This window comes from Meriones unguiculatus, chromosome 12, assembly GCF_030254825.1.
Source record: "Meriones unguiculatus strain TT.TT164.6M chromosome 12, Bangor_MerUng_6.1, whole genome shotgun sequence".
Taxonomy (NCBI): domain Eukaryota; kingdom Metazoa; phylum Chordata; class Mammalia; order Rodentia; family Muridae; genus Meriones; species Meriones unguiculatus.
The window spans coordinates 605,898-894,255 of NC_083360.1; the positions used below are offsets into that span (position 1 = coordinate 605,898).

A 288,358-nucleotide genomic window follows, 5' to 3' on the forward strand; every position below is an offset into this window, starting at 1 on the left:
AAGACGTTTTTATTTAGTTTGTTTTAAAATATTTAATTAAAATGTATCCTCTTTCTTCATTCTACCCCTTCCGTGTGCCTCTCCCTGGCTTCCTTTCAAATGCATGGCCTCTTATTCATTAATTATTATATATAATATATGTATATGAAGAGATATATAAATCCATCCTGCTGAATCTGTTTACTGTTGCTTGTACGTTTTTTGTTTTTTTTTTTGTTTTTTTTTTTTTTTTTGCTTTTTAGGGATGATCACTTGGATTGGATGGCCATTTAAGGTTCTCATTTAACTGTATGTAACACTGTCTGTGGACCTTCATCTAGCGGTGAGGCACTGTGATTTCCCCCAGGCGCTCTGGCACATCAACTGGTGTTGCGATGTTCGGGTCTGGTTTGCTGCTGAGATTCCATGCTTGTACCTTCCGTGTCTTACCTAGAAGAAACAGTCTTGCAGCTGACTTCCGGGTCCTCTGTGTAGGCTTAGATTTTCCAAACGACCTAGTTTACCTAGGGTTCTTAAACGCCTCTCCCTCCCTTCCAACCCACTGACCAGGGAGAGGGGAGAAAGAAGGTTCCCAGAAGAACGGGTTGCGGACCTTTTCAGACGAAGTTCCACTCTCCGTTCCAGACCCCCGCAGCCCAGTCAAACAGCAAACAGCAAACTGCAGCACGAATTAACAGGAGCGGCGCGATTCAGCAGGAAGAGCACGACTCCGCGAAGCAACGTGCACCTTGCAGAGAGTGGTGCAGAAGCGATGCGCTCCCTGTCCGACGGCTGTTTATCCGCTCTCAGAGTCCACGCCAGCTTGTTTAGAAACCACGCCCCTTGCACGAGACAGCTTCCAGCAAAACAGCACACGCCCTCTCCCCTGCCCCCTTTCAGCTGACGGAGACCACTCGCCCTCCACGAGTTTGTTTTCAACTGAGGATGAAATAAAAGCATTTCACTACACCTCTGGCTCTTGCAGCCTTTCTGCCCCTTCTTCCACGATGTTCCCTGAGCCTTAGGTGTGTGGGCTGTGTTCTGGCTGTCAGTTGTGTTTGGGTACCCACAGTCGGTGGTTTGCGGACTTTTATCAGCTGTGTTTCTCTCTGGAGATTTCCACCTGCTGTAAAAAGATGCTTCGTTGATGAGGGTTGAGGGCTGCACTCATCTGTGGGTGTAAGGATGAAGCAGGGGGACTTGCGCTGGAGCTAGCTCAGGAGCCGCAGGTGCTGTCCGGCTCGGCAGTACCAGGCCTGGGCTCCCTCCTGCTGAGGAGGCCTCCTCACGAGACAGCTGTTGGTTGCCAAGATGTAAGCGCTACTGCATTACAGGGATATTTGCCATGCTGACCATGGTTGTTTCGTGGTGTCAAAGCTGGAATAAAAGCTAGTCCTCAGGAAGAAGGCTTTTGGGGCAGATCAGCTTAATTGCTCTGAGTCCAGCGTCTGAAGCATGTGGTGTCCTTAGTAAGATGGTTTTACTGTTAACTTTGGAGAGGAAACCAAAGACAAGGGCAATTGTTTGGGGAGTTTCTTGGACTCTTCTGACCAACATCTTGAAAGGAGTTTTTTTTAATTTAATTTTATTTTTTAATTTTTATTTTTAATGCCTGGTACTGTGGTTTTCGATAGATACTCTACAACTCTGACAGAGAGCATTATCACCTTAAGTGGGTGATATTTCCTTTAAATTATATACATATGTATATATATATAATATAATTTTAGATAAATATAAAATAATATTCCTTATAGACTATTAAAGCATCCTTAGTTTTAAATATCTCTCCTTCCCTTCTCTCCTTTTATGTTGACCCCCCCCATTAATTTTATATGGGGTCTCAGGTAGCCTGGCTGGCCTCTGATTCTTCACATAGCAAAGGATGACCTCAAACTCCTGATCCTCTGCCTCTACTTCCCCAGTGCTGGAGTTACAGGTGCCTACCCTGTGGTGGTGGGATCCAGTCAGGGCTGTCATGCTTGCTAGGCAAACGCTACCCACTGAGCCACGTTGCCAGACCTAAAGTCCTGAGGTTTAATCTTGTACGGGCCATTTTTCTCTAACTTGCGTCTTCAAAAGACTCATGTAAATATTTATTCACTAGGAGCGTCATCATACCACAGACTTAAAAATACATTTTGTTTTTGTTGTTTTTGAGACAGGGTTTCTCTGTGTAGCCTTGGCAGTCCTAGACTCGCTTTGTAGAATAGGCTGGCCTTGAACTCAGAGATCAGCCTGCCTCTGCCTCCCGACTGCTGGAATTACAGGTGCGTGCCATGGCGCCTGGTTCAAAAATACAAATTTTAAATATATTTCTAATTCCAAAAATGTTTGCTGCTTTTTACACTAGACCTTCACTGATAGAGCATGTGATCCCTGAGACTTTATATCCTCCCTCTGTAGTTGACGCTGGCTTCGGTTTTTGATCCATCTGTCTCAGCCTCTTCCATGCTGGGATTATAGGCTTGTACCACCAGGCCTAGCTCTTTAGCCCAGCTTTTAAAGCACACTGTAATTGATAGAAAAGAGAACAGTGAGAGAAATAGTATCAGCTACACAGAAGTGTGCATCAGCATGGTCTGTGACTGTGTGTCCTGACAGTGGGTACATGTTTGCCGGGAGCCAAAGCTAAACAGTGAGCCAAAGCTCTCTAGTGGAGACAAAGCTATTTACTGAAGCTAAAGCCAAGTAGTGAGCAAAGGTCATTTAGTGGAGACCTAAAGCTATTTAGTTGAAGTGTTACCTAGGACCCGAAATCATGGGTGATAGATTGTGAGAACATCCATCTGTTAGTTTTAGAGCATCTGGGAGATAGCTTAAGAAAACATCCTTACGGCATCTTGCAGGTACAATATTTAACCCATGAAAGCACTCTTCCTATCTTCTGCAGCAGTAAATTAACCTTCCCCCTTTCCTGTCTTCTCCCTATATAAGTTGGGTAAAAATTTCTAATAAACAGAAGCCTTGATCAGACAAACAGACTTGGCTTTCATTCCTTCGTCTCTTGTCCCTATTCCCCCATTCCTTCCGTTCTCCTACTTTAGGAACCCCGTTGAAGCCCCGCGGGCAGGGGCACATGTTTCCTTGGCTTGCCCTTGCCTTGGGGGTTGTAAGGCTTCGAGGTTGCAGTTTCATTCTGTTGTGGTCTCCACACCTCAGGCATGTCCTACATTCCCCTTTCTCTGGCCTGTTTCCTGGGAGGTCAACAAAACCAGAGGGCAAGTTTGTGAGTTTGGCAAATGGTCATGGGCAAAGCAGCTCAGTTCTTTGCTCACCATTCTAGGTTCTTCTGTTACTTAGGTTTTTATCCTCCTCATCCTCAATATTCTGACTTTCCTTTGATGTTTTAAAGAAAACATATTTCATACTTTTCAGATTTTAAATTTTTTTTTTTTTTTTGGACAGGGTTTCTCTGAGTACAAAGCCCTGGCTTTGTACTTTGTACTGTGACAATTGTCTTCTTAAGGAACATTTAGAAACGTATCTTTCTTACTATATAAAAATGCTGTTGTCTTGTACAGGTTATCAAGATGCTGTGAGTTCACGAGCTGCAGTGACGGTGTTGTGCCTGGAAGACAGTGTTCCTCAGTCCTCCTCCTCTGGCTCTTACAATTACTAATTTTTAAAATGTGTGTGTGTGTGTGCGTGTGTGCGTGTGTGTGTGTGTGTGCGTGTGTGCGTGCGTGTGTGTGTGTGCGTGCGTGTGTGTGTGTGTGCGTGTGTGCGTGTGTGTGTGTGTGCGTGTGTGCGTGTGTGTGTGTGTGTGCGTGTGTGTGTGTGTGTGTGTGTGTGTGTGTGTGTGCGTGCGTGTGTGCGTGCATGTGTGTGTGTGCGTGCGTGCGTGTGTGTGTGTGCGTGCGTGCGTGCGTGTGTGCGTGTGTGTGTGTGTGTGTGTGTGTGTGCGTGTATTGCATGTATTGAGTGTGTACATGCACACTTGCATGTCCCAGGGCACATGTAGAGGTGAAGAGGGCAGATTTGGGAGCTGGCTCTCTCCTTCCACAGTGTGGGTCCTGGTACCAAACTCAGGTCCTTGGTCTTGGTGGCAAGTACCTCTACTTGTCACCTGATCACCCCCTCTTACACTCTGTCCCCTCTTCTGCAATGTTCCCTGAGCCTTGCAACGGTTTCAGCCGTCGCTTGTTTTCAGCCTCTGCAGTGACTCCTGCCCGCTGTGAGCCGAGAGCAGCACTGGTTTATGAGCACCAGCAAACATGTAGAAGGCAGAGCGTGACAGGCACAACACCCACTTGGCAAAGTGACAGCAGATTTCTCACTAGGGCTCGTGACATCCCCAGCTAGGGCTTTTGATGAGGTTTACGTGGACTCCCTCTTCTGGAGCCGACTTTAAATCCAACCAGAGAGAAGCTGTTGGTCCTGTCACAGCCACACTAGCAACAGTCTATTGGTCTCGCTCTCGCAGGCACGGCTCGCCTGGCTTGTGGTAGTGTGTGTGGCGTGCGCCTCCACGCCTGGTGGGCCCCTGATGACTTTTCTCCCCTGCAGCCAGCACCGGGCACCTCCCAGCACCAGGCACCTCCCAGCACCAGGGAAGCTAGCCGGCTGGGAGGAAGCTTCCCGCTCAGCTCCACTCGACCTCTCTATGTCCTGTAATGGCCGTTTGGTATTTTGACTATTCCAGGTTCCATGTGTAACACATTAACTCTCACCACTGAAGTGACGCATAAAATGTCGATACATTTGAAAATGTCTGCAGAAAGAAAACAGACCTCTGTTAATATTCCTGTTGAAAGTGGCCCATGTGATTCTTTCAGTAGGTTGAGAGGAAGAGCAGGTGGGCTGAGTAATCGGGACCTGCTTTCGGATTGCAATGGCAGTCACTGCACCCATCTGCATGCCTCATATACTTTGGAATCATGGCATGGTGGCCTTCGTATTTGACTCTAGCATTCAGGAGGCAGAGGTAGGCAGAGCTCTGTGAGGTAGGCAGAGCCCAGGCCAGCCAGGGCTACACAATGAGACTAATGAGATGGTTTGGATTTTGTTTCATTTTTAAAAAAGATTACTAGCCTTAATTTTACTTTAAAAATATTTTTATTTTAAGTTATGTATGTGGAGTGTGTGTGCGTGCATGCATGTGCACATGTATACGTGCTTGTGAATACAGGTGCCTGCAGAGGCTAGAAGAAGGCTCAGGATTCTCTGGAGCTGGAGTTACAGGTGGCTATGCGCTACTGATGTGGGTGCTGGGAACCGAACTCAGTTCTTCTGCGAGAGCAGTGCGTGCTCCTAAGCACGTACTCTCAGCCACCTCCTTAGCCTCAGTTTTAAATGATAATTCCATTTTATTTGACAATATGACTGATCTGTAACAAAACAAAGAAGTGACAGACCCCATTTCTCCGCTGTGTGCAATGCTGCCACCGCCCCGAATGCTCCTTGCTTTCCCATACGTTCTGGCATTCCCACACCCCTACTCACACTTCCCAGCCCTCCCCTAGCCCACCTCCATCCCTGCACATGAAGAGAAGCCTTGGATTCTCTAAGTTATCCCTACACTCTGCTACCTGGGGTGTGATTCAGCCCAAATGTCGAATCTCCTTTGTATGTTACGTTCATAAGTTATGAGTTCATGTCTTGAGTGAGAAGGCATAAAGGTCCATGCTGACTATAAATATGTTACAACTATAAAGATACAAATACACGCTAAATAAAAAGAAATGTAAGACATGCGCCGATCAGCGCCGAGGGATCTAACACGTGGGCCTCTCCTTTGCTGTGGTCTGTCCGTGTGTAAGACACGCCCTGTCCTACCTTCTGGTTCAGTGCCCTGTTGATCAGAGTTTCTGCGGTAAAGGATTCTCTGTGCGATTAACACATGTCCCCTGCAGCTCTGCCACTGTGTTTCAGATACAGAAGCAGGTAAGTAGGTCAGCTTTGCCAAACCTATTGTGTAGCATTTTCTCTCTGACATTCTCCCATGGCCCAGACACAGCTGTCTGCATGGCAGCGTCCCTAACCTCCCCACTGCAGCGTCCCTAACCTCCCCACTGCAGCGTCCCTAACCTCCCCACTGCAGCGTCCCTAGCCTCCCCACTGCAGTGTTCCTAACCTCCTCACTGCAGCTGCCACGGAGCCAGGACTCCGCTGGCCACAAAGCCAGCTCCATCCACACAGCCACGCCTTTGTTAAACTCCGCTTGTCATGGATTTACACAAAGCCACTTAGAAATTTTAGCTGAGGTCTTAATTTCAAACACTTCCTTAGTTGAAATCTTAAAAAAAAAACAACAAAAAACAAAAAACAAAAAAACCAAAAACAAACAACCCCCCCCACAAAAAACCACCTTTTTATTGGTTCTTTGTGAGCTTCACATCATGCACCCACTCCCATTCATCTCCCCACCCCCTCATATCTGCTCTCCACCTTTGCAACCTTTGCCCCCAGAAGAAAACACACACACACATACACACACACACACCAAAATGTAACAAAGCATAGGAAACACCTCTTCGTGGAAGCTGTAGGGTGTCATGTGTGTCCCACAGTATACCCCTCTGTCCACACATCTCTCCTTGCAAATGTCCATTGCCAGGAGTCATTGGTCTGGTTCGCGGTCTCTGGCTTCTGTTACACACCGTCAACACTGTTACACCATCAACACTGGATCCACGCCAGGACTCCTCCCGGCTTTCCTAGTGTTGCCCTGAGTCACGGAGACCCTGCAGCACTGGATCTGCAGGATCAGCCCTTTCCTGCGTCCCAGCCATTCATAGACGATCACAAAGCCATGGGTCTGGACTGGGTGGTAGCTGAGCTCGTCCTCTTTTCAGCTCTTCTGAATCTGCCCCGCCAGGGGGAGGCCTCCAGCACTGCCTCAGCTAGGCCACAATGCCACTGTCAGCAGAGGCAGGGACAGGGGCTGGCTCACCCGCACCCGTACCTCCAGGGCCAGCTCCCCTGTGCTGCCCAGGCGAGGCTGCCAGCTATCCCACCCTCACACTCTCAGGACTGGCTTAGCCGTCAGGGTTAGCTCCCTGGAGTGGCAGAGGCGAGGTGCAGGGGCAGCTCTCCTGAGTGCTGCTGCCAGTGAGGGCCAGTGCCAGTTCTGCACAGCCCTTGGACATCTCCGTGGTCCAGGCAGCCGGGGCCAGGGTCGTTAGCGGGGATAGGAGCCACAGACATCTACGCTGACCCCTGTAGCTGCTCAACTAGAGATGCAGACTTGGCCCTCAAGGCCAGATAGGCTGGATTTCACCAGGGCCTCAGGGCCAGCATGGGCTCGGACTTCACCATGGCCTCAGCTGGCGGGGCTGGCCACTCACACAGGCTGCTCCTCTCTTCCCTCCACTCTCCAGTTCCATCTCTCCTCATAATGCTCAAATTGTTCTGCTTCTCTTTCACTCTTTTCACTGCGCACCCTATACTTGCACATTTAGTGGCTCCCGCTGTAGGCGGGCCTTGTTGCTGACAGGCCCCTGGATGATGTCCTCTGCTCTTGCTGTGAGGTGGCAGGCAGGCCTCTGGCTGTCTTTCCCACTGGCACTGAGTGGCATGGCAATGGGCCTGCTTCTCGTTAGTTGAGTTTTCTTTCTTTTTTTTCCCTCTTTCTTTCTTTCTTTCTTTCTTTCTTTCTTTCTTTCTTTCTTTCTTTCTATCTTTCTCTGAGACAGGGTGTCTCTGTGTAATAGACCTCTGGCTGTCCTTGACTTGCTTTGTAGTCCAGGCTGGCCTTGAACCCACAAAGATCCACCTGCCTCTGCTTTCCAAGTGTTGGGGTTAAAGGCATGTGCCACCACACCCAGCCCTTAGTTGAAGTCTTAATGTCATCTTTTTACTGTTTTGGAAAGTGGCAATAGCAGCTGGAGATGACACAGCTGGTTGGTAAGAGCTGGCTATGCAAGCACAAGGACCTGTGTTCAGATCCCCAGTACCCACAAGACAAGCCAGGAACAGCAGCCAGCTGAAGAGGTAGGGGCAGGAGGGTCTGGAGCTTACTGGCCGGGTAAATTGTTGAGCTTAGGGTTCAGTGAGGGACTAAGATAGAGAGGGACTGAGGAAGATGGCGGCCATCAACTTCTGGCCTCTGTGCACAGGTGTGTCTGTGTATACACACACACCATGTCACACACATATACCATACACATACATACATCACACACACATACACCATACACATACACACACCACACACAGACCACACACACATACACCATACACTACATACCACACACAGACCACACACACATACACCATACACTACATACACCACACACAGACCACACACACATACACCATACACTACATACCACATGCACACATACACCACACACATACCACGTGCACACACACCCGTGCACACACACACCACACATGAACACAGCATACCGAATACACCACACACATACACACACACTACTGCCCCTCCCACAGAGTGGTAATAGGCCTTTGCCGAGTGAGTTTATGAAGAACTAGAGTCCTCGGACACATGCCTGCTTATAAGCAGTGTCCTGAGACTAACTGCACCGGTCAGAACTGAACGGCCTGCACACTGTTTTGGACGCAGACTTGTTATAGCAAGTGAAATTGACACAATAATATAGAACCTTAAAACAGCGCAGACATGGTGCAGGACCCACAAAGCAGCCAGATCAAGTCTCCACGTTTCTCACAGGCCCCAGTTCAGGCTGCTCTAAACTCAGGTCTGCCTCAGTAGCCCAGATAAAGTTGTCACCCCGGGGCCTGGGACAGAGGGTGGCAGAGTTGGAGGCTGGTCTGATGCGTGTTACTGGCCCTCAAGATCTGGTTATACTGATCCTTGTTTTGCAAACCTGCCTAAGACATTCCTGATTGGTTGAGTAAATGGCCTACACCCAGGCAGGGTAGAATGGGGTGGGCGTGGCTAAGATTTTGGGGGGTTGTTTGAGGACAGGAAAATAGATGGACGTGAAAACAGAAGGAAGGAGGACACCACAATGGGTTAGTGTGGAGAAGAAACCTTGTGGGGGAAAAAGGCCCAGATGAAGCAAGCACTATGGGATGAGGTATGGAAGGTAGACCAGATGAGGATTAGGCGGAAGGCACTGGACGGGGGCTGGGAGATGGATGTGAGGTTATTGAGACAGTGTAAGTGAAATATCTGCCCGGGCCAAGGTGAATAAGGCAATTATAAATCTAACAGGTGCCTGTGTCTCATTATTCGTGATAGTGGGTTAGATAATACTGTCATGATAATCTTAGGGCTAATAATAAATATTATAGAGCCCAACACTGTTTTTTTTTTTTTTAGCAACAATACCTCATGATGCTTCCAGTCAAACTTCTACCTCCTTATCGGACTAAAGAGCTAAAGAGCCTTTCTTCTCCTCAGAGTTCTAAATTTCATTTATTTAAAAACTACATTAAAAATCCCCTTGGAGATGCTCATAAATGCAGATTTTTTAATCCTAGAAATGTGTATTGTTATGACATTTCCAAGAAAAATAAAGTGTCTTTAATACATCCTTTTGTCAATTTATTTATTGTTTCAGACAGGATCTCGTGGTACAGTCCTGGCTGTCCTAGAACTCACTATGGAGCAGACTGGTCTTAAACGGATCCTGGGCTTCCCAACTGTGGAGATTAATGGCACATATGCCCAGCCCTCTGTCTTGGGGCAGGACATACGTAAGGTTTACCCCAGCGACACTTCGTACCTTCACCAGGAAGACTATCACCAGAACGACTATCACCAGAACATTCATCCCCAAAGTCCTTTCTCAGCGAGCAGCCACAGCTACTGTTCCTCGCAGGCTCTGGTGATCACAGATCTGCTTTCTGGTGCTTCTGTCTCTCTCGGTACTTCATCCCATGCACAGCCTCTTTTGCCTGGTAGCTCACTCAGCATCGGGGTCATCTGAGTCGTAGGGCTCCTCAGCACCCTGCTTCCCACGGCTGACTGCATTCCATTGTAGGTGCAGTGTCCCTCCGTCACCACCCGGCCAGCACCTGGGCCATTTCCCCTCTCGGTTGTTGTGCTTACTGCTGCTGTGACTATTTCTGTCTGCAAGCTTTTGGTCGAACAGGTTCCCAGTTTTTGGTATACAGTCGGGAGCGGGATTGCAGGGCCATAGAGCAAGCAACGCAGCCAGCTGTGTCTGCAGCTGCAGCATTGTACATCCTCGCAGGAACAGCCCCGCTTCTCCGTGTCCTCTCCAGTGTTTTTCCTGTTTTCACAGCAGCCATTCTGAGTGTGAAGCTGTGCCTCACTGCATACTAACCAGTGCTGGTACGCATCTTTTCATGAGCTTGTCATTTGTATTGCTTCACTGGAAAGGTCTGCTTCAGTACCCTGCATATTCCTAATTGGATTGTCCTTCTGGTACTGAATGTCCAAAATTCATATCCTGAAATTCTGCCCTTACCAGATATAGAATTTGTAGCTATTTTCTCCCATTTTGAGGTTTTTTTTTCCACTTTGTGTAATTCTGAGCATGTCTGAGTCGGGCATCTGGTGTTCTCCTCTCTGCCCTATTGCCTTGGGACGGGGTCTCTCTTGACTGGAAGCTTACTTTGTGCTGGGCTGGTGGGTTTGAGGACTCTGGGCTCTGTCTGTATATGTTCCCTTGTGCTGGCACAACTTATGTAAACATGGTCCTTAAGCACACACAGCAAGCAGTCTTAGCTCACAATGATGCACTGAGCCACATCTCAAGTCCCTTTTCTTTTCCTTTCCTTTCCCTCCCTTCTTGCCCCCCTCCTCCCCGTCTTTCTTTCCTTCCTTAAGACAGGAGGGGTCTCCCTATGTGGACTAGGCTGGCCTCAGACTTGGAGATCCGCCTGTGTCTGTGTTGGGTCTAAAGGCACGCCACCACACCGGGCCTACCTTCACGTTCCTGATAGGCCAAGAGGTTTGATTCCAGTTCATTTTTATTGCTGTGGTCGCAGTGTTATATCCAGGAAACCACGGCTAAGTCCAAGGTCACCAAGAGTGTGTCTGTTTTCCTCGCAGATTGTGGCTTCAATTCTTGAATTTAGATTTTTGACCTGCTTTGTATCAAGTTTGCACACAGTGGGACGAGCCAAACTCTGTTCTTTCCTATGCGGATATTTTTCCTAAATGGTTTGACATCCTTGCTGGGAACCAGCGAGTCTAGAACACTTTCAAAAGTTACTTCTGGACTTTATTCCATCCTATTGGTCTGCATGTGCACGTAGGCACCACTACCACACTGTTTTGATTAACATAACCTTGAAAAAAAGAAAATCTAAGTCCTCTCTCAAGTCCCCATTACTAAAGATGCTTGTTTTATTGGTCATTTCGGGTCTCTTACAATTCCATATGCATTTTAGTATTGACTTTCTCAATCTAGCAGAATTGTTTGGGGTCTTGGTAGGGGGTGTGGGGTTGCTGTTGTCTTAACACTTGTTTTCCAAGCTGTGAACACAAGATGTCTTTGGTATATTTACATCTTCTCTATTTCGGTAATGGACTCATCATGTACATCTCCTACCTCCTTGGTAAGTGTGTTTTTCATTCCCCCATGTTAGAAATGGCACTGCTCCCTTAATGTTACCCCACTTTTCCTTGTTAGTGTATAGAAACATAACTATGAGATCCTACACAGCAACATTACTGAAATTTTAAGTTAGCTAGTTTTTTTGTGTGTGGATTCTTTAGACATTTTAAAACATAGGATTATATTGTCTGAATATGGTTTTACTTCCCTGTTTTTAATCTGAATTCCACATTTCTTTCTTTTTTTCTAATTTCTCTGAACTCTAGTTCAGTGTTGAAAAGCACCAGCAAAGAGGCTAATTTTGTTTGTTTGTTTTTTGAGACAGGGTTTCTCTGTGTAGCCTTGGCTGTCCTGGACTTGATTTGTAGACCAGGCTGGCCTGGAACTCACAGAGACCCACCTGCCTCTGCCTCTGCCACTACACCTGGCTAAGGCAGTTTTTAAAATTTGTGTGTAACTAGGAATTTGTTCAGCTTATCTACATTATATAATTTGTTGAAATTAATGCTTATTTTAATATATTTGTTTACAGTTTACTCAAGTAATGCAATTTAATATTTAATATGTTTTCTGAAGCAAGTGTAAATATAATTCTATGAGTGATTTAAACAAAGTTTTCCTTAAATATTAAGGACCTAGCTGGCATGGAGGTGCATGCCTTTGAGAAACCCTATCTCAAAACAACAACAAGAAAGCAACTAAAATAAAGGGTACCCTAATTTTAAATAAGAACATATTAATCACAGCCTGTACTTTAAAAGATGAGACTTTAGTTTTATATCCATTTTATATTAAGATAATGACTTCTCCTTTAAAGAGAATTTCATACAATATTGCTGCCCAGGGCATGTTATAGGCAATAAACAATTCACAGAGACTATTAACATTCACGTATGTAATTAGAGTTTACAAATGTACAAAACTTTGAGTAACAAACACTTTAAACTTAGTTTTCAAACACTTGGTTAACACGACCCCCCTCCCACACCACCTTTTGATTACAATGAGTTCCTAACTGTGTCAAAATGTTAGGAGCAAGGCAGCAGACAGAACGTTGGAACAGCCAAACGACTGTGTCAGTATCAAAAAGAGAAAATCAAATGGCCTTTTGTAATATAAAAGAAAATAAGTCTACATAATTGCATACTGGCTGGGCGGAAGAACCTCCTAGAGGACAGAATATTTATTGTCTACCTAAACTTGCATATCTTAATGTAATGCTCCTGCTTTCATTTCTGAGAACCCATCACAGTTCTTGGGGCTCTCTATGGAATGGCTATTTAAGTAGGACCCAGAGGTCTTATCAAGTATTTATTTGGTCAGTTATTTTCTTAATGCCTTACGTGTTTTTCTTTGTTCTCGGGTTAAACCAATTTTAGTACTAAAATTCATAGCTAGAGCATATGTAATATCATTGTACCTGGAAAAAAAACCCTAGAGGGTGAAGTCTTTAGTATGTCATTGAAACAGTGGTTTGATTAAAGGACAAAAGTATGGAAACTCATGTATGACAGACTTACAAAATGACATTTTAAAAGTTTGTATTCTTGAACTGTAATAACTCTAGACAATGTAAGTAAAAGGTGCCTGACTAAAAATAGGTGCATTCCCCAGTTAGTGCTGGATTGTTCTGGGGCAGTGCACTTGGATTCTCATTGTACATCAAGAATGTATGTTCCCAGTCCACTGGCTGTAGCTTTAACTTACTAAGAAATGAAGTGTCTCATGCTGTTATATCCATTCCTTCCCCCATTGTTTCATCTTCACTTTGAAATGAGGCATTTTGTGCCTAGGAGTGTGGTACTGCGCGCTCACTAAAAGTTAACCCACAGGTAGGACTGTCCTGACACCATAGAGGGAGAGGGCATCTTCATTTAGAGAACAAACTATGATATCATATCTTCACAGTCACGACACAGGCGCCAGCTCTTCCTAGGCACAGTGGAGCAACCTGAAAGGGACAAGAGGTATAGGTTGGGTATGGAGGAAGGTGGGTCACCTACGTGTGCTGTGACAGGTTTGTGGCATGACGACCAGACAAACAGCACAGCTTAGAGAATTGTGTTTAATACGCAATGCAACTATTCCCTGCTTTGGAACACTGCTGGCGGTGGGGTGGGCAGGGGCTTTAAACTTAGCAATCTATTTCAGCCCTTCTATAAGTGTCTTTTATCCAGTTGTTAACACAGTATAATGAAAGCAGTTATTTATCAGCTCACATTTTCAGGTGCTTAAAACAGCAGCAATAGTGGTGGCATCTACACAAGATGGCTGTGTGGCTGTACATTACTGATTTATAGCAAAGAAAACCTAGGTTCATTCCTGTTTATGATTAAATCTGTTTCTCATGGATCGGCCTATGCGCCACCTGTAACCTTAACTACAAATGGGTCTCTATTGCCTGTAAACAGAAATGACAGTTACCTTTGTTTCAGGAGGTTGTTATGACCACTTTGCAAAAATGTCTTCGTTTCAAGAGGTTGTTGTGACCAACTTGTTATGCTTATGTTCTGCTTCTGTAACCCCACATATTTGCTTGCCAATTCCATTCCCCTACTGCTAAACCTTTATCTTCCCTATGTCCAATGCTCATCTCTTGAATCCTGCATTAGGGAGACACAGCCCATATACAAGAATAAAAAAGCTTGCTTTAATTAATTTGGCCATGACTTGGGTCTTTCTCCTCAAATCTGTGGGATTAACTCTTACCTCTTCCACCGTCCACTGTGTCATTTCATTTACTGAAGAAATAAGACTGAAGTCACATAGTTGAAATCCTTCCATTTTATGCCTTTTTTTTTAAAAAAAGAAGCTCCCTTTTTAATCCTCTACTGTCATCCTTTCCCCAAGCTGCTTTGCAGTTAATCTTCATGGTTAATTTTACTGAATTTTAGAGTCAAGTAGAAAACACCCCTGAATGTGTCTGTGAGGGCTTTTCAGAGACTTCATCCCCCACCTGTGAAAGTGTGTGGGCTCATTCCTTAGCTTTAGGTCCTGGACTGAATTAAAAAAAGAGAAAGGCTGGGGCACTGGGCTGTTTTGAATAAGAATGGTCTCCATAGGCTCTCTATTTTCATGCTTGGTCCCCAGTTAAAGAACTGTTTGGAAGGATTAGGAGGTGTGGCCTTGTTGGAATGGGTGTGGTCCTGTTGGAGGTTTCAAGAGCCCACACCAGGCCCAGTCTGTCTCTGTCTCTGCTGCCTATGGATCAGGATGTAAAGCTCTTAGCTCCAGGACCATGCTCCTCACCATGATGATAATGGAGTGACATTCTGAAACTGGAAGCAAGCCCCTGATTAAATGCTTTCTTTTATAAGTATTGGCTGGTCATGGCATCTTTTCACAGCAATAGAACACTAAGACCAGCATCAATATTTACTGCTCTATACTTCCCTACCACAGATACAATGTGACCAGCTGTATAACCCTTCTGCCACCATGCTTTTCCCAGAAAGAGATGTGGTCTTTCCAGAAAGAGATGTGGTTAGCTAGGAGTCTTTTGCTAATAAGCTTGCCACATTGACTTTCTTACTTATTAATATAATTTAGGTTTGTCATGGTTATTAGATTACAGCCAGAAATTTAATATGCTGCCCAAGTATTGAGTATGTAAAAATTATTACTTGTGTATGGGTAAACTGTTCAAATATTTGACTACTATCCTTGCTTATTTTCTACAATATCCTCTACCCTTTGGTATAGCCTTCCTCTGGACCTGTCAGCTCTACCACTGCTAGAACGTTTTATCAAATAGTGGTTAATAATTTATCTGAATATTAATTTATACTTCAAAGGAATTTGAGTTTTGTTATAAAATAAGACACTGCATCTTGTCTTTTTCACACTTAGTCAAGAGGCAACTTTATCGCATTAAAAAAGACTAACTTTATTTTATTATGCATATGAATGTTTGCTATATGTATGCATATATATATATGTATATATATATATATATATATATATATATATATATATATATATATATACAGTGCCCATAGAATCCAAAAGAGGGTATAGATGCCCTGGAACTGGAGTTGGAGGATGCTGTGAGCCTCCATTCAAGTGCTGAGAACCAACCTTGGGTCCTCTGCAAGAGCAGCAAGTGCTCTTAACACCTGAACCATCTCAGGCTGTATTTGTGTGATACATGTCAATGTTGAGTACAGTTTAGAGGGTCTTATCACAGTAAGAGAGAGGTGAGATAGTGAAAAGCGACATGGCCTACCTGGGTCCATTCATTCGTCTGGGGGTCATAAGCTTCCACTATGTTCAGGTAGGTCTGTCCATCATAACCCCCAACAGCATACAGCTTGTCGCCAAGTAAACAAACACCCACTGCATCTCTGCTAATGCTCATGGAGGCCACTGCAGTCCACATGTCTGTTTTGGGATCATATCTGAAAGAAAATTTTACCACTGGAGCTGACATTGCAAACATCTGTCCTTCAAGTCTAGTTTCTGTCTTATCTGTGATGTAAATATGTTGAAGGCATTTTAGAGAAAAAGATCATTATTTTCCTAAAAGACATGTAACTTACACTGTGACGGATTTAATTAGTAGATATAGCACACTTAGCAACTCAACATAAATATAAAGTAAAACTGCTTCAAGGCTTCGGTGTCGCCATTGAAAATGTGGGCAAAGCAATATACTAAAACTCTGTGTAAGAGGACTTAAATTCTCAATAATGGTAGTGTCCATTTTTGTTGTGCTGTTGTTTTCTTGCTCTTTTTAAATTAGAACTGCTAATGGTGTCATTTAAAGTGTAGATAGTTCATGCTAACATGCCATATTGCTTCTGATGTTTCTTACACCAACAACTGTCTTTTCCTTGGAGTAATTAATCACACTAAAGAACCCTGGATTTCCTCCCCGGATCATAACATGAGCAGAACACCTCTTCCCACTACAGACGAGATGCAGCTGTAACTTAACTGCCTTTTGCAACACCGCCAGATCTGCTTGTTGTCCGAGACTGGTGAGTGTCACCAGCCTGGATTTTAGGTCACCACCCTTCTCGCCATCTCCAGTTCACTAAGTAAATCACTCTAACCTTAAAACACCGGCTCCAGTCTCCCTTTCTGGTGCTCACTGATTACATATTCCTCTAAGATCTGAACTCTATCCTAAGGCCCTGGCATTCTATGTGACTGCTCCTCCTTCTTCTCTGTCTCCTCTTTTTTTTTTTTTTTTTCTAGATTTATTTATTATTTATTCAGTGTTCTGCCTACATGTGTGCCTCAGGACAGCAGAGGGCATCAGATTTTACTACAGATGGTTGCCAGCCATCTCACATTGAACTCAGCACCTTTGGTGCTCTTAACCACTGATCCATCTCACCAGCCCCCACTGTCTCCTCTTTTGGCACGCTCCCTATCACTCTTGGCTCTCCAGCCACACAGTTTTCCTTTATTTCCTATGTGAACCATATTCTTTTTTATTTTGGAGTGTTCACACATGATTCTAGTGTTTCTTCCCCTAAAATGCATTCAATTCTCTCGTTCTTAAACTAAATAAAAAAAAAATTACATGAAGACCCAACCTGCCACCCAAATCTTCAGTGCTACTAGATTCTCTGCCATGCCTAAAAGCTGAGTTTCTTATAACCAGTATGAATGACTTGGTTAAACCTTTAAGACTCGTAAGAGCTTTTCATTTTTCTTTCTTTTTTCTCTCTCTTTTTTTTGAGACAGTTTCTCTGTTTAGCCTCAGCTGTACTGGACTTGCTTTGTAGACCAGGCTGGCCTCGAACTCACAGAGATCCACTTGCCTCTGCTTCCCTGAACGCTGGGATTATAGGTGTGTACCACTGTGCCCAGCAGCTTTTCATTCTTCTTTATCATTTCCTATTATTTCACTGTAAATCAAAATGGGCCAGATATGTCCCTATTCTTTTCACTTCTTACATTGTTTCCCCACCCCTAATTCATTCTTTCTTAAATTCATCAAGCTCCCATACTTTTCTGATGAGGTACAGAGTCCAACAGAAAACAGCTAAACAATAAATGCTTGTCTCAATGGATTCATTATGTGCTCAATCCCAAGGTAAGATACGAGGAGACTGGAATCCAAGTAGGCAGCTGGGAGACAGGTGGAGAGATAGCCGGAGAAGACAACCCAGTGTTCATAGAACTGTAGGGGTCATGCTGCGCATGACGGCCTCACTACAGACTCATGACTCTGTCTGGAAGTGTGGCAAACTATTTTGTTTGTTTGTTCTTAGTTTCCCTTTGCAGGAAATTACCTCTCCACACAGTCTGAAAGTCTGGGAGTCAGGTTGGACGTGGGGGCATCGTGTCCTCCGATGGCGTACAGCAGCCCATTCCAGGTGGTCACTCCAACGCGGCCTCTCCTTTTGGACATCTGCGCACACAGTGTCCATTTATTGGTATGAGGGTCAAAGCATTCTACTGACTTGAGACAAGAGCTGCCATCACGACCACCAACTGCATAAAGTCTGTAGAGAAGAACAAGTGAAATGATAGCTCGTTGACTTTAAGGTGTCACTGTTGATGCACCATGCTGAAGATACTAAGAAAGAAGATATGATAGCAGGTAAATGAAAGCCATAATATCCATCTAAAAAACGATTTCCACTTCTTTGCCCATTAGGTTCTTACAACACTAACACAAAGGACTTAACAATTGTGTCCTGAGGAAATAAGAGCTTAGGCATAAATAGAAAAAATATTTATTAATATTTTCTGTTTATTTGTTTATTTAGCCAGGGTCTCATTATGTAGCCTTGGCTGCTCTAGAACCCACTATATAGACCAGGCTTGCTTCAAACTCAAATTTCTGCCTCTGCTTCCTGAGTGCTAGAATTAAGGATGTGTGGCCACTCCACCCATCCCCTTGTTTTCCTTATATCACAATTCTAGAGGTACCTTGCTAGTGCTGATTTTTACCTTCCCTCCTCTCTCTTTTTGTAAGTGAAAACATGAAAGCAATAAAAGAGAAATTAATTAAAAACCATCAAGTGATTTATTTTATGGTTGAAGAAAGGGTTAAAAGGTTTGTATTTAGTCCTCAAACAATTGAGAACTGTGAGTGAAGACCCCGTTAAATCTGTTTTTTTTTTTTTTTTTTTTTTTTTTAACAGTAGACAAAGGCCTTTTCTTAAATCCATTCTGGGGTTACCAGTCTACCACAATAAGAAAGAAGAGACACAAAAGTAAAGACAATGCAGGGAAAATGAGATCACAAGATTTTAAGTTTTAAATTTATGCATCAAAAAATTTCACATGTGCATATATGCATCCTTATGTGTAGGCACACACAGGTTTACGGGTGCACATACGTGTGCCTGTGGAGCCTGAGGCTGACGCCAGGTACCACCTCTCCATGGCTCCTCTACCTCATCCTCCCAGGCAGGTCTCTCAGTCAGCCCAGACCTCCCGGATATGGCTAGCCTGTGAGGCTTGTTCTGGTGATGCCCGCCTCTGCCTTTCCAGGATGGCCTGACAGGCGGCCTGCCACGGCCGTCTGATATCTGCATGGGCTTTAGGGACCCAGCTCTGGTCCTCATGCTTATTAAGCAAGCAATTCAGCTGCAGACATCTCCCCGTCCACTGTAGTACTTTCAAAAGCATAGTTTTGAAGATTGTTGCTGTACAATTTTATATTGGATATTTATATAAAACTTAGAACTCTGTGATCCCTGCATGGAAGAACAACTTATCTATGAGCAATTAGGCCTATTATAGACAGAAATTACTGAGAAGGTTTTGTTAACTCACTTGAAGCAATAATAAATTTAGTTTATTGTGGCTGAAATGGAATATCAAAATATCTCCTTACTTTCCACTTAGTACTGCCACACCCACTGTGCTCCTGGGGGTGGACATAGTGGCAACAAAATTCCACTGGCGAGCCTGAGGGTCCCATCGCTCCACTGTATTCAGATAGCTCCAGCCATCATGGCCTCCTACGGCGTACATGGGCCCTTCCAACACAGCCACACCTGCAAGTGGACAGGAGAGAGGGAAGACTTAGATTTGCTCCAAACTCACACTCACTCAAAACCTAAGTACACTCAATCTGAAACATGCAAATGTAACCAAGCATGAACGCAGGCTATAGCTACTGATCTTCCCGGGCTTTCCCGCAGTAAGTGGGCTGACACAGCTCTGCAGTTCTTTCTCTGAAGCTTAGAGATGGCATCTTGAGCTACAACTGCAAGTTATTTTAAACCTCTGCCAGATGCGCATACTGCCATTACTAAGACAGTCTCAACACTCAGTGTCTTCATTCTTTCTCTCTAGGACTTCAGAATTTCAGGTTTTACTGTAGCTAAGTGTGACACCACAGCCTTGCAAGAAGTGTGACATCATAGCCTTGAATTTGTTGGTACCCTCATCAGGGAACAGAGCCATTCTTAAATTCATTCAGCAAAGGTCTCTTCAGTTTCTAAGTTATAGGCACTCCACAGAACATAATAGGTGAGGCCATGCCCTTGGTGTATAGGACACAGATATGAAATACACATCAGGTATGTACCAACAGTGGAGCAATGAAAGCAAGGGTAGAGAGTGCCAAGGAACAGCTGTGTGATGAGGTGACATGTGAATAGAAGCGGGAATGCCACAGGAGGCCATGCACGGAGGGGGAGGTGAGGGACAGTGACAGTGTGCTGGGTGCCAAAGTTGTCTATTTGGCTGAGCAGGTAACTGGAAGAGAGAGGGCAGAATATGAGGGAGTCAGAAATGGTGCCTCTGACCTTGTCCCTCATTAGGACTTTAGGTTTTATTCTGAATGTGACGGAGAGTTGGCCAAGGACTTCTTGTTTGTTGGCCCTTGTGTTTTGAGACAGGCTCTCACTTTGTGAACTAGGCTGCTCTTAAACTCACCACCCTCCTTCCTCCACTTCCCAAGTGTTGGAATGACAGGTGGGCATCACCACATCCTGGTTTAGCAAAATTTTTTAAAGATTTATTTGTTTTATGTCTATGAGGGCTCTGTCTGCATGAATGCCTACAGGCCAGAAGAAGGTGCTGGATCCTATTATACATGGTTGTGAGCTGCCGTATGATTGCTGGGATTTGAACTTAGGTCCTCTGGAAGAACAGTGTGTGCACGATGCAAGCAGAGGCATGAGAATGTGCCCTGAAGCTCACCTTCCCTCGTGGCTTTTGATGCCCTGTGATGCTGCCATGTTAGAGACCACCCAGCCCACACAGATGAAAATCCAACAGAGATTATCCAGAGCAGCAGAGCCCTTCCACCAGCCTAAATGATGCCAAGCCACCAGCCTGCAGCTACGTTAGTAAGGAGTCACGGTCTCTGCTTCTACATTTCAGCCAGATGTGGCAGCACGGGTTTGCAGTGTCAGCACTGGCCAGGTGGAGGCAGGAGGATTAGGAATGCAAGGCTACCCTCAGCTACATAGTGAATTTGAGGCCAGCCTGGACCGTATGAGACCCTGGCTCAAAACAAAACTACAACAAAAGGCTTCTAAGTTGTGGAGTTTTTTGTTATGCTGCAGAAGCTGGTGATACACCCCAGTTTTATTTCTGCACTTCTCCACTCTCTTTCTCTTGTTTCACTAGAGAAAACAGAGTTCCCTAAAATTACTTGTCCTCATCCGTGCACCGTTAATTCCTTCAGGATGAAGAAAGCGCCTTTGTTCTTTCCCTTTCTGGTGCTAGCTTTGGGCAGCCTCTGCTTCGGTGTTGAGTATGAGGCCGAGTGCAGTGCACCCTCCTTGAGCTGAGCTCACATATGCTTTCACTGTTTTTGTCTCTCTTTGGTAGTGATCCATCAACATCTTTATTGCAGCCAATTCAAACCTTTCCCCAACTGTGATTAGACAATACGGCCACAGACTTTCCTTGACTTTGTGTTTTCAGTGTGGCCCCACAGAGCAAAGGACACACAGCATAGGCACGGCTGTAGGCTCTGTGAGTTATGTGCCGGGAGAGTGAGAAGAGGGGAGATCGTTCAACAGTCAGAACGATCCAGAGGCTGCTCTTCTAGAGGACTGGGAGTCAATACCCAGCACCCCCCTGGCAGCTCACAACCATCTGTCACTCTAGTTCCTGGGATCCACCACCCTGCACTGCATACAAATGCTGCACATATATGCATTCAGGGAAACACCTGTACACACAAAAACAGAAGGAAAAGGAGAGTCTGCACTACACTCAGTTTGGGGGTATGTGTGAATTCACTCACTTCTGCTTAAAAGCCATAATAATACATACATGTATATATATATATATATATATATATATATATATATATATATGTACATCTACTATGTGTCATTATTGTTTTTCTCATACATATGGAACTTAAAATGCTATTTTGATGGGTATTTTAACAAGGGAACACAGTGCGAATTGCTAACACAAGGCATAAATGTGATGGACCTCGCGCTTCCCTAACTCCTTCGAGCCCGTGCTTTCTCGTGTGAGTTGTTGCACATTTATCTAAATGCTCACGTTCTGGTTTCTGCTTCTCAGGTATGAAGTATGCTTGGCAACTGATGTTGACTGGTCCACACACTGGTCTCCTGCCTGGTGCAGATGGTAAAAGTGTGGCGGTGGCCCGCCACATGGCTTTCTAAGTAGGGCTGCAGACACACTTACCAAGGCCGTGCCTATGTGTGGACATAGGCGGCATCACACTCCAGGTTTTAGTTTTGGGGTTGAAGCACTCCACAGTGTTCAAAGTCTTCAGTCCATCTCGCCCTCCAACCACATACAGCTTGTCATCTAACACGGCGACACCGAACTGTAGCCTCCTCCCATTCATGCTCGCTACGGGAGTCCACATGTTTGTGCGGAGATCATACTTCTCAATGCTTGTTGCTCCTTAACAGTAACAAAGACAGTTATGTGACTGCAACTTCCGCCATGACTGTGTTATATACACAGAAGTAGAATTTTATCTTGTGTGTGTGGCCGATATATGTCAAGTTTGCATGCATGTGAGTGTGCATGTGGTGGCCAGAAGTTGACGTGTAGTGTCCTCTATCATGGTCCACTTTGTTTTTCCTGAGGTGTCTCACTGACCCTGGAACTCGCTGTTGTTTAGGCTGGCTGGCCAGGGAGCTCCAGATCTACCTGTCCGCCTCCCCTGCACTGGGGTTACACATGTGCCAGCTCTGACCATGGTTTCTGGGGATCTGAACTCAGGTCTTTCTGATGCACTGGAGAAGCACTTTGCCAATGGAGTCATCTCCCTAGCCCCAAAGTATAAAGGTTTTTATTAGCATCGATAGCAACACTTTTGTTGTAGCTCATGAAGCTCCTGCAGAATGGCCCTTGCCTTGCCCGGTGATCTTTTCTCCTGGCACCCTTCCAGGCCTCCTCCCGGCTCCAGCATTGAAAGGTCCAGCAGGGAAGGCGCTCTGTTCGAAGAGGCTGAGAAGACACCCAGCAGTGGGAGGAAATACAGGGGAGCTGAGGATCATGGAAGCCAGAGGTACAAAGGCCAAAAGCAGTTAGTTCCGCCAGCAATCTCATGCGCGGAGAGGAACAAATAAAAATTTAAAAGTATGGGATGCAGCTGCATGGAGACCACTGAGGACTGTTGGGAGGGCTCCTTACTTGAGCACTGAGAGGCGGTGAAGAGATGGAGGCAGATGCTCCATAGAAGAATTATTTGCAGAAGTTTGGCCACAGTGCAGACAGTGCTCCTAGACAGAGAAGGGGGGCGTTGGCTTCCTTTTAAGATCTGGATTGTTGGGCTGGTTTCTAGATGTTAATTGAAAGGGTCTAGTTGAGAGGAAGGAAACTGATGACACAGGGACAAAAGAAACAATTATTGTGTGAAGTTCTAGAGGAAGGAGGAAAGAACAGTAACAACAAAAGGGGTGCAGGGGGCTGACTGTCACAGAAGGGATGGGGGCACTGTCTATGGCAAGGAGGAAGGACAAAGGTCACTTGGGAACAGACTGTGGGATGTGAAGAGAGCCACTACCCATGGGGTTTACCTCTAGAAAATTTCAGAACTATTTTGCTTCTTCAAGATGTGGGACCAGTAGAGATTTAGGAAAACAAATAAAAGATACACTGCCCTTCTTAAAAAAAAAATCTAACTTCCCATTATGTAGAGTTAGAGTCCTTTTGTCTCTGTGAGCTGCTAATTAACAGCAAGTTCTAGCCCTATAAAGGAGCCCATCACAGTGAACACCTGCTATAGTGCTGTAGCATAAGCCCATCAGAGCTACTGCCACCAACGACCTCTGAGAGCCAGAGACAGTTTTGCTCTACACATGGGCACTGTATTTTTTTACAGTTACTGTCTTTTCTTTACCCTACACAATTCTAAGTACTCTGAGATTGACACCAAGTCTTTGTATTCTCAAAGTACCAAACAGAATAAATATTAGCTGGTTGAAAGTATTTTTGAATTTGTATAATGCTTCTTTATAATCTTTGGCAATAATGATATTTTATTCATCTACTCATGATATATATATATGGAAATTATCATCCCCAGCAAAGAGTTAAAGGTCATTTGGGAAGCAGGCTGTGTAAGTGAAGGAAATTACTACCCATGGTGTAACTTGATTTTTCATTCCAACCATAACCTTAAACCCTTCCATCAAATAAATCAAAATAAAGTAAAAATTGCCTTCCATCAATTCAAAATCTTTTTCCCTTGATGGATTTTTAAACTATTTTTTCCTTTTGAGTCTTAAGTTTCTTCATTTAGACCTAGTTTATGAAGTAGTAGGATTTTGTTACAAACTGGAAACTCAAATTTTAAGCATCTAAAATAATGAGACAAATATGTATCTTCAAGCCTGTGTGTGTTGGGCGGCTGGAGGGATAAGTGGATAGGAGCACTGGCTACTTTTCAAGAGGACCTGGGTTCAACTCCTGGCACCCATTCAGGCTCCCAGCAGCCTGTAACTTCAGTGGGTGGGTGTGGGCATACACTGCCCGCTGCTGGCACCCACAGGCACTGCATGCATGCGGCGCAGATGTGCACGCAGTGCCAAGGGCTACTTCTTAACTGCTGAGGCGTCTCTCTGGCCCCTGAAGTCTGAACTGAATTTTGAAATACATTGTATGGCACTGGCATTTTTTAATACTACAGACAGACAAGCTCTTCCGGAGAAAGCCTCTCGGTTTGGACCTGTGCCTAAGCCTCAGGTGATGCTTTTTGCGAAGATGTTTTGCTGACTTCTGGGGAGTGAGTGGGTCCTATCAGAGCACTCGCTCTTTGGTGTCATCACTGGCAACATTAGCTTTGGCTACTTGGTTAAGTGTTGTGTGTCAGTCCTCAGTACTTGTAAAGATACCATTTTACCTTTTATAACAGTCAAAGTGAGGGATAAATGCTCCGAAATCTGAAACCTTTTGAGTGTCATGTCTTCTCCAAGATTTTCAGATTAACGATGTTGTACTTTGATGACCACCAAATGGTTAAGCCTTCTCTCTCTCTCTCTCTCTCTCTCTCTCTCTCTCTCTCTGTGTGTGTGTGTGTGTGTGTGTGTGTGTGTGTGTACAGGGGGTTGAACCCAGTGTGCATGATGCCTGTGAAGTAGTGTTCTCACTGAGCTAGATCTCTAGTCCAAACTAAGCGATTACGTTTTCCTAATCTCATTTTCTTTCTACACTAGCTGGCACTCTATGGAAAGAAATAGCTCCCCCTTCTCTATTTGTGTCAGTCTGCACTCACGGGGACTCTATGGAAAGAAACAGCTCCCCCCTCTCTATTTGTGTCAGTCTGCACTCACGGGGACTCTGACTTTATGTTATCGCCATTACTGTACTCACTTACTTTGATGCTCCGCTTACTTTAGACTCACTGGGGTCTCCCAACAAGAGATGTCCTTTTGACTTGCCTTGAATACTTTCCGCCATTAGAGTGTTTTCTGGGCTCATCTTTCCCTGCCCTGTCCCTCGACCAGCCATTTCTCTGCAGGGGCTCGTGGCAGCAATACTTCCCATCCTCCTTCAGATCAAAGATTATCCAGTACCTTTTGTTGCATCCATTCCTCCAACTGCAAACAACGTTCCAACAGTTGACTTCCGAGGTTTTGTCCGAGGACTCTGCAACATGGGTCGTCTCTCAGGCAATAAATGATACTTCATTGCCTCCATGATGAGTTTCTGACATTCTATGTCATCCCGAAAAAGTGCATTGTTTTCCATGTCTGCCAGGAACTAGAAAAGAGCAGAGTGTGTGTACAGTGAAGACACACAAGGTATACTCTTTTATTCATTATTTGTTCTATGGATTTATCTCTAGAATTTTATTTTTTGAGACCCATTATGTGGTCCAGGTTGGCCCAGAACTCATGATGTAGATCAGGCTGGTCTTGAACCCCTGATTCTCCAGCCTCAGCCTCTCACATATTGCAATCATGGGCAGAAGCCATCTCCAGCCTGCTAGTGAATCTGCCTTATGGGTGCAGGGATTAAAGGCAAATATCACCCTCCCCTGCCCTGTTCATGTTATTTCTGAGGCACAAACTCACATAGACTGGCCTTGAGCTCAATATGTGGCTTAGGTAGGCCTTGAACTTCTGATTGTCCTGCCTCTATCTCATAGGTGCTGAGAGAAAATATCGGCAGGAGCTTCCACAGCTAGCTGACTGGTGCCTTTAGAGCATGCTCTGAAGTCTGACATCTTCACTCTCCCCTCAGCAAGCTTCATAGTTTTCTTGGATATCCGAGCTTTAGTTTTCCATATCAATTTAAGATAGCATCATCTAGTTCTCTCTCATTATCTTGACTCTCTTGCCTTTTGTTGTGAACTGTGTTAAATTCTTCTACTACTTGTGGAGAATATACATTTGGTGATATTAGGTCTTTTTATTCAAGAGGCCTTCTCACTTGTATGACTTTCTTTACTATTTTTACTTCATTTTATTAAATTTATTCTTACCCATGTAGTTATTTTAATGCAATTTTACTTTTTCTTGGTTATTTTACTTTTTTAAACTTCACTTTTTGGAAATGTTCTGCTGGAGAAGAAAGAAGACCTCCTGACTATTTTAGGTTGTGTCACTCTGGACTTCAGCACACTCACTCAGCTTCAGCTCTCACGCGTTCACTCATCACCGAGCAGGACTGGTCGGGTGTCTTTTTCTGGGGGGACATCAACTATTTGGTTTATGGTCTCTCAGACTGCCCAAACCTTCGCTGTAATGCTGTAATGGCAAAGTGGAGCCTCTCTGCTCCTGGCTCGAGTGGAGGCGGTGCTAGCGCTTTACTGCTTCAGGCAGTAGTTGCTATGGCATCGCACGACCTGCTTTTATTTAAGCTGCCTCCTTCTCTCCGACTTCCATGCTTCAAATTAAGAAATGTTGCCAAATTCTTCATCAAATACTTTTCATACATCTATTGATACGATCATATAAACTTCTCCTTTTAAGCTAGTGAGTAACAGTTCCCTTGATAGAGTCCTGATAACTGTGCTTTCTTGTTGTTCTTGGAGAACAGTTCCCTGGCCATAGTATATAGCATATTACCCTTTAAAGCATAGTGCATACCATACTCTCCTAACTACCCTATGAAGCATAGAATACACACCATACTCATCCAATCAGATGACTTTTAGTAATGTACCAAGTGGAAAGGTTTGCAGCGTTTCTTTCACCTTGGGTACATCTCAGAGCCTGTTCCCTGACATGCCCATCCACCTCCTCTCCCAAACATTAATTATTCATACAGATTTGCCTTGTCTGTGTATTTCATAGAAACAAAATCATATATGTCCTCTATGTCTTGCTGATTTTACCCAGCATGTTCTCTAGGTTTGCCCATGTTGTAGCATGTATCTGACTTCTTTGCTGATGAATAGTACTCTCCTGACTGGCTCTATTTCTCTTCATCCACCCAGCAGTTGATGGACACTTAGGTTGTTTTCTGTATGGAGCAACTATTAACAGAGATGCTAAGAAAGCTGTGTGCATTTCACACAACTGTGTGGACATAGTTTGATTTCTCTTGGGTAGATAAGTACATAAAATTATCCTTAACTGCTTTTCAAAGCATCTGTACCACATTCCCGTCTCCACAGACATCTTGTGAGTTTCTGTTTCCACGCCCTCACCCACCATGCCCATTTCAGCTAGCTGGGTAAGTAGAGAGCGGGTTTTATTTTGTATTTCTCTAATGGCTAATAAGGCTGAGAATATGTCCAGACTTTGATAACTGAAACCAAAGTTTATAGCACATGTCACCATAAAAAAGCTGTGGCATTTGGTAAGCATGTATCATAAGCCAAAGGCAAAATAATTCCAGTAAGACATGACCTAGGCCCTTTCCCCCTATACACAAAAAACATAAACTTACCACAGAAGCCATTAGTGGGCATGCATAGAGTTGACTTGCTTAGATTAATGTTAGTGTTTGTATTATTTCCAATATAATTACCCAAGTGTTTTCTAAATAAAAATAAATGTGAAATAAAATGTAGGAATAAAGTCTCAGGAGATCTTATAGTAACTACAGTTTGAAGTAAAACATATTTCTTAACATGCTGACAAGTTCTGTAGTTTATTAAAATGAGATTAGTTATATTTAAGTAAACAAGTGAGATAGAAAAATTATAAAGCAATAATAACTCAAGGACAACATTAATCAAGCATTAGTGTAGCAGGTAAGCTATTGTTCAGGAAACTATTGTAATTGGCTAAACTATAAAATACTGATTCTAATACACTCTTGCATTTTTATGAATTCCGAGTGCCTTGTCTGCCACAAACAATGGCAAACCATTAAAATAAAAGCATCTGGAAAAGACAGACATCTTGATTGTGAAGATTCTTATCTTCACTCTTATATTTGTTTGCCATGACCGTTTCTCTAAAATTGTCCCTCAAAAACACATAGAGAATGAGAATGTCTTATTCACCCTGCATAGAACTTGATCAATCCTAGTCTGTCTTCCCTGTAGCACCAACTGTAATATTTCTTCCTTCTTGAATTTGCATCGGATTTTGGTAGAACTCCAGGCAAAAGTAAAATGAAATGACCATAAACACTTCCTTTTTGATTATTCAGCTTCTTTTGAAAGCCATGTAAAATGATCACGTGTTAGACTGGGGAATGGCTCGGCTGGTACAATGCCTGCCACACAAGCATGAACTTGGATTCAGAACTCCTGTTCCCACACAAAAGCCAGGGACCAGGGCATGCATCTGTGACTTCGGCACTGGGAGGGCCAGCGTCAGGTGGAGCCCTGGAGCTCACTGGCCAGCCAGTCTAGCCATGACGAGCTCCAGATTCAGGAAAATAAGGTAGAGAGTGGTCAAGAAGGACAGCTGGTGTTGACCCCCGACTCTGCATGCAATAGCACATACGTGTGGGCACACACAGATAAACAAATTATCTTTTTTTTAAAGATCATTTGGGAGCTGATGAGTTGGCTCAGCGAGGGAAGCCCTTGCTGTGCAAGTCTGATGAGCTGAGTTCCAACTCTGGAACCTATATAAACGTAGGTGAGAACACAGCCCATGACGTTATTCTCTGACCTCCACATGCACATTGTAAAATGTGTGCTCCTAACCCATCACACACACATGTACACACATACACAAATCCACATACAAATAATAAATAAAACTTTTAAAAGATCATTTGGGTCACATGTCATAATTATATACATAATTTCTTCCATCATTTACCATCTACTGTTGGTGACACCATAATAAAGTTAATATTGGAAGCTAAATCCCTTCTAGCTAGGCTAGAGTGCTTTGTCTAACAGAACATGATAAAATCTCAGTGATAACACTGAGAAAACATGATTTTACAAATGTAATAAAGGCCAGAGGTCAGGGAGGATTGCTACAAAATAGTGAGTTCTGGACATGGCATGGCCTTTGCACTTATGAGCTAACAGCATCTGGGATTGCTTGCACAAGACCTATATAAGATCAAGCCTGTCAACACTCCAGCATGGATGGAGGAGGGACTCACAAAGCTCTACCATTAGCTGAGGGGCTTTGGGCTGGTGATAGCCAGGGAGGGAGGCACAGTAAGCTTTTTCTAGCCATGTGGAGTAAGCAGATTGCCCATGCTCCTATACCCCCGCACAGATGGCTGTGCTAACTGTACTTAGTGGGTTCTAAAGACATGAAGCTGGTGTGTGTGTGTGGTCCTTGAGGAGTTGAAGAGAGGTAAGGATAATGGAGTTGATCTAAATACATTGTATTCTATTCTTATAGGAAGTTACCAAAGGTGTGTGTGTGTGGGTACAACAGAGTAACTAAGTGTTGCAGTACTGTAACTTAGTATTATTTTAAGAAAGGAAGTTACAGCTGGGAGAGGTGAGGTAACTGGTGACATTGTGCAACTGGTAACATTGTAGCCGACTCAATTGCATTTGCTCCTCCATTACTACCATTCCTCACAGGGTTCTCAAGTCTGAGGGTACACTACAAGGCTTATTAAATCCAGGTTTCAGGGGCCCATCTCACAGAGTTGTGAGATGAGGCCTGATTATTATTTGTATTTCAAAAAGTTTACAGACACTATTGATCCTATACCTTGAGAACCATTGGGCTAACCCACTGGAGTCCCCTCCTTAACTGTCTTCTGTGTAGTGTTTGATGACATAACATTCAGTCATGGAATTAAGTTCTGCTGGCTCTCTAGTCACTTGGCTAGGTTGGTAATGGCCACTAAATCTTAGTGTTTTCTATAGTCCATCCCTAGGACTTCTGCATTCTTGCTGGCCAGTATCATTCTTTTGCTTTGGGTTTCAACAAGCTAGTAAGTTTTTCTATTTTTTTTCCTCTTAATATTTTGAGGATTTAGGATTTAAGGTGCAAAGCAATTTTGGGAAAATGATTCTCCCTTCCCCATGCTACATGTTCTCCCTCACTCTACAGTCTTCATCTCAAATGTCATCACCTTCACTAACCTCATTCTGCACTAAGGCTCACTCTGGGCCCTTCTTCTAACCCAGTCATTAAGTTTTGTCAGTTTCTGGTAATTTCTCTCTGGTGCTGCCTGAGTGTCTACTTAGCCGGGCTGGACCCTGATAGCCTTTCTAATGGGTTTCTAGTGTTGACCCCGATTCATTCTCTGCAATGCATTTATAGTTGCTGTCCCCAAATAGAATTATGTTATGTCATCCCTATTATAAAATCCTTCCATCCTTCCTCATTGCTTTTAGGATAAAGTCCAAACTCCTTGGTAGGACTAAAGCTTCTTCATGATCCGATTAACTTTCCTCTCTAGCCTGACCTCTTGACATAGCCCCTCTTTATTTTTGGGCTCAGTCAAGTAACTGTTTTTCAAATTTCATAATGTATGCTTCACACCAGTGCAATATGGTCTCTTCTTGGGCCCCACCCCCACCTTTGGCGGCTAACACAAGATGCAGACAACATGACATTTAAGGAAGCTCACTCTGCTTCTCCCTCAGCCATCATTTTGTTGTTTTGGTTTTGTTCTTGAAGGGGGCTCATTATTTTCATGTAATGTGCATTCACCTATTACAGCCTCTTCTTATTACACTGTAACCACAACTAGCTTGTAATATGTTTCCCCCTTAACCTATACCCTACAATTTTATTTTTTTTTAAGATTTATTTATTATTTATATAGTATTCTGCCTGCATGTGTGCCTCTGGGCAACAGATCTTACTATAGATGGTTGTGAGCCACCATGTGGTTGCTGGGAATTGAACTCAGGACCTTTGGAAGAGCAGACAGTGCTCTTAACTGCTGAGCCATCTTTCCAGCCCCACCCTGCAATTTTATACATGGCCAGAGGAGTCTGTAAAAAGGTCACAGAACCATACATGAGTTCAGATCCCAGCTCTGGCTCCCAAAAACTCCATGTTAATCAGTAGTAAAGCAAGCAGAGCCACAGCTGAGAAGGAAAGAATGCATGCAGTTACTTTGTGGTTCTGAACTTCTAGTTTTACTTGTGTTGGACTGATGATTCCCACTGTACCCTAGCTGATGAACTAAATGATCTGTCTTTCAAGTTTAAGAACTCAGGAATTGTGGGGCACAGTGGTACACACCTGTAATCCTAGCACTTGGGGAGGCAGAGGCAGGTGGATGTCTGTGAGTTCAAGACCAACTTGGCCTACAAAGTGAATCCAGGATAGCCAAGACTACACAGAAAAGCATTGTTTTGAAAACAAATAGACAAACAAACAAACAAAAAAAAAGCAAACCAAACCAAGGGCAAAAACAAACCAACAAAACCTCAGAAAGATGTTCTATCCCTAAGTTCATGGGAAGAGGGGTTTGAAGTTTGCAGAACAGAACTATGTTTCCAGGTTATGTGGAAATAAGGGCTATTTCCAACATCTAATAAGATTTTTCATATTTTATTTTCTTTCATTCAGAAAATAGGAAAGAATATTTGCTAGGAACCAAGGAAACTGAAGTCTGATTTCAGGAGAAATCCCTTCTTAAGTTGTTTTTCCTAAACTGGCATTCATTCATGCAGTTCCAGTTATACATAGCGAGGGCTTAGCATGAGGCCTTGGCAATGACTTTTGTCTTCGCTAGACAGAGTGCAAACAGTAACTTCCACTCACAATAGCCAGAAATGATGCATTATCTGCAAAATTAATACCAACAAAGGAACTCTTGTGGCACTTTAAACCCTAAGGAGAAAAAAAAAAAAAAGAAAGAAAGAAAAAGAAAAGAAGGCGAGGCCTGAATCAGCTAGCGCTCTTACCTTTTCTGCTTTCAAGGCCTCTTTCTTTATTCAGTGCCCGAGATGGGCAGAGGAAAAAACTGCTGGGGAAATTCCTATATATTGCAGTGAAAACCGAACAAAGGAGAAACTGTGCAAGCCCGTGATGCCTGACAGCTCCGAGTACACAGGCCTCTGCGCCCTGACACGATGGCATTATTTATAGCACATTTTGCTTCAGAGAATGCATTTCTCTCATCATAATCCTGAGACAGTCAGAACAGAGGTCTCTCTACTTGGTCAGAATTGATGCCACCTTTGCTTCATAGATGGAAAGACTGTGGTATGAATATACCAGGTCACAAGTCAGAGCTTCAAGTGTCATGGAGCCCAGCAATCATGGGAACTTAGTCAACGTGTGACAATGAGTTAATGTAAAATTTCTGGTCTTATTACTAAGTAGTTAGTAGGACAGGCATCTAGTAGAGTCCAATAAAATCGCTAACTCAAAATCAGGAGCGCTGCCTACTCAATGCAACTTACACAGCGTGGCCACCCCTGCACTGAGAGAGGCAGCATTCTGTTAGGTTAGTATTTTTAACCTGTACATTCCACAGGGACACATGTATAAATTACCTTAACAGACCAGCCAAAAAACACACCTGCAGAGGAGTGTCTATTAATTACCTGTGGTGCAAGGAGAGGTAGCCTAATGTAAGCCAAAAGTTTACTGAGATCTTTCCGCCTCTGCTCCAAATCGTGCCGGACCCAAGTAAGAAGTGCATTCAGTATTGTCTCCTCGTTCGGAATGTTCATGTCATCACTGGCCAAGAGTTTTGCAATTTCATTGGCTGGGAGTAATACAAATTCCTGGTTTCTGATTACTTCCATGAAATGTTCCTAGAGGGGGAGGGAAAGGCAAATAAATGATATCGTTCCTTTTAACACTGTTTATATGAAAAAGCTAAACTTTTTATATTAGGTGTCCAGAATAATTTGTACTTTAGACACAAATTTTTTTCTGTTAGGAAAGAAAGCCAAGAGCAACACTAACCTGTATTGCTTGTTAAACCTGTGATGAGTGAAAACAGTGTCCACTCAGTACATTGAAAATTGACCTATGGCATTTATTTACTGCTTTGCTTAAGTTAGGGAGAAGTTTTGACAAGGCTTCTGAAGGATGATAAAAGAAAAATGAAGCAAGTGCCAAGAGAGAGAACTAGTATCAGGCTTATAGTTGTCAGGGAATCTAGCATCAGTGACGGTGCCTCTGATCCAGGAATTGCCTTCAGGCTGGCCAATTAAGTAAGACACCACTAGATCAAAGTCCTATATCACGGATTGGCAAAGCACTCCTCCTTAAAGTTATTTATAACCAAAGTGGCCATTAATGTTTTGTTCTGGTTTGTTTTGTTTTAAAGACAGGTTCTACCTACACAGCTCAGGCTAGCCTTGAACTTGAGGATCATAGGTGTGTGATTCCTACACTTTTTAGAAGACCTTGCAGGATTTCAGATCTATTCAGAAAACTTGAATCTCTTCTAATTCTAATTATGCAAGTTAGTTTGCTTTTAACACACACACACACACACACAAACTGTTAACCTAGCAGGACTTTAGACTGTTCCTGACTGAGTCCTGACTGCATGTTAGGATCAAGCCCTCTATGATTTAAAATGGGACACTAGAAATGCCCCCAAGGTGTGAAATAACTTGCTTATCATTATTATGTTAACTAACCTGGAGAGAAAGAAATCTTTTCTTAAAATCTTTTATTTTTATTTTAAAGTGTGTGCACGCATGTGTGTCTGTGTGTGGGTGTAGATGCCTGCAGAGGCCAAAAGCGAGAGTTCTGGGTAGTTGGGAGCCACCTAACATGGGTGCTGGGAAGTAAATATGGGTCTTCTGCAAGAGCAGCGCATGCCTGCGCCATCTCTCCAGCCCCAGAGAAAGAAACCTCACTTCCTCTGTTTTGAAGTCTGCAAGTCTTAATGCATGAATAGTTTATACCATGGATATAAATGCAAATTCCAAATTTGTAATCTTGTAATGTTTCCTTTACACTTCCTAATGCACTATCTGTTTCAGCATACTGGGTTTTAGGAAAAGAGCTAAAGTTGTTTAAATCAGAGCTAGAGATAAGGCCTATCAATATCTGTTTTCCATATTAAAATGAGAATCATATTTTCCATTTAGCCTGTGGTAACCCAAGCGAGATACTGATCTGAAATCTATCTTGGGCTGACATTCCCTTCAGCAGAGTCTTAGGAGGAAAACCATTCATGAATAATTAACTAAATTCAATTGCTCCAATTCATCATGATTTGTTAAAAGATACCAAAATGAATCTACTTTAAATGATTGATTATCATTTCCAGGAACATATTTTAATAAAATCTCAGTGCTGGAATGGCTTCAAGCAAACTGTTGTACTCAATTGCAGACTGTCATTATACGACAATTTGGAAACACACAGCAAGAGCTCAAAGTTATCAAAACTCAGCTGGGGCTGTAGCTCGGTAGAGAAGTGTTTGCCTGGCATGAGTGAGACCCAGGGTTCAACTCCACACTGTAACTCTCAGCCCATTTATCCTACTTGTCATTTTAATCCTTAATAAATACTCTGCACAATGGGGAACAAAGCCAAATATTTATGAATGTTTCTTTTTGATAGGTCATCTTTGCTGACGAAATGAACCAATTTAAGCCAAATTAGAGTATATAAATGCAGGTTTACTGGGGACAGCTCTCAGGAGGGGTCAGTGAAGCAGCCATGCAGAAGGAGACAAAAAAGCAGAGAGAGAGAAAGAGAGAGAGGGAGAGAGAGAGAGAGAGAGAGAGAGAGAAAGAGAAAGAGAAAGAGTGGGCCTGCAGGCAGAGAGAGAGGAGAGGATATGCAGAAGAGCTTCTTCTGGGAGGGAAATTCCTGGGCTGGAAAGTTCAGGGCAGAGGGCAGGGTATGCTAGCTATGTCCTGTAACAGACAGGGACTGATGGATGCTGGGGGAACCTGGGGGCCCGGTCTGTTTTGGTTAGATGGGCACCTCTGCTGCTTGTCCTGGGTCTGAATCCCAACACTGTTATTATCGATTTTTATAGTAAAATAGCCCAAAGTCTAACTATAGGAAGTTATAACTAAATGATCATTAAGCAGGCAATATGAATTTGGAGGAATATGACATAGTTGTATGCAAAGATATTTAATATATAATATCAGGGGAAAGTCTTGAGAAGTAAAAAGATGCATTTCTGTCATTTAACAATATGGTATGGCCAGGCATGGTGGCATATACCTGTAATCTCAGCCCTGAGGAGCGTAAGGGCTCGAGGACTGTGAGTCTGAGGCCAGCCTGGGTACAAGCACGGTGCAATGGACAAACACCATGTTTGTACAACACTGTGTGACTGTTGTATTTTTCCAATGGTATTAACTGCATTCATCAGTAAGGGGTGGCTAGTTGTCAAACTGTTAGTGTCGCCCATTTCAGAGAAATGCCCTTTCATCCAGTGTATCTGTATTACATGAGTTTATCAGTAGATTATACAATACTATCAGAATAAGTTTAAACACGAAGTTCCTTTCAAAGGCATGACTTTGCTTTCAAGTAGCTATTGGAGAAGAATTTAATGATTTTATACATTTTCTATCCTGAGCAATAAGATTCAGAATTTTAAAAGTAAATGTTTGAGTTTGCTTCTCACCACTCTAATGACATTAAGCAGCTGTCATGATAAACTGGTCCAGAATGCCCTTTCTAGAGGTTAAAGGAAACGTTCAGGTCATGGTCTGCAGCAGTGGGACCTAGAACAAAAGCTTGTGACTGTGGTCTCCACGGAGCTCTGGCCCTGCTCACGCTGCAGGATGTCTGAGCATGTATGTTATCGCGTGCTGACGGAGCTCACGGCCCAGCACTGCACTCACACTTCAATCTGCTTTGTGAAACAAGCAGACATCATGCTTCAGATGCTTGCTAGAGTTGCTCTTTCCCCCTTCAAAATGGTTTTTAAGTAAATGAAAGTACTGAGGGATTTATTTAAATTGAAGATTGAATTTTGCTTTTCATTCTTATTCAGTTCCCATAGCAACATTCAAATCAGACAATCTGCCTCTAAATTACTTATTGTTATTAGAGTTCCACCGCGTATCTCTATTGAAACTAAGTAATGTCAAGTAATGACCTTGACATTAAAAAAAAACAAAAAACAAAAAACTACTGCAACTAATTGGCTATGAAAACAGCTTTAAAACATCCAGCTAATTTCAATTGATTTTGCATCTCAGCCTAAGCAGCTTTCATGCCTGTACTGTAAACAACAGGGATAACCTAAATGCCTACAAATGCTTTCACATGTATAAAATTCCTTCACAAGAAGAGACTGGTCCCGGAGAGATGACTCAGGGGTAAAGGCATTTGCCACCAAGCCTGACCACCGGAGTTCCATCTCTCAGACCCACGTGGTACAAGAAGAGAACTGCCTCCTCTGACATCCATGAGGTCCTCCGGCACTTGCCTGTCTATAAATGTATGTAATAAAAATAGAATACAACAGCCAGGTGTGGGGGTGCACGCCTTTAATCCCAGCACTCTGGGAGGCACAGGCAGGTGGATCTCTGTGAGTTCAAGACGAGTCAGGTCTATGGAGTGAGACCAGGATAGTCAGGGTTCTGTTATACAGAAAAACCCTGTCTGGAATACCAAAATAAAACAAAACACACACACACACACACACACACACACACACCAATATAGCTTATTAATCAAAAAAAAGATGTTAAGTTATAAACTTATTAAGAAGAAAAAACTGCTCTATTTTATTTACTAACATTTAGCTTATTCCAGAAGGTGCTTAAAACTGTGGATATAAATTTAAAATAAAAATGAGGGGTTAGGGAGATGGCTCAGCAGTTAAGAGCACTGGCTGCTCTTCTAGAGGGCCCAGGTTTAATTCCCAGCACCCACATGGCAGTTTACAACTGTCTGTAACTCCAGTTCCAGAAGATCCAATGCCCCCTTCTGACCTTCACAGGCACCAGGCATGCAAGTGGTGCGCAGACATCCATGTAGACAAAGTGCCCATACACCCCAGAAAAAGAAACGGCAATCTACAAAGAAGTGTGGGGATGCGGGTGGACCCTAAGGACTCACTTTGTAGCTCATACTGCCATTGCCGTGCCTTATGTTTCCCAGGGTGCCCTGTGACAATCATGGAGGACTCAGATCTCAGGAGGAATGACACCACACGGGGAAAGCCCATGACAAGGGGGTGGTTTTGTGTGTGTGCTTCTGTTCAGAGAAATCCTCATAGCTTTTTCTAAATTTCTATAATGAAAACTGCTGAAGCTCCGTGAGTCTCTTTCCAAGATAAACCAACTCAACTGAAGGGTGGAAGACAGAGGAGGAATCAGACTAAGCAACAGTTCCTCAACCTTTCTCCTTGACAAAGCCATGCAACTGAATAAATGTACACAAACGCTGTACTCTTTCCTTTCTTCGCAGTTATATTGCCATAGGTGAAGCATTTAAGGCAGCACTGGGTAGTCACTTCCCCTGTGGTAAGATAGTCCACTCTTTAAAAACCCATCCCCACTTCCTGTTGTGCATGTAAACATGTTTTTGTTTTGATCCCAGGTGTAGGATATGGGAGTGATTCAGATTGTCCACAGCAGCAAAATGTTTGTGTCATGCAGGCTCTGAGAGCGGCTCTTTGTCAGCTGCAGACAGTTTAAATCTGAGGACTCTGAGGGGAAGAAAGGCTAGAGCCCAGAGAGCTTTGAGAGGGCTCCGAAGAAAGAAGACTGCTGGTGTCCACCCCTGCTGCTCCTGTCTGCTGCTGATGCAGTTTGATGAGAAGTCGGAGATCTCCTGAAACGAAGACTGGACTTTCCACAAGGAACCTGTCCAGCAGGAAATAGCTAAAGAGAACTCCACCTCCCCCTAATGTTCCTTCTCTCCTAGCTGGTGTTGGGGTGTTGGAAGGGACTGGATGGAGAAGGGAGGAAGAAACATAAAAAATGTAAATAAAATAGTTTTTAAAAGGGTGTAACAACTTCCTGTTCTCTTCTACTGCTGAAACTGAAGGTTGGTCCTAACAAGATGCCATCAATATGCCCTTTATTCCTTTGCTGTCCTAGATCAATCATAGTCCCATTACCTCTAGGCTGCTGACTAAGAACCTCCTCTGGGTTATTTTGAACACACGGTTCATTGCAGTCAATCAGAGCACTGTTCCACACGGTGATGAGCGCTTCTTGTGGAACCAGAGGCCTCTGAAATAGGTCTCCATTCATCCTTTTCTTGTTCATCTTAGTGCCACAGCCACCGGCACTGCACTACCTGCGCCCACACGATGGATCTGAAGCTCAGCAGGTGCTCTCAGGAGATGCTGAGGAAGCCTGCTTTAGGAGCGGCACACCTGCCATTAGGAGTCTCCATCAGCAGACTCCCCGCTCGTCTTCCTTTCCCAGCTTAGTGCTACGCCATAAACCTGAACCTCAAAACTTGGGGCAAAACCACACAAAAACAGCAACATATAGATAGATGAACTTTCAAAGACAAGAAATGGGGCCAGGAGCACATGACTTTCTGACTTTCAAAAAATACACACCATAGTGTAATTGTGAGCCACTTTATGCAAATCTGTGCAGCCTTGAGCATCGGCAAAAGATCGGATTCCCAGACAGTTGGACGGGTGGAGCTGCTTCATCAGGAACTTGCAGCAGGCCTCCACAACGTGGGAGAGCTGGAGAAGGCACGCCGTGGACAGCAGGCTCTCGATGCTATCCTCCTTCAGTTCAAGTCGGCCTAAGAAGAGGGAGGCTGTCAACAAGTCAGTTCATCAATCTTGCTTTATACAATACCTGATGGTGACAACTCGATTTCCAAACAAGAGCTCCTTACACACCTTACAGATCTAGAAGGCTTACGAATCCAAAAAGAAAAATAAGGGGTTAAATGTAAACAATTTTATCCCCTTGTGACCTCTGCTTATTTTCAGAATCTTTAAACGTTGCACTAATTAGTAACTAGTATCTCTGATGAATAACTCTTAAATCTTAAATGTACACTTTTGACTATATTGTGTGTATGTGCACACACATGCACATGTGTGGACATGGAGGCCTGAGGAAGGCATCAGATGTCTTGTCTATCACCCCTTTGTTTGAGCTCTGACAGGGTCTTTCGCTGAACTCGGCACTCGCAGCTTTTATGTTTGTTTTTTAACCTCAGCTGTCCAGCCAGAGGCCTCTATCTTCCAGTGCTGGGGTTACAGCTACACAAATCCACACAGGTTTTATGTGGGTGCTAAGGATCTGAACTCAGATCCTCATGTTTGCACAATGACTGCTCTGACCCGCAGTTACCCGTGCTATTTTTATATAAATACTTTAAAGCACAACCCATGGGACTGAGGAGATGTCGCAGTGGCTAAGACTACGCTGTTCTCAGCAGACAGCAGGCAACCCACACTGCAACGACAGCTCCAGGGCTTCCAGTGCCTCTGGGAAGCAGTCATTGGCTGTACTCGCACAGTACACACTCACACACACTCTCTCTCTCTCTCTCACACACACACTCACACATTCACTCACACACACGCAGTTAAAAAATTTAAATGTATTATTCAAAAGCTTCATTATGATAATCATTTTAAAGGTTTTAACATATTTTAACCAATGCAGAATAGCATCAGAGGCAGTGATGACCATAGCAGAATTAGCTTGCTTTATTCAAAGCAGAAATATGAAATCTAGAGGTAGGGAGGCCAGAAGTTCGAGGACATCCTTGGCTTGAACACAGTGAGTTCAATGGCAGCTTGAATATATGAGACCCTATTTAAAAAACATAAACAGAAGAGATAGAAAAAATAAATCTGAAATCAAATTCCATAACATAGATCTGAAGGGCTTTAGTGTTTACTTCTGACTTGTTACCTGTGTATGCGTATTGAATTAAGGACCACAATGAATTCGGTTCTACGCCTTCCATTTTTATTTCTTCTTGCCTTGCCTCCCTGACATCATTAGTAAACATAGCAGCGAAATAATCCGAGACGGAGGAGAGCACCAGTCTGAGGACACAGTAGAAAAGCAATCAATGAGTACATTAAAGCTGGATGTTCATTAATAAATGCATTCTCTTCTTTTTTTATTTGGCACTCACAGGAGTACACAGCACTGGTAAATGCTTCCTACATTAGACAAATCCTTTCATGCTCTACTTCCTTCTTCTGCATGATAAATTACCATTACTGAAAATTTTCTGCTGAGGTAAATGATTTTACTATGCAAACATCACTTTATGAAATCTTTTTGAAAAAGCTATAAACACTTGCTATATATAATATATATTTACATGTATGAGAAAAGAAAAATGTAAAGGCTGTTTTCTCTGCCGATTCTGAAAATAATCTAAACAAACTGGGGCAGAAGTGAGTATGTAGGACAACTAGAAAATAGTCTTAGCAACTTATATAATGTTTTAAACTTTTAATACATTTATGTATTTCTTGTTACAGTCTGTACATATAATAAAAAGATACGTGCTACAGGGCAAAAAAGTAGGCCACAGATAAATGTGTCACTCAGGCCAAGACCTGTTGCTTAAAATTACTATTCTTGAGGGAAGTGAAGACTGGGCTAGCACTGGGGAAGAAGGCGCAGCCAGCGCCTCACTCAGTCCAAGGGCAGAAGGAGCACACCCATCTCCCGGGCACAGGGACCCATGAGCGCTCAGGGCTCCGAGAGAGAGCAGGGGGAGTGGCGGGACAGCACCAGAGACACAAGGTGAGCTGGTCGCACAGGTCCCCAACTGTTCTTTGGCTTTCAAGGCGGTGACCTGGGGAGTCACCGAAAGCAGTGCAGAGCAGGAGGGGGCAAGGAGTCCTCAGGTCATCTGTGCCAGGGCGTGGCGTCAGCACATGCTGGTGGCCCAGGCAATGAGCTGAGTTTCCGAGCCACTATGAGCCGCCTCCGGGTGCCTCTGGGAAATTCACGGAGAAATCTCCTCTAAGAAACCACATTCGTGTCACAGACTTTTTATGGAAGGAGTTAGTCAATAAATGCATGCCCTCTGACAGCTATAAACCCACTCTCCTTTCTAATGGTTTTATTTCCACTTTGAAGGGAATTTTACACAAACTTTTGGACAATGTTAATTAATGTTGAAAGGCAGAAAAATAATCTGTGTGTCATAGTGGCAATTAACAAGGAATAACTGAACAATGAATTATTCTTTCCTAAACATTTTCTTTTTACCTTAAAAATATGACATTTGTGTTACAGGATCCCCTCGCCACTAACATTTTTTATACTGCTTGGGAGATCAGCAAACAAAATGAGGAAATACACGGGAGTTTTGAAACTTACTAAGGGGCAGGAGTGAACCTAGGTGGTAAGAGTCCATGTTTAGCACACAGGCTAACCCACATGTTCAACCCACAGCATTAAAGAGAGAGAGAGAGAGAGAGAGAGAGAAGCTGGGTGGGGTGGCACACACCTTTAATTCTAGCACTTGGGAGGCAGAGGCAGGCTGATTTCTGTGAATTTGAGGCCAGTGTGGTCTAAAGAGTGAGTTCCAGGACAGCCAGGCCCTGTTTTGAAAAACCAATTTAAAAAAAAAAATGAAGATTTTTGTGAACTCTACTCCATGAGATATTTTTGTGTGTATGCTTCTGGCTAGCCACGAACTCTAATTTCCATCAAGATTATTTAAAACATTTAATGGGTACTTAACATGCATGAAAACTGTTTATTGTCGCTGATATCTGCAGCAAACAGTACTGACTGCTCTGGGGCTAATGCCTGCGTATCCACAAAAGAAAGCGGACACCGTGGTTAGGAGTCTCACACGCGGTTCTCCTTACAGACATTCCGTGAGACAGAGTGCCCCTGAGGCCTAAGGGTAACTGGGGTGCAACACCTCATCACATGTACGTTATCTAGGGCTATTTCACACATATAGAAATTACCTGTGAGCTGGAATCCTACGATCGCCAGCGACTAAAATGACATCGCACAGTTGCTTATGTCTCAAGTAGTTCTCCATTTTTTTAAACGTTTGTTCTGCGTGGTTAAGTGCTTGGAAGAATTCATCTGATGAACACGGCTCCATAGTATGGCTGGATGACAATGTCTGGCTACTATTGGAAGTCCTGAAAAAAAGAAAATACACATTAAAAACAAACCAAAAAACAAAACACCATGTCCTTAAAGTTTTTCCCCCCTAAGTCCCTTTAAAGCCTTCACGTGCAACATAAGAAGTGATGTCACCAATCAACATTAGTGGATATTAGTAGAAAATTAGTGTCGCCATCTCTTTTTCCTGTACAGGGTCTTACAGCGCACCCCTGGCTCGCCTCAAACTCTAGCCATCCCTGCCTCTGTGTACCAAGTCTTGGGTTACAGGCACGCATGGCTTTCTACTTCTGTGTTTTGAAATCAGTCCTGCTGGGGTGTGGGTGTCTTGTAAACACATTCTTTGACTACCATTTTTGAGTTCTCTCTGCTAAAGCCTGTGACTCTGGGGACAAGAACCACGCTATATTCAGAGTGATGGATGCATCTCCTAATACAGTTAATGGCATCATTATTATTGTGTTTGAGATACAAGTTATCATTTCCTTAGCTGGGTTATTTTCTATAGGTTACCTATAAAATATACTGTCATTTTGCTTTTGTTGTTGTTGAAAATCATGAGAACAACATAATTCTCTCAAAAACTCAGATAACCAATAACATGTATGTAAAAAGTTAAACTAGTTTAAGGTAACTTGACGGCAGGGATCAGGGCGTGTGTGCTGGAGTGGACCACAGTGCCGGATGTGTTTGGACCATCTGAGTCTCAATACCCAGGCAGTGTTGAACTTAGCTCTCGTTTTCAACGTCTCTGTGGAATGTTATAGTGAATTAAGCTTCAGCTTACTGTAAGAGGATTTTCTTAATATAACTAATAACATTATCAAAAAATCAAATCTTTTCACTTTTTAAAGTAAGAGGATCTGAAATCAATGAAATTAGTAAGTTCCTTGCCCATGGTTACGGTTTGTCCATGGTTGTAGAGACTGCTGTTTGGTAAATACCTTTTCCTCCTGGGAGCCTGGGAGCTCGCCTGTATTTCCCAGCCTCTCTTGCACACAGGTGTGTTCTGAGGGAGGGGCATGCATACATTAATATCTGAAGAGCAGGAGAAATATCACAGTGTCTAATTTTTGTAAACCACAAATTCTCTCAAAAACAAAGTAAATGAAGTGCTTCTTTCTTAGGTTCTGATGTGTGTATCTCTTTTCATATGCTTCACTTAAATTCACAGTAATAGCTAACCAATGAGTAAGCTGAAATATCTGAGTCTTCATCCGATCATAAACACCGATTAATATCCAATTTTAAAAGAACATCCATTCCTTAACACTGTCATCACTAAGTTACTATAGTCTTTGATACTGAGAGGCTCCCGGCTCATTACTATACCATCTCATGGCTTCTCATGGCTTCCAGGGGATTTTGGTTCAAATACTAAGACAAATCCAGATATTGTATGCATCACTAACACCTGGGTCTGAGGGGAGGCCCAGGCACTAGAGTTTTCAAAAGCCATGAAGTGTTTCTAACCCTTCCATGGGCTGAGGACCACTGTGGTACACTTTGGTTAGGAGGTAAACATATTAGCAAGCTGAGTGTATGAGAACCTACAGTTCAAAACACTGATTTGCAAAATTTTCATTTCTAGTATTTATAAAATGAAATTCCTAGAATAAAATATTTAAGTGAACTAGTAGAAATTAGTGGAATATTTGTTATTTTAAAAAGGAGCATATAGGTGAGCTATTATAACTATTTTTACATTTTATTTGTTTTATGTGTATCTGTGTGTGTGTAAGTGCACTTGTGTGCAGACCAGAAGGAGGCCCCAGCTATCCCTGGAACTAGTCTTACAGGCAGCTGTGAGCCACCATATGGGTATTGTGAACCAAACCCAAGTTCTCTAGAAAACAAGTACACTAAACTGCTGAGTCAGCTCTCTAGCCCCACTGTACATATCAGCAATAACAAAAACCCCTCATGTCTCTAAAAGAATGCTTCAAACTTTTTCCTTATTTGCTATCAAGTCTTCAGCTGCTGCCACCTTAAAGGAACATATTATTTCAATGTGACAATTAGTTACAGCTCTCTGAAGACAGAGACCACGTCTACTCCTTCAAATGAAGGTTCCAACGAAGTGCAGGCTTCCAGTTTGCATCCATGGACAAGTACAGCTATGTTAATAACGCACGTGTGAACAGCAAGGGGCGGAGCTTCTCAGCAGACCTCAGCAGCTGCGCAGCTCCCCAGCAAGCTTGCTTTTATTTCTTTAAAGGCAGTTGGGACAATACCATTATAATATAATTCTAACAGGTACTTTCTTAAAAAATAATTTACTGCATACCCATCCCACTATAGGGAATTAAATTATATGCATTCTAACTACTATATGTATCATTTTTACACCTAAAAGAAATCTATTCTGTCACTTAATTCACGTGTCTTATCTTGCAGAGAAAAAAATCTGAGGTCCTAAGTGGCCAATGTGACCAGCTAAGGCCATGCAGCAGCCAGTTTACTGTACTGGACCAGAAGGCATTTGAACTGGTTGCAGTGTCCACATAAGAATGGAAATCCTGCTTACCTGTACACTAAGTCCAAGGATTACAGTCTTAGTCCGGGGACTAAAGTTTTGACGGGAGGATGAAGTCCACTGAGGGCAGGCATTAGAGTTAAGGATTTCAGACTGAAGCCCACTCCCATAGGACAGCTCCTCAGCTAGGTATGAAAGCAACAAATTGGGTGGCTTCCATGAGATGGAGAGCACATCTCGTCCGTGGCTTTACGTATGTAACTCACAAGTGACCATTTCCTGACTCTGTCTTTTCCTATGTGCTTTACTTTAAGAGTTGAGTTGGAGAGTACTGGAGAGTGATTTTAGTGATTTTATTGCAGACAGCATTTTAGGAAGGTTCTAGAGTTGTTACCCAATACAATAGCAATTTTTGATTCATTTCAGTTTAGAAAAAAACCCACAACGTTTAAATTTAATAAAATAAAAACTTCAACTCCTTAGTGATTGGACTAGTCACACTTTAAACACCTAGTATGGCCCCAGTATAGGCAGAGGAAACACGTGTAACATTTTTTCAGTGCATGGAGTCTTACTGAACAGTGCTGGTCCAGAATCCTACTGACCTGGGTTCAGCTCCTCTCCTGTCACTCCTTAAACATCACTGGGGATGCTATTTTATTTCTCTAAGCCTTATCTTCTTCACCATCAAAATAGGAGTAATACACAGTATTTTATTTTAGAAGATTTCTTGTAGGAGAATTATGAAATGAAACAATTCATGCAAAGTCCCCTCAGGGTTAAGTATCAGTTTGCTTTGCAGTGGCTAATGAAAGGCCTTTAATCTCAGCCTTTTGTCAATATAATGCTGTCTGGTTGTCTTTTAAAAGGTGATCCCCATTATTACCAATTTTTATAACTTAAGTTCATGCTTCCTCTTTAAAATGGCCTTTAGTAAACCAAGCAGGCATCCTAACTTACAATGGAAACAGCTGGGAATAGGTCAATTGTGGAGCATTTGAAATATATCTCTCTGTTCTGCTTGACCCTGGCATGATAACAGAAGGGCTTCACCTACCATCTCTGCTTAAGTTTGTTTACGGGATATTACTAAGACGGTAAATCATATTTCAAACCATTTGTGGTAGATTTTCACTATAATGAACTACACATTGAGGATTATTTCCAGACTATATAGAAATATTTAATTTTTAGTTTATGTCACTAAATTAGGGAATGAATGTAAGTCAGAAAATGGCTTAACACACACACACACACACACACACACACACACACAGAAGAGGCAAGAACTAAAAAGATTCAGACTACCAACTGTTTACATAGTAATTTCCAAGATGCAGCATTGTGCCTTCGGGATGCCGAGGAGATGCCTAGAAAGGACCGTTAGTGAAAGGTCTGGAATTTGAACTCAAGTTTTAGAGGACAGAAAATATCTAATGGGCCCAGGGCACAGCATCCATAATTCTGCAGATTTCACAGGTCCCTGCAGATATGTATGCCTGCAATATGCTCCATGACTCTCCTTGCCACACCTTCTATCTCTGGGACAGGATCCCACTGTGTACCCATGACTGGCCTGGAACTCCTTATGTAAACTAGGCTGGCCTCAAACATGGAGACTGCCGACCTCTGGCTTCCTAGTAATAGGATTACAGACGTGTGCCACCATGTTTGGTAGAGTAGAGTTTTTCAATGAAGTAATTTCTTAAAGTGAAGTTTTGACTTTGAGTAGGTAAAAAGCTGTTTTGGAACCGTGACTAGCCTGCCTGGCTCACTTCCTGTGAAAGCGATTGATGCTTGGCATCCACATCATAACATGTGGCATCTAGAATCTATGCCTCTTGTAAAGGTGCAATTACTGTACTGTGAGCCTTTCGGCATCTTTCACAAATACTCATAATCACAAATATAAAATAAAATGCAAATTTATTAGTGTAGGTTATCGGTCTTTAATTTTTTTTATATTCAGCATTCTTAAAGAACACCCTAAATATATTTAATAATTTATAAGAGATGTTCAGATAGCATCAAATAATTATAATTTATAATCTACAGACAAAAGCCAGGAGAGGTGTTACATGCCTATAATTCCAGCACTTAAGAGGGAAAGGCAGGAGGATGGGGAGCCTGGGCTACATGAAACCCTACCTCAAAAACCCCAAACAGAGCAAAATGACAAAAAATAGAGATATACAATCTAAACAGAAGTTGACTAGATAAGCTTTACTTCACACAAGCTGTGCACTGCACGCCTGGGCAGGACATGACTGCTGCTGAAACACAGAGAGAGGAGAGATCCACTTGGTATTTGGGAAGGCGACAGATAGGGGAGGTGTGTAGAGAAGTGAGGAAGGAGAGGAGGCAGGGCTACCTTCCATCCAAATGCTCCTCAGGCCAGACTCTGCTTAGCTTCTGCGATCAGGAGCATTAGTGTGGTAGAGCCACAGACAAGAGTTCTCCCTTCTCAGGACAAAGCAGTTGTACAAAAAGATACGTCAAGAGCTCAAGAATTATCTTTATGGACTAGAACTGCAGGTTAGTGGTGGAGCACATGCTTAGGAAGGCTGAGGCTCTGGTTCAATCCTCAGCAACCCTCGAAACAGAAAAGCATCTTTGTCTTTTACCTTCTTAAGAAAACCATATTTTTATTTGGGAATCGCATCTCCCCACCCCGTCCCCGCCATGGATCATGGCAAGGATATTAGTGGCAAAGAGTTAAGATGATTCTAAGAATCTTAAGTAACCAGACCGAAGGGGAAGACTCAACAGGCACTCTTGCACGACACTGAAGAGAATTAAAATGGCAATAATCATTGTGAAATGTCTTTGAGAATACAAACCAAGAACCTAAAAAACATGAGGTAGCTCCAAGATTCTTTCCTGAGGCTATTCTTTATTTTCTTTCTTTCTACTATAATGACATTCAGCTGGACACATGGCTACACTCAGGCAGTAAGGACATTCAAAGTCCCTTTTCTAACTAGTTGCAGCCACATAACTGAATTTTCAGCAGTGAAATAAGAGATACATGACTTGTGTCATCTGCTTCACATCCACATTTTCTTTGGTCTTTCCCAAAGATGAGAATGGAGAAGGAGGCTGGGTAAGCCTGGAGCGCACGTAGAGGATATTTCCCTACGTTCTGGAGTAAGATATGCAAAGGAGTATGGCCTCCCGAAGGAGCCCGAGAGGCAGGGCTCTGTCTGTCCTTGGCCACTGGTCCACCTGTCACCAGGGCTTCTCATATCCTTTGAAAAATCCCTTCAGTCTACGATCTATTAGCATACTCATTCCTAATGTTAAATGACCACATTGTTTGGTTAGAGCCAATGTGTGTTGTGTGTGTTTGTGTGTGTGTAGGTGCATGTGTGTCATTGTTTTCATGGCTGGTTCTAAAAGCTTAACACCTTACTGTCCAGATTCAAGTACAATATAAGCAAAATAAAATGTGATGAGCATTATGCTCGGGTTCTTTTGCTTTAAGAGCCTGGAGCTTTAAAGGGCAGCTGTAGTTGGGAATAGTGGCTTATGCCACTATTATCTCCACACTTAGGAGGTTAAGGCAGGAGGAGTGATTTCATGGTCAATCTGAACTACATATTAAGATCTCGTCTTCATATGGGGCTGGAAAAATAGCTCAACAGTTAAGAGCACTTACACTCTTGCTGGAGACCCAGGTAGAGTTCCCAGCACCCATATGGTAGCTCATAACTGTCTGCAACACCAGTTGCAGGAGATCTGACTCTCTCTTCTGACATCTGCAGGCTTTTGCATGCATGTGGTATGCATATGTACACTCAGCTACACACACACTAATAAGCAGGTTATATTTAATAAGCACATTATATGATGATGATAAATTACTTAATAGGTGTCAAAATTACCTAATTCTACAGTGAGTAAGTCAAGTGATGTGTAGACCATTTATGCTATGATCACACAGTAGTAGCTATGGATACCTTGCTGGCCCTGGTAAGAACTAGTCTAGAATAAGATTTTAGAAATCTATCTCACATAAGACATGACAATTCTGTTATTTAAACTCTGAAATTCCTCATGGTATATTAAAACAAAACAGTTTAAGCAGGGTGTGGTGGTGCACACCTGTAATCCCAGCACTCAGGGAGGCGGAGGGGCGGATTTCTGTGAGTTCAAGGTCAGCCTGGTCTACAAAGGGAGTCCAGGACAGCCAAGGACACACAGAAAACCTGTCTTGAAAAACCAAAACCAAACCAACCAAACAAACAAAAAAACCTCGAAGTATCTCTTTTAATACCAAAGTTGACCTCCACAGAGAAAGCACAGCTCGGCTGTAGAGTCAAGATGAAAGTTAAAAGGTGAGAAATGCTTAAATGGTTTAGTGAAATGGCAGAGAAAGCAGTCAGAGGCTAATGCTTGGGCAGACCTTTCAGCTAGATTACAGCTGCCAAAACACAGTCTTTGCACAGGAGACTTGCAGCCTCTGCCCTCAGCTGTCCACACCCATGATGGGTGTTAGGATTCTGATTATGCAAAATCATTCAGCTGTCCTTCACCTGCCTATCCTAAAACCAAAAGTTCTGCTTAAGTTCAGATGTCTGTATTGATGACTGCTCAAAGAAGAAATCAGTATATGTGTTCTCAGTGTATCTTTAATATTTTTAGATATCAATTTATAATATGATCAGACGGTTTCCTAGTTCATCTTTTGTAAATACATACAAAAAGAATTGCTCCAAGTTATGTATAAGAATCTGATGGATGTCACTGCAACTTCTTTGACAAGAGTATCAGTCAGCTTTGATTAGCTTACAGAAGGACAACCACTTAGAGAACTCTGGCTATTTAAAAAGCTGAGGGAAACAAATGTATCCCTGTGACAAAGGTTAAAGACTCAAACAGAAGATTGATAGAAGGCATAAGAACTGGATGCATTAATGCAGAGCATGGAGATGTGAAGGACAACGCATATTCTAAACTTAGAGCTTTTTTTGCGATGAGATTAAAATGTCAAACCATCAAGAAAAAGTAACTGCTTTTACATGTCCCTCTCATATCTGAAATTCAGACATTTTCTTTTATTACACTTTATTGTATAGACAGTATTTTTTAAAAAAAGTTAGGTCTCTGAAGATGTGAACTGTCTACTCTCTCCTTTCACCTATGTTCTTGGTTAGCATTTTATTTTTATATTTCTATAAGTAAAAATATCAATTTAAGATTCTTGAGGGATATACAATAACTATCTCTGAGTCAAAACAAAAATCTTTTCTTTCATAACTAACACCTCACCAAAATATTTCTATTTGCATATAAAAAGAGGGTTAACTTTTATTTTTCATTGGTTATGTAAATTACCTTTGATATAAGGAAGTGTATGTGAATTTTTCCTATATAACACATGAGCATAAATTTATGATCATATGAATGGGCAGTAGATAGATGTTAATAGTTTTACAACCTAAGCTGGTGAAGAAATGAATGTTTTGTTTTTTTAAAATTGTTTAAATATTCTTAATGTATTCTTTTTCAAATGGAATGATTATTTACTTTCATATCAAAATTGTTAAAAAAGAATCATAAAGTTAAAATTCTGTTGTTTTCCTTATGGCAAAATTTCCCCCCCAAATATAACAGAATCACATTTGCTCAGTTAATCCCAATATTAAAATTATTCATAGCTTCTCTTTCCTATGACAAAGCCAAGTCAGGAAATAATAAAAACATTTTAATTAAATACACCGTTTACTTAACTAAGACATTTCCCTCTCTCCGTTCCACAGACGGCAGGTGTATGGTTTACCCTCCCACAGGTCGAATGCCACGTTCTGAAGGTTAGAGGAGGACAAGGTGGCGTCTATGTCCAAGCATGGGACTCTTAAACACATGAGTTTATCTGACTGAAATTCTTTAGGTGCCCACACTGACAATAACCAGCCTAGAGAGCATAATAATCAAAACCTGCAAAGAAACTTTACAGGAAAAAAAGTAGTTACATGTCAAACGAGAAGCATTTGTGTCTTCAAATATCTAGAAATATTTTAGCATGAAGATGAATCAGAAAGACGCCTTTAACTTGTTACATGGCATGATAAACTGATCAAGAAAATCCATCTTAAAGATGAAGGATTCAAGGAAAAGGGGAATGAAATCATCATGAAATTATCACTTTTTTCTTTATTGTGTTTCTTCTAAATCATTTTCCTTATTCTCTCTCTCTCTCTCTCTCTCTCTCTCTCTCTCTCTCTCTCTTTTTAGACAGGTTGACCACATCTAGCACCCCTCCCACAGGCTCGCTTAAACTTTCCTGACAGATTATCTTTTCTTTCCTTAAACAGCATGATTTCCTTGAAAAGTGAGGGTAACAGGAATTAGGTGTTATCCTTGAAAGAGATGTGTTACTTAGCATTCTCTGTCTTAATCTGGAGAGCTGCAACATAGAAAGGACAAAGAGAAGTAACCACAGAAAAATAGTATTGACAATTAAAATGGTGTCAAAAATTGGGAACTACAATGTTTCCTTTTTGTAAAACCTTTCATTTTCATCAAGTTAAAATGTCTTCATAATCTATTATAACCCAAATATCATGAAGATTTATACTGCAGAAATGTCTTACAGTTTTACTGTAAATACAGAAGGCCAATGAATAACGCCAGACAACAGTATAAAACTGCTGCTATATATTATTTTCAAAGCAGAGCCATGTATAGCCATAAAATGCAAGGTGTTTCAAAATGAAAGCTATTTGTTGTCTTTAAATTTCACAGCATTAATGTTGAGACATTTTCCAAATCCTAGCAAACATACATGTCCACAGCAAGATGCCATTCACGTAGACAGTACACAGGAGCAGATGTACATACAGTCACAGAGATTAGCTAAACATTCAGTCATTCTCAGATGTCACGGACAATGTACCCACACCCCATCTCTGACGGTAAGAAAATCATCAACCTGCTCGAGCTGGAGTCAGATTCATTCTCCTCTTCGCTCGTGCCATCACCCACTTCTGGTCCATCCAGCCAGTGTGCGCCACCACAGCCTTCTGCTGTGAACTCAAATGCAGGGACCTCAGAGGTGGATGCCATTGGCCAAGAAGGTGAATTCTGAAAATCCAGTTGGCTGGACCTTCGGTAACCAATTGAAGCCAAAGGCAATTGTAGGTTACACGGATCTAAAAACTTTCTCCCACCGCTAGCTCCAGTCTGTCCTCGGTTCCAAAATTCTCCCTGCTGGCTGTCCACTGAAGAATTAGATGATGCTTGATGGCCAAACCACCTCCACCTGATTTTCAAAATCTGTTTCACATCAAACTCTTTGCGAGAACCAGACATCCTCAGAGAAACCAAGTGATCGTCTAGGCAACGGGCAAATAGCACAGCGCACAGATTTGTGCATCCAACCAAGACAAGAGAAGTATATTCCCTGCCGAACACAGCAAACAGCTTTAAAGGAAAATAAATCGTTCACATATATATCTACATTTACTTTCATCCCAATATATCAGACTATAAAGAACAAAGGAAAATGAATAAAGATGAACCACGGTGGAACATTCCGTTCAATCAGCAAACTCTGATCCACCTATCCTGAGGCAGCCACGGCACTTTCTCAGCTTCCCTTTCCCAAGCAGACCCTTTGCTCTCACAAACACTGACAGCATTCATTAAAGTCCTTTCAAATGCAGAACACCACCCCCTTTTCTAAACCACAAATGACAGAGACTGAGAGCACTATCCCGCTGCAGAATTGCAGCCTCTATTGCTAGTGCATTAACTCTTTTATTGCTGAAACAAGAAACACACCCCAGAGTGTGTTCCTTTGTACTTAAAAACCACCTTACCCCCCTCCCCATAGTAGTTCGCTTTTAAACCAGCTTCATAGACGAGATATCACAAAACAAGTTTTTAAAAGAGCATCATGAATGAGATGAGCTGTGAGCTGTGCTGGGTGGGAATGAGGACAGTCCGAGGTGGGGCTCTAGGCAGCCCCTTTCCTCCTGCCTCCTGCCTCTCATCCCAGGATGTACAGTAAGAGTTCATTTGAACAAAGGATAATGAGAAAAACTAAGAGAAAAAGTTTAAAAACCGCCATGGACCAAAATATGTCAGTACTTATTTTTTAAAAAATGCCCTGGCACCAATATTGCTCTCTTAATTACAATGGGACTGCTTCCTTCAGTTTAACCCTGAGATTTCCTATTTAGAAATGGGAAAGCGAGGCTTAAGAAGGCTACCAAGGAGATTTCCTTGACTGCAGAGTGCCCAGGACAGTGCTCTGATGGCTTAGAAGACAAAGCAGTGGGGTGGACATGGTCACTGCAAACTGATAGGAAAAAAAATTCAAAATTTCAAATACTACACATTTATTTTGAGTGTTCTACTAGGCATGGTAGGAGACAGAAATCCACTCACACCGACGTCTAACCTCTAAAATGAGTAAATATAGATACTGAAGCAAATAAAAAATATTTGATTAGTTAAAATACAAAACCTTATAATGCTATAATATTAAGAATTTGTGACCTATAGATGTAGAACAGAATTTAAGCTTTCTGGGGTCCAGTACTAAGTCCATATCAAATAATTTCACCTAAGACTGTATTGACATTGGTTGACCAACAGACGAAAGTCTGCTTTGGAGGCATGAAAATACCAGGAGGCCTGTAGCTTAATCTCACATAGCTCCTAAAAATAAAAACGGTTCAGCAAAACAGAATAAGAAGCATGAAAAGCCATGCACAGTTCTGTACTGAGCACTGTGGGGTAAACCGAGGGAGTCCATCTGATGTCGCTCACTGCGTTGTTGACACTCGCTGCTGCATTGTTGACAATGCAGTTTGGGTTCCAGTTCCCTGGCTTTAACCTCCCAGACCTGTCTCAAAGGCATTGCTACCTACACAAACAGTTTGATTGCTCTGGGCTTGTGCTTCCTAAAGGTGGGAGCAAATCTCCCTGACGAAAGTTTCTGCACACAGGAGACTGCAGCTTTCCGTGGCTGGAATGTCCAGAGAGTACTGTAAGCCTTGCCAGGGCAGGCGCCAAAGAGGACATCTTGCAAAGCCAAGAATACACTGACGCGATGGGAGACATCACAGCAATGATGCACAATGACCTCACCTTCACCCTCTTCATTCAACTGCAAACATGTAGATGAAAGATCACTGATGTCTCAGAGCTTTTGAAGACCTTTTTAAACTTATACCTTGACAAAGGAAAAGCTCGTGAAATACTACAAGAGAGTAATTTGTATGCCATGTGTGTGGTGAGTGGGTGTGCATGAGTGCAGGCCATAGGTAGACATCAGGTGTCTGCCTCTGTCACAGTCTCCATTACTGTGTGAAAACAGGGTCTCTTAGCCACCCATAAGCAGACAGTGAGCTCTTGGGGTCCGTGCCCCTCCTCCTTCCCAGGGCCAAGGTTACAGGTCTGAAGGTTGCAGCCGTGCTCAGCCTTTCCCATGGTTGCTGGGATCCCAAGCGCACCCTCATGCTTTACGGAGCAAGTCTTCTTATGACCGAGCTTTCTCTCCAGTCCACAAAATATACTTCAGTAAACATGCTTTTGTGTGAGTGAACATTTAAAACGGATTGAATCAATGTGAGAACATTTGCAGTGCTCTAAACTCCAGGAAATGCTGTTTTTAATGGCTGGAAGCGGTTTGACTGTTGTCTTGTTTGCTGAGTCACTGAAACCTGAACTCAACAGTGGCTTTCAGTAAGGACCACTGAGATGAGAGACATTTCTTAACAGTAATTTTCCATCAGAAGAAATTTAGACTTAAGGAGCCACAGACACTAACCAATGAGACCACACCCCTACTGCTAAAAGGGGTCCAAAGGAGCTTTTGTCAAAAAGAATTGGGCTATACTTTGAATGTATACCTACCTAAAATAGGAACTGTTTGGAGTCGGCCAGTGAGCCAGGCTCCACAGTTCTAACTTGGGTTGCAGAAGGACAGATAGCAGCATTTAACTGTGGCCATCATGATCCACCTCTCTCTGTCTCACTCATTTAATCCACCCTCATTCTTATACACATTTATAACAACTTTGATTGTTGCCAGAAGAGAGATCATATTGCATACACAATTTGAACATTTTTCTTTTTGAAAATATTTTATGTGTAGGTATATGTGTTTAGATGTATATATGAGTTCAGGTGCCCTCAGAGGCCAGAGGTCTGGGATCCCCTTCCCATGGAGCTGTAGTTACAGAAGTTGTGAACCACCCTTCCTGGGTCTGGGAACCGAACTCAGCCCTCTGGAAGAGAGCAGCAAGTGCTCTTAACCACTGAGCCATCTCTCTAGCCCTGCATGTTGCCTTTCTTATATAATTTCATATACACATGGTGATATAAATCTTTTTAACAGTTTCATGATATTTCATACTTATAAAATACTTATAAATAAAGGTGCATTAATATCTCTTTGAGGTTGGTATGGGGGTTCATCCTGTAAATGTCAGCTAAGAAGGCTGAAGCAGGAACATGACCATGAGTTTGAGGCCAGTTTTGGGTACATCTCAAGTTCCAAGCCAGCCTTGTTTATATTGTGAGACCCTGTCTCAAACCAAACCAAACCAAACCAAACCAAACCAACACGCCATCTCCTCGCAAATAATAGGCTTTGAGTTGATTTCAAGATCTGTTTGCTACTAAAGGCAACACTGAAGTAAGTATCCTGTGAGGCTTTTATGTCTGCAATCTATTCCCAGGAGAACTGCTGCATTTAAGGTATACTCATTTCAAATTTGAGTAGCTTAACATTCTTCAAATTCACCTCAGCTGGAAAGACTGCACTTCTCTCATCTCCTTTCCCATTTCTCCAGCAATGTATCACAATTCTTTTAACTGTAGATGACTGCTGGCCTTGAGCACATTTTTATAGGTTCATTGTCCATTTCCGAACTGGCTACATCTGGTTTTTTTCCTCAGCTATTTGTCTTTATTTCACCGTAAAGTCAAGTAGAGGCTTGTTATATATTATACATTTTCAGATTGTGTTGTTCTTGTTTTAGATTTTTTCTCCTCTATTTCCAAATGGATAGCAACTAACTTTTGTGTCTTTAGAGGCATGTTAGGTTAACAAGAGCTAAAACCAAAAGTGGAAAGCACAATGTGGCCTCATGACAGGAACCAACCATGTGATTTTCACTAAGGTTCAGGGACAATGGCCAGTGCTCACGCACTTCACATCCCTTCCCGAAGGGAGCCACAGCCCTTAGCATAGATTCTTTCCTCAAATGGATCCCTCTGTTCACTCTTGTTTTAAATTTTAATGCCTAGACTGGGGCTGGAAGTATGGCACATGTGAAGGTTCAGTTTCTCTCATCTCTACCAAAGACAATCCATTGTTTCTACCACTTGATGAATAGTTTTATGGTATTCTAAATATACATATATAACATACATGAAGACAGGCAGATATGACCACTAAAATCCCTTCTATTGTTGACAAGACCCTTGAGTTGTTTTTAGCTTTAAACTTTTGCCATTATTGCTGCTATAAACATTCTTGTATATGTGGTCTAACATACAAACACATACATGAATTATAGTTATGTTGGCATCTGGGGGCTACTACATTTTGGGGTATACACAGGGTTCCATTGTGACCATTGCCACCAATTTAAAATCCTAAAAGCAGTGCATGAAACTCCCACTAACAGCCAACACAGGTAATATCAGTCTTTTTTTTTTAAAGATTGATTTTATTTTTAATTATGTGAATATGTATGTGTGTGCAGTGACTGCAGAGGCCAAAAGAGGGTATTGAATCCCCTGGAGCTGGAGTTCCAGGTGACTGTAAGAAGTCTGACATGGATGTGGGGAGCTGAACTCAGGTGAGCTGAAAGAGCAGCACACACACTTATCCCAAGTGTATCTTCAGCCCATCAGATGTGGGGCAAGTAAGCATGGAACCAAGGGAACCGGCCTGGAACAAGAGTGAGGCTGAATTCTAGGAAATGTGTCCAAATCCAAAAATCTCCTCTGGAGACCAGCAGGACTAAGGATGGCTCCCTCCCTGCTCTGGGTCTGCATGCCCTGTGCATGTAACCCTGGGACCCCCCACCCCCACCCCGGCCACCTTTGAGGTATTCACATAGCCTAGCGGCCAGCTTTCACCATGTCCAGCTAGCACCTGGAATTCCTCTCTCCATGCAAATGAAACGTTCCCAGCACCTCTGCCCCAGCCAATGATGTACACTCACCTGAAAACCTCTACCCACTTCCCCAAGGTTTATATAGCCTTTATTTCCCCAAATAAAGGAGAGCTGTTCTGCTTCTCCCCAGCACCCACTGTCAGAGTGAGATTCTGCTAACACACCCATCCGTTCAGCTTCATTCTTTCCAGAACCAGTGTGCAACAGTGTCAGACACCCTGAGGCCAGAAGCAGACTTCTGAATGGCACTCTGTCTTCTTACTGTTAGTCATTTTGTTGGATATGTAGGGTTTGGTTTTTTATGTTCCATTTGATTCTGAGTGACAGTGAACAGCTTTTCATCTTAATTCCTTTTTCAGATATTACAATGGATGCTTAAGGTCTCTTGCTCTTTATTCTTATCTCCTCTCTTTGTGGAAGATATTAAATCTCCCATATTCCCTTTATGATATGCTGAGCACTAATGTTGGTAGGCCATGAAATTCAACATTTGTTTGTTTTTGAGACATGGTCTCACTATGTAGCTCTTGCTGGCTTGGAACTCAATATATAGACTAGGCCAGCCTCTAACTCACAGACTTATACCTCCCTCTGAGTGCTGGGATTAAAGGCGTGCACCACCACACCCAGCTGGCAAGTATTTCATTTCCTACCCATCAGCTTTCACTCCACAGCATAAGACCATTTCAACCAAACCCCTGGCTCTGATGAGGAGTGCCCACTGGCTGAAGGAAGTGTTCAGTAGTACAGCTTGCTTAGCATATGGAAGGCACTGGTCCAGGCAGAAAGCTTCCCCTGTACACCAGATTGTTCAGTGATCAGAATGGGCCTCCACTAGTTAGTAATGTAATTTCAATCCCTTATATCCTCTATCTCCCAACCTTCCTATTTTTTTCATGGCATTCACCACTACCTGGCATTGCTATTCATTTACTGTCTATGACCTCACTACAAGGTAACTCCCAGTAGAACTTTTTGCTTGGGTTCATCATTGTGGCCTTAGTACTTGGCAAAGACTCATGCCAATAAATAGATCTACAACGAACGAACCCAGCAATCAGAGCAACAACTAAAGCATGCACCTATATTGCACATTTCAACTATAAAATAAATGAATGACCTATTATTTTAAAAATATGGGAAAATATTTACCTTTGGTGACAAAAATCTTTTAAAGACAGCTTCAACTTGAGGAAAAATCACAGCATGACATTATAAAAATGTCTTTTTTTCCTATTTCATTCTGGGTATCACACTTTCATCAAATTGATTAAACTTTGCACCTCTTTGCTTTTATCTCAGTAGCCTGGCTTTAGCTGAACTAAACAGAAGTTGGTGCACTGTTTAAAACAGATAATGTGCCTATTATGAATACATTTTTCAAAAAGTAATTAAGAACCTGTCTGAAACATCTGCTTCAAATCTGCTCAAGTGCTGGACTGTGAATTTATGTCTCTGTTCACTATTACATTAAGAACAAGAACTTGTTACTAAGATAGAGTGCAGGTGAACACGCTTCTGAGGTGTGGCTGTTAAAATTCTGTCTTTGGAGTCTAACATACTCAGGCCTTAGATGGGTAATAAATTTTGTATGTTGTTTTCCCTTCTCCACTGTCTTGCTTTTAGCTATGGTTTCATTCAACCATTTAAATCACTGCTATGTGATCACTGGCTACTGTTAGCCAGTGATCACATAGCTATCATAGGTATTTAAATGTTTATGCCTCATAGATAAAAATATCAAGGCCTTTAGGAGTTGGAGAGGTGGCTCAGTGGTTTACAGTCCTTTTTGTTCTTTCAGAAGAGCCAATTTAGTTCCCAGCACCCATGTCAGGCAGCTCACAACTACACCTATAACTCCAACTCCAGAGGGATCCAGTGCCCTCTTCTGGTCACCATAGGCACCTACACACTTGGCACTCACCTACACAGACACACAGCACAGTACAAAAAAAAAAGTCTTTAAAAATAACTAACTTTGTTATATTAATCCAGCAGTACTCATATCCCTAAATTTTTCTTCAATTATAAAATGATGTACCTCAGTGAATGACTAAACTGTAGAGGGCTCTTAGAAATTAAATTTAGTCATTTCAAAAACCTTTTGACTTTATCAAGTTGAGCATGGAAGCCCCCTTCTGCCATCCTAGTTCTTGGGAGGTGGAGGCAGGAGAATAGAGTCCAAGGCCTGCTAGAACTACATGGGTAGCACAAGCCCAGGATGGGCAACATGGATCCTATGTCAAAAGCTACTTCAATTCCTGATGTGGTGTTGGATGCCTTTAATCCCAGAACCTGGGGTGGGGAACAGGATAGGCAGGCAGATCCCTGTGAGTACATGGCCAGCCTGGTCTACATAGCTAGCTCCAGTCTAGCCAGAGCTACACAGTGAACACTGTCTCAAATAGCAACAACAACAGTAACACAAACAAAATCAAACAGTAGCAATAAGCAATATACCAAGTACTCTATCTTTTTATCCAATCCCATAGCTGTTGTTATGAAGAAAAAAATCTGGTATTTATATACATTCAATAAATATATGTTCTATACAAGGAACAGAACACAAACAAGAGAAAATAAGCAAGGACTGTTACAACCTTAAAAAATTGTGTAATGCAAAGCATTAAAAATATACCAAATTTAAAATTTAAAGACCAGTGGTCTTTTTCTTAAAATCAAGCAGAATGGGTTATTGAATATTGAATAATCAAGGAATGGGTACTGTAGTCAGGTAAGAACAAGGATTTTTTTTTTTTTTTTTTGACAGTGTTTGTAGCCTTGGCTGTCCTGGACTCGCTATATAGACCAGGCTAGCCTCGAACTCAGAGCAATCCACCTGGCTCTGCCTTCCTGAGTGCTGGGATCACAGGTATACACCACTGAGCCTGGAAAGAATGAGGATCTTAAGGACATTTAGAGACAGACCTCAAGATGAATTAGAGGATGGTGAAATAGTCTTGAAGGAGAAATCATTGTGAGTGAAGGAAACAGACAATGACAGTGTAAGCACAGTTTAAAGTTGGCTGCAAGCAACAAGATTTGAAAGGGAGATGGTAGTGATAATTTTGGAGTTTTGGAGAACTCCTTTAGAAAAACATGGAAATATTATAAGAATATGTTTTTGTTTCAATCCCAGGTATGAGGACACAGGGTTGCTTTGCAGCAGGTGACTAGGATTTGCCTCGTGCTCTGGTGGAGGCGTGATTTTGCCAGTTGCAGACAGTTTTTATGATTGTGTGGCATCTGGTATTCTGGAGACTTTTCAGAAGGTATAGAAAATGCTAGGGCCCCTAGAGGTAGGTTGTTGGTGGGTTGTTGATTGGTTGTTGGTTGTGGTGGTGTTAAGTAGTTGTGCTCAAAAAACAACAAGAAGAAATTAGATTTCCTGACAGTGAAGATCAAACTTGCCCCAAGGAGCTCCATGCCCTAATCAGCAGGAAGTAGTTTAACAGTAATGTCACCCCCTTTCTGATCCCTGATGTCATTCAGGGATCTCTTTCCTTTCCTCTCTATCCTTCTTTCTTTCATATCTAGTGTTAGGGGACTGCAAAGGAGGAAGAAAGGGGGTGGAAGAAAGAACTCACGAAGTAGCTATAGGAGATGACTGTTAGAGTATTATAAAGACTGACTCTGAATGTTTGTGGCTAAACAAGAGCAATTCAAAAGTCACAGCATTTTCATGCCTGTGTGATTGGGAAAAAGGATGTCAAAGACAAGGAAATTGGAAAACAGGTTTGGAAGGACCAAGTGTTGCTCCAAACATATTTAGTTTTAATTATAAATGTAGCAACTATATTCAGTCAGGGTTCTCCAAAGGGACAGAACTGATCAGATGAATACATATATATTAAAAGGGGATTTATTAGAATGGCTTGCAGAACGTGATCTGAAGAGGCTGAGAAAAGGATTGTTCAGTCTACAAGGATAGATGATGTCTCAGCAGCTTGGGTGTTAGTTGATTCCAAATATAGGCAAGTTGATAACCAAGATTAGCTATCACAAGTCGACTATTTGCCAACCTGACACACAACTGTATATAATACACCATGCTAAATTTCCAAATAAAAACAAAAACCAGGTTATAATTCTGCCTAATGTGACATTATTATTCCATGAACAAGTGCAAATGCATTATGTGCTTTAGAATAGGTAACAAAGTCCCTTTGAGTGCTTAGTCTTTTAGTGTCCCAAAACTTAAATAAGGCAGCCAGGCATAGAGGCACACACCTTTAATAAATCTCTGTGAGTTTGAGTCCAGCCTGGTCTACAGAGAGAGTTCCAGGACAGCCAGGACTACATAGTGAAATCCTATCTCAAAACAACAACAACAAAAAACCTCCTAAATATAATAATATAGATTTACAACACTTAACCACTGATATTATCTCTATTGATATTACACTATATGATAAAGAAATAGAGGAACACAAACAAAAATATCGGCTCAATATATGCATGTGTTTTTTTTTTTTTAACAAAAATAGGATAAATATGCTCATGTCAACTCTAGCTCTCATTTCTGCAAATGGTCACCTGGCCTTAGCTGGTATTTGTAACTATCTTTTTCTACTGCCCATTCTGTATTTCCTTCATACTTAGCAAGTACCTCGGCAGGTCTTGGTTCTTCCTCTGGAGAATGGAGCCATACCTTCATCCCTGAAGGATCCCTTTGCCAGCCTGCATAGATTGGGTTGTAATTTTCCATTTACTTCAATCACAGGACATGGTAGTACCAAGAGAATTAACCTAAAGGATCTTCTGCACTCCAGATACAATCTTCCTTACTTCCATTGTGGAAGCATACAAGCCAATTTCCCCATGCTAATGTGCATCAATCACTTGTCCTAACACTGTTACTCCTTTCTCAGCATGTTGGCTTAATAGCACTGGAAGCCCAAGGTGGCCAGAGAAGGGAAATCTGAGCTTCCAGTTCAATGGAATGTTTGTTTTACCTCCAGGCAATAGTGCACACCAGTCTGTAATCAAAACTTGTAGGCCAGCAGAAGTTAAGGTCACAGGATCAGGAAACAAAAATTTCTCTAGTAGTCACTAGGAATGATAGTGAATGGAGTCATCCCCACTTCCACGCCTTGGTTCGTGGGTAGCATGGGTATGAAACTGTCCATATACTGGATACTGATTCCACACATATATTCTCTTTTGAAGAACTCTACCCCAACCTAGCAGGCCACTGCTATCTAACTATCCCTGTAAACGAGTCTTTAAAGTTTATTCTGCCATTCTATCAAGGCAACTGTTCTAGGTGGTTGGGAACATGCTAAGACTGGTGGATTCCATGAGCATGGGCCTACTGTCACACTTGTTTGGCTCTGCAGAAGTGCTGCTATGTGGAATGCTATCATAGTGGATGAAGCATTCTGTAAGTCCATGGATGGTGGTTTTGGCAGAAGCATTACATGCGAGAAATCTATAACCAGAATAAATATCTACTCCAGGCAGGACTAAACATTGCCCTTTCCACGAAAGAAGTTGTTAAATGTATTATCCTGCCACTAGGTTACTGACTGGTTACCCTGGGGAATGGTGACATATTAGGGGTTCTGTATTAGTTTCTGCTGCTGGCATATCTGGCAGTTAACAGCAGTTCCAGCCACGTCAGTCTTGGTGAGCAGAAGTCCATGTTGTTGAGACCATGTACAACCTCCATTTCTGCAATCAGAGCCCCTTGGTTCATGGCATACTGGACAATAAGAGGGATGGGTGTGGAAAGAGGGTGACTGCCCATAGAACGGGTCATCTTATTTACTTGATTAATGAACTCTTTCTCTGCTGCAGTCACTTTTTGATGAACATTTACATAAGATACAAATATCTTTACATCATTTGCCCATTTGGAAAAAACTACTTACATACTTCTTCCCCAAATGCCTTTTTTGCTAACTTCCCAATCATGTTCTTTCCAAGTCCCTGACCATCTAACCAAACCACTGGCTACAGCCCCAAGAATCAGCAAACAATCACACCTCTGGCCATTTTTCCTTCCTAGCAAAATGTATGACCATGTAATTTGCATGAAGCTCTGCCCACTGCAAAGATTTCCCTTCACCAGTGTCTTCCAGGGTTGTTCCGGAAAGGGGTTGTAAAGCTATAGCTGTCCACTTCCGTGTGGTGCCTGCGTACTGTGCAGAACCAGTAGGCCCTAGTCTTCACTTCCTCAGTTAACCAAATAGAGGGCGTACCCATGCTTGGGGGCAGGGACATTGAAACAGGAATAAAAAGGGCATTTGAACAACTTCTTCATGTAGCTTGCTGGTGCCCTTAGGACCCACCTTGGCCCTATCACATCCATTTGATAGTGGATTGTTGCTGTGGGTCAGATAATACCTAGCTTAGGTCACACTGTCAAATGCTGTTTTCGCTAAGGCTCAATAGCCGGCTAAGAGCTGTCTCTCAAAAAAGAACATAATTATATACCTTGCTCCAAAATACCCAGGGTTTCTGCTATGATTCACCTACAGGGGCCTGCTATAGATTCACCTATAGAGACTTTGAACAGCATCCTGATCTGCCTCTGACATGTCAGGTACCAGTAGGGTTAGGGTTAGGGTTAGAGTTAGGGTTAGGGTTAGGGTTAGGGTTAGGGTTAGGGTTAGGGTTGTTAGGGTTAGGGTAAGGGTTAGGGCAGCCTGCACAAGAGCCTGGAACTGTTGAAGAGTCTTCTCCTGCTCCAGGCCCCACACAGAGCAAGCAGCTTTTGAGTCACTTGGTATATGGGCTGGAGTAGCACATCCCAGTGAGGAATGTGCTGCCTCCAAAATCGAAATAAGCCACTAAACATTGTGCTTCTTTCTTGGTGGTGGGAGGGACCTACAGAAACAACTTCTCTTTTTACCTTAGAAGGAACATCTCTGTACACTCACACCACTGGCCTTCTAGAAATTTGATGAAGGCAGAAGCCCCTTGAATTTGGGTTGGATTTCTTTCCCATCCTCTAATTCATGTATGCTTTGCCAACAAGGCTAAAGTGGTTGCTACCTCCTGTTCACTTGGTTCAATCAGCATAATGTCATCAAGTACATAGTGACCAGTATGATACTCTTGCAGAAGAGACAGGCAATCAAGATCTCTCTTTCCTAAGCTGGGATACAGAGATGGAGAGTTAATACAACCTTGTGGTACAATGGTACTGTTGGCCTTGCCAGATAAAAGCAAAATTGCTTCTGGTGGTACTTGTGGACAAATGCCAAGGGGGAAAAAGCATTTTCTGGATCAAGAGTTGCACACCAGGGAGTAGAATTTTGGTTTGAATAAGAAACGTAAAAATAAATAAATAAATAAATAAAATAAAAAACAACAACAAAAAAAGTCCCCTTCAATCTCAGGCAGAGGGACTGTTTAGGGATGCTTGTGTGGAGCAGGCTTGCTGGAGAATGTACATCGCTGCATCATTTCCAGCTCACTTCCTCTGCTTCTTGTCTCTGGTCCAAAGTGTGAGCTCTCAGCTTTCTGTTCCTGCTGCCAGCCTGCTGCTTGGCGCTAAGCCTCCAAGCCATAATGAATTCCTAACCCTTTGGAACCATAAGCCCAAAAAACTTTTTTAAAAAAACCTAAGTTGTTTTTGTCATGGTATCCTATTACAGCAAAGAAAAGTTAACTAATACGGCAACCAAATGGCTAGATATAACAAGGATCCAGGGTAGAACCTAGCTTATCTTTAATGATTACTTGATTTAAGAAAGCAAACTTCATCTGTACTCGTTTTCCTGCAGTGTTGGGACTGAACCCAGGGCCTAACACATTAGTCTTCAGCCAGTGGTCTGCATCCCCAGCCCTTGGTTTCTGAGAGAACACCTTATGAACTTTAGACTGCCCTGCAGTTTTCTGTGTATCCCAAGGAGGCTTTAAGTTCCTAACTGTCTTGCATCTTCTTCCCAGGTGCTGGATTACAGACATGTGTCCAGATACCTGGATTAAAGACACACTTTGAAACCCCAAATTAAGATTGCTATTACAGTGTTAGATCATCCAGTTGAAAATAATTGGAGGACAGCTCTCATTTAATTAGTAAATAAAAATTAAAAATAAACATGGAATTTTACTTTAGCCGTGACAAGCCAAAGGGATCTGGCTTTGTAAGCTCCACAGCAGATCAAAACTCAGCAGTTAAGAACTTTGTTATATACTGAAAACTGAAGTGTGGTTTCATGGTAAAAGCCATCTAATAAAGGGATTTACCTAAATAAAAGCACTGTAACATATTAACTGTAAGATCAAGATGGAAATAGAAGTGAAATAAAGTTTAACCTTGAAACTGAATTATGGCCTCATGCCATATGATGCTGTCATATCCCACAATAGTTGCTCAATTATAAAAATTATTTATTTAATAATTTTTCTATGATGATGACAGAAAGGATTATAGCTTTCAATGAATCTATAATTCAGGAACTAATATTTAATTTAAAAGTTGTAATACAAGGACTGGAGAAATGGCCCTCAATGCTATTTTAGAGGACCTGCATTCAATTCACAATGTCTTACTATCATCTGTCTGTAACTCCAGTTCCAAAGATCCAATGCCTTCTCTGGCCTCTGTGGGCATCAGACATTCAATGTGGTACATACATCCATACAGGAAAAACACCCATTTAAATAAAAATAAAAAAATACACCTCAAAAACTTGCAATACAGTACGATAAAGATGCTTGAGGCATTCACAGGATAAGCTAAGAGTGCAGAGGTCAGTGCATTTCAAGCCATCCCGGAGCACTTAGTTGAGTGCAAGCCCCTTTACCAGATGAAGCCGAGAAAGCTAATGCATTAAGCAAAAAAGTCAGAAATCATAAAACTACACTTATGTGCCATTAATGACATCACTTTAACTTGACTACATAAATGCACACCCATGAATTCACCAGTCTTTTTTTAAAGAGCTAAAGCCCTGTATTCAATATCCATCTCCTACTGAGTGTGGGCCTTCGTATTGCATAAGCCATATATGATCTATTATGTATGATTTTTACTTATGGTTTCTATAATGGAGAGAACTTAAAAGCATCTCTGAAAGAATAGACTATGAAATAACCTGGTCACTATGAGAAAACCTCATGTCAGACTATAAACGAAGCTCATTGCTCCCTTAAAGGAGAAAGTCTTAGGGAAAGTCAGCGCTCCCAATCGCGCTCTCAGTGATGTGTCCATTTGCACTCTCATCTGAGCTCCTTGCTCTTTGGACCAGGCAGCTGGTCCATGATCTCTGACAGGGACAACCTGGGGCTTTGAGGACTTTTCTCTCCATCATTTGTAATTATCCAGCCTTCATTAAATTTGACGGCAAACTTTAAATAGCTCATTTATAGTGAAAGTGCAAAGCACTCAACTTAATTTTTATGGAATTCTCTTTACAGTCATTAATTAGATGTTTACTGATTTCACCATTACTCTAACTTTGCAGCTACTAAAAACAAGTTTGTAAATGAGCATGATCAACTTTCAGTTTCGTACCCAACTGAATGGTTAAGGAAATATGTGTATCTTCTAAGGAGCAGCCACTGAGCCATGAGTGATCCCTGGGCCCTCGGGATCAATGAATACATTTCCTAGAGGGCATTAGGGTGAAGCAATGAGTAGTTCAGAAGGAACGGGTTGAGAGTTCTGCTGTTATTTTCTGACATTATTACTTAATGGTAGGCTAAGCAATATGGCAGACAGAGCCTGGGTCAATAGCTAAACCATTCAATTTGGACAATTCATCCCCTTGTTCCTCAGTGTTCTCTTTGACAAAACAGGAGTCTGGATTTGTGACTACAACTATTTCCTAAGTGCTTCAATGTACACACTATATGTGAAATACTTTGTAGTGAAGAGTATGTGTGCGGTGGGTAAGACATGTACTTGTAACACCCAAAAAGCAGGCATCCCTTCCCCACCTGAGGTGAAAGACAAATGAGGTGTGCATAGGACGCATGACAGGAGTCTACCGCAGAAGGCATGTGAAAGACCCTACCAAGCAGCATTTCAAAACAGATACTAAGACTCATAAGTATGACGGGGAAAGGATAGGAGCCCCACAAGGACCAAATATATCTGGGCACAGGGGTTTTTTCTGAAACTGTTTCTCCAACCAAGGACCACGTCTGGATATAACCTAGCACCTTTACTCAGACGAATCTCGTGGTAGCTCAATAACCAATTGGTTTCCCATAGTAAGGGGAACAGGGACTATCTCTGACAGGAACTCAATGGCAGGCTCTTTGACTTCCCACACCCCAAAGGAGGAGCAGTTCTGCTAGGCCACAGAGGAGAACTTTGCAGCCAGACCTGAAGATACCTGATAAAACAGAGCCAGATGAAAGGGGAGGAGGTCCTCCCCAATCCATGGACTTGAAAAGGGGCAGGGAGAAGCTGAGGGAGGGAGGGTGGGATTGGGAGGGAATAAGGGAGCAGGATACAGCTGGGATACAGAGTTAATAAAATGTAACTAATAATAATAACAACAACAAAAAAGAAAACACTGAAGTGGGGCTGGCAGGGGGATTTAATGGACATAGCTGGTGAGTACAGGGTTCCGTATTTCGTATTTCAACTGTACTATGCTGCCACTTGCTTTCGGAATAGTGTCATTTGCTGTTCATAACTTCATGGACAGGTAGTTATGAACCTACTATACCAATGTGAGGCAGCAGATTGAGAGGATAGCTGACTTTGTACAAGCTTTGTGTGCAGTGGAGAAGAATAAACTGAACTGAAACTGTTTGCCCGTGTGGTCAGATTAAACTATTGGCAAACAAGGCAATGAATGGATGCTTGAAGGATGTATCACTTCTTAGGCAAAAGTTCCTCACAGTTGCGATTAAACAGAAAAACGGCACTAGTGGCGTGGCCAAATACCAATGCTTCAATTTCTGCCTACTGGCTTCCTCCTGGTTTTTGGCACTTGCCTATAAAGCAAAGTGTTGACCCATACATCAAACTAGTATCTAGTAATCTGTACAAATGTCTGGAAGGAAAACAAGGAACATTTTACAAGATTGGCTAATGTCATGTACCCCAACCCCTTTTAAGCTCATCTAGAAAAGATCACAGCTGATACCATAATATGATTGTAACAAGCCATTTGCTCTTGAAAACAGCCTTTTAAGCCAAGTGTGGCGACTTGTGCCGGCAATCCTAGCAGCTGCGAGGCAGAAAGACTGGCATGAGTTCCAGGTCAATCTATGCTATTTCACTTAGTGAATTTCAGATCATCCAGGGCTACAGGGTGAGAACCTATTTAAAAAACGAACAAGCCTGTCAGCCAAGCGTGGTGGCGGACTCCTTTAATTCCAGCCCTGTGGAAGCAGGGGCAGGCAGATCTCTGTGAGTTTGAGGCCAGACTGATCTACAGAGTGAGTTCCAGGCAGCCAGAGACAAACAACCAATCAATTAAACAATCAATAAAGCAATCAAAAAATAATCTTTTATGGATGAAAGTGTAGCTAGGCCCTGGGTTCAATCTTCAGCATTTAGAAAATAGTCCTTTGTCTGGATGGCTGGTGAGAGGAAAGGGTTTCCTTGCCACAAACTTCTCATAGTTTGTGAATGTACATATTTGTAGGGACAAGGATGGAAGCTGAAAGACCACACAGATGGAGTGAAACCATGACTAAATTCTTGCCTGATCCATGGTTTGGAGAATGTGCTGAGATACCCAAATGTTTTACGTGTCATAAGAAAACAACAATGTGAGTAACTGTGATTTTGTCTTTTACTGACCTGAACCAAATCAAATCCACAAGGGTTTCTGCTCCCTTGTAGCTTTACAGTAACGGAGGCAAAAAAGGTAACCAATCAGTGCTTTTTAGGCACAAACAACTGATCAAAGCAGCCTGTGGTTTCTGAACACATGATGGGGACATCACAGACCAACTCAATTCGCTGCAGGATCAACCAGATTTTCCAAGTGCTTATGTTAGAACAGCATACAGTTGGTAAAGAAAAGAAAAGGTAATTAAAATAAAAAACAATTTAAGCAACAGAGGGGAGAAAGTGTGATAACTATTGAAAGGAGACAGACAGAGAGAATGAGTATGAATTAGAACATGCATATGAGAATGGGGGATCAATTGACAGAGCTCTCACCCAGAAAGCATGAAGTCATGGGTTTGATCCTCAGTCCAATTTTTAAAAGAAAGACTCTCAACTACTCATAATTAGAAGTGAGTTCATCACTACAAATGTTAACTAAGCTAATGCCATTTAACAATTCCCCAGCTTACCCTAAAATGAAACGTAAAAGAATAGTAACTCTTAAAAAACAATAAGCTGTTTTATAGTGCCAACAAAAAGAAAAATGGAACAAGGTTGTGAGTGAAATGGCAGATCAATGAATACCAGCAGTGACTAGAATGTCTTAGTGTTAACTGTATCTTAGGCTAAACTCAATTTTCCTAAGAGGTCCTTCAGCTGGGCAGTGGTGGCACACACTTTTAATCCCAGCGCTTGGGAGGCAGAGGCAGGTGAATTTCTGACTTCGAGGGCAGCCTGGTCTACAGAGTGAGCTCCAGGACAACCAAGGCTACATAGAGAAACCCTGTCTCAAGAAACCAAAAGGTCCTTCAGGTGGTCTTCTCAACCGCTAATAGGTGTGTGTGGGGTGACAGCAAATAATTCAGACAAGCAGTAATCACAACACGTTGTATTTGTGCATGAAACTGTCAGAAATGCTTGAAATCATTTAAACAAAACCAATATCTGAGAAATAATTTAAAAAAGGAAAGATAAGCTGGTTCTAGACTCTTTGAAGGACCATGCTGAGACTGTCCATCAATTTTAATGTTCTATAAGAAGCAGGATTGATTAACCCTTCTTACCACAAATAACAGGTAGCAATGAAGTACCCAGTCTAATTTTTCCTATATAGTCTTCACAGGACAGTCAAGCAAACCTTCTAAAGAACAATTCTTGACTACATACACCATTACATCTAAAATTTTTATTTGCTTTATCTCCTGTTAGGTAATAAAAGCCACATAATTTGGTGTGGAATTCAGAGTTTTTAATGTCCTACTGGTCCCATCTGCCCCACCAGCACTGTATCTTACTACCCATACATTTCCTACTTCATCTATAATTAAAAATAATTAACAGATTAGAGCAAAATAAGGAAAACATACTATTGAATACTTCCAAGTGAAGAAGCACCGTGGACATATGAGTTGGCAAAGCTTCCCCTTCTGTATTAACTTTCAGGTAACTATCAGCTCTGTGTCCAGCAATGGTAATCTATAGAATTAGGCACGTCATCTACACTACAAGGCAACACTGTTCCTAGTAAAAATGACTGCCCAGGTTACTCAGTTTGCATTAGTACTCTCACAGACACAAAAACCAAACCAACCAAACAACCAGAAAACTAGCTTTGAGCTCCCTCAGGAACTCTTAGAATTCATATTGTTTCTGAGACCCTGGAAGCTAAGTTTATGATGTTGTAAGAGGCACCCTATGCTGCAGGACATGGGATTTTAGAGTTAATAGCTTCTGTACCCATCTAGTTGAGCAGCTTTTCAGATATTGCCCAGGTGCTACAAGATGCCTGTATGGACTTCTGTGAAGATCATTGTTACCAATCAGGAACACAAGACACAGCCCTGTTGATAAGCTGGAGTCACTGTATGACGTCTTCTAAACAAACAAGCCTCTGGTAGTTTCCTGAATCCAGTTATACGCCCATCCTGTATTTACACAGCAACAGAAGTGTGAGGACATTTCAAAGACTCTAGATCTTTCGCAGTCTCAACCCAAGACCCTCTCTTAACCTTTATCCCCGGTGATGTCACCTGTTATGCTGAATCTGAGTCACAGCTCTCACTGTGAATCCTGGATAATCTGAACTTGCTCCTTAGCCCAGGCTGGCTCACTCAAACCTGCTTTGATCCTTCTGCCTCTGTCATCTAAGTGCTGGAATTACAAGTCTGCACCATCACAGCCAGTTCTCACAACACAACTTGTACTTACACTCCCTGTGTTTTTCTGGAAACCCCCTCTTCCAGATGTCATATACAGTCCCCCCCCTTTGCCACTCCCGGAAGTGAAGCTATGGCTACCGTTTGACTGGGAAGAGACATCATTAGAGAAGATGAACACACATAGTTATCAGAAAAAGATTACAAGCTTACTGAGTAAAAAAATAAAGTTGGTGAAGAGATATGACAACAGGATGTTAAAAATCTAAAATGGCCAGAAAAGAAAAGGTGTCTTGGAGGGCAGTTTGCATGGTAGAAAGTGCTGAACTAGAAGCATGGAAAAGGCTTCTTTTTTCTGCAGTAATAGCTTTGAGGTGAAACCAGGGAGCCTTGCATCAGAATTGAAGCACATGCCAGGTAAGAGGTGAATTCACTCACCTATACTCTGGGCGAGGAAGAAAAGCTGAATGAAAGAAATACAATAAACATGGCATTTGCCGGTGTTGGGAGAGTGCAGACAGTCGCTACCAGTCAGCTGCAAGGGTCCCTTCTCACCCTGATCATCACCATCAATCTGTCCAATACAACTTGCAAGCTGATGCTAATTGTGCAGATTTTTTTTTTAAATGGCACCTCAGGTTTCTTTAACCTTAGGCTTCTTAGTAAGCTGCCAGAACTGCCTTCTTTTCTACAAAGTTGCCAGTTACTTTGTTATATTTTTAGGGTCAATTCTATTATTTCTAAACTCTGCAGTGGAATCATTTAAGCCTTAAGTGATTCTCAACCTTCCTAATGCTGCAACCCTTTAACAGAGTCATGTTGTGGTGACTCCCCTCCCCAACCATAAAATCATTTTCACTGCTATGTCCTAACTGTAATTTTGCTACTGTTATGAATCATAATGTAAATATCTGATATGTAGATGGTCTTAGGTGACCCCCATGAAAGGGTCATTCAACCCCCAAAGGGATCACGACCCACAGGGTAAGAACCACTAACGGGGCTAATCTCCATGTTTCATTTAAAAACAAACAAACAAACAAACAAACAAACAAACAAACAAGTTTGCAGAAACTGCAAAGGTCTAGTCCCAAGCATGTGAACTCTTAGATTAAAGCACCCTTGTAAGGGCAAAACACAGAAACAGAACAATGAAATGTATGTGCAGAGAGGGACTGGAAAGAAAACACACAGAGAAAACAGCCCTGATCTACTGTTAGTGATGCCAATTGCCTCAAGGCCCAACTGGATTTCTAACTCTGACACAAAGCTACATTATTGCTAACAAAGCAGTCTGGTTGTTTAAGCTAGTTTAAGTAATTTTGTAAAGCATGTTAGGAAATAAACTATAAGAGCAAAAAAAAAAAAAAGATAACACAAAGTCTAGTGTGTGTGTATGTGTTGAGTGTTATGTCATACCACAACTTGTTAATGTTGCATTAAAAAGAGAGAGAGAACTCAAATTATAGCTATTTCTCCTGGCATTGTAAACTCCCATTCACTGTTTTATTCTCAGAAGACCTAACAGTGCCTTATACACATTTAACAAATGTTTATTGAATGGACATACAATTAAAAATGAAACTCACTTGATCAAAACAGTACATCTAATTGTGGGGTTTTCAATAGCATTTCATTTCAAATTAAGATGTTCTTTATAATTCTCATTACCATAATTCTCTCTAAATACACACACAGAAATGCTGTTTTCTATTTTTCAAAGAGGAGACTCAAAACCATGGTGGTATGGTTTGCTCAAATCTCCTGTTAACTCATGAGGACAGCTGCCTGGTGCAGTGCTCACGAGGATTGTTCACAAACGGTGCCAGGTCTCTTCCTTCTGCCACATGGTGAAGTGGCATTTTCCCACTTCTTTGAAGTTAGGTACAGTTACATGAGTTGTGTGGCCACTTCCAAGTGGAAGCCTTAAAGAGCCAATGTACTGTTACTATCCATACAACGTTCCCCTCCCCTACCAACTATGGAAGAATGCACTGAGATACAGTGTCTAACAGCCTAGGGTCCAAGCAACCACCTGAAATGGAGCTGTCATGCTGATCCTCATCAGACATACAGTATGACAGAAATAGACCTTTGCTGACTTAAGCCAGTGGGATGTGAGGATCTTTTGTGATGACAGCCCAATTTGTTCCATTTGATGCAAGCATCTTCTTCACAGATAGGGTGAGGAGAATAAATAGCATCGGCTCTCACTTTTCCAGAAGGGTAACACTGGTATATGCATGCCAGAAACAGAACTTTTGTATAGAAGTGCTGCACTTCTGTGTGTGGCTCCAGATACATTTTCAAATCAGTTCCTCACCCTCTCAACGCTCACGGCTTGACTTCTGAAACTCAGAATCCACATACATCTCGATAAGATGCAATTCTTGCACTCCAAACTCTTGCCACTTGTCCTCATTTGCATCACTGAGGCTGGTTTACTACCAGTAGCCAGTAAATTCCCAGCATTTAGTCCATGAATGAACTGTCTGCTATAACCACCCTAGTCTTATAAACAAGAGTATAGATCCAAAGGGCTCATAAACTTGCTGGAAATAGCCCCACACATTAATAAGTGCAAATGATAAGTTTTGGTGGTGTTGTTCCAGATCTTTCTCCTTTTTGAGATAAGGTCTCACTATGTAGGCCTGACTGGCCTGGACCTTGCTATGTAGGCCAGACTGGCCTCAAACTTACAGAAATCTGGATACCTCTGCCTTCAGAATACGGGGGTTAAAGGCATGTGCCACCCACACATCACCACACCCAGCCTTTTTGATCTTTCTACTATGTGGCATGTTTTCCAAGATCTTTTATAGCTATAAAATATAGGGTTTCACAGTAAAGTAACAGTACAAATGATGTTTGTAATAAAATAGCATGTAAATCATATATTTATATTCACTAATAATTGAAGTAATTCCTCAAGGATTCTTCTTTACCTAAACCTATTCCAATTCTCAAACAGTAAACGTTCAGAGGCATAAATGAGAAGCCCTAAAGGTCATCTGGTCCAAAAGGCCGCTTGCAGAAGGCCTACGCAGTATGAGAGTAGCTTCTTTCTTTGATGTGTATGCATTAAACCCTGACTTCTGGATTAGCTTCACTCGGGTCCTTGCCAAATAGAGTAACTTCACTCGCCAGTTCGTATAAGATCTCAAGCTGTGAGAAAATACTCATGAAAGGTGCTTTATTAAATTTGGAATAGCTCACAACATACATTCATCATCAGCCCATCAACTTTACAATAAAGACTCTCAAGAAACGGTGTGAAAAAGCTTCACAGTTTGTCTAATCCCGAAGTCTGAGTTCATTTGAGCCCAGAGTCTTCTCCCATCTCCTTGTCTGGAGCTGGACACAGGGCCTTGAGCAGGACAGACATGTCAGTCCTCTGCCACTGAGCTGCAGCCCTAGTTCCTGAGCTTAGTCAAAAAACCAAGTCATTTACTTGTTATTCTTTACAGCGCGGCTTGGGAAACGCTAGCCCAGAACATCACCAGCATGAGTTCACAGAGCAGCAGCCCTATGTTGAAACTTCATTTTTTTTTTTTTTTGTGCAAAATTTACAATTTTAAAGATGTCAACTGCTTCCCCATCTCTTTCCCTTTTCTTAGGGCCGGTGAGAAACTGTCAAGAAAATACCTTGCTCAGGCAGAAGAGCTGGTTTGGTTTGTTTTTTAACAAACCAAAACAAACAAACAAACAAGCATTGAATTATTGACTTAGAAACCCGCAGTAGCTTACTTTGTTCCTATCCTAGCTCCAAGGAAGTTCAAAACCCAATCCAAGACTCCTGTGTAGTACAAGTCCTGACAGGATGCACTTTCTACTCCTCCTCCCCGCAGTCTCCCCAACGCCAATATTCTCAGGTAGTTTGTTTTGCTATATTGAACACATTGACACAGATTGCTTCAGATATCTGGATATACATATGTTGTGTGAGTATATGTATTTGTCTTTTTTCTTATATTTTAAAATCTATTTCTCTCTTCCTGTCACAAAAATATTAGTGTATTCACCTTTACCTAAAAGTTTTCTTTTACATAACTCCTGATACAGAATATACCGAAAGTCAGAAAAAAAAGTTCTGAGTCCACCCTCCCCCTTAACAGCGATCTAATTAATACCAAAAAGCCTTATTAAACTTTTTCTTAACAGGAGGATTTATTAAACCGCTTCCTACCAGGAAAGAGAATTAACATTTATTGTGCATCAGTAAAACGGCCAGACACACAGTAACAGCGGTTCCATCTCAAAACAAAGTTGGAGGGCATCTGCCGGCGCAGAGTCCCTGAGCCACGCAGAAGAACCTGGCCTTTCACGGCTGTGGAAGGGGTAGGCCACGCTGCGTAGATGCTTTTTAGTAAAGGTCCAAAGAAACAGGAGGAGATAACCATACTGCAACAACACATACGCTCTGACAGCCAAGTTCTCCCCGCAGCTTCCGGCTGCGGGGCACGCTCAGAGCGACTGTCCAGAAGCCAGCGCTGCCACCGCTCAGGACCAAACACGGGCAGCTCCCGTCTTACCCGCACCTTCGAGAAGGCCGGTTCTTAAAACTTCAAAACGGGGTGCCTGCTGTGGGGGACGGAAATAGTTTCCGGCTTGTTTAGCCTTGGGAACAGTTCTGGAGAGCAGCACTCGTTCCTCACCCACCCGCGTGGAGAACTTTGGGCAACTCCAGGCGCTGGGGAGGCGAGGAGAGACGCGGGTTCGAGTCCCGGTTCCAGCTCGAGAGCCCCCAGCCTGGACGGCGAGTCCCCGGACCCCTAGGACCCGGGAGGGTCGCGTGCTCGCGGGGACGGGCCTTAGCCCACCGCGCGGGGCAGGAAGTCGCACTTACCGCGCGGGGTCAGGAGGGAGGCCCGGGGTCACCGCGGCGCGGGGCGGCGGGCGGGGCGGCGGCGCGGGGCGCGGGCGGGCGCGCTCAGCGGAGGGGTGCTCGGCCCCGCGCGCGCCCCCGGCCCCTTCTCCACGGCGTCGCCCCGCGCAGCAGCCCTCCCGGCCCGAGCCCCGCCTCTCCGTCAGGCGACGCCAAGCCAGGAGTCAAACTTGTCCCGCGGCCCCTGAGGGGGCGGGCGGGCACGCGCGCGGCAGTTAGCCGGGGTCGGGCACACGCTCGCCGGTCGGTCCCGGCGCGGCCGCCCCGCCCACGGCAGCAGGCCCCGCCCACCGCCGAGCCAAGCCCGCCCAGCGCTCCAAGCCCCGCCCAGCGCGCCAGGCCCCGCCCCCTCCCCTCAGGACCCGGGGACCGGCACTTCCTCTCTCCGGGCTGAGGGGGCAGCGGAGCAGAGGGGAGCCGAGTTGGGGCGCGGAGGGTGCTGGTCCCGGCCAGGAGAGCCGGGGCGCGGGGGACACCGTACTTGGCGGAGCTCTGGCGGGGAGAGGGCGGGCAGAGTGTACTCTGTGGAGCTCACGTCGTGCCAGCCCCCGGACACTGCGAGCAAGGGAATTCCTGGGGATGGAATATGCGGGAGAGTTCCCTCTGCAGGACCGGAAGGCCACCGGGAGAGATGCCCTGTGTGCCTCAGCTTACGGGGTGGGGCTGGGGGTGAGGCTCAGAAGTCCGCTTTGGCCAGCCTTTCTTCTTGCAGGAGTCTGATAAGTAGTGAGGTTTTGTCATGGAATCTATCCTATCCTGTACGCCAAGCACTAATCTGACACACGTTGTTACCTCATCGACAGTAAGAAACAGCTATGATTAGAAGGAAGGGAGGAGGGCCCCGTTCTTTCTTCCGTGAGTAAATCGTATGTGCATGAAGTGCCTGGTTGAACTTGGTTCTTAAAGTAATTCATATAGCCGTGTGTGTGTGTGTGTGTGTTGCTTGCTTGCTACTCTGACTAGGCTGGCCCTCTTCGGTGGTGGTTAACTGTGGCTATTGCCACAAAATGACATTTGCACACGAAGTCTTCAATATGTCTCCATAAAAACAAAACAAAACAAAACAAAAAAAACAAACAAACAACCCAGTATAAAGCAGTGATTCTAAAGACTAATACTGAAATAATTGTGTAGCAGCTTGGGGGAATCTATTTAAGGATGTTTTGTGAACTGGGAAAATTGTTACAAAAAGCAACAATGTAAAACTATGAAGCACTGACAAGGACTGATAACTCAAAGAGAAAAGGATAGGATCATTTAATGCTGTTACAATCAGGAAATAGATACATCAAGAAACTGATGATGCTGGCTCCAATCACAAAGCACAGGACGGTTTTTCTCAGAGGCGGAAAAGGCACTCCCCATGAAGAGACACCTACACGCAGAACTTCAGGAACATGTCTTTAATTGCAAAATGCACTCTAACCCACAGACTGCACTTGCGGACTTTGGAACTATCCTGAGGCCTGGTTTGCTATTTCAGTATTAACGTTTGTGTCCTTTAAGGACAGCAGTGACGTTCTTTTCATTGCTCCCTCCTGCTCATAATTACTTTGGGTTTAGTTTTGCAGTTTTAACTCCGCATGTTTCTTTGGCGTTAGAATGAGAAAAACTAGAAAAGCATGGCAACCAAATCAGTTACAATGATAAAGAGTGGACCCCAGTTGAAAACTGGCCTTCTTATATACCATTTCCTTTTCCTTCTACTAATATGTTGCTTGTTCTGTGCTCGAGTTTTTTCCCCTTAGATTTATTAATTAAATTTGAATTTCAAATTATGTGTTCCATCACTCCAGCAGAAGTAATCAAAATATCCTTTGCAATCCTAGACTACTATCTCTTTTAGCTGTCCCCTACATTGGATTTCTCTCTCTCTCTCTCTCCTCCTCCTCTCTCTCTCTCTGTGTCTGTGTCTACACAACAAAGGTGCCTTATGTGGCATGCTGTTAGCCTTCCACACAACTGGTACCTTCTTGTTGTCATCTTTCCTAACCATCCTATGGAAACCTTCAATCCTTGCCCAGTTTCTTACTTTTTGGCACTAAGTGCCTGCCATCTCTGATTCCCTGCGCTCATTTGAATGTAAGTCCTGTGAGACATAACATTGCTTATTTATATTGCTGCTATCTATATCTTAGTGTCTATTATTCACTGCATTTGTCAAAGAGAAGGAAGGCATGTAACAGGTATGTTTTGAGTAGATAAATAACTTCACATAGGAGAGATCACTTATATTCATTTTTGTTACTGCCAAAGACTTTCATAGAATTTATTCTTTTGAGCTGTATGACTTAAACATATTAATAAAGTCTGAAATATAGCTCGACTTTACACTGCTTAATTCTAACATTGAAAAGGCTGGTTTGGACCTCCTACTCTAGCAATACTGAGCAGTGGTGTCTGAAGAAGCAGTTACCCTTAAGCTTGCATGACAAGATCTTGTAAACTGCCTAGCAAAGACATCCACAGAACCAAAGAGTAGTGATAGATCAAGAAAAGCCTTGATGTTTGTCTCTGAAATGAAACCATATAACCCTGATCACGAGTAGAATCTCATTGCTGATAACTGACAGATGGTATTGATACGGTGGCTTTTGTAAGTATTCAAATAATTTTAACCAGTAGTGATTATTAAATTAAGGTTAGTTGTTGATACTCAAACATAAATGAATGAATGAAAAATACCTCAAAAAACCTCAAAAGCAATCTTAAAGATGTAGAGGTTATTTTTCTTGGCAGTATAGCTGCTATGTGTGTTTTGACATGAACAGCCTCTAATCAAAGCAGTCCCAAGGAGAAAGAGATGTTAAGATGCACCTTCTAGAGCGGTCCCAAACCTGGGAGGAAGAGATGTGACAACCAGGCCAGCAAGATGGCTCATGGTGTAAGGGTGCTTTTCATGGTCCATGAGCCCAAGGTGAATGGGGTAGGAGGGATGGACTGACTACTTCAGACTGTCCTCTGACTTCCACAGCAGACGGTGGCCCACATGGACACACACACACACCTCTTTTCTGATATCTGCTGGCCTGGCAACAACTGCCCCGGTGATCTTTATCTAGACCTTTTCAAGCTTGCTGTGTTCTTCCTACATGCTCCCATAGTGCCTAGGGTGCCTCTCTCTATTGTGATATTTATGAATGTGGTTTTAAACTTGCCTGTCTATCTGACTAGTGGAGAGTGTCTGCTACAGGAACTCATAAATAGTTTATAAATGAATGAATGAAAAATACCCTTGGCCTATAAACCTTTGAGAAATAGCAACTCAATTGAATATGATCATCTTTCACCCTGAGCATTACAACAGATACATACAAACTTTCTTCTAAATAACAGTATTATACCACAGGTTTCATGAAATTTTAGAAAGTTTTATTTTATTATGCCATCATCTTACAAGCATGAGGGGATGAACACATAATGCTTGTGCTTGTTTTCATGTATTAAGATAATCATTCTAACAGCTCAATAAGCTTGCTAAAAAAATAACGGTTGCAAGGCTACTGATTAATTGTTGTCTCATGAGCTAAAGACTGTTCCAGAATGCAGCTCTGTGCTTGATATATCACTTCCTGATGACTGTTTAACAGACAGGAGCAACCCACTTTGATTTCTGTTTTCGTGTTTTTTTTTGAGCAAGTTCATAGCCACTAGGTCCGACTGTTTACGGATTTAGGTTTGGGGCTGAGAATGTCAATGGCCCACCTGCAGTGTGCTCATCTGTCAACACCCATCCGTGAAGTGAACTATAGCCCAGGAGACACTGTGCTGCTCATTATGGAGAAGAGAATGAACAACAATCAGCCAGAGCCTTATAAACCCAAAACTGTCCATTGGTCTTCACGCTTCCTCTTTCTCCTCCATCTTGTTCATCTTTCACACACCCGCACACCCTCTGCCTTCACACTTGCGTCCTGTATTCAGTGTCTATACTTAGCACAGTTCTTGGAGGAAGATTCTGGCTAGGTGCTAAACAGCCGGCCTGTGATACACAAACACCGGCGAGACTGCACCCTGCACACATCAGGCAGCAGTCTACATGCTGAGGGGGGGGGGGGGGGAACAAAGCCTTTCATCCTCTGGACCAACAAGAAATGCTGTTTGTGAGATTCAGAAAGCCTCCTTGCTGCAGCCAAGTTTCTGTTTCTGTTGCTTTTAGATCTGAACCTGCATCTATTGAATCTGATATTCTCAGTCTGAGCCGCTGATTTTTTTTATGTTTCCAAACAATTGAAGGTTGTTAAGTTGTTCTAGCATTGTGGTGGATGTTTTGATTATGTATTTCCACTTCTGAATGCACACACCTTAGATAAGGCACTTTAATATCCAAGGGGTTACCCAAAGCTTTGTGGCCAGAGGCTAGAGCACCTCAGGGACCTGGAACCCATTACGGGCTAGTCGTCCCTTCTGAGGGTACTAGCTCAGCAGGCAAGAAAGCAGCCCCAACAGGTTCTTTCTTGCATCGGCTGCTATCTTAGTACAGCAGGGTTTGTTAGTGAAAACAAGCCACAGGTGACTTGGGTAGCGCTGGCGTCTGCAAAGCACCGGTGGGCTGGACAGAGGCTCCCACGCTGAGGAAGCCCAAATGGGAGCCTTGTGAGGCTGCTCGGTTCTGAGCATTCCCAGCACGGTGGTGGCAGTTAAAGCCAGATTTTCCTAGGAAGTGATCCACAGCCTGTGACAGGCCGGGCACCGTTCCTGGTTCTCTGAGGAGCTGGCTAGAACTCCAAGGCTGGTCTGCTGACTCTCCCCACCGCTGAAGGACACTGTCCAGCATGTCCGTATGCTCTGGTATGCTTTGTCACAACCTGCTACAGCCAGGGCAGGTGATGAAACATCTCTGTCATCTCCTGGGAACCTGCTCTGAGGCCCTGAGTTTCTTGCTGTTTAAACTCCTGCCCAGGGAACATATGCCAGCCTTGGGAACAACATTATAGCTCCTTGTCAATAATCTATTTCTAAAACAGATGAAAAGGCTATACTAGGGAAGGGAAAGACTGGGGAGGGAGGGTGTTGTTATAATATACTAAAAATATACTCTTTCTTGTTTGCAGCTCCAGAATTCTAAGTAATGTACATTTGCCACAAACAGCAACATAGTCATGGGACATTTCTGTGATCTAACAATTCCCTGTGTGTCTATGTTGTCTGCCTCCAGCCTCCAGCAGCTTCGGATCCATTTTCTGCCCCTGTGGTTTAAACCCTGCCCCATGTGGCACGTGAATGGAATCATAACAAGGTTTTCCTAACAGCCTCATACAGCCAACCTGGACCCACCCGCCCTCTGTTAGTTCATTCTCACCATGTACTTTGCCTGGTTTTTCCAGAGTGTGGAACATTGCCTGAAAATAAGTTATTTTCACTATCTGCTTGATTTCTGTCTTTCATTTGAGCTTTCACTCATCCTAGGAAGTAAGACAAGGATTTTGCCTTTCTGCCACTGAGTCTCTGAGGTTCATGAAGCAACCAAAGTGTTCAGTAAATGTTTGTTTGAGTGAAGTGTAATGCAAATAAAGAGATTGGAGATTCCTGGGGCCCTCTCCGTACTCAGACAGGCCTCTTAAGGAGAGATTATTTTCCTTTCAAAATGTGTTAATTGGAGGATCTGTCCATTGCCAAAGTAGTTGGCTCTCTGAGAGTAATACAATGAGAAGACATCAGGATGATGAATTGTTTCTTTAAATTCACCAGGATGGTGAGGATACCCGGAGCAGAGCTGGCCTGAGGTGAGGAACATGGCAGCAGCTCTTTCCTGGGGTTGTTGTGGGCATTGGATGACTTAAAGGACATGAAATGTTTACTGCAGTGACTTTCAGCTGGATGCCATCTGTTCCCCAGGGGCTTATGGCAATGCTGGCGGATGTTTCTGTTGTCAGCACTGGGGTGGAGAGGACAGCTACCGGGCTCTGCTGAAGATCACAGACTGCACAGAAGATTCTCCAGGGCAGAGAATTCTCAGCAGGGCCACCAGCCAGAAGCCCTGGGTGAACGCGTAGCCAGGCTTGAAGTAGGGCTGCATTTGGACCTGCTATTATTATTACTAATTATTATTTCCCCCATTCATGTGCATGCGTGTGTGCACACGTGCAGATGCTGGAGTACAGCAGAAGTCCTGGACTGCACCCAGAGCTGGACTTGTAGGCAGTTGTGAGCTGCCTGATGTGAGTACTGGGAACTGAACTCTCATTCTCTGGAGGAGGATGCGTGCTTCTAATGGCAGAACATGTTATTTTAGAAGTGAGCCCTCCGGGCAAATGCTCTCACCCAGGCTGAGAGGGAAGCTGTGCATTAAGTCTGAAGTCAGACGTTATGTTTGAAGCTCAGCATGACCCTTAGCCATGTGCCTCTGAGGATGTCACTTGCCTTTTCTATACCTCTCTGTCTATGAAAGGGATTAATTAGAGAACTGCCTCGGGGAGTTGCCAGGGTCCAATGTGGAACACCATGCAAAGCAGACCACACTGTGGTAGAATGCAGTAAATGTTCAATAAATGTCATTGATTTTTGTTGTTTCTGATGCCAAAAGGATCTTCCCATGGAATATAATGAAGGAACTGGGAATAGTTTCCATGAGGGGAGAGAAATGGAAAATATTGCTTGTATAAGGTATATACTGACATTAACTTCTCATAATAATGGGTAACTACATAGAATTAAAATTCAAATAAAGCACAATAAGGCTACTCATTTTTTTTGCATGTGTAGAAAAATCAAAGCCATAATATTCAATTAACTGCTCATCACCACCAGCTTTGGGAATACTTATACCACACTTGCTCAGGAAAGGGAACACTGTCCCTACCACAGAGGACCTGCTGCTGGGCGGAGTCTGGATTTGGGGTGCCCCATGGGAGGAAACCAGAGTAGACCTTCAAGTCTGGCTGATGAAAAAAAAATGCTAAGAGAGTGTTTCAGGGTCAATGTGAATCCAAATCCCCAAAGCCAGCACGAGGAAAGGACAAAGTGTCTGTCTACCTCAGGCCTAAAGGCACCATTCCTCAGGACCATGGTCCCCAGGTGGGACTTGGGTGCTTCCTGACTCCATGAGGCATCGTGATGCCAAAGTTCTTTCACAATATCAGCACACTTGTCCCTTAAGAATCTCATGATGACACTGGCCTGGGCTTTCTTCTTCTTTTTGAAACTGGGTTAGAACACTTTTTCAGAGTTCTTTCTGAGTTCTCGTTTTGTCTCAAAAACCTACAAACATTAAAAAAAAATGAAACAACAACAAAATAGCATGGGGTGCAAGAATCATGGTAGGAAGTAGTCAGCAGTACGGGTTACACATCGCCTCACCCTCAGCCACAAGCAGCCGCTGCTAGGCCCACCACAAGACTGCACAGTTGTTATGTCTAACTGTCAGGTTTGAAACAGTCCACACCAACACCAAGCTTGGCTTTCTCTCTAAAAGAAGCCCGCCAGTCTCAGCAGCAGAAGTCACATGCAAGGCAGACTCTGAAGGCTCCCAGGTTCTTCAAACAGCACAGTAATGTCTGCAGAGTAATCCCAGAAGTTGAGCTACACATGACTATCATCAGGAGTCCCCTGAAGCTCTCTTTTTCAAACTGGCCTGGTATATATAGAAGGGTGCTGTCTCAAACCAAACACACAAAAACACAAACAACTCCCACCAAACAACAACAGAATCTATTTCAGTAGTGTTTTTACTTTTAGGTGAATGAGAAGGAAGTATAGCTTTGAGAGTGTGTTTCACAGGTGCACCTAGGCGGCAGGCAGAGCCTTATCCAGCTTCTGGTTCCAGGAGCCAAAGCCACTGAGCTATAATAATGAAGTAGAATCAAACATTTGTTACAGTTCTAAAGCTTAACAAGTAACTCCAGGTAATCTCTGTTACCTGCCAGTGTAGGTGCACAAGATTCTTTTTCAAAAGCTTTATTATTATTGTGTAGATGGAGGTGTGCGTGTGTATTTGTGTGCCATAACACATGCGTGAAGGCTGGAGGACAGCTCTGCAGAGTCAATTCTCCCCTGTCTGTGGGTTTCCGGGGACAGAACTCAGGTCACCAGGCTTCCAAGCAGCAAGCACCTTTACCTGCTGAGCAGTAGTGCAGGTACTCAGTAAACGAAAACAAAGCAAAACACTGCCCAAACCCTGCCTAATTCAGAGTCATCTTTTTTCCTCAGCGCTTCAGTTGGGTCAGTTCTTTTTGTTTATTCTTTTTGTGTATCCTGCAGTCTGGGCTAGCTCTGAACTGGCTGAGTAGCTGAGGATGACCTCTTGCCTCCCCCTCCCAAGTGCTTGACTGAAGACACGCGCTACCTCCCTTGGCTTGTTGCTTCAGTTTTGTCTCCAAAATATTAAAAAGTCAAATAGATTCAAAGTTTAGCATGCCAGTTTGTTTCTGAGGAGCTCGAACTTAAAACAATTAATTATAAGAAACTGTACCCTACATTTTAGGGATTTCTGGTATTTAAAATGCAAATGTAAAATGATATACTTTATGTATTTAGAAATTTCAGCTGGGAAACATTTTGATGAATGAATTATGGCAGTCAAAAGAGGCAAGACATTTTGACCCATTATTTTTAACCCTTGCCATGAAAAGATAATTGTGAGGAAAAAAGGTTTTTTTCTCTCAAAAGTAGTCTGCCAGGAGCCAATATTCCATAAATGTCTCCCACCTTGTAAAACTTTTATGCAAATCTTTACTCTCCACCACCTGGCAAAACATTTTTTTACACAAAGTCTGGGCTACATTCCCAGAACTTGATGGGCTGAAGTAGCCAACCTCTCCCCTCTTTTTCTTCATTCCATTGAACCAATTCTTTCTTTTTTAAAAGTTGCTCCTTTATTATTTTATGGGTGTGGGCATTTTGCCTGCGTGTCTGTGTACCACATGTGTGCCTTCTGCCTGACGAAACCTGAAGAGGGCATGGTACGGCCTGGATCGTAGGTTACAGATGTTATGAACAGCCATGTAGGTGCTGGGAACTGAGCCCCGGTCCTCCCTCAAGAGCAGCCAGGCATCTTAACTGCTGAGCCGTCTCTCCAGATCCCTGGGTTGGTTGTTTTAAAATTAGCCAATTGTGAAAGATGGTGAGGTCAGACCCCAGCCATTTCTGGGTGTGGGGGACCTAGTTGCCATCTGAATTAGGAGCCAAGTGAGTGTCCTGTTGCAGTGTGATAGCTAGCTCGGTGCACAACTTGCTACAGCCTTTCCCCAAGAAGAAATTGCCTTGCTGTGGTGGTTTGAGTGAGAATGGCCCAGAGGCTCACACATTTGAATGCTTGGTCACCAGGAAATAGAACTGTTGAAAGGATTACAAGGATTAGGGGTTGTGGCCTTGCTGGAGTAGGTGTGGAGAAAATATATCACTGGGGGCGGGCTTTGAGGTTTCAAAAGCTCCTGCCAGGCCCAGTCTTTCTCTCTGTTTGTAGATCAGGCTGCAGCTCTCAGCTACTGCTCTAGCACCATGCCACCATGCTCCCGCCATGAAGGTAATGGACTAAGCCTCTGAAACTGTAAGCCAGACCCCAAGCAAATGCTTTATGTTATGAGCTGCCTTGGTCCTAGTGTCTCCTCACAGCGATAGAAGAGTGGCTAAGACACTTGCCAAGCTACTTTTGTTTTGCTTCTGTGTTCCCTGTGTCACACTGACATTATTCTTCGTTTCTAATAGAGCAAACACCCACTGAATATTTGGAATAATTTTTTCCTTTTGGCTATTGTTCTGTCAATACTTCAGGCAGTTAGTAACTACAGACAGAATGATTTAAAACATTTATATGGGTGTGGAAGACAATTCAGCCAGTAAAGGCACTTGCCATGGTTGGCAAAGAAAGAGACCACCATCCCATTGAAGTGTCTGTGCAGGGGAAACCTTGCTGTTGATCAAGAAGGTGTGCTGGATAGCGGAGGACTCCCCCTTTAGTGGACTAGGAAGGAGGACTCCCCCTTTAGTGGACTAGGAAGGAGGACTCCCTCTTTAGTGGACTAGGGGACGGGAACTTCGGGAATAGGGTGGAGCTGGGGGAATTGATGGAGGGGGCTTTAATCGGGATATATAATGAATAAATTCTGAAGAAAAAAATTAAAATTAAAAAAGAAGGAAGATCAGTTGCACAATGAGAGAAAGCGTGTTTGGTTTTTACTCTAACTCAGGTGGTGACTGTCTTTTCCCCATTGGCTGACTTCGAAATTGTATTCAGTTGGCTAGTCTGAAAAGAGTTGGTGCACAGGAAATGAAAGAGGAAGGGAAAAGGGAGCCATTGCTCCGAGGAGAAAAGGGTCAAGGCTCCAGGCCATCAAATTTCTAGAGTGTAACAGTGTGTAAACAAAGGTTTTACTGGGGGAAATAAAAACATTGGCACAGGAGTCTTTCAATGTGGGGAGTTGAAAGATTTGAATTCTTTGTCCTAAAGACAAGTTTTATGGTATTTGATAGAGAAGATTAATATTTAATATTTCTTACACCATCAGGTCTGAGTTTGAGCCCCAGACCCACTCTCTGTAAGGAGAGAACTGACTCCCTAAAGTTGTCCTCTGTATCTCCTCAGGCATGCCAAGGCATGGGCACTCTCCCTTTTTCTCTCTCTCTCCCTCTTTTCCTCTCCCTCTCTCTCTCACACACACACTCACACACACAATCAGTAAAAGTAAAAAATATTACATTGGATTAGCAATCTAAGAGAATGCTCATAGTAACACTATTTTTCTTAAGACTTGTGAAGTCAGAGAAAAGACAAAAGTCTAGCGAGTGAAATGCAGTCTGGGTGAAAGGGTCTGAGCCCCTGGATCCTCAGCGCAGGCAGCCTGTGGTCTGGGATTTATGGTCCTTCTGCTCTCCTGACAGCCACCATCTGGACACTGCCAGAGAAGCCAGGTGCAGAGCACATGATCGCAGCCAGGACAAAGGGCCTTTCAAGAAAATTGGCTTTAAAGTGTCTAAAAATATGATAACCAGATTGAGTCAGAGTGGTGGGGAGCAGGGTGGTGGTGGCAGGAGCAGTAGCTGGTGCTCTGCCTGTGTGTGTGTGTGTGTGTGTGTGTGTGTGTGTGTGTGCATGTACACATGGGGATGTCATCATGCATTATGTCCAAATGGTTTGATTCTGATTCTAAACAAACGTTGCATATTTAAGGTTTGGCTGCCACCTGACAGAGTTTTGAAAAATGAGTGGACCACATAAGCTCTGACCTAATAGATTAATCCATAAAATTCTTAGCTGATGAATTCTTGGGTGGGCTCTCCAAGTAGGAAGTGGTTGCTGGGCGTGCTCTCCCTGGGCATCTTTTGTCCAGTACCTATGCCTCCTGTCCACCAGAAGGTGAGCAATTTTGCTCTCCGTGTTTCCCACCATGCTTTGCCTTACCATGCACACACCCAGCAGCAACAGAGCCACGTGGCCATGTATGGCAGCTCCTCAACACACAAGCCCAAACAATCTTTCTTCCCTCAGTCATTACGCCCAGACATTTTGACAGAGCAACAGAGAATGACAAATACAGGCCCGGCAGAAATATTACAAGGGAGAAAACCATTAAATCAACAATTTTGTGTGGATATAAGAATTACTGTGTGAACCAAGGTGTTACTGCAAAATTTATAAAGGAAAGAGCAGACATTAAGATATGAAGGGAGGGGAAATAGAGTATAGTGTAATAAAGGAATAAAGAGGAAATTATAACAGGAGGAATGATGGGGCAGGCTGGGAAGGCAGGGTAGAGGGAATGTGGCAAGGACAACGGCTTTTGAAAAGTCATATGGAAGCCTACTACCTTCTAAGATATGTATGTATATAAATGGAGTTAGCATCTGACTGGGCACAGAATACCTCAACTGAACATCATGCTACCAGCTAAAACCCCAGCACAGGAGTGAGGTACATGTTTTCAACTATTGGCCAAAGGAACCCCGTAGACCCCACAAACATTACAGGCCATCACTAAGGCTGTTGGTTATCCTCCACAACCAGCGCTAAGACCTTATTGCTGAAGAAACGCAGACTTACAGACTTAGGTCACTTAACTGGAAACTTCGCTCCTACTGGCTAATGTTCACAGAATAATCCTTAACGCTGCTCTTAAAGTAAACACATGCTTGGAAACACTATTCCTATTTCTACTGCTCAGGTCTCAACTTCCCCGAACTCAGGGTTCCCGTGTGTACGTCGATCTGAGTGTCCGACCGGAAGATGAGCCAGTTGACTCATAGCGACTGTTGGCAGCCTTTGTCCTGTAGCTCTCACTCCCTACTGGCCTGTTGCTCCCTAAAGCATGGCTAAGTGAGAACAAAAGATAGCGTAAAAGGAAAAGGATGGCTACAGAGCTATAGTGACTGGGCCGGGAGAAATGGTAGGAAGTTCTTGGTAAGGCTTTTTATTTTAACAAGAGGAGGGAGGAGAAACAACGGAAATGCTGACTACATGCAGTGTCTAAGTGAAAACATGTTTGCACGAATGCTTTATTCATCATAATTTTCCCCAGTCCTTCACGTACACTCTAAAACGATGATTTTCTTCCTCTGAAACTCTCCTAATGAAAGTTTATTTAGTTATTTATTTTTGCAAGGGGAACAAAACATGGATTGTGTGATAGTAAACACTGTTTAGAGACGTGACCTTGACAAGCTCCACTCTACCGCTAGACGAGACAACCCCAAATTTTCACAAGCCTTTAGTTTACGCTCATATCTTGTGCTGCTTACTGTCTTCCAAACACCAGAATCCGACACAGTGTCTGGATTTCAGAGGGATCAACTGTCGTTTCCTAAGTCAAGGAGTGAATGGTGTCCCTAATCAGGCGCCACTGACACTTGCTCTTTTGCTTTTTGGTTGTTATGTGGCAGGTTTACACTCCTTACGTTAGTAAACATGGAAAACAGCTTCAAATTTGGATGAAGTCAGACCCCCTTTGCCTCTGAAGATTATTCACTCATCTTCCTTGTTTATCACTTAGCTCAACAGTGCTCATTAGAGGGTGGCTTTATTGGGCAAAGTGACTCAAAATGAAGAAGTCTCAGTTCCTGTAAGTTGTTTTTTTTTTTTTTTTTAAGTCTGACCCAAACGGAAGTGAGTGTGAGGTGAATCTCAGGAACTTGAAGTAGAGCTGAGATAGAACAGGAAGCGACGCTGGATCAAGCTGCCAGAGGGAAACACGTTGTGTCATGAGTAGACATGACAGAAACAGCTTTCTTTAAGTTATTTGTAGCAATAGTGATCACATCCATTTTAGTACTGCCAGAATTTTTCAAGACACCAAAAGGTAAGTAAATCTTTGCAATCGAGCTCTCTTTTTCTTACTTTAGAGTAAATTCTCGGCTAATGGTGACAGACAGAATCTTTTTGGGTGAATGCTTGTGAGCTGAAGTTCAATGACTAAAACACCTTTAAGTGTGTTTAAATGAGATTCCGATTTTTAGTTGCCCATTGTCTTAGCACAGTGACCCTAGGACTTAGTTATGGTTACAGTTGGAAATGAAAAGAAATATTTAAAATCTTTATTTAGATTTCAGACACGGGACTTAAGATAATACCATTATGTGAGTTTGATCTTTGAAACTGTTTCCTTCCTTCAAAATAGTCTTACAGCTGCTTTTATATTCTGGAACTACGTACTAAAATGACATTTGTTTTAAAACTATCGAGTTCATTTGATCACAAGGTGGTGCAAATAATTTCCTAGTGATTTGAAAAGAACAGGAGTAATTTTAGTGTCTTCAGTGTCCACTGAAAATAAGATGGTACAAACACAGGCAGTTGTGCTTGGGAGCAAGGGAGCAGGGAGCCACCATGAGAGCCTTCAGAGAGCCAGTCCACGGGTCTCGGAACTTCAGCACAGAAAAGCAGAAGATAAGGGGATTCCAACCATTTTTATATATTATTAAAAATTTGGAAAACATGTTATTGTGGGTATTTAAGTGATAATTTTGCTCTTTAGCACCTAATAAGAAGAAAAATTGAAAAAAACTTTTATTACTACATAGAAATCACATAAATTTATTAAAACTAAAGAAAAACTCATATTTGATAGCTTGCTGCAATGAATATTTATTGTTGCATATATGCAAAGCTAAGTATTCAGATAAAAATACTTTTGCTAATTATATTTGATGACATACTGCAATGGTTATTTAATGTTACATATTAAATGATGCTAAGTAGCCAGATAAAAATATTTTTGCTAAATAAACTCTGTAACTGCAATTTTATGAATGATCAAATTTAAACTTTATTTATTTATTTATTTATTGCTCAAATTAGGCAAGCATAGTGTGTATATTTGATGCCTATTTTCACCTACTGAAAATGTGTTCTAATGAAAATAGAATAAAGAAAATGCATTTTTGGAGTGCACCTGTACCAGGCCACAGAGGAGGACAGTGCAGCCAGTCCTGTGAGACCTGATAGGCTAGGGTCAGATGGAAGGGTAGGAGGACCTCCCTATCAGTGGACTGAGGAAGGGGCATGGGAGGAGAAGAGGAAGGGAGGGTGGAATTGGGAGGGGATGAGGGAGGGGTCCACAGCTGGGATACAAAGTGAATAAATTGTAATAATAATAAAAAATTAAAAAAGAAAATGCATTTTAAAGATATTTTGTGCTGAGAGTAAAAACGTGTTTAGCAGCTATCTCAGCTAGGCCTTCTCTGTGTTTATATACCTGTCAATTAGTTTGACTCTAATGAGAAGCAGGTACTTGGCACAGTTTGCTAAGCTGGCCAGGGCTTTGTGAGAGGTGGTGATTCTAAGCCTGTTACTGGTTGTGGGAAGGAGGAAGGCGGTGGCACCGTTCCTTTGACTGTTCTTGCCTGTGGCACTAGAAGACCAGTACAGCACAGAGAGATTCAGAGCTGTATTGTGGGAGCCATAGTGGGCCTTTGGATTTGTAAGCGGAAGGAAGGGTTTCTGTAAAATTCCCTTCAGCAGTACTTCCTCGGCCTGATGGTGATTTGTTTGTTCTTCATGGCGACACTGTGCTGCTGCTGCCGCCTTCCCCAGCTGGAAAGAACTCCTTCCCTCTCTGCTTGGGAAACAGTGTTCCAGGTTCTTCTGATTCTTTGGGATGATGAAATTATTTGGATATTTTGTTTCAAAGGATCCTTGTGGAACAGCAAACGAAACTGTTTGCAAACCATGTCTTCTCCAGATGTCCTTCAGTGGAGGAGGGAATTTTGCTCAAAGATAATTGGATCAACTGTTTCACACATGCAATAGTGCAATAATTTGCTCTATAGCTGTCTATGGGTCATCAGGATTATTGCTATAACCTCGACAGGTGTAGCTTTATAGTGATTAAATAAAGGAGTTTTGGATGTAACTATTTTGTTACTTAATTTTTAAGGGGGAGGGAGACAAGGTCTCCCTATGTAGCCATGGCTGTCCTGGTACTCTGCTATGTAAGCCAGGCTGGCCTCAAACTCACAGAGGTCTGGCTGCCTCTGCTCCCAAGTACTGGGATTAAAGGTGTGCACCACCACTCCTGGGCATTGATGTTAATTTTTAATCCCAATATGAGTTGTTTATGAAAGTAATTGAATGGTCAACCAGAGCATCTCACAGAGTCTGGTACAATCATTTAGATGATGAAGTGAGAGTATTCTCAAAATAGAAAAGTGAACTTCAAGATTCTCAAGGCTAGTCTTAGCCTGCCAGAGTCTTGTGTCTTTTCTTCCTTCATATTTTATTGCTCTTCAATTTCTAAAATGAACAGGATAAAGTGATTTAGCTTATGAATTACTGACTGATTCCCTGTCTTTCCTATGTCACATGAACTCAGAAGGAATCCCAAGGCAGAACAATGTGTACATGAGGTTTAATGTATTCGATTTCAATACAATGAACTCTCTAAATCCCCAATTGAAAAGACAGCATTGTATCTGTTCATATTTTATCAAGAGTGCATCCATGTCTTTGAATAAGTATTAGCAGGAATTTTCAGTTGTTACAATTATGTCGTATTAGCTATTTTGTCTAATTTAAATAAGAGTTTCTTAGATATTGCTTGTCACTTAACAGGCTGTATTGGAAGGAAGATAAACTATTGTCCAGCAATGTTCTGAAGCCCCAGCTGGTTTAAAAGGCAGCAGGACACAGCAGTTGAATAGCTTGGCCACTTAAATTGCTTATAGAGAATGGAGACAGAGATAGGCAAGTCTCTCAAGAAGTTTTCAGTCATGAAGAGAACCAGTTGTCAAGCAATTAAGTACAACCCATAAAGAGTAAGGCAGGATGTAAGAGGGTGTTATGGGAACACTAATGTTGTTTCTAGGCCTATGCTGGGAGGCTGTTTCTTCTGTTTCCAGTTGCCAAGAAGAATAACGACTTGGCAGAGTTGAAATAATCGCCCACCCGTCCTCTTGCTTGCAGAAGCACTTTCTGAGAGAGGTCATGATTCTTACTGAGTCTCAGATAAAATGTCCTCATATCAATATCTCAAGACTTCATGAGAGCAAATGCGGTGGGGCTTTGGAGCTTTGCAGCAAGCTGGACAAGAACAATGCCGATGAAAACACTGCAACTCCAATTGTATCCAGCCGTTTTGATGTTGCTTACTTTGAAGAGTCAAACTCACACCAAATAAGTTCACCAGCTTTCATTTTCTCTGCCATGTCACACTTTCTGATGGGAACGGCAGTATAAGAACAATAAAAGGGAGGAAAATCAAGGATGAGGAACCTTTGGTTGTGAATTCTAGGAGAAACCTTCAATTCATAGCACTGTGTGTGTTTCTGTCTCTATTAAAAGGCAGTATGCTGGGGGCTGCACTGAATGCAATGTTCTCGTTTTCAAGCTCTTTATTTTCTTCTTACTGACTCCTTCATAAAAATGTGATCGGTTATCCCCAGTAAGGTTTAGGACATATGACTATTTAAATCTTGAGTTGGCCTATTTTTGAGGTCTGTTCTGTTGTCCAGGGTGTTCTCTGAGGTTTGTGTGTGTGTGTGTGTGTGTGTGTGTGTGTGTGTGTAGAGCATGCAGAAGCCTGAGTCAATGCCAGGCATCTTCCTCTATGCTCTCCACCTTAATTATTTTAGGCAGTGTCTCTCACTGAACCTGAGCTTATGTTTGGCTTCACTGGTTTTCTAGCAACCTCTAGGGTTGTCTGTTTCCAGCCTCTAATCCCAGGGTTACAGATGTGCTCTACCATGCCTGTATTTTTTTTTAAGTGTTCTGGGGACCCAAATTCAGGTCCTCATGCTTGTGTGACAGGCATTTCAATGACTAAGTCATCTCCCTAGACCTCTGGCTCAAAATTTGTACAAGCTTTAATAAATACGTGCATCTACATGCACCAGGTACCAGGCTAAGTATTTTTACATATACCTCATTTTTAGCTGATTCAGTATTTCAACTCAACTCCCGGGAATGTGGTTCAGCAGTAGAACGTGACGTTCAAGGTCTGATCTTGGTTATGCATGAGTGTACACATACACGCGTACACAACTCAGCCGTGGTCAAGCACTACTCTCAGTCACGCAGTCTGAGAATCTCCATAAAGAAGGGCAAATCCTGGATGGGTAAATTAGTTTGGTCCTGACATTACTGAAATTTCTGAACCGTCGTAGTTTTAAGATGCTGGAAGAGGATGTTATTTTTTCGTGCATGTTTCAGGCAACGTGGTCACACACACGTTGTGTGTGCTGAAGCCAAATGTGTCCACCACGTCTAAAAAGTTGGCTCTACTGGCTCAACTGTGAAGTCATGACACCAGCAACCCTTGCCTGGGAGGCCTCTAGCTGTTTGTTCCATCAGGCAGTGGGAGTGGGGTGGAACGCATTCTTAGTGTACCAACATTTGTTGTTTTTATACAATATCATGACGTTTTCTTTTTAAATCATTTTTGTTTTCGTACATATGAATCATGATACCTTGCCTTTCTGACTGTGCTAAGATAGAGTTTCAACATAGTTTAAGCTGTGTTTCCTGATGGCTGAGGGTGTTGAACACAAATATTTATTGGTCATTAGGCATTCTTCCTTTTTAGAACTCTCTGTCAAATAATTTACCTACTTATTGATTGGATTTGTGTGTGTTTAGTTTCTTGAGTCTTTTATTGGCTTTGTGTGTTTATTCTCATGCCAGATGTATAGTTAACAAAGTGTTTCTCCTAGTCTATAGGCAATTTGTTCATTCTGCTGTGCAGAAGCTTTTCAGCTTCATGCAGTCAGGACACCGATGTGGTTGGGTCCTACTAATTGCTCTTTTTTGAGTTATATACTATTTCCCCTGCATTTTCATGGGAGCAGAAAGCAAGCAGTTTTATCTCTTTGGCCTAGTTTTATAGGGCACAACACTCTTTCGAGTTCTACTTTCATGAATTAATTACCCCACAGACTCCACCTCCACATATTGGGACTAGAGTTCAATATATGAGTTTTAAGGGGATACAAACAGTACATTGAGTTTGGTTATATTTAATTTAAAATATGGTGTTAAGTCTTTTCCCAAAGTGATTATATTAGCATTGTTTCTAGTAGCAAAAACGCTATTTACTGGGCTTTCATTGAGCATCAGGAAGCTACACATCGAATGCAGATAGTCTGATATAATCCCTATGTTCCTTATAAAGTTTAATGACTATTTGCTAACTGAAAAATAACTAAGGCATGAGGGAAATATGACTCAACCTAGAGTAGCTATCTGACAAGCAATGGGGAAATTTTCTGGCTGTGGTGAAATTTCTTTATCTCCACTTTGGATGAAGTAAGGGGGGGGACTGTATTGAGAATTTATACTTAGCTGGCCACAGTTTGGACAGTGAGGTCCATTATGAGCAAAGTATGAAAAGCCCAATGCATGAACTGAAGGCATTTTGGATCAATGGTGCTATTAGACACCCAGCAGAGGCAAACACCAATATTCTGTGGAGGAAGAACCCTTCAAACCAGTCCTCAGGTAACTCTTAAAGAAAATACCAAAGAAAATAAACTATTAACCAAAGCAATCATAAAACAGACAAGAATCAACAGAAACAACGGACAGGAGAACCAGATCTCCAAAGAATGGCAGTATTAGAATAATGAAATATACCATAAATAATTAGTTTTTTCAGCAGCTGAGAGAAGCCTTCAAAAATATGAATAATAGAAGCATCATTTGGATCTTTATTTCATACCACATATGGAGCCAATTCTAAACAGATTAAACATTGTAAGACCTAAGACTGTCAGACTGTCAAACTGTTAGAAGAAAAGATTCATATATATATGTATTCAATAATCAACATAGCTATGAACGAGAGAAAATATTTTAAAGATATAGTATGACAGGTATATTCATCAATTTAACTTTTACATTTTAACCACAATTAAGACAAAACTTTCCACATTGATAGTCTGCAGGGCAGAGCCTTTCAGAGGTCCTCTGTGTCAGGCTCCTGACTTGTTCACTCTTTTCTCCTTCTTTTGATGTCTACTCTCTTTGCCTTTCTGAATAGGAATTGAGCATTTTCAATGCAGATGCTGAGACTTATGGGCAACCTTTGGGCAGAGTGCAGGGAATCTTATGAAAGAAGTAGGAAACAGTAATCTGGAGAGGACAGGAACTCCACAAGGAGAGCAACAGAACCAAAAAATCTGAGCACAGGGATCTTTCCTGAGACTGATATTCCAACCAAGGACTATGCATGGAGATAACCTAAGACCCCTGCACAGATGTAGCCCATGGCAGTTCAGTGTCCAAGTGGGTTCCATAGTAATGGGAAGAGGGACTGTCTCTGACATGAACTGATTGGCCTGCTCTTTAATTACCTCCCCCTGAGGGGGAAGCAACATTACCAGGCCACAGAAAAGGACAAGGCAGCCACTCCTGATGAGACCTAATTGCCTAGGATCAGAAGGAAGGAAAAGAAGGCCTCCCCTATCAGTGGACTTGGGGAGGGGCATGCATGTAGAGGGTGGAGGAAGGGAGGGATTGGGATGGGAGGAGGGAGGGAACCACAAGGGGGATACAAAGTGAAAAAAGTGTAATTAATAAAGAATTAAAAAAAAAAAAAAAAAAAGAACCTGCTCAGGCAACCCTGGAGCTCAGAGGAATGTGCTAAGTTCAGGCTAAAAAGAATAGAAGCATGTACTGAATAAATGTTAAAAGGCTAAAGGGCAAAAGAAAAAAAAGACATAACTTTCCATTTTTCCAGAAGGTCCTCTCTTGCTCCATCTCATAAGAACCCTTCCACCACCAAATAATGTTCATTTTCCTAAATCTCATATAAATAGAATTATATGGCACACAGTCACTTGCGTGGCTTATTCAATTTAGCAAAAGCACCTTTGTGGTATATCCCTTTTGTTACTTACAGTTTCTTTTCTTTGTCACTGAGTGATATTCCATCATAAGTCAGAAATTATTTTTATGTTCAGCGTTTTCTGGAAATTTGGATTTTTTTTTTCAGTTTTTGGCTCTTATAACATTTAAAAGCTACCATAAAACTCATGTGCAGGTGAAATAAAAGTGTCTGATCATGTAGATATGCTTTTGTGTGTGTAAATTCCTAGGAGTGAAATTTGGGGGTCATACGGTAAGAGTATATCTAACTTTTAAAAAATGAAAATCTGTTCCTCAATGTAGTTGTGCTCTTTTGCATTTCTATCAGTAACGTATGAAAGTTACACTCCATGGCAGCATTATTTTGAACAGCTCGAAATGAAAACAACCCAAATGTTCACTGTCAGAAAGATGGATAAATTATAATATATTCATTCATAAGACACAGCAAATTAACTAGAGCTGTGTAAACCCAACATGACTAAAACATATTAAGGACAAAAGCAAATCCCAGAAGAGTCTTGCACTATGGTGCTGCGGTGTGATGAGAATATCAGCAACAGTCTGTTTCATAATTTGGAGTACTAATGTTCGCTTATTTTCATTCTTTTTTTTTTTCTTTTCCCAAGACAGGGTTTCTCTCTGTAGCCCTGGATGTCCTGGAACTCAGAGATCCACTTGCCTCTGCCTAAGTGTTGGAATTATGGGAGTGTGACACCACCACCGGTGTTATTTGCATTCTTTAATGGGCACAAAGCATCTTGCACAAACATATCTATGATATTTTCTTAAAATAAAATTTAAGGAAGAAAAATATGGTTCTTTAGTGTTTCTGTTTGCTTTTCTTTGAAAAGGAGGAGGTAATTGGCCTGGACTTTTGTCCTTTTCTGTCATGTGTTTTCCTAACTCTATTTAGTGTTCTGCATACTCCCTCAGAGAAGGTACTGGCGTGGTACTGAAGTAACTCTGAGATGCATTTGCATCTTTCAGAGTGAGTAGGTAGATGTATGACTCCAGGAATAATAATGGAGATAGTTGAATTCACAAAGCCTTGTTTATGGAGATGGAAATATAGCCCACCTGATGACAAAGTGTTGGGGGAGAATGAACGATTTAGTTCTTAAAATTATACCAAGAGGGGGCTAGAAAGATGGCTCAGTGGTTAAGAGCACTGGGTGCTCTTCCGAGGTCCTGAGTTCAATTCCCAGCACCCATGTGGCAGCTCACACTGTCCAGAACCTGTTCCAGGGGATCTGACTCCCTTACACATACAGGCAAAATACCAATGTTCATACAATAAAAAATAATTAAAAAAATATATCAAGAAAGGCTGTGTCTGCTATTTATTCCTTTCCCAATAGAATTATTTGAGATCAAAGTTTAAAAGCCATATAAAATGATCCGATAGCCAAATATAGAGGGCATAGCATCCATTCTAGAAAGCCCGGCTGGCCACTTACTGAATAAGATGGCAATATTGACAGCATTTTCTAGGTCATGTCATAACAATATAAATTTAAGAAGTTGAAAATTCCACAAGATTAAAGGGCCAGTGAGCAAGATGGAGAGGTGACAGGCAATATGTTTTTCATGTGTTTTAGTAATATTGAGAAAACCATAAATGAGAGCAGTGGATATATTTCCATCTGCCTTTGTCATTGTCAGTGAGGGTGATATTTTGTTACAATTACAAACGTGTTACACTTTTTATTATAAGTATATTACACATCATAAATTTTATTTGAAAAAAATTCTTTTTACCCAAGAAAAACCTGTATGTACAACTCAAATTTGAAGTTTCATTCCAGTTGGAAATTATATGTGAATTATTCAAAAAGTAATTTTAAATATAGAGAGCTAGGACATGAGCATTTACTTTTTCAAATCATATTACAAATCATTAGCAACCAGATGCTTGTGGAATTACTATTAAAATATAAACTCTACTAATTAGAAATGCCTTAATATTAGTAACTAGTTTGGCATCCTTTTAAGTCTGAGCAAAGGTTGAACTAAAAGTAATCTCTTTAGAAAGGGAGTACTTGGTTCACTGCGCTCTGTGTTACTTAGAAATCCTAAGCTGCATTTTACAGAGAAGGAGAAGCCTCCAAAAGGTGGGGTTGGCCACGTCGGTTACTTCACATATAAAAGTAGCTGGCGGCGTGTGAAGCTGTGCTACCTTCTCCTGTACTGACCATCGCCGAGAGATGCTCACTCTCAGTTACACGAGGAGCTCACATCTATGTTGATTAAATCACAGACAAGCTCCACCTAGCCAAAAGATGCACTTAAAATTTGTTTATCTGTTTTTTGTTTTGTTTGCATTTGGTGTTTTGCCTGCACGTATGTCAGTTGGGAGGGTGCCAGAGTCCCGAAACTGAGGTTCCGGACAGCTGTGAGCTGCCACGTTGGTGCTGGTTAGCTTGGACACTGTGCTTTTAATTTTCCTCTTTAAAATCTGGCACAGAAGATTACATGTAAAATTTTGAAATTTTCACCTTATTTTATGTATACGGATGTTTTGCCTTCATGTATGTATATTTATTAGTGCATGCTTGGTGCCTAGGCATGCCAGAAGAGAGCATCAGGTCCCCTGGAACTGGAATTACAGATGGTTGTGAGCCACCATGTGGGTGCTGAGAACGGAGCCCAGGTCCTTTGGAAGAACAGCCAGTGCTTTTAATAGCTGAGCCATCTCTCCATCCCCAAAGACCTGCATTTTAAACAATCATTCTGTGCTGAGACAGTGCATCCTAGCACAAACACACGACAGAGAGGAACTGCTCAGCTACGGCTAGGAGCAAAACCATCTGAAGACTCTGTGTACTCGATCTCTTGTTGGCAAGTCCTTCATCGGAATATAGAGTCTACTTTTTTGGGGATTTCAGCATATACCGAAGATCAGCTGAGACATCCAGCCTTGTGGACTGAACAACTGCTGGATTCTTGGACTCCCCATCTGTAAAACACTGTTGGAATAGCTAGACCACAGCCTGTAAGCCACTCTAATAAATCATATATACATATTTATACATATATGTGTATATTTATGCACATATGTATTTAGGTATAAATCACATATATTACAATAAATATATGTGTATATACATTATGTTAATATATATATATATATATATATATATATTCTATCAGTTTTGTTTTTCTAGAGAACCCTGACTGATGCAGCATCAGAGGGAGCAATGCAGAGCTACAAGACTCTAGGCAGGGACACAGGAGAAAACACTATGGCTGCAGAGACGCTGGTGGGCCATAAAGCCAAGGAATGCAGGCAGCTACCAGGAATTAGAAGAGAATCAAAGAGAAGACTCTTCTAGATTCTCCAAAGCTTGTATGCTTCGGGATTTCCGACTATTGACGTTAATACCAGGAGACTTTTTCTTATTTTGAACGGCTGAGGTTGTGGTCCTCTGCTTTAGCAGAATTAGGAAGCAAGCACAGAAACACTGTCCATATTTTCTGACCCTTTCTTGAGATCCATGTGATTGACTATTTTAACATGGGTGGATCCAGACAAACTTAAGATTTATCTATTAATTTTTTCCAGGGGCTGGAGAGATTGCGTGGTTAAGAATTCTTACTGTTCTTGCAGAGGACCCAAGTTCGGTTCCTAGTGCTCATGTCAGGCTGCTTTAGCTCCAGTTCCAGGGGTTCCTATGCATTCTTCTGGTCTCCAGGGACACACTCATGACATACATCACACACACACACACACACACACACACACACACATACACACAAATCCTTAACAAATTTGCAGAAGAGAGGATGGCTAAAATGCCAGCATTTCTAATCACTTTCTTACATGGGTATTTGTTCTCTGAAAACTGACAGGGAATGTTGACAAGTTTAAAAAAGAAATGTTAAAGTGGAGTAGATATTAATTCATGTGAAAACAAAGCCTTGTCATGGACAAGCCATCCTCTGCCTGGGAGCAATGAAGAGCTTGCCTTATTTATTTAAATATCAAACACTCAAAAATCCACAGCTGAAGACAATTTTGTTTTTCTTCTTTGCAGAAAGAACACGAGAGCTCTCCTGTCTGGAAGTGTGTTTACTACCTAATTTCACCTATCCACTTTCCTCCTTCAATTTTTCTTCTGTGGCTCTTCTACAACCAGCAGAGGAAACACAGACTGTTATGGGAATCTTTCCAAATCACTCCAGTTTCCAAAGCTTCACTGAGATTTGCCAAGGCATCACAAGTGGATTTCCGATGTGCTCCTTGTGTTTGGTTTGTGAATCCAAAGAAGACGTGGATTTAATTTCTCAGGAACAAACATCAGAAGGTAAATACAAAGGAATGAAGTGACATTTGCCAAGTCTAAATTAAGTTATTCTGAAAAAAAAAAAAAAAAAAAAAAAAAAGCGCTCCAGGGCTGGAGAAACAGCTCAGTTCTCTCTTTTTCTTTTTCTTTCTTTCTTTCTTTCTTTTTTTCCCCCTGGGCCATTCTCTGTGTAATGTTGGCTGTGCTGGGCTCACTTTGTAGACTAGGCTGGTCGTCTCGAACTCACTCATATCTGCCTCCCTGAACGCTGGGATTACAGGCGTGTGCCCAGTGATAAAGCACTTCTTGCTTTATAATGTAAAGAACCGAGTTTGAACCTGAGAATCCACACACACACACACAAAACAAAAACCAAAACAATAACAACAACAAAACTGGGACTGGGGCAGGCGATGGCTCAACATCTCTTTCAGAGGGCCCACATTTGTATCAAGCACCTCACCTTCACTTGTAACTTTAGTTTTGGGGGAGCTCTGATACACTCTTCCAGCACTGTATGCATTGCACTTTTGTGTACATGAATGCACACAGATGCATAATAAATATTGAATAAATTTTAAAGAAAAAACAAATGCTGGCATGCTGGAAGAGCCTGCATGTAATCCTGGAGATGCCAAAGGGGAGGCAGAGACAGGCAGACCTCCGGAAGCTCACTGGCTGCACAGCCTAGGCGACTTGGAGTTCTCGGTCAATGAGAGACCCTATCTCAAACAGAAGACAAAAGGCATCTGAAGAATGACACCCAAGACTGTCTTCTGACCTTCATGTGTGCGTGCATGTCCCCCACATATGCAGTGCACCCCCACACAAGCACCCTGTGTTAACATCTAGCGGTCCTGGAACCCTCAGCGGTGTGGCTTCTAATGAGTGATCTCACAGAGCTCTGTAATGTTGATGAGTTTTAGTTTAACTTGTTGAAAACAAATACTTATTCACAAAATCAATCAGAATGCCAGTGTGATTCGCGTGCTTTTGCTAGCTAAAAGGTGAGCTGGGTGTTCTGCTTAGATGGTGATTATTTAAAACAATTCTAAGTAAAGGCCTAGCATTCACCCACTGGATGTGAGTTGTCTTCTGGTCGGGCTCTCCAATAGGCCTCTCGAGAGCAAGACCTTTGCCTTTGTTTACTGCCGTACCCCTCCATTCAGCATCGTGCCTGATGTAAATCATAGTAGATACTCAATGAGTACTTGTTGAAGGAAAGAAGGAACAAACAAAAGAATAACCGTTTATGCTTTTTAGTGCCTAATTAGAATCAGCTTCCACTATCAACTTGATATAAACTGAGTCACATGGGAGGAGGAAATCTCAACTGAGTAATTGCTCAGATCATATTGGCCTGTGGCTATGTCTGTGAGGCATTTTCTTAATTACTAGTCGATGTGTCGGGCCCAGACCACTGTGGGGTACAGTCCCTCCTCGGGTGGCCTGAAGAATGACTGAGCAAGCCAGGGGGATCCAGCCAAGAAGCAACATTCCCCCACGGTCTCTGCTTCCGCGCCTGCCTCCATGTTGCTGCCTGAGCTCTAGCCTGGCATCCCCCAGGGGTAGACTGTAACCTGTAAGCCAAGTAAACCCAAGTTGCCTTTGGTCATGCTGGTAAATCACACCAATAGACAGCAAGGAAAATCACATGTATTATGAGTTCCACATATATGATCTAGTTACTTGAACTGAATGAAGTTGATCACTGAGAAACCAAGCAATTCATTCACAATTGTGAAAATATGCTGGTGTCTCAAGCCTCAATAATGGATCATCATCATCACCTATTCAGCAGAAATGCTCCTGCGTCACAAGTTACTGAACTTTTTTTTTCATTCTTTGAGAATAGGAACAGATTTCTTGGCATTTGCTTTGGGCAAAATTCTTATTCCTGTAGTCTTACCACCATCTATAGGTTCTGCTCTCAATCTACAGAAGACAAGTTGGGGCAACACCTCTGTGAAGAGGCAAGACTGGAAGCATTTTAAAAGCAGGTGGCGGGCAGGCTCAGCGCTCTGCTGCCTCAGACAGACGCGACCAGGGCTTTGAATGTGGCAGTCATCCGGCATAACAACTCTCCCTCCCCACAGAGGCTTAAAACGCAGCAATCCCCTCTTCTCTTTTCCCCTCCCCCCTTCTTCTACTTCCTACCTCCCTCCTTCCCTTCTTCCCTCTCTTCCTTCCTCAGTTTCCTCACCCTGTCCATCTGGGTCAGAAATTCAGGACGGGCACGAAAGGACTTTTCTGGCTTGGGGAGTTTCATACTGTTGCAGCTGGTGGGTAGATGCAACAGTTCAGGAGACCAAAAGCAGTTGGGGACAGCTGAGGTCTCTCTCCTCACACAGTCCCTTGGGAAGAATGAAGATCTTTTTCTTAAAAAATTTTTTTATTTATTTTTAGTGTGTGTGTGTGTGTGTGTGTGTGTGTGTGTGTGTGTTGCGTGTATCTGTACACCATGTGCATGCAGTGCCCACAGAGGCCAGAAGAGGGTGTTGGATTCTCTGGAACAGGAGTTACACAGGGTGGGAGCTGCCCTGTGGTTGCTGGGAATTGAACTTGGGTCCTCTGGAAGAGCAGTAAGTCCTCCTAACTGCGGAACCATCTCTCCAGAACCCCCGCTTTTTCTTTACACATTTGTCTGTCTGCAGAAATTCAGGTGGTTTCCCTATTTTAGCTATTGTGAACTGTGGAAGTACAAACATGCCTTTAAAATTGTGATTTCATGGCTTGCAACCATCTATAGTGCCCTCTACTGGCGGCAGATGTACATGCAGACAGAACCTTGTATAGACAATAATAAATAAATCTTTGGAAAAAAAAAAGATTGTGATTTCAGCTCTTTTGGATACATGCAATAAAAGTGAGCTTGTCCAAGTAAATGGTGGTTAGACTGCTTTTTTTTTTTTTTTTTTTAGGAACTTATACTTTTACTATTTCCCAAACCCCACTATTATAGGAACTTATACTTTTACTATTTCCCAAACCCCACTATTATAGGAACTTATACTTTTACTATTTCCCAAACCCCACTATTAGTACAAAGACTCCAAATTCCACCCCAGCTCAGTATTGTTTATTATCTGTTTCAGAGCAGCCGCCCTGACAGGTGTCGGGCCAGCTCTGATGCTGGTGTTAACTTGCATTTTTATGCTGACGGTGACACTGGACACATTTCCACATGCCCGTTGGATGTGGACCTTTTTCAGATGTAGGTATCTGTTCAAGTTCTTGGCAGGTTTGTTTGTTTTGAGACATGGTTTTCTTATGCTACCCAAGATGGGCTTGAACTCCTAGTATCCATGATTCTTCTGCCTCGGCCTCCTGAATCGCTGGGACAGCAGGCTACCATTATGCCTGACATTTGCCCATTTTAAGATCAAGTTGTCTGTTTTTCTTATTTCTCCTTCCTTGACAGGAATTCCTTACATATCCTAATATTAACTTTTATCAGTGATAGTCTGCGAATGTTCTCTCCCTTTCTGCGGGCTGCCTTGTCACTCTGTCGATAGTTTCTTTTCTATTGTCTTTCCACTTGCATTCACCTAGGACTTCCTTATAGTAAGGTAGCCATAAATTGGGTCTTTTCATAATGACTCAAGAACTCTGGTCTTTAAGTCCCAAAAGACAAAGTGGAATTGCTTCAGCTCCCCCTGCCCGGTGATGTAATGTCATTTTCCACCCTGCATTTGACTATGTTAGAGTTGGGTCTGGGGTCTTGAGAAAATGACCATACCATCCAGAGAATTTCAGCAGGACAGAAAGGTGGGCTTCTGCAGAGGAGTGCGCAGCCAGCTTTAATCAAACAGGCAAGCATGCCCTCCAGGAGTCCCACTAGATTTTTATTTCTAACTCTGAGAGGTCCTGTGCTCACTCTGAGGGGCCTTGCATCCTTATGCTACTGGCTGACTCAAAGCCATGCAGCTGGTAGGACGAGAACAGGATGCGATATTGAGCACAGAATTTGACCTTAGAAAGATGCTGTGCCAGGTGGTGTCTTTATGAAGTTCTTTAAAGACAGAGCTAACTGTATCTCCTTTAAACCTTTAGAAAAGACCACAAGCTTCATTTGCATCCCCACAACTAGAAGCCAGTCTAACTCTCCAGGACTCTCCAGGGAGGGGGTTAAAGGCCCTCTGTTTGTGGGAGGTTGGTAAAGTTTTGGGATGGCATGTGGTATAGACTGAATGTATCCTCTCAAGTTTTAGTATGTTGAAGTATTACCCTTCAGCACCTGAGACTGTGACATTATGTGGAATAAGCTCATGGTAGACATAATTTTGTTAAGATGAAATACCACCAGCCTGGAATCTAGCCCGGTGCGATCGATGTCCTTATAAAAAGGAGAAATGTGCGCTCGGGAGGTGCTTATTCTTAAAGTGCTCACCAGGCAGGCATGAGGACCCAAGTTAGGTTACCAGAACCGGAATGAAAAGCTGTGTGTGAGACGCACACTTGTAATCCAAGCAATGGGGAAATGTGACAGAAGGGTCCCTGGGGCTTGATGGCCAGCCAGGTGAGCTAATCAGCAAGCCCCAGGTTCCAGTGAGAGACTATGTCTCAGCACAACGAAGTTCCTGTAGAATAACTAAGGTCCATACCTGCCCCTACACTTACATGCACACATGCACGCATGCACACACACATCAGCTTACCAGTTCACGCACCATGCCAATAACATGGACACCGAGAAACACACACAGGGAAGATACCAAGTGATGAAGGAAGACACCACGGCTGTGTTTCTGTGAGCCAACGAAAGCCAACGATTGCCAGCGACCACCAGAGAGAGGAACATCGGGCAGATTCATCCTCACAGTCCTGAGGAACCAAGCCTGCCCACACCTTAATCTTTCACCCCCAGCCTTAAAACTATGAGGCAGAGACAGGGCTGGAGAGATGGCTCAGCAGTTAGGAGCACCAGCTGCTCTTCCAGAGGCCCGAGGTTCAGTTCCCAGCACCCACACTTCAGCTCATGACCAATTGTAACTCTGGGCTTAGGGATCCAATGCCTTCTTCTGGCTTCCCTGGGCACCAGTGTGCACGCGGTACGCAGACATACACCGCACACATAAAACTTAAAAATAACTATGAGAAGAAACTTGTGTTGTCGAAGTCACCCGAATTGTAGTATTTTGTTAGATCTCTAGAAAGCTCGACCAATGCAGTGGAAAACATCATGGACTTCTTTTTTGCAAATTTTGATCTATTCCGCAAATCATCAAGGAAATATCTGTGTATTCTCTGCGAGACTTCAATTCTATTTCAACCCTGTTTTACCTCTATGGTTTTCATGGCTTAAAAGTGTCACTTTGCTAGTTCTTTGTAGGGCTTTGGTTGGTGTTGTTGAGACAGGGTCTTGCCGTGTAGCCCTCTGCACTGGTACTGACCACATGGCACTCACTGTCCTCGAACCTGTGCCAGTCCAGCCTCAGCGTTCTGAGGATACAGGTGTGCTTGACTATGCCCTGGGACACTTAGCTTTGGCTTGTGTTCTCCTCTTAGATTGCTCGACTCTGCAAGTAACCTTTTCTTTTTTAATTTATTTAATTTTATCTTATGTGCATTAGTGTGACGGTGTCAGATCCCTTGGAATGGGCATTACAGACAGTTGTGAACTGCCATGTGGGTCCTGGGAAGTGAACCCAGTCCTTTGGAAGGACATTCAGTGCTCTTAACCACTGGGCCATCTCTCCAGATCAAGTAACCTTTTCTTAACCTCTCTCTAGGTCTTATCATGAGGGGATCGATGGAAGTGAAGGCAAAGGACTTTTACTTGCCTTGTCAGCATTTTAATGTCACTGTCGCTCTAACAGTCGATCCTACGAAGGACCACAACACTACTTGTACCCCTGAAACCCATCCGGAAAAAGCCACAGCTGTAGAAGCAGCGCCAGCCAGGGAAGAGGCTCTAAACCACACTTGTAGGATTGTGAGAAACATGGACAATTGCACACACATTTCCTTGCTCCTAGAAATGGATGTAAAATGTAAGTTTGAAAGAAAAGTGTGAGGGAAAGGGACAAGTTGGGTATTCATACATAAAATTAAGAAAGGGCTATGAAATTCACCAGAAGGTAAAGAGCTGACAATTTCCACTTCTGAAATAATATAGCCTGAAAGAATAGTAATCTTTTTATCTGCTAACTTTTCTTTCAAAATGTGTTTTTATGGGACTCAGTGATAACCCGAGACAGAGGTGATATGTCTGGGTTGTGAGGGACACCAGAAAGGGACCTTAGAAAGATCTCCTGGCCTAGGATAACTGAAGCGTGTTTGGATCTGTGCTCGATGAAGCCCCACACACCTCAGTACTCAACGGTGTTCTTCTAAAAGGCGAATATCCATTCACATGGTTCAAGTTGGCTTCGGCCACATCCTCTCCTGGCACCGATACAGCCAGGGTGGAAGGCGCCTTCTGATGTGATGCTGTGCGGATCAGGCACTTGGGGTCACTGGCTGATTCTGAGGAGAAAGACGGTCAGACATATCTAAATTCTGTTCAAGGCAGATTAAGTTCCTAACTCTCTGCTCTGAACCCCACAGTTAATATTTTCTGCTAAGCAGTGTGTGCCCACTCGCCCATTAAAATCTATTACTGGAAAGCGTCTTAGGATATATCCCTTCGAAGAGTGCCTTTTTTATGTCAAGCCCCATGCTGGGTGGGGGCCAGAGTCAGATGAACACAAAACTAGAGAAAGGAATCACACACACACACAAGTGCTATGACAAGACTGTTTGCCAGGCATTTTGGTATTTCAAAAAGATGGAAGCTTTTCCCATTACTTTAGAATGCTTTTCTACAGTTTAATCATTTTAAAGGTAAGTTTTTTTTTTAAAAAAAAATTATGTTTACAGCAAACAGATATATAAGGTGTAAACTTCCCCAAATGATACAATTGACAGGGCACCTCAAGGGCTGCTCTGTGGTATGCTAGATATACACTAAGAAAATCGATATTGGCATCACCTGGAAGTGAAATTAAGTGCCAGGATTGTGATTTAAAGGGATCTCTGGGAGCCACTTGGCCAATTTTCTCATTTAGTAGCTTCATTCAAAGTGGTGGAAAAGTGTTCAGGAGAGCAAGTGACCCTGTTCTAGTTAAGGCTCCAAACAACTTTTCTGTGAAAGGTGTGTACCACAACATTGCCTTTTATCTGATATACCGTCTCCTCGTGTTGAATGCACACACACACACACACACACACACACACACACACACACACACACTTGTGTGAGGAAGACAACTTTGAGGAGTAGGTTCTGTCCTGCCTCAACGTGAGTTATAGAGATAGGCTCACGTCCGCCCCAGTATGTACATGCACACATGTGTAGAGCTAGAACCCAGCATGTTGGCGAGTGCCTGTGCCCGCCACAAGGCTTTTATTGATTTTTATAGTGCCTAATTCCTTCCTTTTCTAAATGTTTACAGCTATCACTTGTTCCATGAAGATCACTTGGTACATTTTGGTGCTGTTAGTTTTTGTGCTTGGTATCACCCTTCTGGTCCACAGAGTGCTTCAAGACCACAGGAGGGTGCAGAGGCGGCAGAGTAAGTGCCGGGAGAGACACATTGCAAGGGTTGGTGCCTCCACCCACGGGGCTTCAACAGGGTTCCTAAGGGGGGAGGGTGGAAGGAATGGGAGGGGATGAGAAGAGCAAGGAAGGAAGCCAAGTCTGTTTATCTGATCAAGGCTTCATTTGTTAGAAATTTTTACCCAACTTATATAGGGAGAAGGCAGGAAAGGGGGAAGGTTAATTTACTGCTGCAGGAGACAGGAAGAGTGCTTCCATGTGTTAAATAGGCTGCCTGCAAGATACCACAGGGATGTTTTCTCACAGATGCTCTAACAAACGATGTCCTCACAGTCTCTCACCCATGAGTTAGGGTCCTCGATAACTTTCACTAAATAGCTTTAGGTCTCCACTAAATGACCTTTGCTCACTATTTGGCTTTGGCCTAGTAAACACCTTTTGTCTCCACTAGATAGCTTTGGCTCACTAATTGACTTAGGCTTCAGTAGATAGCTTTGGCTCCACGAGATAGCTTTGGCTCCACTAGATAGCTTTGGCTCCACTAGAGAGCTTTGACTCACTAATTGACTTAGGCTCCACTAGAGAGCTTTGGCTCACGAATTGACTTAGGCTTCAGTAGATAGCTTTGGCTCCTGGCAGGTTGGCCTGCGAGATTGCTGGGGGAAACGCGCGCAAACCTGTTGGGCAGATTTCTTTTCTCAAGCTCGGTTGGCCACTGCTGTGTACTGTTAGGTGTAAATGCGGCTTCTCGATAATCTAAAGATTGCAAGTGGAGGGAGACACCAGCACCAGCATTTGTGTGCCTTTCTCCAACACAAATGGGCAAACAGACAAGAAAGACAGGAGGAAAGGAGTTGTCCGGATGGTGGCTGAGAGGGCTTAGCAGAAGTGAGGGCAAAGAGAGGCAGACAGACGACGCAGTGACGCTTGCTGAGTAGAGCAGAGTGGCCTCAGGTGACGACATGAGTGTGAGCAATCCTCAGTAGGTCTGAGGGTGTCAGTAGAGCTTGGGCGAGGCAGAACGGAAGGGAGTCTTTAAAGTCAGGATGGTAGGAGCCTCGTAAACAGCTTTTATAAGTGTATGATGAGACGTTCACCCACCAGAACGGATTGTGTGTATGTGTGTGTGTGCTAGCTGCATTTCAGACCTGACCGACCGTTCTGTTAGTAGTTGGTCTCTTGAAGACAGTACCAAAAGCCTCACCATGATAATAGGGTCTGAAGACACAGACTCAAGTCAAATGCTCACTTTAGCATTTTAGCATATTCAGCACCTATAGCTCTGAGCCAGTTGTCATCACTAGGCAGGGCTCTTCTGTCCTACTTGCCTCTGCCACATGGAGCTGGGGTAAAGGTAGAAATGAAGAGTTGAACAGTGTCAGGTCACAGCTAGTTTTCTCTCTCTCTCTGACACAGAGTTTCTCTGTGTAACAGCCCTAGGTGCTCTGAAACCTTTTCACTTGGAACTCAGAGATCCACCTGCCCCTGCCTCCTAAGTGCTGGGGTTAAAGGTGTGGGCCACCACCTCCTGACACTTTATCTTCTTTTCTTCTTCCTTCCTTTCTGCTTTTCTTTTTGGCAGCACAGCTAGTTCTCGGTAAAGCACTGCAGAGTTGCAGGCATGCTGTGTTCACTTCTTAGCTCTTAGTCCTTTGACAGGCAAGGTTGTTCGTCATTGCAACAAGAGACTACGTAACGTTCACTGCAGACAAGAAAGGCTGCCATCGACTCTTGATGAAGACTCTGTTGCAGGCGTTTTTAAGTGCAGTTTCGGATCAAGTCTCGCCTCGGACACCTTAGTAATAGAAGCATGCAGTGTTATGGTTAATGACATGACCAGGTTGTGTATTTGTAGAATAACAATTTTCACTAGATGATCAAAATATGTGTCCCGGATGCCCTTCACTGTCAACTTGACACAGTCTAGAGTCACCTCAGAAGGGAGTCTCCATGGAGGGGCTGCCTTGATCTGACTGGCCTTTGAGCATGTCTATGGGTTGTCCTGATTCTTACTTGATACAGGAGGGCCAAGTCCACTGTGGGCGGCACCATCCCTGAGCAGGAGAACCCAAACTGTATAAAAACCTGGATAAGAAAGTATAATCCAGTGTGCAAGCCAGCTAGCAAGCAGCCACCTCTGCGGCTCCTGCTGTGCTTCCTGGTTGTGAATCAGTCCCCAGGTGTGAGGTAACACCACGCAGAACAGCAAGCAGGACTGCCTCGACTTCCCTCAATGCTAGACTGGAAGTGTAAAACAAATAAACCCTTTCCTTAAGTTGCTTTTGCAGTTGGTAGTTGTCATAGCCACAGAACGAAACCAGAACAATATGTAGACACTACTATTATTTTTGTTTTATGCATGAAAAGGGAAAAACTCCTAAATCCAGAAAAGTTAAGAAAAGCTACACAATTAATAAAATGACAGAATAAAAACCTGCTATCTTCTAGGCATTGAAATCATCATTATTTTAAGTAAATATATGCTATTTATTTGAAAATAATTTATAGCTCTATGTTTTTTGAACCATTTTCCTATAGGAATACAGATTAAGAAAGAAAGATAGAAGGTAGGAAAATGCATAAAAAGACACAGGTAGTGAGACGTTCACTAAATTCTTTCAAATGTCTATCCAGATGATAAATTTGATGGCTTTCAAAGGTTTTCCTTGCAAGTCTGAGCATATAAAGCAACGAAAAACATCACAATATTTATACCATTAGATAGTATCAATCTGAAATGTTTCCTAAATATTCTTCATATCCTATCTATGTAGATCACAATAGTATTTTGTAAATAAGGGCTGATGCCTTTCATGAGCAGATGGGATGTAATATTTATAGTAGCGGAGAAGGTATTACTTTTAGAAAGAGTCTTGTTATTGGTTTGTGATTTTTGTTTGTTTGTTTTGAGACAGGCACTCAGCATGTAGTTCTGGCTGGCCTAGAACTCACAGAGATATATATGTCTCTACTTCCAGGATGCTGGGGTTAAAGGCTGAGCCAACACGCGCCCGTGTTTGTTAGTCAAAGAGGACTTAATGGTAAAAGCTTGTAATGCCTTGTTGCTCAAGACCTGCTTGTGAACTATTCTTTCTCCTTGACAATTCTTTGAAGTACATAGGGAACACAGCGAGAATGGTGATTTTTGGAAGGGAGGGGGCCAGGGTCTCACTCTGTAGTCCAAGCTGCCTTCAAACTCAGGATCCCCCTGCCTCAGCCTCCCAAGTGCTGGGATTACAGGTGTGGACCACCACCGCTGGCAGAATGTGGTCTGTTTGTCACCTAAATCTTCAATTTCTTTTCTTGGATTAGGTCGTAAATACAAATCCGCATCCGTTCTCTTAAGAGGGAGTGACTCTGTGAAGCTGAGCGCTGTGGACGGCCGGGTTGTTCCAGGTGGGTTCTGCGGCAGCGTACAGCATAGGACGGGAAGGGCCCAAAGCTGGGCTGTCTCAGTACAGAGCGAACTCCGGATCCGAGTTCATTTTAAGTAGCCTTGAGTTTGGAATAAAGGAACTGTAGGGCAAATGCAACCCAGCTTAGTACGTCTCATCATCAGGGGACAGTTATGATCAAAGCCACCCCCTTAAATAATGGAAAGTTCGCCTAATTGGCGAGAAGAAACTCACGGGAGTAGGCAGGGGAGAGAGCGCCTCGGGGAATAAGCCTGGGGTTTATTTTTAAATGAGACAAGATACCATTATTTCTCAGAATTGCAAGAAGTAATTGTAGAGTGGGCAGGCCTTCTGCTGGAGCCTTCACTTGATGGGGTGCCTTTGTGCAGAGAGAACTCCTAATGGCCTCAATTAAAAAGCCCCCTGTCCTCTCCTGAGAAGCAGGGAGGGGATATGGTGGATCCTAATTAGAGCAGCCAAGAGGGCCATGAGCACAGACGCTTGGGCTCCAACTTCATCTCTCACTAATTGTGAGGCCTCCTTTTGAATCCTGCTGTCAACTCACATTAAAAAGAAAGACCAAGACACTGACAGGGGGAAGGTCCTTTTCCTTCACCAAAGAGAAAGGATTTTTTAAAAACTAGAAATCCAACCGAGGGCCTTGGGCGTGCTAGGCAAGCACTCTACAGCACTCCCCACTTTTTAATTTTGAGGCAAGATCCCACTAACTTGATAGAATTTACTGTACAGCTGAGACAGGGCTCAAAAATGTCATCCTCCTGCCTCAGCCTCCCGAGTACCTGGGGATTATAGAGGCAAGGCCTGGCTTGCATTTAATCTCCCAGTCTGTGTGACAGTCCCTGACTATCCTCTCTCTTTCTCTGTCAGACAAGGTCTGACTATGTAGCCCAGGCTGGCCTCAGGACTACAGTTCTCCTCCTCAGCCCCATGGGTGGTAGCATCGTGCTCATATACCTGACAGGAAAAAGTGTTTCTGACTTCTCGAAAAGCCCCAGAGTCGAGTGATATTTACTGATTTCTTTGTCTCCAGTGGGGGAACAGCCCTTTGCACTTGGTGAAAAGACACAAAAGGAAGCTTCAATACGGTGTGCAAACCCTTTAAAAAATGAGAGGACACTAGACAACACAGTCTTCTGCTGCGGGCAAAAGCAGCCACCTAGAGACCGGCCCAGCACTGTACTGGGGAACCATGTGCCCGTGATTCTTGCTAGCTACTGAAGCAAGCAGTCATGCAGACCCTTAGTCTGGGGGAAAATCAGTCTGGATGCACCTGAAGATATACATTTAAACAATTGGCAAACTAGTTGGCATTACCAAGTCCTCAAGCCATGGTTGGCAGTAAGTATTAGTTTAAAAACATTTAATGTCAGCTGTAGATGAGTCAAGTTAATGGAAATTTTGTGTGGTTCATGAAAATTTGTTTAAGTAATACTATTTTTTAAAAACCGCATGCTGCTGTTTTAAGGAGATGTTTAAAGGGAGGCAATGATGATCCTTCTGCTCATCATCTACCTTATCCAGCATACCTGCTCATACCAGGAGTGGTTTAACCCAGCTCGGCCAAGTTTAGTGCTTGCCTGAGAAATCCTGGCCATAATTCTGAGCACAGCAGTCTTGTCTGAGAACAAGTCAATTGTTCCCCTGTCACCTCCTATAATTCGAGGAGTCACACAAATTTTAACTCCTGGCTAGCCACAAGATGAACCTTACAAGTTATATTTACGAGCTTGCAGCTATCCTGCACCCCTCCCCCCCAAAAAAAAAAAGCTGTCTTGGGCCTGCCTTCCCTTAATTGCTCTCACTAAAACCCTCTGGCTTCATTACCAGCCTATAGTATTAATGTTCAGTGCAGGCCCTGGGTGCCGGCTTTCTTTCTTTCTTTCTTTCTTTTAGACCAAGAACCCTTTCGAGGCTTAGCATCTTCAAAAGGAAAAGAGGTGGGCTCCTTCTTATTTATATTCCTTTAACCTAAATTCGTCCCCAACCCAGTCTCAGTTCTTTCTGAGACAGAAGTGGAAAGAAAATCATGCCTCCCCTGAGTGCTGTTTCTCTTTGTAATGATGGATCACAGGCAGTAGTGAAAGGTGAGAAAAAGTGGGCCTGTGTGAGTCTCTGGAAATGCAGTCACATGAAGAAAAGAAAAGGAGTCAAAAAAAGCAATGCCTGTGTGCTACATTCAACTGATGGTTGTCAGTGCTAGCCACTCACCCAGAATAGCTTTGTGGTTCATGAGCTACAAAGCTAGTATTGTCACACATGCACACAACTGAGAATTAGGGACTCCTCCATTCCCAAAACATTCATCCTCCAAAAAAGCCACAAGCAGAGCTCAGGAGGATCCTTTTCTGCATAGAGCCTGCATATTAGAGCCATATGGAAGATGCATGCCTTTGGAACTTTCCGTGCCTGAGAAACAGGTGGCATGTGTGGTCTTGGTATGAATGTTCTTAACATCTTATTCATGCAGTGGCTATTGTCACATGGGTAATGGCTTCATCTTACCCATCCTTGTATCCCTCACTACGGCATAGCTCTTGGAAGGCCATTCATTCGTGATAACAGTTTATGAAACAGCACAGTCCTAGGGAGAAAAGGGTATAGGAAAAGGGAGGTGAGCAAGAAGTGAATCTTTTCAGGTGTAATGGTGTAATCCACCTTTAATCCCAGCACTCAGGAGGCAGAGACAGGCTGATCTCTGAGTTTCAGGCAAGATTGGTTTACAAAGTAGCTTCCAGGACAGCCAGGGCTATAAGGTAAGATCCTGTCTTTTAAAAATACCAAAAATAAACTTAAAAACTTAAAAAAAATGAAACCTAAGAATGGGAAGGATGAAAATACATACAGAGCAAGGTATGTATGGTATTATGGGAAGAGCAAGAATTATGGGAAAGAATATAATTCCCCTTTGTTGAAAACATGGACAGCAAATCTTGTAGAATTGCTAAGGATATCAAAGAATACTGAGAAGCAGTGACCATTTTGAGGAAGGCATTTGAAAGAGATTTTATTTTTTATGTGTGTTCGCATGGGTGTGCCCAGAGTCAAGATAAGGGCATTGTTGGGCCACCTGGAGCCAGGGTTACAGGTGGTTTTAAGCTTCCTGACATGGGTTCTGGGAAAGAAATTCTGGATGCTTGGAGGAGCAGGGAGCACTCTTAGCTGCCTAGCTATTTCTCCAGCACTTGAGGAAGGGATTTTGAGAATTATTATGTTTTGTTGCCGTGATAAACAGGGCCAGAAGCAGCTTAGAGAAGGAAGAGTTTATTTCTGCTTATGGGTGCAGAGGGATAAGAGTCCATCATGACGAGGAAGCATAGTAGCAAGTGACTGGGAGAGCTACGGAAGCGGGAAGCTGAGCGCTCACATCTCCAAACCCACAGCATGAAGCACAGAGAACAAACAGGAAATGGTGCACATTTTTAAATTCTCAAAGCCCGCCTTCAATACCGTACTTCCTCCAGTAGGGCCATACTGCCTAAGCCTCCCCCAAGGAACACCACCAATTAGGGACAGAATGTTTAAATACGTCCCATGGGAGAGATTCTCATTCAAACCACCATGGCAGCTTTAAAATGTATCTCTAAGGGCTACAGCTTTTGACTAGCATGAGGATGCTAGAACAAACCTCTAGTAATTAAGCAAACAAACAAACAAACAAACCAAAAACAACTAACAACATTTGGGTTGACTATATAGCGAAACCAAGACCATGGTCATAGGAAGTGGCCTGGGACATACATAATGGGATGCAAACACTGACTGCAAAGAAACAAACTGATCGAGAATTGGTAGGTTGCTTATAGAAGCCTTTGGAAAATTAGGAAATTGGAGATTAGAAGATAAACAGGAGTTTAGGAGGTCAAGAAGCCAAATCCTACAGCCCAAGTCATAGCCCGGAAATGGGATGATGAGAAAGCACTTCCTGGTCTCTCTACTGTTGAGTGCGCCATTTGGTCAGATGGCAGCTTTGGGTCTCTCCCTGGATTACATGCCGAGGGAGGAGATTAGAGATTAGAATCTGGGAGAGAGATTAGCATTTCTTTGGAGTTCTGTGTTCTTTTAAAAAGGTTTTAAAATTTCTTTTTATGTATGTATGTGTGTGTACCGACTCTTCTGAATGCATACCGTGTTCATATAGTGCCTGTGGAGGCCAGGAGAGGGTGACAGAACCCCTGAGACTAGAGTTCAGGTGGTCCTGGGATGTCTAACATGAGTGCTGGGAACCTAGGCTGGGCCCTCTGCACGAGCAACAGGGCTCTTAATTGCTAAGCCATCTCTCCAGCCACTGGCTTCTGTGTCCTTGAGGTGACCTGTGAGACATCCACACGCCATTACGTAACCCCCCATCAGGCTTCTTCATCAGTGTGGCCACTCACTCCAGATGCGGTGGGGAGGGGTCCTTCCGCATCCTCCCTTCAAACTGTGGGTGAAATCGTCCAGACTCAGATCGCTTCATGTTTAAGTCTCTAACAAAGTTTTACTGAACACTGAGGACCTGCCGCGCATCACAGCAGCCTTGGCGCTCTAGCACCCTTCTTCCTCCAGGAGAATCCTCCAGGCTGGCTTAGGATAAGGGAACCCCTGTTGAATCAAGCACTGCATCTGTGCTGCACTTTCACTCAGGCCAACTTAGCTAATTTCATAAGCATTTCACTCCTCTGCTAACGAGAAAATGGAATCTAAGAGAACGGCAGCCACTGCTCAGAGCAACTGAGGGCACAGGAAGCAGCAACGGCGATGGGATTTTAGGACTGGTTAAAGTCACTGGTTTACAGGCGCCTGGCAGGGTCAGGGTTCCATCAGGCCCGCCCAGACAGTGTAGTCTGGAGCACGGTTGTCAATGGGAGTGACGACCTGGGGATCAGGCCGCTTCATATCAAAACTCTTCCTGCTTTTTACATTTGACCCTGGAAATGGAGATGAAACATGCTCCCTCTAGGAAGCTGTGGCAGCTTGTGTGACGCTGTTGAGTCCTCACGAGAGAGACAGTTCAGCATGGGTTAAAAGCACTTTCTTTTCTGCAGTTAATGTGGGCGGCCCCTAAGGTAATACAGAGAAAATAAAACGGACTTTTACTGTGAAAGAAGCTTAGTGAAGGTCAGAAGTAGGTGGATGGCCCGAGTCACAATGCCCCCAAATAAAACTAATGGCAACATAAAGTTATAATTCCCAGCTTGTTTATGGCCAGGATAATAAAGACTGTGCAGGTTTCAATTTCCTGCAGAAGAGAAGATAAATGACTGGTGCCAGATGTCTTGAAACTAAGCAAGATAACATGAAATTTTAATTTTTACTTGCTTAACTGTTACCCGTAATATTGATGACTATTAAAACGCCAGTTGGATTCATAAAGCAGGGAAGGTTATAGCTACCTGCTTGATCATAGGCTAGGTGTGAAGGGTGACTCTTTTTGTAGGAGGAGGTTCACAAGTATGAAGAGTCCACATCTGGAACAGAATAATTTATTCTAGGCATTCACTGAATTCTGTATGTGACAGCCATTTATACCAGCTCTGGAAGAACAGATTTCAGAAAATATGCTTGGAGCACATCCTCTGTCTTTGCCCGGATGGTCCCTCCTGGACCCTTTGTCTCCCTTGCTGCCCATGTGTGCATCCCCTCCAGCCTGACTTTGTCTTGTGATCTGGGCTTAATCAGTACTCTCCAGAACAAATAAATAATTACAACAAATTAAGAAAGTCATTTAAAAAATAAGTCAATTAAAAAATAGCCAGAACTTGTTTAAAAACAAACAAACAAAAAGCCGCTGTGGTGACAGAGACAGGCAGACCAGCAAGCTTAGTCTACTTGGGTGAGCCTCGGGCCACTGAGGGACCCTGTTTCAGAACCAATAGCAGCACAACGGGACAGTGTCTGAGGAGAACGGCACCTCTGACGTCTACATGTGTCCATGCAAGCTCATTGTGCACACATCTGTGCGCCCATACACCCACAATCACCCACCCCCACACTCACTTCACAAAAGAATAAAATATAACTGAACAAGTAGTTTGGAGACAAGCACATTAAAAAATGATGGGGAAACAAGCCTCCTAAACAAGAAAAGACGCTTTAGCTGTGTTCTCCTGTGGGAGACCGACCTGGCCCAGGAAACCCACCAGGAACAAAGTAATGTAAAACCATGTTGCAAGTTACACAGCAGGAATACACGCTTACATTGAAAGGATGAAATGAGGTTAGATCCCACATGTCCTAGATGCAAAAGACCTTTGAGCAGTGATAGAAATTACTTTGGAAAAAGGAAAGAAAGCAAGCAAGCAAGCAAGCATTGCGGGACAGCCTGGACAGCATCACAGGCACCGTGACACAGGTTTCATCCTGCTGTTGGGAATCATCCTGTTTGTAGATTCAGTCAGGGTGAAATCCACACTGAGGTTCTTTGAGGGTTCCTGAAAAAACCATCAAATGTTTGGAGGAGAGAATTGACAAACTCTTGAAAAGACATTTGTGATGTTTTCAAATATTTCTGTCAGTCTGTGTTGCCTTTAATAGCACTGGTGAATTAATAGTATTTGAAAGAAACTCTATTTTTCCAGTGTAGTATGAATGGAAAAATTTCACCTGTTTTAGCTATGCCAAAGAAGGTATTAAAATGACATACATTTGAGTTTGGGTGTTTTTAAAAATCAGTTTTCAGAAGTTTTGCTAATGACCATGGATTAGTTTCTGCTGTGTAACCAGTTACCACAAACAGCAGTTTACATGCATGTTATAAGTGCTTCTGTGGGCTGGAACTTTGAGTACTCCGTCACCAAACCTGGCTTAGTTCAGCGACTCCCAAAGCTGCAATCAAGAGGCCAAGTGTCTGTAGTCTCTTCCAGAAACCCAGCGTCCACCTTGCTGCCTGGGGCTCACTTCCTTGCTCCGGCGTACTGAAGAAGTTGCCTTCTTACTGGCTGCGGAGCAGAGGCCAATCTTAGCTCCTTCCTGGCACCTCCGGGCCCACATGGCTGTTTGCTTCCTTGAGCCAGCTAGAGTCTCTCTGATCTTGGGAAAGGCCTGGTCTCTCTTCGGAGAGCTTATTAGTAAATCAGGATCAGACTCATTCAAGATAATCTCCCTTTTCATCAGCTCAAAGTTAATCAGTTTGAGATGCTGATTACATTTTTAAAACACCTTCATTTTCACCCAGTAATAGAAGCTAATAATGGTTTCTAAGAACTGTGATGTGAGGCTGGGCAGGAGCGGTACCCTCGATGTGGTTGGTATATAAGGGTTCTGTGAAAAGGCAACAGGGAGATTGAGGCTCTGGCCCAAGCAGGCTGGATGTAGGTCTAATCTGATCCTCTTGATTGGGAAAGTTTTATCATCTTACCCTTTAGAGTACTAGAAGTGGAACAAATGCTAACTTTAATGGGGCAATTTTAGCACCGCTTCAATCATATTCTTAGGAAACGGGGGAGGATGAAGGAAGAAATGAAAACACAGAGCTGAGTGAAGTGGCTTAAAAGTGTTAGAACCATTCAAAGGAAACAGGACGAAGGAGAGAAACTGCCTAAACCTCTTTTAGATGAAGAGCAGGGTTGTCTTCCAACGCATCCATATTACAAGTTCTTTTTGCCTTGCTGTTGACTGACATAGCTCTCTGTCTTGAACTATAGAGTCCACTCGAGGGCTGCCCTTAACCCGGGTCATGGACATGCTCCCCCCAATCCCAGAACTTGAGGCCACTTCTGCAGTGCCCCAGCAAGATCAATATACACGGTGAGTGATGCTCCATCTTATTGACCGTTTGATTTGTGCATTAGAAACATGAGCCGGTTCCAGGAACTCTGGCTGACCCTCATCAGCATTGCTGTCTGGGCTGAGGACACAGAAGTGATAAACTTGAGAAGCCATTGGAATTGGGTGACACTAACTAAAGTACTCATTTTCTCCAAGGTTTAGGAAGGATCAGCAAAGTAATCTCTCAGCCTATTAGACTAATCTCTCAGTCTATTCAACTGTCCCTGAAATGTCAGCTCGTCCCTTGGCATCACTTGTCTTGGAGTGGAGCTGTTAATTAGTCAGAGCATGAGAAAAGGGAGCATGAGATTTGTTCAGTTGAACCCATCCACCTAAGTCATTGAAGTAAAACATTAAGTTTAACATCTGCTACTCTAGATGAATGTGCCTTGCTTTAATATATTCTAATCTAAAACTATGCTCAGAAGTGTCTTAGTGATGCTTTTTATTCATTCAGCAAATATGTAGTGAGTGGCTGCAGTCATCTACAGTAAGTTAAATGTGGCGACAGGAAGGAAGAGGGGAACAGTGTCTCTGGCACCCTCCCATGGTGCTTCAGGGTGGCTGGTTGAGCCACTCAGATTTCATACGACTTGAGAGGTTATCAGTCCAGGTTCAAGCAGGAAACTGGTATTTTACTCAAATTGAATAAATCAAGGAGAATTTAATTAAGAGTCTGTTAAGCCAAAATGTGGAAATTCCAGATGGGGAGAATATGTTTGTGTGGGAAGAGCTGTCTGATAAGAAGCTTGAGCTCCATCAAAGGATACCGTAGCCTAGCCTTCAGTTGTCCTGGAGAGAGAGAGGGAAAAGGAGGAGGAGGGGTGGGAGGGGAGGGAGAGGAGGGAGGAGGGGGTGGGGGAGAGGGAGAGAAGTGGGAGACGGAGAGGTAGGGAGGTGGGAGAGAGACCCCTGACCTTCCTTTTCTTAGCTGTGCTGTTGTTTTCCACTGGCCAAGGCCAACCAGGGACAGATACACTAACCCAAGCAGAAGTGGCCTGTGTAGGCTTCTCCCAGGGCAGCAAGAAGGTGGAGAGACATGGGGAGCAGATCTGGGGATGTGATTGAAGATCCAGCCCAAATGGTCAATATGCAAAGTGGAAACCTAGTGACATGTATCCATTTGTGTTCGAGAAGAAAGCATGTAGGTCTTCGGGCTGTCATGGTCTGCTGTTGGCTAGAAATCCCTAGGTTTAACGAGTGTGCCAGGGAGAGGTTTCTGAGCCCTGTGTCTGACACCTCGCATGTTGGTCCTCAAGCAGGCCTGTTCAGGCTCCCAGATAAACATGCCCCACTTTGTTCATTCCCTTCAAACGTGGACTTGGTGTCAAGCACTCTACTCACTGGCAAAGGTGACAGGCAGTTAACGGGGACGTTCGAGTAGAGCCCTGAAACTTGTGATGAACGTAGAGCAACACGGGGTCTAGAAGAGCTTACCACGGAGGCACCAGTCAGATGACAAGATGCCTCGCATTGGCTAGATCCTCAACAAACGTGCGGAGTGGGAGAGGCTTTCTGCTGCTGTCCCACTAGAACCGTGGTCTGTCGCAACAGAGACCTGAAACAACGCTTACGTTTTTATTGAAAAGAAGCCAAAAAATCCCGTGAAGGCAGAGTCAAGAGGAATCTCTAGGCTTCCTCTGTCCTGTGCTTGTAAGTTTCTCATCACTCCAACGCTGTCCTGGTAGGGATACAGCGGGGCATCAGAGTAGAGCACAGCAGTAGATGGAGGCCCTAGCCAGTGGCAGGAGATGTTACAGAATACAGTGTTCTAATGTAGACAATACTAAAAAACAAACCAAACAAACAACACCAACAAAACACACACACACACACACACACACAAACTACCTAGGCGAATATTTGTTTTTATTAAAAAATAAACCTTTCAGGCTATTCGTGGACAACCTGGACTGAAGACTTTGAAGACTGATGAGAATTTATTTTGGGAGAGAGCGGGCTGCTAACATCTGGGTCCAGCTGAGGAGGGACTGAAGGGGATGGTGAGGAAGAGACCCTAGTTGATGAGAACGAGCTGGAGAGTGTGTATCTGACCCATGGGATCAAGGGAACAAGAGTGTGTCAAGAGCTGCTGTAAGCCACGGAAAACAAGCTGACGGAGCCCAGGGGCGAGCAAGAGGTGTTTACATTTCTGCTCCGAGTCTTCGTCTTGAGGAACCAAGAATAGCCAAAAGCAAAAAGCCTTCTTCATCAGGTCATGTTGCAAGTGCAGGGATCATTTTTGTTTTTGTTTGTTTGTTTTTTTCTATACAGATGAATGGTTTCTATTTGGTAAATTACTTAATAGGGACTGTGTTCAGACATTTATTTGCATTTATAAATCTTGCCTCCTTTTGGCCTAAGACTGTTTTTTTTTTCTTTAATCCAACTTTGGAAATAAAAAGAATTGAAATGAAATGCCCTGAGTATTTAAATTTGATGGCAAATGTTTCCTTGGATTCTTTTGGCTCTCATAAGCACAGGTATCAGTTTCAACAAGAAATACGCATAGATGAAACACCAGTTCTTATTGGAAAAAAAAAATCATTTCCTGGAGCTAAGATGGAGTGTGGTCTTCCAATAAGATCATGTGACTAAAATTGCCTATGAACAGCAGAAGTGAGAAAGCCCCCCCCCCATCCAGCTCCCCTGATCCATCTCCTGTGAGGCAGGTGATGAATGCTTCCCTGACCTTCTTTGGAAACAGTCTCAGACCCCATGGGAGACGCGCTTCTCTCATCTCCAGGCATAAGCAAGCACTCCTGTCCCCAAAGATTAAGGGCCCTTGTAGAGTGGGGACAAACAGGCCTTGCTAGGTCCCATCCTCATCAATCGTTATCTAGCTCCCAACTTTGCCCTACCACATTCTCCATCACTCTGTTCTTCACCAACACCCTCAGGTGTTGAGCCGGGGGCTAGCTCCGGGGGTAAAGCGTTGACTGTGCAAGCATGAGGACATCACCCTGAGCCTGATGGTTCTGCTCCCATCTCCACTCAAGTAGTGCCAATAATAATAATAGTAATAATAAACCCATGGTCTTAATGTCTTCTATAATCCATGGCTTCCGGTGGCTAACACTGACCCTGGCGTTTAGTGGTTTGAATTCGACTGGACTCGGTCCATGCACTTCACTTGCAGTTTACACCTTCACTGAACCATAGTTAGCTATGACCTATGCTGACCTTGAGGTCAGTGTCAAAAGTGTGTTGGAGAGTAGTGAGAAGAAACATCCCTCACTGGGATGCTGCCACAGTTGCTCTGCCACTAGTGAAACATGGCGGAACAGGAAGAGGGTAGATGGAGAAGAGAACACGGGGAAAGTTACTGGTGCATGCAAATGCCTTTCTATGTGATGAGAGTGAGAACATCTCTGTTAGGGTTTCTTCTATAGCTACGATGAAACCCCATGAACCAAAAGCAAGTTGGGGAAGAGAGGGTTTATTTGGCTTATACTTCCACAGCACTGTTCCTCTTCAAAGGAAGTCAGAACAAGAACTCAAATATGGCAGGATGCTGAAGGCAGGAGCTGATGCAGAGGCCATGGAGGGTGCTGCTTACTGCTTGCTCATCATGGCTTGCTCAGCCTACTTTCTTATAGAACCCAGGACCACCATCCCAGGGATGGCACCACCCACAATGGGCTGGGCCCTCACCCATTGATTGCTAATTGAGAAAATGCCTTAGAGCTGAATCTCATGGAGACATTTCCTCAACTGAGGCTCCTTCCTCTCTGATGGCTCTAGCCTGTGTCAAGTTGACACACAAAAGCAGCCAGTACAAAGAGTGATCAGAGACAGACAGACAGAGAGAGAGGGATGGGGGGGACATTATGGAGGAAGCAGCAGGCTTTTGCCTGGAGAAAGCAACATTGCCAAATATGTAGCTGATGGTCCTGGTTTCTATAAGAAACCAAATGTCCCAGGGCCCTTCCTCCCACGTCTGTGCTTTTATCCTAGCCTGGAGTTCAGTTTGCTCCCACTCTGTGCTCAGCTGCCCTGGGTAAGGCAGTTGTTCAGACCACCTTCTCTTTCCTGATCTTTTTCTGGTTGTTAACATTCCCTTTTCTTCTTCATTAGAAAATTCTGTGTCCTGGCTTACTTGCTGGCTTTTGAATAATGTCATGTGTGTGTGTGTGTGTTTTGTTGTGTGTGCATGAGCAAGCATGCACATGCATATATGTGTGTGTGCATGTGTTTTCTCTAGAATTTAGTACTCTTATTGGACTTCTCATATTCTGCTCAGTGTGCTTTCTTGTAGAACTCAGAACCACCAGCCCAGGGATGGCACTGCCCACAATAGGCTGGGCCCTCCCCTACTGATCACTAATTGAGAAAGTATATCATAGATATTTATTTATGTCGGTTTCTTCTCCAGACTGTGAGAAGGGGAGCCACACCCACTTTCTGAGTCCCCGGAGGTAGGGACTCACTTCTTCCTGGTCTGTCCTCACCGGCAGTCCTCATCCTGGCTGGTGATAAACGTTATTTGTAAATTCGTTAAATGGTTACTCATAAGGGGGTAGGACTGCCGGTTTACACACCAGGGTCTGCTGGCATGATAATCATGCTCTTTAACAAACATGGTGGTGGGAACTATACCCAAGAATTCATCACATGGAATTATACTCAGCCATAAAGAAAAGCAAAAATTGCAGGAAAATATATTAACTGATGTAACCTAGATCCAGGAAGACATATACATATTTTTTTCTCATATGGATTCTAGCTGTTAATGATCGTACGTTTGTCGGAGGGGGGTTCCTGGCATAAGACTGGATAGGGGACCTCAAAAGTAGAGAAAAGAGAGGAAGAGAGGGTATCGAGTACAGGTGGCATGAAAAAATAAAAAAAATGTTACTGAAGGATACAAAGGGCTGAGGGGGAGGAATGGAGGGGAGAGAATCAACAGAAGCAAATTATGCTGGAAAATGCTACCATGAAACCAGCCAGTGGAGCCCACAGTTGCTGTCCATCACGAAGGAAAGTCAGGGCAGGAATTCAAGGCAGGACCTGAAGCAGAGGCCATGGAGAAATGGTGCTTACTGGCTTGCTCAGCCTGTTTGCTTATATAACTCAGGACCACCTGCCCAGTGGTGGCATTGGCCTCGGTGGGCTAGATGCCCACATCTATCATTAATTAAGACACACAGACTCGCCTACAGGCCAATCGGATGGAGGCACTTTCTCAACTGAGGTTCCTCTTTTCAGATAACGCTAGCTTGTGTCAAGTTGACAAAGAATTGACGAACAGATGGCAATCTAAGGGAAAGAGATGTGAAAGGCATGCTTGCATTTTAAAAATCTGGCTATGATCGGGGAACAGGGAGGAGTACTTCTGGTCTGGCTCTAGTTTGCCTGCCAAGATTTGGGGTTTTATTTATTTATTTTACTTAATAATCGTCTAATAAACTCACACATGGCAAACAAAAACATCTAAATATGATGACATGTTAGCAGATAAACATAGAGATTTAATTGATTTAAAAGTATCCACATCAGTATCTCTCAACCTTCCTAACGCTGCAACCCTTTAATGCAGTTCCTCATGTTGTTGTGACCCCCCCCCGCAACCATAAAGTTATTTTTGTTGCTACCTCATAATTGTAATTTTGCTATTTTTGTGAGTTGTAATGTGAATATCTAATATGTCAGATATCTGATATGTGGCCTACAAAGGGCTCATGACCCACAAGTTTAGAACCATTGGTTTAAAAGCTATTTTTAAAAATTGCTCTGTGAATTATGTATTTACACACTGGGAATCATGTATGCTGGTAGAATGGCTGGTCTTGAAATGAAAGAAAATATGTAGCATGTGACTCTATGATCATGGCAAGCAAGAAAACAATACTTGAAAAATCAGGGCTGGATGGACGGCTCGGTGGGCAACGAGCTCGCCATGCAACTAAGGCCTTGGAGTCTGGATTCCTCTGGGCAGATGTGGCAGCCTGCCTATAAACTTTGCACTTCAAAGGCCGACAGGAGCCGTAGGTCAAGCTGGGTAGGGAGACTAGCCAAATCAGCAAGCTCTGTGCCTAAGTGAAACTGCTTCAACATATAAGGGGGAGATAAAGAGATGACGACATCAGCACCAGTTCCTGGCCTCCACCCTTCCATGTGCATGCACACACTTGCATTTGTTCATACACACATGTATGAACACACACACACACACACACACACACACACACACACACACACCATCATCTACACGTTGTCCTCCTGAGAGGTGTAACTGTTACTGGAGAGGGCTAGGGAGATAACATCACTTACTGGGAGAAGGTAGCTTTGTGGGTTAGTACTTACGATCCTCTCGTCTTCCACCCATGGAAGGCTCAACCTGAAATGCCCTCCCTGATGGGATTACTGTTTAGTCAACATGGAACTCTGCATGCTGTGGGTTGGTTAAGCCAAGACTCCTGCCATTGAACACTCAACTATCCCCCCTTTCTCCCTGTCACCTTCAGCCAGCTAGCTTTGGTTTTCAGGCTTTTCCCAGTGAGGCTTCTGAAAAGGATTATTAAACACTGGTTCCTTGTCGCTGGTGGTCATTACTGACCCAATATCTCTCAAGAGCAAAGAAACTTGACATGAAAACAAAAGGGGATGTCGGGGGAATGAAGAACACTAGTTGGGAGGGAAAGAGGAGGAGAAGGGAGACTATGGGGGCAAATGTGATTAAAGTACAGGACATACGATATAGAAATTCTTTATGAAACTAATCACTGTGCAGTGAATACACACTAATAAAAAAGGAGGAGGTTGGAAGACAGCTCAGTGGGTAAGAGTACTTGATGTGCAAACATGAAGACCTGAGTTCGAATCCCCAGCCCTTACATGAAAAGCTGGGCATGCCTGTAAACCCAGAATTGGGAGGCAGAGACAGGAAGATCCTGGGAGCTCACCCCACACCCCTCACAGCTAAAATGATAAGCTCCTGGCTTAGTGCAAGACCCTGTCTCAAGGAAATAAGTTGAAGAGGAATAGAAGGTACCCAACATCTTCCTCTGGTCTTCACATGTGTGTGCAAATGCATACACTTCCATACAATCATGTACATACATGCATGCATAACACACACACACACATACACACACACACACACACACACACACACACAGTTTAAAAAGAAAAAAGCAGAAGGAAGAACAAAGAAGCCTTTATTAGTCCCTTCTCCTATCAGGAGAACTGGGCCGGACTCATCCTTAGCTGCCCCAGCACAGCGTGCTGGAGACCACATGACTGGTATAGACCAAGTAGTAGTGGCCCAATTCTCGATTCGAGAGTAAGGGAAGGACACTGACAGCCAGTTGAAGACAGGGTCTGTAGGCACAGAGGAGGAAACAGTTGCTGGGTACCTCTGGGAATATTTCTTCTCAGTTCCTGCGATTTTAAGGAAAAGCGTGGAGAAAGAGGCCGATTTAAAACCATATGCTAGATATTGAAGCCAGATCTTTGGGTGTGTTAGTGAAGTGTTGACTCCAAGCTGCACCCCTGGCTTCAGAACAAGCTCTTGAGGGATGCTAAGACGGTTTTCAGGCTTGTGCCATTGGCCAGCACCCTGTACCAGGAGCCCATGTCTAAGCTCGAAGACAGTGCTGTTTGGGGTCACTGTCTCTGCCCAGAGCCATGCGTAATTTCAAATGCTCTGTGAAGACAGTCTATGTGTTTTCACGCGGGAAAGTGATCAAGTGTTGTGTCCCAAAGGTATGTGACTGCAAGTGCTGTACAGTAGGTGATTTTTCTTTTCACTGTGGTCCTACTTCAGTGTCTTTCTCACTTGAAAGGGAAGACGTGTGTGTGTGTGTGTGTGTGTGTGTCCAGTAGCCACGGCTACCCACAGGTAGATAATCAACGTGGTTGTCTGCCTCAGGACTTTAAATTATGGGAGCACTGACAGAGAGCTGGGGAAATTCATCTCAGGAGTGGAATCACCCATTGCTTTGTTTTCTGCTCACACTTCATTCCCCTCCTTCCAAGAGGCCTTGTTCCTCAGCCTGGTTCTCCTTGCCTTCAATTTCCCAAACTCCAAAAGACTATTCAGAAGTGGCTACCTGGACTACAGGAGGATCTTTGGCTGTTAGCGTTCCTCGGGGACTTGTGAAGCCGGTTCCCCTGTGCCAAAAGGAGTCATTTCATTCACCTCTGGCAAACGGGATACACAGCTCTCAATTAACATCTGCCCGTGGCACTTAACACAGCAAGGTCCATGCTGGCCTCCAGGCTCGCCCAGTCCCTACTCACAAGCTGTTATACACCTCAAAGCTCCCAGGCAGTCTCCTGACCCCACCCCTAGCCACTCACCCTCTAACTCAGCTCTCCTCACTCCGCTTTCTCTGGTCTATATCCCCTGCTGTTCTCCCCACTCTCACCGATAGTCCTAGCCAAGCCCAGTCTTCCCAGGCACATTCGTCTCTCTCTTCCCCTCTCTCTGTGCTGGGATCTCCCAGATGCCTCTGCTGTTCTCTCTCTCTCTCATATCTACATTAAAGCCTTCTCATACCATGAAGTGGTCATGTCGTCAGTTCATACCCTGGTCATGCCCTTACTTAGAGATCCGTTCCTACTTGTATCTCTAGAACTGCTTCCTGTTGCCTCTCATGTACATCCAAGGTTTGCATTCCTCTATAAAGGCAAGGCTGTTGGCGCTCTAGAATACAGTAGCTCAAGTTCAATATTTTTTTTTTTTTCCAGCATGAAGAAAAGACACAGTCTTCGTCCCTCAGGCCTGGTGTAGGACTGAGTTTATTTTGAAGCCCTTTTCGATGTAAAGCATGGGCCCCCTCTGTATCCCCTTGTCTTTGAAACTGTAATATTTAATAGAGGATAATGACTTAAAAAGTTCTGACGTCACCCACAATCGACAGTATGTTTTGAATAGTTTAAGGCTGTTTTTCTAGATAGTCCTTTTCAGGGATTTGGTATCTGACAAAGCCAGGTGTCTGGGCCTGCCCTTATATGGAGCTGAGTTCTGGCTCTCCGCAATGTTTATCACCTTAGTTTGGAAAGGAAGTGGTTTGCTCTGGGAAACCTTCTGGGCTGGGCTTCCTGGTGCACACAGCTTCCAGCCTGGCTCTTCCAGCTGTGTGCACCAGGAGGGAGGAACTTCTTCAGTCACAACAGGAAGTCCATCGCTGCTCAACATTTTCAGTGGTCCTTGGTCCATCACAGGTCAACTGAACACGGCATGGCAGCCCCAGGTTGGAGTGAGATTTAAGAGGGGAGTTGGACCAGAAATGAAGGACTACGTGGGTTTAATTCATTCATTCCTCCTTGCGTGGCTGTGAGGGAGCCCTTCTGTCATTCCTCCCGGTGGTGGTTTGAATAGGAATGGCCCCACAGGCTCATATATTCAAATGCTAGGTCATTGGGGGGGTGGTGATACCTTACAGGGATTAGGAGGTGTGGCCTCGTTGGAGAAAGTGAACACTGTGGGTAAGCTTTGGGGTGTCTGATGCTCAACTAGCCCAGATATCTTCTCTCTTCCTGGGTCCTGCTGATCTGGATATGGAACTCCCGACTTCAGCACCATTCTCCCCGCTATGACGATGAACTAAACTTCTGAAAGTGGGAGCCAGTGCCAGTTAAATGCTTTCTTTTGTAAGAGTTGCCATGGTCATGGCCTCTCTTCACAGCAATAGAACCCTGATCAAGACAATTCTCTTTATAAGGAAAGAAAAGGCAAAGAGTTAGGTCCCTGGATCAAGCTCACAGCAAGCTGAAGAGTTGAGATTTGAACACAATAAAGTTTTTTTGTTTGTTTTTGTTTTGTTCTTCCTACATTGGGGTCAAATCCAGGGCCTCACTCACTCTAGGCAAGGGCCCTACCCACTGAGCGTGCTCTCAGCTGTCCTAGGCCATTCTTTCAACCACACATTCTCTCCCTAGGCAGCTAAAGAAGGTCTTTTTTTCTCACAACAAAAACTTCAGTACAGTACAGCTAAATGCCTTTCCAGAAGCTTAGCCTCCTTTGTTTAAAGGTTGTTTGGATCATCTACCCGGTAACAATGCTCTGCTGTAAACCTGCTCTATCTACCCAAGTAACCTCAAAGATCTCAAAGACCCCAATTAAGTGGTGGTTCTGAAGAATCACAGCAAAGACAGGTCCTTGGCTTTTTGGTGTGTGTGTGTTTAGATGTTCATAAAATAAGACAATAAGTAATGTGTTAATTGAGTTTTTTCAAAGAAATTCTTTTCACTCATCTCAAGGTCCTCTGAAATGAAAACTATTACAATGCCAAAAACCCAGGTATTGTCAAGAAACCTGGAGTCTTTGAAAAGTCCCCTTTCTTCTTAAAGAGTTTAAAACACATTTTCCTGCTTGAAATTTGCTAGAGAGAGACAGGAAACACCTCCAGTCAGTGTTTATTTGGGCCACAGTGAGGGGGGTTGAACCAGGGCCTTGCTTGCTAGGCCAGGCTCTGCTCCGAGCTCCTCCTCCATTTTTAGGCTCCCTCTTTAAGCAGCTTGTTAGTACGGCATTCCACCATGTCAAAACAAAAAACGACAGCAGTGCTGAGCGACACTGTGATAGTCTCTTCCTGTTTCATTTTTTATTCAGGGTGAAAATTTCAGTAGGAATAAAAGTTGTTTACTTCAGCTATAAGAGACTAAGATTAGAAGGAAGGCTTTCTAGGCTTCAGTAATTGGTGCCTTTTAACACAATAATGAGATGAAAGCAGCAGAGACAACCTCTTTCAAAGATGCGTGCTTGTGCTAGAAAGTTATGTGTGTGTTCATGTGGGTGCATGTGTTAGTGCAGGTATGAGTACATGTATGTGTGTGTTTGTATCTATGTGTGTGGTTGTGAAGGTCAGAGGTCAATCTCTTGTATTGTTTCTCAGAAGCAAGGTATATATATATATAGTTTGTTTTTATTTATTTATTAAATACATATTTAATAAAAAATTCTGGTTGGGTGTGGTGGTGCATGCCTTTAATCCCAGCATTTGGGAGATAGAGGCAGGCAGATCTCTGTGAGTTAGAGGCCCGCCTGGTCTATAAAACATGTCCAGGACAGCCAAGGCTCTGTTACACAGAGCAACCCTGTCTTGAAAAACAAAACCAAGCAAACGAACAAACAAAATTGTGTGTATGCATGTATAAGAGTGTATGTTGTGTCTGTGTGCTTGCTAGTGTGACCCATGGAGACCAGAAGAGGGCACTGGATCCCTGGAGCTGGAGGTGCAGATGGTTGTGGGCTCCTCCCTGTGGGTGCTGAGCACAGAAGTCCACCTCCTCAGCCCTGGGACAGCCAGGGTCCCAGGCCATCACCTGGTGCTTTTCTGTGGGTTTCTGGCATGGAACTTTCTGGAAAAGCCTTTGAGTAACTGGGCTACCTCCCCAGCTGCTAGGGCCAGAAACTATCCGAGGAAGCACCCTGCAGCTGCATTCTAGAGACTGTGCAGGTTGGGACACTGCGGACCAGGACAGGGGTTGGGGGGTACTGGGAAGGGGAGGAGACAGCACTCCTGAGGAGCAAGCTGCATGAGCCATGGCTGCATAATCATGCAAACTGGTTTACCTGATAAAGCAAATGTGAGAGTCCACCTTTCCCCTCTGCTGACTTCCCGCCATCGCAATGGCTAGAATCATGGAACTCCTCTGCCTAAGCACCCAGATCTGGTAGTTAATAGCTTTTACTTTATGCTTGTTTGTGTTATCTGTGTGTATTAGTGTTTGTCCATATGTGCAATACATGCATGCCTGGTGTCTGAGGAGGTCAGCAGAGGGAGGCAGGGAGACAGATCCCTAGAGGAGGAGGTAAGGACGGTTGTGGGTCGCCATGTGGGTGCTGAGAACCTAACCTAGGTCCTCCACACAAGAGCAACCAGTGCTCATAACTGCTGATTCATCTCTTTGGGCCCAGCAGATTTCCTTTCTAGTGAAAACTTTATTACACACTAAAATCTTAGGTGGGATTTTTTTTGCATTAATATATTATCCATCTGCTTGCTAATGCAAAATGCATCTGATGGCAGGCAGATAAGATAAGAGATAAGTAACTCTGAGGACTAGTATAGTTTGAAGAGGGATGGCTAGTTACTCCTGTAATCCCAGCCCTCAGGAGGTAGAGGCAGGCAGATCTCTGTGAATTTGAGGCCAGCCTGATTTACATAGAGAGTTCCAGGCCAGCCTGGTCTACATAGAGTTCCAGGTCAGCCAGGGCTACATAGAGAGACCCTACCTCAGTCAATCAATCAATCAATCAATCAATCAATCAACCCATCAATCAAAATTTGAAAAATTAAGTAGTTGGGGTCCTCTGTAGATTGGAAAGGGGTGGCTAGCTCTTAGCTTCCACATCTTGGATTTTAGGGTGTGTGTGTATGTCTGTGTGTATTGTGTGTACCTAGGGCTGTGCACCCATTCATGCAGTGCCCTGGAGGACAGACACTATTGAATCCCCAGGAACCAGGAACCAAAGTTACAGCTGGTTGTGAGCCATTGTTGGGTCCTGGGAATCAGACCTGGGTCTTAGGCATGAACAAGTACATGTGCCATAACTTAATCACTGCACCATCTCTCCAGCCCTAGATCTTAGCTTCTTGAAAAGGACTGTATCTTCTCTCTCTGTCTCTCTCTTTCTTACTGTAGTCTTCACTTTCCTGGACTCACTTTGTAAACCAGGCTGGCCTGGAACTCAGAGAGACCTGCTCTGAGTGTGTGACGCCATGCTCGGCTGGGGACTGTATCCTAATACCCAGAATAAGTGCCCACACAAAAATGACCCAGTGTTTGTTCATGAACGGAGAACTTAGTGGCCTAAGTTGAGGCACCAAAATCAAGGAGGGTTTCCTAGGGGAGGGGACACGGGTGAGGGAAAGAAACACACACCTGCAAATAATGGACGAGGGAGGAAGAGAAGCAGGAGGGTGAGAAAGGAGCTGGGAAGACGGCTTAGCCGGTGAAATGCTTGCAGCACAAGCTTGAGTGTCAGGGTTCGGATCTCCAGCACACAGTTACAGTGGGTGTAGTGGCCTATCTGCACAGAGGGCAGAGACAGAGATTCCACAAAGCAAGTTGGCTAGTAAGGCTACTTGGAATGGTAGGTTCTGGGTTCAACTGAAAGACGCTGTCTCAGTGACTAAGGTGGAGAAAGATCTAGAAAGACTCCTGTTACCGTGCATTGTCCAGTGAATTTCAGAAAAGACTCCTCACTTATTCCTACACACATGCAAACATGCACATACCTGTACCACACCTATGGACAAAAAATTATGTGAACACTGGCATACAAAAAAATGGGACCCTTCAGCAATGCCTAGGTGTCCTCCGACAGACAGACAGACAGACAGACAGACAGACACACACACACACACACACACACACACACACCATGAACACATATGTGGGCTTCTAAAAATTCAGAAGACAGAAGTGTTCTCTTTGCAAATGATTCCTATGCTATTCCCTCTTCCAAGGACACTGCAGTAATTAATGTATGGGGAGACATGGTCTTTTGTTATGCCTGAGAATGTCAGAGTTCTTTAGGGGAAAACTGACAATATTGTGATCTATTGCAATATTTCTTTTACACAGTATAATTTGAGCTTGTAACTGCTTAACCAATTAAAGATTAAGCAGCAGGCCTGAAATGCCACTGCACGGCTGAAAGGATGATTTATTATAGCAAAGGTTACTGGGACACAGAGAAGCCAGATTACATCGAGGAAAAATGCACAGTCTGTTGCTGCTGTCAGTGTTTCCAACTCAACCAGAGAAAGGTGCTCCTTAAACCCACTCTCACAGCACACAGCGCTGCCCTGAGGGGCTCTGCAGCTCTGGGCAAATAGTTTGTTACTGGTGAAGTCAACATAGATCCTAGAGAAGTCCTAAGGGTTTTCTACCCAGTTGTCCCCAAGTACCAATGTTTGAGTCACTGAAGTAGGAGACACTAGAAGGCGTGGCGATTTCCATCTCTTCCACTGAGGTCATGCTACAGCCAGGTTTAGAAAAAGATAGCCACATAGGCACCATTTCCCTCATGCTGAAGACGCCACCCTGATCGGGCGTGCGCTGGCCAGTGGATCAGTGCTGTTGGATCTTTCAATTCCAATGGATTTCTTGCAGGGTCCGGGCATTGCATTAAGCGCAGTAGGTCATAAGCAAAAAATTAAAAAGACATGAAGGTAGGATAGGAACTTGTTGGTAGAAGGAAAGGATTCAGAGGAGTGGGAGGAGGATAATGAGGATGAGAGTAATGGAGTGAATTTGATTAAAATACATTATGTACACATATGAAATTGTCAACAAATAAATTTAAAAATTTCAGAGATTTTATTTCTATTTTTAATCATGTGCATTTGTGTGCCTGTATGTGCACATGACTGCAGGTCCCGGGTGCTGCAGCTCTTAATCACTGACCATCTCTCCAGCCTCATAAAAAATTATTGTCAAAACACGTTTGTGGACTGACAGGATGGATCTGTGCTTAAGTACAAGCATGGGCTCATGAAAATCAATAGATTTTCTCCTGAAGTCTATCTTTTGTTTCCGTTTCAGCTTCGAAAAGGGCCTGCTTCAAAGAAGCAAAAAAGGCAACGTTTGGATGCGATACATGGAGGGCTGTACTCCTGCTCTTAAGACTCAATGAGCCTTTCATTCTTTGAGCCTGCCAATTTCAGACCATTTGATGCGCATTCCCGCTCGGGACTGATGCACTGACTGGACCACCTGGCGCCTCGTGGCAGACTCGCGCAGAGGACCAGCCGGGCGGCCCCTGGTGCTCCTCAGCGAACGAGCGCGTTATTTTGAGCACAGCTTCTTGGGGCAACCGCGAGTCTTCGCTCTCCGTTCTTTGCCAGGCACCATGTGGTTTTAGAGATGCTTGGGATACCTGCCGGGATGTTCAATACTGTCGTCTCGGCTGCATTTTAAAATCGGCGAGACACACCTTTGGACGGGCCCGTGGCCGTGTTTCTGGGGAGGGCTAACAGAAGGACGCCAGTAGTGGCTGGGAGTAAAAGGAGAGGAAGGAGAGGGCCCACCGAGAGCCTGCGTTCCCGCTTTTCCTGTGCAGCCACGATGTTAGACCCCAGTGCGTAGGGCCAAACGACCATGGGCAGGACCCTCTGAAAGAGCGAGCCCAGATAAGACCTTCCTACTTTAAGTTGTTTCTGTCATGTTTTTGCTCTTAGCGATGGAAGTCTGACTCATTCATAGTATCTTTATCCAATCAGTCTGGCCTTGCTGTGACCTCTGGGACTGCAGAATAGACCAAGACTGCTTGGTAACCAATGAAAGCATCATCAAGCTGGTCAACAGGATAGGCTGTGAATATGAGTTTTATTATAGTGTTGGATATTTCTTCTTTGACAATAAAGTGAGAACGTACTTCTGAGCCTTCAACAGTTACTGAAGTACGTTAAAAGGCACAAGGTGGTCAAAATGATTCAGTATTTCTCCATGCACCAAATGGTCTGGACTCCGCCAGAGCCATTACAAACCCGTGCTCAGGTTCTGGGAGGCTGTAAGGACTCCAGTTCCTTATGTGCGTTCTATTTATTGCTCTCCTTTGAGTGAAATGAAGCGGTGCAGCAGAGCAGAGACCCGGATTCACTCAACCCCGACCCACTGTGTCTACAGCTTTGCCATCAAATTGGAGAGGGAGAGACAGAAGTTGCAGACTCCGGGATTTAAATGCCCCCATGCTACCTTTGTGGAGACGAGCAGATTGTAAACTGTCTCTTGCAAATATGATCTGCATCTGTGCGTGCAGCTAGCAACTCCAAAGCACAGACTCAATTCATTTGCCGGGCATTTCTCTCCAGAAGTTTCTGAGATTGCTTCTGCAGTCATTGCGGGTCTCAGAACGGTTCAGGGTGAGAGGGAAGAGCAGAGAGAGCATCTGGCTGAGGCGGTTACTTTCCCAACGAGACAGAAATGCCATAGTGTTCTGTCTAAGTTGTCCTGAACTTTAGAAAGTTAGAACTTTACGCAGTTAGAACACTGGGTTGGTACCAAGGGAAGATGGTGTGTATAGCCACCAACATGGGCTCTAAAAGCATATGAGAAACTAAAATCACAGACACCCTCAGATATTTTTATCTATTCACTTGAAAATTAATCTGGGTATTTCATACTTTCATTCTCTGGCAAGAGTCTTATCATTTTTTCTTCCCATGAAAAACAATTTATTTGACTATTTTAATTTTTGTGATTTAAAAAAATAAGTTTATTTATTTATTCACTTTACATCCCAACTGCAGCCACCTCCCTCTTCTCTTTCTGGTTTTCCCTCCCCCTTTTCTTCTCTCCCCTCTTTTCCCCTCTCAGAAAAGCAAAGCCCCCTGTCAACCCCCTCAGCACTTCAAGTCTCATCAGGACTGAGTGCATCCTCTTTCACTGAGGCCAGCTAGGAGGAAGTGATTCAATAGTGGACAACAGAGTCTATGTCAGAAACAGCCCCCATTCCAGTTGCTAGGGAACCCCCATGAAGACCAAGCTGCCCATCAGTTACATATATGTCGGGGGCCTAGGTCCAGACAATGCATGCTCTTTGGCTGGTGCTTTTTTGTTTTGATTTTTAAATGTACTTATATATAATTCACCCATTAACACATTTTTATTAGGAAGTTTTAAGTACTTGGGACTGGAGAGATGGCTCAGTGGTTAATAGCATCGTCTGCTCCTCCAGAGACTCAGGTTCAATCCTGACACCCGAATGGCAGCTCCCAGCTGTCTGTAACTCCACTCCCGGGACCCAAGGCCTTTTCTGGCTTCTCCTAACACCAGGCACACATGTGATAACACAGACACACATTAGGTAAAGCACTCATACACACTTAAAAATTTGTATTTAAAAAGTTTTACTTTAATTTACAAAGTGGACTGGGGTCCTTTGGATGGCCATGTTGAATCCTGGCACTCTTGCCCGCCTGCCCCATTCCCTTGTGCCCGCGGTTCCAGCACTGCTCATGGCTTTTCGTTTATAGTTTCATGTGTGGTGTGTGATGCGTTTTCAACACATGTATATGTTATTTTACATAACTAACCTAGAGCTTCTTGTCCACCCAGCAACTCAACAGTACAGGGAGCCATTCCATTCTTTTGATTCTTTTTCTTGTCTTTTCTTTTCTTTTCTTTTCTTTTCTTTTTTCTTTCTTTCTTTAATAGTTTCACAACATTCCACAGCTAACCTAATTTTCACTATAGTTAATCCTACTTTGAAGTCTTGACAGGTGCCTTGAAGGGTGAATTTTTCAAAGCAAAAATTACTGAAGGCCAATTAATTGCTAAGTAGAGTACTGGGAATGTGACAGAGAACAAAGCAATGAGAAATCCTCATGTGTAGAAATCACATCCCAGTGTAAGGTAAAGAGCAAACACATGATATGACATAGAGACTGTTAGATGGATATGCCCTAAAAGAGAAACAAACAAGCAAGGAGGATGCTTCGCCCAAAGGCTTTGTTGTTACTGTTTTTAAACATCTCTTGTAGCCCAGGCTGGCCTTGAACTCTCTATGTAGCCAAGGGTGATATTTTTGAAAAATATTTTTCCTCCAATTATTTATTTATTTAATCACTTTACATTCTGATCCCAGCCCCCTTCCTCCCCTCCTCCCAGATAAGGAGAGTCCCTCAGTTGGTACCAATCCACCTGGGTATCTCAAGTCGCGGCAGGACTAAGCAATCCTCTCCCACTGGGGAGTGACAAGGCAGCCCAGCCAGGGGAAAGTGACCCAGCAGTAGGTAACAGATTCAGAGACAGCCCCTACTCCTATTGTTAGGGGACCCACATGATGACCAAGCTGCACATTTGCTAGATGTGTATAGGGGTCTAGGTTCAGTCCATGCAAACTCTCTGGTTGGTGGTTCAGTCTCTGTGAGCCCCCAAGTGCCCAGGTTAGATTACTCTGTAGGTGTCTTGTGGTGTCCTTGACCCCTCTGGCTCCCTCTAGTCTTCCTCCTACTCTTCCACAGCATTCCCCAAGCTTGGCTTTGGGTCTCTGCATTGGTCTCCATTAGCTGTGTGAGGAAGCCTCTCCGAAGACAGTTTTGTTAGGCTCTTGTCTGCAAGCAAGGCAGAGTATCTTAACTCCTGACCCTCCACCTCCTGGTTGCTGGGATTGCAGGTGTGTGACCTGCTCACGCTTCGTCATTTGCTTTCTTGCCCTGTAACCGTTCCCAGCCGTGGACTGCTCCCCCACCCTCACTTTGTCCAGAGACGGCAAATGTAGCAGCATCCTGTCAAGAGAAGATGAACCAGTGAACAGTGGGTCACTCAGCTAAGAGGTTCATAACATGAGGACAATGAGGGAGAATGGGACACGCAGGTGACTTTCCATCCCTGGGCTATAAGGCACTGGATACCGAGGTTATTAGAAGCGAAGATCTCAGACAGCCGGAAAGCAAAGGAACAGATACTCTGTTTAATTGTCAAGTACTGGCTTGTCCTTGAGCTCTGTCCAGCCTTTTATGTACAGCTGGGATAGAAACCCCTGCTCTTGCAGCTAGTGGTTGGATTCTCATAGGCAGCTTATTTTATCTGACTTAGGCTTTCGTCTGTAAGTGGGTATGATAATAATAGTAGCTATCTTCTGAGATTAGAGGATTAACGAGATCGGAGGTGGAGTGCTTACATCAGGTGTCTGAAGCGCAAGCAGTAACTAAGAGCTCACCGCCATCATCCGGTCAGTTGTCACCATCATCACCCTACCAACACCACCACTGGGCAGCAGTGCCCAGTCCAGGGGGCAGAGACCTCGGCCAGCATTTTTTTTAATGTTTCCCAGGCTCTTACAGAACTTGAAGAGTTGAGGACACAGCTTAAAGCTTGTCAGACAAGGCTGTGATCCTCAAGGCAGCGAGGGCATTAGAGGCGGCCATGCTCCGGGAGGCCAGCAGAGTGCTCAATGCTCAGGAATGGTGTTGGCTGCAGGCTGGCTTCTCTGGGGCTGGGGAAGGGGAGATGGGACAGCAGAGCTGCTGGGTTTAAACGTTTGAGAGAGGATAGCAAAGCTGTGGCGAGAGCCTCCCAGGGACCAAATAACGCCACATGCTCCACTCTGGTCTCTTCAGTCCCTGTTTGTTCTCAGTCGCATGGAAACAAGCAAAGCAGACAACTAAAGCTTTCAATTGTGTACCTACCCCAGAACTTCCAGAGCGCTAAGCCTGTAAACCTGAGTGTTCAGGTCTCCCTAAGCTGACGAGTGACTTTCCTCTTTGGTTAGGCAGTTCAGTACAATCATTTGAAGTGCTAGCTAGACTTGGGCTTGGGTTCGAATTCTGGCTCTGCTGTTCACTCATGCCACTCTGGTCATTTATGTTACTTGTCTGAGTTTCTATTTCTGTTCTTGTTGTGGGGATTATAATCTATATCTGAGTATAACTATAATTAACCCACTTCCGATGGGTGATGGGGACTATTTAACGGAACCGTGCATTAAGCGCTAAACACGCAGCCCAGCATGCAGTAAGTCTGTACTAATGATCATGGCTGGAGTTCTGAGTGCATGGTTTTCTGGTAAGTGGGAGAGGAGAGGAGAGGAGAGAGAGGGAAAAAATGGGAAGATTGTTAAAAACTGATCCTGGAAGCTGTGTACTTAATGACTGTTAAGAAAAAATATCCTGAAAGAGAAACAGGATGAAGATGGCAAGGACTCAAAGGCAGAGCTTAAAGGCCGCCCATCTGGCCTTGGTTTATGTACTAGCTTTTTCTTCCAAATTGCATCTGAAAAGGCTGCCAGATGAACACCCAGGGCGGGGAAGACAGATCAGCTCTGAAACACCCCAAGTTTCTGCACTCAGCGAAGACATCCACATGCTATTTTTTTCAGGTCAAACTTCCCTTGAGACTAACACAAGAGGCAGGCCAGGCAGGTGCGTCACAGTCGCTACAGCCTGACAAAATCCTATTGCTTTTTGGCTAACAGCTCGTGCTGAGAAAGAGCCTCTGTGAGCCAGACAAAGGTGACACAAAATTCTTCAGACCTGTTTAGTGGCAGATATTCTGGAAGATCGTTTAGTATGGTGGACATACAGATAGCAAGTGTACAATGGGATGAGATAGCTCAGGAAATAAAACGCCTGGTTAATCTCCCATTTATTTTCTTCCATGTGAAGTGGCTGGTCTGAAGCCACTCCAGTGACATTATGAATTCTAATCAACTACAAAACTGGAAGAGGATGGCCATTCTCAGAAGCATGTTCAGCACCATCTTTTCTGAAGTTAAGGGGCCACAGTGAAGCCTGTATCTACATTAGCATGTCAGCCTGGCTTAAAAGGAGGAGTGAAGGATGATTTCTTATGTTGTGCAAAAACTAAGCAAAACAAAAAAACCAAACCCAAAACAACAACCACAAACCCCGCAAGCCCCACCCCCACCCCGCAAGCTTGGCCCTGTAATTACTTTTATAAAATTAAATGCTGGTGGACACTGTGTGGCAAGATCAGCCTTATCTGTTCAGCCTGTGTGTGCAGACACAGGGCTCTTCATTTTAGGACAAATTCAATTTCATTTTAGGACAAATTTAGAAATTCAACAATTATTTCAAAAGTTTGTAAATATGAGAGGATTCTGGACACATGCTCAGAGTTGAAGGAGCATCTGACCTGCTGAAGCTCTGACGGAAGGAAGCCCCACACACCCATGAAGAGACAGCATTCTCCAGCCGCAGAGCAAGAGGGATCAGAGTGTGTTCACACTTTTGTGTCCTGGTAGAAACAACTTAAGGAAAGAAAAATTTCTTTGGGCGCAGGGTCCAAAGATTTCAGCGCATCGTATTGGAGAAGAGACTCGTATTGGAGAAGACACAGTGGACCTGGGCAGCTTGTGGCTGTGGGAGCCGGTGGCGGAGGCTGTTCACACCACAGCAGAACAAGGAAGCTGAGAGTCCGACAGAATCTGGAGAAAACATGCTTTCAACAGCTAGCCCTCCCCCATCAGCACTACACCTAAAGTTCAGGGCCTCACAAAAACAAACAACAAAAACAAAAGCACACCCCCAACCGGAAACAAGCATTCACAAGCCTGAGGTGCCTGCGTCCAGGCCTGTATGAGGCCCAGAGCAAGTGCATGCCCTTGTTCTCAGTGGAAGAGAATGGTGACTGAAGCCTGTCCTTCAAGATTTGGGACTCTGTTTGTCCTTTGCGTCTGCATGAATCAAAGACCCCAAAGCAATTTTCCCTGAACGCTTTTTACTTGGAATTTGAAATATGCTTTGGGTGCTTATATTTAATAAGGCACGGACACAGGGCTATGTTCATCACTGAGAACAGAATTCATTTTGTACATGATGCAATATCTGGCATTGCTTGTTCAGGGTAATTTTGTACAGTGCAATAAACCCGATGTATGTGAAGTATTGTTGAAGAATGCCAAACTTCCACGGTAAGCCTGGTAAATCAGTCACTTGGTTAATAGACTCACACTTTCCCAGGTCTGGGTCATGTATTTTGACAGTTTTTAAAGCAAAGCAAAGCAGCAATGATTTCAAAGTGATGGTGAAAAGCAGTACTGAAAGAGAGAAATCCTAAACAATAGGTCTACAATCAATGATTATTCTCTCTTAAATAGTTTAATTTACAGACCATGAATCAGGGAATCCTTTCAGTCTCCACTTGGCAACTTTGAATATTTTTTCATTAAAAGACAAATAAATAAAATTCTCAATAATAGTGCTTGTTTTAAAAAATTATTATTTTTAAGTTTTTTTTTAAACTTTGTTTTATGATTAAAATGTTTGCTGTACGATAAGTGTCTGTCTAGGCAGTGTTTTAAAGATGGGGTCCATGCAGACCAGGCTGCCCTTGAACTTGCTACGTAGCTGAGATGATCTTGAACCTCCATCTTCTTGCCTCCCCTCCTGAGTGCTGGATTCCATGCGCACACCAGCACGTGTTCTGAACTTCTCTTTCAGGTAAATGTGTGCTGTGCTCACGTCTGTGCAGGCACTTTTGCCCGTGCGTGCGTCTGAGGCCGTGACGGGTCCTCCTTGGTCATCTTCCTCTACTGGTCTTCCTGTTCTTTCCTTCTGTGGCCCAGTCTCTCACTAATAGTTAGACTGGCTGGTCAGTGAGCCCTAGGGATCTTCCTGCCTCCACCTCCCACTGTTGGGGTTACAGGTGTGCACCCAGATTTTTCCTGGGTGCTGGGGTCCAGGCTTTCTCAGTACTCTGCCTGCTGAGCCACTACCCCAACCCCCGATGCCTGGGAGACTAAGTGTGGGACTCTAATTCTTTGAGGTATTTGTTTTTCTTTTATATTTCTAGTTAATGTACAAATCCACTTGATATGGAAAAAAAAATACAAATCCTGATCCCTTCTTCTACTCTATACATAAGAATTATTGAATTCATAGAGATGAAGGTTACACTGTCTTCAGTTAATCACCTCCACATTTAACATTCCAAACAGTCTAGATACCAGGAAAGGCAAAACACACCTTGATTTTTCACAAGAGAAGTTTATTTTTCTAGGTTGCAAATAAATTGTCCATATGTTTTTATTTGGTTGTTTCAGAAGACGCAGAGCTGAATACTAAAACCCAGATGCACAAAACCGCTACTGAGAATACTCAAACATCTGCGTGGCCCACAGGGAACAGAGGCGGTTGATTCCATCAAGGAACAAAGCAAATGCAAAGGAGGTATTTCCCTCTTTCAAGACTCCACACAGCCTTTGCTCCGGGATAGCACGGGCATGACTATTTGGGACTCTGCTGATAGGGATGTCAGTGAGGGTCTGGAGTAGAAACATGCCACAGAATCCCAACCTGCCAAGAGCAGGTGTAGCTCAGAAGAGTACAGTGCCAATGGTACTGCTGGCTTCAAAGTCGTCAAAGCATCGTCCTGAAACAAGATGCCACTGGCCTACTCACGTCCTTATTTTCTACCCTGTGCCACCACCACGGCGGTGACTGGCTTAGCAGGCACTTTTGAAATGCAGGTCGGGGTTCTAGCTTGCTAACCCTCTTTAATTTTCTGTTGAAATGTTCCCAAGCTATTTCATTTTGCCATCACACACCTTAAACTACAATGCTCCATCAGGTCAGGCAAGCATGGCTCTGCACACCTTGAATCTCAGCCTGGGGGGGAGGCAGGCAAATCTTTATGAGTTGGAGGCCAACCAGGCCTCCATAGTGAGTTCCAAGGCCTCGTAGTAAAACCCTGTCTCAAAATAAATATTCTCTCATAGCCCTTTTCATACATATGTTTATCCTAGAGGTAACTTGATATAAAAAAAGTTCAAAGAGGTTGAAACTGTAATAAATTGAAGAGTAGTATATTTTAAGTAACTACTTTACTCGGTTCTTCAAGTGTTTTAAGGCTTAGAAAACATCTTGGTATCCTAAAATATGTTAAAAAGTGATTACGAATCATCTTTCAGAACATGTCTATATTGGAGTGAGATCATATAACTTTTTGGCAAACATGTAGCAGGTGCTCAATAAATCTCATCACAGAAGGATGACTACAAACTATATGTCATTTTTAAAAACAAAATGAGTAGTGTTTTCCTCACCTGTGACACGTATGCAACAAAATGAAGTTCAACACAAGAACTTCCTTAAAGCCATGTTTTAGAAATAGGGTACTGAAAGGCAGACGTTTCAAAGGTGATCAGAACTCTAAGGTCTGCCTCTGAATTTCTAAATATAGCATGTTTGACCAAGAAAACCTATGTGTTTGTGAATGAACTGTAACTTGAGGGAAGATTTCAACATACTCAGTAGAAGTTTAAGTTAACATAAAGAAAGCATAATTACTGATAAAACAATATACATTAAGAGACATGTTAACGCTCTGTATTTGAAAAACTGTGCAAAGTTGCTCTTAGTGTCCTCAGATAGGTGGTCTGGCCAGCGGCGGTGAAGACTACTGCCTTTACATGGTATGTAGCGAAGAGGGGTGGTCTGCCCTTGGGCTAGCTGGAATCTGGCTGGGCCTCGGCTTTCACACAGCTGGTGTGGATGTGAGAGACCTGCAGTACCGGGAGCAGCAGCTGGAGGGCGTCCTGGACATACGTGGTGCTATTGCAGCCCTGCAACAAGGAAAGAAATGGAGCTCAGGGGCGTTGGAGTGGTCTGCCGCCTGTCACTGGCCTTCAAGATCTGGCTACGCCTGTCTTTGCTGTGTAAACTTGCCTAAGACAGGTTGGTTAATTGAACAGCCTACACCTAGGCAGGGCAGAATGGGGTAGGCGTGGCTAAGGTTTCCTGGCTTTGGAGGACGGGGAATCACGGGACAGAGATGGATGGGAAGAGGAGGAGGAGGGCCCATGAGGAGGGTTAGCTTGGAGAAGGAACCATGAGGGACTGGAGGAAGGACTCCAATAATGGCTTGAACGGCCCAGATGAAGAATATAAGCAAGTTCCACGGGATTATGTATGGAGGTAGTCCAGAATGGGAGGATTAAGGTGGAGGGCATGGATGGCGGCTGGGAGATAGATGGTAGATTACTGAGACAGTCTAAGTGAAGTATCTGCCCTGTCCAAGGAAGATAAGGCAATTCTAAACCTAACAGGTGTCGGCATCTTGTTATTTGTGGTAACGGGTTCACTAATACGCCGTGATAATCTCAGGGCTAACGATAAACATTATGTAGCCCCACGTTTATTGTTTATTTACAACAACAGAGGGCGTTTTCACAGTTCAGTTTTGATGGCTGTCACCAGTTGTCAACATTCCTTTTCATCTGAGGCGAGGGAACACGATCTTGAAATTCTCAGAGTGTCTGCTCGAGCAGCAAATGTAGACATGTTTTTGGGTGGAGCATGCCCAGGTCTTAATTATGCAAATTAACAAAAGAACTTCACTCAAAACGAGACAAGCCATTTCTACAGGCTTTTAAGGGATGTGAGCGTGTGCAGATCCATGGCCCAGCATGGCCAGTGTATTCCACTCCCTTCTCAGGTCAGCCTATGGCCCTGAAATCACAGGACAGAGGAGGCTAGGCGCGAACGATAGCTGACTTACAGAAGGCTCCACCGAGTGCACTGGAGACATGACTGAAACTGCAGAATGGATGAGTTTAGGGAGGGTATCCATAGGATGAAAATCCCTCCTGAGCCAGGAAACAATCATCGGGTCTCATATTTGTGATGCACAAATATGGTAAGTTGATGTGCTAATGTGCACATTTAGCCTGGCAGTCCAGACAGACTTTGAGTGGAAGGCTGAAAATGGAGACAGTCTCCCTTTATGGCTTGTGCTGACCTTAAACTCGCCGTCCTCCTGCCTCAGATCTCTGAGTGCTGGGACTGCTGTGTACAGCACCACACTGTCTTTCCAGAAAGTAGACTTTTTCCTATACTCTATCTCTGCCTCTGACTTCAGGGTTCTATTAGCTGTGTGTGTTCCGCTGGACTTTCCCTGTGGGTCCTGCCCCTTCAGGCTGCCCACTGTGTGGCTGTGTCCTGAGCAATGACACTTGTTGCCACCATTTTGTTAATTTTGAGCATTAACAGTTTTGCTTAACAGTGAGGCACCACATTGCAATATCTTAGGTAGCGTTTCTGATGCTTTGCCATCTCCTTTCCCAGTGACCTCGACCCACAATGGCACGTGCATTGCCCGGGCTTCACGTCTGCTGGTGAGGCCTTGCAGCTACCCGAGCACAAGTCTAGGCTCGAATGGGAGGTCCTCCTCCGCTGAGCACTCGCAGAACACAGTCCCCACACTGGGGGCTGGAGAAGGCATCTTGGCCTTCTCTCCTACATTTCTGGGGTCACTTTTTGCAGAGCCACAGCATGCTGAGACAGCCTCCTAGCTGTGCAGCTGGCCAGGCAGAAGCCCTCGTTGGGGATTCTACCTTTGTCGCTGAGTGGGCAGACATTCTGTATCATTTTTGCTAACTTGACTCAGACTCAGCTACACCAAACGTTATTATGAACCAAGGGAGGCGCCCATCTATTAATGGGAATCATCAGTGGGCAATAATCCTCCATTGCAGCCAATAATCACAGTGCCAAACCTGGCAGCAGAAATCTGCCTCTGCCAGGAAATAACCTGCAAGCTTAGCATTTCCTTTTATAACCAGGAATTCTTGAAAATTAGGCATTGCTGCTCCACCAGAGACTTCACAGCTGGCTGAGCTACAGAAATGCACACACACACACACACACACACACACACACACACACCACACGACTGTTAGATTGTGGATGATAAGATTTAGAATTTCAATAACACTTGCTGACTGGGAAAAAGGAAAGAGAAAAAGAACGTGGCTGTAACATTTGCTTTGATTCGGAGTGCTTCTCTCTGGAGGCTACTTACCTCTAAAAGCACACTATTGATCATGGGGTTAAGGACTTCGGCCTTCTTGTTGCTCTGTGAAATTGAAAGTATGAAATTGACAGATTAGAGCCTCATACCATAAAGCTTAGCACATTAAATGTAAGACACTGCTCTGTAGAGGGATGTCTTGGAGGGAGGAGAGAAGTTTGCGCTCACTGTAGACCAGGCTTCTTGTCTGTGCCTTCCTTATGTGATCTCCAATTCTGCCATCAACCCGAGGAGGGGGTTGGTGCTGTGATAACCTAGGCGCTGGCTAGCTGAAGAAATAGTGCCTGGAGGCCGAGCAGTTAACATTGAGTTAACATTGCCGGAAACGCAAACTCTTTTTAGAGGTTCTTTTCAGTGGTTGGAGGTTTGTAGCTCATCGAACCCTGTCTTCTACTTGCACAACCTACCCAACACCATCCTATTGTTACAACGTTGATAGTGAATTTGTCATGATTTTTATTATTGTGTTTTGATAAAATCTCTTCAGTCTTTATGAAGCCCAGACTAGCCTCAAACTCATGATCCTCCTGCCTCATGCTTCCAGGGGCTGGATAACAGACATGCACCATGGCTCACTGCACATTTTAACTAAGGTATTTATAGAGCTTACTGAGATTTTTATTCTTAAGAATTTTATTCTGTTTATTTTCAATTAGGTGTGGACATGTATTTGTTGGTGTGGGGTATGCGCGTGTGAGTACGGGTGCCCTCAGGGGCCAGAAGAGGGCACTGGATTCCCTGATCCTGTAATTTTAGGCAATTATGATGTGCTCTATGTGGGTGCTGGGAACTGAACTCAGGTCTTCTGCAAGAGCAGTGATGCTGTTAGTTACTGGGTCATCTCTCCAGCCCCCGGAGCTTTTAATGTTGTTGCTGCTTCGTCTTTTGGCCTTCTCAAAATTTCTGGGCAGCTTATGCCCTTCACTTGTTTGTCCTAGTGGTCGAATGTCCATTCTTTCTCTGTTCTCCTTATTCCCTCTCTCTCCTTCTTCCCCCACTTCACCTGGGAACACCAGCGCTTGGTGAAAGTGTATCTACCACAAGAGCAATAAGGCGAGAGCATCTTCAAATATGACTTTCGACAGGTCTGCAGATCCAGGCTTGAAAAACACGAGCGTGTGTAAGCATGAAGAGCACATCTCTATTTCAGCTGCTCCAAAAGGGGGAGATGGTCATTGTCCTTATTCATACTGTCCTGCTGCCAATCAGCAGGTCTTCTCTATCTAAAACGCTCAACCTCCTCCTACAGCAATAAATCATTAATGGGCATCTTGGTTGGCAGGTACCTTCACTGTACCTGCAAGGCTCTGCGGCAAACAAAAGCGTATAAATTAAATATATCTTCCCAGAGAAGTCTCCCTTCATTGACATTACTCTTCAGGGAGTAATGCCTTCCCGAGAAAACCACAATGGAATCTTGTGGGCGGTGGGGGAGAATGTCTTTAAAAAACCCCGTCATTTTAATAAGTAACCAGAAAATCCATTATAGTATTTGCTTTCATGTTTATGTGATTATCAATAAGCCTCTAAGATATAATCAAAATGAGGGCAGTTAAATGACATTGGTTTCCAGAATCAATGAGATATGCGAGCAATTTAAACGGAGCCTGGAGAATAGTACCCACTCATTATCTTCCAGTTATGAATAATGGCCATTTTAGAGGACAGAAGCAATGATGGATGCAGCAAATGATTCGTCAGAGCCGCAGACGGGGGCTTTGTTGTGGGTGGTGGCATTCTCGTAAGCGACATTTTAGATGTAGCTTTCACTGTCTCCAAGTAGACCTCACACATGTGCTGATTTTGCACTGACAATGTTTGTATGCGTACGGTTGTAAGTCTAAGCACATACCCACCTCCCGGTGGCTCAGAGCATGTAGACCCTGGCTCAGGAACAGACCTTGGCTTGGTCACCCTAGGGCTAATTAACAATGCATGCATCCCTGTCCTCAGCTCACAGAGCCTGAATGAATAAGAATCTGCATTTTAACAAGATCTCCAGGTGGCTGGTGTGCGTGGTAAGGTTTGGAAGCGCTGTGCTAGAGTCTGATGTGACACACGGAGAAGACAACACTGTCACAACTATTACCCACTCCAGGAGAAAAACCTGTTCAACACAAATCCTATAAAACCCATAGACAACCCTGGGATGCCAAACAGTTGGTTAACCGTCTGACGGCTGACAGGCTGTGGACGCGGAGCTGAGAGATCACTGGAGAGGCGCTGGGTGAATCAGCTCACCTCTCTGGGACTTGGGGTCCTTGGCCAGTGCACTGCGGAAAGCGAGGAGATGCAACAGAAGACCTTGGAAGCTGAATTGATGGGGCCAGCCCTCGCACTGCTTTGTGAACCCAGAATCCCCCCAAAGCCCTGTCACCCAGTCACCCGGAGTACAGTAATGTGCTTCCAATCAGTACATCAGCGACTTACAGCCATACATCAATGGCCCCTATCTGCCCATCACTCTTGTTAAGGACAATGATGTGCCATTGCTGACTGCCTGAAACTAGATAAGCCCAAGGTAGACCAAGCAGACCAGACTTCTTGAAAGCAGGATGAATCGGTGGCCTGTAACCCACCCTTTATCCACAGGGTCACTTACAGAAGTATGGGGACAGCTATCCCATTTCTTAAGAACAGCTCTGTCTACAGTGCAGTCACAGCCCAGCAGCGAAGTAAGTCTGCACACTATGATCCTGTCCTCAGCCACTTCTGAGGGACCTCAAGGTGTACACCTGACCATCTGACCCATGCTGGTGGTCTCTCTGAAACTTCTCACTCAGAAAAAAGGAATGTGAGAGGAGAGGCACATTTGAGCAACGTTTCAGAAAGTGTGAACGAGATCTATCGTGGGGCCCCCAAAGCTCTTCACAGTCTTCCACTGACTTTCATAAAGCCCTCCTTTCTCCGAGCCATTAATCAACCCACGCCTAGAGGCCTCAGAGAGAGTGTAGTCCGGGTTGCAGAATCCCAGGCCTTCCAGAAAACATTGCAATCAGAAAGACCCTGATTTTTTCCCTGTCTCTGGGAAGGAGAATCAGAACTTGCAATTAGGGACTTTAAAAGAAACGTAGGAAGCTAAAAAGCAATGTTTCCCACCATGCCCTCCTGCCCTAAGAGGGCAGAGCTTTATAATATGACTGATTTCTTTCCCCCACCATGTATACGCGTGTAGCGTGAGTGCATGTGTGCTCACATGTGTCTGGAGGCCAGAGGGTGATGTCCTGTGTCTTCCTCGATCACACTCTATTTACTGAGACAGGGTCTCTTGCTGAACCTGGATCTTGCCAATTTGGTTGCTCCAGCTAGCCGTCTTACCCTGGGGGAGCCCCTAGCCTCCCTCCAGAGCACTGAGGTTACAGGCAGGTTCCGGGGATCTGAAGGTTCTCACACTTGCACATCAAATCCTTTATCGACTAAGCCATCTCCCACAAGGACTACCAGGGGCAGAAAAGGGCGCAACCTGGATATGTAACCAGAAACCACACGTTGAAATAAGTGCAGGTTTTCAAAGCTATTATCTGGAGAGCAGAAACACTTAGATGTTAATCGACAGCACCTTTTGTCTTTTGAAACCCTTATCATCTGTGGCTTATAAGACTGAGGGTTTTAGACGCATCAGGCACGAGTAGAGGTCTGATCTCTGATATTAGAAATAAATTGGGACTTTGTACAGATGTTCATTTAGGTGTCATACACCCAAAGAGCATCAGACCCGTCCGATACCTTTTTCTCAGAGGCGGGACCTGGGGCATCAACCCGCATGCAATCAGACATGCTCTTCTCTGGGTCCAACAAAAAGGGGGAACTGTAGAGAGCTGCGGAATGCTATGCCTTAAAGATGGAGCTGGTTTCCGCCTTCCACCTTCCCGATGGTGAGTGCTCTCTGTCACGAACAATTCCCATTTGGCTAAGGCCGAGGATCTGGCTTGCTTCCATGTATGTGGACCTATCTGCATTGCCCCCGTGGCACGCCTGGGTTGGCTACCCAGAGGCTATTTAAGCTGTGGGCTGGCTTTCCCCGGGGTTCGAGGATTGTTCAAGGTTCCTGAATAAACTGCATTGAAAAAAAAAAAAAAGACTGAGGGTAATAGTGAATGATCATATTTAAAGTTAATCATTTAAATAGAGATTCTTGTTGTGTGATCATAGAGAATAAGCAATGGAAAGGAACCTTCCTTTGACACCATTTCTTTTGATACATGAGTAAAGCGAGGTCCATGGAGACCTGACCACTCACCCAGCATGTCTGAGACAGGGGACTGGATACAGCCCAGACAGAGGACAGCCCTAGGCTAATGGTGTTTGGACAGGTGACCTCAGCCTGATTTTAGCAGACAGCATGACACAGCTCTGCTTATGGAGTTGTGTCAAAAGGTGTCATATGCCTGAGTTCCCCTCACAGCTTCACTTTCCTCAGCAATGTAAGAAAATGGTCCAAATTGTACTCTTACCCCAATAGTGGTTAAAGAACTTGTAAACTTCTTTGCTAAGGAGGCTACTTCATTGCACATCGCTGTGGTTAATCTGAAATAAGAAAAAGAGAGAGAGAGGTTTGTGCGGCTTCCTGTGACAGTTATTGACAGGAATGGCAGGATGACCTCAAAAGGACAGTACACAAGTCTGAAGATGCTCCACAGAGATGAGCAGTTTTCCTCAACAATCTTCCATGACTCACACTTCTCTTCCCCTGTTTAATTAAGGAATCATCTAATTAATTTGCCCTCCTTTTTGAATCAAAGCCACATGCAGGGAAATGTCAGGCTTGAGCATCGTTTTCAGGGGAGCGGAAACTCAGACGTCCCTCCGTATCTGGGTCACTTTAGAAACTGGGTGTGCACTGAGGCACTTATTCTCATGACGCCTAATGACGAGACACCTGCCAGGCAACCTCCGTGGGGCATGCAGGGGTAAGTGCAGAAAGGGGACTAGAATGCAGGCATCGCATACAGAGGCGCGCACATGCATGCGCACACTCGCACACACACACACACACACACACATGCGCACACATGCATGCACACACGCAGGCACACACATACACATGCGCACACACGCATGCCCACACATGCATGCGCACACACACGCGCGCACACACACACATGTGCACACATGCATGCGCGCACACACACATGCGCGCACACACACATGCGCACACATGCATGCGCGCACACACACACACACACACACACACACGCGTGCTCGCGCACACACATGCACACACACACATGCGCACACATGCATGCGCACACACGCGCGCGCGCGCGCGCGCACACACACATGCGCACACCACTTTTCACGCTGGAGAACAACCCAGTCTTGGACATGCTTGACAAGCGCCTGGCCCTTCCTTCCCCTTTTAGCAGTGTGTCACTATGTGACCCAGAATGACCTGCCTTGAATTACAGGACATCCTCCTGCCTCAACCTACAGAGAGCTGGGACCACGAATTATGATTATGTTTTCACCATTTGCCCCTGGAAAGTGTCTTTAGGACATCTCAAAATTCAAACTTTTCTTTGACCATTCTATTTCTAAGTCTTTACCCCAAGGAAGTAAAGCAAGAAAGACAAAGTTAATCAGACTGTTTATCCTAACGCCACAGATGACAGTAACTGAAAACATCATTGCCAAACAATGTGTGTCCTGATTTTCTCCTAACAATTAGAGTGCATGATTTAAGAGTGATTAAAATGCTCTAAGAAAAATGATAGCTCCAGATTGAGAATATGCATGTTATAAGATCTACTGAAGTCAGTGAAAGATTTATGTTGTTGTTGTTATTGATAGACAGGCACTCTATGTAACCTATAGATTCAGAGTTCTCGTTGTGTATGTGTGTATAGATGCTTATATGTGCATATGCCACGTGTTGGGAGAAGTATGTGCTTCTGTGTGTGTGGAGGCCAGAGGTCAACATTTGAGCTTTCCATAATCTTCTCAAGCTTATTTTTGAGGCAAGATCTCTCATTGAACTCACAGGTTGGCTAGACTGGCCCGCAATCCCTGTCCCTCTGTCTCCTTGGTTGTTGTTTTTGTTTTTGTTTTTAATGGATTCTGGGGATAATCAGGTCCTCAGGTGAACACGGCAAGCACTGTACAGAATCTCCCAGCGCCCACGCCTTCTGCATGCTGCTGGGGAATAGACCTAGGGTCTCCCGTGCTCTAGTCCAGCACCGATCTACACACCTACGCCTAAGTATTGGTTTGATGAACTATACAAAAGCATCCATTTATCTAGAATTTGTCTGAAGAAATCATTAAGCAAGGCCAGAAGACAGCAGAGAGCCATGCTGTGTGTCCTTGGGCAGAAGGACACCTGACTGAGCAGCTAGGGGTCGGCACAGCTTGCTGAGGGTGGGACAATCAAGGCAATCAGAAAGGCGATAGGAGCAAGGCCCCAGGGTTCAGGCCCTGGGACTTCTGAACCCCAGCCCTCCTCCGGAAAGACAAAGCCGTTCCTAGATGCTGCTTTCAGCATCTCCAAGTCCTTTCCGTCCATATGTTAAATAGCACATACTCTCTGTGGAATTATCACATAATATGTAATTTACCTCTAAGTACATAATTTACTTGTCAGGTATAGGAAAATTAGTGAGCTGGCTATGTGAATGTGAATAGTGAGGGGTGTGTGTGTGTCCATGTGCTTTCTTGGGGCTGCTTTGGCTCCCTTGTTTTAATAAGAATGAAGGGGTATTTGGACATCTGCTGATATTCCAAGTCATACTATATAATTATGCACTAAGAGTTAATGACTTATTTTTAGCACTGTTTTCTATTTTCAAGAGGATTCTACGCCAGCTGTCTCACATGTTCCTATATAAATATGCAGCTACCCTGACGTATACTTGCGTTTGCATAGCTAACCCTAACAACAGCTGCTCGTTTAAGAGCGTAAACTGCAGCCCACAGGGAGCCTCTTGCTTCGGCACGCCCAGGCCGGACCATGCAGAGCTGAAGTCGCCGGAGAGGACAGCATGCGTCCACCTATTTTGAGCAGGTAGCTGGGAAGTTACAGAGTACCGTTTCTTTGTTGGTGTGGTGTGACAGTATAATTACCCTTAAGATCCTGTGCTTTGAAGACTTCGATCTATCAAAATAAACATATTATCATTTCTGAATGATTTAGTGTGTCTCCTCTTAAATCTTGCAAACAACTCCTATGTGTTATATTATTATTACTATTATTATTGCTTTATAATGTATTTCCCAAGGGAGTCCTTATTTCTTAAAATGACCACAGAGTAATGAAACAGTTGACATGAAAGTCTAAATCTTCAGTTGCTCGGAATATATGCATTTGAATGGCATACACACACATACACACACTTGCACACACATGCAATTTAAACAGTAAGAATTAAAAATGCCACTAACTTTATCAGAACTCTTGCTTGGTCTTGAGCTGGTTTTTCCTCTTCCTGTCCATGAAGAATTAGCTCTGCAACTTTATGAAGCTGCTCAATGCAGCGAGCAGTTACTTCAGCCAGACTCTCAATGGATACCAGGTACACTTCCTGAATTAAACACACACGAGAGAATCGTTCACTGAGCGGCTTCATTCAAAACTCCCTGACAAGTTAAAACCAGGCCCCAGCTCGGAGCACACGCTGCATTCCTGAGCTACACCTTGGCCCACAGATGACGTAATCCTGTATCCATATCAAAGGGTGGGGCAGTGGTTTGGTCAGCAAATGCTGCTGCCCAAGCATGATGGCTGAGTTTGGATCCTCTGCAGATATTTAACCCCAGGACCAGGGATGGAGACAACTAATGTGGGGCTCACTGGACATAGCCAACTGCTGAGCTCCGGCTTCAGTGTGAGACCCTGACTCAAACAAGATGGAAAATGACTGAAGAGGATGTCAACAGTCAACCTTTGGTCTCCACACGAAGAACAAAGCATGCCTACAAAATATCTGCCTCTGTGTGTGTGTGTACGCGCACGCGTGCGTGTGCGCTGCCGTTAAATGGCAGCGCAGCTAGGTCCCCAGGGATGACACAAACCTTTCACACTTGTGACCTCAGCAGTCAGAGTAAAGCCGGGCACACCATAGACAGGAGAGGAGTAAGGGTGTAGCAGGGAAGATTCGGGAAGGCCTCCATCGGACATTTTCCCTTGGAGTAATCTACTTTAGTCATTTTAAAATTAGAATTCAACAGAAGAAGCAATTACTGCAGATGACTTCTGGAGCCCAGGCAGGACATAAAGTCTATACATATGAACGTACTACGCTGCAGGGAAGACGCCACAGCAGTGAAAGAGGGCTTCAGCTGCCTCGTTAGTAGGGAACATGAAGACAATTTACAGTAACACATTTGCATATAAGATGGAAATTTACTGTAAAGATAAATCAATTACGTTCCAGAAGATCCTTTTGCCTTTAAATTATAAAGTTGTGGAGAAAAGCGGCAGAATCTATGCTAAGCCATAAGTTGTCTTGGAATGGAGAAGCCGGGGTGCCTGTTACACCCTTCTGTCTAGAACGCTGGACGGGCGTGAAGGAGCAGCGGTTCCCTCCCTTTACAGGGGCTGCTGATAAAGTCATAGCCAACTATGGTTGACGCAGGGGCTTTTACCTCGACAGTCTTAGTTCCTTTTCCCCCCACTTTGTCGTCCTCGGGCTCTTCAGCCTTCCCTTCCTTTTCCTCCTTGCTCTCTTCCTCCGCTGAGCCTTTGGCCACATCTATGGGCAGCATGCTTTGGTCCTCTTCCACCCAGTCATGAGCTTTCTTCATGGCCTGCAATGGCCCCAACCAAACAATACATTTACCATGGGACTGTGAAGACCAAGTCTTTTCAGCCCGAACCCTCCAGAGTGGATGTGTGGGGCTGTTCCTTGTGCTCCTTAGATGGCAACCTTGTTGCTTGTAAAAAAAAAAAAATACATTTTTTCCTCTAATATATATATATACATATACCTATCTATACTATACAGACACACACATATGTATATATACTAGGAAAAAAAGGTGAAATGGAAAGTATTTAGAGCACATAGAAAAGCTTGAGAACTTTTTTTTCCTTTTTTTTCAAGACAGGGTGTTTCTGTGTAGCCTTGGCTGTCCTGGACTCGTTTTGTAGACCAGGCTGGCCTTGAACTCACAGAGATCTGCCTGCCTCTGCCTCCCCGAGTGCTGGCATTACAGACACGTGCCACCTCACCCGGTGAGCCTGAGAACTTTTAAAGGAGCGTTTTAAAATGCTATTCAGATGAGAGTAAAAATGATGGACGACATAAAATCTTCAGTGTATTTTTCATGTTTCGTGACCAGGGACCAAAGATGAACTGAACTTTTCCTTGTAAAGGCTAGAAATTAGTAAAGGGTCAAGGCGGAAGTGAATTTCCTCATCTCAGGAGCCAGTAACAGATCGTGACGGCAGAAAGAACACGTCTGGGATGTCTCTGCGCCTTCGGAGTCCTGCTGGCCCTCCAGCCTCTAGGAGGAGCAGAGGTTGGTGCCCAGGAGGGAAACACCAGCAACCTGCCGCCTACAAGACCGTGGGTACCTGGAAACTGTGGAGACCATCTTCCCCCCTGTCTGTGGCTTCCTGGATTCAGAGAGGGGGTGGGCTCATCGTTTCCTTTAAGCTGTTTGCTTAAGTGGAAGCTGTCACTCCTCTCAGGCCAAACTCTCAGGCTAAGCATGTCAGAATGTTGGGAGGTAATTTAAGGGCTGTCAGGTCAAGGGGAGAGACACCCTAAAAAGTCCTCTTCTAAGGGTAACTGCAACAGAGAAGCCCTGCAGCCTCTCCAAGCAGTGGCAGGTGCTGCGAGGAGATGAATGAGCCAATTTTCCAGTGTTCGTGTCGCTGACCTGCCAGATCAGTGACCCCTAAGAGAGAGAAGAAATTGCTCATCTCTGTACCTCATTCTGCCCTTTCTTCCCCCTATAATAGGTGAGTGCCTAAGTGAGCCACTGCTACATAAGGTTAGAGGAACGGGAGAGGGAGAAAACAGCACATAGCTTTGAGTAATTAATGGTCAGTGTCTTAAGAATTGCATAGCGAGACTCCGTGCTAACTGGCAAATGCCCTGGGGTGTTGGCAATCTGGAACGCAAAGCGGGCCTATCCTAAGCTGTGTTGGCACAGCAGCAGCCCAGGCGGGAGGGAAGGTTGAATCCCTCATTTCTCCAAAGCCGGCATATCTCTTTAAGATGCAGGGGTGGGAGAGGAGTCTGAAAAAGTCCCACCATGATGATCCCCCACACTCACTTTGAAGCTAACCGTCCTCTCACAGGACACTCTGTTTCACTGTGAAAGGGTAACCGACTTTTTCAAGGTCACAAGGTAATTGCTGGTAAAATGGCAGAATGCAGGTCTCAGAGGTCTCCCTTCCATCACATACTAATTACCGACCTTGGACTCCCCTCCCCCTGCTATGCCCTGGGGGTTTGGTGTTTTTCCATTTCTTGTGGATCTGAGGAAGTCTTACTACTGAGACCCTCTCTCCCCAGCCCCTTTCAACACCAAAGACACAGAACGGGTTGGTTCTGACCTTATTGAGTTTGTCAGGGGTGGCAGCCACATGTAATTCAAACAGGAGCTCTGTAAGCATGCTAGCAAATTCTTCGCCCTTTTCTTCCAGGCCTAGAAATAGAACATGACAGAAGTAAGCAGCGTGATTTATTTATTTTTCATCCTTCAGAATGTGGCAGCTCCCCTGACTTCGCAGCCTGTACTCAGGATAGGCTGAGAGGCTGTGGCAGAGTGCCCTGAGGCTTCCTGGGAAGATGGATGTCAAGCCTTCCATCAGCGAGCACGGCGGGGAAGCAGCAGGCTGCCTGGAGAGGGCTGCCAAGGCCTAGCTGCAGGCCTCTGGCACCTGGGCACCCCAGGTTGACTCAGAGACAACACAGGATAGGAAAGACCTTGTATATTTGGGACCACAGCTAGAGTGGCCACAGCTAGTCGCTGAAAGAATGAATGAACAGACGTAGCACTGTGTCAGGCCTCTGATGCCTGGTACTCAGAGTGTGGTTGTGTTTTATACGGCAACTCTGACGGTACCCAGGGTGCCCTGCTGAGGAAGGCCTCAGGGCCAAGTGAGCAGGATTCTCAATGGGGTGTGGACTCTAATGTAACACCATCTCTCTGGAGAAATTTCTCAAAGTTTTCTAGAACGCCTGTGTGGGGCTATAACACTTTTAACCACCTGTTATCTCAGAGTGGAAGCTATCTAAGGACAGAGAAGAGTTTAACTTATCCCTAACACAGCGTCTGGAGCATAACAGGTGCTAAGGAACATATTATCTGAGTTGATAATCTGTTAAGCTATCGTATGACGTATAACACAACAATCATATAATATCTGTTATATGCTGTAATTGTATGCCATAAAAGTAAGTATGTAAAAAAAAAATATTCCCAGTAAGCAACAGAGATCTTTAAAAGCCACAGTCTCATTTCTCTCATTTGTAACTTCAAGACAATGCCATCTTAAAGTTTCCAGTGGGTGCTGAAGTATTGACTTGATAATGGGTTCATTAGCCTCCTGGGGGTGTGTGTGTGAAAGCATCAAAGCTGGGTCTGACTGGATGAGTGAAGAAGCTCACAGCAGAGGCTGGGTGTACCTCTGGGGAAGGCTAAGCCAGGTGGAAAATGTTGTTCCTAACACTTGCCTGGATATGCCAGTTTCAGGTTTATAGGAAAACAGTTAATGGGCAGCTCATAAAGATAGCTAGCCTGGCCGTTGGGTTTGTTCAAAATGTTTCTCTTTGATACGTTTATTGTAATCTATATTCCCACAAGGGAGACCAGCTAATAAACAAACAGATAAACAAAACATTTATGTCAAGTGGCAAGTTTTATGGAGAAGGATAAGCCATGGGAGGATAGGGTAGCTAGAACTTAGAGTCTTTATTACAAAGTTTTTTGTCTTTATTTATTTTGTTTTTATGTATATGAGTGCCTGCTTGCATGTATGTATGCATACCATGTGCATGCCTGGTGCCCGCCGAGGCCAGGGGAGGCCGGAAGAGGATGTTGGGCAGATGGCTGTGAGTGTAGTTGGTGCTGGGAACAGAAGCCAGGTCCTCTGCGAGAATAGCAAGTGAGTTTAGAAAGTTTAAATAAAAGGTGCTATATTCTAATCGTGCTTTCCTAAACTCACATGTCAACACCTAATCATGAGGGTGACATCGTTAAGAGCTGGGGCTGTTGGTCATGAGCACAGCATTCTCATGAATAGATTAGCATCTTCTGAAGAGCCCCCAGAGGGTGGCTGGTCCACACCCACTCAAGGACACAGCTACAGGATGCCCTGGGACCCAGAGATGGACCCGCCCTGAACACCAGATCTTCCAGCACTTTGATCGTGGACCTGCTTCGGAACTGTGAGGGGTGAGTTCCTGCTGTTTGGAAGGTACTGCATGCTGTTTGTTACGGCGGCCTCAGCAGGCCAGGCTAGGAGGGAGGCCGGGAAGAACTCAAGCATATTTCAAGGCTGGAGCCTCTGGAAGCACGTGTGTTCTGATTTGGTGTGAGTTCCCCCCAGATACATTTAGAATCGGTGTGTTCGTGTCAGCGTGGCCATCATAGCTCGCTTACACAAACCTCCCAGGTTCACACACAGTTCTCGTTGTTGGACTCGGCTCATGTAGTAACTAAAAACGGAAAGAGGGAGCTGGGGGCACAGCTGAGAGAGAGGACAGCCTCGAGGTCAGGGGAGGAGTGTTCTAGAAGCTCAGCGGTGGCAGTAAGGTCCAGCAGGGACCAGGCCTGTCGAGGTCAGGGAACAGTAAGAAGGCCGGTGTGACTGCAGTGAGCGAGGTGTGTGGGCTGGGGGACAGAGGCCTTAGTTCAGGATGGAGAGGAAAAGGCTTTAACCAGGAAAGTGTTCTTTTGCCACCGTAATGTAGTTCGCAGAGGGTGTGGGTACAGAAAAACAAGCTTCCTACATAGTGATGCCTGAAGAAAGGTGAGAATGAGACTCCATTAGCCAACTGAGGGGAGGCTGGAAGGGAGTGAGGAGGAGGAGGAGGAGGAGAGAGGGAGATAGAAGAGGAAGGGAGGTTCTTCCTGGAACTGCCTGGCCTCCTGCATTCTGTGTGAGGCTGTGCTGCGGGGCTGAGGCCTGCGGCTGGGTTCCACTCCTTAACCTGTCTCGTCAGCTTCCTTTTCCCCACTCTGTCAACTGGGATGTAAGATCCACCCTCTGTCCTTCTGTTAAGTTTTATTTTGTACTTGTAGAGGGTTGCCAGGGTCTTACTCATGTTCAGCAAGTATTTCTATCACTGAGCTACACCCCAACTCTGTCCTTCCCTTTTCAGTTACTACAAGAACCAGATACAAGATTGAATTGTTCTGCAAAAATGAAAAACTTCCTAAGTGAGTTGTTATGCGCCACACTGACATGAGCACACAAGATTAAGTGCATTTGCTAGGGCGTGGCAGTAAATCAGGGCACAAGTGCCTCGGAGGCCCCAGCTTTCAAATGCGCCTCAATAACGTATGCCAGTAAATTTTAGCATGTATTTCAGGGGGAAAACCACCAGAAAGAGATGAAAACAGATGATAATAAATGTTGCAACAAAGACTATTACTGCTCTTCTCAGTCTGTATATATGGCCAGGAGAACGTCCCTCAGGCAATAAAAGCAGAAAATGGACTGTTAAAAGTCTCCTCACAACCATGGTAAAGCAGAGAGGCTTGGCTGCATGATGAGGCACATTGTCAAAAAGACAGGCGTGTGAACCACGAGCCAGTGTTACTCAGTGTGCGCGAGCCCCGATATTAAATTTACCTGGAAGATGACAGTTTGTATTATACTTCCTGAGACAACCAGCTAAATTATTTAGTTGTTAGAGGTTTGGGGGAATATAAGTGCACTTATAAGGAAAAACAAAACAAAACAATGGTGAAAGTGCTTAGATTTCTGCCAGAATTATGCTCTTGGATTTGTTTTTACTTCACGTCCCGTTGATAAGATTCCTTTCCTTTTGGGGGGAGGGGGTAACCCCTAGGTCTTCCCAGAGCTGTCACATTCTGTTGTGGATGGGGTGGATTTAACAGCCCCTCTGCTCTTCTCTCCCTGTGCCTCATTAAGTGTCTGAATGACATTTATTTATTAAATTAAGTTAATGAAAATTAATAGTGTTTTGATCATCTGGAGATGCCCTTTAGGGAGAATGAATCTATTACAGGAGATAATAGCCTTTTGTCATAAAGAGAAAGACAAATTTACCACTTTTTCCCTTCCAGACCCCAAATTTTTATTTTTCTTAAAATATGATATTCAGCACTTGTGTGTGTGTGTGTGTGTGTGTGTGTGTGTAAAACCCCAAGTCCTCAATTTACTGAAGGAGGCTCTATATTTAAATGAGAACACATCACATTGCCTGTGGCAACATCTGGCAGTTTGGTTTGGCAGTACTGAACCCAGTTTCCCGCCCCTCCCCCCCAGGAACAGCACAGATAAACAATGTAATACTATTTCACTTTACATTTGCAACATGTCTCTGATGTTTGGAAAAATATGGAGTTTCCGTGTGTGTGTGTGTGTGTGTGTGTGTGTGTGTGTGTGTGTGTGTGTGTTTGCATGTGTATCCATGTGGGTGTGGATTCATCTGTAGGTGTAGTTATTATTTTTTTTCAATTTGTTACAGAGTTTGGTTTTTTTTTTTTTGTAGGTGTAGTTACGTGAGCCCATAGCACATGCTGGGAGGCCAGACAACACTGGTTCAGGCTCAGGGACTCTTCACATCTTGTTTGAGACTGGGGCTCTCACTGGCGGGGAGCGTCAACTAAGAGGCCAGAGGCCAGGCTAGCTGGCCCACAGGCTGCCTCTGCCTCCTCTCTTCATAGCTGACATTACAGGACTATGTCATCCCATTCTGGCTCTTGTTTGTTATACGGGTTCTGGGAATTCAAACTCGGGTCCTTACACTTGGAAGGCAACCACTTTATCGGCTAAGCCATATCCCCAGCCCTGGAGTCCCTTCTAAAAATCCTTTCCGAATGACAGAGCCAGTAGGACCAAGATCTAACTCAAGTATCACGCACGTACTTAAAGAATGGCCTGATGGCGTGATGGTTAGTGCTAAAAGGACCTCTATAGGTTTATTTTGGGTCCCCAATGTGACTTGCATCTCCTCTAACAGCTAGTGTTTTAGTTTATTTATAAGAAAAAAAAATCAGGTTGACATCTTTGGTGATTTTTATAGAAACATATAAATATTCAAAAAGATTATCCCCAGTCACCTCTTTGATACTGGCCCCTTTCTACTTTTCGGTATAATTAGTTCTTTTATTTTGATGCAATGAGCATAAATCTCATTATGGCGAAGGCACAAAGATCAGGATGTGGGGTTAAAGGGGCAAACAGTGATTAAACAGGTTTTGAATGCACGAGATAATTTGCCCTGAGCCTTGAGTCTGAGCTTTGATTAAAGGTCTATGACGCGCCTGGGAACACACCGCTTCTGCAACTTCTGGTGACAGTGTGAATGCTTATTAGCGGTACTTGGCATGGTGAGGAAATGACAGGAACGACAGCGAAGCTGCAGCTTCCGCCATCTTCCCAACCTCTCTAGTAGTGTGCTGACACACTAAATAACAATAACGCCAGCTAACGTATGTGAGCAGTTCTGCATGCCAGGATCTGTGGTGTGTATTTTTATGTATGGTGTTTAATCAGAGCCCCACAGCAACCCCCAGAACAGGCAGCATCGTCTCCAGGATGTAGTGAGGATATACCTTTCTGCCGGGTCATATAACTTGTTCAAGAAATTTATGAAGAAGTTTCCAATGGGCTTTTCTGTGTCTGCGGTTGCTCTGCCCCATTGGCACCTGTGGTGTGGTGCCCACTACTGCCATCTGTAGGAAGGCCCCACACATACACAGCAAATGCTGGACTCCATTTCAGTCCCAAGTGGATGGGCCAATGTACCATGGGGCATGGCCAACTTTGAGAATATTGTTTCCTGTCTTAAAAGAAGCCTTGCTTCTCTTAAACAGGCTCCCTTGGGTTCAGGTGACTTTTGAGAGGTGTGATGGCTTGGAGGAGAACAGCCCCCATAGGCTCAGGTGTTTGAATGGTGCCTCCAGTTGGTTAAACTGTTTAAGAAGGATTAGGAGGTGTGGCTTTGTTGGAAGAGGTGTGTCACTGGGAGGTGGCTTTGAGGTTTCAAAAGCTTATGCTAGGCCCAGCCACAGTCTCTCTCTTTCTCTCTCTCTCTCTCTCTCTCTCTCTCTCGCTCTCCCTCCTCTCTCTCTCCTCTCTCTCTCTGCCTGCAGATCAGGATGTAAGTTCTTAGCCACTGCTCCAGCACCATGCCCATCCACCTGCCTCCATGTTTACCACCAGAAGGGCCATGGAGAGACCCTCTAAAACTATAATTAAATGTCTTCATTTATAACTTGCCTTAGTTGTCGTGTCTCTTCACAGCACTAGAAAAGTAACTAAGACAAGGGGGATGTGTATACCTCCCTCCCTCCATGACCTTCAGACACATCCCCCAGGGGGCACTCGGAGAAAATGGCAGCAGCACAGTCAGAACTGTACTTTGTGTGAGGTGATGGGAACTGGCTTTGGGGCCACAGATAGTGAGGCAAGGACTGCGCTGCGAGCCTCCCAGCCTCCCACACCAAAACTGTGCGGTTCAGGTGGGGGGTGGGACTCCTGCAAATACACAGTTCACACACACAGAGACTAAAAGGAATAACAGAGTTATGCTTGCACACCATGGTCACCAGTCATGTAAACAACATCCAATGTATTGTGCCACACGTGCTATAGCCATGCGGGCCTGGCACACTCTGCCCTCTGTCCACTGGAGCTTTACATTTGTTTGTGCTGCGGATGTGCCAGGGACTGTGCTGGACACACAGAGGGGATGGGGTTCTCTCTCAGTAGAGAGGGGCCACTCTTCACTGTGACCTGCCCTGCTGTCCCCACAGCTGCTCAGGCAACGCAGGAGGACCCTGGATGAATGAGACCCGCCGTGTTCTAAGAGCGGCCTCTCAGAAGCTGTATGCTAGGGCCCATGCCCTGGTTTACCTTGCTGTTGGTTATTTCTCTTTACCTGGTTCTTCCGGATCTGCTTCATTCTCTGACTCCTTGGCTACGAAGACGTCTTTGATAGAAATTAGGTCATTTTTCAAGAGTTCCAGCTTCTCTCCATCCAGTGATGCTAAAAATGACTGAACCTGCAAGAAAGAAAGAAAGAAATAGGTCAGTTTAACCGTCGTCTTTTCTTCTCATGAATAGCATTTACATACAACTGTCATAACCTAAGTGAGTGAGCAGTGGTGTGGGAGGTAAAGGGGGGGGCAGAATCAGGTCATTTTACCAGGGGCTTGGATCTAACACACACACACACACACACACACACACACACACACACACGTCCACATATATACTTATTAGACATGACTTACACTGAATTTACAAAAATGTCCAAGACACATTTTCCGTTCCTAAAATCTCATTGTCTAGAGCAGTGGGTCTCAACCTGTGGGTTGTGAGCCCCTTTGAGGGGGTCACATGCCAGATACTTACATTTGATTCACAGCAATAGCTGTGGATTACAGTTATACAGTAGCAATTAAATAATTTTGTGGATGGGGTCAACACAACATGAGGAACTGCTAAAGGATTTCAGCAGTAGGAAGGTTGGGAACCACTGGACTAAAGGAAGGAAGCCCAAAACAGCTAGTATCCGTTATAAGGATGTGCGGGAAGAGCACAGCAGCATCACAAGGAGGGAAGAGTCACTCTGCCTTGGGGAGGTAAGGGGCTGTGCATGGAGAGCTCGGGAGAGGAGGCTGGGAGTGGACAGACGCCACCTGCTCACTGCGGGAGTCTCTCTTTTCATAGTACCCTCTGCACACACTTTAGAACAAGTACAGATGGCCAACCATCCTTGAAGATTAATTTACATTTCCAAATCGGTCACAGGTCATGAACTATCATATCAAAGATGAGGTGTGACTATAAAGCTGCACGTTTTAATTTTTTCATTCTGTAAATCCGACTCGGGCTCGGGAGGAGGCGCCAGCAGGGCGCTCAGTCCTCCTTGGGACGGGTTTCAGCATCACATGGGAGTAGATGGGCGTCAGGCAGGGCGTCCAGGCGGACAGACTCCACTTTCCCGAGTGTTTGTGCATGTCACTGGGTGATGTGGGCCTGCCCAAGGCTCTGGAAAGAAGCCTGGCAGGAAATCAACACAAACCCCATTAGCCACGCAGTTCGGCAGGCATGTGCCTTGTGCTATGGCCCCTGGCCAGTCCCTCTGGCTTTGGCCTCCTGAGAGCCCTCATTTCACTTGCATGCTCCTGTTTCTTCCTCTTTTTACTCCATTCCACCACAGTGGTGTGGGTTGAATCGTAATCAGATTCGAGAATAACTACAATTAATCCTGCGTTCTTCAACATTTGAGGAGCGCCGACCAACTGCGTGGCACTGCTTGTCCAGGTCACTCGAGGGCACACAGGTGTCTTATACCTCTTCTCATAAAAAAGAAAAAAATGCAACTGAATCTAATTCAAAAAATGGTTACATTTTCACATTTACCATGGATCACACTGGCAAGTCTGGCTTATAATCAATGTGATCCAACATTATTGTTAATTCCTTTGTATTTATTTATTTCTTACTGATCTATTTATTACTGTATTTATTGTCTACTTATTATGCCGCAGTGTGTGTGTGTGTGTGTGTGTGTGTGTGTGTGAACTGCTGCGTTGTCATGTGGGTGCTAGGGTCTGAACTCCAGTCCTCATGACTGTAGTGAGTCCCTTAAACACCGGGCTATCTCTCCAGCACCAGTACTTCCTTCACACCTGGACACAGAACACGTGGAATGTTCCCTTTCCAGACCACTCTCCAGGCTCCTGGGTGGGCCTCTCCCAAGCAGTGCTGAGAGAGGTGTGAACCCAGAGTGGCTCCCGGCAGTGGGCTGCCAGGGAGTGTGGGTGAGGCTGAGATGAAGTGCCTCAGCTACCTGCGCACAGCATCTGAGGTAAAAGACAGCCGGAGACTGAAGGGGCAGCCTGGAGGACGGAACAGAAATTCAGGGAGACTGAGAATTTCAAGGAGGAACTCAGCCTTCCAGGTCAGGAAGAGAGTTTGATGGAGAAGGACAGACCTGAGTTTTTCAATGGCGTTCAAAAGCTCTTTAATGTTTAAGGATCAGTACCTGTGAGGTCGCCAGGTGAACGCCGGGCACTTAGCTAAGTGTGCGCTTCAGACACACAGCGAATGTTCTCTTGGTGTGAGCGTGTCCTGAGCACTTCATGAGATGCATCCATTGAGAGTTAATTTGTAGAGTCATCTGTGGGGGTTTCTATTGTTTATTTTTGAGGTGATAGAGAGTAAGCACATTACCTCCAAGCTACGAAGCCTGCAGCCCTCTCCTTGGTCACTTTCTTTTTCACACATTTATTTCTTTATTTGCGTGTAGAGACTACAGGGCTCACACTCAGGTCACAGTCGTAGTGGTGAGTGCCTTCGCCTGAGGAGCCATCGTACTGGTCCTTGTTTTAAGTTCAAGTTGAATTTAAACAATTTATTTCCAGTGCTGGGGACTGAACCAAGCCTGTGCAAGGTCTAGCCCTGAGCTTTCCCATTGGTCAACTCTTCATTCTTTTTATTCTGAGACAGAGTTGTTAGGTTGTTAACTCTCTCTGTAACCCAGACAAGCCTTGAACTTGAAATCCTTCTGCCTCAGTCGCCTTAGTACCTGGGGATTCAGGCCTATGGCACCAGGCCCATCTAAACTGTTTTTAATTAACAAATGATTACTTGTAGCTATGGGATGCAAGGTGGTGATTGGACATGTGTGCACACTGAAGAATGAGTGTATCATACCAACAAATTCACCTATGAAAACAGTGCCTCACACCATTCTTGTGAAGACGGCTTCGCGTTTATGCTTTCAGCAATTCTGAAATCTTGCCTTTCCATTACATCTCTACGGTGGCCACCATGTGCCATTAGCTGTGCAGTAGACCTCGCTAAGGATTCTCCGCTTGCATTCCTGTTGGGGCCTGAGTACAGGAAGCTGTCTACTGGCCCGGCAGCCCCCCTGGACTGTCACGGCAGCCCCCCTGGACTGTCACAGGACTGAAAAATGACTTCCGGTTTTCACAAAGATTTGCAGGACTGCTGGTGATAGCACCCAGAGATTATCATCAGTAAGTTCCTAAAAGTTCTGCATTCCTCAGTGACTGCGGCAGAGACTTCAGGCTGGGGAAAGGAAGCAAAGCTTGTGGAAACAATGTACGAGGAGAAGATTCGGGACCCCTTGGGGTGTTCTCCTCCCCATGTTAAAGGCTTGGTTCCCAGCTTGGGGTTGCTGAGGGGTGCTGGAAGCTTTGGCGTGGGGGCAGGGAGAGGTGTCAGGTATTGGGGGCTGTGAGACCTTGGTTTATAGTCTTCTTGTCTTTGCTTCCTGAGCCTGAGTGGGTGGTGTCGCCCCACCGCGTGGTGCTCTCTTGCCATATGCCCCAAAGCAACAGAGCCAACTCATCACGGATGGGACCTTGTGCAGCTCACGCCTGTAATCTCAGCACCTGAGAGGCGGAGGCAGGGGGACTGTGTGAGGAAGCTAAGGGTTATTTTGCAGCTGAGGTCTGCTGAGGAACCAGCCAGAACGCAAGCTCTCTGTATTATCAGGGTGGGTTGGGAGGGGCAGTCTCCTCCTGGAAAGTTAATAATAAGAGCGACAGATATTTACAACATGGGAATGCATGTAAAATATAGCCATCAACGTCGTGTTTACTTACCACATGGGTGCACAAAGCAGCAGCCAGCACCCACTGCGCACCTACTCTGTAACAGACATGCTGCTATGAGCTCTTACATGGATTATTTCACTGAATCCCTTTAGGGAGCACGAGGTGGGTTTTATCATCACTGTCATTTCAAGCAGATTGCAGCAAGAGGAATCCAAAAATCCCGAGGCCTCATACTGATGTATAATCCCATAAAGGGCTGATTCCTGACTCAGCTTTCAAGAAGAGAATTTTGTGCTTTGGTGGAAAATTGCATTTTTTACCAAATTTTGGGATTCTGAATGTAGAGGAGCAATTTTACAACTGTGCAAATTGTGGCTGGCTGATGGCACTACAAAGCTCTTCTCTGCAGACACACAGATGGATTTTGTGGGCAGAAGGCAGTCTGCCCCACTGGTGGAAACTTTTGTCTATTTGGAACAATGGTTGACTGTTCTTTCTCTGGTTTTCCTTACAGCTGGTGATAACACCGGCCTGTTTCCCTCATTTAATTAATTAACTAAATAAGATCTTTATTAGGTGCTCATTTTGAATCAGTATGAGAATCACGATTTTTGTCTTTTTGTATCATTAAAAAATTATTCTTCAATAGTGTTTTATTTGCTTCCTTTTTTAAAAAATGGCTTAATTTTTAAGTCATATTTGTATGTGATTTATGGAGGTCACATACATATGGACATATGGAGGTCAGAGGATAAGGTGAAGGAGTGAATCAGTTCTCCCTTTCTACCTTGTATGTCCTGGAGATTGAACTCGGATAGTCGGGCTCAGCAGCGTGTGCCTTTACCTGGTGAGCCACCTCGTTAGGCCTGTTTGTTTCTTTTCTGAGGCAGGGTCTCATGTCGTCTAGCCTTGCCTCCAATCCATAGCAGTTTGTTTTGTTTTCCTCGGGTCATGTGGGGTAGTACGAATGTATAGGGCCATCTGTTTGATAATCTGAATTTCATGGGTTTTTTTGTTTGTTTGGTTGGTTGGTTTTGTTTTTCCAGACAGGGTTTCTCTGTGTAGCCTTGGCTGTCCTGGACTTGCTTTGTAGACCAGGCTGCACTCACAGAGATCCACCTGCCTTTGCCTCCCCGGTGCTGGGATCACAGGTGCGTACTACCACACCTGGCTCTCATAGGTCTCTAAATGGGATCACTTTCAAATAGTTCTCAGAAGGATGATTTTGCCTTTTATGGCCCAGAAATTCTGATAAAGGTGGCAGGTCAAATAAGTAAAACTAAAACTCATAAAATAGTATGTGCTCAATGCCCACAGTTTAATGGAAACACCAGTCACTCTTTTTATATCGGGTAGAATAAAGGCCCAGGCTGGTGAGGAAGCTCTGGTCTGGAAATGAGATTGCCAAGAGGGAAAGGGCCTGGCAGGAAAGTTTTAGAGCTGCCTTTCCTGTCATGAGGAAGGGTAGTGGGAACTCTTGATTTTCTGGCCCTTCTGGGCTGGGTAGAGTAATAGGTTAGTACAGGTTGGAGAGGAAACTGTAGGCAGCTTGAGGGGACAGCAGCCTACACAGCCCGTGAGACCTTTGCATAAGGAAGTCACAAGATGCCTCTTCCCAGTAGTTTCTTCCATGCTAAAGAAAACACACCACCAAACAATGCCATCCAGATGACCCATGTGAATGTACCTTGCTCTCACTCTCATTGGACAGAATTTCCAGAGCCTCCAGGTGTGACAAACCTTGATATTCATCAAACAGCATCCCATAGTGTGCAGTTCTCTCCACCGTGAGCTGCTGCGCCAGCCTCTGCTTCTCCTTCTCCTTGGCCTCTCTCAACATCTGCAGAGACACAGTATTCACACACTAGACACAGCTTTCCAAGTTACCTTTCTGTGTAAGATATGGAGGAATTAGGGAGGACAGATATTATGTGAAAAACCACTTGCATCACTTTGGAATTTCCCAAAAATGATTCTTTGTAAATAGTTGGTCATAGTTTTTCCTCCGTAATCCATGAACTCCCTAGCTCTGGGTAGTTGGTTTGGTTTCCAATACCAACTATAATTTTCCTGTTGTTGAGAGGACCTTCGGTCCAGTTAAAAGATGTTGGTTACTGCCAATGTACATGTGCCACTATTTCGCCCTTCCCCGTGCTGGTCATTGTCTGAGTCCACAGGCATCATAGGAGGGTACATGGCTCCTGTTCCTCGAAAGCTTGCATGGTGCCTTCTGATGTCCTAAGGGAGGAGGTTTGCAGGTACTCAGGAAATCTAATCATCATGGCCGCCTAAACCGAGATGACACCAACAGACATGCTAATGTGAACGGGGGAGCTCGTGGGGCCTCAGCCTTGCAGGAGGAACTTCCGGCGACTAGGAAGTGCTGGGAGTTGGAGAAATAGTCCTCCCCAGGAAAGAGCCCCAGGTTAGGCTATCCAATAACAAATATGCACATAAAAGTAACTTCATACAGACCACACAGGTTGTGTTCGTGTATTTGAGATTATATATATGCATATATATTACAGTAATTAAACACATATACTGTAGTGCAGAAAATAGAGGCCATGAATTTGAGAGAAAGCAAAGGGGTACATGGGAAGGGATGGAGGAAGGAAAAGAAAGGAAAAAGATGACGTAAATGTATTTTAATTTCAAAAAATAAAAATACATTTTAAAAGAATGGTAAAAATAGATACTAGGTTGATACTATTGACTAATGGTTACATATTATTTTCCTTTCCTTTCCTTTCCTTTCCTTTCCTTTCCTTTCCTTTCCTTTCCTTTCCTTTCCTTTCCTTTCCTTTCCTTTCCTTTCCTTTCCTTTTCTTTTTGTAGCCGAGCCACACAAAACAAGCCTCAGAGCAGGATTGGAGAGCAGCACAGAATGGCTTCCTCTGCTTTCCTCGAAGTCTTTCCCCTAAATTCTTTCCTAAATTTCAACACTGACAGGGTTTCAGTGCACGGGGTGTATAAAGTTTTCTATACCAACAGGGTTTCAATGCATGGGGTGTATAAAGTTGAGGCTTTGGTGCCCGATGTATAAAGTGAGGACAAGGTATGGCTGAGGAGAAGATTTTATTGTAGATGTGAGGGAGAGAACAGCCAGAGGCATCTGGAGGAGTCCATAGAAGAGAAAGCAGTAGACTAAACATGGCCAGTAAACTGAGAGGAGAGAGAGGAAGAGAGCAAGAGAGTGAGAATGAGAGAGAGACAGAGAGACACAGAAACACACACACACACACGCACATACACACACACACACACACACACAGAGAGAGAGAGAGAGAGAGAGAGAGAGAGAGAGAGAGAGGAGAAGTGAGGACCAAGAGGCTCAAAAGCCAAGAGTTAAGAGACAAACAAGAGCTCCTGTCACTTTTGGGCATTTTTTCTTTCCTCCCACTATTCCCCAAGACCAATGTTTGGCTGTGAGTCTCAGCTTCTGTTTTGAGGCACTGCTGGGTAGAGTCTCTCAGAGGAAGTGACAGGAGCTCCACAAGAAAAACAAGGCCAACTAACCAGGGCCCAGAGGGGTTTGCAGACACTGAAGCATCAACCAAGGACCATACATGAACTGGACCTAGACCCCTTACAAAGATGTAGCAAATGGGCAGCTTAGGCTTCAAATGGGTCCTCTAGTGAGGGAAGTGGGGACTGCATAGGACAGGGACTCACTTGCCAGCTTTTAGATCACTTTCCCCTGGGGGGGACTGCCTTGACAGGCCACAGGGGAAGAGGACACATTCAGTCCTGATGCAACTTGATGAGCTGGGGTGGATGGGAAAGGAAGCTCCCCTTTTCTGAGGGAAAGAGGAGGGGAGAAAGGAAGGGAGAGAGAGTGGGACTGGGAGGGGTGGAGGGAAGGGGCTACATGAATGTACAGTGAATAAAATAAATAAATGAGAAAAAGAGAGAGAGAGAGAAACAAGAGCGAAGGAGTCAAAAGAGAGGGAGCAGAGAAAGCAAGAGGAGCGGGTAGTGGAAATGGCAGGGTTTGATAGAAACGAGCTGGGGAGGGAAGCCCATGGGCTGAAGAAGTTTAGGGTACAGGGTGGGGGCAGTGAAAAGAGCTGAGAGGAGCCACAGGTCCTGAGGGAGCTCAGAGGCCAGCATGCACTTTGGTATGCTAGTGGGCACCACAGTCAGCCATCCTGGGCTCCTTTTGGACCTGACCCTGGGAAAGGCCTACCCTTTGTGACTACACTGAGAATTCTGAGCCCAGGCAGATTTCAAAACAGAAAGGAGCCGGTGTGATATTGCTCTGTTACATTTTTTAACTTCTGTGGATGCAACATTAGACATCTAATAAAGGTAAACCACGGTGTATTCATCAGCAGACACTGAACAGAAATTGGCTTCTAGATGCTCGGGCTGGGCCTCAGAGGTGTGTCCAGACCTGAGCTTCTGTTCACAGTAATAACTTCTCTCTTTCTGTCTTTCTCTCTCTCCCTTCCTTTCTTTTCTTCTTTCTTCTTCTCTCTCTTCACCTCCCTTCCTCTCCCCTCCTTTCATCTATATTTGCAGTGTTGGGATGGAACGCAGGCTCTGTGCATGTTAAGAAAGAGACACCTCCTCCTTACGCCCCTCCAGTTATTTTGTTGTTTAAATACAAAGACGACAGAATGAACAGGAGTGTGTCCATTGCTAACAATATTCTGTCCTCGCTTGCTTTGATGTGAGGCATCTTTTATGTGGTTCTCATTAAGTTTACAAGGACATTAAGTTTATGGAGTCTTTTAATATGTGCAGAGAGCCCCATAAATACACTGGCCAATGCCACAAGGTCACAGGGGGGAAATCATCCGAGAATAGAGGCTGGTGTTTATTGTGTGCCAATAAACAGGCAGCCTCATTTTCCTTTTGGGTTCGTGAGGCTGTCAGCCAAGAACCCACTAGGCTATGGAAGGAATTCTCTTTCCTGTCTACCTTTAAGACTAAATTAGTAAGGCTCTGACTCTTAACATTTTCAAAATAACCCAATGAAACCATTCCTGGGAAGGTTTAACACATAATAAAACTCAACTGCCCCCCTTACCTCAGGGCATTGTGGAGTGGGAAAATAAAACTAAATGGCTCTGAAAGGGCTCCTGTCTCAGGGCCAGTTTCTTCCCTGACTCACTGCTTTGGACTATAGTAAAGAGATAAGCTAGAAAGGGAAGGAGAGCATCATTAAGGAGAGACAGATTTACTTGAAAGTGAGAAGTGGAGTCAAAGCTGCCCAAGAAATAAGCCTTTTAGCCAGGCGGCTGGTCTCAGTGTGCCTCTGGGACACAGATGTGGATGGATTTAATTGGAGGGGAGTGATCCTGACACGGAGGAACTCCTCACACAAGAAAACCGAGAGATGGGAAATATGGAAGGGAGACTGCGGAATAGGAGAAGCATTGATGGCTCAGTCGTCTTCCCTGGGCTACTGGTGTAGAATGTATGAGAGAAAGAGGCAGCACCTGACGTGGGAACATTCCTGCTGTGTGGAACCAGGCACTCTACAGCCTCCTCCTCCTGCCCCAGATGGGTCTGCACTGCCCACCAAAGACCAAACACTTAAGGCACCAGCGCCAGCCCAGGGTACTGGTGGGAGGTGGCGGGATCTTTAGGAGTGCAGCCTAGAGAGAGGAAGTTAGGTTGCTGCGATATGCCCGTGCAGGGATGCCGGACGCCCCTTTTTGCTACCTGGCCACCATGAACACTCCTCACTGAGGTTCTCCCCCATCACAAGCCCCAGAGCAATAGAGTCAGCTGACCATGCACTGAAACCCCCAGAACAATGAGCCCAAACAAGCCTCTTGTTTATCTAGGGGATTTCGCCTCAGCCCATCCTACCATCTGCTTCCGGGAGGAACGAGACTCATCCACACCCTGGAGTGGCTTCCCGGCCCCGGGCCTTCCCTCCACCACTCTATTTCACTACAATAGCCGTGGTGATCCTTTCTAAGCCCAGGTCAGTTCCTGTAACCTGTCCAAATTCGGCAGCGGTTCCCAGGTTCACTACCAGCCCTGAAAATCCCCTCCATGCTCTGCCAGCATCCGCAGCCACCGACGCCCTGCTCTCGAGTTTGACAACTCCCGCCTCTGCTCACTCTCTTCCAACATGTAGCATCCTTGCTGGACCTTGTGGCGCTGGTGACACATTTTCATGTACACTACAACCCTTCAGATGTAGTTAGCCTGCAGCTATGACAAAAACCGTGAAGGTGGCACAAAAAGAACGGTGGTTAGGGCAATTACCTCAGGCCCCTCTTCACGTCACAACAAAAACAGCTAAAAGTTTGTTAGTTTTTAAGACTCAGTCTCTCTCTAACATCATTGTCATCTTACCTAAATAAACATGACACATGTATGTGTACACAAGTCTTTGTAAGGTTCTGGTCTAGCTCATGTAATCACCACAGCAAAGTTATCAGAAGGTACTGATGTCACCTCAATGCACAAGGGGTACACCGAGTCACAGGGATGGAAAGCAAGGTTGTACAGCTAATAAATGGGAAGAATTGGGGTGTTTACAATGGCATACTTGGAAAAAATCTTCAAAAGATTGTTAAGTGAATAAAGCAAAGCATGCAAGTGTGCTCAATACACTGCCCTTGGGCAGTAGTGTGTGTATGTGTGTGTACACATATGTACCATCTATATGAATACGCAACATATACACTCCTATGCCAAATTCTTATCTGTCATCCATCTGAATGATACCCGCCATTGTGCATAAGGGACCATTAACAGAGCTTGCCTCCCACGAGGACTTCCGTGGTGCGTGCCAGAAACTCGGCGCTCTCTTTACTGTCCGTGCCACTGAGGTTTGAGCACGTGCCTTGACTTTATTTGCTGAAAGGAGAAAATTGCCAAAGGTCCAACCTGAGACAAGGAAACAGTTCTCTGCATTAGCGTCTTGGTCCGCTTAAACCCTGGGTCGCTTTCCGCGAGGACATTCATGGTTTTCTTGCCAATGAATTCTAAAGCATCCAGACCTCCGGTGAGGACGCTTTTGCCCTGCAAATGAGAAAACCATACAAGGTTAGATTTTCCACAGCTTGCTGTGTCACCGTGGCCAACAGTTCCCACGAATTAAAAGCAATGGAAAGATACAAGTTTTTCACACCATGAGACTGATCATCTATTCAATCCTGTTTTCTTTTCCTTGAAAAACTTTATGTTATATAATTTGTAGAGCATGAAGTGTTATTTAAAATGATGGGGGAATAACGGTGCGCAGTAGGGATTTGTGACCGTAGTTCTGAGTGTGTCAATGGACTTGGATCTACGACTTAAAACTAACAGATGGCCCAACCGTCGTGTTTGAAAGAATTTTAGAATTATTTGGGGTGTGTTATTAAAATGTCAAATACTCATGCTAATTTAGATGAGGGCCCTCAGGGTGTTTCAGTGGCTCTTGCGTACTTTCAGAGACTGATGAACACCAACTATAATTAGTACATTAACGAGGTAAGACAGCCTGCTTCCATGTACTTCCAGCTTTAGAAACTGGCCTATTATCCAGGTAGCACTGAAAAAATCCTTCTGCCAGCCATCGTTTTCCTTTTAACAGAAATTAAGACAACCGAGTTCATACACCCGGCTCAAAGGAGTAGAACCACAGTGCTGCGAATCCTCCAGACATAATCCCAACAACAGAACCCTGGCTGCAGTCAGCATACATCTGTATTTTTCTTCTACTTTACACAGAAATGTTAGATTTTACTTCCATATCATCTACATGTGCTTTTCAATCTTCATAATTATTTAAATGGCAGCGTTCAACCTTACTGGATGAATATACTTTACCAGACATTTCCATTTCTGGACTTTAGAATTTGTTTGCAGACCCGGAGCCCAGTCAATACTCATGCCTTGGAACACAGTGGTAAAAGCAGATGCTTCAAAGGGATGCTATGGGTTCAATATGACATGTCACCCACCGGCTCCAGAGCGTCCTTGGTCCTTAGCTAGTAGTGCTATTTTTGGAAGTTCTAGAAACTTCAGGGGATGGAGCCTGGTTGGAAGAAGTAGGTCACTCGAGGTTGTACTGCAGAGGTTCTGGTCCCCAGTCTTTTGTCTTTTCCTTTTTCTCTGCATCCTGGCTGCCAGAAGGCAAAGAGCCCCGGTTTACCTACTTCCACTGCCATGATGTCTTGTCCAAGCACCTGAGGCCAAGCAACCATGAACTAAAGTCTCTCAAACCATAAACAAAATAAACCTTCTTCCCTGTGTTATCTCTGCTAGGCATTTTGTCCCTGAAAGTCCTGCTCTTCCTCTGTTTATTTATTTATTTTCACTTGAGTTGACTTTTTAAAAGACAGATACACAGCAATCTCACCTGTAAAGGATGCTTTCTATCGACAAGTCATTGGAAAGAAGCAGAGGTTCTCCCCGTGACATGAGGAAGTTAGCTAGTCCTAGCATGTAACACAGAGGTCAAAGGGCTTCTCAGTAGCTCATGCTTTTGCGCACTTTGCTTTTGCACACTTTGATTTACTGCCCCCTAATGGCCTGTCACTTTAGGAGAGAAGAAAGTGAGAACGGGAAGTATGTGTGCACTGTTGGGCAAAGGCAGGCCTGAGGGTGGGCTGGGACTGTGGGAAGGAGGCCAAGCAGGTTCAGGAGAACATAGAAACATAGGCAGCTGAGTGTGGGTTGTGCTGGAGAGTGGATTGCTCAGAGCAAGACTGCCCAGTGGGTAAAGGCCATTACAGCATGAACCTGATGACCCGAGTTCCGTCCCCAGAACCCACATAGAGTGGAGGGAGAGAACTGACTCACAAAGTTGTTCTCTGACCTTCACATGAGTGCTGAGGCACAGGTGCCCCCCTCATCATAGGCACACACAATAATAAATTAGGTAAATAAAAATGGGAGGGAGAGGAGATGTGATGAGTTCACCAGAGACGCTGAGAAAGCCTCCTCTAATCTCATGGGTGCCCTTGAGCAGCTCCGCTGTTGTGACTCTTGAAACTCCCAGTTGCCTCCTCCTTCCTACCCAGTCTAGGGACCCTCAAGGAGCATGTGCAGGACGTCATTTTCCTTATTCCTGGCACTCTTTTGCCCCAACATCTGGGTATCATAACCTCCCATGATCACCCACAACTCCCTCCTCCCCATAGTGCATCTCTTGCCACTGTTACATTGCCTTGATATAAGGTATGGCATCAGCTTATGGCCAGAATCTGGTGAGGCTTCTGGTACGCGCTGAGGGCCAACCACCTCACTTTAAAACAAGTGGTTTTAAAAAGACCAAAAAGAACATGAGCCGTATTTCTAGAAAATATAGTTAGTTTGTTTCATGGCCAAAAAGAACATGAGCCGTATTTCTAGAAAATATAGTTAGTTTGTTCTAGATAGTAGACTGGCTCTTTTCTTCCTGGCTCTGAGGACCAGCTAGCTTCCTCAATGTCACTTGGGGAACCTCTGCCTTTCTTCAATGTCTGTTATCAATAGCCAGATTCCTTTAGGAGTAAGATGGTTGTGTATAAAAAATCAACTTAACTTAAGTGAAATAAATGAATAAGCAGAGGAAGAAAAGGCCTTGCAGAAATACATTTAGGATTCAGCAGGGTAGGGGACAGCAGGAATCAGGAGGTTGGGATATGGCAGGCTCAGTCTCTGGGTAATTCCTCCTGACTTGTTACTAGACCTTTTTTAAAATGTTTAATTTGAAGGTTTCATAATTTTAAGAGAATTGAGACATGACCCAGGAAGAGCAGCTGTCTCAGCTTTGAGGTCCCTCCCCAACCCAGAGGCTGTCCTTACAGCAGCTGGAAGGGACACTGTTAGATCAGGCTGAAAAAAACACAACCTTGTAAACCACTCTCTTCTTTTAAACACAGGCTGTTTTCATCTTGCCCTTATTATTTCAGATCCAAGGTTACACCTACTCTGCAGCAGAAAGCATAACAAACTGCAATCCAAAGTCATGAGCGAGGGAGCTGTCTTGTCTCTCATGTATCTGGGTCAGAAGATGCAAAGATCAAAAGAGGCCAGCCACTAGAGAAACGGGAGGGTGCTGGGGACTCACCGTGCTTTGAACCACGTTGGTGAGGGCTGACAGCATTCCCCTTGACCCTGCGGCCCCTGGTGGAGGAGAAGGCTGGGGGCCTCCGGCAGAGTCCTGGTCTGGAGCCACATCTGTCAGGGCAGGAGAGAACACCCCGGTTAGACTGTGGTTGGCTGATCTGAACTTGGGCTTTTGTCCACTGGGCAATTGTGCACGTAGCATAACAAACCCCCAACACAAGCTGCAAGGGCCACTCACTTTCAGAGATTCTGTTTTCAGCATCAGCTGGGGCCCCTTCAGGAGATCCGGAATTGACGCTGTGGATTCGTAGGGTGGCCCCTGCCTTTTCTTTGACTGCTGTTAATCCATGACCTGTCGGAAAACACAGTTCGCAGATACATTACAGTCCACAGTCTGTGACCCCTGGGCTAATCTCACAAACCATCTGGCCTCTGTGTGTGTGTGGGGGGGGGTCCACCCTGAATAGCAGCAGGGCATTCAGATTCCCTGGGGTAGAGCTCAAAGATGAGCTCAGCTCGGTCAAGGTCAGGCTGAATGACCTTAAAGAAGCCACCTTTCTCTTACTATGCTCCCAGACCCCTTTCGCCTTCTGCCTTTCTCACTGGCTGTTTTTCACACTGAAATTCTAAACTCAAGCCAGTGTCTTTGAAAGGCACGGCTGTCTTGTCTTCCTCGTTTTTTTCTGAAGTGTCACATGGCTGACATGTCATCTGTGTTTTTTGTTGTTGTTTGGTTTTTGAAGTCCTAGCACATCGCAGGTACTCTGTTAACACTGGCTGAACTGAAGTCAGATGAGCTTCAGTAAGTTACTATGTGTAAACCTAGACAGGGTGGCACACGCCTATAATCCCAACACCCAGGAGGCTGAGGCAGGGAGGGCGGCAAGTTTGAGCCTAGCCTGGTCTACATAATATTCTAGGCCAGTGCGACAGGCTGCTCAACAAGACCCTGTCTCAAAGCAAAACAGAGTAAATAAAGCCTTCAAACCAAACCAAACCAAACCAAACCACAAAACAAAACCTACATTTCCCCAAAAGTGCACTATCAAAGGTCTTTAGCTGAGCTCTAAATCAAAAAGGTCAGTCAGTGGAAAAATTGGAAAGCAGTTAACAGTCCAAATTAGACTGAAGGTTGCTAGTCAAATAACACCTGTATTTCCAAGAAAGGGTTTTTTTTTGTTTTTTGTTTATTTTATTTTATTTTATTTCCAAGACACTAGCACAATTGGGATTCAGTAAGGCCTTAGGGAGTACAGAGTAGACCTTCCCACCCATTGGGCAAAACCCAACCTTTCACTTGATAGAAAAGTCTTGTCTCTATTTCGCCCAAAGACAGCCTGACGCCCTGCACTAAGATGGGCTAAGCCTTTCTTAGACAGGATGAAGGAACCAGAGCATGGGTATCCCACCGTGGTCCTCACAGCTATTGGAGTTCTAGAGCCTGTGCTGCCTCCCTCTGGGTGCCTGCCACCTGCCTTGGCATGCAAGGAGAAAGCAGGGACCTTGGGCTGTTCAAACACAAGGTAGTGGTAATCATAACAGCCAGGGGCAAAGGGCCATGTCGGAGGAGACTCCAGAATCACAAAGCACTGTTCAAAGAACTGTTCACCCATCTCCCACGTCAGAGGAAGACCCAGATGAGGACCCAGAGACTTCACTGCCTAGAACCTGTGTAAACCTGGGTGTGTGGGCAGGCGCCTGTAGCAGCAGAGCTGGGGAGGTAGCGACAGGCGGAGCCCCGGAGCTTGCCAGCCAGCTGTTCTAACTGAATCTCTGGTCAAGGGAGTCACGCCGTCTCAAAAGGCAAGGAGGACAGTGTTCTGAGAAAGGCCATCTGAGGCTAAGCGTTGGCCTCTGCCCATGCTCACACACACATCCACATGCAAGCACATACATACACTTACACACAAGGTGCTATTTTATCAATCATAACCTGATTTACCAAAGCAGCACAAGGCATTGACAGTTACTGGTTCATTCCAATGAAAATTATTTGTCATTATATATTACCTACAAACCCTGAAAACTTACGTAACATGATTTACAACTTTAATTACAATAGAAATATGCGCCTACACTCATGCAGATAATTAAACACAGCTCGAACTCATTACTGAGTTACTTGAAAAAACAAACTGCTAAGCCTAAGACTTAATTATAAACTTCCAATCTGACTTGAATTAATTCTTTCTAGCCTCCAATGAATTCCAAACATTTCAACAGAATCTCATTGAAATTTCAGCAAACATTTATGTCATTGACTTCATATTCTTTAAGGTAGTTAAAAAACAAAACAGAACAAAAAACACTCGTATATTTTCCAAAAGGAGACTGCACAGGCAGATTCCATCCACGATTCACAGCTGTAGATTTCTAAGAGGCAAAATCAAGGAGTAAGTGAGCTTTGGAGGCTGGGAGGCATGGCCTGCCTGGTTCAAGGGCTCAAGGAGCCTTCCATTCATCATCACCCCTTCCACCTTCCAGGGCCTTCCATTCACCCCTTCGACCTTCCAGGGCCTTCCATTCACCCCTTCGACCTTCCAGGGCCTTCCATTCACCCCTTCGACCTTCCAGGGCCTTCCATTCACCCCTTCGACCTTCCATTCACCCCTTTGACCTTCCAGGACCTTCCATTCATTCACCCCTTTGACCTTCCAGGGCCTTCCATTCACCCCTTCCACCTTCCAGGGCCTCCCATTCACCCCTTTGACCTTCCAAGCCCTTACATTAACCTCTTTGACCTTCCAGAGCCTTACATTAACCTCTTTGGCTTTTTCCATCCAAGGCAGGTTAGTCTTTGTTTCTTAGTTGGGAGGAACAGTTTCTTACCATCTCAGAACACAAAGGACTGTCTGTAGTCCCAGCCCTTGGAAGGCAGAGTAAGGCAGAAGGTTTAGGAGTTCAAGACCAGCCTCAGCTACCTAACATGTTTAAAGCCTGCCTGGGCTACAGGAGTCTCAATTAAAACAACAAAAGGAAAAGAAAAAAAAGCCTCACAAATGAGCACAGATAAGAGAGCATTAACTGTCTCTAGCAATATGCCTTTGCTTTTGGAATGAAGCAGTCTTTTATGTGCATATAAGCAAGATGTGTTCGATTGGAGATGCCAACAGATAGTATTCTGCTTTCTGGTTAACAAATCTATTTATGTGTGTGTGAACAAAAAAAAATTTTTTTTTCTGAATTCTACTAGAAATTCTAAGTTAAGCTTTACATTTACTTAAAAGCTGTATTTTTTTTTTAATAGGTAAAGGAGACCACCACACCCTACTCAGCCGAGTCACTTCTAAAGCTTGACTTAGTGTGACATCTAGTGCCCAGAACAAGGAAATCATAGCAGAGCCACTGGGACGCGTTCTGACTGATGACTCCATTTCCAGAGACAGTGGCTGGGCTCTACCAGCAGGAGAATGACAACAGATAGGTGTGACAGTACTTGGTTTGTGGATTAATTTCACGTCACCCGAACCCGAAATATCCTTAAACATGGAAGGCCCCGGCACCCCAGGGCCGGGACTGGGGCTGGCTGTCTTGTTGCCATGGGTGAGCCCTGGCAAACAAAACAGGCAACCACAGCACAACCAGAAAAGCAAAAGCAAACCAAACAAGACTGCGCGAATGTCGAGAGTGTCTTTTAGGACATCATCTGAAAACCCAGTCGGCCGTCTTCCTAATCACCCGTACTTACGCTCTAAAGCAAAGGAAAGCAGTCTACACAGACCAGCGAGGAACTTCAGTTCCACCGTCTCTCAGCTGTGTGCCGCTGTTAAGCAATTCACTTCCCGGGTCTCTGGGGCTGTGCCTTCTCTGCCAGGAGAGTTATAATAGCTAAATTCCAGTAATGTGTGAGATCTCTCCACTGTGGGCATTTATTGAACCTTCAGGATATCCTAGACACTGCACTAAAAAGTTGAGAATAGGAAATTGTCTACTTTTCTTAGTAACATGGTCCTCAGAGTTGTATCATACTCCTTCTGTAACCGAGAAAACGAGGCCTAGCAAGATGCTACCAGTTGCCAACAGTCCAAGAGCTGTCAGATGGGAGGTAGGATTCAAACCCAGTCCGCCTGACACCAGAACCAGTATGCACAATCCCTCCATTATACTGAATGTCCCCGTTACGGTTCTGTTGCTGTGGAGAGACGCCATGCCATGGCAACGCTCAGAGAGGAAAGCATTAACTGGGGCTGGCGTATGGTATCAGAGGGTTAGTCCACTACTCTCATGGCAGGAAGCATGGCAGTGGGCAGGCACACATGGGGCTGAGGAACCGCGGGCTCTCTAACGCATTTCCTTCTTTTTAAAAACCGGACACTTACAAAAGAAACAGGCAAAGCTCCACAAAATTGGTTCTCTGATCTATGTGGCTGAATTCTCCCCTAATACTTTCTCAGGAAAAATGGTTATAGTATGAAATTTATCACCTTCCCTGTTCCGGGTACAGTTCCATGGGCCAAATACACCCTAATGTCTATTTCCAAAACGCTCTTGTACCCATTAGACAATAATACCTACTCCTCTGCCTACCAGGCCCTCAAGCGCCATTTTACTTTTGTGCCTTTCTGATTTTGATTACTCTAAGTACCTTCTCCAAGTGGAGCCCACCGTAGTTGCTTTTTGTGGCTGGGCTTGTTTTCCTGAGCATAATGGCACTGGCGGTTCATCCATTCGTAGTGTGTGTTAGAATCCTCTTCTTTCTAAGGCTGAGTAATACCTCACTGCATGGCTATGCCATGTTTTACTCATTGGTAGACATGTGGGCTGTGCCTACATGTTTGTGTTGTGAATGATGACAATTTGAACATGGGTACACAAGTAACTCTCTGAGACCTTACTCTCAATCTTTCTGGATATATAGCCAGAAGTCAAGTAGCTAGACCACATCCTAACAGTTCTTTACTGGTGTGTATTTGGTTGTTCGTGGTTTTCATATGTGCATGTTGAACCGTCCTTCGCATTTTGTCCAACTCCCATCAAACAGTACCCAGGACCCTCTTAAAAAACTTTAGCCTACAGTCCCAATTCCTCTTATCTTTTTCTACTTTGTGTATTGTTTTAGAGATTTGCCACTTCCTGGAACTCTACATAATTTTCCTGTTCATAGAGTGTATTGTCTGCTGGCTTTTTCCTCTCCTCAGGAGGCAAGTCCTCTTGGGGGCAGCAGGGTCGTGGGGGCTGGGGAGGGGCTTTGTGTCATTTGCTCAGCACTCAAGTGACTGCGGCAGCACCGGGCAGCGTGAGTGGTCACTGACTGGCTTCTGTATTGAGCATCTCTGTACGCATGTATCAGGGGGCTTAGCCAAGCACCAGCAGAGGCGGGCGGGCTGAGAGCGACGCACACTTTGCACTGGACAGAGAATGCCACCTGCCATTTTTGGGAGTGAGTTGTAATAACACAGTCCTCTAAAAAATATTGATCTTTCTTTAGATCCCTCTATTAATGAATTCAAGACATTGGAACAAGTAGCAGAATGCAGTTTTATAGAAAGAAAAGTACAGTTGAGGCTGCCATGCTCAACTAAAGCAAACTTAAAGGCAGCATTAAAAGAAGCCAATCAACTTTCCTTCTGGAAAAGTCTTCCCTCTCCAAAATGATGGCCAAGTTTCTCTATGGTCATTGCTCACATATACCCCTGTCCTCCGGTCAAGGTTAACCATAAGTGATATTGAGCTGACATTTGCATCAAAGCTCACAGGAAATCTGTCAATCTTGTGCCTAATACAGAGATTGCAAAGCACTGTGGTTAACTGTAACATCAATACCATCATCCTTTTCATGGATGACCCTGTGATGGCTATTGTTGGTTGTCAATTTGACTATGTCTGGAATTAACTAAAACGCAAATGGCTGAGCACAGCTGTGAGGAATTTTTTTTCCTAATTAAATCCTTTGAAGTCCCACTTCTAATCTAGATCCTTTTTCTGGTAGGAAGATCCACCTTTAATCTGGGGCACACTTGAGCTGGCAGCCTATATAAAGGACACACACACACACACACACACACACACATGCACACACCACACACACACAAAGCTCTCTTTCTTTGCCTGCTTGCATTCACTAGCAAGTTCATTCCTTCACTGGCATTCGAGCCTACCTCTTTGGGATCCCGACATATCCTGAAGACCAGCTGAGACATCCAGCCTCAAGGACTGAACAACTACTGGATTCTTAGACCTTCCATTGGTAGGTAGCCACTGTTGGACTAGCTGGACCACACAGTCTTTAAGACACTTTAATTTTAATATATATGTATTCATATCAGTTCTGAACTTCTGTTTCTCTAGGAAACCACGACTAACACAGAGTTCTCTGAAGTTCCTAACCCATAAGCATTTTTACATTATCAGTGTCATTTCAAATAAATAAATAAATAAATAAAAATAAACATTCCTTGCGGTTGATGTAATTTGTACAGAGGGGTGTTTTCACGGTAGCACAATTTTAATGAGTTTGCCGTTCTTTCTAATAAACGCTGATGCTATTATCTGGACAAGGCTGGCAGAGGGTATCGCTAGAATGTGAAAAACTGCAATCTGGGCAAGGATGAGAAAGGGCAAACAGTGATTTTGAGAAAGCAAATACCTTGATATGATCAGATGATTCTATCACAGAAGCAGACATTCTGGCATTAGATACTTAGAGCCATAAACCGTCACAACCAACTTTCCAAATAAACATTTAGGCCTTCAGCAGATCTAGTAATAAACCTCTTCATGCTGTGGAGGCTTGACTCTGGGATCTTCCTGTCTTAGCACTGTCAGCCCTCCGTTTGACAGCTGGAGCATCATTTTACTCTTAGCAATACATTCTAAAGGTGAGTTATGTCCATGATATGCTTGTGGGAAATCACTGCTTCTTTTCATGGTATCACTTTGAAGTTATCAGTATTATCATTTTTGGGGTCATTTTTCTGTATTTTTGGCATTTTCCTCCTTTTGTTTCTGTATGGAATGACACATACTTTTATTGCATTTTATGAATTTTCCCACAGGCATGAGTAGAAGATGAAGTCTCCTTAGACTATGACACAGCCTGTTCGTGACAAAAAAAAAAAAAAAAAAAGTGTTTTTAAGAGGGAGGGTCCCACCGAAAAGAACGGTTGGCTGAGAAGTGTTTGATTACACTAGGACAGTCGCCTCTTATCTCTTCCTCTTAACCTTAGAGTCAAAGTAATAGCCAAAAGGCACGATACAACAATGTCGAGGAGCCAAAGGCCAGTCGGTGCTGTAAGTTTCCACAAGGCACAGCGGCACACAGACACGGTTTCTTCCTTAGGTGGCCTTCCTGAGGTGGAAGCACAGCTCACCGAAGGTGAGAAGACACCTTAGGCCTTCTCAAGCCTCAGCTTTTCCAATAGAGAAGCCAAAAGGGCAAGTACAAGCTACAGCCATTGAGCCCTCGTCTCCCACCACGGCAGGTCGGACGTCCTCCAGACTGGCCCTCACTTCCTAGCGCTCGTGCTACAGTGCTCACTCCCAGCAGCACCTTCCACATGTGTGTACTTCCTGATCACGTTCCTGCCGACTGTGACTTACAGCCACCATGACTGCCGTGTTTCCGCCTTTGCAGGTTTGCTCGTGTTTCTAGTGCAGTTGTCAGCCCTGTGTAAAGAATGTGGTCGTGTGTGCATCTGTCTGCAACTGAATTACCCTGAATTACACGAGGCTGTGAGTGGAAAGCAATTGCCGTTGGATGCGGTTATTTTCTTTCTTTACTTTCTGCAGGAATTTATAAACCTTCAAGAGTGTCTCTGCAATGGTGAGTGCCCTGCTTTCTAATAAGTTGCTTTGCCCCTGATGATAAACTGTTAGGGATACAAAGCCCTGGCTGGGACTGACACTGTTTCTGAATGTCGTGGAAGCTGAGCCTCAACACCTGGTTTGCAGCTTACCCTACTTCACGCACAACTCATAACTTTAAAGGAATCTGCTTTTCTATGTCTTAATCTTCAATTTTACATATGTACACTCTGCATACTGACTATCCTCACCTCTTAGATCCGACCACCTCTGTCCACCTTTAACCTTCCCCTCAAATCTCTCTCACATTCATTTTTATTTGTGTGTGCATCTGTGTGTGGGTGCATGAGTGTGTGTGTGTGTGTGCCCCGCTGAGATTAACCAGGGATATCTGTGTGACTATGGCTTTGGAGTTATCTGTTCGAGCATAAAGGGCTCAGCATAGTGGAACCCATAATTTTGCAGAGTCCCTGCAAATGGTTGAGCCCTATTCCAACCCCACTTCTGGTTGTGATTTTCCATTATCTTTTGAGAGTCCAACTCCTAACTACTGCTGTCTGCTTCCAGCCTTGGGACCCCAAACACCATCTCCTGTCATGCTGTTTGTTTTAGTTTTTTGTCAGGCATACAAATAAGTTTATCTATGTTTAAAGTATTACTGATTTTTAGGATGGTTTGACACATACAAATCAGTCAATCTAATACAGCACACAAACAGATTCAAGGACAGAACAAACAAACCCAGCACATAGTGCTTTTGTCTGGACTCTATAACAGTTAACTTTGATTATCAACCTTGCTGGATTAAGAAACACCTAGACAAATAGTTGATGTCTTTGATGTTTTCCAGAGATGATTGTTAGATTAACCCCTTGATGAATTTACAAAATACTATCATTACTGAGAAGCGATAAAAGTAGTGATTGTCAGTTTGATCAGTCTAGAATTACTCAGCAGACATTCCTCCAGACACACCTTTGAGGGGTTACTTATGCTAAATTAGCCTCTAGGTGTGTCTATAGGGGATTACCATGATTAAGTTAATTAAAGGAAGACCTGCCCACTGTGGATGGCTCCATTTCCTGGGCTGTGATCCTGGGCTGTGTGAAAAGGACAGTGGGCCAGCAGGATGGCTCTGCAGGTAAGTTCTTGCCACCAAGCCTGATGACCTGAGTTCAGTCTGCAGGACCAACATGGTGGAGAGAGAACTGAGTCCTACAGGCTTTCTTCTGCCCTCCACGTGTGGCATGCTCACCCCTCTTCTCAATAATAATAAGTAAGACACAGTCATTTTTTTTAAGAAACGAAGGGAAAAGTGGACCACGTACAATCATTAGTCGTTCTCTGCTTCCTGACTCGGATGGAACGTGACCAGTCATCGCAGCTCCTGCTGTCACCCACCCCAGCCGAGGCCGACGGCACCCCAGAACTGTGAGCCAAAATAAACTTTCTCCTTAAGTTGCTTTTGCCAAGGTGTTGTGCAACAGCAATGGCCAAAGAAACTAAGCCAGTGAGTGGGAACGGGCAAGAGTGGCTGACACAATCACGGGGCTCAGAAATGCAGCATTGTAAGCTCTAGGCTCGGTTGAGCTGACGGCTATGCTCTGGGGGAACCAGCAGGGCTTTTAAGTGGCCATGACGGTATGACGGTGACACTGTGCTTATCATCCTCATGGTGCCTCAGGTAGAGGGACTTCAAACACGGCCACTGACCTAGGCCTGCACAGATCTGAACAAGATGGGGTCCTAGTGCTGACAGAAGTGGAAACAAATCCTCATCCCTAACCCAGAGCTAGCTCCGGGTGTCAACTGATCACAAAGGAAATGCAGTTTTCTCTGGGGGAGTCGTGGGTGTGCAATCCACACTTCATGGAGGCCCCTGCCCAGCAATGCTCGGGCAGTACAAATAAACTCAGGGGTAATCTTGGAGATATTTTCTTGTCTCATAACACTTTGTTTGGGCTTTTTTTTTTTTTTTTTTTTGGTGTGTGTGTGTGTATATGTATGTGTGCATGTGTGCATTTCTTGTGTTTTTTCTTTTTCTTTCTTTTTTGTGTGTTTGTTTATTGTTTTATTCTGGTTGGTTTGTTTTGTTATTTGCCTGTTTGTTTTCTAAAGAGAAAGAAGACATGAGGTTGGATGGATGAAGAGGATCTAGAAGGCAGTGAGGAAGGGGAAACCATGATCAGAATATAGTATATGCAAAAAAAATATTTTCAACTTAAAAAAAGGGGGAAAAATACCAGAAGAAATGCGAGTGAAAAAATATACCTAGAAACCTGAGCTGGGGAAGACTTTAGCCATTATTTTTTCTCTATTTAAAAACACAAGTACAGAAAAAAATGTAAAGTGTATATCCAGGAGACGAGATTTACTTAAATAAGTTAATTTAATCACACAGTGAGAAACAAACAGCGTGGAGGAGCCAGGCGTGCAGGGATAGGTCAGCACTTGGTGACTGTAACATTATTAGTCCTGAGACAGTTATGTGTGTTTCCAACCCGCATATCTTCTTCTTTTTTTATTTAAAAAAAAATTCCTGCTGGTGGAATTTTTTTTTTAATCAAGATACTTCAAGTTCTTTTAGAGAATAGAGAGTTGTTTGGCTAAAAGAAAGTTGGATGTAAAAACACAGCTTGAAGAATATATTAAGCTGGGTGTGGTGGGCACACACATAATCCCAGTACTAAGAAGGCTGAGGCAGGAGAATCATAAATTCAAGGTCAGCCTAGATTACACAGTAAGACTCAATCTGAAGAAAAAAACCCCGTGTAGTGTGTGTGTTTGTTACTCTCTCTCTGCACTTACGTGTATGCATAAATATGTTCATATATATCTTAAATCTATATTTTAAGGGATAGTGTAAGATAGTGGTTTAAAACCATATTTCATGGCTTTCAAATCCCACCCTAAGCCATGCCAGTTTAGACAAACAGTATCATAGTCTCTCTGTGGCTCAGAATTTCTCTCTAAAATGGAGAGAGTAAGGATATCTCCTCACGGAGTCACTGTGAGAACAACTGTACCAACATATGTGATGGCCTTAGAGCAGTAGACGCTGAGAGTGGTTTCTCTTGGGCAAATGTTAATCCCCATCAGTGCACAGCACGGCAGCCTCTTGTGCCATCAGGCTCTGAACTCTGTTCCGCTGCAGCACCCAACACTTACCTACTGTGGCTGATGCAGACGAGAGCAGAGATTTCCCCCAGGATCCCCAGCCTGCCCATCCTCCTGCCTGTGGTGGGGAGTCCACAGCCTGAGAAGAACAAATCAGCAGCAGGTCAGACACTCACTTTGCCCCTGAATGGAAAAGCATGCATTTAGAGATGAAGTCTGAGGTGCAGAGAAGGCCCAGGAACAAAACCCACTGACAAGCAACCATATCTCCCAGGCTGGTTGTGTATGCAGGTCAAAAGAGTACCTTGATCCACACTGCAGCATGTACTTTGAGTAACGGAGGGGCTGGCTCCTGCGGACTTGGCCCAATAGGAGAGGAGAGCTGTGGTCCCTCATCACATGAAAGACAAGGGCTAGCAGGGGGAAGGGGTGGAAGTTGGGGAACAGGGAAATGCAACACACTAGAACACAAAAGAGATTCAAAACCTCTATGACAGCATAGGACCAATGAGAGGGCTAGGCAGGTAAAAGCACTTGCCATGCAGGCCTAATGCCCTGGGTTCAATTTCTGCAACCAAGGTACAGGCAGAAGGAAAAACCTTCTCCACAAAGTCCTCTGACCTCTACATGTGTGCTATGTCATGTGGGCATGTGCAACCACACACACAGACACATTCAAACAAAAATAAGTAGAGTGGATCAACTCGATTCTCACATTATTAAATGCTGCCGTAGAGCTTTTTTCTCACCCTCACCCACGTATGCTCCACCTCCTTTAACACAGCCGTCCCCGGCCTAACTCAGAGAGCAGAAGGCGTCCTGTGAGAATCTCTGCACTTTGCCCTCCTTCCCATAAACTCAGTAGGTTGAGTTTGTAGAGTAGGGGCAAATCAGACTTGGCCCCATCAAGCACATCTAAAGCATAATTAGAGAGGCGCAGAGATGGCTCAGCAGGGAGAGCACTGGCTGCTCTCTCAGCGGACCAGGCTTGATTTCCAGCACAGACGGGAGCTCACAACTATCTACAGCTCAGTCCCAGGGGATCTGATATCCTCTTATGAAATCTGTAGGTATCAGGCCTGTGATACATAGACACACATATAGACAAAAACACCCATACACATAAAATAAATAAATAAAATATAAAATGCAATTGGTCCTCTGAACAAGAGCAACCATTGTGTGGTCCTAAAAATATTTAACATGGCAGAAGAGAGCTCTCATAACTGGGGAAATACATTCAATGCTATCGTAGACTTTTACGTAATTGTACATGAGTATAGACAGAAAAATTTATATATATACATATATATATATATATCTTAGAACCAATAACTTTGATGCAGAATTCCATCAAGTTCAAAGTTCCTTAAATAGAAAAGGCATCAAAATAGCTGGTATCCCACTTAACGTCAAGTAAAAAGTACTTTTATAAGCTGGACCTGTCGCTTAGCGATAGAGCTCTCGCTTGGCAAGAGCAAGGCCCCAACTTCCATCCTTAACATCATCATTATCACCACCAAAATGACTGCATCACTTACTGAGGCTGGGGTGTGGCTCAGTCACAGAGCATTTGTCCAGCTTTCCGGGAGCTCCTGGTTAGATTTCCAGGAAAACAAACTAACTTAGGTGAACAAATTCAAAACTATTAACAGAGACAACGCAAAAATCTAGACGAGTCCATCAAACACAAAGACCATTCACATTTAGATGGAAAATAAACATTCCAGAGTTAAGGATAAAAGACCAACCTGGTGTCCCATCCCCAAGAGAGAGGGGAATCAGGTACTGTGTGTATCTCGTCCCAGGCATGTCAGCCATGGGACCCACGAGACCAGGCCTTCCTCGAGTTCTGTAACTCACAGGCACTCTGAAAAGAGCCTCGGTGTGGTAGGGAGTCTGTAGGCCGTCCTGGGTGCCTACAGCTCTGTCAGAAGGTCTGACTCGTAATGGCCTCAGTTATTTCCAAGTAGTATCTATAATTCAACACTGGGAAGACTTAAAAATTAAACGTAGAAAGGCTAAAGCACCAAAGCCATGCTAAATAGTTTTCATGTACATTTAACCTTTTCTGTCCTATTTATATTTATGGAACTTAAGAGGGTGATGAGATCTGAAAACCAATTTACTGTGAATAACTGAATTATCACATTATTGACCTTACACTGAAATTCTTCCACTTTTAGGAATACTGTATTAACACTTAGGTCTTTAAGCCCGCACTCTAAATTTAATAGCTTTATAACAATTATTGAAAAGGAAACAAAATGTATTTGAGTTGATTCAAAACAAAACAAACAAACAAACAAACAAAAAGGACCAAATCTCCTTTGAAAGTGGCTGCTCAGTTTACTGGTCTTGTATACAGAACCAAGATTTGTGAGATGAATATAAATCCCCAGGGAAATATGAGTGTTTAAAATTGTAGTCTTCATAAACTAAAAATACAAACTGTTTAAATCAAACTAATCATCTAAGTAGATCTCTTCATATACAATACACACATCAGCTTATGCACCATAATCCACCTAAACCCAAATCTAAAGATACCAAAGCCAACTGACAAGACTAGTCCTTTCTGTTCTCATGGGAATGACGTAGTCCTCTGAGTTACCACTGTCCTTTCCCCCTGACCCTCTGTGGCCTTGCTGGAGGTCTCCTGGCTTTTCTCTCTCCCTGCTGTGACTTCTCACATTTTCCTGCCTGAGGTGTCTCCAGCAGAGCATCACCACAGAGACAAGGGGTTTCTTTCAAATGTCTCTGGTTTGGGCTCCTCATCTTTCCTCTTCATGCCTATCTTCTGTGCCCACTCCTGTCATCGCTCCTCCATCTAAGACGGACAGATTCCTCCTGCCGCCACCTTAGGAAGCCATCTGCATCAAAGTCACAACGCCTTCCTTGTCAAGCTATGGGCTTGTGTCAGTCTTTTATTAGTTGACCTCTCAGAAGGATCTGAAACTTTTAACCATATTTAGATGGAAAGTACTCTCGTTTCATAGCGTTGGTACCAGCTCACTTTTCTCTATTATAACAAAATACCCAGGGCAGGCACGTCGTATGAGGAACAGATGCTTGCTTGCTCATAGTTCTGGGGATCTCAAGGCAGGCTCCAGCACTGGCTTGGCTCTGCTGAGGGTCTCCAGGTGGATGGTGTCCCAAATGTGGGAACATGTGAGGAGGGAATTACCCTCAAAACAAGAAGCCCGAGAACACCTCTGTGCATGGGCGCATACTTTAACAACCCATTCCTTTGAAGGCTCAAGCGTCCCATGAGGGACAGCTTCCCCAGAAGCCTAAGGAATGCCTCCTGGGCCCTACTTCCCACAAGTCCCACTTTCCTCTGTCACCACACTGAGAACCTTCTAGCCTCATCCCTTGGGGATCCAACACAAACTATCTGAAGCCCAGCACGGCCTCTGCCCTCTTTTCATTATTACTTATTTATTGTCAGCATTTAGTATTGTGACTTGAGTTATTTTTAGAACACTCTTACTGACACAGGATGATATCCTGTAGGCTTCCTAGATTAAGCTACAATCTGAGAGCTGTCCTCTTCCCAATAAAATGTGTACAGTCCAGGTCAGCAGGGCATCCTCATTAGGAAGCCCGTGCTCCAGAGACAGCCATCATGGACATTCACACCTGATGCCTTGCTAATCAGCATCCCGAATTGCAGAAATCGATTTTAATTGGTGACTTTTTTAATTGCAGACTTTTTACTAGCACCTGAATATCTGAAAAGAAAGGTCTTCAAGATTAAATCCATCTAAGTGAGTCTTCCTACCTTTACATCTCCTGCACAAGAAAGGCTTTCGGCCAGCAAGATGGATCAGTGTGTGCAGGGGCTTGCTGCCGAGTCTGAGGAGTTGAGTTAGACTCCCCAGGACCCACGCAGTAGAAGGAGAGCACTGATGCCTACAGGTTATGTCTGACTTCCATACATGAGCCATAACACATGTGCATTCAAACATTACACGCATGTGCACACACAAAATAAATAAATACAATATAAAACAGTAAAAAAGGCTTTTGCCTGTGTCAATGGTTCTCCACTCAGCTTTGAATTCTAGAGGATCCTGTTTACTAATGTCTGGACTCTTCTCAGGGAAATAAGCCTACCTCTGAAATCCAGTGAGCCTTTCATGAAAGGTAGTAGACAGAGCACCAAAGAGGACAGAACAGAGGACAAGCCAACACAGGAAACAGTTTCCATGGACTATTTTACCTCCCACGTCCATCAATGTTTATTTGAAAATATCACTGCAGTATATACAGTGTGGCTAGGGATCCAGTTTACAGAGAGAAGAGGTAACACACTATTCCAACTTCTTTTCTGGCTTCTACAGAGTATGAGAAAAATAGTTTTCTAGCTGGGTGGTGGTGCACGCCTTTAATCTCAGCACTCGGGAGTCAGAAGCAGGTGGATCTCTGTGAGTTGGAGGCAAGCCTGGTCTACAGCGTGAGTTCCAGAAAACCCTCTCTTGGAAAACCAAATAAATAAATAGATAGATAAAGAGATAAATAAATAAATTTTTTTTCTAACAGCTATGAAAGATCAAAATTGTATTAGAGACAAGAGCTCTCTGGATTGAAGGCTTGTCTCTTGTCTTTATTTCTACTTAACCTCTGAGTGACCTCCACTCTCCAGCTCAGGCAACCACCCAGATGCCAACAGATTCAAAGTCAGCTATCTTTCCCAGCCACTTAACAAGCGTCTACAGAAAGCTCCACTTTGCGGTCCCATGGACTCAGATCTGCTCATCGCCTCTGCATCTGATTAGACTTCTCTATCCTGGTATTATGGATCCCCACACTTACCCCCAGACGCTTCGGGAATGTCATCAGGGCAATACACTAGAAGTGGAGTCCCAGGCACTTCTATGATCATCTGCATGAAAGCATCTCAAGGCAGAACCCAGAGGCCTAATTTTGTTGTTATTGTTGAGACAGGGTCTCGCTATGTACACCAGGCTGGCCTTGAACTCACAGAGATCCACCTGCCTCTGTGAGCCTCCTGACTGCTGACTAAAGGTGTGAACCACCATGTGGATTCTCGATAAGCATCTCAATGGATTCTAACACACGTTCAACCTGCCCTCCACTCTCTAAGTATTCCAGGATGACTTTGTGGTCCTGCCTCCTGCCTCCATCTCTCAGATGCTGGGTGTCTCAGTTAGGGTTCCTATCGCTGTGATTAACACCATGACCAAAAGCAGCTTGGAGAGGAAGGTATCTATTTCATCTTCTCACTCTCCACCACTGAGGATAAAGATGACCTAGGAGCGCCTAAAGCGCTGTGAGTGTGTCTGATGGTGTCTCCAGAGACAATGAGGGTGACAACATGGTAGGTGTACTAGGAATCCTTGGTGGATTCGTAGCATTAAGAGATTATTAGAAGACAGTAAATGCAGGAGGGAGGGCATCCCTGAGAGGGGCACATCCTTGGGGGCGAGGTGGGTCCTGACCCCTTCCTGTATCTTCCTTCCCTCTGCCACAAGGTGAAACATGTCCTCTGCCACATGCTCCTGACACTGTGATGTCTGGACAAAGTCCCCATGGCCCCAGCCCCCGAGACTGTGGGTCAAGTAAAGATGGCCTCTCCCTGAGTTGCCTGCGCACAGCAACATGAAAGAACTTTTACACGGTCTCTGTAGACCACTGCCTACTGTCCACAGTCTGGTAGACGGCTGGCCACGTCTTTTGCTCTGTCCCTGTCCTGGCCACACCACCTTATCTGTCAAGATACAGCCTCAGTCCAGTCAGGTGAATGTGAAGAGAATGGTAGGACCCGGATTCAAAGCTACTACACCGAGCACTCAGTGACAGCCATTTATGCACAGGGTGACAAAGTCTACTGTGTTCTAGTAGACACTTTCCCCATAGAAACTTTTTTACAGGGTGATGAGGCTTAGATACTTTAGGGTCTTAGATATTTTAGGAGCTTGACTATTCTCCAATAGACTCTGACCTTACTAAGGAACCTGTGTTCAGCAGCCAAGTAACCAATTTGCAAATGAACTTCTATTTCAAGGCTTCCTTCCTTCCTGCCTCTCTAACTTTTTTTCCTAAAGAATTTATATTTATCTGGATTAATAGTTATTTTCTTTATTGCAAGAAGATTGCTTGCAAATATCCAACAAAAAGCAAGTACAATGAATAACCAGTATTTGAAGATTAGGCATCAAATTGATCACTTCTAATATTAACTTAAGGAACTCAGGATAGAAAGTAAGGGAGAGAGTAGAATGTCCTTTCTCATAGTTCCTTAAGTGAGACTAAATTTGTCCCCACACAGAAGGGTTTAAATCTGACCCTGTGTTATAAACATAAATATTTTGAAGGCAATTTGAAAGCATGCCTATTTACCAAAATAATGGTAAGTTCTACCGTGGGGCCTATGACCACCCAAGCCATGGTACCAAACTGGAAATCCGTTCCTGTGCAGCAGCCTCATAGCAAATCGTGAAGAGGTTAGTTACCCCCACGCCAGGACTGCACCAGCAGGCAATCTCGCCCGGCAGGGCAGTGTTGCCGCATTCCGGGTTCAGCGCGGAGACCCTGACGTCTCCTCCAGCAGCATGCGCAGTGACTGCCAGCAGTAGGAAAGTTAGCCAACAGGAAAGAAGTTTCCACTGCTCTGTGTTCTGCAGCCAAAGTGTGCGGTATCGTCAGCCACAGGGTCACCCAGTGGAGTGATGGTGAGCACCCAAAAGCAATGGTAATAGCCTTTATTGTGCATACCTCAGGGGGCCTGCCCTGAACTGAGATTCCTTTAATAACCCATGTCTTTGGGGAGCAACATTGTCCACCTATTCACTGTAAAGTTCTGTTCATATTTTTTTTTCAGTTGTATTTTGAAATCAGCTTACTAACTAGTAGGTTTCCAGAAGGCTTTTAGTAGGTTTAGCTAACGTACCCCTGGCTCCTATCCTCGCTTAATTTTTTAACTCAGTATTCCCACCCCCTCACCTTTCATTTCATGTTCTCTATCCTTCACTTTACTTTTTAAGTTGATTTTGAGATGGTAGCCTTCCACATCAGACCCCCCTTCCTTCAGGTTAGCCCATCCCTTCAATCCCTGATTTTACCCAAACTCCCATACCAGTGGACAATAGTCAATAGAGAGATACGTGGCTGGTCAAAGTGCTGAGAATAAGAGCCTGAGTATTCAGCCCTAAATGATTCCTCTCTATTAGCTCCACTAACCCCAGAGCTTAGGAGAACATCAGAGAGGCAGGAAGAGTGCAAGAACTGAAGGAGGAAGAGAAGTTTTGAGGTGCTGTCTTCTGCACATGATGTGGTTAATACAATCACGAATGCATAGCAGCTAGTGTTACCTGCACAAGCTGGAGCCAGCCAAGCCTGGGGGTCTCCAGGCTCCGCACCTTCCCTGAAGCTCTACTGGGAGTGAATAGTTGCTGGGTGCCAATCATTCTTCATAAGGCTGTGGCCACTGATAGAGCTCTCCTATGCTCCAGTGGCTGGCTTCACACCCTTATACATATGGGCAAAACTAACTCTACCTTAGTGTTATTAAAAAACAAAGAAACAAAAAACCGGGAGGAGTTAGAAAGGTGGAAATGGGAGTAGACATGATTACATTTCATTGTATACGAAATTCTCAAAAATAAAGAAAACCTGACCTGGGACTGACCTCCAGCCCCTCTCTACCCTTCCAGAAACAAGCAGGCACACAAGCAACTGCCCTCCCCCCCTTGGTTCTGGCTAAGCTCCGGATGCAGTGCCTCAGCCCCAGTGCTATGGGCTGTGGACAGTTTCTACACTGCCGTTTAGATACCCCTGGGATGCTTGTTATGGGGAAATGCCCACCAACCCAAAGTTCTTGTGATGCTAGCAGAAAGGTGTGTGTGTGTGTGTGTGTGTGTGTGTGTGTGTGTTTATAGTGTAGGGCTTAGGGGTGGGATAGCTGTTGCCAGGTTAATCTGTTTACAGGCACTCTGTACCTGTAGCTCTAAGCTTTCTAAGGTATATTCAATGCGAATTTCATCACCTTTCACTCCACATGTTCAAGCCTCATGTGATGGCGGATCCAGTAGGAGCACAGTGGTGTCTTTCACTGTTTCACTAAGACCGTATTATAGTTACCAGAAGTCTGAAGCTGGAGTGCATAATTTACTCCACAGTACATGGACTCTGAACTAGCAGAGCTGCTTTTCTAGTGAAAAGTTTTTAGATGTTTCAAAGTTTTGTTTTACGTGTATAAGTATTTTGTCTGCATGTATGTCTGTGCACCATGTGTGGACCTGGTGCCTGGGAGACGCCTTCGGCCTAGTGCTTCAAGAGATCTGAAGAGGGCATCACATACCCCGCAACTGGATTTACACTATGTGGGTGCCAGGAGCTGAACCCAGGTCCTCTGCAAGAGCTACAAGTGTTCACACCGCTGCCCCGTTTCTCCAGCCCCTAGCGGCATTTCTCCTAAGTGGTCCAGCCCCTAGCGGCATTTCTCCTAAGTGGTCCAGCCCCTAGCGGCATTTCTCCTAAGTGGTCCAGCCCCTAGCGGCATTTCTCCTAAGTGGTCCAGCCCCTAGCGGCATTTCTCCTAAGTGGTCCAGCCCCTAGCGGCATTTCTCTTAAGTGGTCCAGCGGGTTTTCTTCAAGTCTGTCTTAACAAATGATGTGGTTTTTTAAACTTTACCAATATTATTATATATAGACAGGGTCTCATGTTGCCTAGGCTGACCTCAAACTCACTATATAGTCAGGGATGACCTTGAACTTGATCCTCCTGCTTCCTCATCCTGCTGAGATTTTATCTGGCACTACGGTTGAACCCAGAGCTTCTCACATGCTGTCAGCTGAGCTATGTCCACATCCTAACTTATAAATCAGTGCTACTTATAGTTTCAAACCACTTCCTTGCAGCAGAAACAGCAAGTATGTGGGATGGGGTCAGAATTAGGAAGACTTAGCTTGAATCCCCACTCTTCCCTTCTTTATTTTGGATGAATAACAGGGTCTCTTGTGTACTTAGAGAATAGTATGCAGATTGCCCGCCTGAAGCTTAGGTGTGTCTGTCTCCTATGTTGTAGTTATTGCTTCTGCTTAATGACAAATTTTCCAAGCTACCTAGAGCAGAAAGGATGCATTGGCTTGCTCTCTCCAAACGCTGTTATCTTTGCTTTCACTTTCGTGGCACTGAGAATCCACAGCCCATGCTAGTCAAATGCTCTATCACTGTGCCAAATACCCAACCCTCTTCAGATGCTTTTGAAGTGCTGAGTGAGCACCACAGAATTTTAGAGCTAAAGTGGTACCAGGAGATCACCTACTCAAAGAGTCATTAAAAGTTCTTCAAGGTTCTTTGGCCTGGAACAATTATTTCTAACCCTGATGTACATGAGAGTTATTCGAGGCTCCTTAGAAGGCATATGTTGGAGCTCCTTCTGTGGATCAGACTCTGTTATAGTGGTACTCAGGAGTCAGGCATTCCCAGGGGCTGGAATGCTTGGCTACATCTGAGAACCTCTGGTCTGAGAGTCTGTGATCCTTTAGGAAGTCCATGGCTGGCTTCAAAGGCCTTGTACATGACCTCTCAGAAGTGATAAGCTTTTGTGGATATTTTCCATCTCTGATCCAAATGCCCAGCTGTTTCTCTAGTCTCTTCCCTTCCATCCCCACAGAATAACCATTTGGCTTTAGTTAGAATTCCAGGCCAGTCCACCCTGCACCAACATAGCTATGAAGGCAACCCAACACAGAATTGGAAACTTTTTAAGGCCACTATGAGATTGGTTTGCATTTTTTTGTTGTTTTTTTAAATTTGACTGTGTGACTCTTGAGAGTAAATTTTGTAGGTAACCTGTCAATGCCAAAAGGTTGGACATTTCCAGTGATGGAAAAGCAATCCCTCCTTTCTCTGGAAGCACATATTATCTTTGAGAGAGGATAAAGATAAGCTACACCTTGAATCCAAGTCATAAAACATTAGAAGCAATCATCAAGGTCTTTGTGTGAAAACGCTTCATTTATAGAAAAAAAAATCGAGACAAAGAGAATTGATGTTGTCCCAGCAGCACAACATGGCGCAAAGTACCGCACTTGGTGGGCTGAACGTGGTCTCGCTGCAGAATATGGTTTTGAATGTCCCTTTGAAATGTATGTTGGAATTTAATTTCCATGGACCAGGCAGAAGTGAGATCTTTAAGGACAGACCAGGGGTGTAGCTAAGTGGTAGAACTTGCCCAGAATGGGAGAGAGACCACGAGTTTGATTCCCAGCACCCAAGACAATGAGCACAGTTGGTTAAGCCTCTGCTACCACAAGCAGGTGAACTCACTTCTGAGCCTAATCCATCAGCGGGTTAGACTGAGAACAGGGAGGCTGGAACAGCCGTTGGCAAGTGTCTCATGCATAACCTGTCTCTTGCCAAGTGATGCCTTGAGTGTGACACTGCTAACAAGAAGGTGGATATCATAGATAAGCCCTCTACCCTGGAGTAGAACTGTGAGTCAGAATACACTTCTTTTCTTGATAACTTACCCAGTCTGTGGCACTGCATTATTAGCAACAGGTATCGGCCAGAGACTGGGTGTCAGGGAGAGTTTAGGTTGAAATATGGCAACTCTTACCTCGTCGTTCTGTTCTTTCAGAGGTATTTCAGAGCCGGTGTCTCCCTCGAGGCTGACGGGATCCGTGCACTCCACGAGGGTGCCCTCAGTCACTTCTCCATCGAGGCGGTCCTTGTCGGCGGCACTGGCCTCGGACTGTGGAGGAAGCCCTGTCAGGGAAGTCTCTGCACATGCAGCTGCGATCTCACGTTGCTCTCCTGGGTGGCCAGCTGGCACTGGCTCATTTGCAGTTGTATCTGGACCATGCTGCTCCTCTGCATCTTCAGCTGGGAAGCCACTATTGGGCATCTCGGCAGCATCTTCTCTGACTCTGTTGGCTATGGTGTCACTGGCATCATCAGACATTTTAATATCTGTCAATGGGATCACAAATATTCATTCAAAGCCTGTAGTGACAGAATTGTGTCAAGTAGGAAGAAGTAACCTTATGTGACCTTGTGCGGCTAGACTAGGGGCTTATAAAGACGTGTCTTTTAACCCTGAACCTTGTGAGTGCTTTCTTACATGTGTGCTCCTGAGGATCTTGGCATGGGAAGTCTGTCTTCACTTCTCTGAGTGGCCCTAACTGTAGTCACGGGAGTCCTCACCAGAATGAACAGAAGAAGGCTGGCCATGGGGGAGCAGCAGAGCAACAGGTGGAAAAGAAGGTGATACGATGAGAGAAGCAGAGCCTGAAGCGATGCCCTTTGAGGAGGAGTGGGGAGGGACACAAGCCAAGGACTGGGGCAGCTATGAGAGGCTGCAGGCCAAGGAAACCATCCTTCCCTCCCAGAGCCTGATCGAAGCCCAAGGAAAAATCTGTGTCTGGCTCCTGACCTCTACACTGTAAGGGAGTAAATGTGTGTTGTGTAAGTCACAGAGCCTGCTGGTAAGAGGCAGCCAGTGCTGCAGACGGGGCTCTGATAGGATTTAGTCTCAAAACCAGACATGGCTCAAGCTTCAGTTCTGTCACTTATGGAAAGTATTCCCTCCAAGCCTCAGTGTTCTGGTCTGGAAAATGATTTTGAGCACAGCCTGGGCTTCTTAGGGAGAGACCATATCTCAAAAAAAAAAGCAAAGAAAACAACAAAGAAAAAAAAAAAAAAGAACAAAGAACAGCCGGTGATCACCCAAGTCTGAGTCCAGATCCACACGGTGGAAAGAGAAGACCTACTCCTGTGAGTGGCCCTGACTCCACAAGCAAGTCATTGCAGGTGGGAACCCTCCACACGGCCAATGAATGAATGAATGAATGGGAAGATTTCATTGAAGGAAAAGTGTATCTGTGAGCTTGTTTTTAAAGTCCTGTTCATTTTGCAGTGTCATCAAACACACACATGAAGAACTTAGAGGCGCACGGCTCCTGCTGATCACAGCCCTCTGTAACAGGTTTCATACATGACTTGCCTGTTGTGGTTCTCCAACACCTCCCTCTGGACACAGAACAGACAAGTGGCTCTTTCAGGGGCTCAAGGAAAGAGGAATGGGGAGTGCCTGCTAATGAAGAGGAGGTTCTCTTGGAGGGGACAAGAATGTTCTAAAGTTGAGTGGTGGTAGGGGCTGTGTAGGTGTGCTAATACAACAAAATCACTAACCATAACGACTAAAAATGGGAAGCTCCGTAGTATGTGGATTTTAGAATTTGTGAATTATAGCTCCTAAGTAATTCTAGTGGCCAACTGGACATCTCTCCATGTCTTATTCTATTTTATTTAATTTGAGAGTTTCTCTGTGTAGCCATGGCTATCCTGGAACTCTGTAGACCAGGCTGGCTTTGAGCTTAGCCATCTACCAGCATGTGCCTCCTGAGTGCTGGGATTTCTTTCCAGCAGGTTTCCTTGTCTTGGGTGTTTTTTATAATAAATCCTGCATTTCTCCCCAGAAACAGACTTTAAATCTCAGTGTTGTTATCCAGGAAGACTTCAGCCTCTTAAGAATATATTGTATATCAGCCTGGCACAGTGGCGCAAGTCTGTAATCCCAGCACTCAGGGAGGCAGAGGCAGGCGGATCTCTGTGAGTTCGAGGCCAGCCTGGTCTACCAAGCAAATCCAGGATAGCCAAGGCTACACAGAGAAACCCTGCCTCAAAAAACAAACAAACAAACAAACAAACAAACTCCCAATTCTTAGCCCCACTGAGGTGGAGCCACATTGTTCTGCTGCCATCTGAGGACTGATGCTCTGATCCCATTAGGCTAGCTCCCACTATCCCATTCTAAGCGTTAAACCAGACAATATTACTATCTGCAGACACATTCACAACAGACTGCAGCTGGCTACCAAAATCTAATCCTCCACGACAGAAGACACGACCTTCATTAATGCTGACCCACAAAAAGGCGAGGGGCACTAGCACATTCGAGGGGCTGTGTCATTGCCCCTGTCCTTCTACCAGACCTCAAGGTTGGAGACGCTGCTGCTCCACTGGATGGATTAAATGGAATGGGTTGAATTGGGCCTGGGGCTGCCAGAACAGCACAGAATCACCAAGGGCCAGGTGAGCTGTATGTAGTTATTGTAATGGGCAGCACAGCAAAGCAATTTCTAAGATGGCATACGTGACTCTGTGGACTTTGGTACTGGCTAAGCAGCCAGATAAGAAGTCTGCTGACTGTTTATTCTGTTTTTGGCCAATGCATTGCTTTGCTTATACATTTAAGGCCCAAGTAAAACCATCACTTCTTTCATTCTTTGTGTTTCCCACATTGATTTAATAATGTTTCTTCTGAATTCCCAGAGTGCTTTGCTTCTACTTCACCTTGGAGAGCTAGAACTATCTGATTAAAGTTACTTGAGGTATTTTTCTTATTATACTGTAAATCCAAGGAAGACAGGATCTTGGCTTTTTAAAAATATATGTTTTACACATGTGTTTTCTGCATATATCAAGAAATATGCTCAATGCTTAAGATTGTGCAAAGAATGCCCGTGCTCTTATGGCAGGTGGTTTCAGTGAAGCCATGATGAGATGCTCCTTCACATCTCAGAACATCCTGTCGCTATAACAAAATCACTGAGATAATCAGCCCACGAAGATGGAAGTTTTGCTTCCATTCACATCTTGGGAGGGTTCAGTCATGGGAGGGTTTGGTCTATACCTGTTTAGCCCAGAACTTTTGGAGTGAGGTCACACATTGTAAGAATGAACGTCGCTCTGGCCAGTACCTCTCGCTTCATACTCAGGAAGCAAAATAGAAGAATCGAGGTCTCACTCTCTCCTTCCAGGGCACCCCCCCCCCCCGTGACTGGATTTCCTTCTACTGGGCCGTACCTCTGAAGTTCTCTCCTCCCTCTTAGTGACAAGTTAGGGACTAAGCTGTCAGCACATGAGCCTTGGGAGGAAACTCCAGATATAAATTCTAAAAGTTAGGATATCTCCTTTTTAAACCAAGGCATGTACTGGAATACCAACACTCCTGCAAGCAAGTCTACCGATGGGAAAGGCAAAGGTCATTCACCTCGCTCTGGCTGTGTGTGAAGTCTAAGGCAGTCAATGCTGGCTGTGGGAGACCAAGGAGTCTGTCCAAAACCTTGCTGAAGCAGTAAAGAACACTCACTCGAGGCTGCTGTGCTGAGAAAGGCCACATATTGGGTCACAGGAGCAAAACTGAACGGATTGGGCAGCAGGGGCACTTGGAAAGGTACTGTCATTGAGAAGTCGATACGGAAACTTCTTTGTGAGCTGGCCCTGGCCCAGGCAAAGGGTTGGCAAAGTTCAACCTGCTGGTCAAATCTTGCCCTTTGTCCTTCCATGCCAGGTAAATAAAACTTTATTGGGCAGAGATTAGCCTTTCTATTCACACGGGGTTATCACTTCTCTATAATGGCAAATCATTGCAGATGCAGCCCAGACCGTGTGGCTGTGAGTCCCCAGAAATGGAAATGCTTACCGTCTAGCCCAGACCTGGAAGCCTAAAGATTTCTCTCTCTTACTCCTGTCTTCTTGCCTGATCTTTCAGAGAGGAGCTTGGAGAACAGGTTCAAGAAGGAACAGCAACGATATCCACAAACAACATCATTCCTATCTGTTTTTTTTTTTTTTTTGTTAGTTGTTTTGTTTTTGTCAACTGTAGCTAGTCACAGACCTTATCTGATACTTTTACTTCTTTGTAAACTAACTTGAACACCCTTATTAATCTGGATAATTACAAAGTACCAGTCAACTTCACTTTTTTTAGCTTTTTTTTTTTTCTTTTTGAGACAGGGTCTTACTATATAGACTGGCCTAGAACTTGCTCTATAGACCAGGCTATCCTCAAACTCACAGAGATCTGCCAGTTTCTGCCTTCCCAGTGCTGAGATTAAAGATGTATATCACCATGTACAGCAAGTTTACTTCTCTGTAAGCAGGGATATGAGAATAAATGTGGCCATGATAAACACTTGTGGGCAGATGAAACTCAATGGATACTTCTGTGATTTGTCTTAATTATGCTATTTTAACGCTCACAGGCATTCTAACATATTGTGGCATATGCCATATGACCTATGTGTATGTCAACAAATTTTAATTTATGTCCTAAGATGACTGGCTAATATCTATATTGCTCTATCCAGGAACATAATCTCTGGAAGTAAGCATTCGCAGCTTATCACCCTTGGATATCACAGTTATCAAAGGTTGTCTACCCTTTGAGAGGTCTTAGCTACTATACTCTTGGATAAATATTTTAGGGTTTTGTTGTTGTTATGCCAAACTGCACAAGCCTGGGTAGAAATTCATTCCCACGTGGTATGGAAAGTCCTTAAGACGTGTGCTCCTATTAGAAATACTGCACTGGCATCCTCTTTCCTTCTACATCCAGGGTCCAAGATTATATCAAGACCGACAGCCCATAGTCCTGGAGCTGTTGGATCTTTAGAGTTGTAGGAGTTGGGTTTTTCTACAGCTTCTAGCTGACTGCAAAACTCTGAAGCCTCAAGCTAGCTGGGTACCGGCTCAGCCTGCTTCTAGAATACAGCTTAAGAGGATGATGAACAAGGACCATGGGCTGATCTGAGTGCCAGCATACATGTAAGTACACGGCAGAAGCCCAGAGAGACTCCTGGGAAAACCCCTCTTCCAGGGAAGCAGCAGAGGGCAGGACCCCCAGCCCTCAGCTACCTCCAGTGGTCAAACTGCCTTGGAATAGTTCACCTGAAGTACTGAAAAACTGCTGCAATTAAAGGTCTGCCATTGGTGTCCAGGCTATATTCAACCAACAGCAAAAACCAGCCCTTCGTAAATCGGCAAAAAATCATCCGTAAGCTGTTTAGGAGGCTTGTTAAAATGAATTTACAGAATGCTATACTCCACAAAGGCCAAAATGGTTATGGGGATGAGCCCTATCTTAACTTCTAATTATATCCCTAATCTGCATCTATGTATCTATCTGTCTGTCTGTCTGTCTATCTGTGTTTTCTGTTACAGGTCTGACTTTTTGCTTTTACCTACCAAAACAATATCCCCCCCCCTTTTTAGGATGCTATGTCATTTAGACTGCCCTTGCTATGTGGCCAAGGATGACCCTGAACCTTTGGTTCCCCTGCTGTCACCTCCAGAGTGTTGAGATTACAGACACCCACCAACATGCCTGTTTTACGCACTATGTGGATACAGCTGGAGCTTTGGGCATGCTAGGCGAGCACTGTACCACCTGAGCTATTCTCACGCTTCGTCTGTTTGTCCTGCTAGACCTCCGCAGGTTCTAGATGATACTGTGATGGGGAACATGCCACCAGTTCCAAGACTGTGCCCTTTGTCTGTCACCTCTTGTCAGAAACTGTGTTCTAAGTGGACAGCTATTTCTGAGCAGGGACTGGTGCAGTTCATGGGACTCGAGCTACAGTGAGGACCGTGTGTCTGGAATGGGTGCTGCTCATTTTATCTGCACAGGTGGAATTTTCTTGGTTTGGAACACTGGTCTCTGCAGCATGCCCATGGCTTTGACCCACGAAAACAAGGAGGCTGCTTCAGGAAACTCCAATGAGAGGAAGGGGAATGCATGATGAAGCCTTTGCAGGCTGGGAATGAGTTAGATTTTCATGGGCAAATTTATCCATCATCTAAACTGGGCCTAGAACCATTGGAGCGGTTATGGCATGGCACCCCAAGTAAGAGCAGAAGGCAGAGGAACTACGTAACAGAAATGAGCCACGTGGGAGGAGCTGGAACAAAACCAGCAAAAAGCCATCCAGCGATGGCATGTGGCCCAGTGGAAGAGTGCTTGCCTACCACGCACAAGGCACTGGGTTTGATTCCTAGCACTGAAACAATTAAAAGAAGGAAGGGAAAATAGAGGGATAATGGTGCAAGATAGTGTGAAAAATAAACAATGCCCTGGACTAGTGCAAGGGAGGTTCTTGACCATGGCTTTGGCATCAGTCATCAGATCGATAAGAGTATGTGCAAATACCTAACACCAACAATGAGCTCTAGACAGCCAGGATGCACCTCTGAGGAACAATGAGGTGGATTCTGAGGCCAAGAGGGGCAGCCTCCTGGTCTGGCTGTAGTGTCTCTTTGTAGGCAAACAACTCGCTCATTCTCACTCAACTTCCACTTCCCTCCTCCATGAGGCTGGAATGGATAACATGATCTGGAAACTTTGTTCGCAAGTCCTGAATGCAGAGAGGAATGAGGACAGGGTTTCAAGGTGCTCATAGTCTAAATTTATTCGAAGAGCCACCTTCATTGTGCCTTTTAGCGCCCATGATTTTCTTGTTATTAAAATGGCATAAAAACCTAGTGACGGTAGATGGCTTTTTAAAAAATGGCTCTACTTGGTGAGATTCTAACATGGTTACATGATACTCTGTCCAGGATTGCCTCCCTTACTTTACAAAAGGAGGCCCAGGGTGGAGCCGCGGAGGAGCTCCCGGATCTGTCCAGTTTTCACAGTGCGCACACTCAGAGCCTAGGCCCGCCTCTACACCTGGCAGGTATTTTCTGAAGCACAGAAGAGACCTGTATTTTCTTTGCTTAAAAACTAAGGGGAGGGGGGAGGCTGGAGAACCGACTCAGAGGTTAAGAGCCCTGGCTGCTCTTCCAGAGGACCTGGGTGGGTTGGATTTCCAGAAACTACGTGACAGCTCACAACCCTCTGTGACTCCGGCCCCCGGGGACTCGCTCTCTTCTGCCTCCACGGGCACTGCATGTACACGACCCACAGACACAAACACACAGACAACACCCCCCCACACACAAATATATACATACATTAACAGGGGTATTTGTGTGGCATTTGTGGCTCTTCGCGACCAGGGCCACCCTATCTTTTGCAACTCAACACTTGTTCCACTTTTGCTCTGCCCCTCACCCCGCTACCCACCCTGGTTCTCGCTTCTCACCCTGCTCCTAAGCCTCCCGGCTGTGATATCATGTCTTCCTGTCGGGCAAATTCCCACTCCCTTAGCTACCCAATTTCAGAGTCATCCTCAGCTTTGAAATCGCTCTTTGTCTGCTCTACACCCTCCCAACAATTAACTGCGCCTGGGTCTCCGTTCTTCTGAGATGTCCGCAGACTTCTCCATCTGTGTCACCCTTCGGGACTGTGACCCACAAGTATTTGCTGACCTGAAATACACTGTGTTTGATATTGACTTGAAGGAAACGATGCCTCACCTAGGTCTGGTGTGAAGAAGGACAGAGCTACGCCCGAATCCCCTAGATTCAGGAGGGTCCCGCTGCCCGCTTCCCAAACTCCTTCCATGCTGGCTCCCTCGCGCCTGAGTCCCTGGAGTTTCACTCCCCCGCGGGCGGCTTTCGGCGTGAGAAGTTAAGCAGAACACTTGGGGATCGTGGAAGAAAGGGCGGAGGGCGCCAGGAGCGTGGGCTGGGGAGAGGGGGCTTCTGGGGAGCCGGGGGAGCTGGGCCTCGCGGGGAGACCCCTGGCTGGCGCTCTGGTGGCCCCCCGGGGGGAGACCGAGGGTGCTGGTCTAAAAGCTCTACCGGGAGGTCCGGGGGTGCGGCTCCCCCGGCCCGCAGAAAGCCCCGTCTGTAGGGAATCCAGGCGCGCGCCGGTACTCACCGGACCCCGGGAGGAGAAAGGGGCTGCCTGGGGGACAGGGCGCCCAAGAGGCGGGGCACCCCGGCGGGCTGGCAGGGTGCTGCAGGGGCAGGGGAGCGGGCGCGCCGGGGAGGGCGATGAAGAGGCGGAGGGCGAGGCCTGGGCGAGGGCGGGCCCCCGGGACGGCGACCCGAGCCCCGCGCGGCCGGACCCCCGCCGCCCGGCTGGGGCGCGGCCGGACCCCCGCCGCCGGTCTGGGACGCCGGGGAAACTTTGCAGAGCGGCCTGCGCCTGGACGCCGGCTCTGCGGAGCTCCGGCGGGTTCGAGGGTGCAGACCGGCGTGCGGGCGTGTGGGTGTGCGCACGAGCGTGGACACGGAGCGACACACACTCACACACACACACTCACACGCCCGCACCCACGCAGGGCCCTCGGCCGCGCCGCGCACTCCCCCGGCCTCCGTCCCCACGCGACCCCGGCCGGCGGCCCCTCCCGGCCCGGGGAGAGGGGAGAGGGCGCCCCGGGCTCTTACCGCTTGGCAGCCGAGTGCGCGCGCCCCGCCACGTCGGCAGGGCCGGCGGGGACGCGGCCGCAGGGAGGGACCGGCGCCGCCCCGCCCCGGGCGCCCGCCTCCGCCCCGGCCCGCGGTCGCGGCCCCGTCGTCCCGGCCGGCGCGGGCCTCCTTTCCCAGGCCAGGCAGCCCTGCGCCCCTGAAGAAGTCCTCTCTCCTCGCTGGGCGATGCCCCTCACTGTGGGATTCCCGGCTCTAAGTTAGGCGGAATTCCCTGACCACGTCAGCGGTGGGAGTGGGGTGTGATTAAAAACAAAAAAGAATTAGTCGAGCAAGCCACACTTTCTAGAAGGCCAGCTTGGAAATGTTGGATCAAAGCCCAGGTTCATCCTCTTTGGCCTGGGAATTGCACATCTGCATTTGGCATATATATATATATATATATATATATATATATTTTTTTTTTTCCTACCCAAACAAATTGTGTGTGTGTGTGTGTGTTGATTTTAACTGCTTGTGTTAAAGAGAGCTGTAAGGATCTGGATATCCCACAATCAGGGATTAAGGACATGAGCTAACCAACTTCAAACAATCGGGTCTGCTGTGTCTACTGAAAACACGATTTATTACGATGAAGGCCACGCAGTGAGGCCTTCCCTAACTGGGCTGAAGGCCTGGTTAGCGGCAGGGAAGCTTTAGCGTGTGCTTTAGTAAGGCCTACTTTGTAAATATGTACGTGTACATGATTCATACGAAAATAGGGGAAAGGATTTAGACACAGTGGGTCTTTCTGAGCCATGTGTTGAAGGCTGGTTTTCTCCTTCGCTGGTCATCATTTTCCTTTGAGAAACGACACGCACATGCTAAGAATTTATGAAGTTAAAGCAGGTGTGACCTTTGGCCTGTCTCTTGCCGACCGTTTTTTTTTTGTCAACCAGTTGACTGCTTGGTAGTCGCTGCTTGGCTGCGGCGGGCGGCCCGCGGCTGTGCGCGCCTGCGTGTGCCGTGTGCGGTAGCCCCCGGGGCATAGTAAGGGCTCTCCGCTTCGCTCACAGAGCTGAGCTACGTGAAGGCTGCACTTGGGTGCCACGATGGGGACCAGCGGTTACTTCAGGTCTCACTTGGGGCCTAGGAGCACATTCTGCCTGGGGTGCATTTCCTGGTGGGGATCCAGCTGCAGGAAAACAAACACGTGATGATCCACACGCTGAAGCTGAGGAACGGGTAGACAGGCGGTGTTCTACGAGGGATAACAATAGAGCTGTCTGCCGTCCTCCACGCCATCCCTCCGGGGCTCCAGCCAGTACCGGTACAGGGGTACCGCTTCCAGCTGTGCGCCTAAGCCACGCCCAAGCACACCAGCTACTGCATTCACGTCCTCTCTAGCTCAGTGAGCCGCCCTCCTCCTGTGAGCCCTCCTCCTGCACGCCCTCTCCCTGTGAGCCCTCCCCCCTGTGAGCCCTCCCCCCTGTAAACCCTCCCCCTGTGAGCCCTCCCCCTATGAGCCCTCCCTCCTGTACGTGAGCCCTCCCCCTGTGAGCCCTCCCCCCTGTGAGCCCTCCCCCTGTGAGCCCTCCCCCTGTGAGCCCTCCCCCTGTGAGCCCTCCCCCTGTGAGCCCTCCCACCTGTGAGCCCTCCCCCTGTGTGAGCCCTCCCCCCTGTAAACCCTCCCCCTGTGAGCCCTCCCCCTATGAGCCCTCCCTCCTGTACGTGAGCCCTCCCCTGTGAGCCCTCCCCCCTGTGAGCCCTCCCCCTGTGAGCCCTCCCCCTGTGAGCCCTCCCCCTGTGTGAGCCCTCCCCCTGTGAGCCCTCCCCCTGTGAGCCCTCCCTTCTGTACATGAGCCCTCCCCCTGTGAGCCCTCCCTCCTGTGCCCTCCCTCCTGTGAGCCCTCCCCCCTGTGAGCCCTCCCTCCTGTGCCCTCCCTCCTGTGAGCCCTCCCCCTGTTAGCCCTCCCCCCTGTGAGCCCTCCCCCTGTGAGCCCTCCCTTCTGTACATGAGCCCTCCCCCTGTGAGCCCTCCCTCCTGTGCCCTCCCTCCTGTGAGCCCTCCCCCTGTGAGCCCTCACCTAGTATATTCATATCTTTGAGGATGAATGCTTTCATAAGGTACGTTTCTGAATGTGCGTGCTTTTTTCTGAACCTAACGTAATGCTATGCCATAGACTGTCCTCCCTCAGTTCGAGCGGTTATCTAGCCTAGAAGGTGATTTCTAGGTCCCTTGCTGCTCTGCTCTGCTGTGGGGTGCCCCACAGTGGCCTTAGATGAATTTTACTCACACATGGCCTTAAGTGGGGGCTGCCTGAGCCTCCTTGGAACCCTATTTCAGACCATAGCAAACATCCTTTTCTGTGTCCTGTCCTGGGCCAGCGTGGATAGTTCTCGGACTGATCTTCTAGGTTTTTTCTTCTGAATGGGGACTGGCCTCCTTCTTGAGGCTTCGCTCTCCGTACTCTCACCCGCATTTGGTGTTTCTGACTTTCTGATTTTGCCAGCCCATTGCGTATAAAGTGTCATGTGTTTTAACATTCCTTTATCTGATCACCATTTCTTTTCTCATTTTGGGGGTGGGGTGGGGAGCGTGTTTTGAGAAAAGGTTTCTCCACGTAGCCCCGTAGCCCCGACTGTCCTGGCACTCTCTCTGTAGACCAGGCCGGCCTGAACTGGGAGGTCTGTCTGCCTCCCGAGTGCTGGGGTTAAAGTGCTCTGCCAAGCGAGGCTGATCACTGCTTCTCTGCATGCTCTCCTTCCTGGCTTCCCTCTGTGAGCTGCTCTCACTTTCTGGTGAAGCTTCCTTTTGTGCGTGTTTCTTTCCCTTGAGGAATTGCTTGTGCATTTCTGGGCAGCTGCAAAAAGCTGCTAGAACTTTGTGTTTTGAGGGGGATTTTTCATCACCCAGACATTCTTAATTTTAATGTAGATAGTTGGGTTTTGCTACAAAGTTTGTTGCTTTTTTTCTTTTTAGGAAAAAATAAGAAAGAACATTTAGAGTGAGAGGGGCTCCCAGTGAGGACATTCAAAATTGATACTTTTGTTTTTCTAAGGTACTTAAAGTATTTTAATTTGCTTGTTTGTTTTTTTTTTCCCTCTCATATTGAGACCACTAAGTGGGGCTGAAAGTCTTACCTGGCCCACCCTGCTATTGGTATTGACTGTTCTGAGCCCCTAGACCCTGGTTCCTAGTGATTGCTGCCAGGCTATTTTGGTTGCTAACTAATTTTTGTTTGTTTTTTTTTTTTGTTTTTTTTGAGACAGGGTTTCTCAGTGTAGCCTTGGCTGTCCTGGAGCTCTCTTTGTAGACCAGGCTGGCTTCGACCTCACAGAGATCCACCTGCCTCTGCCTCCTAAGTGCTGAGGTTAAGGGCCTGTGCCACCATGCCCAACTGGTTATTAACTATTGTATGTCACTTATAAGCCATCTGAGATGCACCTGTGTGCGAGAGAGCAAGTTTTGCTTTATTTTTAATAACATAACAAGGCAGTTTTTAAATCCCTTTCTACTAAAAGCCATTTATCTTCTGCTAATTCTTTTTAGTATGACTTTCACAAAAGTATATCAAACTTCTTTTAAAAATTTTGGTGAGAATAGGCCATTTCTTTGAACTTTATAACATGCAAATAATCCATCATATGGTATAGCCTTTTGGTTCTTTTTTTCTGATTTTTTCCCATCTGTGAATTTGAACACATATAATATTAATATGTATATAATATTAATGTGTAATATAGTATTAATGTGTATTCAGTCTCAACTGATTAAAGGGAAATGCGTTTACCTAAAAATTAAATAAATTATGAATTCAAAATTAAAGAAAATGGCAACAACATCTCATCTCTTTAATGTCACTATCACCATCATTACCATCATCACCACCACCATCATTTTGGCAGTACTAGGGATAAACTCAGGGCTTTATATGTGCTAAATATAAGCTGCTTTCCTAACCTGTAGGCATACCTTTGGCTTCTTCTTGTGTTCTTGTATCTCTACCTCCCTTCCACCCTACTCCACTCCTGGCTATTCCAATCCCCCAACCCTGGGCAGCAGAAAAAGAGGTTTAGAGGGGGAAAGGGTGTCGATCTCATTAGACTACTTCCTGCTGATTAGGGGCATTGAGTTCTTAGGGGTACGTAAGTCTAATCTTCATTGTCAGAATATCTCCAACCAGCAGCCAACAACAACAATAACAGTGGGGGAAGGGTGGCAGCCAAGCCTCTCTTGGGGGCTCTGGTGTTTTTATACCCTCTCAAGAGTCCCCAGAATTCTAGACATAAGCTATCTTCAGCTGGCAGAGCCAGCTGCCAGGGCACTGGACAAATCAAAGTTAGCTGCTGTGTGCAATCTGAAGCATCGCCATATCCCAGGCCTGGGATTAAAACAAAACATAGTCACATAACATAACTGGGTTTTTAAAGAGACCAGAAATTTTCCATTTTTATTTTGAGACAGGGTCATGTTGTGCAGGCTGGCCTTGAACTGGTCATGTAGCACAGTCCTTGTACTTGTCACTGGGGTTAGAGGGGTACACCATCACGCCTGGCTTACTGCCATTTTTAAGTGTGTATTCTACTGTGGTTCCTCTTCACTTGCATACACACACATGGATACATAGTTTTTTTTCATAAAAATAGCAAGATGCTGAAGGTGGCCATGATGGGCATGCCTATAAACTTAGAACTCTGAAGACAGAGGCAGAAGAAAAAAAATCAGCCAAGATTATGACATACTTTTTTTTCCTACTGACAATCATCTTTCTTGGTCAACAGGTATCAATCAAAGCAAATCAGGTCATTTCAGGCTTCTTCCTTATAATTTTCCTATGGAATATAGAAATTGAAGTTAATTAAAACTATCTATCTATCTATCTATCTATCTATCTATCTATCTATCTATCTATGTTTTCCAAGACATTGCATAGCCCTGCCTGTCCTGGAACTCTCTGTACACCAAGCTGGCCTTGAACTCAGATCCAGCTGCCTCTGCCTCCTGAATGCTAGGCCTAAGGGCATGGGCCACCTCCCACACCCCCAGCTTTTTATTTTTATGCTCATAGAAAAGTTGGAAAGCCATCTGGATGTGATTGAGGTTGGAAACCATTTTAAATCAAGGCTGGTCTTTGTGAATTGAGCCAGAACATAAAACCTAATCTCTGTGCTGGGCTCCTGTACCCGACTTTCTATTTCAAAAATAGAGCACAGAGCATCTTCCCCAACACCATCCCACACCACTTCTTCCAGTTCTGAAACTGTGACTCTTACTAAATCATGGCTCAGCTGGGACAGGGATGTTTCCATGAATCACTGGTGTCGGCATTCATGCTGTGACTTCTGCTCCTGCCTAGAGACAAGCATTGTCTCTGCTGTACCCGCCACTCAGCTGGGGGCAGCAGGTAATCAGACAGGGTGGGTTTCCTTTTTCTCCTTTTACACCACACCTATGCAGCAAAGAATTATCCACCAAACAATCCTCGAAACAAAGTGGCTCCCATGCTCCCGCCCAACTGTAAATTATACCCTGTACTTACAGGCAGCTACTTCCAAGCCAATGCAGTCTTTTTCAGATGTTTTACTTTTTTGCAACTTAAAATTTTTTCATTGATTTAAAACATTTTGGACTATTTAAAACATATAGAGAAGTTGAAGGTAACAGGATAAATACTTATTTGTAGGCAAAAAGGGAAGGAAATGCTAAGATGTATCAAGTATTGCCTTTTTTGATGTATTTATTTTGGAACCTTTACTTCAAAGGAAACGATGTTAAGGATCTATTTAAAAGCCTTTTCCTTTCTTTCTGCGTTTTCTTTGAAGGTCACTATTGCCCTGCATTAGTTGTGAATCTCTTCACCTGTATTTTTCTGTGTTTACTGTCAATAACCTTTCCCATGGATGTGTAAAAAGTATTTAAATGTTTTAAATGATCTGTAAATGATTTATAATTTTATAAACAACTATAGAAATTAGATAATTCATCATTAGATTATTTGTTTATCTGAGATAGGGTCTCAGGTGTCCCAGGCTAGCCTCGAACTTGCAGTGTAGACAAAGATGACCTCCCCTAACCCTACCTCCCAAGTGCTGGGTTGCAGGAATTTTCCACTATACCGAAGTTATACATGCTGGGGATCAAATCCAGGGCACCCTGCATGCTAGGCAAGCACTCCACCAACGGAGCCGCTTTCCCAGGCCTAACGTTAGGTTTGTCTGAGACTCAGTCAAGTTCATCCATGTAGCTCTAGGATACTCATTTTGATGTCCTTTAGACTTCCATTTGTGTCACAGTCTATCAATTTCCTACTTTTTTTTAGTATGTTTAGATGTTTGGTATGTTTCAGGTTTCATTCACTTGCGGAGAATGCTGTGACGATTGTCTTTGTATATATTCTCTTCCAAGAGGTTAGGAACAGAACAGTTGGGCTGCCTTTAGCAGACATGCCCCAGTGCTCTCCACTGTGATTCAGCACCTTCAAACAATTCATTAACATTTCTCTTTCTCCTTCTTTCTTCCTGTGTGCATGTATGCATGGCTCACTTTTGCATGTATGTGGGCACACGTGTGGAACATTCATGCCCATGGGTGTATATGTGTATGTGAGCCCAAGGTGGATGTTGGCAATTATCCTCAATTTCTCTCCTTCATTATTCAAAGAGACAGGACCTGTTGTTCAAACCCAGAGCTCACCGATACAGACAGTTTCAACAGGCAGCTTGCTCTGAGGATCTCATCTCTGCCGTTCAAGGTTAGAATCACTGGTGGGATATCCAGCCCACCCAGTGTTTACTTGGGCTCTGAAGATCACACCTCTGTGACAAGCACTTTAACCACTGAGTCGTCCCCCAGGCTTTCAACACAACTCTTCAAAAGTATGAATTATGTAGCCAGCGATGCTGCTTGTACTCTGGAGGCCCTAACTGATAACACAGCAGGAGAAATAAAGGTTTTGCAGAACCTGTAAGGTGTGGAGCATGGTGGGTGAGAAGGACTGGGCTCCATCTACACTTGTGAGTAGAAGGGAAGCCTTCAGTTTTGGAACAGAAGATATGTTGACTCTGGTTGTGTTGAGGTGGTTGGGGCTGAATGAACAGAGGTGAACGGAAAGGCCAGTAAAGAGCTATTCCCCTTATCCCTGTGAGGCAGTGATGGTGATGATGATCTTGACCTTGGGCATCTCATCATCATGAGAATATAACATTCAGAGCAAGCGCACTTTGTTTATGAATCTCTTTGGCGTATTTTGAAGAAAACCTAGCAAAATGTGGTTTTGGCTAGGATGTAAATCTTGATAGCTTCAACACGAGAATGGAGTTACCAGTTACTCCAGGATCTCATACTGAGATTCTGGGAGAGCGGAAAGATCAAAGGCAGATGAGGAAGGGTGTAAAGCACAGTGTGGGAGATGAAGGTAGCGGGACTGAGCAAGCAGTCTCAGCAAGAATGGCCCGGCAAGTGTTTATCAGGCAGTGGATGAAGGAGTCTGAAGAGTCTCCAGACTTCAGGAAAGTCTGCGTTTGAGACAGTTACTGGGGGGTCGCTGGTACTGATGCCGTGAGCCACAATGCACTTAAAGAGAAGTTCAAAACAGATCTGAGACAGAAAGGGCCCAAGAGAGTGGGGAGGAACGCCAGTGAGTTCACAGGAAATTCAAAGAAAAGGGAAGGAAGGCAGAACATCCAGAACACCCAGAAAGAAAAGGGATGAAAGACAGGTGACCAGAACACCGGGAAAGAAAACCTTTTAAGATGTTTCAGCCATGCAAGCTGGGCTGTGACGGCTCACGCCAATAATCTCAGCACTTGAGAGGCAGAGGCAAGCGGGTCTCTGAGTTCAAGGCCAGCCTGGTCTACAGAGCTAGTCTGGACAACCACAGCTACACAAAGAAACCCTGTCTTGATAACCCCCCCCCACACACACACAAAAGATGTTTCAACCACATAAAATGCTTCTTGATGATTCAAATGAGATGAAAAATGAAACTTGACCATTGCGTTTGGCATTACGATAGCCCATTTAATGACCCTGGAAAGAGCTCTCTCTTGAGCAGCAGGGAAGGACGTCTGATTGGCATGCATTTAAGAGAACAGTACAGTTAGTGATGGTGAGTGTGTGTTGGGAGGGGGGAATCAGCCGTGTTCTGGTGTGAGGAGGAACAAGGATGGGGAGGCTGTGTCTTTAACGGAAGGGATTTGCCTTTTAGAGGTGAAGAAACTGCAGCGTTGTGTCCAGGTTGAAATCTTACAGTAGGGAAGATAATGTTGACTTTAAAGCAGAGAGAGGGTAATTACAAGGGAGACTTGCTGAGTAGACCAGGCAAAAGGGAGCCCTTCCTTCCAGGGACAGAGAGCAGTTCAGCTAGGGTGGCAGAGCTTGGCGGAAGGTAGCGCTCTCTTCTTCTGGGGGCTGTTTTCTTTGTGCAGCCATCAGCCAAGAATGAAGAGGGAGAGAAGTGTCAGACAAGTAACAGGGGACAAGGGGAGTGGTGAGAAAGATTAGGTGAGGCCCGCGAAGGGCCGCGAGAGGGCTGGTAGCATCGCGCCCCCTGGAGGACAGGACGCAGAGTGCGGTCCACATGAGCTCTGCCTTGGTGGCGTGGACCTTCCCGCCCTACGCTGAGCTACTCCGGCTCTGAGGTCCAGCGCAGAGTGACTTAACTTGCGGAGAGAGGAATGGGTAGCTGAGTGTGAATGCGGAGGAACAGTGAAGGGACGAGTGGTGGTTTCTGACCAGCGCAGTGAGCGGGGGATTGCTGGCATCGGAGGGAAGGACTTGGGGTGGAAATGGAAATCGGGACGCTGACAAGTCAGATCATGGAACTACTAAAAACCCTAGAGTTGGCAAAGCGCCGATAGCTCAACTCGGTGAACGAAACCCCGAACCGCACGTCAGACAGGGTGGTGGATGTCGGCAGGTGGCCGATCTCAAGGACTGGTTTCCAGTGTTGGCGGGGCAGACAGAGATGGGGAGTAAGAAGGCAAGGACAGACACCCTCTGTCGCTCAGCTAGGAAATAAGCCCGGGCTGGTGCGCAGTGATGTGCGACCAGGAGCAGTGTCTGAACCTATTTCCGCGGTTCGTGAGGACGCTTGGCGGTGTCCTTTCTCGTGTTAGACCGTTTCTACGGCCCCGTTACCCACCTGTTTATGTCTTCGGCTTACTTCGCCCTCCCCCTTTCGGTTTCTGTTACATTTATATTGGTTTGTTGAAACCTTATAAAATCTGGATGCTATTAGACAGTTGTATGTGCTATAGATACACTTTTTATACAACCCAAGGCTTGTCTCTCCGCGAAGCCAACCGCAAATGTTGTTCACTTGTTTACTTATTTAGGTTTATCAACACAGGGTTTCTCTGTGTAATAGCCCTGGCTGTCCTGGAACTCACTCTGTGGAAAAGGCTAGCCTCAAACTCACAGAAACCCGCCGGCCTCTGCCTCCCAAGTGCTGGGATTAAAGGTGTGGGCCACCAATGCTTGGCACAATTTTTTTTTAATTTCCTTATTTTATGTATATGAATTCTCTGTTTTCACACACACACACACACACACACACACACACACCAGAAGAGGAAATCAGATTCCATTACAGATGGTCATGAGCCACCGTGTGGTTGCTGGGAATTGAACTCAGGACCTCTGGAAGAGCAGTCAGTGCTTTTAACTGCTGAGCCATCGCTCCAGTCTGCAAATGTCATTTTTAATACCAATACTTAATAATGTTTTGCTTCTGTTTGAATTGGACACGCTATTAGCTGGCTTTGGGCTATGTTGTCTTATTTATCCCGATTTAGCATTTTAATTTGAAAAAATTAAAATAACATAATCCATAAAGTTGGAATAGGGTGGCACATGCCTGCAATGTCAACACTGGGGAGCTGAGGCAGGAGGATTGCAAATCTGAGGCCCACCTCTGAGATGCTATTTTGCTTTTTTTTTTTAATACCACACACACACACACACACACACACACACACACACACACACACACACGGCATTTTTTAAAGGTTAAAAGGACATAAAATGGTGAGCTCTGCTGGCAGCCACAGCTCTGAGGCAACCTCTGAGAAGACTGTGTGTGCTTCAGCATGTGTGTGCAATCCTGCCGTTAGTCTCCTGTGGATGACATACTACATTTCCCTCAGGCATGGGGCTTGAAACAACAGCAATGTGTTCTTACGGCTCGAGAAGTCAGAAAAGCGGACATGGGGGCAGAGATGCTCCCTCTACCTTCCGGCTGCCGGCATTCATCAGCTGGGACCCTGCTCCTCAGTGTAACGGGCGAGTCTCTGTGCTCCCTCTTGTGAGTCTTGGGACCTGGCACACTGCTACACGGACGGAGCATGAGGTCTTGGGGCTGCCCGCCCTGGCCAGTCCGTGTCCTAGCTGCTGCTGAAGCAGGTCGGGTGGGGGTGATGGAAATGCTTATCTCACCTTTGTGAGTGCTGGTGAGTACTTGAAAAGTGCCCGGCGTAAAGCTGGCAGCAAGACAAGCCCCGCACGGGTGTGCCAGGCCGTGGCCTGCAGCCTGTGCTGCTGCATTCGGTCACAGTTCTATGATGGCTCTACCTCCCCATCTGAAAGCTTTCCAGAGCAAGTCTCCTCCTCTTCTTTTGTGTCAGCCACCTTCCAGGGACTAGATCTTCATTACCATCCCTAAAACCCACGGCTCTGACCACTCTGTAGATAAAGAAACAATCTCAGTGAGGTTGCACAACTTACCTGATGCCGCCCCGTTAGCAAGTGGCAGGCGAGGGACTCAGCCCAGCCTGTTCTCTTCTCCTTTCCCTGTCACACTGTCCCCTCGTGTTAGTTACTTGGTTGCTTTACCTTCCCCTTAGAGTTGTGACAGCCTCAGCAAGAGGCTGTATTATGCAATACAATTGAGACGTGAGTCATGTGACCAGTCTTCAGTGGTACATGCACATGTATGTGTGCCTGTGTGTGTGTGTTTGTGCAAGCCTGTGTGTATATATCTGTATCTTGTGTTTTCTAAGAAGTAGGCTCCATGCTGCCTGCAACCCCCCGAATCTCACTGGTTCTGTCCCCTCTGCCTGTGTCTCCCGTCAGATCCCCCAGCATCTCTCCTCATGCTCATGCTGCCAGCTTGCCCCATCCCTCCTTGCTGAGCCCGACCCATTCTGGGAAAACTTCCTCTTACGGTTGATGAGTAAGGATGAACAGTAAGGTGCTGTTCCTCCCTTCCTGCAGAAGGCAGAAGTGATTTCACCCTCCTCAACAGCCAACGCGCAGTCTTAATTTGCTTTGCCCTGTTTGCTTGTTTGTTTGCTTGTTTTGTAAAGATGAGAGGGTGACAGCCAGTGCGATCAGTTAGGGGATGGTCATTTAGCGAGTGTGTTCAGTCCTTTGCCAGGGCCACCTGCTCCAAGTGTCTGACTAGCCCTTCCTTCTCTTTGCCTTCAGCCTTGGCAGAAAGTGTCCTCAAATTCCAAACTGCCTTTAGAAAACCAACTTCTAAGCTGGTTTAGAAGGATCCCAGTGTCGCTTGCTCTTCCAGAATTAAAAATTAAAATGCCCAATAATATTAAATGTTGGTGAAACTGGAGTCAGGCTAAAGGTGTATCAGCCGCAAAACTCTCGAAAACTGACTTTCCAAAGAGCAAACCATGGGCTTAAGCTCATTTTTAAAGTATCTTCAGTCCCAAGATGCTCAACCCCTGCTTGAACGACAGGGGTGATTTGGGGGATTGTGTGTGTGGTGGTGGGGATATGAAGGATTGTCACAACAGGGAACTGTGTTTCATAATTTTCTATCCTGGTTGCGATTTAAAATTCAGCCTGAAAACGCAAAAAAAAAATGCCATAAATAAATACTTATAGTAAGAGCGAACATTTCACAATCTACTCGTTTATACGAATCCGGATTAATCCACCGCAGTAAGGATTTACCGACTGCGGCTCACAAGAGCTCATGGGTAATTCCATAGACTGCCAAGAGGTGGCGCCAAGCCCCTCCTAAGAACCGCTGTTCCCGGGCCAAGGACTGGTTGGTCAAGCGCTTATTTTTTCAGAAAGCTTTGGAGTTTACTTTCTCTTTGGAGAAGGAAGTCTTGGTAAGTAAGAAGGTTTTTCTGCGTTTTTCAAGTTATTGTGTGGTCGTTTCAAATGAGAAAGAAAATGCTAACGTCAGTGAGGGAATACCTTCCTTTGAAACTTTTGCAAAACAATTCTATGGTAGTGCTTTCAAGTGTGAACTCCATCAGGACAGATCCTGTGAGTTACGGTAGCGGAAGACAGCTGCATTTCAGCGGTAGCCACGGCAGTGAGCCGACTCGCTTGCCTTGTTATTTTTTTTGAACTGGTTTGGGCTGTTTTCTCCTTTCACAAAGTTTGTAGTTGTGTGTGTGGTTTCCCCGTCACGTGGCACTATAATCTTTGATTCGTCTGTACTCTCTCTAAGTCATGAGCATTTTGGAGGAAGGGCTTAGTTTGGTCACTCTTAGTGAACTCGTTTTCCCTGCACTAGTTGTCCAGAAAGGACTCTGAATGAACATTATTTAAGTGGCGGGAGTGCCTGAGGCCAGATTCCCAAACTCTCTGTAACTCTGACTCCAGCAGGTGGCTGGCACTGACAGGGCCAGGTTTCTCCTGCTTTGTTTTTGTGTTGACTTGATTGCAGACCCCTTCCTGCTCTTGCCCTTACTGGTAACTTCCTACCCTTCCCTTTCTTGTTGCTTTAACTTTTATAGCGCTCCCTCCACCCATCTTTTCCGGTTTTGAAAAAGGAGTTATGCTAACTGTTCTTTTTCCTTTCGCTTTGTTTTTGATGTATTAAACGAATTCTTACTCTTGTCTCCTCATACTTTAAAAAAATTTGAACTTCTGAATTTTCCAGTGGCCCCCCCCCTTGTCCCACTCCCTGGGCTTATATATACACTAAAGTTCAGGGCTGTTTCTCAGAATGTGTAGTCTAAGGTTTTAAGGGTTTCAGCAGGACTCATAGGTGTCCTCATGGCCACGTGGTGGCTGAATGACAGTCTTCTCAACACAGACCCACAAGCTGTCAGAGCATTTGTAGGATAGGACCTAATCCATGCATGTTAATTCTCCACCATGGTGTCGCAGAGGTGACTCTCCATGTGTGTAGTAACGTTATAGATAACAAAAGCATGCTTATTTGCATACAGAACTTTATTTGGGGTATGCTTTAAGAGAACTTTAAAGCTTTTAAAACTTAATAGTTCTTTGAGAATTCTATACAACGTCTTTTGATTGTATTCACCCCTCCCCCATTCCTCCCTGATCCAGCCTCTTCCCTGCCCATCCTCCTTTTTTCCCCTCAAGTTCAATTTGTGCTTTCTGTACACTCTTGGGTACGTGACCTTCCACTGGAGGGTGTTCATCTACCAAGGGCTCCGTCCTCAGAGAAAACCGACTCTCCTCCTCCCAGCAACTCTCCATTGCTTCAGTAAGGGGGGGGAGTTGATGCCCACCTCCTTCTCAGGCTGCAATCCTGGCAAAAACAACTGTTTACAAGATTTCAAGGTAATAGTCTGAGAGAATAAAAGATTTGTTAAAAGTTTCAAAGTTTTGTCAAAACTCTGCAAGTATAAGAAAGAAAATTAAAGATAGGAGTGGTAGCACACGCCTTTAGTCACAGCACTCAGGAAAGCAGAGGCAGGCTGATCTCTGTGAGTTCAAGGCCAGTCTGGTCTACAAAGTAAGTCCAGGACAGTCAGAGTCTACACAGAGAAACCTGTCTTGAAAAAGAAAGAAAGAAGGAAGGAAGGAAGGAAGGAAGGAAGGAAGGAAGGAAGGAAATAAAGAAAATGAAATTATGTTATGACTTGGACATAAATACTATTAGCATGATTTCTTTTCACATTCTTCCCCACCTCCATAGGCTTTATGTGTGCCGAGTTCTGATTTGTATTTTTACAAGTTTTGTCTCTACACACATGCAGCTTGGTAGTCTTCTGTTCACGGGTTTTAATAGTACCTGAGCCTTCATGCTGAGCTGCGTTATGAATGTCATTGTTTTCTACGCTAGCCCTTCTTATATTTCCAGTTTTCACCATGTCTTGAGTATGCCCATAATCTCACTTTGCCTTCAGTAGGATTGCTAAAATAAAGACCAATGTATATTAAAGGAATGTATGTAACTTGCCAAATTACCAAGTAGAATTACCAAGTAGAATAGTACTGATTTTTCTTTCCTACTCAGTAGCGTCTTCGTTAGGGTTTCTATTGCTGCCACAAAACACCATGACCAAAAACAAGTTGCGAAGGAAAAGGTTTCTCTGGCCTCCACATCGCTGTTCATTATCAAAGGAAGTCAGGGTAGGAACGGCAAAAATAGAAACCCTAAGACGAATTGGTACCTGCGTAGCAGGATGTTGCTGTGACAGCCCTCACCATGGCTGGGGAGGATTGTGGAAGGACTCTGGAACTTTGGGCTAGAAGAACCTTTTCGTGTTAAAGAGCTCTGTGGGAGATGCTCTGTAGGAGCTTGGAAGATAAAAATGTTGCTAGCAGTGCAGAAGATGGAGGCCTGGCTTGTGAAGTTTCAGAGGGAAGATTAAAGACTCTATCAGGGCTGTTAGCTATTTTGATTTGAGATTCTCTGGTTCTGGTTAGCTGGGGCTGAACAATCAGTTAGCTGTGATTAACAAGATTCCAGAACTATTGAAGCGAAATCTTTGCTTTACTGGGTCAGCTGGAGCTAAGAATTCAGCAGTGATTAAAAACTAACCAGCGTCACTGAGGTGAAATCTTCTGGGAAGTGTTTCCAAAGACACAGAGGAGCTTTTGTTCCAGAGGCAGCTACAGTTGTACCTCAGGTTGGCAGCTGGGCTTGGTAGTGTAAGACTCACCCAGGTGGTACTGGTTCTGAAGACACGAGGGGGGTCGTGGAGAGTAGCTGAGGCTTGGCACTGTGAGAGGCAGGAAGAAGCCATTGCTGAAGGTGCAACCTCAGGGGCAGCTGAAGGCTCAGGACCGCAGGGCTCATGCACAGAGGTTGGGGCGTGGCACCATGAAGAGAGCCTAGGAGAGGCCATTGGTGAAAGTGCAGCCCAGGTGCAGCAAGGGACCCCGCAGTTTTGGAGATGCCACTACTGCGGGCTGACCACCAAGAACTGCAGCGTCGGGGACTGGAGCCAGCCTGCCAGAGCCCAGAGACGAGGCTGTGTGTGCTGAGAGAGCAGAGCCAGAGGGGTGACCCACGCCCTCTGGAGGAGCCGGAAGCTCATGTGTGGATCCAGGCATTGGGCACTGAGTTATTTATACTGCTGGAGATCAGGGTTCAGATTGTGACTGTGACCTGGTTCTTCCCTCTTGATGACAGTATTTGATTTAATTTTGATTTTTACAGGAGCCAACAGCTGAAAGACCTGAAAAGAGATTTTGGATTTTTTGTTTTTTAAAGAGATTGAATATTTTAAAGAGATTGAAATTTTAACATGTTTTAATTCGTAAGGACTGTGAGACTTTTATTTATATTTTAATGTGAGACCTTAGGGATGAATATGCATGGAAGGGCTGTGTTTGTGTGTCAAGTTCCTTTTCCTTCCTTCCTTCCTTCCTTCCTTCCTTCCTTCCTTCCTTCCAATATTATTTTGATATAGCCAAGAATGACTTTGAATTCTTGATCCTCTTGATCCTCCTGCCTCTACCTTCTGGGTTCTGGGATTACAGGAGTGTGTCACTCCACACACAATTATTTATTTATTGGTGGTTGGGTTATCTGTGCTTATTTATTTGTGTACACATGCCATAGAACATGCATGGAGGTCAGAGAACAACTTGAGGGAATTTGTTCTCTTCTTTCACCATGCAGGTCCCAGGGATTGAACTCAGGCTGTCAGTGCCTTTACTCACTGAGCCACCTCACTGGCCCAAAGCTTGTTTCTTAGTAGTCCCTGGTGTCTGGTCCTTCTTGCCCCTGCTCCCTTCGTGGCCATCTTTCACAGTGGGTCCATCTGAATCAAGATGCCGTTTCATCAGTTCCTCTACCCAGAAGCATCCAAGTCCCACTTAGCCTGTGACCATTCTACCATTCCCAGTACATCTTCCAGTGATGAACAACGGGTCGTTCTGTAAATAACGCTGAGCAATAGTCATCCGTGGAAACCCGCTTCTGGTTATTCTTCAGTACAGGGCACTGTTTAGGAAGTGTCTGCATTTGTGGCCCAAGATCATGAGTGGTGTTTTCTGTACAGAACCGAACCGGAGAGAGGATGGACTAGCCTGTTTGTCTCAATCATCTGTCCTCAGTGGAACACGAGGTCTGCGGGTCTGTGCACCCGCCCCTCAGGTAATCTTTTCTTATCATTCAACGTCACGGACATGCTCATGTCTATGATCTGGTGTGAGGCATGTGAGGCCTCACATGCCTTAAATAATAGTTATTTATTATAACTACTATTTATTGTCTTAAATAATACTTATTGCAGACATACTTTAGCCTCACACACATTCTAGAGTTTTCCGTGTGCTTTCTTTTTTCTTCCCGAGACATGTTATCCCTATGTAGTCCAGGCTGGCCTAAAACGCTCAGGCTTCTTTGGGTCTTCTCTAGGCAGATATCACACTGCATCACTGTGGCTGGCTTCTCCCATTTTGTGTTAACTGTGGGAACTTCAAAGTTTCTGACTGTCACCTGCTGAATCCCATTCCCTTCAGTTTGTACCTTTAGGCTAATAGTGGTTAGAAAATGCACACTCCTTTTTACTAAACTGTTCGTCAAAAGATGAGATCCAGTGGCCAAAAATAAACCCCTGGCATCAAAGGAACAAACGACATGAACCTCTGCTAAGAATAAAGTGCTTCTGTTTCCCTGAAAAGGGTATGCTGACAGTGAATGGCCAGCGTGACAGGGGCAGGGGTGAGAGGAGGAGGGCAGGAGGCCGCTGTGAGAATTACGTTGTTTGTGGAGACTTGTTTGACTTCAAGAGCTGAACACAGCCTCTTGGTGGCTTCTGTCCCCCTATTTGCGTCAGAGCCTGAATGTTGTAGTTCTTGAGTGTCCATCTGTGTTGATGCCCTCAAGCGTCTTTGCCCCTTTCCCTGCCTCCATCCTCCATCCCTTTCTCTTCTTTCCCTGCTTTCTTTCTTTTTTAAAGATTTATTTATTTATTTATTTATACAGTACTCTGCTTGCTGGTGCACCTGTATGCCAAAGAGGGCACCAGATCTCCTTACAGATGGTTACGCCCCACCATATACTTGCTGGGAACTGAGCTCAGGACCTCTGGAAGAGCAGACAGTGCTCTTAACCTCTGAGCATCTCTCCAGCCCCTTGCCCTGCTTTCTTTGTGTGTATATATCCTTTCTCCCTTTCCCTTTCTTCTCTGGCCTTTTGGTGTGTCTGTTGCTTGTCCTTTGTTACTTCTGGCTCAGGTGGCTGCAGCTAGTATATTTGTCTTTAAATTTTGTTTTTGACAAACACCACCCAGGAGGCTGCTCCAGCCCTGAGTGTGACAAAAAGGCGAAAGTCCTTCAGGAAGCCCCCAGGCAAGTCAAAACAAATAGTCACAGTACTTTGATTAAAAGTTCATATTGCCCCCTGTGGCTGCAGGCTGAGAAAATATCACATAAAAATATGGGCATGGTGATGAGTGAGAGAGTGGATGAAGAAAGCACTTGAGAATTCTGGGAAATGGAAGTTCAAGAGCCACCACCTAACCTTTCTTTACTCATCCTAATGTCTCTCTTTTCTCTAGAGCTTGAACTAGTAAAATGCTGTGAAGAACACTAATGGCCCCCTGGGACAGCCATTTCAACGTGAGTCAAAGCAGAGATCCCATCATGGGAAGTTTCCATTTTGTCTGCATCCTGGCCATAACAGTCAGAAGCATGGCCAAGTTCTCCGATGAACTTGGGTCTACTGTAGACTATTCAAACAGGAACCTTACTAATGTCCCAAAAGACCTGCCACCAAGAACAAAAACCTTAAATCTGTCTCAAAACTCTATACCCGAGCTCCGGATGACTGACATCAGCTTTCTGTCAGAGCTGAGAGCTCTGATACTCTCCCACAACAGAATACGGAGACTTGATTTTGGTGTGTTCAAGTTCAATAGGTATTTAGAATACTTGGATGTTTCACACAATCAGATGCGAAGCGTCTCTTGCTGCCCTCTGGTGAGCTTGAGGCACTTAGACCTCTCATTCAATGACTTTGACGTCCTTCCTGTGTCGAAGGACTTTGGCAACCTGACACACCTGAGTTTCTTGGGATTAAGTGCTGCAAGGTTCCGACAACTGGATCTGCTCCCAGTTGCTCACTTACACCTAAACTACATTCTTCTGGACTTAGTGGGTTATCGTGTAAAAGAAGGCGAGACAGAAAGTCTTCAGGTTCTGAATACCAATGTTCTCCATTTGTTCTTTCATCCAAACAGCTTGTTCTCCGTGCAAGTGAACATATCTGTAAATACTTTAGGATGTTTACAGCTGAGTAATATTAAGTTGAATGATGAAAACTGCCAACAGTTAATTACGTTGTTATTAGAACTCACCAGAGGTCCGGCCTTACTGAACTTGACTCTCCACCATGTGGAAACAAACTGGAAGTGTTTGGTTACACTTTTCCGATCCCTTTGGCCCCAAGCAGTGGAGTATCTCAACATCTACAACTTAACAATAGTTGAGAGCATCAATACAGAAAATTTTACTCACTCGGAGACGGCACTGAAGGGCTTGAAGATAGAGCATGTGACAATCCAAGTTTTCATTTTTTCAAAGGAGGCATTGTACTCTGTGTTTGCTAAGATGAACATTGGGAGGCTCACCATCTCAGACACGCCCTTCATCCACATGCTGTGCCCTCAGCTCCCAAGCTCATTCGTGTTTCTGAACTTCACCCAGAATGTTTTCACAGACAGTGTTTTTCAAGGCTGTTCCACCCTACAGAGATTGGAGACACTTATCTTACAAAGGAATGGCTTGAAGAACCTTTTGAAGGTAGGTCTCATGACGAAGTATATGTTCTCTCTGGAAACTTTGGATGTTAGTTTGAATTCCTTGGATTCTCATGCCTATGAAGGGACATGCACTTGGGCTGAGAGCATATTAGTGTTGAATTTGTCTTCAAATGTCCTTACAGACTCTGTTTTCAGATGCTTACCTCCCAAGGTCAAGGTCCTTGACCTTCACAATAACAGAATTACAAGCATTCCTCACAAAATCACTAAACTGGAAGCTTTGCAGGAACTCAATGTAGCAGCCAATTCTTTAACTGACCTTCCTGGATGTGAGGCCTTCAGCAGCCTTTCTGTGCTGGTCATTGACCATAATTCAGTGTCCCACCCCTCAGCAGAGTTCTTCCAGAGCTGTCAGAATATTCGGTCCATAAGAGCAGGGAACAATCCATTCCAGTGTACATGTGAGCTGAGAGAGTTTGTCAAAAGCCTAGGCCAAATACCAAGCGCAGTGGTGGAGGGTTGGCCTGGCTCTTACACCTGCGACTACCCAGAAAGCACTAAGGGAACACCACTGCAGGACTTCCGTGTGTCTCCACTGTCCTGTGATACCGTTCTGCTGACCGTCACTGTCGGGGCCAGCGTGCTGGTGTTGGCCGCCACCGTGGCCTTCCTCTGCCTCTACTTTGACCTGCCCTGGTACCTCAGGATGCTGTGTCAGTGGACACAGACCCGGCGCAGGGCCAGGAACACCCCCTTAGAGGAACTCCAGAGGGATCTCCGGTTCCACGCTTTTGTCTCATACAGCGAGCATGATTCTGCCTGGGTGAAGAATGAATTGCTGCCAAACCTAGAGAAAGATGACATACGGGTTTGCCTCCATGAGAGAAACTTTGTCCCTGGCAAGAGCATTGTGGAGAATATCATCCATTCCATCGAGAAGAGCTACAAGTCTGTTTTTGTGTTGTCTCCGCACTTCATCCAGAGCGAGTGGTGCCACTATGAGCTCTACTTTGCCCATCACAGTCTCTTCCACAAAGGGTCTGATAACTTAATCCTGATCTTGCTGGAACCCATCCAGCAGGACACCATCCCCAGTCGGTACCACAAGCTGCGGGCTCTCATGGCACAGAGGACTTACTTAGAATGGCCTGTGGAGAAGAGCAAACGTGGACTGTTTTGGGCCAACCTTAGAGCTTCTTTTATTACAAAGGCAGTATTAGTTGATGAAGATAATGTGAAAACTTGAAGCATGGGTTCACAACTTAGTAAACTGTCAGCATGGCTCTGACGAGCGCTATGGCTTTAGGTTCCTTTTGGGAGGTCCTTCTGTTGCGCTGTCTTCGTTTGGTCTCTGTGACTATGATAAACAACATGACCAAAAGCACCTTGAGGAAGAAATGGCTTCTTTTGGCTTATCCTTGCAGTCTGTTGGGAAGGGAAGTCAGGGCAGGACTAAAGCCGGAATCTGGAGCAGGGTTGAGGTAGAGGTGGGGAAGAATGCCGCTTTCAGCCTTGCTCTCCGCATCCTGTCCGATGTGCTGCGCAGGAGTGGGGGTGGGCTGGGCCCTCCCATTTCCGGGTCGATCAAGAACGCGCCCCTGCAAACTTGCCTGCAGGTCAGTCTGATGGAGACATTGTCTCAGCTGAAGTTCTCCCTCCCCAATGTGACCCTACGGTGTGCTAGGATGACAAAAACCAAAACAACACAGATGGTTTGGAGCTAAAATGTCCTCAGAGGCTTGTGCTTGAAGGCCTTGAGGGAAAATCTGATGGTGCTGTAGTAGTTCATGAAGATGCTAACTTCATTAATGGACTTTTCCACTGCTGAGTTCTCAGCTGAATGGACAGTTAGGGTGGGCCCTAATTACAGGAAGGAATTCATGGGGGGCGGCTTTGAAGGCTACGTTTTTCTTCTGAGACTCGTTTTTCTTGTTCCTAGTGCCAGGTCTCCCCATGTCTAGTCCGGAGTGTCCCTGCGCTCTGAGCGCTCCTGCCTCAGCCTTCCGGTGCCGGAGTTACCGGGGTGACCACCACAGTTAGCTTAGAAGTGTTCTTCCGCCTCACCCCTTCTCTTTGCTTCCTTATCACCGAGGTAAACAACCCCTCCATCACCTGCCTCCCCCCCCACTGCCATGATACCACATAGCCAGCCTCAGGTCCCAAAGCCAGGAACTTAAATGAACTTGGGTGGAACCCATGATCATGTCTCCCTTCGTTTACATGGCCTTCTGTCACCGTGGCACAAAGCTGGCAGTTGCCACTTGTTTGCCGCACGGCTTTGACAGAGACTTGAGGAAAGCCCCACAGAGCTGTGGCGTGAAGCTGTGGGATGATGGGGACAGTGGCAGCTCAGTCTCATCTGGCTGTGCTGTCCGCTTTCGTGTTGATGCGGCCTTTTGAGTAAATACTCCACCATTCACAGGAAGCTTCCTCCCCGGCTCCTTTCCCAGATGAGCACTGTGAGCAGGAGTCTACATGGCTTCATGTTAGCAAGAAAGAAGGCAAATTCAATTGTATGTGTCCGTCCGGCGAGAGTCCTGTAGGTCCTTGCTGGCCTTGGGCTGAGCTCTGCTGTCCGGTAGATAGATTACCAATCTATCTAGATTGAGAATTGAACTGAACAGCAGTTTGTCGGTAGGCATCGAGGGCTGAAACATGCTCCTCGGTTTAGAGAAGTCTCCGTCGATTCTGCAAACTATGGCAGCGCTACTGGTGACCTTTTTCTCTTTTCACCTACTTGTGTGTTTTGACTTTCCTTAGTAAACATTTTAGTTTGATAATAAAAATTTGAAGTTACTGAAAACTTTTGTTTGGGAAAACAATAGATATTTGATCTTGTGAAGAGCTTTTAAAATATTAAAGTAGAAAGGCATATGCCTTTAATTCTCTCCTCAGGAAACAGAGGAAGACGGATCTCTGAGTTTGAGGTCAGCTTTATCTACACAGCGAGACCCTGTCTCAAAAACAAATAAATAAAGTACCAATGGTGTGCTGAAGCTGGCTTGTGTAGACTTGCACAACTGCTAAACAGCCAGCGATCCTGCGGCAGGGTTAGCAGCAGCCAGAAACCAGCTGTGGAGGGAGTATTGGCATTCCAGATACCAACAAATGCCAAAACCAGGCTCTTCTTAAACCTTGTTCATCAGCTCTCAGCTGAATGGCAACAATAACCAAGGAAAAGCCTGAGCTTAAATCTACATAAAATATATAAATTCATTGTTTCAAGAAATGGTGCAAAGATGAGCAGGAAGTGAAAGGTCTACACAGTTTGGAAGGGCCAATGCCAGTAACAAAAAAGAGAATTACATCAAGGTACTAAAGTAGAATCCTAATATGAAAACAGGAATACCCCAAGAACAGATAATTCACTAAAGAGATACACATGGAAAACTCCCATCAGCATAACAAGGTGAAAAAGAAACAATTGTGAAATACTGCCCCACATCGCTGAAAGTAGAGAAGCCGCCCAGCCCCCAGACCAAGCCTAAGGACGGCACAGGCCCTGCTACGCCACTCTCAGTGTTGTGATCATAGATGATGACGTTGTTAGTGGGCTCTCACTGCTTCTAGGTGTATTTCCAGGTCTTGTTTGCTTCATGTCATTGCTGTCACAGCAGGGTTGGTTTTTATTTTGGTTTTTGGGGTTGTTTTTTTTATTTGTCTTTGTCCCTTTAAAGTGGTACTGGATATCATGCCTCCATACACAAGTTGCTCAATAAGAAGATGCCCAGATGAAACCAGAAGTTATCCAAACAAGCAGACACAAAACAAACAAACAAACAAAACAAAACAAAAAACCCAAACAAAACCCAACACAGAGACACAGGGAGCATGGAAAAGCAAGCCAACAGCACCGTCCAAAAGATTAGGGGAGAAAAAGATCAGCAACTGAATACAAAGACGCTGAGATAGTGTAGCCCTTGGTAGACTGGATATGCTCCAGTGAAATACCATGCATCCAAGAATATTTGAGCAGCACAAATTGGTCCTGAAAAAAAAATTTTAAAGGACACAAAGTTAGGTGGGCAGGGAAGGGGAATAGATCTGGGAAGAGCTGGGGGATGAAGCTGATCAAAACACATGTATAAAACTCTCAATGAACTAATAAAAAAATTTCAAAGCTACCCAAAAAAGTAAAATACTAGATAAAAATTCCAGAAGTTCACTTAAAAATGAACAGTGACCTGAAAGAGAATGCAAAGAAGTGAAAGAGTTCCATCCAGAGCCTGGAGAGGAAAGTCAGCAACACAGAAGAAAAAAAATCAGCCACATGGAGGAGAAAAATTAGGAATGTGGATGAAAAAGTAACATGAAATATTCAGCATGAAAATTAAGATTAAAAAATTAATAATAAATGCTAGACAGTCAGTAGTGGTGTACGCCTTTGATCCCAGCACTTAGGAGGCAGAGGCAGGCAGATCTGAGTTCGAGGCCAGCCTGTTCTAGCACAACCAGGGCTAAACAAAGAAATCTTGTCTCAGAAACAAGACAAGACAAAATCATAAATGCTGGGCATTTATGGCATGAAGAACTCAGTGCATCCAATGGAAACAGAGGGTTTCACCAACCAACTGAATCAAGCTGAAGAGAGAGTATCAAGGGTGAGGACATAGGTGACAAAACACTGCACTTAGCGATCACTGTGAAAACAAACGAGCAGGCCTTCGCTATCTAAGAATGCTGAGACACGGCCAGGAAGCCACGCACAGAGAAAGAGGGCTGACGTCGACGAGAGCACGGGGAAGCTGTTCAATGACGCTATAGCAAAAATTCCCCAAATCCAGACACTCAAACACAAGAGGCGTTTAAAGTTCCAAGTAGACATGACCAGAAAAGACCTTTCCCACAACGTATTATAGTCAAAAATACAAAGCAAAGAAACCATACTAAAAAGGAAAAACTCATAAAAGCAAACATCGGAATGACATTAAATTTCTTGACAGCAACCTTAAAATTCAGGATAACGTAGGAAGGTATATTTCAAACTCTGAAAGTCAAGCAAGTGTGCTATACCCAGTTAAACCATCATTTAAAATTGATGGATAAATTAAGGGTACTTTAAGACAATCATAACCTAAGACAGTTCATGATACTAGGCTGGTACTGTATAAAGGAATATTGCACACAGAGAAAGAGGACATGCAGTCTGAATATTTCTGTTTTCTGGAGCAGTTTGAGGAGCACTCAGGTAGGTTTTAAGAGTTTGGGAGCTTTTTCAGTTTTTGTTTTAATACGAATTTTTCATTTTCCCCGATAGGGATGGGGAGGCTGAACGCCGGCTCAGTGGGCAAAGAACTTGCAAGAGTGTGAGGAGTTAAATTTGGATCTGCATTGCCCACATAAGGGCCAGGCAAGTGTGGTGCCCCCCCCCCCAATACCAGTGCTGGCGGGGTGGAGACAGAGATCCCTGAGGCAAGCAGACCAGTGAAGCTAGATTAGTCCAAGAGCTCTGGGTTCAAGTGAGAGACCTTGCCTCAAAATACATGGTAAAGAGTAACTGCACAAGAGACACAACGTCAGCCTCCGGCCTTCACACACATATGTACACATATGCACACACGTGTGAACACAGATACAAGCCAAGACAAACGCTATCCATTATTAACTCCCTTGATTTCATTGCGATCTACCAAAATCTCCCTTGTTTCTTCTCTAATTTTATTAATTTAGGATTTCTCTTTGTCTTATAATTACATTGGCTAGCATTTTGTCTACCTCATTACTTTTCACCTCTTTGAGTGAGTATAGTATGGTTATTTTAGTCTCTTTTAGTCTCTGCTTTATTAATTCAGGAGCGTTTCTAGAAGATCATACAAGTTGGTTTCAATCCATGGTTCAACAAACACATATTATTAAGCGTACCATGGTGCTCCACCACGCCTGGCTAAGACACCTAATGTTCAACAACGTTGTTAAAAGCCTGCACTGGAGACCGTCATAGTGATGCATAGTTTTAATCCTCGCACTCTGGGGGAAGAGGCAGGTTATTCTCCATGAGTCTGAAGTCAACTTGGTCTACATAGTAAGTTTCAGGTCAGCCAAACCTACTAGTGAGACATTGTCTCAAAAACTAAGCAAAATAAACAAACAGACAAAACACACACACACACACACACACACACATCGGAGAAAGACAGTCTCTTCAACAATTGATGTAGGGAAAACTGGATATCCACATGTAGAAAAATGAAACTAGACCCATATTTGCTACCTTACACACAAAAAAAATTCAAAATGCCTCAAAGATCCAAAGGCAAGGCCAGACCTTCAGACTGCTAGAGGAAAACATGAAAGACACTTCAAGACACAAACATAGAAAAGGGTTCCAGCAGTGCAGGAATAATCTCGAGAACCAACATCTGGGATTTCATGACAACAAACCCCGCTCCCCTGACGAAAAAAAAGCAAGCACCATAGTAAAGGGAAGCATTGGAGAGCCAAATCACTAATCTACTAACTGAGCAAGTGCATTGACCAGATGGCTCTCAGCCGAAGGAACATAAATAGCCAATAAAGGAAGGGCTCAGCGTCCGTAGGCATTAGGAACACAAACTGGAACTGTGTTAAGATTCAGCCCACTCTAGGAAGACTGTAATCGAGGCACCGAATGGCAACAAACGCCGGCAAGGATGTGGAGAAGAGTCTTCGTTCTCATCTGCGGGTGCAAACTCGTGCAGCCACGGTGGAAATGAGAATGGAGCTGATCTGCAGGTGCAAACTCGTGCAGCCACGGTGGAGATGAGAATGGAGCTGGAGCAAAAGGCTGAAAACAGAGCTGCCAGGTGCCCCGTTACTCACTTCACATTATATTTGAATTGTATGTTCAAACTGAGTCAAATATAATGAGGCATATGCAAATGACATGAGGCCCATTAAATGAGGGCTGTCCAGAGGGCTCAGCTAGGAAGCAGGTGCTGCCTGAGCTTGGGAATCTGAGTTCAAGAAGGAGAGAACTGACTCCACAAAGCTGTCCTGTGATCTTCACATATGCACCTTCTCCCCCAACGCATCATACACACATGAATGCACAGCAATAACAATACAGAATTAAAAAGACAGGTAAGTTCCAGGATACAGCCTAATGGCAGAGCACCTCTATTTTTTTTATTTTATTCTTCTTTCATATATTATGTCCTGACCAGTTTCCCCTCCTTTCCATCGCATCAGTAGGAGGAAGAGGGTCCCACAAGCTGGCAAAAGAGTCAGCGACAGCCCTCATTCCCACTGTTAGGATTTCCATATGAACACCGAGCTGCCCAGCCATAACATATGTGCAGAAGACCTAGCTCAGGTCCCTATGGGCTCCCTGATTGCAGCGAGTCCCCACAGGTTGATCCTGAGGGCCTGTTCTCATGGTTCCTTGACCTCTAAGAGCATGTGAGGTCCTGGGTTTGGTCCCCCAGCACTACAAGACAAAAATGTAAGTAGAAACAGGAAAGTAAACTACAACAAAAAGACAATCCTGGCTGTCCTGGAACCCACTCTGTAGACCGGGCTGGCCTCGAACTCAGGGCTCTGTCTGCCCCCACCTCCTGAGTGCTGGGAGGCCTGCTTTTTCCTAAGGGAGGTAGAGGGTGTATGAAGCTAGAGGAGAGGAGAGAGAAGGTGGAAGGCTGAGGGGGGAGGAAAGGAAGGGGAAATTGTGGTCAAGGTGTAACATGAGAGAAGAATAAAATTAAAAAATAGAGGGGCTCTGCTGTTAGGCTGTATCCTGGGCCCTACCTGTCTTTTTTATTTTGTTTTTTACAAAAAGGGGAAATAATTTGAATGGAGATATATATAAATGGTCAAAACATACATGGGAAAAATGTTTGACACCAATATTAGCCAGAGAAGCACAAATTAAAACCATAGTGCAGTACCAGTTTGTGTCCAGTTGGGCGGCTTAAAATGGTTAGATAAGGAGAGTGTTAGCAAAGATGTGGAACACTAGAATTCTTGTAGGGTGCTGCTGAGGCAGGGTTAGGCTGCAGTTGCTCTCAGCCTGGCTGTTCTCCCAAAGGCTAAACGGAATCCCCACACCAAACAGCAACCCCAGTCCTGGGCACATCTCAAGAGAAAATATGTCTCAATATGTCTCCCAAGATGTGAACACATTTCCCACAACGGCGTTGCTCACAGGAGCCATGATGTTCATCTGGTGATATGAAAGGGCAGGTGTGGTATATTCATACACCTGAAAATTGTCCAGCAGTAAAATGGGATTTTGGCAGGGTGATGGCGCATGCCTTTGATTGAAGCACTCAGGAGGTGGAAGCAGGTGGATCTCTGTGAGTTCAAGGCCTACAGAGTGAGTTCTAGGACAGCCAGGGCTACACAGAGAATCCTTGTCTCAAAAAGCAAAGAAGGAAGGAAGGAAGAAGAGAGAAAGAAAGAAAGAAAGAAAGAAAGAAAGAAAGAAAGAAAGAAAGAAAGAAAATGTTGATTTGTGAGACAGCATGGGTGAACCATGAAAACATGATGCTAGGAAAGAAGCCAGTCAAGAAGGACCCCAGATCGTAAGTATTTAGAAGAAACAAATCCATAGAAATTAGTGTCTTCTGTATCGTAGATTGGTGAGTGTGTTCAGGTGCAGAGTGATGGACAAGAGACACAGTGGTCCATTTTAAGGTGATGAAATCTTGTAAATTGATTGTGATGATCATTACACAACTCTAAAGTCATCAAAGGTACTTATGTTGTTGAAAAGGCTTTATGGTGTGTGAATCATAGTTTTTTTGGTTTTTAGAGTATTTGTAATTCAACAAAGCTTAAAAAAAAAAACTAATCACAGATCAAACCTACTTGTCAGCTGATCTACACTGTCCTGGATCAGACATGCCTGTATATAGGACATAGGGGACAGGAATGTCAGGGGATGCCTGAAGTACAGAAATGGATGTATGCTTGCGTGCTCTCACGGCTGTGACAGTGTCAGCTAGCCTGGTGCTGTCCAGCATGGTGGCCCGTAGCCACACATGATCACTGAGCCACTGAAATGTGGGTGGCCCAACCGAGATGAAAGAACACACACCAGACTTTGAAGAATTAATTAAAACACTCGCATCCTAATTGATAATGTTTTGTATTAGATATACTTTTTTAATATTATAAAATATAAAATATAGTTTTAATACTTTTACAAACTTAAAAAGCCACATTCTCTGAGAGCCAAGGTTTCCCCAGGAGGGGCGGCTGTATTGATACATGGGTATGCTTCATTACAAATTCATGTTCGTCAAGGGTTATCCATTGGATAATGGGAGAAGAGAATAGGGCAGAGGGTGGAGGGAAGTGGGATGCTAAGACGGCGATGTGCTGTGCCTGGTGTCCCACTTAACTCCCCTTCTTCAGCAGCTTTCTTTTGAAACACAATGCCTTCTCTCCTCTGGCAATTTGGTGCATGTGTGCAATGTACGTTGATCATACATTTGAGCATATCTACTCCAACTCCCCCATCACTCTCCCAGGTACCCCAACACATCGCTTCAGGCTTCATGTCCAATCTGCACCCCCCCCCCAAACACCTTTACTGCTGCCGGCTGGAATGCTGAGTTACGTGGTTGCTCGGCTTTGTGCAGATTTTGTGCAAGCAAACATAGCTGCAGTGAGTTCGCAAGTGCTGTGGTCACGCCACGCCCCGAAGCCAGCATTCCAATCATCTTCTCATCCTCCAGCTCTTACACCCTTCATGCTTCGCCATCCACACTGTTCTCTGAGCCTCGGGTGAGGGTTGATGTAGATGTCCCTTTTAGGGTCCTTTTTAGGGCTGAACACCCAGTGGTCACCTCTTCTCAGCACTTCGACAAATTAGGAGTCTCTTCACGAAGTGATGACCACTGCAGAGAGAGGCTTCTCTGGCCAAGGCTGAAGGTTCTGCTATCTGTGCGAATAAACACTAACAGTTGAAGGCAGTTTGTGTGTCCACTGAACACGACACCAGTGGTGAGTTCCCCCTCCAGGGCGTATAAGCGCCTTGTTCACGGTCGTCTGAACGCAAAAACAGAGTATGCTTTTTCCTATGCCCACGTTAGCTCCCAGATAATGACATGGGGACCTATTCCTTTATTAATAAAATTTAGGGCACTGTAGCTGGGCAGATGCTCATCTATTCTAACCCATCTGTGCTGGTCTGGACTCATTCCCAGCCACAGGCCCCGTCACTTGTCATGAAGTCTCACCCTGGCTGTTCCTGCTCCATCCGTGTCCTCATGGTGACCTTCTCATGGTGACCTCCTCGTCTTTCTTCTTCTTCACCTGTGACCTTCCTCCTGGGACTCAGAAGTCCTGCCTTAACTCTCCTGCCCAGCTATTGGCTATTCGGCTCTTCATCAACCAATCAGAGATGATGGAGAACAATTTTTACACAACATGGAGACAGGAGAATCTTCAATAGCAGTGGCAATGCCCACCCAGCTCTCTGTGCACAGAAATCAGCATCTGGATACACAGTGCACAAGACCACCCCCACCATTGACCAGGTCTACGTACAAGGTGCTGGGAAGGACAGACCTGGCTCAAGGTGGTTGGTTACCTCCTAAGATCTGTGCCACTATTGCAATGGTGCGCATATTCTTAGGCATTTCTTTACATCTGGGATCACAAAGTCTGTGCCTCTGAGAGCTGTGACAGATGTTCTTGCTTGCTAGCCTGACTACATCTGGGATTAACTAAAAACCCAAGCTGCTATGGGGTGTTTTTAGTTAATTGAATCTTTTGAGGTAGGGAGACACACATCCAATCATTTGAAATCAGAAGACCCCCCTAAATCTGGGCCACGCCTTGTGGCAGCCTGTCTTAGGAACAAGGACGAAGATTCTGCTTTCTGCCTGTTTGTCTTCTCTGTTTGTCCATTTCTCACCATTACTAGAGCCCACTTCTTCAAGATCCCGACGTACACTGAAGACCAGCTGAGACATCCAGCCTCCTGGACTGAACAGCTGGTGGAGACCTGGACTTCCCACTGTAGACAGCCATTGTCGAACCAGCAGGACCACAGCCTGTAAGCCATACCCCTGTGTAAATACAGGTTCACTGTCAGTTCTGCTCCTCCAGAGACCCCTGACTAACACAGGAGCCAGGGGCGAATTCTCAGACATCCCCTGTCTCCACTTAGAAGTTTAAAGGAAGAAGTGGTGGGGGATGGGTGAGTGAGTACTTCTTTTTTTTTTTTCTTTCAGTTTCAGAAATCTCTCTAACCACACATTTTCCCAAATAAACAAATTCTGAGTTGGGGAACAGAGGTAGGCAGATTACCCTGGGGCTGCGGTGCCTCTTCTTGGTTGTCAGCTTGACTACTGGATTAAATATTCTCCATTAATCAAATTCTAAGAGTTAGGGAACAGAGACAGGTCAAAATGAAACCCCAGAGTTCTTAGCTTAGGGGAAGTGAACCTCGTTCTCCATGCAGTAGAAAAGCTGATTACAGTAGAGGTGTGTGGAGAGAGGAGGACGGAGTCTGGTGGTCTCCACACTGTGCCTGGACCCTGGCCTGGGGACACGCACAGAGGCACCGGTCATTCTTTAGCGTCGCTGTCCATTCCTGTAGTTCTTTTCTAAGGCTGTGACTGTCAGAATAGATTCCCTGAGTTTGCTGACCAAAACCAAGCCAGAGGAAGTGTCTTGGCTCTTTTCTGAGAAAACAGAGCTTTGGTGGCATTGTCTCTTTACTCAGAGCTTTGTGATTTGATATTTTGAAGAAAGTTAGACAATATCAATGGGAAGGGTTTGTGCCAAATCGCATCTGAAAATTAGTGACCCAAAGCTTGTGCTGCTTCTCCTACAGGTCTCATGGATTATCTTTTCTCTTAAAGAGCAAAACTCTGCTCTTGTCTCCCTCCCCCGCAGACTTCCACTTCTCACTAGACAGTGAGCTGATCAAAAGACCAGAGGAGAAGCAAAGCTGGCTGGACACATAGGAACTGCATAGCCAGTGCCTCACAGCCACTGTGGTAGCAGGTTGGATTCAGGCAATACTGACCTACAAGTTAGAAAAACCATTAGTGGGACAGCAGTGAGACTACTGTCATAAAATACAGGACCAGAAATATATGTCTCTATTTGAGTATAACTCTGAGAATTAGTTTCTTAGGCCATTCTACAAGAAAGCAAGAAAGAAAGGAAGAAAGAAAGAAAGAAAGAAAGAAAGAAAGAAAGAAAGAAAGAAAGAAAGAAAGAAAAGAAAAGAGAAAGAAAGAAAGAAAGAAAGAAAAGAAAAGAGAAAGAAAGAAAGAAAAAATAAAGAGAGAAAGAGAGAAAGAGAGAGAGAGAGAGAAAGGGAAAAAAATGGGCTTTAAGCTTTCTATGTGATGTAATTTCAGTAATTAACAATAGGTGGCAGTAAAGAGCCCTCTCTTTCAATGCTGAAAGCAGTTACCAGTTAAATGTTCTAGGAAGTGCTTGAATTTCTCACTGCGGGACAGGCAGGTTGTCTAAGTAAGTAAATCAAATTACTTTACTCTATTTTTTTAAAATAAGGACCCAGTGCTAGTTACCACGTAGAAATAGAAAACACCCTGTAATTAAGTCGTGGGTGTTTCTCTTAAGCAGGCTTGTTTCTGATATTTACTTACTGTGACTGTGTGACTAAACTAGCATTTGTCCAACAGTGGAAAGATTCCCCCCATGCAGTTTGTTTTCAGGGGCGTGTGTGTGTGTGTGTGTGTGTGTGTGTGTGTGTGTGTGTGTGTGGTGATGAGTGCTTGGTCACAGATGTTTTTGGTTTTTGGACACAGCTGTTTTTCACTTAGATGACCTTTCTCTGCTTCCTCCTCTCCCCTCTCCCCCCCTTCTCCCTTCCTCTCTCCTCCCCTCCCTTCTCCTCGCTTGCATCCTTATTCATATTCCTCTCAGTGAAGGGTTCAGGAGAGCCGGACGGTGCTGTGGCCCACATACAGCTGAGTGTGCCAACCAAGCGTCCACATGTTGGGATGTAATACCCTCTTCAAGGCATGAAGAGAGAGGGAGCTCAGTCTAATACGGCACTCAGAGGTGGTCCTATGCGAGGAAGCTGGGATTGGAGCCTGTCAGATCCGCAGTAGAAGCCCATGCTTAAGTGCTGATGGCTTAATAAAAGAGTGACAGAACACATGTGTGTGTCTTCATCTCTTGCCCAGAGATGCCCTGTGCTGAGCTGGGCGTCTGCCATCACGTCAGCACCAGATGTGGCCCCTTGGCTGAGGAGCAGAACTGTGAGTAGGATTAACTTCTCTTCTTCATCAAGCAGTCTGTCTCAGGCATTTCACTACGCTAATGGAAGAAAGACTGCAGTGTAATCCAGTTTCTCCCATTCAGCCCCATCTCGCCCATTTGCACATGGCTCCTTGTGTGAGTGGCTCTTTGGGATGCTGGAGCAGGATGACCAGAACAGTTCCAGGGCTTTCTAAGGGCAATCCATGCCAGGAAAGGGCTGGCCTCACGCTTCACGCGAACGCAGATGCGCTGTCATCTCTCTTGCTCAGGATGTGTATGAATGCAGCTGGTGAAGAAGTCGGGATAGCAGGGCCCCCGTGGACACCCCCACAGAAAGCTGAGTCCCGGGGGTGCTCTGGAGCCCGGCAAGGTCTCATCTGCAGCCTGGGGACTGTTGTAGCACAGGCTTATTTCTGAAGACTGAACTCTTCAGATCTATTTACGCCATCCGATGTATGGAGAGGGACACGTGGGCAGGAATCTGGCTCCTTGTTGGCACTGATAGCTTGTTTTCCTGATGCCGTTCTAGGGAGTTTTACGATTGCTGAGACAACTGCATAGCTGTGCAGCCTTTATTTGAAAGGCCTGTAAGGCTAATCTCAACACAGCTCCCTCTGTTCTCATCTGCCACTGGACAGGTGACAACGGGCCAGTATCGAGATAGTATGGGTTAATAACTAAAGCAATGGCACGACCCCAAACAATGTCTAGCACTCCAGAGGGAAAAATATTCATTTGATGAGTGAATAAAAAAATTTTCCTGAGGCTTTTCTATCCTCAGATCCCTCCAATATTGACTGGGTAAATGAATGAATGAATGAATGAATGAATGAATGAATGATTCTTCTGACTCAATATTCTCATGGCTCTTAGGATCTGCTGTGGTTTGAATAGGAAGCCCCCCCCATTGGCTCATGTATTTGAACATTTGGTGGCGCTGTTTGGGGAGGTTATGGAGTCTTTAGGACTTTGGAGCCTTGTGTCTGTGTGTCACTGGGGGTGGGTTTTGAGGATTGATAGCCAAGCCTCAGTTCCTTTCTCTCTCTGCCTCTGTATGTGGATGAAGATGTGATCATCCGGCTTCCTGCTGGCGCAGCCATGCCTTCTCCTTCATGACGGGCTCTGTCCACCTGGAACCATAAACTAAAACAAGCCCATTCTTCCTCAAGTTGCTTTGGACAGAATATTTTATCACAGCAGAGAAAAGTAACTAATATGGGCTTTAGCCCTAATTCCTTGCTGTGACCTACAAGGCCATGAGTGATCTTGGTCCTAAGTCTCTTGTGTTTGCTTCATCCCAGACTAACAGTGACTTCTCTGTTCCTCAGACCAGCTCACCTCAAGTCCGTCCCAGGACTTTGCATTTGCCTTTTATTTGTATTTTGTTTGCTAGAAGGGCTCTTCTTTCAGCTCTTTGGCTCTTCTTAGTTTCTGCCCCAGGACATTCCGGAGGCTGCTGTTCTTCAGAGTATCTCCACATGGGTACAGGTCCTAGAAAAAAAATCACATTAAATGATTATATTAAATCAGGCATTAAACACGCGCGCGTGTTCACCTCTTCACCAGCTATCTAATTTATCAATCTTTCTGGTTTGGGGTTGTTTAATTCTAAAGAATGTAGCCTTCATTTCATGACTCTCTAATAACACAAATGTTTAATGCCTGATTTAATATAATCGTTTAATGTGATTTTTTTTTTCTAGGACCTGTACCCATGTGGAGATACTCTGAAGAACAGCAGCCTCCGGAATGTCTATACAATGACTAAAGCAAATGCTATCATTTTCTATTGTTTCACTGTCTTAGGACTGATACTTACCAAAATGCAGTTGTCTGATGAGAGTGAGCTTATCATTAAGAGGCCAAAAGCAAACCTCACCAGTGTGCCCAAGGACCTACCCTTAAAAACAGCTATTTTAGATCTATCACAAAACAATATAACTGAGCTCCAGACTTCTGACATCTTCTCGTTGTCCAAACTGAGGGTCCTGATAATGTCCCACAACAAACTCCAGTCTCTTGACATCAGTGTTTTCAAGTTCAACACAGACCTGGAATATCTGGATTTGTCCCACAATGAGTTAAGGGTCATCTCTTGCCAACCAACAGCCAACCTCAAGCACTTAGACCTCTCCTTCAATGCATTTGACGCCCTGCCCATATGCAAAGAGTTTGGCAACATGTCCCAGCTAGAATTTCTGGGACTGAGTGGTTCCAAGATACAAAATTCAAGCGTGCAGCTGATTGCTCATCTGAACATCAGGAAGGTTTTGCTGGTTATAGGAGACACTTATGGGGAAAGGGAAGACCTCGAGTGTCTCCAGCACATTAGTGCGGAGACTCTGCATATTGTTTTCCCTGCGAAAAGAGAATTCCGCTTTGTTCTGGACATGCCGGTCAGCACGACGGTGAGTTTGGAGCTGTCTAACATCAGGTGTGTGCACGAGGACAGAGACTGCTCTTACCTCTTGGCTGCTTTGTCGAAGCTTCAACGGAATCTGAAGCTCTCAGACATTACCCTCAGCAGTGTTGAAACAACGTGGGATTCCTTCATTAAGACCCTGCAGCTAGCCTGGGAGCTCCCCATTGAGCGTCTCTCAGTTTCACACCTGAAGCTACAAGGTCAGCTCAACTTCAGGAACTTCAGTTATCTGGACACTTCTCTGAAGGCTTTGTCAATACGTCATGTTGTCAGCGATGTGTTCAACTTGCCACAGGGTTACATATACAGTATCTTTTCCAATATGAACATCCCAAACCTCACAGTGTCTGGGACACGCATGCTCCACATGCTTTGCCCAGCCCAGGTTAGTCCGTTCCTGCATTTGGACTTTACAGACAACCTTTTAACAGACATAGTTTTTAAAGATTGTGGAAACTTAACTGAATTGAAAACACTTAGTTTGCAAAGGAATCAGTTAAAAAATCTTGATAATATAATTCTCATGTCTCAGAAGATGATATCGCTACAAAAACTAGACATTAGCCAAAACTCTCTAAGGTACAGTGATAGGAGCCAATGCTCCTGGACTAAGAGTTTGTTAGTTTTAAATTTGTCTTCAAATATGCTTACTGACTCTGTTTTCAGATGCTTACCTCCTAAGGTCAAGGTCCTTGACCTTCACAATAACAGAATTACAAGCATTCCTCACAAAATCACTAAACTGGAAGCTTTGCAGGAACTCAATGTAGCAGCCAATTCTTTAACTGACCTTCCTGGATGCGAGGCCTTCAGCAGCCTTTCTGTGCTGGTCATTGACCATAATTCAGTGTTCCACCCCTCAGCAGAGTTCTTCCAGAGCTGTCAGAATATTCAGTCCATAAGAGCAGGGAACAATCCATTCCAGTGTACATGTGAGCTGAGAGAGTTTGTCAAAAGCCTAGGCCAAATACCAAGCGCAGTGGTGGAGGGTTGGCCTGGCTCTTACACCTGCGACTACCCAGAAAGCACTAAGGGAACACCACTGCAGGACTTCCGTGTGTCTCCACTGTCCTGTGATACCGTTCTGCTGACCGTCACTGTCGGGGCCAGCGTGCTGGTGTTGGCCGCCACCGTGGCCTTCCTCTGCCTCTACTTTGACCTCCCCTGGTACCTCAGGATGCTGTGTCAGTGGACACAGACCCGGCGCAGGGCCAGGAACACCCCCTTAGAGGAACTCCAGAGGGATCTCCGGTTCCACGCTTTTGTCTCATACAGCGAGCATGATTCTGCCTGGGTGAAGAATGAATTGCTGCCAAACCTAGAGAAAGATGACATACGGGTTTGCCTCCATGAGAGAAACTTTGTCCCTGGCAAGAGCATTGTGGAGAATATCATCCATTCCATCGAGAAGAGCTACAAGTCTGTTTTTGTGCTGTCTCCGCACTTCATCCAGAGCGAGTGGTGCCACTATGAGCTCTACTTTGCCCATCACAGTCTCTTCCACAAAGGGTCTGATAACTTAATCCTGATCTTGCTGGAACCCATCCCACAGTACTCCATCCCCACTAACTACCACAAGCTGCGGGCTCTCATGGCGCGGAGGACTTACTTGGAATGGCCTGTGGAGAAGAGCAAACGTGGACTGTTTTGGGCCAACCTAAGAGCGGCCATTAATGTCAAGCTGGTTAGCCCGGCAGAAGCGGCATGTCACACACAGTGGTAACAATACTCACCTTTTCAGGGTTGCTGCTTGGGGGAGTTTTAATAATGGTGCCATTGACATCAGCGTGACCTAGAAACGATGTTGACTTTGTGATGCAGAATGGATGCTTTTAAGCCCTAGATTACCACTAGTATGTGGTAATAAAAATGAGTGGAATGCTGTAATTTGGGTTGAAGTTATTCCTTTGTTTCTCTCTCTCTCTCTCTCTCTCTCTCTCTCTCTCTCTCTCTCTCTTTCAAGACAGGGTTTTTTTGTTGTTTTTGTTTTTCTGTACTCTTGGCTGTCCTGGAACTAGTTCTGTAGAGCAGGCTGGCCTTGAACTCTCAGCTATCCACCGGCCTCTGCCTACTGAGTGCTGTCAACTTTTGTTTTGTGTGTCCACATGTCTTGCCTACATGTGTGTCTGTGCACCACAAGCATGCCTGGCGCCCTCAGGTGCCAATGGAGGTTGTTAGAGTCACTTGGACTAGACAGTGGTGAGCTGCCATGTGGCTGCTGGAAGTCGAACCTGGCCCCTCTGCTTAGTTGCGGAGCCATCTCTCCAGCCCGCAAACCATTAATTTCAAACACGTAAGGGATTCACGCGTTTGTTTAATTGAATTTGCCGTAGAATCGAGACACCCTTTCCTCTACCGACATGTGTATCTCTGTGTGCTGGGTCAGCAGTAGAAAAGTCCAATGCACTTCACTGCAGGTTGACTCTCCTATCGTTTTTTCTGTGTTTACCCTCTGAATCCCCTCACTCTTCGGCCCTGATGTTACTTTTCTATGTAAGTTGTCTGCATGTAAAACTCTCGTCTGGTTTTCCACTTAATGGAGGGATTGTAGATACTGTTAATTCATTGTTCTAAGAAGCTTTCAGTCAATCAGAACATACAGACACATAGAGAGTAACAAAACAAGACCATACGGTGAAGTTTGTAGATTATTTGACTTAGCCATCTTAGAAATAGTAAGTAATTAGTCTCAGCACTAGGTGGCAGAATTAGGTGCATATCTGTGAGTTCAAGGCCATGCTGATCTACATACAAGTTCCAGAACAGTCAGGGCTCTATAGAGAGACCCTGTCTCAAAACAAACAAATAAATCAATACCCAGAAATGATAGGTTAGGTTTTCCATTGGGTCTTGAAGGAGGCATCAATATATAATGGTGGAGAGAGAGAGAGAGAGAGAGAGAGAGAGAGAGAGAGAGGCCATTTTAATAAAGAGAGCAAAGGCTGGGATACTCAAACTTATCCTGGGGCTGTTATCCCCGTGTGGCTGATTATGAGGCTTATGGCAAATGAGACCAGCATATGGTTGTCAACAGATAAATAAAACCATAGTGCAGTCAGCCATGCTGGGGCATGCCTGCAATCCCAGCAAGTTGAAGGCTGAAGCAGGAGGTTCCTGAATTCCAGGCAGCCTGGTCTATATAGTCAGATCCTATCTCCCAGAGGAAGAGAAAGAGAAAGAAAAAGAAGAGCATATTGTAAGGTCAGACCTGGGGACTTATGAAACACAGCTCAGTGTCTATGGAACACAGTGGGAAGTGCACATGAACCATGAAACCTGAGCACTGTTACTCTGTAACGGAGTTGCACCAGTCTTCCTAAGCGGCTGCTTCCACTTCCTCTAAGCTTGCAACACTCCCCGAATTACACTTCTAGATTTCGCAATCTAGTCCTGACTCCTTAGCAAGCAATTTCGCAGTAGCTTTGGGGACTTCCGTGCAGAGAATGCATCTGCACAGATGGAACATTTGAAACTTATTGTCCCCCAGTTCTGCGTGCCACCAAGCATAAGCAGGGCTGGCTCCTTGTGAGAGCGGGGAGGAGAGGGCCTGCTCCCTGCCTCTTCTTAACTGGCTTTTGGCCATTTTCTCCTTACGCTTTTTCACCTTGTCTTCCGGGTTTGCATGTCTTCCTCTATGTGATAATTTCCCATTTTCGTGCATACATCTGTGGTCTGGACTGTGTAATACAAATGTTCCTATTTTCATTACACCTGCAACGCTCCTGTTTCAGAGAAGGGCCCATTCTGAAGTACTAAGGTTTGGGCTTGCAACCTATTGGCTGACACAGGTCAGCCCCTGGCACCTCCTAAGTCTAAAAAGTGGTCTCTGTAAGGTACGGAGTTTCTCCGATTTTGAGACCTTAGGTCAGTCCTGGATATGCACTGCCTAACTCAGGAGCAGCTTAAGGAAGTTAAAGAGGCTGTGACTGCATTTGTGGCATCTCCTGCTGAATTCCAAGCTGAGAGGTGAATTCAGGTCAAAGTGTAGATAAAAATGAAGCAACAAAGCCATGTCATGGCAGCTTTAATCTCAGCACTGGGAAGGCAGAGGGAGGCCAATCTCTGTGAGTTCAAGGCCAGCCTGGTATCCAGGGTGAGTTCCAGGATAGCCAGGGCTACATAGAGAAACCCTGTCTCAAAAAAGCTGAAAAGAAGGTGGAGGAGGAAGAAGAGAAAAGTAAGAAATAAATTAGATGAGAAAAAAATATAGAATTCAAATACAATCTCTGAAGCCAGTTTGGATTTCAATTCTAGCTTCTACGTTAAGTTTTGATAATCTGAGACAAGCTACTTTAACTTTCTAAGCTGATTTCATTATTTATATTATAGGTTTTTTTAAAGAGTATTGTTTAAATAGCTAGCCAGCATCTCTGGGTCTCCAGATGTGAACTTAGGATTGCTCAAGCATGCTCCTCAGAGTGCAGCATCCATACAGCAAACTTTCCGTGGAGTTCTGTTCTGTGTCCTAGCACGATTCTTTCTCTTCAGGGGGTAAGTAGAACCCACACAGGACAAAGCCCACCTTCACAGTGCTCACTGAAGTGAGCGGAGAGATTATTCTTCTCACACATTGATTTCACAGGTCAGCAACCCGAAGCTGGTACACTCTCAAGACCCAAGCCTGTTCTGTCTCTCCACTTCCATGCTGAGAGCAAACAGGCCCTTTCCTTACGTCCATAAAGGTCCTTGGTTTCATTTCTTCACACGAAGAGGGATAAGCGCTAAGGGCAGAGGCTCAGGTTTGTCAAGTCTGTCCCTGTGCACGAAGGCCTGGCAGCTCCATTACCCAGGCTTCCCGATGCACCCCTTAGCTGTGGGACGTCAGGAGCTGGGCGGGTTTTCAACACAGTGTTTAATCAGGACTCTTCAAATGGAGATAAGCATGACGCTCTGCTTCACTGTGAACTTCAAAGTTCACTGGTCTGGGGTTGCAGGCCTCCCCAAGGGAGGCAGAGATGGGTAGATCCGTGAAGCTCGCTGGTCAGCCAGGCTGGTCTGCCTGGTGACTCCCAGGCCAGTGAGGAGACTTGTCTCAAAAAAGTAAATTATTAATTAAATGTGGACAGCACCCAAAGAATGAGACCAGAGGTTGTTCTGCTTACTTCACATGCACCCATATGTGTACAGACACATGTACCCACATATGTGCACACACACACTGCCTGGTCTGGAAAAATGCTCACATGTAATGAAAGATATATATATAGATAATACAATCTGAAATTTGTTTTTAAAGCTATATTATACACACACACATATACATACAGGCTAGTTTTATATCAGCTTGACACAAGCGATAGTCCTCTGAGAGGTAAGAACCTGGTCTTCCCTTGTGAAGCCATGATCGAGGGCCTCTAGGTGAAGAAGAAGCCAGGCTACCCTTGGTCTATGGAGTGGGCCCTCCTCTCTCCTGTAGCTGAGCTGTTCCCTGATGCAGAACAACAACAGGTTAGGCCGTGGCACTAATGGGTCCACTTGCTTGTGGAACCTTCACCAACTGACATAATTCTGCAGAAAGAAGAAATATTCTTTCTAGGTTAAATAATGCAGGAAATCATTACAACATTAGTTTAACCAGCTAGTTCCCCAGTGACTGACACAGAGAGAAAATGATGTATTTTTAAGCTGTAAGCACTATGCTGGGTAGATATTCAGCTATTCTAATCCTAGGACCTTTAAAACTCACATAAAAACCAGTCACTTGTCAATCTGATGACTCCCAGAGCAGCTTCTACTCCATCAGTCTGTTCCTGTAGCTATGTGCTCAGCTATCCTTCCACACTTCATGAACACGCCTGTCTTCGTGTCTCCTAAAGAAAAAGGCTTTTCTCTCTCCCTTCCCAGAGTTCCGGTCTCCTACCAGGAAGTCCCACCTTCTACTTCTTGTTCTTTTGCCCAGCTAATTGGCCAATCAGCTCTTTATTGACCACTGCTACATCCACACAAGACATTCCTCCACAGTTCCCCCTTTTAGTCTAATAAAAGGCCCCATTACATCATATATATAGTAAACTACATACAGTGAGAAGGATCATGAAACAACCAGGAAAACCATATATAAAAATTACATTCATAGAGTTTTGCTTATTTGTATTTAGCAACCTTGAAGAAAACAACACCTTTCCTATTTTGGTGAGTCTAAAGTTTTGTATCCAAATTATGTTTATTGTAGCTGTATCGATCAATCTGAAAAACATCTATCTAGACCTTAAGACATCTTTTTAATGCCTAAGCAACTAAGACAAATTGTAAAACTTTATCTAGTCTTTAACAGCATCAGAGATTTGAGAAGGAATAAAATTAATTACCCAAGTAAACAGGAAGTGCATGCTAGCAGGCTTCAAAAAAAAAATGACAGAGACAGTTTGCTGCCTGAACAGCCACCCCAAACTCTCCAATGTTGGAGCATCATCGTCATCCTTCTGGCCCAGAAGAGCTGACATAATTGCGAAGCAGGAACTATTTAGGACTTGTTTACCCTGTCTTGGCAGAGCCCAGCAGCTTACTTGGCATGCGTTCAAGCCTGTCCATTTTAGGCAGAATTCTGTCTGTGGTAGAAATGAGTCAGTTCTTTGCCCAGGTGGCTGGCTTGCCACATTTGAACCCTTTCCATATGGAGCTTCTTCAATGTTCATACCTTGGTTGAGGTAGGCCAGGGTGCTACCAGGAGTCGACATGTCTTCTTGTCAACTCATCCTAAAATAATAAAACATTTTAAAATGTCATATTCTGCAGGTCTCTGAGGTTTCTGAAGACTTATCTATCCGTTCATTTTTTATATAATCTATCTATAGAATCATATCTATCTGTTAAACTTTGGATGCATATTCCTGTAATAAATTAATATCTGACACATATATATGTTTTTGTTTTAAAGTTAAACTTAAATTTGAATTCTATAGCAATGTAACAAAATGGCCTTATTTGAGAATAACAATTAAAGCTTGAAGTTGAGGAGTAGATTCAATAATCTCCATTTGTCTTATTATTCCTATAATATATTTTTATATTCCCCCTTTTTTCTTTTCAACACCTTCTTCCTTACTGAAGGAAGAAAGATAAAGAAAATAAAAGGAAAAGAGAGAAATCCCTGAGTCTAACCTTGTTTTTTTCTCTGAATAAAACCATTACTAACTTATCATCAGTTCCCAATGACAATAAACATCCATAGCCAACACAACCGTCTTTAAGGTAAATGAGACGTTGTTATTTTAAGGTTGTTTCCCATTGTAAGGCATAGATATCCTAAGTGGAGACCCAAATGAAATTGGGGAAAATGCTTAACTAAGCTAGTAATAACATTTGTGGTTCAATGTCTAAATGTTGAGACATTCCAGGCTTCAGAGAATAGTCTGAAATGCTGGGCCAATTGAGATCGCAGTTTTCTTCAAAGCAGACCCTGATGAGGTGCATGCAGGATGTCGGAACAGATATGTCAGCGTCTCAGCTGGAGGATTAGTCATAATAGGCATCATAAGTGTCCGTTTCTTTTGTTCTGAAAATATACAATCTCTCACAAGCATTATATAGTCCTAAAATTATAAATGTATGAGTTGTGCAGGATGCACAGATCAATTAAGGATGGATCTCTACTCTTTGTATGGGAAGAAGAAAGACACCTGCAAACCTTCATTCATGCCATATGAAAGGTTGGCATATACGTGTCATGCAGTTTCTGTAGTCAGTAAGAATTACTTGCCATGCATAGACAGTCGTTACCCCGTTGAAATCAAAACAAAGCTGTATATACCCTAACTTCCTCCTCCGGGATTCTGGCCACTTGTCGTATTAGGTCAACCCACTACCTGTCTCCGGTGAGAAGAACACTTTTAAAGAGACAAGCTGGTTACCATGAGCAATAGAAAAGGCATTATTCTTTAAATAAACTTTATATAAACTCCTTTTTAATTTTAGCATTTAAGCATTCTTTAGGCATCTTGTACCTATTTAAGGTGTGGGCCTGGATTTATATATTTGTTATGGCTATTTACATCCTGTCTCCTTTTCCACATGGTTATGGCTTTATAACCATATGGTGGTTATGCCTTTATAGCCAAACTTTAAGTAAACTCCCTTTTAGAGTTTAAGCACACCCTAGTCTTCTACCTAGGTTTTTACATTTGTTGTGGCTGTCTTTGCTCACCCCTTTCTCCAGATGGGATGGACACTTCTGCCTTTTAAGCATATGAATTGTGGCCTTTGAGTTTGGGGGACATAATTAGGCTGGCATAGTTCCATTTTGTTGGATCGTCACACTGTAGAGGGGCAACAGAATGGCTGGTTTTCATGCGGTGGCAGTAAGAGGGGCCAGTGACTTGGTGATATGTTGAGACCTGTAAAATGTTCATGTTTCTTATCTGCAATTGCATGTCTGGGAATTTGTCCCAGAGAAATAAGTTGAGATATAAACAAATATTTCTTCACAAGTTTGTCAAATGTAAAACTCATTTTCCAGTGAGGGGCAACTGTGTTGCGCTTGCTCACTGAAGGACATCTGTGTAGCCATCTTTATGTTAAATATTGTAGTTAACGGACTGGCAGGATGGCTCAGCGGGTTAAGGTGCTTGCTGCCAAACCTGACACCTTCATTTCAGCCCCTGGGGCTCACATCTTAGAAGGTAACATCTGACTCCCACAAACTGCCCTCTGACCTCCAGAAGCATGCCATGGCACATGTGTGTCTGCAGAAAGTAAATAAATAAAATGGAGTATTAGGGGTTAAGATGGTGAGTTTTGGATTATGTATTTTTAATTATAATTTTTAAGTATAGTGGAGGCATTTTGTTAGCATAGAAGAAGGCTTATACGGCTATGACATTAAACTCGACATTCAAAATGCACCATGGCTTTAGTTTTGTTAAGATACGCATAAAAAGGGCCTGGATGAAATATGCAGCATTGTCACTGCTCGCCTGCAGTTTACTGTTTGTTTTGTTTCTACACTTTTCTGTACATGGAGAGTTTCAATGAGAAAGTTAAAAAAAATGGGATTCAGAGATCAAAATGTCATCTCCAAGAGATGGAACAGTGGAAATGAAGTTATAAAGCACTCTAAAAAACAAGCATTCTGTCATTGCATTATTTGATTGCCGGCAACTCTGTGCCCCTGGATAAATTCCTTCATCTCTCCAAGTTTCTTTTGTTCTTGTCTATAAAGTAGACACAGGAGTGTTTCCTTGTTAAAATGTTCCAACTGGATTGATGCTGCCCAGGTGCCCTCTGACCTGTACCCAAGCTTGGTTCCCTGGGGTTCCCATTCCTTTTTCTTTCCTTGACACAAGACTTCAGGTAGCCCAGGTTGGCTTCAAGGTTACTCTGTAGCAGAGGATGACCTTCTGACTCCCTGCCTTCTCCACCTCCCAAGTGTGTAGATGACAGGTGTGCATTATCACACTCGGCTTCAGGCAATGCTGAAGACAGAACCAGAACTTGGTCCACTCTAGGCAAATGAGCTAAGACCCCAGCCCTTTGTTTTCTTTTTAGTAATAAGTAAAATCACAAGAAGACCAACAGAGCCAACAAATCTGGGCCTAAGGGAGTCTGCAGAGACTGATGCACAAACCAAGGACCATGCATGGAGAGGATCCAGGCTCCCTGCTCAGGTGTAGCCGATGGGCAGCTCAGTCTGTGTGGGTCACTTAGTAAGAAGACCAAGGGCTATCTCTGATGTGAACTCTGTTGCCCTCTTTTTCTATCACTCCCCCATGGCAAGGTGACCTTGCCAGACCATAGAGGAAGAGGATGAAGGCAGTCATGATGAGACTTGATAAGCTGGGGTCAGTTGATAAGAGAGGAGGGCTCCCCCTGTCTGTGGACTAGGGGATAGGGATAGAGGAAAGAGGGAGGAAGAGTGGGACCAGGAGGAGATGAAGGAGGGGCTACAATCGAGGTGTAAAGAGAGTAAGTTAATTAAAAAAAAAGTAAAATCACTGAGTTCCTGGCTTGGTGTTCTCTCGGGACTCCTAGCAGTGGAGTGGCAGTGTCTCTGACTCTTTTGCTTGCTCTTGAGACCTTTTCCTCCTTTAAGGCTGTCTCATCCAGCCTTGATGTGAGGGTTTGTGCCTAGTCTTGTCGTAACTTGTCTTATCGTAATGTGTTCTGTTGCTTTCCCTAGGAGGCCTGCTCCTTTCTAAAGGGAAATGGAAGAGTGGTGGATCTAGGGCAGAGGGAGGTGTGTGTGTGTGTGTGTGTGTAACTGAAAGGAGAAGAATAAAACACAAACAAACAAAAACCCCAACTTTACAAAGTAGATAGCTGGGGCTGGAGAGGTGGCTCAGCAGTTAAGAACACTTGTTGCTCTTTCAGAGGATCTGGGTTTGGTCCCCAGCACCCACATGGTGGCTCACAATGCCTGTAACTCCAGTTCCAGGGGATCCTATATCCTCTTCTGACCTCAGTGGGCCCCCAGCAAGCATGTGGTGCACAGACATACATGCAGGCAAGACACTCACACACATAAAATAAATACATATGATTTAAAAAGTAGATAGCACTGGGTGGCCTGAGTGGGAATGGCCCCACAGGTCCGTCTATTTGAACATGGTCATTAAGGAGCAGCACTGCTTGACAGTCGGAGGAAGTGTGTCACTGTGGGTGGGCTTTGGGGTTTCAAGGCTCAAGCCAGGCCCAGTGTCTCTCTCTTCTTGCTGCCTGCAGATCTGGATGTGAATCATGTCTGCCTGTGTGATGTCATGCTGCCTGCCGTGCTGATAATGGACTAAACCTCTGAAACTGTAACTAAGCACCAATTAAATGCTTTCTTTGATAAGAACTGCCATGGTCCTGGTGTCTCTTCACAGCAACCAGAACTTCGGCTAAGACAGAAGTTGGTACCAGGGACGTGGGTATCTCTGTGACAGGCTTCACTGTGCTTCTTGGTGGAATGTGGACTTCCGGACTTTGGATTGGGAAGGCAGTTGAATTCTTTGAGCTAACCTTAATGGGCCACACTGGTAGGAGCATGCCAGTGGTGCTGAGAGGATAGATTATGATGGCATTGCTCAAGAGGTTTTAGGGAGAAGAATAGGTGATAGTTTAGCAAAGAAAGTGGCTGTTTTTTGCCCTTGTCTGAAAAGTCTGCTGAGGCTGCATTGAAGAGTTTTGGATTAATGGCAGTGACAGGAGGTTTCATACAGCCACGTGCTGGCTGTATCGTGTGGTTATTAATGGCCAGTGGTATGAAGATCTGAGATGAAAAGGAGCAAGCTGAGCAAGGGAAAATACAAAGTGTGCAGTTTGAGGAGAAAAGGAGCACCAGGGAATGCAACAGAGCTAAAGCCTGTGCTCAAGGAGACAAACAGGTGAAAGCTGTGCCAACTGGCGTAAAGGGGGTGGTGCTCTCTGGGGCACAACCATGGTGGGCACACGGTAGAATGATCAGGAAGTGGTGGGTGTGAGTACTTGCTATTTTTGTTTTTAAGGCCATTTGTTCAAATATCAAGTAGACACAGCTCAATTTTTAGTGTCGGCTGCTTTTAACTGTCTCACAAAATCCCTAAAAGTTAGAAACATGGGTTCTCACAGGTGGATATAAACTGGAGGCATTAGAAAAGATCTTAGTAAGCAAGATTCAGTGTGCACTGGGGGTTTCCACACTCAGTGAAAACAGTGGCTTCCATGCAAACTAGGGAATCTCCGGGAAAATCCTTGAGCTGCAGTGTCCAACAAGATGTTTGTCACATGCCTGGCCTCAGAGACACAGTAACTGCCGACCACAGTCACAGAGACAGCTGTGGTAGGTATTGTGTTCAGGATCTTGGGTGTAGCTAAATGATACGGCTTTGCCTACCATGCATATCACCTTGGCTTCTGTCCCCAGCATCACCCACCATCACAAAAACAAACAAACAAACAAACAAACAAACAAGCAAACAACTAAATGAACAAAACAAAACTGTTGGAGCTGGAAAGCTGGACATGGAGCACACCCCAGGAATTCTCAAAATTGAAGCAGAGGGCTGAGACTACCCTGGGATACATGCACGGGCCTATGCCCTCCCAAAAGTAAACAAAGAAGGGGGTTGGGGCGACGATTCCATGGGCAAAATGGTTGCTGCACAGATAGGAACACCTGGATTTGGGTTCTTAGCACCCACGTAAAAGCTGGGTGCATGGCAGCCCAGTGCTGGGTGTTGGGTACATGGCAGGTAGCCCAGTGCTGGGTGCTGGGTACACGGCAGCCCAGTGCTGGGTGCTGGCAGAAGACAAACAGTTCACCAGAACTCATGGCCAGCCAGTCTAGCCAGCTGGTCAGCAACTGGTTCAATGAGCAACTACCTGAAAAACTAAGGTGGAAGGTGGTTTAGGACGCCTGATGTGGAGCTCTTGCCTTCGTGCACGCTCACACTGGTGTGCCCGTCCACACACACCACACCACACAAACTCTCCAAAACCAAAACAAAGCTGTGAATGGTCCTAGGAATTGTGGTGAGTTTCTCTGGCTTTTTTTCCCAGCAGCACAACCGGAAGCTCCATTACTGTGTGAACGTTCCACTTCTTTCTCTGTGTCTAAAGAGTGGGACAGGTCAGACGGGTCTTCAACACTCCAGTTCTTGCTCCAAAGGAAGCTCCAGGAGTCCAAAGTGCCAAAGATGGTTGAGGATTTGCCATGGTGTTTGGGTTGCATCAAGGGCTTTGGGGCGTTCTCACAGAGGACCTAGGCTGGGTTGGAAAACTAATAATGATATGTTTCCATGCAGGCAACGCCCCTCTGCTGCGTGACCGAACCCAGCAGAGCTTCTCATCACGGCAGCATCCTGTAGCTGAGAAAGACACCGGGGTGAGAGGCAGAAGCCCTGGCCAGGCAAGTGGAGACCACCTTGCTCATCACCACCCAAGCCGCTGCTTTAGAGTTTCACAGTGTTTGAGCTGGGATTTAACTCCCACCCAGAAGGAACCTGGCAGATCTGGATTCTACTACTTTCTAGGCTGCCCTGGGCAAGTTACTTAATCTCTGAGTTTTAGCTTCTAGATCTGAAAAGTATAATAATATTGTTTTATTGTTGAAAAGATTGAATAAGGTGTTATGTGGAAAATACACAGCACCATGGCAGACACACAGAAACACTAAAAAAAAAAAAAAAAAAAATAGAAAAAAGAAAAAAGGTCTTTCTTACTTTCGTATTACAAGATCATTCAACCTTTGGTGGTCTTTTAAGCCTTTCTCCATTTACTGGAATTATTAAAGGGAAAACGACAAAGCAAAGCACCAGCTGCTGTCGTGTAGGGTCTTTGGGCTTGGCCATTTACCTCGTAAGCTGTGAATGGAGGACCATCTCTGCTTTTCATCTGCTTTCAGCATAGTGGCAGTAGTGTCAACGCCATGACAATATATGCTACTTACTCACTGGATGTGTTTTTTTTTTCGTGAAGTCCTCTATTGGGGGAGTGTCGGGGTTCAGTGGTACCGTATATGCTTAGCGTGCCCGTGGCCCTGATGTAATCCCCCATATAACAGCAATAGCACCAATGTAGTGTTCAGACATGATTCTTATATGTTTTAGTGAGCTGCCACAGCACACAGGCGCTGCCCGAGGGACAAGGACTCTCCCGTCTTAAATTAAGAGAAGTTCCGAGGGAGCTGCTTCCTCTCTCATTACGGCTCTTCGGGTTGCTATGGTTTCTTACAGGCTATGGCTCTCAGATCTTAAAGGGAGTAAAGAGCTCTGTGAGAAGAAAACACTGACACCGCCTCCATCAACCCAGTGATCGTGCCAAACCAAGCCGGAGCCTGAGGACTGGGAAGAAATCAGAGTACTGACTGTCTTTGTGAAAAGTTATGATATGTATTTAACATAGGTTTCAGAAACTTCAGAAGAGACACTGAATACATGGATATTATTGTTATATTTGCAATATTGTTTTTGCAAATAAATGCAATAATATACATTGTTTACAACTATCATTTCAATCAATCTTTTTCCATTTAAAATTTAAAATAAGAAATAAAATCTTTTAAATGTTATTTCCCCACTTACGTATTATGTATGTGTCTGTACCACAGTGTGAAGACCAAAGGAGAGTTTGTCATTCCCTTCTGCCATGTGGCTCTGGGAACCGAGTTCAGGTCTTCGGGCGTGGCTGCTTCTGCTTTCACTTGACAAGCCATCTCACCAGCACAAAAGATCCTCCAAGATTTAACACGCAGTCTTCAGGAAGCAGGAGGAAATGAAACGTCATGGTTGCACGCTGGACGCCACCGACACAGTCTTTACAACAGTAATTACTCCCTTAGGCAAGTTAAAAACTGATATTCTGGGAATATTTTGAAGTAGATGCAGAAAACTTACCCTTGAATATATAATGGTTTGAAATTCTATCAGGAACTAAATTCACTTTTTAAGATAATTAAAGTATTAAAATATTAAGACAGATATTAACATACTATAATACTTAAATATATGTAGAACCCTGAGGGCATCTTTTGAGCATTGTCAGTCATGTGTTTAAGAAATGGAGACTCCAACAGAATTAATTTTACCTCGAAGACATTTGAGAAATCTTACCAGGGACAGAAACTTATAGAATGTACAAATTATATTATCAATGTAGATAGCTATTTTTTTTGTAAAAGTGTAGAAATTCTCCAAATAAAGGGTTACGTGTCCTTCCCAGCTGTGTAGAAGATCCATGACTTTCTTCCTTCTGGCCCCCTCTCCTCTTTTCTCCTTTCTTCTTCCCTCCTTCGTGTTCACTAGGAACTCACTCAGCCAGCCTGTTGATCTCGAGTTCTTACCTCACAAACGCGAGGAGAAACTGTGTGCCGTATGAGGTGTCCACTCAGCGCGAGGTGACATTATAGCAACGCGGACGAAGACAACAGAGAGTTCTTATTTTTAAATCACTTTGGATTTTCTTTTGATTTTTCTACTGCAAGGGGGGGGGAAGAAACTTAAGAAGGCTTTAGAAAAAGAGAAATCTGTGGGATGGAGCCTCCTTTAAAATGCCTTATATTTCATGGGTCCAACAACTTAAAGCCTCGTCAGAATCTTCCCGGTTCTCAATCCTTGAGTGCCGACGTCTGCACAGCGAAGGTGACAGCACCTGGCGCAGCCCTGGGGTAAGCGAATGAGGTCATGTCTGCAGACAAAGGGCCTGCTCCGGGGAGTGAGTGCAGGCAGTGCGTCTCGGTTAGTGCCTCTCAGTTAGCAGACGTCAGTTAGTGCGTCTCAGTATGTATTGGTTAGTGCATCTCTGTTAGTGTGTCTCGGTTAGTATGTATGGGTTAGTGCGTCTCGGTTAGCAGGCATCAGTTAGTGTGTATCAGTTGGCATGTATCTGGCACAATGGACTCTGAGGATGCTGATGTTACATCATGCTTATTACTATTTGGCAAGATTCAGATTGCTTTTGCCACCTATGTGAAAACATATGGAGACATAAAGACATGTGTTTTAGGCCTTCTGAAAGTGTTGTTAAAAGTTGAGTACTATTCCTATGAATGCTGCATCCTGCACAGATTGGTCCTGGAAACCTGACTGGACAATAGGGAAGGAAGAAAGAACAGACACACAGACAGACGCTCGTGGACACACTGGGGTGGGGTGGCCATGCTTGCTGCTGGAGCAGCACCCGCCACTGCAGCAACAGGCCAGAACCTCCAGGTGCTCGTCACACGGCTTGTTCTGGAGGGGCTAGCTCCTGTCAGCGGGGCCAGCTGGTGTCAGCGGGGCCAGCTCCTGTCAGCAGGAGGCCTCTGCAGTCTCAGGTTGCAGTCTTGGGAGGAGGAAGCTGTGGTTGCTACTTTTTGCATACAGTGGTCAGCTACTCGCCAATGCTCCAATTTGGACCAGAGGAAGGCTCTGCCATTGCCTGGACTCTCCTGGAGGAAGGCTCTCCTGGAGGAGGGCTCTGACAGGTTTTGGATCTGAGGCCTTAGTGTCCTTGACATGGTTGCGCCCACATCAACCATACACTCTCACTCTGAGCTTCATTCACTTTTTACTGTTACTCAGGACTTCTTCAGCTCCCCAGCACAGGAACTCTCTCTCTCTCCACAAAACAGGTTTTGAGTGGGGAGAAAATATGAAAATCAGATCTCCAGAAACTTGCTCATTTGCATCCCAGAACTGTCTTGTGAGGGCTTGCAGATCTTTCTTATGAAGAAGAAAGCCTGCCCATCCTGAACACAACAGCCCTTCACATCATTTGCCGATGAACACAAATTTCTGGGTGCTTTTGTGTAATGGAATGAAAACTTCAAAAATATTAGAAATGGCAACTACAGATGGCAAGAGCCAGTTTGTAACTTATGATACTCTGCAAAGGCTTATTGTAGAGAATACCAAGACATCCACAGAGAGTTCATAAAGTTGACTTGCTCTGGGGTGACCTTCTCCACATCTTCCAGGTTGTGTGACAGACATCAATGGGATACGTGCAGATTCAGGGCATGACTTTTGGAGGGATGGTTAATCTGGACCACAAGTCATTTGACTACTCAGACTGATGAAAGCTATAATAATGGAGAACATACATTTCAGAATCCTTTTTATTCCCCAGGATAGACTCCACCTGCTTTTCACCCACTGGACAGAGAAAACCCGACCATATCGGAAGCACATGCCACATCTGCTCTTGCCCAGCCATCCCCAGCTTTTCCAATATTTAAATTTTGCCAATAACATCTTAACAGACGACACGTTTCAAACCCCTAAGCCAGCTGCCTTATCTGAAACTCTTGCTGTGAGCAGCAGCAAACTGCAGACTCCGCTCTTTCTTCGGTGAGCCTCTGCCAACTGTGCACCCTCACCTCACTGGGCTCTGAGCTGGAACCTGGACAACACGGAAATGGGGAAAAGTGTGTGTAGCCGGACACCTTGATCCTTTTGACCTTGTCATCCAATAATTTTGATGGTTCCATTTTCAGGTGTTTGCCCAGGAGAGTTCAAACACTCGATCTTAACAATAACAAGATCTGAGCAGCCCTGAAGAGATTACTCACCTGAGTCTTTACGAGAGCTAGTGTCACCTTTGGTGTTCTAACCAACCCTGCTGAGTACAATCATTTCACACGACTCTCTCTATTCTGAACATTGAAATGAATTTAATTCTTAGCCCATATCTGATTATTTTCTGGAGCTGCTGGGAGGTAAGGACTTTAAATGCAGGAAGAAATTCATTCCGGTGTATTAAGAGATTTCAGTTGGCTTGAAAAATATTCCAAGGGCCTTATAGTTGGATAGTCAGACTCATATGCCTGCGAATACCCTTTGAGTCTAAAGGGAATTCCATTAGAAGATGTTTATATTCCTGAATATAAGAGCAAGAGAGCAAGAGGGTAAGAGGGAGGGGGAGTGGCTGACAGGTCACTATGTATCTGGCCTAGATGATGTCATAGGACTCAGGTACTAACGTAGGACGTAGTCAGGGTCCTAAAAGTCCCTGAGAGAAGGCCAGCTGAATTGCTGCACAACATAACGAGGTCCTGAACTCACATAGTGCTTCATAGTCATCTATAAGGGAATCCAAGTCCTCCTTAGGGTATGCAGACACACATGCAGAAAAACAGCAACATACACTAGTACATATGAATCTTAGATAAGAAAGACGTTTACTTTAAAACAACAAACAAACCCAATCTGCTCTTCTGAAGAGGCCACATGATCCTGGCTGCTTGGCCAGACTCCTGAGACAGTAACCCATCTACTTCTGTTCCTTGTGGTTTGTATTTTATGAACTTCTTGTACTTCTAATTTTGTTTTTGTTTGATTCTTTTTTCTTTTTTGTTACTCGTTTATTTATAGGCACATCCCCTGTGGATTTAAACTCACTGTATAGCACTGCTGATCCTCCACGCCCCAAGTTCTAAGATCACAGATGTGAGAGCCTTCATACCTGGTTTAGTAAGGTGTTTGTTTGTTTGTTTGTTTGGAGACTTCCAGCCTGAGAGCCCATGGAACAGGTTGGGCATTGGATCTAGAAGCCAGGTCTTACTTCTAGACATTTTGCCAGAGCTAGAACTGGAGAATGGCCTTGGAGCCAGGTACCCCGCTGTCCCTTCCCTGGGATCACAGCGGGGTGGGGCAGAGGCGGGCCTGGGAACTAAATGCTGTGGCCCTTGGCTTTTGGAGAAGTGAAACAGACTCTGTAGGAGGGACTACAACTTTCAGTGTATTCTTCCACGAGACATCTCCCTTTGAAGACCTGGTCAGCCGTCAGCTCCCCAGGACTCGGGGTTCTGTGGTAGCGCTCTCAGTTTGGTAACAGTTTTAAGGACACATGTGGTTTTCACTTTTCCTTATTCCTGTGTATCGGTGCGTAGTAGAGGGGCCGTGGCAGCGCCTCAGTGTGTGTGGAGATCAGAAGACAACCTTGTGGCGTTGATTCTCTCCTACCTTTGGGAGGCTGAAAGGAATTCATGTTGTGAGGCAGACGGAGGCGCACTGAGCCGCTCCCTCCCTGAGAGCTGTTATTACAATCAAAATGACAACACTGCCTCAGGCTTCGTTCTCAGCCCCTTCTTGTCTCTGCAGCGGGACAGACCAAACCATTAGAAAGTCCTTCCTCAGAACCTGAATGGCATCTGATTCCCTAAAAAGCCTGGTGGTGACCATCCTGGCTTGGATATTTCTGGGTGTAGAGACGCTCTCCATCCTCAGGAAAGCGCCGTTCTTCCTCAAAGAACTTCTCATTTCGGCAGCTGTCCACTCTGCTGAATCATGAAGTAAAGGGGAAGTGAACACAGAGCTTTTGGGCTGTCCTGGAAGCCAGCTGAACAACTTCGACCTTGCCAGGATGACCCAGACCTTGTGAGCTGGCAGGCTCCTTTTCACTTGCTTGTCATTTGTCAAGCTGGAGTCCCCTCTTCCCCGCCCCCCCCCCCCACACACACCAGGAGACTAACTTATCCACTCCCATGGTTGAAGCCGGTCTGTGGGTGCCTAGGGGACCAGTTTCTGCAGACAAATGTGATCTTGCCTGGATATCTGCATTGCTCAGAACGGTCTGTTTATATTCTCTCGGAGATCGAGGTAAAGGCTCCGCACACAATGTCCTTTGCATCTGGGCTCTCTGCAGAGAGCCTCTCACTGTCAAAGGGTCCTGTATTAGCTGTCTGACCTCTAAAACACGCTCTTGCTCTGTCAGTTGCTTGTTTTGCAGTCTGACATTCAGATCCCCCACCCTTCGGTCCATAATCTAGAACCTGTTCGCACGTGAAGATGGAGGATGAAGGGCATCTTGGGTCCTCTTGGTCATCACTGGTACCCTGCCAGGGTTACTTTAATACTCTCCGAGTTGTTTTCACCTTGATGAGCTCATGGCATCAGTCCCCCTTGGGCTCCTTGAGGGGCCCCAGCTTTGGCGGTGCGTCTTGAAGTCCCCACAAAGGCAAACAAGGGTTGGGATGTCACTTACACTTGAGTTTCAACTTCGTTTCTTTTGTTTAGTTATTTTTGAGGCAGAGTCTCACTGTGCAGCTCTGACCACCCACATTCACTCTGTGGAACAGACTAGCCTTGAACTCACAAGATCTGCTGCTTCTGCTGCCCACGGGCTGAGAGCAAAGCCATTTGCCACCACATCAAACTCAACAGCTAATTACTAAGCCCCTGCCCCACCCATCACAAGACTCTGTGGTGCCTGCTGTCAGACATTGGGTTCCAGTTGTCCAGTGACAAAGAAACAGCCCGAGATGAGATCTGGGTTGAGTGAGGGCTTCCGACCCACCCAGCTCGGCCCGCAGCCTCGTCTCCTCCAAGGACAGGCGCTTTTATCTTCAGTGGGCTCAAGCTGCTATTGCTCTAACAAATGGGTTTAGGTTCTGAAAACTAAGTTAAAGTTTAAGAATGAAAATACACCAGAGTACGGAACCGGTTCACGCATTCCCGAGGCCCAGCATGGCTGGTGTTCTCCGGCTGCAGTCTTTGTGGAGACATCCTGGCCCACTCATCTCCTGGACTTGCATCTCTCCAAAGCCTTTGCCACCTGATAAATCATGCTGCGGATCTTCCTGCTCACTCCCTGGTAACACCCACTAGAATCCAGACAGTTTCAGAGCAAGAGAGAGGGGTCCTTAGTTTTGCTCATGGATGTCATCCAGCTGAGTTTGGAATAGGACCCGGCATACAGCTGCCCCACCCTCATCCCAGCAGTCTCTGAAGGAAACAGTCTGAGAGAGGGCGTTGCTTGCCCTCTGCTTTCTGGAACTCCAGCAAACGGTCTGTTACTGAGGCTGCCCCACTTCGGGGTGCAGTCTGTGGTACACCAAGGGTGCAGATTTTACCCTCGGGGCATCTTCCCCTTCAGAAAGGGTATTTTTGCTGATGCTCTATGAGCTGTGCCTTGACTGGCCCGTTATTCCCCTTTCTACCCCAAGCCTGCACATATCCACATACCCCACTTCCTCCTGGGATATGCCTGATTTCAGGGGTTTGCCCTTGAGCTATTTTAGAGTCTGCTGATTATACAAGACACCACATGGCCCCCCGGCTCCCCATCCCATTTTCTTTGCTGCGTCAGCTGGCAGAGCTGTGCCCCAGGGCCACTGCTCCACACTTGGGAGGGCCTCCCTTGACTTTTCTAGCGCATGGTGCTGTCGGGACTCGCTGTACCCTCCAGCCAGAGGCTCTTGGCCCAGACACGGACCCACATGTACCTCCAACTTCCTTTCCACTCTCCTTAAAAATGCGTGCAGGGTTAACCAGCTATCCCCCGTTGCTCCGGCACTTCCCCAGGGGCGTCAGACTGACGGTCCCAGCCCCAGCTCAGCCAAGGCTGGCAGCTGACAATAGTCCCTTCTTGCTGGCTGATGCGGAATGGGATCACCTGAGGCTGAGAACCAGAAGGATGTTGACATACTACTTTGTGATGGCTCTCATAATGAACACAAGATGGCTTCGGGACCCTGCTTCCAACACCTCACCAGCCAGCCTCGGGCCAAGTGTGTGCCCGGGCCCATCTGCGGCTTGATTATAGTGCTATCTCCCGCCTTCAACACTTAGGACAGCATGGTGGGAAGATATTCTCAAAGAGGCGTAATAAACAGCAGCACTGAGGAGTCCTCGGATGCCAGCGTAGCTACGGCACGGTGCTGTTAGTAACGCAGACAAGAGACTAGAGACAGGAGGGTCGGCTCTGCTCAGTGGAGGTGGGGTCTGAGGACACGTCCTAGTGAGCAGTTAAAGCCTGTTCCTGTCCCTCCCCAGGAGAGACACAGGCGCACCGAACCTGGGTGTGCAGACGACGCTTCCTGGATAGAGACAGACAGAGACGGGCCTGGAGCTGCGGCCAGTCTTCACACTACAAGATGAACGATCCACGAGTGACGATCCCTCCTATCGTAATGGGTTATTTCATTTTACTTGTGCGCATGCACATTTACGTACGAGTGCACACGCGTGGGGACGCCGGAGGTTGATGCTGGGCCCGCTCAGCCACTCCCCACCTTAGTTTGGGAGAAAGAGTGTCTCGCTGCACTTGTCGCTCGCCGATTCAGCTAGGATGTCTGGCCAGCTAGTTCTGGCCCGCTGCCGCCTCACCAGTGACGAGATTACAGGCCTGCGCCCGTGTGCTGGTGTTTGCAGAGGCGCTGGGAAGCCGGGTCAGGCCTTCAGACTGGCACAGCGAACGTTATGGACTGAGGCCCACACAAGTCGCTTTTCTTTACTCATCTTCATTTGTATATCATGGGAGTCACACGGGAGTCTCTCGTGGGAGTGCATATGGATTAAAGCATGTGTTAAAAGCTGCTTCTACACACAAGGCCCCCCGTGATTTCCCCTGGGGGCGTGCATGTCATCCGGCAGCCCCAAGGGCAGACATTTGTTTATGAAGCCGGATGTTTCTTAGTGTTTTTTTTTTTTTTTTCATGGCTGTATGACTTGTTTCAGTTTCAGATGACTCAATGGCAGTGAGGCAGTGACAGTCAGTGGCTAAGTGAGTTGGGGGCCAGTGAGAGGTCTCAGAGAGTGGAGGTGACTGCCCCCACGCCTGACAATCTGAGTTTGATTCCCCAGGGCCCATACAGTAGAAAGAATGGCCCAACCCCTACAGGTTCTCTTCCGTCCTCTTTGTATGCCCCTTAGCGTGGATGCCAAATTAACTAATGATTTTTGAACATAAAAATAAAATAATTACTCTGCCAGTTTGGCACCAGCAAGCTCTTTTACCATGATATTAAGCTTTGAGACAGTCCCCTAATGGCTTTCGCTGAAACTTGAAAAGGGATGAAAAGCCGCTCTTGATTTGGTGTGGCATGTCAAGTCCTGTTCTCTCCGTGGAGGTACTTAGCTGTGGCTGAGAACGTTCTAAGCTTTAACAAGGTCTTGCGTGTCTGGACTCTCTAACCTAATGTTAAATTTATAATCTATGACTACATTGTCTGCAGTTTTCATGCAATAAATAAAATTCAGCCATTCTGTTTGGATGGGAATTCTATAATGGTATGTTGAATAAGAAAATGAACAAACAATGTGAACACCTCCGTGTTGACGCGCTGGGGCCGGAGTCTGCCTTGAGATGGTTTTGTTGGGTCCTCACCCACACTCCTCAGGGTGCCGAACAAGGCCAGGGGAGAACGAGGGTATACCACATCCTCAACTCCAGGCCCTCCTCTGTTCCTACCGCTTCCTCGTCTGGCCAAGCCTGCAATTACGTGTCCCTCCTCCTGTTGCGCATGTCAGTTCATGCATGTAGCTGGAGAGAGGGCAATGCTGCCCGAACAAAAGCCCAGCTTTTACTTCCCCCTGTGCGCACAGCTAGAACTCTGTGCGGTGGGCTTTATGCAAAGCAGAGAGAAGTCTGAGCAGGATGCTGACTCCAGGGTTAAGCTCATCTAGGCCTCGGAGAAGTTTAGAACCCTGAGTCAGGAGCTGGGCAAACGCTGAGCTAAACTGTTGAACAGGTGAGAGCCAACTTTGTTTTAAACTGTTAGGTAAGCAAAACAGAAAAAATTGTATGGGGCCTGGGGGTGGAACCCAGTCGCTAGACTGACGGGGATTTGAGAAGGGCTGCGTTCATCGCCGGCAACACTTAAATCAAGTACTGCGGCACATGCCCACAAGTCCAGCAGTTGAGAGTGGAGTCAGGAATATCAGAAGTTCAAGGCCATCCTCAGCGACACAGGAAAGTAAGAGAGAGAGAGAGAAAGAAAGAGCCAAATCTAGAAGGAAAAAGAAGTCACAGCCAGAGAAAAAGAGCAGCAGGAGCCCTTGATGCCAAATCTCCCGGCTCCTAGATTCTCCTGTGTTGAAGCCAGGGCCTGCCAGGAGTCAAAGGGCCCACTGGACAAGAAGGGATTTCACTCCATGCACTGTGCCCTTCTCACTTGGGAAAGCAGAAGTTCATATGTTAAAATAGATCGATTGTGCATGCAAGCGTAATGCCACCAGCAAAGCAGCTCTTCCTGTTATTACACCCAGTTTCTGTGGCTGCCTCCCCCCAGGATGGACTCTGCTGGCACCTCTAGATTGGCTTCTGAGGGCAGCAGTTTGGAGTGCTGGCTAACGAGCCTGGCACGGTCTACTGTAAACCCTGTACTGAATTCTTAAGTAAGGCCCGTGTGCCAGAAAGAAGGTCCTGGAGGCTCCTGTGGGCTGCTCAGCTCACCAGCCCAGAGCACCTGCTAGGCTGGATTAGTGCTGGGGACTGTCCAGCTGGACCTGAGCCACCGCTGCCTCCTCCTCCTCCATTGACTCTTAGAGACAGAGAGCATATAGACCTTTCCCCTTTCCCCATCTGTTTAGTTTTCACTCCTTTCCAATCAGGTGCAACACTAGAGAAATAGAACCAGGGACAGAGTTAATAGAAGACGAGAATACGAGAGCCTGTTAGAAACACAGCATTTCAGGCTCCAGCCCAGACCTGTGGAATCAGAACTTCCCTTGCAGCAAGACCGCTCTGGTCTAGTTAGCCAGTACCTAACAGTGGAAAGCTTTATTTAGAAAGAACCTAGAGTTTTCATTGGGGTGCTTGTGTGAACCCTGGGGCTATAGCGCCACCTTGTGGCGACTTCGGTAGTTATGCTTGCTCTCAGGAGGATGTGCTACCAGAACAACTCATCCTTGGAGGGAAGGCACGAGCAGAGAGAACAAATATAGGGTATATAGCGCTATAAAATTATTATTTTAATAATTTGTTCCACTCCCTCTGCTCCGTGGTGATCTTTGTCACCTACTGTCCCTGTGAATGCAGGAGTGACTGCATATACAACAAGGAGTGTATTTCCTCGTGGTACCTGTCCACTCCTGAGCTGACCCCACGGGGCCCAATCATTTGCCCTTCAGTTTTCATTCAGAATCACCTTAAGTTCCATAGACACACACTAAAACCACAAGTCAGTGTTTTGCTTTTGGTTACTTTGAATGAAACACTGCTAGGGAGGAAAGATTTGAGATAATGAACCCTCCTTTTCATGGAGTAGCTCTTCAGTTTTTTCAAGCCACCTTTAATTACACCCAGTACAGTGTTAGAACTGGGTGGCTGGATAGACAGCTGAGTGGTAACGTGATGTTCAGGCCTGAAGACCTGAGTCAGGATCCCACAGAAAAAGACTGTGTGGCAGTCAATAAATAAGCTGCCGACATGACCTCTCCGTTAGGGGAAACTTTTTATTGTGGGTAAGAGAGCAAAAATATCCAGAGGCAGCCGGGAGAGTCCAGAGCAGAGAGAAAGACACGCAGACTGGACATGGCCACTGGGAGGGAAGCTGGAAGAACAGGAGAGTGTAGAGATAGCAAGAGATAAAGAGCACAGTGAGAGAGCATGAGAAAGATGCATAGAGAGATGATTGATAGATGATTAGATAGTGATAGATAGATGATAGATAATTGATAGGTGATAGATAGATGATAGATGATAGAGAGATGATTGATAGATGATAGATTGATAGGTGATAGATAGATAGATAGATAGATAGATAGATAGATAGATGGATAGAGAGAGAGAGGCAGGTGGATGGAAAAATCATTTGGATTGTAAGAAAGTAGGGTGGCTGCCAGATAGAAAACATTTACAGGTTTCTGAGGAATGTTGACTTTTATCTAACCACCAGCCATCCTTCCGTAGTTCAGCTTGAGCTCGCTTCTGTGTGTATGGACAGACCTAACAGAGACAGGCATGGTGCTGCTTACCTATAGTCTCAGTATTGGAGAAATGGAGATAGGAGACCCCAGTGGCTCACTGACTAGCCCAGCGTAGCTAGCCAGAGTACGCACAGGACAGTGAGAGACCCTGCCTCAAAAATACAGTGGAGATAGAGGGGAGCACCTGTGGCTGTTTGAATGAGAATGGCCCCCACTGGCTCATAGATTGGAGTGTTTGGTCACCAGCGATACTATTTAAAAGGATTAGAAGGCCTGGCCTTGTTGGAGGAAGTATGTCACTGGGGGGGGGGGAGGGGGGCCTTGAAGTTTCAAAAAGCCAATAGTCGCTCTTTCTCGCTGTGTATCCCAGTGTTGAACCGTCAACCACTGCTCCAGCAGCATGTCTGCCTGCATGCCACCACGCTTCCAGCCATGATGATACTAGACTAAACCTTCGAGATTAGAAGCAAGCCTCAGTTAAATGCTTTCTTTTATAAGGGTTGGTCGCCATGGTCATGGTTCATAAGAGAACACTGACCAAGGCAGAAGCTGGTACCAGGGGGTGGAGTATTGCTGTGACAGGCCTGACCATGTTGCCTGTGAGTGGAATGTGGACTCTGGGACTTCAGGCTCAAAAAGGCATTGAGTATTGAGATCTCAGTGGGACTTTCCTGTAGGCGCTTGGAAGACCGACAATACTGAGAGTGGAGCAGACAATGGCCTGTGACGTTTCAGTGGGAAGTTTAAAGACTGTTGGAGCTGTTTGCTATTTCGAATTAAGATGCTTTCATTCTGATTAGCTGGGGCTGAAGAATCAGCTGCAATTAATAAGATACCAGAAGGACTAAAGTAAAACCTTCGGTTTTTCTGGGGCACTCGATGCTGGTCAGCTGGAGCTGAGAAAGTAGTGGTGATTAAGAGAGCAGCACGGCAGACGTGAGATCTTCTGAAAAGTGCTTCCTGAAAGTCATCACACAGAAGCTGTGTTCCAGAGGCGGCCAAGGTTGGGTCTCAGGCTGACAGCCAAGCTTGGTAGTATAGGAGTCACCTGGGCGGTACTGGTTTTAAAGATGGGGGAGGTCATGAAGATCAGCTGAGGCTTGGCACTGTGAGAGGCCAGGAAAGGCTGTTGCTGAAGATGCAGCCTCAGGGGCAGCTGAAGGCTCAGGATCGCAGGGCTCATGCACAGAGGTTGGGGCTTGGCACCGTGAGAGGCCAGGAAAGGCCATTGCTGAAGGTGCAGCCTCAGGGGCAGCTGAAGGCTCAGGACCGCAGGGCTCATGCACAGAGGTTGGGGCGTGGCACCATGAAGAGAGCCTAGGAGAGGCCATTGGTGAAAGTGCAGCCCAGGTGCAGCAAGGGACCCCGCAGTTTTGGAGATGCCACTACTGCGGGCTGACCACCAAGAACTGCAGCGTCGGGGACTGGAGCCAGCCTGCCAGAGCCCAGAGATGAGGCTGTGGGTGCTGAGAGAGCAGAGCCAGAGGAGTGACCCACGCCTTCTGGAGGAGCCGGAAGCTCATGTGTGGATCCAGGCATTGGGCACTGAGTTATTTATACTGCTGGAGATCAGGGTTCAGATTGTGACTGTGCCCTGGTTCTCTCCTGAAGTGAAAAGGTATCGATTTAATTTAGTTTTTTTCAGCAGCCCACAACTGAAAGACCATGAACTTGTGAAAAGATTTGGGATTTTTAAAAAGAAATTGGATTTTAAAAAATATTTTAAATTAGATGTAGTGTGTGTGTGTGTGTGTGTGTGAGAGAGAGAGAAAGAGAGAGAGAGAGAGAGAGGTATGTATGTTTTTACACACTGTGTATGTGGTACCCTTGGGGGTGAGGCATCAGAGTTCTAGGTATGAATGGTTGAGAGCCACAGTGTGGGGGCTGGGGAATCAAACCTGTGTCCTCCAGCTGAGCAACCAGTGTGCTTAACTTCTGGGCCATCTCTGCAGCCCCAGGGCTTGGCTGCATCACAGGAACAGGAGCTTTAGCGTGTTTGAACTGGTGAGGGCTGTGGGCCTTGTGAAGTTATTTAGGTTCTATACTGAGATGTTAATACTGACAGGCCTTCTTGGAGATAAACAGCAAAGGAAAGGTTTGAACAGCGATGTGTTCGTATGCCGAGTTTATATGACAGCAGCTCAGTTGTACGGGGTAATTTCATGTCAGCTTGACACAAGCTATGGTCATCTGAGAGGAAAGAAGCTCCACTGAGAAAATGCCTTTAGAAGATTGCACTGTAAACAGGCAAAGCCTGTGGGACATTTTCTTAATGAGTGATTGATGGGGAGTGGATAGCCCATTGTGCGACAGCCCTGGGCTGTTGGTCCTGGGCTCTGTAAGAAAATAGGCTGAGGGCTGGAGAGATGGCTCAGAGGTTAAGAGCACCGGCTGCTCTTCCAGAGGTCCTGAGTTCAATTCCCAGCAACCACGTGGTGGCTCACAACCATCTATAGTGAGATCTGGTGCCCTCTTCTGGTGTGTAGGGGTACATGCAGACAGAACATTGTGTACATAATAAATAAATACTTAAAAAAAAAAAGAAGAAGAAGAAAGAAAAGAAAGCAGGCCAAGCAAGCCACGGGGAGCGAGCCCGTGAGCAGCACCCCTCCGTGACCTCTGCTTCAGTGCCTGCCTCCAAGTTCCTGCCCTGCCTGAGTTCCTGTCCTGACTTCTCTTGATGATGAACCTGATGTGGAAGCACAATCTGAATAAACCCTTTCTTCCTCAATAGGAACCCTAAGACACACCTGCTTTCAACCCCTAGCCTCTCCGGCATGAACATGGGTACAAAACCACTCCCCAAGCGTCTCTCATACACACAGTTTTAAAAATTATAATTTTCTTCTTAAACTTTATGTGCAGCTCTTTCTAGACTTCTTGTTTTATGCTATGACAACAGACATAAAGGAGCTCTCTAATTTTTTTATTTGTAATAAGCTGTGTAAGGAATAGAATGTCAGTGTCAACATTTTTCAGGGTGTTATGCCGGAGCACGCAGCTGACACGGACACAGTCTTCTCCGTGGACACCTCCCCCAGCATTTGCAGGGACGGAAGGCATCTCTCACCATGGCTCCCATGAAGATGCCATCACTGTAACTATCTATGACCAAGGCATCTGCGGACTCCGGAAGTTCGCAGGGTTAAGTAACTTATTCAAGGTCACAAACGGTAGAGCCAGGATTGGAACTCACTGGACGGCAGCGAGGACCCCAGACGGTGATGTCATATTTCCCTCTTATATTGTGCAGCTCTTCCATGCTTCCAGCGAGTTACCTGTCTGCTGTTTTTTCTTTTCTAAATCAGCTAGCCGTGAATCGTACGGTTAACGCCTAGCAGAGCTTTGGGGGATGTGAGAGTGTCTGAGCGTGATCTGTGCGCTGTTGGGAGGGGAGACTCTCAGAATGGAATCCACGGAGCCCTTGGGGTTGCTGGTATACTTCCCCCGGGAGCCAGGAATTTCATGCATTTTCAGCCCTTGCCAAGTCAGGACGGCCTCAGTTATGGCCGAACGCTCCAGGGAGGCCTAAGAGGGACCCAGCCCTGCCAAGCCCAACAGAGTGTCAAATAACTGGCCTGTTCTCTCCCCAGCCTCCACCCCCAGACTTGGGCCAAATCAAAGGGCCATTCACGCCCCTCCCTTTCACCAACGAGAGGCCACAGGGGCCAATCCCCTGGGGGCTGAGCCAAGCAATCCCACGGGCTCCTGCTAAACAGGCTTGAGTCTGAAACCACAATATACTTGGCTCTCATCTTACACAAGTTACTTTTTGCAAAAGAAGGAATTGGAAAAATGAAAGGGAGAGGTTTTGAGAAATGGGGGGAATTCTTTTTTCAGCCTCGAGAATGAGGTTAATAAGTGGAAAACTACAACTACTTCTCTGTGAAGGGCCTTTGGGAAGGTTACCGCGCCAGGGTAATTAAAAACAAATTAAAAGCGTATATCATTCATTCAGCCCTCTTGCATCTCTCAGTCTGGAAGAAATGGATGGATTTCGGGCCACAGAGAAGGGACACCAGAGCCTCCTTACCAGGGTGACTCGAGAAGGCCCGAACACCCGCTCGTTTCTCCCCAAATCCCATTTGTGCGTGTTTTTCAAAGAAAAAACGTTCTGGGGCTTTGCAGGGCGTGACCAAACCCCAGGTGTGAGTGGTCCTGGACGATTTCCTTGGGTTCCCAGGCTGTGCCTCCTTCCTGTCACGCACTGGTGACGCGGTCTAAGCAGTGTCCACCGGCGTTTTCCGAGCCAGCAGAACCGCGGCCACCGAGGCTGGAAGGCGCCCTTCGCCCAGGATCACCTCGTTCAGGCAGCGCGGCCGAGCAGGGCGTTCTAACTTGCTTCATCCTAAACCGCCTCTCCGACATCTCCCGTCGGCCGCCCTGTGGGACTGTCAGGGCAAAGCTAGCGCAAACACGGATTAAGGGTTACCATGACCCAGAAACAGCGACTCAGGCTGCCCCGAGGGGCTCTGCCTTGAGCTCTCGCTGGGTACAGAGCAAAGGGGTCCTGAATCCAGGCATCCACCAGTATGCTGGTGAGCCGTCAGCCAGGGGGTGGGGGTGGGGTGGGGGGTTACGACCCGGAGCGACCTCCCCGGCGGCTGTGGGATCTTCCGGAGCAGTCGCTGTGGTTTGAGGAGACCAGCCGCGGTCCAAATCCCTGGCAGTCAGAACTCAACCAAACCAAAGGCTTGTAGGCAGCTCAAACGCGGAAGGGAGGGAGGAGTTACTAGGGAGAGAACTGGAGACCACCCTTGCTAGGTTGGCTGAGGATCTGCAGGAATTCTAACTCACCAGGGTTCTCACCAGCATTCCGCTTGTGAGTGCGTCACGGGTGCGCGCCCCCTTGGAGCTGGGCCCCTGGCTCAGCTGGCTCGGCCACCACCGGCGGCGTGGAAGGCTCCCGCGCTCTCCTCGGGGACACCGGGAAACCCCGGACCGTAGGTGGCGGGTGGCGCCCCGGCCGGTTCCCAGGGCCGCGGACGGCAGGCCAGTGTGGAGGTCACGCCTCGGCTCTCCGTGGGCATTTTCCCAAACGTGCGTGTCCCCCGGGCTGGGTGTCCCCGGGCTCTGCCTCACTCCCCGGCCGTCCTATCCTCTAGGTTTGGGCTTGCTCCTTTCCCGCGCCTCAGCAACCCACAGCCCTCAGCCGCGCCCCCAAGCGGGACGGTTAGCTTTCGCGCTCGTGAGAACGCCATCCTTCCTGTCTGCAGGCCCAAGCCAAGGCTCTTCACCATTAGTTATGAATTCTAATGTAAACATCTCCTATTCAGCATATCTGCTATTTGATTCCAAGGGTGGTGAGCAAGAGGTGAGAACCGCTGCTCTAGACAGTGCCCCAGTTCTGTTTCCTCACGTCTTCCCTGGTTAGAGAGATGTGGGCCACCCAGAGGACAGACAGGGATGGAGATGAGAGCCCAGGGCTCAAGGTACAGGTCTAGCTGATAGTAGACTCTTGGAGTCTAATGTCAGTTAGACTTCGATTAGACTCTACCGCAGCTAGTTCCCAAATAGTTGACACAGAGAGGCCATGATTTATATTTACAGATGTAGCCTATCCTTTAACGGCTGAGCCGTCTCTCCAGCCCCCACAATTTATTTTATAAGCATGAAGCATCAGAGCTGGGCAGATATCAGCTCTCTAAGCTCCACATCCCAACTTATTCGCCGAGAAGTAGACCTGTCTGGGCCCCACCACTGTCCTCATGGCCACGTGCTCATGGTCCGTTCTCCCCATGGTGACTTCCTTCCCTCTGGCTCTCTCTCCTCCTGCTACATCTTCTGTTCTCTCTCTCTCTCTCTCTCTCTCTCTCTCTCTCTCTCTCTCTCTCTCTCTCTCTCTCCCTCCCTCTCCTCCTGCCTCATTGTCTCTCCTACCCCAAGCCTGGGAAACTCAACTCTGCTACCTCTCCTCTGCCTAGCCCAGTCTACCAGTAACTTTATTAGCCAATTAGGGATAATTGTGTGTGTGTGGGGGGGGACATTACACAGCATCACTTGGTAGAGAGAATGTGCACATCTGGGGTGCAAGCAGGTCTTGGGGGCCAGTAATTAACAATGAAATACATAGCACCAGACCAACCCTCACCACTTACTCACTCAGAGGGCTGCGAGCAGATGTATTTAACAGCCTCACACTTTGCGCACCATCTATGTGACCAAGCACACGCTGGACACTTACGTGAGCCGTTTAAGACACCTGTGTTTAGGGAAGATGTCGCACACAGAACCCACCTCTATGGACAACGCCACACGTACTCTACAAAGAATTTCAGTGTAGCCGCTGTTGTGCCCAGTTCGGGGGCCCCAAAAGACCAGGAATAGACTCCACTGTAAATACATGAGGATTTTTTTTATTGTGTATGTGTTTGAACACAGGAAGCAAACTTCCTATGGAGATAGGAATGTGGCCCCATGGTCTAGGGGAACAGGGTTTTTAAAGGGGAAAAAAACGCAAGCAGGGACTTACATGCTTTGGTGTTACATGATTGGGTAAGGGAAATTTACTTTTGAAATGATTGGTCCATTTTAGGTGCCAAAACCACAAACAGTTCTGGCCTGGCCGTATAGGCCAGTTTCCTAGCAATTGTATCTCTAGTGGGCATTTGTTTGTCTTCAACCAGATTTGCCTATGCAAATTATTTGCATTTCTTCCCTTTTCCTTTTTCCAACCTGCTCCCCACTAGAGCTATATAAGCTAGCTGTTCTCCATAGTTTATATCCCTGAACTCACCACTGCCTGGAACTCTGCTCCTCAGCCCCTCAGCCCCTCAACTCTTCAGCATCCTGAGATCATCGGTTGTGCAATGGCCATTAGGGGCTGGGAATCGGTAGTATTTAAAAGGAAACTAGAGAAAATGGAGCAACCATTTTGCCACATTTTAATGGATGGCCTAAACGAGCAGTTACTCAAGGCTTCTGTCATCATTCATTTGAACACGAGGACCACTGCATTAATGAAGTAAAAAGAAAGTACACCGAAAGCTAGAATTGTGCCTGGCATACCAAAACACCCAATGGGGGACAACTTCTCCTATTATCTGTCTCTCAAAAGGTCCTGGTTGTCTGTCAAAATTCAGTGAAAATGAAGAGGTAAGACTGTGGTCTCCCAGGTGTGCTATATACTACCACACCCTCGGGCTGAGATGTCTTGATAAGAAGGCAGGCCCTGGCTTACTGGTGAAGCCTGCTCTTCCTAACGTATCCGAGCCATCTTGTCTTCAATATTCATTTTTGTTTATAAGGTAAAATTAAGTTCAAACATTTTGTAAAATTTTTATTTATGTATAGGAGTGCTGTGACTGCATGTACGTCCTTGAAGTACTTATCCATCACTGACACTAACAAGAGGTCACGTCAAGCCACACTCACCCACCCTGTCAGAGTCAAGTTAACCTTCTATTTTACTTTGACTCAGTGGTGCCGTAACTCATGCTCTGTTATCTCCATGCTTGGCCATAATCTGGTTGTACTCTGTTATCTCCACACTTGGCTCTACACTGGAAACCCTAACCACCACCTCACATACCTCACTTGGGACCATCAGCTTAAGGGTTAGCTGATAATACTTTGCCTGCTTAGCAACAATGAACTTAAAGTGAGTTACTGTCCCCTAGCCCTTGTCTTCTGCTCTTGGCTTTCCCATAAAAAGACTGCCCTAAAAGCAGACCAGTGCCACAGTTATGCTCCTGAGTCCCTGGTGTCAATCAGCTTGGAACAGGTGTACAATAAACCATCTATATCTGAGACCAGAGTCTGAATGGTTCGTGCAGCTATTCTTGGGTTACAACATTACAAGTTGGGAAAGATTGATTTTCTTCTGTATTTCAAGAGGCAACTTGTGAAAACTAAGCCCACCTGATACTGATATAGCAAACTATAATTTTTTTTCTCATAGTGAGAAACATAGTGAGAAACCTGGGATATTTGCATTCTGAGAAGCAAGTAGTATCTAAAGTTGGTGAGTCTTATGCAATGAACACATTCCTAGAGATTGCCTATGGAATTCAAAGCCACCTCTCCTATAGTAATAAATTTAGAGTATGAATAAGCGCTTCAGAGCTCATAAATCTACTTACTGGCATGGAACTGTCTTTTAATGGCACTTTTCCTTTCTTCAGTATGATTGCTCATGGTGTGCAGAAATTGATCTGTAAACTATAAGCACACCACATTATGATGGCCGATACGTCTTCAGAACGTCTTTATGACACTTAATGTCTGAGATAAATGTGTCGAGTCTGGTGGTTTTCGGCACTGCTTGTTATAAATGCTCACACGACCTAGTTTTATAATATAAAAAGGTATTTTAGATTCTAATAACGGCTCAATTGTCTGGAAGTTCTGAGCTGCACAGCTCAGGAGATGGATTTCTGTCCTAGAGCTGAAGGGATACAGCTTACAACTCATTTGCCTGAGCAGCTTTGAAGCTAAGCAATTGTGGGTGTTTTATAACGTGGATGATTGCTGTTTCTTATGAGACCTTGTAAGCATTCTGTGTTGCACGATTTCAAATGTAGTCACACACCGATTAGCGGCTGGATACGTGCTGAGACTGTTGTTAGGGAAGCTGGTCATTGTGTGAATATGCTTACACAAAATTTGAACCACCAAGTGATTCAGCCACATGGAATTCACCATCATATATGTGGCCTATCATGGGCTGGAATGTTATTAGTTTGCACATGAATGCACATGGAATGCACATTCACCTATCATAGGATTTTATATACTGGATTTCATTATTTTGAGGTCTTTTTCTCTGTTTTGTTTTTGTTTTTTGAGACAGGGTTTCTCTGTGTAGCCCTGGCTGGCTGTTCTAAACCTCCCTCTGTAGACCAAGCTGGCCTTGAACACAGAGATGTGCCTTCCACTGTCTCCCAAGTGCTAGGATTGAAGGAGTGTGCAACCTCCACCTGCTGGGTCTTTTCCTTTTCAAAGAAGGTCATGCAGTGAAAGACCTTTGGAGGTCTGTATCCACCTCAGTACCTTACTTTGTCATTCTGTCTTTGTCACCTTCTGTTTAAGTGTAATTTAGTGTCTATGTCAAAATGTGGTTGTTAAGTCGCCAGGTACCAAGGCTGATTCTGAAGATGATGTCAACCACGTAGTTGAACTGGATGGAAAAGGAAACATCCTGAGAGGCTGTCCATTTCATGCACATATTATTGTATTCAGTTCACTGAAATTATATGAAACGGAAATTATTTCATGGAGAAAATAGGACTCATAAATGTTTAAGCAATACAACCAAGGCCAAACAGGTTATATGCTTCAGATCTGAGATCCAAAGGGCATGGGCTACATGACTGTGATTCCAGCACTCAGGAAGCTGAGGCAGGAGGATCTGAAGCTTCTGAAAGGCCTGGGAACATAGCAAGATTCTGCTTGGAGTAGGGATGGGGTGACTGACTTCAAATCAAGACTACCACAACTCTTCATTCCTAGAAGTAAATGAGATCAGAGGTTAGAGCTTTAAAATGTAGTAGAGCAATATGTGACATAATGGTTTGTCAATAAATAGAGATTGTTGTGCCTGCTGTCATGGTTCCTCTTGCAGGATATTTGATCACACTGTGAGCCCTGAGATTTTGTACTGGAAAAACCTGTTTCTAGTTGTGGTGTGGCTCAGCCCTAGCACACACCTTTAACCCAAGAGCTATTAACAGGATTAAATAAAGTTAACCTTACGTCAAGCGGCTGGAAAAGCAACCAGTTGACAGGAAGTAAATATGAGAGAAAACCATAGAGAGTGAAAGGAAGTCCAGAGGATGGATGGAGAGACACACAGGAAGTAGAAAGCTGGGACATTCGGTTTCAGTGGTTTTTAAGACAGTGTGGAGAGGGCTTTTCCTTCTGGGACTTCAGCTGAGTAGGAAGGTCAGCCAGGTTCTTTCTCTGCCTCTCTGAGCTAGCAGGTTTTCACCCTAGCATCTGGCTCCTGAGTCTTCATTGGTAAGATCCAACATGTGGGGTTTTGTTTTAAAAACAACAGGCTCCCTTTTCCTCTATGTCAAAAATGGGTGTGCGCATGCACGTTCTTCAAGTGGGTGAATAACCACTTCCCACTGGGCAAAACTGGGCGTGGAGCGTCAGCTTCGGCTTCTAGCAGTTTGCTGAACTACCTGTGAGGAGCTACTCTGAACTTGCCCTCTGTCCGTGAATCTCTTGCTAATATCTGTTCAGCTGCTGGATACGGGCTATGACAGCAACTGTCCCAGGTCACCCAGCCCGTTGTGCTCTTTGCCGGGCACAGGGCTTCATTCCATTTGGCAGCCTCCCTTGAAGTTTCATCCACGGAGACGTGCTGGCCGATCACTGAGCTCCAGCAGAGGGTGGTGGTCAGCTGTGTGCCATGCCTGCGTTGGAGCTGCAGAAATCTCTTCTTGTTGCCAGCCTGCAGCAGATGGGTGCCGTGGCTAGGAGTCACTTGTTTAAGCTGCAGGGCTGTCCTGTCCGGCTTGTGCAATTAATGAAGAGATGAGGGAAGCCGGGTTTTCATCGCACAGACACTTCTACTGCAAAAATGGTGAGCGTGTCTAAAACCTTTTCGTAATAAGTGCGGCAAGCACCAGCCTCACAAAGTGGCACAGCATAAGAAGGGCAAGGCTCAGCTGTGAGTGTGTTGAGGCGAGCTGCAGATCCAAGAGGATGCTGGTCATTAAGAGGTGCAAGCATTCTGAACCTGGGGGAGAGCTAGCAGCACATCAGGGATTCTACCCAGATGCCAAGGCAGAGAGAAACAGACTGATTGCTGCAGCAATGTTTGCTGCCACAGCCGCAGCCTTGGGAACCCCGGAGACAGCCTTTCTTGCCTTTGGCTTTGGCTTTCCTGCTTTCCCGGGTAACTGCAGCAGGACACTGAGGCCAGCTGCACTGTGAGCAGAAATAAGCCCTTCTTTCCTTACCTGGCTTTTGTCGGTGCGCTTGATTGCAGCAGCAGCAAGGAAGCTAAGACAAAGGCTCACCATTCTCCACTTCTTTCCTTCATCCACCCATTCATTCATTCATCCCTTCATTCTTGTGCATGCCACCTGTATCTGTCCATCCATTCCCCTGTGGGATCAATACTTACCACAAGCCAATTGTGTCAGACCCTGTGATAAGGTCTGGAAGAACAGAGAAGGTCCCTCACCCACTCTCTCATGAAGCTTCCACCCACCTGGGCAGGTGGGGAGGGGAGGGTGGCAACAGCTCAGGTGGGAGTGTGTCATGGAGTGCTGGCTTGTGGGATGTCTGATTTGTCACATCCCAGGGTTAGGAAAGTCCTGGCACAAACTGCTCGTCTAAGCACAGTTTTTCCACACCAAACGCTGAACAGCTCTTTCTGCCGCACACCATCACCATCACCATCACCATGCCAAAATCTGCCCATTAGGCCTACCTCTCTGCTGCCTTGCTTAGATACAGTGTCAGGTCACCTGCCGTTCTGAGGCCTGCCCTGCCCCGACCTCCAGCCTCAGCAGAACACAGCTCAGGTCTCCCTCAGCTACCGAACTCTCGTCCATGTCTGCCCCCTACAAAGGAGCATAAACATGTACACATGGTGCTCTCTAACACTTCGTGCACTCAGTGGGCCCAGATGTGCCGCCTCCCTTAAAACAGAGCCCAGTGGACCCAGATGTGCCGCCTCCCTTAAAACGGAGCCCAGGTTTGTATGCTGTCATGTATGTGCAGGTGCACCTGTGCAACCTCCGCTGCTTCCTCGGACAGGAAGCTGCAGCCAACTTCCCCAGCTCACCGCATAGTTTACCATCAGGCTGCGACACCCAGAAAATGCTGGAACCACCGGAGTGCTATGAGACTCATTCTACCCTTCGCCTTTGAGAAAAGGTTTTTTGATAGCAACACTGTGAGTGATTTCTTCCGTCCCTCTCAAACTGCAGTGAGGCTCCCGATCCACACTGAAGTGGGGGGGCTCCCTGCTGAGCCAGGCACAGACGTCTGTGCATGGCTGTGTTATTTGCGTCTTCTGTTATCTCTACCACGGCCCTCTCAGCCGCATCTCCCTATTCATGACTCCAAACTTGTTAGAGCTCCTCTCAAGGCCCTGAGAGCGACCCTCGGGGCTCAGACACAGGAAGAAAGATTCTCTTAGAGGTTGTCAGTCGCACGGCGCGGTGGTGCTGTTCGCAGAAGCAGCAACCAAGGCGCGTGTTGCTACCTGACCCCTCTCCCTGAGAGACCCCTCTCCCTGAGAGACCCCTCTCCCTGAGAGCTTTTCAGCGTTGATGCAGTCCTTCGGTTAGCGTTTGAGAGTCTCACTCACATCCTACAGGTGTTCATTCGGAAGGAAGCTGCTTTTCTTGTTCTTGTTGCTGTGGTTTTTCGAGACGATTCTCTGTGTATTCCTGGCTGTCCTGGACTCACTCTGTTGACCAGGCTGGCCTCGAACTTACAGAGAGATCCAGCTGCTTCTTCCCCTGAGTGCTGGGATTAAGGCCACCACTGGCGGCCTGGCTCTACTTTTCATCCCGGTCTTCCAAACAGATTCAGTAACCTAAAGTCACATAGAACCGAGGTTTGGTGTGGCAGCAGTTGGCTCTCTTCCTCACTAAGCTTCACCAGAGCGACAAGCAGCCAGTCCCGGGAGGACAGGAACAAGATGCATAAAAAGGGGAGGTCTTCGCAAGAACCCCCAGGGCGCTAGCCTTGTTTTTTTTCTGAATCTCCAGCAGGGGGCGCCCATGAATTATCTGCGTTCTCGCTTGAGAAAAACCCTAAACCACTTTGTCTATTATTCTTGAAATATTTCGAATGTACTAATTGGAGGAAGAAATCCAGTACTCGGGTAAAAGTAAGGGAATGTTCCAGTACATTCCCTGGAGGACTTGCAAAAGGGACGTTGAGACGTAGGAGCCTGATAAGCCAGGCTTACTGCTAGAGGCGGGAGATCTTCCTCACCGCAGTGGGAAAGCTGCTCACCATTGCACACCCTCCACCCAATGGGAGGAGCCCCTGCCTTGTAAAGTTTGGGGGTCCAGCTTGTCCACATTCATTGCGTTGACCCTTTGTGCTGGGGAGTTTTCACACCTCCACAGCTCCCAGGAGGTCAGATGCAGAATTGCCTATTGCAGAGTCTGTATAAGGAGGTCTGTGCCTTTCCCTGCCCCTTCAACACACACAGTTAAAATGAGTGGATATTATATACACACACACACATATTATGCTCATATATACATTATGTTCCTTGGTGTTTTGCCTGCATATGTGTCCTTGTGAGGGTTCCAGGCCTCCTAGAACTGAAGTTACAGTTATGAGCTACCATGTGGGTGCTGGGAATTGAGCCAGGGTCCTCTGGAAGAACAGCCAGTGCTCTTAGGCCCTGAGCCTTCTCTCCAGCACCAGCCCCTCCCCCTCCTTTGGATTTTCAAGACAGGGTTTCTCTGTGTAGTCAGTCCTGGAACTTGCTCTGTAGACCAGGCTAACCTTGAACTCAGGTCTGCCTGCCTCTGCTTTCCAAGTCTGGGTTTAAAGGCTTGTGCCACCCAGGAGCTTTTAGGACAAATGGACCAAGTTTCTTCCTGGGTCTACAAAAGTTTCTCCAACGTTCTACACGGCCCTGCTACTTTGAGGAGCCCTGACCACAGCTTCCTCATTGGGGAACTGGAACAGTGAACTCCACCCTGAGCTGAGCCTTCCACAAGCAAGGTAAGGATTTGAGGTTCGGTGCCTGGCACACAGCAGGCCCTCAGTATGCCCTAGCTGCTGTACTTGTGCAGGCCAGGGCTCCATGGAAAGAAACTTCGTCATCTCTCATTGCGGGGGTCTTCCCTAATGTCCCAGCAGTTTCTTCTACTCTGGGTGACATGACCAAACTTTAGTGATACTCCTCCTTCCTTCTGGGTAACCTGGGAAGTTCTGTGTCCTGGAGTCAGGTGCCGGGCATTTGTCCCTCAGAACCAGCAGGTTGGAGGTCAGTTGAAGTTCAGGGGGCCTCCATTCTGACTGTGTATCCGTCTGCAGCGTCTGTAAGTCAAAGGCCCCCGTGCTGCCTCCAGAGCCAAGGCCGAGAGGGCGAGCACACAATGCAGCCCTTCTTCAGAGCCCTGTTTACCTTCCGGGAGCAGGCAGGGTGTGGCGAGACCTTCTGGGTGGCAAGAGTTGCAGGGTGTGGTGAGAATGCTGGGTGTGGCCGCCCAGGCCTGGCCTTGAAGAAAGCTGCCAGCAGCAAGCCAGGGGACTGGGCGGCCCAGGTCTGATTGTGGGGATGGGGGGATAGCATCTGCTGGGGCCTGCCTCTGTGGTAGAGTGACTGCGGTCCTCACTTCCCTCACTTGCCAAACACGGTAACACGATAGCACACCAAGGACTTATTCCCCTCAGCCTGGCCCTCCGTAGCTTTCCTGTCATGTGGGAGGCTTGGCACCCACACCCACTATCTCTGTGACCTTGGTGAGCTGGCTGGAAATTCTGTCTTCATTCGAACGCACTTGCAGCATTCCTTGCATCCAAGCTCGGGGCTGCGCCTGTGTCCATCTAGGATCAAGTGACCAGGACCAACCATCCATGAGAATGTTATTTTAGAGACTGTAGATGACTCGAGAGGGCTCCAAGGAGAAAAGTGTCAGGACTGGGAGCCTGGAAGCCATGCTCTGTCCTTTAACTCACTGGGCGAGGCACCCGGAATAAGGCCCAGGAGAGACTGGACTCTGGTCCACAGGTCTGAAGTGAGGATTAAAAGAGCCGTCGGGCGTAGAGGGCTTAGAAAAGCAGTGGTACCGGGGTGCCTCTGTAGAGACCCCAAGCCACTCCCCCTTCCCCGGTCTGTCTCAGACGTGTCCAAACTTCAAGCCCATGAACCTGTCCCCGGGACAGGTATGAATGTGGCCCAACACAAAATCATAAAGTTACTTCAAACACTGGAAGATCATTTACAATTAAAAACCACAACAAAACCTCTACTGTGTGGTCTGGGTCGCAGCTCGACGCCTCTTCCACCGGGAACATCAGACCTTCTCAGGTGGGATAAACATGGAGTGGGTGAGGCTCACTCACTCACTCAGGGCTCCACACACACCCACAGCCACCCCACACCCACTGCTATTGTCACCCAAAGCTTTTAGCCCCGTGTAAATGTTGATCACACGAATCAGTCTTCCCGGGCCTGACTGTGCTGTCTGCGGGTGCCTGGAGTTGCTGCCCTGGACTCCAGCCAAGACTGACTGACTCAGTCGCATGAGAAAACAGATGGTCTGAGACTGTACGGCAACAAGACTGGAGCAGATCCCAACTTTGGGGGGCTTTCTCTGTGTGGAAAAGTATGAAGTATACTCAGGCACAGTCCTCAGTGCACCCGGAAAGGGAGCCTACAGGGGACTCCAGTAGGGGTCGGCGTTCCAGGAGGATGGGAGACGGACCAGGGGCTGGCATTGAAGGTGGACAGCCTGGCATTAGAATCTTGAGGCAGGTGTGGGAAGGCAGGTGGACCTGAGGGACCTTCCGGACTTTGGCAAGATTGTGCAATGGGATGAAAGAAACACGCTAGATGCCCCACAGGTTCCCAGAACAGCCTCAGACTCTTCTGTGAGGGCCTTGGGCTCTTTTGTGGTTAGAGTCCCCTAGGGCCCTTGGGGTGATAGCTTGGGTGTGGCCTGGGAGTTAGAGTATGAACTAGAGCTTTCCCAACCCCACCCACTTCCAACCCCGGGAGGTGTTACAGGGAGACCAGAGAGCAAAGTTCTAACAGAGCTGAGCCTCCAGAGGGAAGAGGTGCTTGGGGAATCCACAGCCAAAATTATCCGCTATTTCAACCAGATTCAATTTGATTCAGTCCGACAGATATTCCTCAGTGCCTACTGTGTGCCAAGCGCAGGGTTGGAATATGGCAGTGAAAAGACAGGCTCTGCCACATGTATAACCCAGAGGGAGCGGCAGATGAAAACACAAGTGTGTGCTGTTTAATTTTCAACAGCCCTGTGTGCCACGGGACAGCTGTGCCTTCAGCGGAGGGCTGCTTCCTCCCCACCCCGTCGGGATCTGCCGGCCCAGAAGGAGAGAGAGTGGAAGCCAGCTTGCCACTCAGGCTTCAGTTTCCCCTTCTCTGGACTCAGCCCTCCCTGTGCCTAGGGCTTCATCCAGCTCCATGGTGATTTTCAAAGCTTTTTTTTTTTTTTTTTTTTTTCAATTGAACCTGGTTTTTCCAGTTTCTCTTGGCAGAAATTCTGGTCTGCTGATGGCTCCTGAATCCTACAAAGAAGTAGAAATCACTTCTTTTTACTTTCGTGTATTTTTTCCTTGTCTGGTTCTCTCTCTCTCTCTCTTTCGCTCTCTGTCTCTCTCTTGTCCTCTTTGCCCTTTCTTCCTTGCTTTTTCACCTTGGTGATTCTCCCTTTCCCCCAGGCCGTGATGTCAGTGGCCGCCCTGTTCCTCTCACTTTCTTTGGTGGCTAGGGAGAGAGGAGGCTTGCCCTGGTTGGTGAATTTGGCAGTAACACAGCTCAAGCGTCCCCTTTCCTGCTGTCTGCAGGAAACCCTTCCCCTCCTCTGCGATGCCCAACCTTCTCCACTCCGCCAGGCAAAGGACTTCATTCCCAGGGCAGCTGAGTGGTTCCTGGGCTGAGTTAGGAAAGGCAGGCTCCCACGCCTTTTAGCCCGAGAAATTTTTATGCAACCCTAGATATACAAATACATAAAATATGTATACAATTTAACGTTGGCTGAAAATAAATTGTAAAAAAATATATTTTAAAACAATTATTTGGTCTATGTGTAATTTTACCACTTGTTAAAGTTGAGGGTAACTTTTCATATTAGCAAGATGCATGTACTTATTTATTTTTACATAAATACTTAAATCTTGGCTGAGTATTTGATACCGCAGAGAAAAGAAATTTGACTTGATTGATATTTTGATTTTGAGCCATTAATGCCAAGAATTCCCCTTTGCATGCATATATAATATAAAAGTGGAAGAAACATGTTTAGGATCATTTTAGAAACTGTTGTAAATTCCTAACCCCCAAGTAAAAATTTATTTAATGATTTCTAAATAAAATCCAAGTCAGCAACTCAAACAGCAATTTAAAAAATCAAACGCTTTAGGCCAGTGAGATGGCCCAGCGCCTGACTGTGTGAGCTGGCTCCCCGACCCGAATGGTGGGAGCGGAGAACTGTGCCTAGTTGTCCTCTGACTCAGAAGGTGCCAGCGGCACAAGCACGGCCAGCCACCACCCACACCCCGGCCCATCTTCACACCAGTGTGAGTTCTGCCTGCTGTAGACAGGGACTCGCTGACCTGGAACTCGCTACGTGTGTGTCTCAGTCTTTCTGTCGCTGTGAACGGACACCACGGTGTTATGAAGGAAGATGTGACTGGGGCTGGCCCACAGCTCACAGGGTTAGTATAACAGCATGGTGGCGGGGAGCATGGCGGCAGGAGGCAGGCATGGTTCGGAGGCCGGTAACTGAGAGCTCGACATCTGGATCAACGGACAGCAGGAAGAGAGAGAGAGACACTGGGCCTGGCTTGAGTGTCTGAAACCTTAAAGCCCGTCACCTCTGAGAAGGCCACACCTCCGAATAGTGCTACTCTGCAGAGGTCTTTGGGGGTCATTTTCATTCAGACCATCACAGAGGGCTGGGCTGTCCTTAAATTCACAGAAATCCTCCTGCTTTTGCCTCCCAAGTCCTGGGATTAAAGGTGTGTGCCACCAGGACAGACCCAATAATGTATATTTTTTCAAAAATTAAAGTAAAACATTGTAATACAATCCAAAACACATCCTAATTCGGTACTTGCTGAGCAGCTGCCGGTGTACCCTCTCCTGAGAAATGTTGCTGAGTGGCTCCAGGAGACTAATCACTCAGAACTGGACATGCGGTCGATTTGGACTGTGACTTCTCCACTGACACAGTGGCTCCAGATGCTTCACGCATCAATGTGGCCCTGGAGGTGACACTGGCTGAAGCTCTCAAGTTCATATGACACTAGAGGGACTTAGAGAACTGCGAGGGCTGCAGAATTTCCCAGAGCCATCTCCCCATTGACTGCTTCCTCTCACTCTCCAATATTAAAGACCCGGAATGCCTGGGGGACAGAAAGAGAGAGAGAGAGAGAGAGAGAGAGAGAGAGAGAGAGAAAGAAAGAGAGAAAGAGAGAGAAAGACAGATAGAGAGAGAAAGAGAGAGAAAGAGAGAGTGAGAGAGAAAAAAGAGCGAGAGAGAAAGAAAGAGAAACAAAGAGAGAGAGAGAAAGCAGATGCAAGGCAAGCCACCCTCTCTACCTGCCTACTTATCTGGCTAATACTATGGTCTGTGCTGTGATCACCAGTAGCCACAGACGCTTAGCAGAGATGGCATCAGAAGACTCTGTGGTGAATTTTCCTGACTCATTCATCCATCCTCTCCATTCATCTTCTTTTTAGTAGTCTCCCCACAGCTCTCTACTCTAGTTTTGTTCTTTCCCTTCTCTGGAATTTACTGCTGTTTCCTCCCCACTTGTAGGGCTGAGGCTTGAATCTCTGTCTTCGAATATGTTGGTCAGCATTCTACCAAATGAGCTGTGTCCCAGCTCTCGTTCCTCTTACAAGATACATGTATCTTCCTAAAGACAAAACCAGCCAGATGGCTCACTGGGTAAAGTGCTTGCCCGCGAGCCCAATGACTCCAGATGTATCACAGGGACAGCTCACTCCTCGATACTGACTGCTCAGTATCTTAATTCTCTGTGGCCGTGATAGAACACTACGACCAAGGCAATTTATAAGAGCAAGTGTTTACTTTGAGGCCTCCAGTTTCAGAGTTACAGTCCATGGCCATCAGTGCCAGGAGCGCTTCAGCTGCCAGGTAGGCATGAAGCCGGGCGGGGCTGAGAGCTCACAGCTTGAGCCACAAGCATGAGGCAGAGAGAGCACTTGGAATGGCCTGGGTTATGGAACCGTCAAAGCTGATCCCCCAGTGACACACTCCTCCAACAAAGGCACACCTCCCGACCTTTCCCAAACAGTTCCACCCACTGGAGCTCAGGCATTCAAACAAATGTCTACGGGGGCCATTCTCATCCAACAAGCATGAAGACCAGCCGAGATTCTAAAGGGGCAGGAGGAAGGAGGGTGTTTTGACTGCTCTATAAAGACAAATTAGAAGGAAGGTAGCCAGCCAGGCTGGGGATGAAAGCCTCTAATCCAAGCACTCCAGACGCAGAGGCAGGTGGATCTCTGAGTTTGGGGCCAACCTGTTATACATAGTAAGTTCCAGACCAGCCAAAACTACAGAGTAAAACCCTGTCTATTAAAAGAGAAAGAATGGGTTGGCTTCAACCATGAGGGCTGGGTCTACCTCCCTTTACTGGAGTGGATTGAACTCCATCAGGAGAGCCTGATGGCTGCTGCTTCGTAGGGTTGGTTTGGCTCAGTTTGCAGCTGGCCCCTAGAGATGAGACCCGAGCACATTAAATTTGTGTAGACACTGTCAACACTCTCTGAAAGGCCTATTGTTCTTTCTGTTATAGAGTGTGGGGCTGCAGAAATGGCTGAGTGCTTAAGAGCACTGGCTGCTCTCCCAGGGGTCCTGAGTTCAATTCCCAGCAACCACATGGTGGCTCGAAACCATCTGCAATAGAATCTGATTCCGTCTTCTGGTGTGCATGAAGAGAGCACTCATATACATAAGATATATAAATAAAACAAAAAAGTGTTTGAAACGGTCTTTTCTTTCTTTTTCAAGATTTATTACGTATACAGTGTTCTGCCTCCATGTACTACTGCTCGCCAGAAGAGGGCACCAGATCTCACTATAGATGGTTGTGAGCCACCATGTGGTTGCTGAGAGTCAAACTCAGGGCCTCTGGAAGAGCAGTCAGTGATCTTAACCTCTGAGCCATCTCTCTAGTCCCAAGAACATCTTTTCTTGTAGCCACTCTCATAGATCACTTTCTTAAAAAAAAAATTGTAAAGACTTACTTTTATTCTTAGTTACACACACACACACACACACACACACACACACACACACCTCCTGTATACCCCTATAAGCCTGTGGGGAGTGTGTGTGAGAGCAGGTGCCCGCAGAGGCCAGAGCATCGGATCACTGAGAGCTGGAGTTGAAGAGAGCTGTGAGCTGCACAACTCGGGTGCTAGGAATCAAACTGGGTCCGATGGAAGAGCGAGAAGCAGTGGTCATTCCAGCATTTTACAAACTCCACTTGATCCTGATAATTCTAGCAGCTGACTATGGGCCAGTCCAGGCACGAGAACACCAGAGAGGGTGAACCACCAGACAAAGGTGCAAATGGAAGGATGAGACGGACGTGTGAACAAAGAGCATGTTCTCTCCTTAAGAACTGAGGCAGCAGGGGCAGACTTCATGAAAAGTGTTGTTACCGGGTGAATTTTTAAAGACTGGATTTTATGTTTTATGTGTATGAGTGTGATTTTATGTGTATGAGGGTGTGTGCACATATGTGAAAGTTCCCCTGAAGCTCAGAAGGAGAAGTCGGATTTCCTGGAGGTGGAGTTATAGGCAGTTGTAAACTGCCCCATGTGGGTGCTGGGAACTGAACTCGGGTCCTTTGCAAGAGCAGCAGTTGCTCTTAACTGGTAAGCCAGCTCTCCATTCTCCAGTCCCAATATTGCTTTAAGAATGTGGTCTGGAGCAGGGCATGGCAGAGCAAGCTTTCCATCCTAGAAATTAGACGGCAAAGGAAGGCAGAGCTCTGTGAGTGTGCACTAGCCTAGCCCAAGCAGCGAGCTCCAGGCCACTCAGGTCTGTATGGTTAGGCCCTATCTAAAACGAAACAAATGAACAAACAAAACAAAACTATACACAGCTGGTAAGATGGGTCAGCAGGTGAAAGTGCTTATCGCCAAAGCCTGAGGCCTGAGTTTGACCCCAGGAGTGTGTGATGGAAGCACTGACTCCAGAGGTCGGGGGAAGGTTGTCCTCTGACTTCTCCAGTGGACATTCTGGAACACAGGGAGAGAGCCATGACCTTCCGTCTCATAGCTACTCCCAGGTTCTAGTGGGCAGGTACCACTCCTGGGGTAATGTTTGTCCTTGTGATTCACAAGAAGGTGCGTGTGTGTGTGTGTGTGTGTGTGTGTGTGTGTGTGTGTGCTGGTCTGTCTGCCTGAACCAAGCATTGTGCATCTTATTTAAAAACTGCTCTGAACTGAGAGTGCAGAGGGAGAAGCAATCTGTGTGTTTGGCTGAGGAAGGCAGTGACAGCAATTTGGGGAAGGTGGCCTCAGCTGCTGTCATTTCTCAGAATGCCACAGGACCTTAACATGTGACAGCTTCAGAGGCCACCAGGGCAGCCCTGGAGACAAAGGATTCAGAGACCCAGGATGTCCCTTCTGTTTCCTCCCTTCCTCTGCTTTGACCCTGCCTCCATCTGCTTACTGCCTCTTCCCTCTCCACTTCGGGAGCAGAGCCATGGCTGGGAGGCCTTGGCGGCTGGATTTCTCAGATGCATGTGGTTATCAGCCAGGTGCGCAGCCACACGGGGTCAGAGGTGGATTTCCTGGGAAGATGCTGAGCCTGCAGCTTCGTGGGCCTTTCCAAACCCTGGGAGGGGCTGCGCATTGCGCATGAACACTTAATGATATTTTAACTACCCTGTCCTTCCTCTCTGACTTCCTTTCATGTTAATGGGCCTAGAGCAGCTGTGGGCACTTTTGGGGGGTTCACCTAGAGGAATATTAACTAGGATGTGTCATTTAGTTTGGGCTAAGTAGGCTCTAGTCACATGTTCTGTGCTTTGTCAGTGTGGGAACGCAGCCAAGAATCCTTTCATCCCCTTCTGCCGCCTGCACCTGACTAGGAGGAAGCTGGAGGACCTGGGGTTGTATCACAATAAGAGTCTATCTTATTGTGCAAGGATGAAATTTCAGGGTAAAAGTCCTACTAACCATGTCGGATAATTAGGAACTACTATTGTGGGAATTTGCTTGTTTAGGGATTCCTTGTAGTGTTTGTTTAAATATGTTCCCAATTCATCATCCACAGAGTTATCAGTTTTGCACACTTGTTTGATTTATTTTCCTTCCTTTTAGCATCTTTCCCTCTCTTTTTTACCAGTGTTTTTTTTTTTTTGGGGGGGGGTGGATTCTCAAATAAATTCATTTAAAAAAATGTGAGAGGAATGGACATGGTGGTGCAAGCCTGTAATCCCAGCACTCAAGAGGCAGAGACAGGCGGATCTCTTCAGAGTTCAAGGCCAGCCTAGTCTACAAAGTGAGTCTAGGACAGCCAGGGCTACACAGTAAAACCCTGTCTCAAAAAACAAAACAAACAAAACAAAAATGTGGGGGCTGGAAAGATGGCTCATGGATAAGACCAAGTACTGTTCTTGCAGAGGATGGGTCCAGCTACCGGCACCCACATCAGGCAGCTCACAACCACCCATGACTCCCATTCCAGGGGATACAAAACCCTCTGGACTACGGGGACACCTGCGTGCAGGTGATATGTTTAACTCAAGCAGACACACATACGCTTTTTAAAATGAACAATTTAAATTAATGAACAATTAACTCATTTAAAAAGAGACAAATTAATAAACGTCGAGCTGGAGAGATGGCTCAGAGGTTAAGAGCGCTGGATGCTCTTCCTGAGGTCCCGAGCTCAATTCCCAGCACCCACATGGTGGCCCACGACCATGTGTAATGAGACCTGGTGCTCTCTGCTGGCGTACAAGCAGAACACTGTATACTAATGAAGAAATCTTTCCTTTTAAAGAGTCACAATGTTTTTAAAAATTGATGAATGTGCTGAGACACCTGGCCCAGATGCACCAACCAGGAATAGACAGGGGTGGAGGCACACAGGGCCGGAGGCTAGCCCACAGAGAGCACTGGCGGGCCTCAGTGCCTAAGACCGTAGCATCCGCTCCTGCCCAAACGCAAGTTCTTCGCTGTCAGGAATTTACCCAGAAAAGTAATGCGACGAGAGCAACTATGCACAAATAATTTATGGCTTTCCTTTACTTGTGCTTGTTTGTTTGCTTTGTGCGCATGTGCTCACGCTGTGGTGCTCACGCTGTGGTGCTCACGCTGTGGTGCTCACGCTGTGGTGCTCACGCTGTGGTGCTCACACTGTGGTGCTAAGTCAAGGATAACCTGCAGGAGCTGGTTCTCTCTTTCAACCATGTGGGGCCCTGAGATTGATGTCGGGTTGTCATGCCTGGCAGCAAGTGCCTTTACCAGGATGAACCATCTCACCAGCCCTAGAGAGGTCCTTTTGACAGAGTCACAAGAAATGGATTTTTTTAAAAGAATTTCAACAGAAACAGCGTATAAA

General features: G+C 45.1%; 5 protein-coding genes, 1 long non-coding RNA gene and 1 pseudogene across 16 annotated transcripts; 5 read left to right on the forward strand and 2 right to left on the reverse strand.

Moving 5' to 3' along the window:
- Nucleotides 1-12,191: 12,191 nt before the first annotated feature.
- On the reverse strand, nt 12,192-75,705 carry Klhl5 (kelch like family member 5). Of its 4 annotated transcripts, none has more exons than XM_021640684.2 (11): nt 75,524-75,705; nt 41,985-42,167; nt 39,949-40,085; nt 38,622-38,818; nt 32,704-32,916; nt 25,379-25,565; nt 22,032-22,256; nt 19,243-19,405; nt 17,687-17,899; nt 15,667-15,838; nt 12,192-13,392 (listed from the first exon to the last, which is right to left on the reverse strand). In XM_021640684.2, the coding sequence occupies exons 2-11, from the start codon at nt 42,125-42,127 to the stop codon at nt 13,336-13,338; spliced, it is 1,707 nt and encodes a 568-aa protein (XP_021496359.1). In that variant the 5' UTR covers nt 42,128-42,167; nt 75,524-75,705; the 3' UTR covers nt 12,192-13,335. The 4 variants fall into 4 exon arrangements, with proteins under 4 accessions (XP_021496359.1, XP_021496358.1, XP_060221257.1 ...); XM_021640683.2 differs by having other exon boundaries at nt 38,622-38,833; nt 75,524-75,648; XM_060365274.1 differs by lacking the exon at nt 75,524-75,705 and adding an exon at nt 51,561-52,229 and having other exon boundaries at nt 38,622-38,833.
- A 196-nt stretch (nt 75,706-75,901) lies between these two features.
- LOC132646780 (uncharacterized) lies at nt 75,902-82,231 on the forward strand. Its single transcript, XR_009585021.1, has 3 exons — nt 75,902-76,417; nt 80,617-81,288; nt 81,401-82,231. It is a non-coding gene; the product is annotated as an uncharacterized LOC132646780 (long non-coding RNA).
- A 6,406-nt stretch (nt 82,232-88,637) lies between these two features.
- Tmem156 (transmembrane protein 156) lies at nt 88,638-134,148 on the forward strand. 3 transcript variants are annotated; one of them, XM_060365275.1, is made up of 7 exons: nt 88,638-88,791; nt 99,827-100,096; nt 105,808-106,068; nt 107,512-107,631; nt 110,928-111,011; nt 118,654-118,756; nt 133,283-134,148. In XM_060365275.1, the coding sequence occupies exons 1-7, from the start codon at nt 88,704-88,706 to the stop codon at nt 133,371-133,373; spliced, it is 1,017 nt and encodes a 338-aa protein (XP_060221258.1). In that variant the 5' UTR covers nt 88,638-88,703; the 3' UTR covers nt 133,374-134,148. The 3 variants fall into 3 exon arrangements, with proteins under 3 accessions (XP_060221258.1, XP_021496364.1, XP_060221259.1); XM_021640689.2 differs by lacking the exon at nt 133,283-134,148 and adding an exon at nt 120,670-121,195; XM_060365276.1 differs by lacking the exon at nt 107,512-107,631.
- Nucleotides 134,149-141,169: 7,021 nt separating this feature from the next.
- Fam114a1 (family with sequence similarity 114 member A1) lies at nt 141,170-205,773 on the reverse strand. 2 transcript variants are annotated; one of them, XM_021640685.2, is made up of 14 exons: nt 205,656-205,773; nt 197,155-197,507; nt 186,614-186,701; nt 175,941-176,054; nt 175,704-175,813; nt 172,550-172,684; nt 167,382-167,534; nt 162,040-162,163; nt 155,514-155,605; nt 153,593-153,754; nt 152,390-152,529; nt 149,467-149,539; nt 145,004-145,057; nt 141,170-142,766 (listed from the first exon to the last, which is right to left on the reverse strand). In XM_021640685.2, the coding sequence occupies exons 2-14, from the start codon at nt 197,497-197,499 to the stop codon at nt 142,650-142,652; spliced, it is 1,707 nt and encodes a 568-aa protein (XP_021496360.1). In that variant the 5' UTR covers nt 197,500-197,507; nt 205,656-205,773; the 3' UTR covers nt 141,170-142,649. The 2 variants fall into 2 exon arrangements, with proteins under 2 accessions (XP_021496360.1, XP_021496362.2); XM_021640687.2 differs by lacking the exon at nt 205,656-205,773 and adding an exon at nt 204,738-204,882.
- Nucleotides 205,774-217,580: 11,807 nt separating this feature from the next.
- Nucleotides 217,581-225,902, forward strand: Tlr6 (toll like receptor 6). Of its 2 annotated transcripts, none has more exons than XM_021640678.2 (2): nt 217,581-217,691; nt 223,302-225,902. In XM_021640678.2, exon 2 carries the CDS (start codon nt 223,336-223,338, stop codon nt 225,748-225,750), a length of 2,415 nt encoding a protein of 804 aa, XP_021496353.1. In that variant the 5' UTR covers nt 217,581-217,691; nt 223,302-223,335; the 3' UTR covers nt 225,751-225,902. The 2 variants fall into 2 exon arrangements, with proteins under 2 accessions (XP_021496353.1, XP_060221261.1); XM_060365278.1 differs by lacking the exon at nt 217,581-217,691 and adding an exon at nt 221,661-221,893.
- Nucleotides 225,903-229,822: 3,920 nt separating this feature from the next.
- Tlr1 (toll like receptor 1) lies at nt 229,823-250,841 on the forward strand. 4 transcript variants are annotated; one of them, XM_060365279.1, is made up of 5 exons: nt 229,823-235,485; nt 236,269-236,918; nt 237,336-237,673; nt 239,378-241,815; nt 250,753-250,841. In XM_060365279.1, coding segments are annotated over exons 3-5 (2,541 nt in total). In that variant the 5' UTR covers nt 229,823-235,485; nt 236,269-236,918; nt 237,336-237,571; the 3' UTR covers nt 250,754-250,841. The 4 variants fall into 4 exon arrangements, with proteins under 4 accessions (XP_060221262.1, XP_060221263.1, XP_021496349.1 ...); XM_060365280.1 differs by lacking the exons at nt 237,336-237,673; nt 250,753-250,841 and having other exon boundaries at nt 229,824-235,485; nt 239,378-241,983; XM_021640674.2 differs by lacking the exons at nt 236,269-236,918; nt 250,753-250,841 and having other exon boundaries at nt 229,824-235,485; nt 239,378-241,983.
- A 1,934-nt stretch (nt 250,842-252,775) lies between these two features.
- Nucleotides 252,776-258,759, forward strand: LOC110550673 (toll-like receptor 10; annotated as a pseudogene).
- Nucleotides 258,760-288,358: the final 29,599 nt, after the last annotated feature.

Bases quoted from the DNA above. Each gene is read 5' to 3' on its own strand.
- Klhl5 (XM_060365274.1), bottom strand. From the start codon at position 51,940: ATGTCTGGTTCTCGCAAAGAGTTTGATGTGAAACAGATTTTGAAAATC. The intron at 40,086-41,984 runs GTAATTTCTATA...CTGTGTCCTCAG, and splicing joins CGTAGGATTCCAGCTCACAG to ACTGGTGCTCTCCTCCGTCT. The intron at 22,257-25,378 runs GTACTGGATAAT...GTTACTGTTAAG, and splicing joins AGGAATGGATGCAACAAAAG to GAGCAACAAGCATTGAGAAG.
- Tmem156 (XM_060365275.1), top strand. From the start codon at position 88,704: ATGACAGAAACAGCTTTCTTTAAGTTATTTGTAGCAATAGTGATCACA. The intron at 106,069-107,511 runs GTAAGTTTGAAA...AAATGTTTACAG, and splicing joins CCTAGAAATGGATGTAAAAT to CTATCACTTGTTCCATGAAG. The intron at 107,632-110,927 runs GTAAGTGCCGGG...TTCTTGGATTAG, and splicing joins GAGGGTGCAGAGGCGGCAGA to GTCGTAAATACAAATCCGCA.
- Fam114a1 (XM_021640687.2), bottom strand. From the start codon at position 204,825: ATGGAAGGAGTTTGGGAAGCGGGCAGCGGGACCCTCCTGAATCTAGGG. The intron at 175,814-175,940 runs GTGAGTGGCCCT...CTGCCCTGACAG, and splicing joins TGAAAACAGAATCTCTGAAA to ATGTGGCTCCAGACCAGGAC. The intron at 149,540-152,389 runs GTTAGTGGCATT...TTCTTATTTCAG, and splicing joins CAAGCAAGAGTTCTGATAAA to ATTAACCACAGCGATGTGCA.
- Tlr6 (XM_021640678.2), top strand. From the start codon at position 223,336: ATGGCCCCCTGGGACAGCCATTTCAACGTGAGTCAAAGCAGAGATCCC.
- Tlr1 (XM_021640674.2), top strand. From the start codon at position 237,572: ATGTGTGTGTCTTCATCTCTTGCCCAGAGATGCCCTGTGCTGAGCTGG. The intron at 237,674-239,377 runs GTGAGTAGGATT...TTTTTTTTCTAG, and splicing joins CTTGGCTGAGGAGCAGAACT to GACCTGTACCCATGTGGAGA.